Genomic DNA, 288,358 nt, shown 5'->3' on the forward strand with positions numbered 1-288,358 from the left:
AATTCTCATTAACCAAGTTTTTTTAGAACTTCGTAGTGCAGTGCAGGGAGATCATCTCCCCTAGCTGGATTTAGTCGACCATTACGCTGACGATTCATGTCATTAAATGTAAATGCGAGAGACTTCTCAGTTCTTATATTTCATTAATTTCAAAGTTAAAGACAGTAGTAATAGATTTCAATTGCCAAAATTCACAGCACTGAATGAGTTCAGTATGTTTCATTTTGGTCGCCTAACGGCAGATGAGATTCTCTCCAGTTTTGCCTTGCAAATAATGAACAAGAAATATGGAAAATCATCACATTCCTTAATATCTCAGTCAATCTTTGTGTAGTTTGGTACACAAATAACCAGTAGCCCCTGAGACCCATATTAATAATTACAGTTTGCGTAAGTATACACAAATGTTCTTTTATATACAGCAGCGCTCACGCAAACTATTTATTAGAAGGCGAAGAGTCGCGCGTTGTGTTTAAAAATATTATATCGTACATACTTCGAGGCAGCCGCTGTCCATACGTATGTTATGGCGGTATAAGTTAATTAAAAGTCTCATGCTATCTCACACTATTTAAAGCCACCCCAAACAAAATCATTAAATATAATTATAAAATAAAAATATATAGTTATCCAGTGATAAGGTACTCAAACCCATATATATACAGTTATGCCGTGGTAACCTCCGGTTCTAATAATAAGGCAGAACTGAAAATTTAAGTACAAGACCTGAAAAGATGGACGTCATCAATCTACCCGCAAAGTTGATGATATAAAAACCATCTTTAATGGCTTAAAGTTACGACTGCTGTATTCAAGCCAGGAAATACTTCGCACTCTGTACGTTGCTGCTTTTGCCAACTCTGGTGTGAAAGCACCTGCGTCTGCTGCTCGGTTATGCACGTAGCCTGCCTGCGTTATAATACCACGAATCACTTTGTGTCAAGCTAGTTTGTTATAAAGCCAAACTGAGGGATGAATGCTGGGTTCATTACAACGTCAACTTATCTTTGCCCTGCTGCATACACAGTAGACATAATCCTCTTTCGCAACCTAGCACACAGCTCTTGAGACCTCTTTAATAACACCTAAACATAATGTATGAGGAAACACTGTCGTATTTTTTATGGCATCTCATGTATTATACGTCTGGACCTCCATATGTTTCCGTGTATCGAATCTTTTTTCCCGGCACTCTTTTATTCCCTAACGTCATTCTCTCGCTTTGTTGTAAGAAGTAAATATCAGTTCTCGTTCGACTCACCTGAAGGTGACTGGCAGTTGTCCAGCCGAAATATCGTGCAAGCCCGAAATCTTTTTGAAGAAAGTGAACATCAAACTTCCTGGTAGATTAAAACTGTGCCAGACCGAGACTCGAACTCGGGACCTTTGCCTTTCGCTGGCAAGTGCTCTACCAACTGAGCTACCCAAGCACGACTCACGCCCCGTCCCCACAGCTTTACTTCTGCCAGTATCTCGCCTCCTACCTTCCAAACTTCACAGAAGCTCTCCTGCGAACCTTGCAGAACTAGCACTCCTGAAAGAAAGGAAACATCCCCTAGGCTGTGGCGAAGCCATGTCTCCGCAATATCCTTTCTTTCAGGAATGCTAGTTCTGCAAGGTTCGCAGGAGAGCGTCTGTAAAGTTTGGAAGGTAGGAGGCGAGATACTGGCAGAAGTAAAGCTGTGGGGACGGAGCGTGCATCATGCTTGGGTGGCTCAGTTGGTAGAGCACTTGCCAGCGAAAGGCAAAGGTCCCGAGTTCGAGTCTCGCTCCGGCATACAGTTTTAATCTGCCAGGAAGTTTCATATCAGCGCACACTCCCCTGCAGAGTGCAAATCTCATTCTGGAAAGTGAACATCAGTTGACGAAACAGTGGGTAAAAGGTATCTGACACACTTCAGTGAGTTACACAAAGTAATTCGTGAGGTAGACCTAAGAATATGATTGGTGCCTTAAAAATTATTTCGTTGTTTTAGTGCAGACAGTATCTGACATTACGAAATTACGTACCAATTTACATCTTTTTAGTAAAGAATAAAACTAAATTGTTTTCATGTTGCTGTTGTAGCAGCATTCATCTAACACCCCCCGTGTATGAACTTTTCCAGTATTTGTTAACGATAAGCAACATTGATTAACGTGCCGACTTCCCCTGTCGTTGGGTCGGTGGCGCGTCACAATGTGCCTCATTGACATATACCGCCCCGGCTGCCTGTGGTTGTGTGCAGTACCAGATAGTACCGTAGTATGAGTCAGTCTCGTGATATTGTACACGCTTGCAGTGTGAACGTAAATAAAGATGGAAAAGAAACGCAAGTTTCATTAGTCGTAGCTTACAAATTATATTTAGTAGTAGCGGGAGCATGATCTGAGCATGTGTCTGATACGGGTGGTGGTCTGCTCGTATGAATAATGACGAATCTGCTCTCCTAATAGGGTCATTAGTCCGCAATTTATGTGCGGAATAGTGTATGTGGAAATCCATTGCTTTTTTCAAACAGTGCGTTTCCAGTCTGTTGCTTGTTCCCTTGAATTGACTTAGAAGCCAATGGTAATATTTAGAAAATACAAACCGACTACTAGTTCTGCGGTGAGGTCGTGAACCTGCGCGACTCGATTACACAGCTGGCAGCGGGCTAGCATTCTCTAGCCTCTGCTTGGAGCTGCGAAATATCGTACATTAGTGTATCTGATCTTCATCTGTAAAAGAGTAAATCATTTCAGTTTCAAACACGTTTCTCTAGAGAAAACACACCAGGAAACCCAGTGTCGTATTCTTCTTTGTGGCCTTACAAAATAATCATAAGAGCTGGCCCTTGTTGTTTATGGAGAGTAAAACACACCGTTGTTGATACCTTACGCTCGTTTGCGTGAAGCGTGCGGTTCAGGTCCCCGCGCACGATGCAAACATCAGTTTGGTGTGCCATCTTTAGGAAACATCTGGTGAGTCCTGAATGTTTCCGTCAACAAGGCCCCGCGCACGATGCAAACATCAATTTGGTGTGCCATCTGTAAGAAACACCTGGTGAATCCTGAATGTTTCCATCAACAAGGCCGTGACCGATAACTGTAACCTAAACTTTAAAATTTATGTCTTTGCTGGTCGTGAGCTACTATTTCCATCCTTATGAAAAATTACTAGATACTACTTCGAATATTACGTCCGCAACGAACGGCATTGTGAGGTACGTGACTGTTGACAAAAATAAAACAGTTTCAGCATCAGTCACTCTTACCTGACATTACTCAATTTTTCCACAACGTTTTTGCCAAACGTGGACTACAACTGTTATGAAGAGGCAGTTCTAAAACCATTCAGATATTTAGAATAATCGTGAGAAACTTGTAAGAATGTATGGATAGTCTTACTGTCTTTCCTGTTTGGGATCTACCATTATTCGTTTTATAAAATAACATTATAATAAAAATAATAGTGCACCTATCAATGTAACTTGTGTCAAAACTTTTTATTGTTAAAATTGTTTTGAGAATACCTGAAGTATAATTTCATCTTTATTCTCTGGCTCTAGCACGGCCCTCCATTTTTGCCACATGAGAAGATCATAGGTTCTCCTTGTCCTTGCAGATCACTTTATGTACATAGAATAATCCCGGAAGAGAACATCGTTGAAAGTAACTGAATAGTGGGAGTAACTAGGTAAAAAACCTTTTTGTGTCAGCCAGCGGCCCTTGAAGTCAGTGAAAAATCAGAGGGAAATGCGAATAATTGTTTGTTATAGAATCAAAATTATGTATCAAAGCGAAATCACTATCCATTTATACATTAGTTTCGATTTTACTAAGATATTACCGTACATAGTCTAGTTTCAGAAAAACATTTTCGTATGTGTATGCGAATTCCTAAGGGACCAAACTACTGAGGTCATCGGTCCCTAGACTTACACACTAAAACTAACTTATCGGTAAGGACAACACTCACACCCATGCCCGTGGGAGGACTCGAACCTCCGGCGGGAGGGGCCTCACGATGAGTGACATGGCGCCTCTAACCGCGCAGCCACTCGGCGTGGCCAAACATTTTCCTCGTACCTCTTACATACTCTAAAAATGGTTATGTGCATAAATGCATGTTGTATGTATGTATGTTCTACATCTTCTCCTAAATCATTGGATCGATTTTAACCAAATTTAGGGAATAATTTCACTGTGTGGAAAGAATTGCTGTGGGAGTAAAATCACCTACCTTTCAGAAGGGTGGGGTTGAAAAAAAAAAAAAAAACAGCTCACGAAGCGCGAATATGCAAATTTTAATCATCCAGTATTTGAGAATGAGATAACTAGTAACTCGCAAAGAACTTTATCATAACTTCAAGCCTTTATAAAGCATTTTCTCGCTGAAAACCATCCCAAAAAGATGAAAGGAAAAAAGTTTATCGCTTTCTACATTTTCGCCGTTCATCCGGTAAAACAGCCACACGAAACTTAATTTATTGCTTTAATATTCAATGTATTCGCGAGACACTTTGTAGACATTATTCACGTATGTAATTATGTATGCATGTATATTCCACATCTCCTGCTAAACCGCTGGATCGATTTTAATCAAACTTGATTAACATCTGACTGTCTGAAAAAGAATGTACCAGCAAAATTATATCATACTAAGACACGTAGTTCAGGAGATATGACATCATAAACTCTAAATGGGTGAGAAACAGCCGCGTCGTGCATTACGTTCACATTTATTATTTCTTCGTTACAAACTATATTCAGAACACGTTTCATAGACAGTAATCACATCTATCAATGGATGTACCTGCAAAACTTACATCATTGGACACACAGTTCAGAAGTTATGACGTCAAACACTGAGATGCGTAAAAAACTGTTGCATCATGCCTGACGTTTTCATTTGTTACGTACTATTAACTCTTCACAACACATTTAGCAGACATTAGATACGTATCTGAGTACACGGGCAAAGGTACGGGTAGAAAGCTCGTCCTTGGACCCTTGGAACGATTCCAGCCAAGTTTGGTACACATATTAGTTACAGAATAGTACAGAACACTGTGGCGGTATGTGACAGTGATAACGTGGGGAGAGTGGGTGGGGGGGGGGGAGGGGTGGAGAAGATGGACAGGGAGGGGAGCAGGTAAAGACCGACAGGGAGGGGAGAGAACATGGACAGAGGGGGGGGGGGGGAGGAACAAGTTGGCAGAGAGAAGGGGAAGACCAGGTAGAGGGGTTGGAGGGGGGAGGAGGTGAAGGGAAAAGTGAGGGGGAAAGGGGAAGATGGACTGAAAGATAACTGGAATAAATACATACGCCAGGTACTCAGCTAAACTTTGTGGCTACACTTGGAATTAATTTACAAGTTACGAATTTAATATTTTGTTTGTTTACAAGAGTGCTGTGACATTTAATTGCGCGCCACAGCGGACTTCTTTCTCGTCCAACCGGCCAAGGAAGTATGGCTCTCGCATTCACTGTTTGGCTAGAGGGAACGGTTGGAGAGGGAACAATGGAGATTTGCTACTGTTGTAATGACAGAGCATCAGAAGTGTGCTCTGTTGTCGCCAGTGACCGGTGGGCAGCTGAAAAGCGTGAGGCTGATGTGCCTGTACGCAGAGTACTGATCACGGTGAAGTCAAACAGTGGCTGGTCTGTGACGCGATCTTAAAAATTTGTAATATTGCACGGCATTCCCATGGCGATGCAATGGTGTGCCTCCTGCATTCTCTTTTATTTTCACGCTGAGAGTGTTCAGTCATTTACAATCCAGTTCCGTATTGTGTGTTCTGATCACGTTGAAGGCATTTTCAAATATTGTACATAACTTTGTTTTTCGAATTTCATGTTGATGTTTGTTGCCCATAGATTGCCTGGTATGGTATTATTGGCTGTAGTAGAAGTCAGTAACTGGTTAAGGCCTTTTGTGGCTGAGGAGCCTCCTGTTGTGATTTATTGGCTGAGGATCATCCCGTTGTAATTTACTGTGTTATTATGGTTACTCGATTATAACGTACTATTGGCTGCAATTGTATAAACTGTGATTTCTATTCTTTTGTTTTTTGTTATTGCCCAATAACGTCTCACAGAGCCTGGATCTGATTTGAGTTGTACATATTATATTTGCTTACAGTTAGTACGACGTCCAGTTATACATCAGCTATTCCTAGGCAAAATACTGTTGATTTTTCACTGACTTCCCATCATTTCCACTGATGTCATCCCGTTTGTTTGCTAATGTTTATATTGTTAAATAATTGTTATTGTAAAATAAGCCCGCACTTGCATGATCCCAAGCTCGAACGCCAGTCGATCCAAATTCGTCGCTACACAGGTACATGTTTGGCCTTATACGCCACTGAAATCGCCTTAACACGACGCCAGAGGGGCCCATTGATAAAAAATTTCCTTTACTTCACGTCTACGGTCAAAATTTTTTTGGCATCAGACTACCGGTTTCGGCCTCCAATGACCATCTTCAGATCTGTTGTATGAAAATATGTCCTAGTATAATGGAGACATAGTAGACATTTTGTTATGAAGATGGTCATTATAGACCAAAACCGGTACTGTGATGACAAAAAAAAATTGTGACCATAGGCCTGAAGTAAAGCAAATTTTTTCTATATTCGGGTCACTGTTCAATTCGCAACTATGTCGCAGCCCGTGAAACCACTGATGAATGTTGAGTATCATGCGGCAATTTCTGCATTGGCAATGGATCTACGCTACAACAATCTGTATTGTGTTTGAAGCGTCCGGCAACAATTCTTCATTATATAACAAATCTGAATGACGAAGTACGTAGTGGCAGACCATCGATCTCTGAAGCACAGGGTATCGCAGGAGCAGAGAAGGCTCCGATTTTGGACGACCGGCATATCACAACCGAGGGAATAGTGCAAAATTAAAAATCATGTACCAGTTTCCACCTTGTACAACATTTTGAAATTATCTACTCGCACCAGTTCAAAACGCCCGCCGAAGCGAAGCAGGAGCGGAAATATTGCGGCTGCGCCAGGCCAATCCTTAACCAAGGTGGACGAGTTTTGGGTATATCACTGTGATCTCAAGAGGAATAAAGAAAGCAAGCAGCGGAAACATGTGAATTTACTGCCACTGAAAAAATAAAAAGTAAAAACAGGCGAAAATTCGGGCATCTTGGGGAAGTATGATTCTAAATATTTCTTGGGTCTAATGGTCTGGTGGTTAGAGATTATGCTCATAAGGCCCAACTATCATAGGAACATAGTAAAAAAGACTTTTAAGATTAAGTGTTACGGAAGATTGTAAATACGACGAGTCGCAGCAAACGTCCAAGGTGGTGCTCTTGCTCAGTGATAACGCATCTTAATTTGTGCAGGAAAGCGTCACATAAACAGCTTTGTTGAGCTGTGAAAATATACTCCTGTTACGGCACAGAATAGTAAGGAGTAGAAATTAGAACAAAATTATTAAACCTCATTCAGATTGCCACAAGTAAAAACAAGTCACGACGGAGACGACGAGAGTCAGAAGCAGGAAACGAGCCAGTACGTCACAAGTGGGTCCGTTCATTGACACATTACGACGCTCTCTACCAGGCGAGGATACGCATTCAGCAGAACGGCGACTGCGGTAGAAAATCAAAGGAAGCGTGACAAACGTATTATTTAGCATATGGCAAAAAACTGTCACAAGAGCAAATAGCGGGGACTTGATGCAGTAGTTGACGGCCTGTTAAGCGGATATAACAGATTCAGGACGATACGTGTGGTCATTACGAACGGAGCCTTGCATCATAGCCTCTCGTCAGCTCCCTTTAAACAGTCCAGCTCTCTAGCTCTCAGCACTAGTTGATCACTCGGATCGATGGCACACACAGCAACAGCACGCGACTCCATGACTACGATCTAATACTAAATCTATGTCCGGGACGCTCCATCACAGTCTCTGAACTAGCCGAAGATGTACACATCTGATACATCATGCTGCTCGCCATCTACCGTCTACTTCATCTACGTCGACATGGGCTCTCCGCAAGCCAATGTAGGTTGCATGGTGGAGGGAAACGTATACCACTACCAGTCATTTCCTTTACTGTTCCAAAAACAGAGCGAGGGAGAAAAGACTAGCTATAAGTCTCCATATGAGCCCAAATTTCTCGTATCTTTGTGATGCTTCCCGTCGCCGATAGATAAGCTCTTAGCTGGCTTATTTGTTACATAGTTTAATTCTGAATTTCTTTGCGTGTTTTTGGGTATTTGCATTGTTTAATTCATAACTTTCGGGCGTATTATAGTATTTGAGATTTGTAGCATCGCGTTTTAGTACCTGAATAGTGTGAAATCGCATAGTCTCCTTCCGCCGCCGAGCAGTGTGTCAGCAGTGCGCAAGTTGGAGCATTACTGCATTTACTAAGCAACCTTGTATTTCAATAACCGTTTAAATTTTGTGACGAATTGTTTGTGCTCTCTGTAGATTAGTTCAGCCGTTATTTGCACAACATATTTTAGCATGGATAGGGACTGCAACTGCTGGTTTCGGATGCGGGCTGAGTTGGCATCCCTTCGCTCCCAGCTTCAGACAGTGTTGGCTTCAGTCACACAGCTGGAGGCTGTTGCCAATGGGCATCACTGTGGGGGTCCCTCGGACTACGGCTGTGGCTGCCCGGGATACTGCCCACATTGAGGCTGACCCCTCACCAGTGGTAGAGTGGGAGGTCGTCTCGAGGTGTGGCAGGGGGCGAAAGACATTCCGGAGGGCTGAACGGAAGGCCTCTCCAGTTTGTCTGACGAACCAGTTTCAGGCTCTGTCTCCGGCTGATACTGATCTTCGGCCGGACTTGGCTGCTTGTCCTGTTCCAGAGGTTGTCCCTCAGTCTGCAAGATCCAGGCTGTCACAGAGGGTGGGCTTGCTGGTAGTTGGGAGCTCCAACGTCAGGAGCGTAATGGGGCCCCTTAGGGATATGGCAGCAAGAGAGGGGAAGGAAACCAACGTGCACTCCGTGTGCATACTGGGGGGGGGGGGGGGGGGAGTCATTCCAGATGTGGAAAGGGTCCTTCCGGATGCCATGAAGGGTACAGGATGCACTCATCTTCAGGTGGTCACTCATGTCGGCACCAATGATGTGTATCGCTATGGATCGGAGGAAATCCTCTCTGGCTACCGGCGGCTATCTGATTTGGTGAAGAATGCCAGTCTCGCTAGCGGGATGAAAGCAGCATCGCCAACAGGACTGATTGCCGACCTTTGGTACAGAGCCGAGTAGAGGGTCTGAATCAGAGGCTGAGACGGTTCTGCGACCGTGTGGAGTGCAGATTCCTCGACTTGCGGCAAAGGATGGTGGGGCTTCGGGTTCCGCTGGATAGGTCAGGAGTCCACTACACGCAACAGGCGGCTACACGGGTAGCAGGGGTTGTGTGGCTTGGACTGGGCGGTTTTTTAGGTTAGACGTCCTCGGGCAAGTACAGAAAGGGCAACAGCCTCAAAGGGTGCGGGGCAAAATCAGGACTTGCGGGGACCAAACAGCAATCGGTAATTGTAAACTGTCGAAGCTGCATTGGTAAAGCACCGGAACTTCAAGGGCTTATAGAAAGCACCGAAGGTGAAATCGTTATAGATATGGAAAGCTGGCTGAAGCCAGAGATAAATTCTGCCGAAATTTTTACAAAGGCACAGACGGTGTTTAGAAAGGATAGATTGCATGCAACCGGTGGTGCCATGTTTGTCGCTGTTAGTAGTAGTTTATCCTGTAGTGAAGTAGAAGTGGAGAGTTCCTGTGAGTTATTATGGGTGGAGGTTACACTCAACAACCGAGCTTTGTTAATAATTGGCTCCTGTTACCGGCCTCCCGACTCAGCAGCACAAGTGGTAGAGCAACTGAGAGAAAATTTGAAAAACATTTCACATAAATTTTCTCAGCATGTTATAATCTTACGTGGAGATTTCAATTTACCAGACATAAACTGGGACACTCAGATGTTAAGGATGGGTGTTAGGGACAGAGCATCGGGTAACATTATACTGAGTGCAATATCCGAAAATTACCTCGAGCAATTAAACAGAGAACTGAATACTGGAGACAACATCTTGGACCTACTGATAACAAACAGACCCGAACTTTTCGACTCTGTAAGCGCAGAACAGGGGATCAGTGATCATAAGGCCGTTGCAGCATCCCTGAATATGGAAGTAAATAGGAACATAAAAAAAGGGAGGAAGGTTTATCTGATTAGCAAGAGTAATAGGAGGCAGATTTCAGACTACCTAGCTGATCAAAATGAATATTTCTGTTCCAACACAGACAACGTTGAGCGTTTACGGAAAAAGTTCAAGGCAATCGGAAAATGCGTTTTAGACAAGTACGTGCCGAGTAAAATTGTGAGGACGGGAAAAACCCACCGTGGTTCAACAACAAAGTTATGAAACTACTGCGAAAGCAAAGAGAGCTTCACTGCAAGTTTAAACGCAGCCAAAACCTCTCAGACAAACAGAAGCTAAACGATGTCAAAGTTAGCGTAAGGAGGGCTATGCGTGAAGCGTTCAGTGAATTCGAAAATAAAATTCTAGGTACCGACTTGACAGAAAATCCTAGTAAGTTCTGGTTTGACGTTAAATCAGTAAGTGGCTCGAAACAGCATATCCAGACACTTCGGGATGCTGATGGCATTGAAACAGAGAATGACACGCGTGAAGCTGAAATACTAAACACTTTTTTCCAAAGCTGTTTCACAGAGGAAGACCGCACTGCAGTTGCTTCTCTAAATCCTCGCACAAACGAAAAAATGGCTGACATCTAAATAAGTGTCCAAGGAATAGAAAAACAACTGGAATCACTCAACAGAGGAAAGACCACTGGACCTGACGGGATACCAATTCGATTCTACACAGAGTACGCGAAAGAACTAGCCCTCCCTTCTAACAGCCGTGTACCGCAAGTCTCTAGAGGAACGGAAGATTCCAAATGACTGGAAAAGAGCACAGGTAGTCCCAGTCTTCAAGAAGGGTCGTCGAGCAGATGCGCAAAGCTGTAGATCTATATCTCTGACGTCGATCTGTTGTAGAAATTTAGAACATGTTTTTTGCTCGCGTATCATGTCGTTTCTGGAAACCCATAATCTACTCTGTAGAAATCAACATGGATTCCGGAAACAGCGATCGTGTGAGACCCAACTCGCTTTCTTTGTTCATGAGACGCTCCCGAGGCGGTCAGGAGTTCTGATGTAATATCGTCTACTCCTGGGGTCTTCTAGCGACTCAGATCTTTCAGAGCTCTGTCAAATTCTTCTCGCAGTATTATACAGCTCATCTTCAACTACGTCCTACTGCCCTTGTATAATACTGGCTTCAAGTACATCTCCCTTGTGTGTCCTCTTTATACACATTCCACCTCTTAGTTTTCCTTGTTTTCTTAGGACTGGTCTCCCATCTGAGTTCTTGATGTTTATACAGATGCTTCTCCTTTTCCCAAAGGCCTTTTAGTTTTCCTGTAAGCGGGATGGTGACTATCTTTCCCTAGTGAAATGTGCTTCTAAATTCTTACATGCATCCTCTTGCCGCTCCTGCTTAGCCATTTTGGACTTCCAGTCAATTTCATTATTGAGACGTTTGTGTTCCGTTTTGACTGCTTCATTTGCTCCATTTTGAACATTTCTCCTTTCGTCAATGAAATTCAATCAATATCTCCTGCGGAATCCAAGGATTTCTACTTCGCCTTGTCATTTTATCTATTTGAACGTCTGCTGCCTTCACTAGTTCATCTCCTGATGTTACCCATACCTCTTCTACTGTATTTGGTTCCCCTGTTCCAGTCATCCGTTGCTAATGCTTCCACAGAAACTCTCAGCCTCTTGTCCTTTCAACTTTTTCAGGTCCCTTCTCCTTAATTTCGTACTGTTTCCAAATTTCTTCAGTTTTAATAGGTAGTTCATAACCAAAAAGTATGCTCAGTGTCTGTATCTTTTCCTGAAAATGTCTTACAGTTTAAAATAAAGCTTCTAAATCACTGTCTAACCATTATATAATCAACCTGAAACCTTACGGTAGTGTCAAAGTCTCTTCCGCGTGTGCAACCTTTTTTTATGATTGTTAAACCAAGTGCTACCGATGATTAGATTACTCTGTAGGCCCTATTCAAAATTCTATCAGGCTGCTTCCTCTTTCATTCCTTTCCGCCAGTCCGTACTCACCTACTACTTTTCCTTCTCTTCCTTTCCCTGTAATCGAATTCCAGTGCCTCATCACAATTAAAATTTCGTTTCCTTTAACTAATTGAATAATTTATTTCCTCTCATCATACATTTCTTCAATCTCCTCACCTGCGGAGTTAGTTCGCATATAAACTTGTACTACGGTGGTATGCGTGGCTTCGTGTCTATCTTCGCTACGATAATGCGTTACATTTGGTATACTTACTAGCTTACCCACATTCATATTTTATTTCATTATTAAATCCACTCCTGCATTATCCCTATTTGACATCGTGTTTATAATCCTGTATTAACTTGACCGGAAGTCCTGTTCCTCCAGCCACCGAATTCAACTAATTCCCACTATATCCAACTTTAACCTGTTCATTTCCCTTTTTAAATATTCTACCCCTTTAAGGGGTCTGACATTCCACTTTCCGATCCGTAGAACGCCAGTTTTGTTTCTCCTGACAACGACATCCTCCTGAGTAATCCCCACCCGGAGATCCGAATGGGGCACTACTTTAAATCCGCAATGTTTTACCCAAGGGGATTCCATCATCACTTAGCCATACAGTACAGCTGCATGCCCTCGGGAAAAATTACGGCTGTAGTTTCCTCTTGATGTCAACCGTTCGCAGTACCAGAACATCAAGGCCGTTTTGCTTGATATTACTAGGCCAGATAAGTCAATTATCCAGATTGTTTTCCAGTAAATACTGAAAAGGTTACTGCTCCTCTTCAGGAACCATATGTTTGTCAGCCCTCTCAACAAAAACGCAGTTTGTTTATTTCTCAACTTTAAAAATAAATGAGAAATTTCAGTATTGTTTAATAACTATTTGTCATACCTCTTCCGAAGAAGCGCGTGCTATTTACTATAAATGTCATTGATTAGGTCAATAGCTTGTTAGGAGCACAATGGGAGTTTGGATTGCTGAATTGGTAGAGCCCAACAGGCTAAAGCTATAATTCGCCACAGACAACAGTTTCGACCCGACAGAAAGTTACCTTTCTACTGTAGAATGGAACATATCTTCTGTGAACAGCTCTGCGTTGCTGATGCGCAACACACTGTGGCTTGGAGAGCTACCACGTGACTGCATGTAGGCGTCACACCGTATAAGACGCACTCTGCTTGTCAGACGGTAGAACGTCACTAGCCTCAGCTCTAAATCTTGATTCTAACCACGATTTTAATGCGCCAGTAAATTTAATTGCAGAATATGTAGCACGCCTGAGTGCGGTTACTTTATAAAGTAAATCAAGGAAATCAGGCCCTTTCGAATAAAAATAAATTTAAGGAACAGAAAAACTTTCTGACTTGTTTAACGTCGTCTTGTTCTCAGTTTTGCTCCTTAGATTAATTTACTGTCATATTTGCAAAGTTCGTCTGGGGCATATTTTGCTGCCTGACAACAAGAAAGAAAGCAGAAAACACTCCTCACTAACTGCGACCATTAGTATAAAAACTACATTTGCGTGCAAACACGGAACAATTATACGTTAAATCTGTAGCAATACAATATTAAATGCGCGGTATGTTAATATTCATATGGAAACAAAACACTAGAAATCAGCAAATAAATCAGTCAGCCACTACGATCGTCAGATTCAATTACACTCATGTTCGCTCCATCTACTTGCTCTCTGAAGCATGTAATGTGCTGAATAAATTTTGTATCTCGCTATTCAAGAAATAACGTTTAATCGTGATTTAATCGACATAAGGTGGGTAGGAAGTCAACCACGTAAACCAAGTGTTCCGCCAATAGCTATGGAAATGCATTTTGGAACAGCATCCCGAAATATTGCGGAGTTTTTTTGCGAGTGTAGTGAGTAATAGTACCAAAACAGACTTAGGATTACTCAGAATGAACATATCAATAAAAAAAACAAGAAACAGACGTAAATGGTGATAAATGTACCTGAAACAATTAGTAACACCGTAAGCTGTTTCTGTGTGTGTTACTTACTTAACTGTGACCGATTTCGGTGGATCACTCCCCGTCATCAGGCTTTTGCCTGGCAAATGATGGTAGTATATTGAGATAACAAAAGTGATGAGATAAGTATATACACATATACAAATGAAGCTAGTATCACGCACTCGAGGTATAAACGGGCGGTGCTGTCGTTTGTACTAAGGTAATTCATGCGAAAAAGTTTCCGACGTCATTATGACCGTAATACTGGAATCAGTAGACTATGAACACGCGGAATGGTAGCTGGCGCTAGACGCATGGGACATCCATTTTGGAAATCGTCAGGGAATTCAGTTTTCCGAGATCCTCAGTGCCTAGAGTGTGCCGAGAAAAATAAATTTCAGACAGTACCTCTCACCAAGGACAACACAGTGGCGGACGGCCTTCACTTAACAACCGAGAGCAACGATGTTTGCGTAGAGTTGTTAATGCTAACAGGCAAGCAACACTGCATGAAATACGCATAAACCAATGGGGAACGTACAACGAACGTAGCATTTAGGACGGTGCGGCGAACGAATGACGCGAGTGTCTTCGCTAACAGCACTACACCGTCTGCAGTAGAAAAATTTGGAAATTTTTGGTAAGGCCTTATGGGACCAAACTGCTGAGGTGATCGATCCCTCCGTCTGCAGTGTCTCTCTTGGGCTCATGACCATATTGTTGGGCCAGTAGACGACTGGAAAACCATGACCTGGTCAGAGGAATCCCGATTTCAGTTGGTAGGAGTTTATGGTACTGTTCGAATGGCTCTGAGCACTACGGGACTTAACATCTGTGGCCATCAGTCCCCTAGAACTTAGAACTACTTAAACCTAACTAACCTAAGGACATCACACACATCCATGCCCGAGGCAGCATTCGAACCTGCGACCGTAGCAGTCGCACGGTTCCGGACTGTGCGCCTAGAACCGCGAGACCACCGCGGTCTGCGATACTGTTCGAGTGTGTTACATACTCCATGAAGCCAAGGACCCAAGTTGTCAACAAGGTACGGTACAAACCGATGGTGGCTCCATGATAGTGTGGGGAGTGTTTACATGGAACGGATCGGGTTCTCTGGTCAAACTAAACCAACCGTTGACTGGAAATGGTTATCTTCGGCTATTTGGAGACCGTTTGGAGCCATTTATGGATTTCATGTTCTCACACAACGACCAAATGTCAACGACCCACAATTGTCCGCAACTGGTTTGTAGAACATTCTGGACAAATTGAGCGAATGATTTTTGCCATCTATATCGCCCGAGATGAATCCCATCGAACATTTATGGGACATAATCGAGAGGTCGGTTGACGCACAACATCCTGCACCGGTAACACTTCCGCAGTTATGAACGACAGCATGGATCAGTATTTCTGCAAGGGAGTTCCAACGATTAGTTATGTCCATGACACTTTGAGCTACTGGACTACGCCGGGCAAAATGCGGTCAATCGCGGTATTTGGAGGTATCCTATAGCTTTATTGCCTCAGCGTATAACCAACACCTCCAACATCATACGCCGTTGGTGGTCATGTAACCAATAGTGCTAGTAACAGTTGGTTACATGACCTTCATTTACAATATAGGAGCCTCGTGACGAGGGATTCGTGCAGCGAAACTATCATAATGAAATAAGTAATACATACAGACGTACAGCTTATTCATTTCTTCACGTAGACATAGCTGTATTTTCTGTTGCACTCATGTCTCGAGCATAAAGTTATGCGTATAGCGTATCATACAGTTAATAAAATAAATATTTTGTTTGTTACTTTATTATTCTATGATGCAAAAGGTATTCAAAGAGTGGTAAAATTTTCATTCAATTCACTTAACAACCGAGAGCAACGGTGTTTGCGTAGAGTTGTTAATGCTAACAGGCAAGCAACACTGCATGAAATACGCATAAACCAATGGGGAACGTACGACGAACGTAGCATTTAGGACGGTGCGGCGAACGAATGAAGCGAGTTACTTTATTGTGCTATTAAAAATAAGTTACCAAGACCTTTTACTTTTTCCTGTCTCGTTATTAAAGAGTTACAAAATGTGAATACGTGAAAACAGCGTTACTTCGATGTTAGGCTGTCGTATCCAATGTTTTTAGTTTATTCATACAGATGCATATTGGTTCAAATGGCTCTGAGCACTATAGGACTTAACATCTGTGGTCATCAGTCCCCTATAACTTAGAACTACCTGTACCTAACTAATCTACGGACAGCACACACATCCACACCCGAGGCAGGATTCTAACCTGCGACCGTAGCGGTTACGCGGTTCCAGACTGAAGCGCCTAGAACCGCTCGGCCACACCGGCCGGCCAGATGCAGATTCATTCTAAATAATGTGTTCCTGATATTGCTTTTACATGATTTAATTTCCCATTTCGCTCTTCGATTGTCTGCGAATGGGCTAAATCTAAATCTACATCTACATGATTACTCTGCAATTCACATTTAAGTCCTTGGCAGAGGGTTCATTAAACCACAATCATACTATCTCCCTCTCATTCCAATCCCGAACAGCGCGTTGGAAAAACGAACACTTAAACCTTTCCGTTCGAGCTCTGATTTCTCTTATTTTATTTTGATGATCATTTCTACCTATGTAGGTTGGGCTCAACAAAATATTTTCGCATTCGGAAGAGAAAGTTGGTGACTGAAATTTCGTAAATACACTCCTGGAAATTGAAATAAGAACACCGTAAATTCATTGTCCCAGGAAGGGGAAACTTTATTGACACATTCCTGGGGTCAGATACATCACATGATCACACTGACAGAACCACAGGCACATAGACACAGGCAACAGAGCATGCACAATGTCGGCACTAGTACAGTGTATATCCACCTTTCGCAGCAATGCAGGCTGCTATTCTCCCATGGAGACGATCGTAGAGATGCTGGATGTAGTCCTGTGGAACGGCTTGCAATGCCATTTCCACCTGGCGCCTCAGTTGGACCAGCGTTCGTGCTGGACGTTCAGACCCCGTGAGAAGACGCTTCATCCAGTCCCAAACATGCTCAATGGGGGACAGATCCAGAGATCTTGCTGGCCAGGGTAGTTGACTTACACCTTCTAGAGCACGTTGGGTGGCACGGGATACATGCGGACGTGCATTGTCCTGTTGGAACAGCAAGTTCCCTTGCCGGTCTAGGAATGGTAGAACGATGGGTTCGATCACGGTTTGGATGTACCGTGCACTATTCAGTGTCCCCTCGACGATCACCAGAGGTGTACTGCCAGTGTAGGAGATCGCTCCCCACACCATGATGCCGGTGTTGGCCCTGTGTGCCTCGGTAGTATGCAGGCCTGATTGTGGCGCTCACGTGCACGGCGCCAAACACGCATACGACCATCATTGGCACCAAGGCAGAAGCGACTCTCATCGCTGAAGACGACACGTCTCCATTCGTCCCTCCATTCACGCCTGTCGCGACACCACTGGAGGCGGGCTGCACGATGTTGGGGCGTGAGCGGAAGACGGCCTAACGGTGTGCGGGACCGTAGCCCAGGTTCATGGAGACGGTTGCGAATGGTCCTCGCCGATACCCCAGGAGCAACAGTGTCCCTAATTTGCTGGGAAGTGGCGGTGCGGTCCCCTACGGCACTGCGTAGGATCCTACGGTCTTGGCGTGCATCCGTGCGTCGCTGCGATCCGGTCCCAGGTCGACGGGCACGTGACCTTCCGCCGACCACTGGCGACAACGTCGATGTACTGTGGAGACCTCACGCCCCACGTGTTGAGCAATTCGGCGGTACGTCCACCCGGTCTCCCGCATGCCCACTATATGCCCTCGCTCAAAGTCCGTCAACTGCACATACGGTTCACGTCCACGCTGTCGCGGCATGCTACCAGTGTTAAAGACTGCGATGGAGCTCCGTATGCCACGGCAAACTGGCTGACACTGACGGCGGCGGTGCACAAATGCTGCGCAGCTAGCGCCATTCGACGGCCAACACCGCCGTTCCTGGTGTGTCCGCTGTGCCGTGCGTGTGATCATTGCTTGTACAGCCCTCTCGCGGTGTCCAGAGCAAGTATGGTGGGTCTGGCACACCGGTGTCAATGTGTTCTTTTTTTCCATTTCCAGGAGTGTAGATCTCGCCGCGACGAAAAACGTCTTTGCTTCAATGACTTCGATCCCCACTCGCGTATCATATCTGCCATACTCTCTCCCCTATTACGTGATAATACAAAACGAGCTGCCGTTTCTTGCACCCTTTCGATGTCCTTCGTCAATCCCACCTGGTAAGGATCCCACACCGAGCACCAATATTCTAACAGAGGACGAACGAGTATAGTGTAAGCTGTCTCTTTAGTGGACTTGTTGCATCTTCTAAGTGTCCTGCCAATGAAACGCAACCTTTCTCGCCTTCCCCACAATATTGTCTATGTGGCCTTTTCCAACTGAAGTTGTTCGTAATTTTTACACCCTGGTACTTAGCTGAATTGACATCCTTGAGAGTATTTATTGAGTAATCGAATTCCAACGGATTTCTTTTGGAACTCATGTGGATCACCTCATACGTTTCGTTATTTAGTGTCAACTGACACCTGCCACACCATACAACAATCTTTTCTAAATCGCTTTGAACTGATACTGGTCTTCGGATGACCTTACTAGACGGTAAATTACAGCATCATCTGCGAACAACCTAAGAGAGCTGATCAGATTGTCACCCAAGTCATTTATATAGATCAGGAATAGCAGAGGTCCCTGGACGCTTCCCTGAGGAACACCTGATATCACTTCAGTTTTGCTCGATGATTTTCCGTCTATTACTACGACCTTCCTGACAGGAAATCACGAATCCAGTCGCACAACTGAGACGATACCCCATAGGACCGCAGCTTGATTAGAAGTCGCTTGTGAGGAACGGTGTCAAAGGCTCTCCGGAAATCTAGAAATACGGAATCAACTTGAGATCCCCTGTCGAGAGCGGCCATTACATCGTGTGAGTAAAGAGCTAGCTGTGTTGCACAAGAACGATGTTTTCTGAAACCATGCTGATTATGTATCAATAGATCGTTCCCTTCGAGATGATTCATAATGTTTGAATACAGTATATGCTCCAAAATCCTACTGCAAACCGACGTCAATGATATAGGTCTGTAGCTCGCTGGATTACTTCTACTACCCTTCTTAAACACTGGTGCGACCTGCGCAATTTTCCAATCTGTCGGTACAGATCTATCGGTGAGCTAGCGGTTGTATATGATTGCTAAGTAGGGAGCTATTGTATCAGCGTAAACTGAAAGGAACCTAATCGCTATACAATCTTGGCCTGAAGACTTGACGGTATCTAGCGATTTGAGTTGCTTCGCAATCCCTAAGGAATCTACTTCTACGAAACTCATGCTGGCAGCTGTTCGTGTTTCAAATTCTGGAATATTCCATTCGTCTTCCCTGGTGAAGGAATTTCGGAAAACTGCGGAAAGCCCGCCGGTACTGATGATGGCCAAGAGAAAATAAATAACATTTTTAGTACGTCTTTATCCGTAGCTGACAGATCTGCGTGACTTGTAAGCACACTGAGAAATATGAATTAGTCCTCCAAAGTTAAACGATGGAACCGGGTCACCCTAGGTGGAGGATGAAGCAGTGGTTGGAAGGCCAGCCGGATGCCTTAACACGCCGTGGTGTTTACCTCTGTTTACCTGTGTACCCTGCTCTCAGTCGCAGATTTCCTTTCTTTCGTAAAGGAACAACTATGCGATTGAGATACAAAAATTAAGTAACATACAACATGTAGAAGCGACTATAGTTCGGTAACCACCGTTTTGGGCCAATGTATTCTGAGAGGTGAAAACAAAATACATCCCTCAAGTTAAGAAACAAAATTAATTTTAAAATATTTTCTTCACTATCACTCTACAGATAGACCAACATTTATTATTTTTTTAAATGATGCTGCCGCCATTTGACTTAATAATTTTTATTTTATTGTTGTACGATCTTAATTTTTCCTTAGACCAATTTCAAGTACAAAAACTTATATATATGTCAAAAGACATCAGACTGTCAGAGTTGTATGAAACAAAAATTCTTATCTAAAAGTATATACGTCATAAAAAGCTCGTTGTTTCACTAACCTTGCGTTCGCTCGCTGACCGACTCAGTACAACAAATTGCATATTTATGGCCAAAGTGGTACTTCTCGTGGATGTCTTTTGAGAAATAAGCACATTTGACCGTGGCTTGCAATCAATAATAATGAATATTTTGACAAAACAAAACACTCACACTCGAACTTACTCACACACACACACACACACAAATTGCACAGGCACCTTTGGAAGTTGAGAACAATCGCAAGGAACAACTTTGACTGTACCACTGTCCGCCATCATCGTGTTTTTACAGCAGGTTAACAGTGAAACAGTGACAGTAATCGCTTAATAACACAGTGAAGAAGTGATTTCCCTAAACCGCTCCAGGCAAATGCCAGGATGGTTCCTTTGAAACGCCACAGTCGACTTCGTCCCTCGTTCTTTCCTAATCCGATGAAACCGATGACCTCGCTGATTGGTCTCTGCCCCAAAACAACCCCAGCCCACAGTGAAGAAGATGAGAAAACAGAAAACGCAAGTGAAACATAATGTAAATAGACACGCACACACATACATACACACACACACACACACACACACACACACACACACACACACACACACACACACAAAACCTTGCACATAGAAATTATTAATTTCAGGCATAACAGCTTCCAAATCGTAATTTTTGCGTAATTAATTTGTCTACATTAAGCTTTATATGGTTTCAGATGGTAAACTGTGAAAGAAATCAGTTACTGTAAAAACACGACACATCAGGAGTACCACACAATGTGATAAAAATACATGAATTCATAATTTTACGTGTTTCTTCGAAAATCTGTAATTACGATTTAAAAAAAACTAATATTTACATGTATACAAACAGTAAAGAACATTCTTTATGTTTAACAGCCGTAAAATAAAAACCCACTGATGTTGCTGCAACTGTAGTGAAATATGTTTGGGATAAAAAACAAGATTGTGTTTTGTTAAAGATGGGCCTCATTCGAAAACATTTATATTGTTAAAGCAAACACGGACAAAAGAGCTTCAATCTCAAGATGATTAAAACTACGTTGCTCGTTTTATATGAACATTGGAGCTCTATCAATGCAGGACTGAGATTGAGGGCTTCTGAAGTTTCCAGAACTGTAATGATCTTTCTATATCACAACCACTGCCTACTATCTTACAGTATTTATTGCTTTTCCGTCTGTTTCCCACTACCACTGTTTCCTTCTCTCTCAGCATGTGAAGGCACGAAGATAATCACATGCCATAGTTCTTCAGCATATTCTTAAGAGTACTGAGGAAGGTAGCTTAGGGCAGCTTGTATCCCACTTTCCAGTCAGTCTTTTAAACAGGAGCATATTCACCTTTTTTAAACTCCGATAGGAGCAGTTTTCCGCTGGTTCACTTCTTTTCACTGCCATATGAGGGCATGTCAAACGTCTGAAAAGAACTACATAAGTCAGTAAAAGTTTGATAGTTTACGTCTATGAAAATAATGCCAAACTAATTTTTTGCCTGAGAGCAGATTGTATACGTGTACAAAAAGTTTGCACGTGCTTCAGTACTACAATATAGGACTATGAGCAGCCCTCTGATGATAACGGAGACACTTTACAGCATACTTATCCATTCTACGTCACTTTATAAGCTAGGTTTGCGGCCTATTACGGATGTTACGTGGGTATTTTGTGTGCACAAGTAGTGTAACTTAGAACCTCTGCACCCCGGAAACGGATAAATCTACCAAGAGAATATTCAGTGCTGTTTGAGATCAGGACCTTAGGAATATATAAATTAAATTACAACTGTTTTCTGCATATATCCGTTTTGGTATTCAAAAACCATGTTTTTGGAGTGCCTCTCGATAATGGATTAAAATTTTTGAAATCGTGCAAGTGCAAGTTTTAGATAAATACCTAGAGAATGTAATGTTCAAATTTAATTAATTTGCTGTGGGTATTTATTATTTAGATTTCTCCTCGCATTATTTAGATTTCTCCTCGCACTACATGCTTGTTTTACGTATACATGAATGGTTCCTTCGAACCTCTATATCTCATAAACGGAGAAATATATTTAAAAAATTTCAACGTTGTTAGGTATATGGATCTTATTTACTGCCTCTCAAAAATTTTAATAATTTTCTCTACGCAGCTGTCTTGGAATCCGTGGCTCGGTTTTGTTGCGCAAAAGCAGTAAACCGTTTCTGGATTTTTTCTAAAGAGCCTCCCATGAACTAATGGTGTCTCCTGAAGTCCCTTAAGGACAACTGTAGGCCACATCAAATGGAAAAGGAACCATCCGATTTGCTCCATTTCCGTAAGCAGAAGGAAGCGTGTAGCATTCATACTTTGACCCTGTACTGTAGAACAGTGAACTAAGACGATCCTTGTGTTACGTATAAGTGGTCTCCATCTAAAGAGCTATGTAAAGCACTGTATCCTAACTTGTATCGCCAGTAGAACCCGTTTTCATGTGTGGTGTCTTGAAACTAATTAGGTATCCCACGCTGTCTCATTAGTACCGTTACGAACCACTTTTCCTATTTGAAAAATCGGTAGGAAAACATCTAGGCTCTAAAATAATTTTCTCTGAGTAAGTAATTTCTGTCAGTGAAATTAGAGCCAATGTATAATTTCTTATGCACTATGTAGGCAACGCACTGAAAACAGTTTTCCAAACAGTTAGTAACGCTCTGGCGAAAGTTTGTTTACGGAAGAAGCTTGAATATGCTCATTCCATTCACATCGACGTATTGGAGTAACAGTGGATTTGCAGTAACTTGAGTGATGGAAACATAACTGAGGAACGTAATGAATTTGAATATTGGCTGAAATCAAGACGAATATCAGAATACGAGTGTTAGAAATACTCGTATGTGGTACGAACCAACTCATTAACTCATAATTTCGTACTTAAAAAGCTAGTGATTTTTTCTTTAAACATAAGAAATTTTGTTTATCTTTGGCCATTTTAAAGAGTACTACATATATTTTATTCATCCTTAGTTAGTTGTAAAATTTTATTAGGGTTATTGGCTGACAACTGTCGTTTAGGAAGTAACGATTTCAGAAAATTTGAGGAAATAGAGCTATAAATTATATTATATTAAAAAGAGTATTTAATATAAACTGCATTCACATAAGTGGCTCATAACTGAAGTAACAGCATTCTTTAATTAATTATACAATCAGAATAAAATGGGCTTGCACATAGTTTTATCAACACATCAGCCTAATCTCAGGCGGAAAACTTGTGACTACAGAAGATTCGAGTGTTTTAAATTTTATTTATTTTTTGAATATTTTTGTCGGAGGAATCAACGTTATGGTGTCAGAAATTTTCTCATTAGTGTTACGCATGCTCTGACGACGGTAGCCCTCCATTTTCGTCCCTTGTATTAAACTGCAAGCGACTGTCGATGTGGTCTGATTTAGAAATAGCAACAATACCAGAGAGTTCCGCTGTGTTCTGGATTACAAACAATTCCCTAAGTGACAAAAGCGGTCACCATATTGTTGTTCCACTTACGCACAACGATTGAATGGAGGCGGTTTGGCACGCCTGTGGCTGCAGATGCCATAAACAGGCAGACATGTCGTCCCTCTAACAGTATTACGCGGTTGGCTCGCTGAAGTAATAGCCATGAAATGGAACCGCGTAAATATTATCCGTGTCCTACATGCGACACAGGCGTAGGCAGGCAGGGAAATTTTCCTGAATACCCCCAGAAATTGTCGATGGTTAAATCTGCTCATCAACAAGTATTGCGTTTTTTAAGAAAAACTTATCAAGAGTCAAGTATCGGAATCAGTTAAAAATTAGTTTCAACAATAAATAATTGCAATTATCATCAGGTTACCTTCCATTGGAAAGTATTCAATGATCTTCGGATGAAGCCCGACCAACAAGCATTACATACATTGAGCATAAATAAAAGTGAATTAAGAATGGCTCTCTTCTAGCTGAAATCTAGATCTGCCAGTAAAATTTAAAAAGGACGACTGATCGCTGAAATCTATAATTTACAATTGTCAGTTACATTCTTGCGGATATGGGCGTAGTATTCTGATACAGACCAGCATTTCAATGATTGCTACAAGAAATATTGGAGAGATCTTCATCCGGGTGATGACGTATGAGTGAAACATGATGCGGGTACACACAGCTACGGAAGCATTCATTTTGTGTATTCTTGAATTACATTGGAGATCATTTAACCCCGTGATATATGTACACTGCACAGGCAATGGCTGTCGTATATCTAGCGACGACTATCTACGCCTCCATTAAGCTGTATCTTTAATAGTGGCGACCCCATCGCGAAATAACAGGAACTTTGGTAATAACTATTATCTTGAGTTTCCTTCCTTGTCTTTTGTTCACAGGAAATTATTCAGATTCCTTGGTGTGGCTGCTCCTGGGTCTCTTACCTTGAGTCAATACGGCTCTGAATCTTTACAGAACTGTGTGCACCTAATCTAGCTTCCCACGATGCCTTGCTGATCCTGGATTTAGTTTTACACGACATAGGTACTGCAGAATTCTCGAAAGAACTTAAGCCCAAACATATCAGTCGAAAAAAGAAAATAACATTTTGTCCGGTAAAATGTAGGGAAAAGTGTGCGACATATCACAGTCGAAAAACTATGGTCTCCTGGACGGCGAACTTCTCGAATTCTATGGCTCGAACAGAGTGGCACATGCAATTTCAAGGCTAAGAAATCTGCATTTCACTCAGCATGCTGCGCAAATATATGATAAACTGGGGAAACGTGGAATACTTTGATGCAGTTGCTACTAAATTTGGATTCCCTCAATCAACTAGACGTATGTTGACCGTGGGCTACACTTTACGTAACCAACCCCAAGACTCGACAATGAAAAATATAATTCATAATAGCAACGTAGTAAATCCATTAACGTGAACATATGTGATTGTTATAAGCAAAAAAAAAAAAGAGTAGATGGGATCAGAGTTGGAAAGCCTGTTTGAAAGTTTGTTCCCTGTTCCTTCACTCTCGGGGATATTAATGTGGCATTTTTGTTGATACCCAGCAGGATTTTCGGAATAATTCTGGCCTTTTTTCCAGTTTCAAACTTTTTATTTTCAATTTCAACCTAAGCTCTTGTAAGTTTCAATAAATTAAATTTTGTGTGTTTATAGCTTTCGATTTAATCATATGACAATGTAATTTCATATCACTGAATCTAAAAGGTGGCATCTATACTCATTAGTAATATCACTAATATCAATAAGCTATTGATCTACTTTAAAATCCTAAGTAGGTAACTACCAATCTCTCGGACCATAATAAGTGACATGTATTTCGTATCAGGTGTAGTTCACGGGGCATGGCGCCTTTTCAAACTCATCGATTCATTTATATCAGAGCTGGAAAGATTTGAATTTTTTCCACTGTTAGAAAAATTTTTAGAGACACCTTTGTTACAACGTAGTTCTAATGAACTGATTACAGATGAAGCCCTCGCAAAAATAAAATCATGAGAATACAAATGTGAAATAGTCAACCGTTTGTCGTGACTGAATCCCATTCGGCAGTATTCGTCGGACATTTGCCTAACATTTGCCTTATACACTGTACATATTATCATATATCGAGAAAGTACTACATCTTTGCAACGTGAAGATACCAATTATCCTACAGAGCAGCTGAAGAAAACGGAGTTAGTTTAACGTTACCACATAATAGTGAAAACCACTAATACACTTGCATCTACGCATACCACGTGGAATACACTCCTGGAACTAGAATTATAACACTGTCCCTCACAGGAGTGAGTTGTCAAAATGCACGCTTTCTTCCGAAATTCGCTGATGAAATCCTCTCGAGTTATTAGAGAGTTGCGGTGTTGTCTTGAAGCATTTCAGGCCTGAAGATGACGAGTGGGAAACCCGTTGAAAGGTTGACTGAAAACCAGAAAAGATTTCGTTGGGAAAGTGATATGTGACTTTTTGTTTTGCGTTACTGATGTAAAAGTAAATTATAACGTAAGAGAGGTATTCGGACATGCTGATTCACGCGAACTGTAAACAATCGTTAAGACTTTTACCGAGGCAACCGTCCTCTTCTAGCGCAGTGGTGCTCTGTAGTGAAAATGTGTCTGCTCGGAAAAAATGTGTAAGGGATCACAAAACAGATTTCTGTCATGATATCTAACGTCGTAGCTAGTACCTACATCGGAAAAATTTTAACCGAGAAACTAAACGGTCTATTTGAAGGTCTTCGATAGCAGCGCACTATTCAGACGACAAACATTGGAAATGAACAGGCTAGCGTCGTTTGGCGAAGGCTAAAATCTACGAGGGTCCGTTTTGAAGTATACCAGTCTCACTCAAGAACAAGCGCACCAAAACACTGCCGTGCTCTAATGCGCTCCAATCCGGTTGGGAAGGGTATCATAAAGCACAGTATCCTATCCTGAGGAAAACTGATTCACAACTGTTGCAGATAGTCCTTAATATCCTGAATTCTGGCACCGTGCCGGAGCTGACGTCCGAGCTGACGTCTGAGCTGGTCCTACACATTTTCTGTCGAAGACTGATCTAGCTACGGGAGTACGTCATCATGTAGAAGTTAGTTCATATCTTGTGCCGTGTGTGGACGAACGTTGTGTTATTGAGAAACGGCACCAAGATACTGTCATTTGAAAGGTAGCACAAGAAGACGCAAGATGTCCCTGACGTTCCCTTGTGCCCCAAGAGTTCCGTCAGTCAGTGCCAGCCGTTACCTGAATTCTTAGTAGATGGTCCCCCAGAATCACAACATCCGGAGTAACGCCACTGTGCCTCTCCAAAACTTTGAAAGAGTGGGACTTCTCCTCACATCGCCGCCATCCTTCCCGACGTTGGTCTCCGAGATAGTGCAGAACGACGGGTCATAGCTGAACACTATTCGATGTCATGTATCAGCAGTCCGCGCTTCACGTCACGGCGCTTCACGCCACGACATCTCTCCAAACGCAGGAAGTAGTAATTCCCTTGTCCGGCTAATACTACTTCCCGATCAGTGGTGCGAAATGACCCAGAATTTGGCAAGGGATCAATTAAATGTTATCCGATGGCAGCCGCAGATGTGAATCAGTTACAGTGTGATTGTTGCAGAATACGGTGATTCTCCACAGTATTGGTCATACGTTTTCGACTGGAAACTTGACAACAACTATGGCTCACCTAACGTTCCCGTGCAGGCCTATGTCGGGCGACTGTCACATGCGAACACCCCACTAATCTGAATATTGCACGATTAGACCACCCAGCCAGACGGAGAGCCACAATGAGGCCTGTTTAAAGCTCTGTCAGGTGCCGATAATGATTTTCCATACGAAAAAATGGTTCAAATGACTCTGAGCACTATGGGACTTAACATCTTAGGTCATCAGTCCCCTAGACTTAGAACTACTCGAACCTAACTAACCTAAGGACATCACACATATCCATGCCAGATGCAGGATTCGAAGCTGCGACCGTAGCAGCAGCGCGCTTCCAGACTGAAGCGCCTAGAACCGCTCGGCCACAACGGCCGGCTTTCCATACGAGTGGGTGGCATCTCCATATCCTTCAGTGATCAATCAACATCCAAAGCCGTTGAAGCTCCTTAAATTCCCTACCAGGCTGGGTATCAGCACTAATCACGAACAACACTGATGTTCTCCAATGGCACACAAGCAGCCGTCGCATTGAAAGTATTTTGTTTTATTTTATAATATTATCTCTTTTATTGTTATATAATATAATAATATCAAATGTACTCTGGTTGCCGTTCTATCTTCCACAGAAAATTTAAACTTTAATGGTTTACATAGCCGCCGACGGTGTGTAAGTTTGTGAATTTATTCAGACGTCCGACTGTTTTGACAGCGAGTGTATTTCGGTTATTAAAATTGCTTCCTGTGACACTCTATTATTTTGACTACGGGTTTGTGTCTAAATATCACACGACTCGGAGTTTCATACTCTTGTGAGCAATAGTTCACGATTTACTGGCATTTTGTGGAGGTGTAACTGGAGGTAAAGGTACTAATACCAAATTTGGTGTGATTGCTTAATTACACATTACATTCATTAGGTCAGTACGTTGTAGTGAAGGAATTAATACTTTCTGAATTATTTCTCGCTATTTCCGTTTATACTTTTCTCATTGCAGGTTATCTAGCATCAATTTTATGCCGGTGATCAAATTATTAATGGGTTCATGAAAGTACAAGTCATCAACCTGTGGCAAGTTAGAAGTCCTTAGAAGTCCTTCAGATCGGTACGGAGGTTGCAGGAAATTTTGAAAGGTATCATACAAGTAGTGATAATCTGACAGAAAAGTTTCTACAGCCTCAGATTTATGTGTAGGGAGATACCCTTTGCACTGATGAAAATTTCAAGGAGACGGTAACTGACCGAATACGGTAGCGGGAAACGGTTTAATGTCTCGTTATGCCAGCGCATGATCATTACAGCGTCTGTACAAGCGCTCTGCGTAATGTCCATCCGTGGCCTACATGCAAGGCGCCGTATCCAGGTAGAAACTCTAGGGGCAATTTCTGCCAGACAAAGCACCACTACAGAGTACCTGCGTACTTAAACAGCAACGATAATAACAGACAATATTAAAATGAGTTCAGGAGGGATGAAATTCCAACAAACAGGCCAACACCATAAACCAGTAGAGGAGGAAAAGACCCATATATCTCTGAAAGTGATAATAAAACGAACATTTCCTAATATCTTGAGTCATAGAAGCACAGAATACCAAACGCATAAACCTTTAAGCCATACGAAGTACAAAAAATTACGGAGAGTTAATCGGCAGTTCAGTTACGCTATATTTTGTGATCCGCACAGAACTACCAAATTGTGCACTTGTATAATTTTGACCAAGAACTGACGTGAAGAAAAAGTACTTAACAAATTTACAGTGCGTTTCGGACTTTATTTTTTGTGTGTGGCACTCAGAGGATTTTTCATATTCATTCCGTTCCGCACCCGAAGTGGGAGCAGAGTTATGATTGGTAGGATTTTAGGGCTAGCAAACAGATCCGCTTGCAGCCCTGGCCCTAAGTCATTCTCAGCACCTTGATGATCAATAAAATTTAGTGCAAGCGTGGATGTTCTGGTTTTGGGACAGCAAGGAATTAAATAAAAAAATGGCAATAATTCAGAACATATAGCCGGCCGCTGTGGCCGAGCGGTTCTAGGCGCTTCAGTCCTGAAGTGCGCTCCTGCTACGGTCGCAGGTTCGAATCCTGCCTCGGGCATGGATGTGTGTGATGTCCTTAGGTTAGTTAGGTTTAAGTAGTTCGAAGTATAGTGGACTGATGACCTCAGATGTTAAGTCCCATAGTGCTCAGAGCCATTTGAACCATTTTACCAAATAGTTCCTGCAAAATCAGTTGAGAAAAATTACAGGGCGTACGCTTCGATTCTGTAATCGCGAATTAACTCACCCACTCTTTGGACGAAAATTGGTCACTGCGCATCGGCCACCGTAACCTGTGCGGACTTTGCCACTCCACTGTACGACGTCAAAGCCAAAGTGCGTCAATAACCGCCACATTATCCAAGTAGTGCGTCTCCCCGAGTGCATTCTTCTGGGACATCAGATGGAAGTCGGAAGGATCGAGATCCGGGCTGCAGGGTGGGCGAGTGAAAACAGTTCAATAAATCTCGCAGTCGTCACGGCACTCCAGGCATTACCTCCAGCTTCCGATACCGTGGGCGATCACGGGATTTTCAAATCGTTGCGCTTGTGATGGTGGCTAGTACAGTCACATTTCTGTCAGCGACGGAAAATGACTTGAAAGAGCAGTTGAACAGTACGGATAGTGGCTTGGAATTAGATTACGGGACCAACACCAACAAAGTAAGATGGCTCTACAAAAATAATTGCCTCTGCCAGTCCCTTTCAGGGCCTAAGTCCAGATCTACGAACACCACTGTCTTCTTTTTGGAGCAGAACCTGATCCGTGGTGGTGTGCTTAGACGATGAGCAGCCGATTACACGTCGGAATCGTCGTCGGCGAGCTTGTTGGTTCCTTCTACGGACAGGTGAGCTGAAGTGACTGGATATGTAACTGCGTCAGTGACTGTAACTGTACCTGTAGCTCCTACTGGCTCTCCTCGGAACTCTGCAGGAAGTATGCTGTTTAACCTACGGAGTGCGGTTTGTATGTTGGTGCGTGGCGATTCTAAGGTCTGCAGCAGGCCACTAGAATTTACTGTTAGACTCTCAACTCCTGGCGCGTAGGCTGGCCCGTTCAACCTCTGTTGTTGGCGGCAAGTCTGTCTTCCAGGAGTTGCAACTCGCGCTCACAACACTGTTTTCTGTCGCGATTCAGAAATTTACTGTTCTTTTATGTATCTAATATCAACCGCACGTCCCTTTTGAGAGTAATATAAGTTGTAACAACACTTACTAATGGAAGGAATATGAAAAGTACACAAATTATAACGGAGTAACAAAAAAGTTGAAGTAATTTCAACATTAAATTATGGAAATTTTTACTATGTTAAACGAAAAACGTGGTCTTGTAGTACTTAGGTGAGTCAGCTTTTCCCACTTTGTGTAGATTTATTAATGTCCCTTCCACCTGATCAACATCTTCGTAGTTCCTACACTTCCCACTACATTTAGGAGATACTGTACTAGATAATGAATTAAAAAAGAATTAATTTTGGCACGATGTCAACATTGAGGTCATTGGAGATGGGACACTCATTCAGAGTAGTAATAGTTTATTTAGTGCTCTGACAACATGTTTTGTGTTACAACTGTGTGGGTTTTGTTGGGTTATGCTAGTATCTTATACCTGAGTATGAGTTTCACAGCGCGTTGATATTAAAATTACTTGATTGTGAGTAAGATCCATTCCGACGGTTAGCAGTTTTTCTTTATTCGGCACAACATAAGATGTACGTAATGCTATGTAAAGCTATCAGAGTTAGCAGTTTCCGTTCCCGCATCTGTACTTTGAGTGGAGTGTGATGTGATATTCCGCGTGTTCACAGATATTTTACAGAAACGTTCATCTATTTGATTAGAAGGAAATATTAATGGAAAGGAGACATTCCAAAGACTTTCAATAACTACGAAACAATTAAGTTACTAAATGTTTCCTTGTTAATTCGTACGCAAAAGGTAACCAGCCACTGTTAATACTGATACAGAAAAGTAGCACTGATATCCTTTCAGAACCGCCAGATAAGTGTTCACGTTTGTCTCTGCTATTTAAATGACAAACAAAGAAAAAAATGCAACCTGCCATCCTTAACGTAGCATTATAAAGTCAATATTCAACAAAATAGCTTAATAGAAGTTTATTTGACACTAATAACAAAATGGTAAAATACTCCCCGCTAATCTGGGGTTGCTTCCCGAAGACTGCCAAGTCTGAAGGTAGAGGTAGCGGAGTATTCGCTGTAGAGCTCGCTCGATGTGGGAAACCGTGGTCCACGTACTCGTAACGGCAAGCAGAGGTAGCAGCAGCAGCAGCGCCTTTCGAATTCCCATCGCCCGTGTGTTTTCACCTGTTTTTCCCTCTGACTCCTAAGGCCATAGCTTTAGTTTCATGCTGTGTGGAAGCAGTGATAATCGATGAGGTAATCATAGTACTTACCCCTTTCGTCAACCCCCGACGACGGTATGGAATGTCCACTGTGCTCATTCCTCTCTTCTCTCTCTGTCCCTATTCTCCCTCACACAAACTAAAACCTTACTAGGTACTTCATCTATCAGTTGGTTGCATGTGTTGTCCCAGTCTAATTAACAGTAGCCTAAGAAGCATAAACAGACCTTGGAATCTTCATACTGGTGCCAGTGCCATACAGATATCCCGTCGAGAAGACTCTCCACTCTAAAAGGGTGTGCCTGCCTCTCGAGTTACGCACTTCGCTCTTCCTGTATCTTTGTTAAATGTTATTAGAATTTGGCTTTTCATTAGAGGACATAACCGCAGCAGTGGACTGTGACCCACAACAATACACGTGGCTGAAGCTAACACAATGACGTGATAACTTGAAATTAAAAACTCACTTCTCAATTCTTAATGCATAAACTGGGACTCAAACTATACCAGTACTGGAAATAACGTCGTCACAATCTGTGGAACGAAGTGAGAGAAAGGTGAATGCGGGTATTTAGGGACTAATATGTTTGTACTTCTTGACGCATACACCACACAGGAAGCGAGAATGGAGACTGTGGCGTAGAAGTTGTGACGCTTGGTGACACAAGCTAGCCGTCATGAGGATCTTAGGCTCCATGTGACTGCGCCACTATGGAGAGTGCCGGGAGTGGCCGCAGCGGGCAGTGTGTTGTGAACCTACAACAACGAAGTTGCCGCAGTATTGTAAACTGCCGAGTGCGTTTAACTGGCGGAGCTACGGAGACTGTGTCGGCGGTATTGGTCTGACTCTTGGCATCGATTTCTCTAACATGATGTTGGGTAGCATTTGTACCGGAATCCGGATTATCTCCCAGCATAAAATAAATTGTTCAAATGGCTCTGAGCACTCTGGGACTTAACTGCTGTGGTCATCAGTCCCCTAGAACTTAGAACTACTTAAACCTAACTAAGCTGAGGATATCACACATATCCATGCCCGAGGCATGGTTCGAACCTGCGATTATAGCGGTCACGCGGACTGTAGCACCTAGAACCGCACGGCCACTCCGACCGGCTTCTCCCAGCACAGTATGAATTGAAATTACTTGCGACACCTCAGCGTGTTATACGAGTGCACCTTAACTTTAAGGGTGGGAAAATCGTTGTGAACTCCAAGGAATAAGAAACAGAAGTGATATGTTTCCGCCGGCCGGAGTGGCCGAGCGGTTCTAGGTACTGGAACCGCGCGACCGCTACGGTCGCAGGTTCGAATCCTGCCTCGGGCACGGATGGGTGTGATGTCCTTAGGTTAGTTAGGTTTAAGTAGTTCTAAGTTCTAGGGGACTGATGACCTCAGAAGTTGAGTCCCATAGTCCTCAGAGCCATTTGAACCATTTTTGACACGTTTCCTCTTTTATCTAATGTGACTAGTTTAAACTAGAATGTTAGAGAGTATTCTTTCTTCGAGCCTGTCGATTTAATATTGGCTGTTTTTGGATTTCGTTTCTGAGTTTGTGTATTTCTTCTTTAATAAGAAAAGTTATTCAGAAAAGTTCTATAGAACCAATCTGCTAAGGTCATCGTCGGGCTTGCAAACTACTTAATATACCTTAAAGTAACTTGCGCTAAGGAAAACACAAACACCCTTGCCCGAGGGAAGACCCGAGCCTCTTTCAGGGGGAGCCCCGCGAACCGGGGCATTTGTTCAGAGCTCGCTGACGGCGCCTCCAGTTTGGTAGTGGCTGTTGGTAGCTTCGCACTAGAGCTTGTGGTTATGAAGTTATTACAACTGTAGGTGCTAACGTGACGTTCATGTACTACGGTGAAATTGAAAGGTATGATATCTTGATAGAAGTTCTTTGCCGGGTGCTTGCTGTGTTGAACTGATTTATATTCGGTGCCACAGTGCTGGCCAGGTAGTCCGATGTAAAAGTTTTACACATTATACGTGTTTTAGGAAGTAGCTTGTAGCGTTTAGTGTGTAATGTTTGTAGCAGATTTACTAAACACAGCCTTCCGAAATGCCTTCACAAAAGAAGAAGAAGTAAATATTCCAAAATTCGAATTGAGAACAGCTGCCATCCTCGGAGTAGTGAAGCAACTCGAACCACTTAATAAAAGCAAGTCTTCTGGTCCAGACTGTATACCAGTTAGGTTCCTTTCGGAGTGTGCTGATGCATTAGCTCCATACTTAACAATTACATACAACCGTTCGCTCGACGAGAGATCCGTACCCAAAGACTGGCAAGTTGCACACGTCACACCAATATTCAAGAAAGGTAGTAGGAGTAATCCACAAAATTTCAGGCCCATATCATTAACTTCGATATGCAGCAGGATTTTACAACATACACTACTGGCGACTAAAATTGCTACACCACGAAGATTACATGCTACAGACGCGAATTTAACCGACAGGACGAAGATGCTGTGATATGCAAATGATTAGCTTTTCAGTGCATTCACACAAGGTTGGCAACGGTGGCAACTCCTACAACGTGCTGACATGAAGCAAGTTTCCAACCGATTTCCCATACACAAACAGCAATTGACCGGCGTTGCTTGGTGAAACGTTGTTGTGATGCCTCGTGTAAGGATGAGAAATGCGTACCATCACGTTTCCGACTTTGATAAAGGTCGGATTGTAGCCTATCGCGATTGCGGTTTATCGTATCGCGACATTGCTGCTCCCGTTGGTCGAGATCCAATGACTGTTAGCAGAATATCGAATCGGTGGGTTCAGGACGGTAATACGGAACACCTTGCTGGATACCAACGGCCTCGTATCACTAGCAGTCAAGATGACAGGCACGTTATCCCCTTGGCTATAACGGATCGTGCAGCCACGTCTCGATCCCTCAGTCAACAGATGGGGCCTTTTCCAAGACAACTACCATCTGCACGAACAGTTCGACGACGTTTGCAGCAGCATGGACTATCAGCTCGGAGACCATGGCTGCGGTTACCCTTGACGCTGCGTTACAGACAGAAGCGCCTGCGATGGTGTACTCAATGACGAACCTGGGTACACGAATGGCAAAACGTCATTTTTCCGGATGAATCCAGGTTCTGTTTACAGCATCACGATGGTCGCATCCGTATTTGGGGACATCGCGATGAACGCACATTGGAAGCGTGTATTCGTCATCGCCATACTGGCGTCTCACCCGGCGTGATGGTATGGGGTGCCATTGGTTACACGTCTCGTTCACCTCTTTTTCACATTGACGGCACTTTGAATAGTGGAAGTTACATTTCAGATGAGTTACGACCCGTGGGTCTACCCATCATACGATACCTGCGAAACCCTACATTTCAGCATGATAATGCACGACCGCATGTTGCAGGTCCTTACGGGACTTTCTGGATACAGAAAATGTTCGACTGCTGCCCTGGCCAGCACATTCTCCAGATCCCTCAACAACTGAAAACGTCTGGTCAATGGTGGCCGAGCAACTGGCTCGTCACAAGACGCCAGTGACTACTCTTGATGAGCTGTGAAGCTCATGGGCAGCTGTACCTGTACACGCCGTCCAAGCTCTGTTTGACTCAATGCCAGGCGTATCAAGGCCGTTATTACGGCCAGAGATGGTGGTTCTGATTTATCAGGGTCTATGCACCCAAATTGAGTGAAAATGTGATCACATGTCAGTTCTAGTGTAATATATTTGTCCAATGAATACCCGTTTATCATCTGCATTTCTTCTTGGTGTAGCAATTTCAGTGGCCAATGTGTTCGAACAATTTGAATTACCTCGAAGGGAACGGGCTATTGAAACATAGTCAACATGGGTTTAGAAAACATCGTTCCTCTGAAACAAAACGTGCTCTTTATCCACATGAAGTGTTGAGTGCTACTGACAAGGGATTTCAGGTCAGTTCCGTATTTCTGGATTTCCGGAAGGCTTTTGACACTGTACCACACAAGCGGCTCGTAGTAAAATTGCGTGCTTACGGAATATCGTCTCAGTGATGTGATCGGGTTTGCGATTTCCTGTCAGAGAGGTCACAATTCGTAGTAATTGACGGAAAGTTATCGAGTAAAACAGAAGTGATTTCCCAAAGATAGTGTTATAAGCCGTTTTCTGTTCCTTTTCTATATATAAACGATTTGAGAGACAATCTGAGCAGCCGTCTTCGATTGTTTGCAGATGACACTCGTTTATCGACTAATAAGATCATCAGATGATCAAAACAAACTGCAAAACGATTTAGAAAAAAATATCTGCATGGTGCGAAAAGTGGCAGTTGACCCTAAACAACGAAAAGTGTGAGGTCATCTACATGAGTGCTAAAAGAAACTCGTTAAACATCGGTTACACGATAAATCAGTCTAATGTAAAAGCCGTAAATTCAACTAAATACCTAGGTATTGCAATTACGAACAACTTAAATTGGAAAGAACACATAGAAAATGTTGTAGGGAAGGCTAACCAAAGGCTGCCTTTTATTGGCAGGACACTTAGAAAATTTAACAGACCTACCAGGAAACTGCCTACACTACGCTTGTCCGTCGTCTTTTAGAATACTGCTCGGTGTGGGATCCTTACCAGGCTGGACTGGCGGAGTACATCGAAAAAATTCAAAGGAAGGCAGCACGTTTTGTATTATCGCGAAATATGGGAGAGAGTGTCACAGAAATGAGGCAGTATTTGGGCTGGAAATCATTAACAGAAAGGCGTTTTTCGGTTCGACGGAATCTTCTCACGAAATTCCAGTTACCAACTTTCTCCTCTGAATGCGAAAATATTTTATTGACACCGACCTACATAGGGCGGAACGATCAGCACGATAAAATAAGGGAAATCCGAGCCCCTACGGAAAGATATAGGTGTTCATTCTTTCCGGGTGCTCTACGAGATTGGGATAATAGAGAATTGTGAAGGTGGTTCAATGAACCCTCTGCCAGGCACTTAATGTGATTTGCAATGTATCAATGTAGATGTAGATGTAGAATCTGGCTGAATGTTGATCCTTCAAATGTTCAAATGTGTATGAATTCCTAAGGGACCAAACTGAGGTCATCGGTCCCTAGACTTACAAACTACTTAACTAACTTATACTAAGAACTACACACACACACACCCATGCCAGAGGGAGGATTCGAATTACCGGTGGGAGAGGCCGCGCAGCGATATGACACCTCTAACCGCGTGACCACTGCTCGTAGCTGTTGATCCTTGCTCTGAGATTCTTTTAATGCTGTTCTCTTGTACATAATAATTATTTTACGGAGAATGGTTGGTGGGACTGTTACTGTATTCTCTGCCGTTAGTGTATTCTGTAGTGTTTAACTTCGAATTGGAACTGGGTTGTAAGAGCCACAGGTGCAAGTTACTTCGATGAGGATTATAACAGTCTCTTTTGACCACTGATAATGTTGTTTGTTTTTCAGGTGACCAGAGCAGTTTTCTTATGTAACTTGTAACTAAGTTGTGGTACCTGATTTAAGTATCGATGTATCCTGTGCACTGACCCATCGTGTAAGTAGCTACCAGAGCTGTTCATAGAATTATTGAATTTATGTAAATATTTCACTCTTTTCCTTGACATAAGATGTTTTTCTAAATTTTTGTTCACAAACTGCTTGTAAGAATTTTTGCAGTTAATTTCGCGTGATGAAGTATTTTTATTTCCTCTGTGACCAATTTCGATAGGTCTAGCTTCCACCTTCCGTTCTTCTGGTGATAATATCACTGTGCATGAAACGTGGAACCACAACAAGATCAAACTCCATTTATAAACAAACGCTCCCTATTGCATTTGACAAGCAAATGTGGTGTCTTTGTTTCCTAAAAGATATGTGCTCTCATTAAGGTTACACCATTCATTGACAGTAGGGTCTAATATTAATTTACAGAAGATACGAAGATGTCCGCTAAATAAGCATCCGATCTTCACCGACGAGGACTGGCGGTACATGACTGATCAAGAAGTCTTGTACATCCAGCAACAGACGCCGCCAGTGGACTTCTCCCGCCTGAAGAAGGTAGAATTCGGGCAGCCAGGAAGCAGCAAGAAAAATAAGAATAAGACGCCGCCGGAAGCATCCGGCAGATAATTCTACATCTACAGAAACCAGAGGCCAATCGAAACCGAGAAGAAAAACATTCCCAACAGAGAGGATTCAGGAGGAGCAGCTTATCCAAGCTAAAACTGCTACACCTCGGGCCAAGGCAGGCCCGTCAATATAGTGAGTGAGTGAGACCTGTCGAAAAAGGACGTTGAGGAAATAGAAATATTTCAACACCGCGATTTTGGCTGCAAAAATTCTTATTTATTACTAATTAATAAGTGTTCTTGGTTGTCATTGTACTTCTTAATAAATCAGACCTCACTACACCATACCCTGTGGTATGAAGTCCATATAAGAAATTCGAAAATATTCTCGATATGTTGTAAAAAAACGCTTTACATACTAAATAGGTTTTTATGGAACTAAGCCACAGCCATGTATTATTTTTTGAACGAATGAGCCGCCATTTTCACTGTATATTTCTGTGTTTTTATTTTGTGCTGTCTAGATTTAGGCTTTTACGCCATTATCGAGTACAATGCTAGAAGTTCCTAGACCATTAACACGTCATATCTGGTTAAGTCAGCACAAAGCTCGTTTACTTGTTTGCGCTGACTGTACCAGATCTAACGCATTAATGGTTTAAGAGCTTTTAGCACTGTGCTCCAGCACGGTGTAAAAGCCGAAATCTATATAGTATACAAGAAAAATGGAATAATATATAGTCAAATTCAAGAAAGAACAAAATTCACATTCTTGCTGAATACTAGAACCATTTTAAATTACACTGCAATCTGTGAAATGCGTTATGTGGATGAAATTTATTGAATCATGTATCACACTATGTAATGTAATACATGAGCAACAGATTTCATCTGTATAAAGATTCTGACAGCCAGCGATGGACATTTAAAATGGTTTTAGCATTCATAAATTACGTCGTGGCTGTGGATCCTCCAATGAAGAAACTAATGGATCCCTCCGGACAGTTCACAAGGAATTTCACAAAACATCAGCAGCAGCTGCTGGAGGACGGTGACGAACACGTAGCCGACCAATCATGTCCCTGACAAAGTTCGCCAGGTGAACGTGGAGAACCACCCAATTCACCTATGAACTGACAGAGTACTACTGGAAAGTAACATAAGGAGTTGTCTGAAGTAAAAGCAACATCTAGGATTCTGACCGTAATACGCATTTATAGTAGGTGTTCATACTTTAACATTCAACAATACAAACTGTCGGGCTTTGTTCACCACGTTAGCGCCTAACACGTATTGTAGTTACTTTTCTGTCTCCTTCAACAAGTGCAAAGATTAAGTAATAACTAAATTCCAAGTTAACTTACTTTTAGTCTAGGGAAAGTAGTACGAACATTCTCGAGAAAATCGGCTGATCTTAAAATGGCTCTGAGTACTATGGGACTTAACTGCTGAGGACATCACACACATCCGTGCCCGAGGCAGGATTCGAACCTGCGACCGTAGCACTCGCGCGGTTGCGGAATAAAGTGCCTAGAACCGCATGGTCACCGCGGGCGGCGGCTGATCTTAGGAAGCTGTTTAGATGTGAATGTAAATTTCTCTTTCTGGACATAAAAACGTCCTATTCAGGTCCTGGATTTTGCGTTCAAACAAACAATACTATTGTTCAGGCTATAATTCACTTAAAATACCCGTCCCGCCCTTTATTCAGTATCTCAGATAAACATTCCACGTAGAAACGTAACTGCGACTTCAAGAAATTTCTGTAACCATAGAAAGCGTGGAAAAATAAAACGACTGAAGATGGAAGTTGGAACTAAGTTTAAGGTAGTAGATACTGTGGGCCAATCTGTTTCCTTGGCAAATGCCACCCGGTTTGCTGAAAAGAGAAATGGAAGGCTTGTCTGCTTTTGTCGAAACGTCCGAATCCAATGCAGACAAGTTTTTCTCCTATCTGACGACAGCAATGGCGAATCTTTCAAATTCGTAAACTAAGAACCAGTCCGTGCAATGGTGTCACAGCTTCCTTCCACGACCCCATCCTCTCTAGTGCATCAGATATAGAGATGAGACGTATAGTATAGGAACAGGGGCACTTGGTGTGCTTGTGACAGAACGGCTGATTTGGCAGATGAGGTCGGACTGTGGTGTCGCGTTGTCGGCAGCTGCCTGTCCGCGGTCGCTTCTGAGTACCGGCCGTGACTCGGGAAGCCGCGGCTTCATTTCATGCAAATTGTGCCGCGCGCTCCGTTCGGCTGCAAGCAGAGGTCCGCGGCTACGCTAGATACTGCATCACCTGCTGCTTCCCTTCTTCCCTGTGGAAACGCTCAGACGGTCCATACGTCTACATTTACAATGCGGCATTGAGCCGCGTGTGGTCCCTGTTTAGACACAGCTAATTTATTGCAGTGATACAGATAGACATCAGAACTCAGTCGAAGTACTTTCCAGCTCTTTACATTTTAATATGGCCTCCACTTGCATTATTTGTTTCAAGATAGTACTACGCAATACTTTTATCTTGCGTAACGATTCTTTTCCATCAAGGTTACAGATGATTTACCTAGTATAAAAATTCAGGATGGGTCCTAACCGCCAGACTAACAAAGCTTTGTCAGAGTTGTTTATTGAACGTTTTGACGAAGGAACCCTTGTCTTCCAGTGGCTCGCTATACAGCACCTTTAACACTATTAACTTTGTGGTTGTATTGCGCTGATAGCATCAGCACACCAGAGCCTGTGCGTGTAATATAGGAATGTGTATCGTCTTTGGTGAGAAACCCTGTTCAGCCCTTCGCTATTCACAACGAAGCTAAATGTTCTGTAGTCTTTTCTTCCTCATTACTGAAGTCTGACAACGGTACATGTTGGATGTGGTAGTAAAACACAGGTGGGAAGAATAGCTCAAGGCTCTGCTGCGCCACGTGTGAGTATACAGGCTGGAGAAAAATTGTGTCACGAAATTTTAACTCTGGATAGCTGAAGCCAGTAGCAACCAGAGTTACTAATGTTGTGTAGGTCGACAACGCACAATTCTTAAACTACGGAAACTTGGCGCCACGCGCCGACCGACAATTATAGCGCTGCCCACCAACCGACGAGAGGCAACAGGGCAATCCCATGGCCAATCGGAGCGCGTGGCTTCATGTTTCCGTAGTTTAAAAGTGGTGCTTTGTCGACCTACACAACATTAGTAACTCTGGTTCCTACTGGCATCATCTATCCAGGATTGAAATTTCGTGACACAATTTTTCTCGACCCTGTATAACAGCATGAACAGACGACGGACTGAACAAACTTGTCTTAAGACTACGGTAGAAAAGTGGATTCTCTTGAAAAATACAGATGACGATGGAGGTTGTTAAGGTTCCACGAAAACGTCATAGCAATTTTTTTAACACTGTAGAATTTTTCATCTCTGGCCGAGAGTACTAATTCAAGACGATAAAATCTACAACGCTGTTGCTCTCGTTTGAGAGACGTAGGCTGGGTATTGGCACTACAGTTCACATTCTTCCTTCACTCTCTTACCACCAGCAAAAGAAAAGTGAGGACTCACTCAACAGTCACGTGTGCTATACACGACAAGTACATCTAAAACTCACAGTAGCATTAGGCAAAGAAAAGATGTCCACTTACCATACACAGAGTCAACCACATTTTATAAATCCAGCTCAGTGGAGTCTCTCAGATGTGGAAAAACAAATCAGATACACTCCTGGAAATTGAAATAAGAACACCGTGAATTCATTGTCCCAGGAAGGGGAAACTTTATTGACACTTCCTGGAGTCAGATACATCACATGATCACACTGACAGAACCACAGGCACATAGACACAGGCAACAGAGCATGCACAACGTCGGCACTAGTACAGTGTATATCCACCTTTCGCAGCAATGCAGGCTGCTATTCTCCCATGGAGACGATCGTAGAGATGCTGGATGTAGTCCTGTCGAACGGCTTGCCATGCCATTTCCACCTGGCGCCTCAGTTGGACCAGTGTTCGTGCTGGACGTGCAGACCGCGTGAGACGACGCTTCATCCAGTCCCAAACATGCTCAATGGGGGACAGATCCAGAGATCTTGCTGGCCAGGGTAGTTGACTTACACCTTCTAGAGCACGTTGAGTGGCACGGGATACATGCGGACGTGCATTGTCCTGTTATAACAGCAAGTTCCCTTGCCGGTCTAGGAATGGTAGAACGATGTGGTCGATGACGGTTTGGATGTACCGTGCACCATTCAGTGTCCCCTCGACGATCACCAGAGGTGTACGGCCAGTGTAGGAGATCGCTCCCCACACCATGATGCCGGGTGTTGGCCCTGTGTGCCTCGGTCGTATGCAGCCCTGATTGTGGCGCTCACTTACACGGCGCCAAACACGCATATGACCATTATTGGCACCAAGGCAGAAGCGACTCTCATCGCTGAAGACGACACGTCTCCATTCGTCCTTCCATTCACGCCTGTCGCGACACCACTGGAGGCGGGCTGCACGATGTTGGGGCGTGAGCGGAAGACGGCCTAACGGTGTGCGGGACCGTAGCCCAGGTTCATGGAGACGGTTGAGAATGGTCGTCGCCGATACCCCAGGAGCAACAGTGTCCCTAATTCGCTGGGAAGTGTCGGTGCGGTCCCCTACGGCACTGCGTAGGATCCTACGGTCTTGGCGTGCATCCGTGCGTCGCTGCGGTCCGGTCTCAGGTCGACGGGCACGTACACCTTCCGCCGACCACTGGCGACAACATCGATGTACTGTGGAGACCTCACGCCCCACGTGTTGAGCAATTCGGCGGTACGTCCAGTCGGCCTCCCGCATGCCCACTATACGCCCTCGCTCAAAGTCCGTCAACTGTACATACGGTTCACGTCCACGCTGTCGCGGCATGCTACCAGTGTTAAAGACTGCGATGGAGCTCCGTATGCCACGGCAAACTGGCTGACACTGACGGCGGCGGTGCACAAATGCTGCGCAGCTAGCGCCATTCGACGGCCAACACCGCGGTTCCTGGTGTGTCCGCTGTGCCGTGCGTGTGATCATTGCTTGTACAGCCCTCTCGCAGTGTCCGGAGCAAGTATGGTGGGTCTGACACACCGGTGTCAATGTGTTCTTTTTTCCATTTCCCGGAGTGTATTTTAAACAGAGGCAGTGTTGCAAGCAGTATCCTTTACTACCATCCTAGTGGCATCAGAAAACAGAAATACTTTAGAGTTACCCATAAAACGAGAAGGAATGTCGTTTATAAGAATAAGGAACAGGAATGGCCCCAACACTGATCACTCAGGCACACCCCCACCTCCGGCCCCCTTTGACCATACCACACTTAGGCCCAACATCACAGCCATTCTCAACACTGTGAATAATGACATTTTGCTGTCTGTTGTTAAAGTAAGAGATGAACCAGTTGTGAGCTACTCCCCGTATTCCATACTGGTCCAACTTCTGGAGCAATATTTTGTGATCAACAGAATGATACGCCTTAGTTAAATAAAAAAATATGCCTAACGTTCAAAACATTTTGTTTAATCCATCCAGTACTTCACAGAGAAAAGAGAATGTAGCATTTTCAGTTGTTAAACGACTTCTAAACCCAAACTATACATTTGATAGCAAATTATGTGGTATAAAATGATCAATTGTCCTTACGTACACAACCTTCTCAATAACTTTAGCAAAACACTGATCGCATAGAAACAGGTATAAAACTGTCTTCATTATCCTTTTCTCCCTTTTTTAAAGCGACTTTACTTCTGAGTGCTTTAATCGTTCAAGAAACTGACCGTTCTTAAAGGAAAAATTACAAATATGGCTAAGTACAGGGCTGAAATGTGCAGCACAGTACTTTAATATTCTGCGAGGTACTCCATAATATACATGAGACTTCTTAGTCTTCAGCGATTTAATTATTGACTCAGTCTCCCCCTTGTCAGTATCATAGAGGAGTATTTCAGACATCTACATCTACATCTACATCTACAGCCATACTCTGCAAGCCACCTGTCGGTGTGTGGCGGAGGGTACCCTGAGTACCTCTATCGGTTCTCCCTCCTATTCCAGTCTCGTATTGTACGTGGAAAGAAGGATTGTCGGTATGCTTCTGTGTGGGCTCTAATCTCTCTGATTTTATCCTCATGGTCTCTTCGCGAGATATACGTAGGAGGGAGCAATATACTGCTTGACTCTTCGGTGAAGGTATGTTCTCGAAACTTTAACAAAAGCCCGTACCGAGCTACTGAGCGTCTCTCCTGCAGAGTCTTCCACTGGAGTTTATCTATCATCTCCGTAACGCTTTCGCAATTACTAAATGATCCTGTAACGAAGCGCGCTGCTCTCTGTTGGATCTTCTCTATCTCTTCTATCAACCCTATCAACCCTATCAACCCTATCAACCCTATCTGGTACGGATCCCACACTGCTGAGCAGTATTCAAGCAGTGAGCGAACAAGCGTATTGTAACCTGCTTCCTTCGTTGTCGGATTGCATTTCCTTAGGATTCTTCCAATGAATCTCAGTCTGGTATCTGCTTTACCGACGACTGTGCAGAACTATAGACCTATATCTCTAACGTCGATCAGTTGTAGAATTTTGGAACACGTATTATGTTCGAGTATAATGACTTTTCTGGAGACTAGAAATCTACTCTGTAGGAATCAGCATGGGTTTCGAAAAAGACGGTCGTGTGAAACCCAGTTCGCGCTATTCGTCCACGAGACTCAGAGGGCCTTAGACACGGGTTCACAGGTATATGCCGTGTTTCTTGACTTCCGCAAGGCGTTTGACACACTTCCCCACTTTATATGATCATTCTATTTTAAATCACTGCTAATGCGTACTCCCAGATAATTTATGGAATTAACTGCTTCCAGTTGCTGACCTATTATTTTGTAGCTAAATGAGTAGGAACCTATAAGTGTCGCCCTAACCGCCGTCTGCTTCACGTCTGCTGTGCAGCGAGCTACCTTAATTTAAATATTAACAGTATTTTTCTTACTTATCACTTCTTTTTCTGCGTGTTTTTGCTTTTAGGAAGCTTTCATTGTCGAGTGCCAGTAATAGTGTTCCATAGATTTCGTGTTTGTTTTGAATACAGTCAGAGAGAGTCCCTTCAGTCCACCATAGTGCCATTAGTGCTAGTGTTTGTTTCCAGTGCAGTCCAGAGACAGGTAGTGCTATTTTCATTGTTTTCTACAATAATCAGCCGCCTTTAGTGAATTAGCAGTCTAGTTAAAAGTTGATTTAAGTCTCTTCAGTAAATTGATTCCTTAGGATGGATAGGATGTGTGACTGCTGTGTACGGACGCAGGAGGAGCTGGCCACTCTTCACGAACAGCTGAGCGTGTTGATGGCCGCGGTCAGCCGTCTTCAGGCTGCTGCCTCGGAGTGTAGCAGCAGTAGGGAGTCTGGTGCGTCGCAAGGTACACCCCAGGTGTTACATGCTTCACCCACTGTCCCTGCTGTCGAGACATCTTCGCGGGTACCGGGCGCGGTTGGGCCACCCTCTCCCCAAGGGGAGTGGCGGGTTCAGCGGCGTTCGTGGCGCACGAGGCGGAGGGTCAATGTTGAGGCTGGCCGTGTGGCATCGCCCGCTCTGCCTGTGAGTGGACATGTGGCTGCTCCTTCAGCAAGGTCCGAGCAGGCACACGGAGGGAGGGGTTTATTAGTTATTGGGAGCTCCAGCGTTAGGCGGGTGATGGAGCCCCTTAGGGAAATAGCGGAAAGGTCGGGAAAGAAGGCCAGTGTTCACTCTGTCTGCTTGCCGGGGGGTCTCATCCGAGATGTGGAGGAGGCCCTACCGGCGGCGATAGAGAGCACTGGGTGCACCCGACTGCAAATTGTTGCTCATGTCAGCACCAATGACTACTGCCGTCTGGGTTCAGAGGTCATCCTCAATTCGAACAGGCGTTTGGCGGAGTTGGTGTAGGCGGAAAGCCTCGCTCGCGGGGTGGAATCAGAGCTATTTGTAGTATCGTTCCCAGAACCGATCGCGGTGCTCTGGTTTGGAGCCGAGTGGAAGGCTTAAACCAGAGGCTCAGACGGTTCTGCGGAGAGCTGGGGTGCAAATTTCTCGACCTCCGCTATCGGGTGGAGAAATGTAGGGTCCCTCTGAATAGGTCAGGCGTGTACTACACGCCGGAAGCGGCTACGAGGGTAGCGGCTACGTGTGGAGTGCACATGGGGTTTTTTTAGGTTAGAGAATTCCCTCCCTAGGCCCGACAAGACGCCTCCTGAGACGCGACAAGGCAGGAGTAGGCAAAATGCAACAGGGAATAACAATATTAATGTGCTAATAGTAAACTGCAAGAGCGTCTATAGAAAGGTCCCAGAACTGCTCTCATTAATAAACGGTCACAACGCCCATATAGTACTAGGGACAGAAAGTTGGCTGAAACCACATGTAAACAGTAATGAAATCCTAAACTCAGATTGGAGTGTATACCGCAGAGACAGGCTGGACAGTGAAGGGGGAGGCGTGTTTATAGCGATAAGAAGTGCAATAGTATCGAAGGAAATTGACGGAGATTCGAATTGTGAAATGATTTGGGTGAATGTCACGGTTAAAGCAGGCTCAGACATGGTTATTGGATGTCTCTATAGGAGTCTCGGAAAGGCATTTTTCAAGATAGTTATATGATTCCCTATAGAAAGTAAGTTATTTACTTCACCAGCAACAACTGTTAAATACTGTACATATTTCTGACTTATCAGCAGCAGAAATATTTTTACTGCGATTTGACTTTATATCGCCGACCTTGGGCTGCTGACGAGACACTTCCTTCACAACCGACCAAATGCTTTCAGTTTTATCTTGTGAATTAGCTGTTCCATTTGCGCACCACATACTCTGTGCCGTCTTAATAATATGTTTAAGCACCTGTAATGGGCTACTGTAGCCTGATTGTTACTGCTTCTAACGTTTTGGTATAATTCCCGCTTTCTTCTACATGATATTCTTACTCAACAGTCAGCCACCGAGGCTACCTTTTATTGCTAAAACTCTCAAAGAGCTTGAGAAATGTTTTATCGAAAGCATTGTATTTGTTATCTATGTAATCGGCGCTATAAACAACCTGCCACTCTCCTACCTTAACGAGTTTCAAAAAACCCTCTATTGCCGTTGCATTAGCTTTCCTACATAGATTGTAATTAAATAGGTGACATTTTTTTGAGTAGAAGAACCTTTTAGTGTTAAAATTTATGCATCATGGTCTGAAAGGCCATTTACCCTTTTACTAACAGAATGCCCATCTAGTAATGCAGAATGGATGTAAAGATTGTCTATGGCTGTGCTACTGTTTAGATCTACCGAGCTCCTTTATCTTCTACAGTCATATACAAAATTAATATTGAGATCACCACTTATAATTAAATTCTGGTACTTCCTGTTAAGGGAACCAAGAAACCTCTCTAGCTTGAGCAGAAATGCTCTGAAGCCAGTGATACGGAACCCATAAACAACATCAATTAGAAGTTTAGTTTCACTAAATTTAACAGCCCATGCACAACACTCAAATATCAGTTCAGTTTATGGACTCAGATTGAATAGGGTTTACCACGTATATGGCCACTCTCCCACTCCGCAAGGAACTCCTTGAACAACGGCCAGCTAATCTGTATCCTGATAAAGGAAGCCTCTGAATTGTCAAATTATTTAAGAGGTGCTCTGATATACCAATAATTTCAGAGTCTGCATCTATAAGCAGTTCACTAACTAATACCTTTAATATTTTGATGAAATATACTAATTCCTCCTTTACCTGGATATATGACTTTCTCTGAAGGTTAGTCTTTAGTAAGAGGAACTTCCTTTAAGCAGGTATACTTACCGGCTGACTTCGATCTTGCCGAATTATATTATCAGTGTCTTGTAAAGAACCTGCTAGTTCTTTCAGCACCTTTGTTTCATTGCACATATTGGCAAAATGGCTCTGAGTACTATGAGACTTAACTTCTGAGGTCATCAGTCCCCTAGAACTTAGAACTACTTAAACCTAACTAACCTAAGGACATCACACACATCCATGCCCGAGGCAGGATTCGAACCTGCGACCGTAGCGGTCGCGCGGTTCCAGACTGTAGCGCCTAGAACCGCTCGGTCACTCCGGCCGCCGCACATATTGGCAGTTTTGTGTTTAATTAAACCAATGGAATCCTGGTCTAACTAAATACAAATTTTCACTGTGTGTTTGGACGTGTGTGTGTGTGTGTGTGTGTGTGTGTGTGTGGGTTTGAGTGTGGGTGTGTGAGTTGTGTATGTGTACGTTGGTGAATGTGTGTTGATGGATGTGTGTGTGTGTGTGTGTGTGTGTGTGTGTGTGTGTGTGTGTGTGTGTGTGTGTGTGTGTGCGTGTGCGTGTGTGGATGTTTAGGTGTGTATGGATGTGGGTGCAGGTGTAGTGGAGAGTGGGGGAGGGAGGGTAAAATTTGCAGAGTGAGACTGAAACCTCGCTCCCGTAAGCAGGTTGAGTCAATATACACTGGAGTAGTAATGCAGAGACTGAAAGACTTATACAGGTTACACCATATAGAGGTCTGCATAAAACAACTTTTCGGACTGAAGGTCACGACGATATAAGTGACGTTATAGTAAAAAAAAAATAGTTATGCTCATCTCTTTAGACATTTCCATAGAGCAGCAGTACTGTATCACGTATCCCGTCCGTCGATTCTGAATGCCCACTGCAGGGTACGGACCTCCATGAAGGCCGGTATAAAGCGCTGCGAGCGTCAGTATCGCACTCCAGCGCTAGCTGTGTACTGCCGTAGGACCCACCTATGTTGCTGGCCAATTACTGCTCGTGGCCACGCAATTTTGGGATCACTCTGAGACGTTTTGCTGATCGTGTTGCTCTCGTGTTTTTCATGTGTCTGCCTAAAATCGAGAACAGACGGTTGTTATGAAGAGCCTTCCAGAACAGGTACCAGCTGCAGGAGCTCTGAAGGTGCTCCAGGTAGTTGTATTTCATGTGCTCAACGTCCATCAATATAGAAGACAAAGCAACTTATCTCAGAATCACTCCACAGTGTGAGACTTCCGAAAGACAAGAACAGTGCCAGAATATACGAGCTTCGATTCTTACTTTACACTAGGATTCGAGAGGAAACCTGTAACAGGAGAGACGGCCAGTGCACGCAAATTCTGCCAGGGCTATGACCATACCGTAAACTACTGTTCTCTCTTGGAATGGTGCCTTCGTTGCACAGCTCTGCAGACTGCAAACTTCCCAAAACAAAGAATCAACGTGCGCCAAATGAAGTGAAAATCACCCTGCCTCACACAGCGGATGTGTCAAACACAAAGAACTGCTCAAGAAATACCGACAGAAATCGAACACCTAACCACCTCAACACAAAGTAGTGATTTCTCGGCGCGGTAGCGGAGAGGAGGTATGGGAGTCGTCACCACAAGTACAAGAGCCATCTCCGCCTCCACGTGTTCACCATAGGGAGAAGGACATCCTGAGAGGCCATCGTCGACAGCGAAGGCCGCGATCCTATGTAGATGCGGCTTCGCCACTAACTTAACACAGCGCCAGAGAGCCGCGTAACATATCGCGTAGGCCGCTGGCACTGCGTTTCACGGACATCCCGGAATTGCTGAGCGCCTTACAGCGAAAACTTACCAGCATCCTGATGCTCGTGGAAGACTTTTTGTATCGCCTTAAATGGAGCCACATCGGCGCACCTCTCACCTCCGACTGTGAATTTGGAGTGATAACTGCATAAAGAGAAAGAAGAGGGAATTGACGGACTTTCTGACACGCCACAGAATCGACTTTGCTTTCATCTCAGAGCTGCAGCTCCAGACTTCGACTTACTTCCGAGTTCGCAACAAATCGGGAGCGGGTCAGCTATCCTCGTCCGCCAATAAATCAGGCATCACCAAGAACAGTTACCACAGCTTCAGAGCATCGAACCCTAAGCAGTTGCCGTCGCAACTCCAAACGTGCACTTAACGTGCATAGAGGCATACATCGTTTCTTACAAATATTTGGTCTCCGACGACTTACACCGTCTCCTGGATGGCTTTGACAAAGTCCTACTGGGCGGCGATCTCACCAGTGAACTCTCGGAGGATCACGGTGACTTTTGGAATTAGAAGACGAGTTGGAGATAAATGTGATCGGCCGTCGGGAGCCCACGAGAATTTCGCCTTTGACACACCAACAACTGTATGTTCTAGACATGTATATTATGAAGAACATCAATCCCAGTTTCCAATTACGGACAATAAATGACCTCTCATCGGATCATAAGTCGATGACTGGAGTTCTGGAGCGAGTATGTTTTCCAGCCGCTGTGGCCGAGCGGTTCTAGGACCTTCAGTCCGGAAACGCGCTGCTGCTACGGTCGTAGTTTCGAATCCTGCCTCGGGCATGGATCTATGTGATGTCCTTAGGTTAGTTAGGTTTAAGTAGTTCTAAGTCTAGGGGATTGATGACCTCAGATGTTAAGTCCGATAGTACTCAGAGCCATTTGAACCATTTACGAGTATGTGTACATTAAACCTCCAGAATCACGAGGATTGTCATCTGGGACCAGTATTAGCGCTATTTGGCCAACAACATCATGTCAACTATGCATGTCTCCACCAGGGCAGCCATTGACGACGCAATACAGACTCTCGCTACCAAAGTAAAGACGGCGAAAGCGAGAATCACAACACAACTGTTCCAACTAGATATTACTTTACACCCAGCCTTCAAGATATCAAGACAGAATGGAACCGAGCCCGTCGACGTTTGATTAGGTTCGAAAATCTGGTTGAGAGACGAGTACTTCACAGACTTGACAGAGAACTCGATAAATATGTGACGGAATAACGACGAGAGATCTGGGAACAAAAAATGTCGGACTTCTTACTTCGCGTAAGGGAGGAGTGGTAGATTGTCAGAAATTTACGACCTAAACGAGGTATACAATGACATCAAGGTCTGTTGTTCAACATTCTGGAGCAAGCACTTTTACGCAAACGCATACCAAGACCTAATGAAGAATCCACCGCTACCACCGGTCAATAACGAACAGTTCTTCGCCTTAAGACCACGTCGCTGAAGTGCTGGCTACATGCCGAGTCACTGCCGCTCGAACACAGCCGTTGCTTATGATTACCAACTCCCCAGGAACGGGTTGTATAACTAGCGAGGATCTCAAACATCTTCCTCAAATCCGATAGTTGATTACGAAGATCGTTAACGGCTGCCTTCGGCAAGAATACTTCTCAGTAGCCTGGAAAGTGGTACTCATTAGAACGACTCTCTAACCAATCAAGACCTGTAGCAGCCCAATAATTATCGACCCATTAGTCTCCTACCGACTCTGGGGAAAATGTTTGAAAAACCCTACAGAAGAGAATACCGCCGACCTCTCTCAACTATAGGCTATTCGCCCTGAATAATTTGGTTTTCAGAGCTTGTCAGTAGAACTCCAACTCTTACGCGTAACTGAAGCCATACAGGACAAATTTAATAAACGCAAGTTGGCAATTAGGGTGTTATTAGATCAGGAAAAAACGTCAATAAAGTGCGGCGAGACCACCTTGAGGAGTGCCGCCACTGAGTTAGTAGACCTGTCTGGCGCCACTGGCTCAGGTGCAGTATCGACTATCTGTCTTGCGGCATCATTGCCAATATCTATGAGGAAGACTTGTTGTCTGTGGGTTGTATCCTTAGAAGGTCTTTGCCTGCCGATATGTAAACGGGGTTCCATGGCCCGAGGAGTAGGCACGAAGTTTGGGGATTGGTGGTAGCATCGTGACAGGAGGTCGTGACGAGGTCTGATTTGCCGAAGCCACGAGCTGCACAAGGAGGGTCTGCCCAGAGCGAAGATACCGGAGTACTTCCCAGTGGTCAGCGTCGACTACTAGCAGCAGGCCGACATCCCGTCGGTTGGTTGGCAACGTTCGTGGCGGACGGCCGCTCCTGGCTTGGCTGGCCTCTTCTACCTGGCTTTCGACGGCACCAGTCAGTAGCCGTTGCGACGCACTGTGGATCCATGGAACTGATTGTTCACAAAGGGGAGTAGCATTTGTGATCCTCATGGTGATTCGTGTCATTGTCTACCTGCCCTCCTTCTTATTTTCTGGTTTGTGCCCGACTTTCAGAGCTTTACTCTGTCGGCTCTTGGCCGCAGCGTTGTACTAGGACACCAGATGTCATTTGCAAAATTGACCCGCTATTGTATTGCCTTTCCTTTCTGGTTGTACCCGATCATTAATGTTCTAATGAATCAGCTCCTTGTCGTAAATAAACCTGGAACAATTGTACTAAGGCGCAGGTTGACGTTAAAAAAAAAGAGGGACCTCGTGGTTAGATTTAGATGTTGTTGTTGTTGTTGTTGTCTTCAGTCCTGAGACTGGTTTGATGCAGCTCTCCATGCTACTCTATCCTGTGCAAGCTGCTTCATCTTCCAGTACCTACTGCAACCTACATCCTTCTGAATCTGCTTAGTGTACTCATCTCTCGGTCTCCCTCTACGATTTTTACCCTCCACGCTGCCCTCCAATGCTAAATTTGTGATCCCTTGATGCCTCAAAACATGTCCTACCAACCGATCCCTTCTTCTAGTCAAGTTGTGCCACAAACTTCTCTTCTCCCCAATCCTATTCAATACCTCCTCATTAGTTACGTGTTCTATCCACCTTATCTTCAGTATTCTTCTGTAGCACCACATTTCGAAAGCTTCTATTCTCTTCTTGTCCAAACTAGTTATCGTCCATGTTTCACTTCCATACATGGCTACACTCCAAACAAATACTTTCAGAAACGACTTCCTGATACATAAATCTATATTCGATGTTAACAAATTTCTCTTCTTCAGAAACGCTTTCCTTGCCATTGCCAGTCTACATTTTATATCCTCTCTACTTCGACCATCATCAGTTATTTTACTTCCTAAATAGCAAAACTCCTTTACTACTTTAATTGTCTCATTTCCTAATCTAATTCCCTCAGCATCACCCGATTTAATTTGACTACATTCCATTATCCTCGTTTTGCTTTTGTTAATGTTCATCTTATATCCCCCTTTCAAGACACTGTCCATTCCGTTCAACTGCTCTTCCAAGTCCTTTGCCGTCTCTGACAGAATTACAATGTCATCGTCGAACCTCAAAGTTTTTATTTCGTCTCCATGAATTTTAATACCTACTCCAAATTTTTCTTTTGTTTCCATTACTGCTTGCTCAATATACAGATTGAATAACATCGGGGAGAGGCTACAACCCTGTCTCACTCCCTTCCCAACCACTGCTTCCCTTTCATGCCCCTCGACTCTTATGACTGCCATCTGGTTTCTGTACAAATTATAAATAGCCTTTCGCTCCCTGTATTTTACCCCTGCCACCTTTAGAATTTGAAAGAGTGTATTCCAGTCAACATTGTCAAAAGCTTTCTCTAAGTCTACAAATGCTATAAATTTTCACATCTGTCAGCACCTGCTTCCTTTGGGATTGGAATTATTATATTCTTCTTGAAGTCTGAGGGTATTTCGCCTGTCTCATACATCTTGCTCACCAGCTGGTAGAGTTTTGTCATGACTGGCTCTCCCAAGGCCGTCAGTAGTTCTAATGGAATGTTGTCTACTCCGGGGGCCTTGTTTCGACTCAGGTCTTTCAGTGCTCTGTCAAACTCTTCACGCAGTATTGTATCTCCCATTTCGTCTTCATCTACATCCTCTTCCATTTCCATAATATTGTCCTCAAGAACATCACCCTTGTATAAACCTTCTATATACTCCTTCCACCTTTCTGCCTTCCCTTCTTTGCTTAGAACTGGGCTGCCATCTGAGCTCTTGATATTCATACACATGGTTCTCTTCTCTCCAAAGGTCTCTTTAATTTTCCTGTACGCAGTATCTATCTTACCCCTAGTGAGATAAGCTTCTACATCCTTACATTTGTCCTCTAGCCATCGCTGTTTAGCCATTTTGCACTTCCTGTCGATCTCATTTTTGAGACGTTTGTATTCCTTTTTGCCTGCTTCATTTACTGCATTTTTATATTTTCTCCTTTCATCAATTAATTTCAATATTTCTTCTGTTACTCAAGGATTTCTAGCAGCCCTCGTCTTTGTACCTACTTTATCCTCTGCTGCCTTCACTACTACATCCCTCAGAGCTACCCATTCTTCTTCTACTGTATTTCTTTCCCCTATTCCTGTCAATTGTTCCCTTATGCTCTCCCTGAAACTCTGTACAACCTCTGGTTCTTTCAGTTTATCCAGGTCCCATCTCCTTAATTTCCCACATTTTTGCAGTTTCTTCAGTTTTAATCTACAGGTCATAACCAATAGATTGTGGTCAGAGTCCACATCTGCCCCTGGAAATGTCTTACAACTTAAAACCTGGTTCCTAAATCTCTGTCTTACCATTATATAATCTATCTGATACCTTTTAGTATCTCCAGGGTTCTTCCACGTATACAACCTTCTTTCATGATTCTTAAACCAAGTGTTAGCTATGATTAAGTTGTGCTCTGTGCAAAATTCTACTAGGCGGCTTCCTCTTTCATTTCTTAGCCCCAATCCATATTCACCTACTATGTTTCCTTCTCTCCCTTTTCCTACACTCGAATTCCAGTCACCCATGACTATTAAATTTTCGTCTCCCTTCACTATCTGAATAATTTCTTTTATTTCATCGTACATTTCTTCAATTTCTTCATCATCTGCAGAGCTAGTTGGCATATAAACTTGTACTACTGTAGTAGGTGTGGGCTTCGTATCTATCTTGGCCACAATAATGCGTTCACTATGCTGTTTGTAGTAGCTTACCCGCATTCCTATTTTCCTATTCATTATTAAACCTACTCCTGCATTACCCCTATTTGATTTTGTGTTTATAACCCTGTAGTCACCTGACCAGAAGTCTTGTTCCTCCTGCCACCGAACTTCACTAATTCCCACTATATCTAACTTTAACCTATCCATTTCCCTTTTTAAATCTTCTAACCTACCTGCCCGATTAAGGGATCTGACATTCCACGCTCCGATCCGTAGAATCCCAGTTTTCTTTCTCCTGATAACGACATCCTCCTGAGTAGTCCCCGCCCGGAGATCCGAATGGGGGACTATTTTACCTCCGGAATATTTTACCCAAGATGATGCCATCATCATTTAATCATACAGTAAAGCTGCATGTCCTCGGGAAAAATTACGGCTGTAGTTTCCCCTTGCTTTCAGCCGTTCGCAGTACCAGCACAGCAAGGCCCTTTTGGTTAATGTTGCAAGGCCAGATCAGTCAATCATCCAGACTGTTGCCCCTGCAACTACTGAAAAGGCTGCTGCCCCTCTTCAGGAACCACATGTTTGTCTGGCCTCTCAACAGATACCCCTGCGTTGTGGTTGCACCTACGGTACGGCCATCTGTATCGCTGAGGCACGCAAGCCTCCCCACCAACGGCAAGGTCCATGGTTCATGGGGGGAGGATTTAGATGTTAACCGGTTCAATTCTTTTATTGTAATTGCATTTATCAGTCATTAGTTATAATCTGAAAAATCTGTAGTACTAAGCTGTGTTTGAAAGACAGGGCCATTATTGGTGTTATTTTAGCTGGATCTTGTGGTTCCGCTGAGTGAGTTCTCTTTTAATAAGAGTTCACAAGTAATGCTTTAAGACGTTTCTTCAGAGCGATCTTAATAACTGACAATCAAACTTCGAAAATATTAACAGCCAGCTGTCACCAGGGCTTTAATTAAAATAAGATTGTCAAAGGGACGGTTGAGATCCAGTCGCACCTTTGTTCCCGACTGAAATTAAGAGGTTGGTTGCTTTGAAGTAAGCCTTATCATTGTCACATTGCTTCCTAATCTGTTTTACCTTTAAGCACAGATGCGCACCTTAACCCCGAACTTCTGAATACAGCTTTCAAATTAAAGGTTAAGTCATCTTTTTTGAGTAATTGAACCACTTTTGTCATCAATGGTGTTTATATAGCTCTCATGTATTGCAGAAGGGCATTTAATAAGAGAGACTGTGTCCAGCGCTTTAGTAAGCACCAGTGTTTCACCCGATAACGGGCGGGATGCAGGTCCCGCCGTCTTGTAATCATTGACATATTGTTTTCTGTTCTGAATTCTTTCGTAAAGGCTTATTCAGCTTAAGAACTAAGGTCAAACCAATTAGCCAAATCGTTCATTTTATAAAACAATTGGTTATATATATTGTTAAACAAACAGATTCTGTGAAAAGAAATTTATATTGGCCGGTCCTACCTTCCACGTTTTCCTAAACTGCAGTAAGTACCACGTACCACACCTATTCCTCAAATTTCACTAGGACAAATACCCCGCTGTTCTGCCATCTCTTCTACTGTTGAGTATCTGTATAAATGACTTCCAGACTGTACCTTAAGTATTAGTCAGCCTCTACGGCGAAGACACAGCTTCCTTCACCACTCAGAGATACATAGACCACCTAATAACGCGGATACAGCATCAAATCGACCTGATGGGGCACTGGACACTGATGAACAAAATTTCTATCAACCCGACAAAGGGGTGGCTACACTTTCCACGAAACGGAAGCCAACCCTAAGCACGAGGCTCACAATCGGAGCTGAATCTATCCCATAGTCTCCAGTAGTGAAATATTGGGGGTCTATTTGGATAAGAAACTTCTCTTCACACACTATGTGCCGGCCGCGGTGGTCTCGCGGTTCTAGGCGCGCAGTCCGGAACCGTGCGACTGCTACGGTCGCAGGTTCGAATCCTGCCTCGGGCATGGATGTGTGTGATGTCCTTAGGTTAGTTAGGTTTAAGTAGTTCTAAGTTCTAGGGGACTAATGACCACAGCAGTTGAGTCCCATAGTGCTCAGAGCCATTTTTGAACACACTATGTGGCAGAGAAGGAAAAAGAATGTTTTAACCATTAAAGAGCGCTCTCATGAACATCGGCACGAAGATACGTCTTTACAAAGCAGCAGTATAGCATACGTTGCTGTGTGGTGCAACGGATTTCAAGTCACTTCAGTTGATACAAAAGAACTGTCTACCGATGGCACAATGAGTCCACTGGTGGACACGCACAACGTATCTTGACGACGCAGTACAGGATAAGTAATTGCCACAAAAAGTCAAAGACAAAGCACAGATATTGTCTGACACAATTGACAACTTATGCGTCACAACTCGGCAGTCGCAGGTGATACGAAGAGTGGAACGGGAAGGGTGGCAAATTTATCGAGTTCCACGGCCTATACTTCAAATACTTCACATCTAAGGTAACAAACGTCCCACGACCACTCTACGTAGCTACATACAACGTTCAGTGAAGTAGTCCACCAACAAACCCGGTGCAAGGACCCAGACATGAGCCCAAATCCTGCCTTATATGAGTAATCAACAAAGATGTGTATCGTTTTACCCTACATCTGACGCAAACAGCAAAATCTGAAACGTCGATAACGATGGAGTAAGTGCCGCTAAGAATTTTTTTGGTACGTCTCAGAGTTTCGATCTTGGGTCACTCATTTGGAGTTGTTATTCTGTAATGGCGCCCCCGTTCTCTGTTCCTCTTGTTATTCTCTTTAGGTTCACAACCGGCGAATCGGTATTGACGAACACAGTCCGGTGGGCTAAGCCTCCTTAAGATTTATTTTGATTCTTTGGTCACCCAGTAGTGTACTCATTGCATGTCAAGAAACAGAATCTTTTTGGTCGTTGCCGACTTTCTGCCGAATCTCTGTCACTATATGACGTTATATTAGGCACACACCATTCCTTTCATCGTACTCTTTTAATAATCGAGGTGCCACAGTGAGTAACGCACTAGACTGACATTTAAGAGGATCATGGGTCACATCCCAATCATATCATCCAGCATCAGGTTTTCTACATTTTCTCGGAGCTGACTGAGCGGAAAGCCGAAATGATACCTTTGGTAGGGACACAGCCAACTTCCTTCCTCTACTTGCCTTATGCAAGCTTTAACAGTCTTCATATTTGTTCAGCCACTGTTTCCTGCAAATATATGAGTGACTCGCCAGGGTTGTCCTCTATCGCTACATTTTCAAACGTCTAGTAGAGTTGTTTCTTGAATATTTTGACGTAAGAACCATTTGATCTTCAGTCTGTGCTATATTAACTTCATCGAACAAGGGACATTAATGCTAATCTTCCGCCTTTCCTTTCATCTTTTAATGTCAACATTTACATTCTGAAGAGATTTTGTTGGTGATAGTATTATAATCACAACGAGTGCTGTAGGAAAACAGTGTTCAGTACCAAAATTTAGGAATGTGTCTCTGTAAGAAGATTTAAAACTAACATCGAATGTAACTCTTACTTGTAAGAACGAAGTTGTGTTAGGCAATAGAAATTATACCTTTCCTGAAGCCAAACTGACCATCATGTAAGAGATCCACAATCTTGTTTTCAGTTCTTTTGTATATCATTATTGTCAGCAATTTGCATGCATGAGCTGTTAAGCTAATTGTGCGATAATTCTCGAACTTGTCGGCTCTTGCTGCCTTCGGAATTGTGTGGATGTTGTTTCTACGAAAGTCAGATAGTGTATCACCAATTTCATACGTTCTACACACCAGTGTGACTAGTCGGCTCGTTGTCACTTCCTCTAGTGATTTTAAAAATTACGATGATGTGTTCTCTATTCCTTCTGCCTTGTTTGATCTTTAGTCTTTCAGAGCGAGCTCTTTTAAATTCAATTTCTTCTGATGTATGTGCTATGTCTTCGTAGTCGTCCGTATTTCTTTTTCTATCACGTCATCAAACAAGTCCTTCCCTTATAGAGACCTTCAATTCACTCTATCCAAGAATCCGGTCTTTCCTCTGTATTTAACAATGGAGTTCCCATTGCGAAGTTACCATTCTTGCCTTTAACTTCTGAGTCACTTTTTTTTTCTTTTTCGATTTCTTCCCATTTTTCGTGCAGCCATTTCGCTTTAGTTTTCCTGCACTTCCTGTTTATTTCATTCCTAAGTCACCTTTGCTTCGGTATTCCTGAATTTCCCTGAAAGTTTTTGTACTTAAGTCTTTCATCAATAAATGGAAGTATTTCTTGTGTTACCCATGGTTTATTCGCAGTTGCCTTCCTTGTACCTTCGTTTTTCTTTCCAACTTCTGTGACTGCCATTTTTAGAGATGTCCATTAAAATTCAACTGAACTGGGTTATTCATTATCGCGACGTATCTAGCCTCAAAGAATGTCAAGCGTGTATCTTTATTCCTTTATATTCTGCATCCCATTTCACTGCGGAATGATTCTTCCCGACTAGTCTCTTTAAATTCAGACCCTTCATTATGAATAAATTGTGATCTGAGTTTATATCTGCTCCAGGATACGCCTAACAATGCGAAATATGATTTCAGAATGTATGCCTCATCATGATGTAATCTAATTGGAACCTTCCTATATCTCTTGGTGTTCTCCAAGTATACCTCTTTGTCTTGTGGTTCTTGAACAGAGTAATCCCTGTTACTAGACGAAATTTATTGCAAAAGTCAAGCAGCCTTTATCTTCTGTCATTCCTATTATCACGCTCATATTCTCCGGTAACCTTCTCTTCTACTCCTTACCCTACAACCGCACTTCTATCTCCCATGACTATTAGATTTTCATCTCCTTTTACGAACTGGATTACCCCTTCGGTATCCTCATATAATAATAACAACCCAACTACTGAACCGTTCACAATATCTCGCTCTCTGCCCTACCTTCTCATTCGTAATGAATCCTACTCCCGTTATAATTTTTTTTTTGCGCCTGTTGGTGCTACCATATACTCGTCTGACGAGAAATCCTTGTATTCTTTCCATTTCACTGCACTGAGCCTCAGTGTATCTAAATTGAGCCTTAGACTACAATTTTCAGATTTTTGAGCTTCCTTATCACGTTCAAACTAATGGCATTCCACGCCTCGACTCGTAGAATTTTACCCTTCGGTTGGTAATGCAATCTTTTTCTCTTGGTCACCTCTCCTTCAGTAGTCCCCTGCCGGAAATCCGAATGGGGAACAGTTCTATTTTTTTTGCAGATGGAGAGAGCATCATGAAACTTTTCAATTGCAGCCCAAATGTCCTGTGGAGACACATTATGTATCTTTAATGCAGTTATAACACTGTAGTTCCCTAATAACTGAATTTTTAGTCCTGTCACAGGGAAGCCAACTATAACACGCAGGCTGCAAGCTTGCACCAACTATAGCGCTATGCTCGTAGTTTAGTGTTACCCTCTGTTTTTGTATTTATTTTACCGTGTGTATACCCATTGGACAGAGGGTATCGAAACATTAATTTTCTATAAGTGGAAGTTAATAGAAAACTGAAAGACTTTGCTTTGGAAGTAACACTAGTATTGAGATTCATACAAATGAAATAAAGAACGGTCGCCAGCCTAATTAGGCATGATAATTTGAAACATTATGTTTCAAGAACATTTAGTGTGAGCTACTAAATTGACTTTCATAAATACTCCTTTCGAATAGTGCAATAATACACACGAGTACCGGACGAACTGAGTAGTGGGTAGCAGTAGTTACTATTTACTCATATCAGCAATCATAGGAATTTTAAAAGTTATTTCACTCTTAGTAATAATAGTTACTGTTGCATTCAATAGCTAACTCAACAATAAGATGTTACTAAATTCCTCACGAGACTAAAATTTGGCATGACCATTGTCCTGGTTTAACTAACGTGCAGACACCAGAAATGAAGTTAAATAACCTTACACAGACACTTTTTATATTCACACTTTTATGCACATGTTTCAAATTTCCTTAGCAAAATCAGTATTTAGTTTATTTTTCTTGTAATAGAAAAGAATATAGTGGGGGCCCACAAACTGAAAGTGTCTTTGGAGGCAAACTCTGTGACTATTTCAGAAACAAAATGCAATTAGCTAATATTGCTTTCTAACCCCACTTGATTTAGCTTATATGTTTATACTTTAAAGCAAGTAATTGAAATATTAAGTTCAATTAACTTCAGAAAGTAGTTCATAGTAATAATCAAAGCAAAATTACTTTTCATATAGGTTCAATTTGTGTGCTTTATTGAGCCATTTACGATAACACTACATACTTTTTCCCTGAACTTTAACACATTTAGTACAGAAGCAAACCATTAATTAATTAGAAACAGGACACCCGGTTTCTGTACATTTGGGATGGGACCCTACATTGGTTTCATGATCAGGACAATTTTAAGGTTACAATACTTGTTTATACCACACTCACACGAACATACTGGTCCATACTAATGGTTATGAGCACTATGGCACTTAACATCGGAGGTCATCAGTCCCCTAGAACTTAGACCTACTTACACCTAACTGACCTAAGGACGTCACGCACATCCATGCCCGAGGCAGGATTCGAACCTGCGACCGTAGCGGTCGCGCGGTTCCAGACTGAAGTGCCTAGAACCGCTCGGCCACCGCGGCCGGCGGTCCATACTATGATAGACATCTGAGTTCCTGAAGTTGGCGGGGCAGCGGCGCAATCGTGGTGGCAAGCACGTGGCGGCTATCTGGTCTCACACTCTTGATGCTGAATGCTCTTTATAAAGTCTTCTTGGCGACGTATTATCCTCGTTTTAGAGCAATTCCATGATAACAAGAGCACCATGCGACAACCGAAACCACATCCGAGGCATTTTCAATATAAATTGACTTCCAAATGCCTCATTTGGCCCCTCGATTCCGTGCCACTGACTGCGTAGCTTGCTCACTCAGTAGCCGCCCAGATCTACCGCCAAATCCACCTTTTAACGCGCGCCAAGCCACTTCCATAGCGGAGGGGGCTCCCGATACTTTTTATACTACACAACACAAGTTCCCTAAGCATGAACCAGCATTCAAAGTACAAATTCTCTTACTGAACATACATATTCTACAAAGTTTCATTATTTTTAAACATTATTTTAGTTTCCAGAATGAGATTTTCACTCTGCAGCGGAGTGTGCGCTGATATGAAACTTCCTGGCAGATTAAAACTGTGTGTCCGACCGAGACTCGAACTCGGGACCTTTGCCTTTCGCGGGCAAGTGCTCTACCATCTGAGCTACCGAAGCACGAGTCGCGCCCGGTACTCACAGCTGTACTTCTGCCAGTATCTCGTCTCCTACCTTCCAAACTTTATAGAAGCTCTTTCATATCAGCGCACACTCCGCTGCAGAGTGAAAATCTCATTCTGGAAACATTCCCCACGCTGTGGCTAAGCCATGCCTCCGCTATATCCTTTCTTTCAGGAGTGCTAGTTCTGCAAGGTTCGCAGAAGAGCTTCTGTAAAGCTGGAAAGAAATAAGTTATCTTCTCGCAATAAAAAAAAAAGGCAATGTGGTTTCCAGGTGCCAAAGTTGTTGTTGGTGGCTTATTTATTCTTGATTACAGGCTTTTCTCATCCAAACCGGAGTGAAGAATGTGACTTCCGACAACCTTAATCTCTTCCAAGTATGACTGGTAGTAATCCAGGACGCTTATCTTAAAACAGAAAGTTACAAATGCTATCAGCCACTCTGCCGTTCTTTTAGAAACAGAGCACGACGCACTGTTGTCGCTGGTAATACAGTCCTGTTGGGACTCGATACTCCTTTAACTTCCGACTGAGAAGAGGGTTTTTGGGACGAGAGTTAGCAGATTACATCGTAGGGAGGATATTGGCTAAAATAATCAAAAGAAAATATCATAAACTAAGATTATAAGTAATTCTCACAACTCGCCTTCCTGTACTTCAGCGACATAAGGACTATGGAGAGGAGAAAACGATATAATCTCCGACGTATTTTGTGTCATGGTTTGCAGATCACAGATTTAGAAGTAGATCTGGAGGTAGGGTGATGTACTGGATGGTTGTAAGTGAATTGATGGCGTTCCGAACGCTGTAGTGTAGCGTGTAAACATCGCAGGACGCTGAAAAATTGTACGTTAATCGGTGTGCTCATGAAGTAAGCTGAAAAAAATGTTGGTTCCACTTTCCGCCACCAGGTGAAAATATGTCGCTGTAGGCAGTCACATGTCTTTTTGGCGTCAGTATGCCATTTGTCACTTGGAAAACGTGTTGATTTCGTTTGTGAAGTAACTGTTGGTATAGGGGGTTAAGAACGTTGAAGTCTTCCGTACGAAACGTAACGGCTATGGAGATGAAAGACTGTGCGCTGCTGGTTAGGTTACTTTATCCGGATGGCAAAAAACATTAGCTATGCCAACAGAAACAGCTGCGAAGAGGCCCCGTGTCAACAAATCTGCTAAAGAATATCATACAGAAATTTGAAGAAAAAGGTGCAATATGTGGTGCACCATGAAGAGGCAGGCGGCCCATTTCCATGGCACTTGTTGATAAAGTTTCTGTAGCTATATCAGACCGCGCTCAAATTCTACAGCCAGCGCTGGAGCTGTTTTACGGGAATTGTTTCTCCCATGGTCAACATTTCAGAATATTAGGCTGCGCTTTCTGCACTGGTACCCCCACTAGATTGAGAACGGGTACCAACTGAAGCCCCAAGATGCGCTACAACGCTTTGGTTTTTTGGCACGCGGGGAAATGGATGACATGTGGCTGGAGAATATTCTTCGAACGAGGCACATTGTACTCCGAATGGGGCCGTGAATGCACAGAACTATCGCTCATTGGATTCTACTCCGCGGCGTACTGGCATGAACATTCAGTGCACTCAGATTTTATTACTGTGTGCTGTAGTTTCACAAGCTCTTTCATTCTCGGTTCACTTCTCTTCGAGAAGGTAGCACCTGGGGGGACTGTTATGTGCACAGTGTCATCTGTATGTCACAATCACCTTCTTGAACAACACGTGATTCCAACTTTGGAAGAATACAACTGTGTCCGCACCACTATTTTCAAGCAAAATAAGGCAACACCACATGTCGCATGTCACGTGAAATATTTACTTCCAGATGCGTTTAGTAACGACAGCATTACCTCCAGAGAATTTAAAGATGTGTGAACTTTCATATCCCGTGACCTAAAGCCATATGATTTCTTCCTATGAGACGTCTGAAAGGTCGTGTCTATCGGGTATTCACCCGGACCCTGCCAGATCTGAAGGAAAGAATACGATGTCATATCGCTCCGACTGCACTGGATTTGCTGCGAACAAATGCCGTTTTACAGTGCAGCATGTAGCTGAGTCGGGAGTCCAGATTAAGCACATGTTGTAACTTGTGACCATATCCTAATAAACGTGTCATGTGTTTGATCGTTTCTCCCTTTTTTCTGCACTCTCTCCACATTCTGCCTACATACAGCGTCATATTTTCATCTTATTTTTAGCCTACTCTGCGAGTGAACCGATTAATGAACATACCTACGACGTTTCAGTGTGCTGCGACGTACGCAGCCCGCACTGCAGCACTCGGAACGCTGTAAGTTTAATGCAACACTCTTTTGTTTATTTGAAAGCTGGTTGGATTTATTTGGGAATCCAATACACCATATTATTATACATTCTTTTGGCTAAAACCCGTTTTTTCTTTTCAAAAGTATCCGTGTTCAGTGCGACGGCCTTACGCCGCCTTACTGGGAGGCCTGTAAGCCGACACGTAGAGCCCTCACAGAATAAGGTTACCGGCAGATACCGAGTCAGCAGGGCAAGCGTGGGGGGGACCGGTAGTGGCGGGGGTTACGGGCAGGCGCTGGAGGGGAAGGCCCAGCCTAAATTGAATTCTACGAGCACATTTTTGTAGATATTACGTAGAGTGCCTCCACGCCCATACTTCCATGGTGATCATTCGAAAAGATCCATCAGCGCTGCTTGAGCAGGTATCTAAAAGGAATTCGGCTGAAAATGCAATAGCAGCGATTTATTTTCGCATGGCTTATTAATAACTTGTAACTTTCAATGAGTGGCGAATTTTGAGTAAAATCTACACATATCTCTTTTTGTCACGTTAAAATTTGCCTCTTTTGCTAAAACACAGCACATCAGTAACATGTTGTGCCGACGAAATTGCAAGAAAATTCTGGAAGAGTGGTTTATTAAGCTTTTTAAGGTAAGAACTGAGGAAACACAAGGTCTGTAGTTTATGAAAAAGCACATCCTCGATGCAACAGTAAACGTGCAATGTAGTAGTTACAAATCCCGTATCATTTCTCGTTCCACCAGCAACTAATGACTCTTAAAGATTACAATATTTCATCGAAAAAGTCTGTAGTTGGTGTAATAAGACGGTAGATAATGTAGTTTTGCATTGTAATCGTTGACAAAATAGTCTCCTCTTTGCGCATATCATTTGCCAAAATCTCATTTCAGTGTCCCAGACGGTTTATGAAATATGAGAAATGTTGTTCATATTTCACTCAGGCTTTATCGCTGCTCCTCGTGGCTGAAAATGAGTGTCCTACGTCATATCAATTTCCTCGTGATCGGTGACAGATAGAAACATACACTTAAAATTTTAAAAAATAAAATTCAATATGCTAGCTAAATTTCATACGTAATATGCACCAGACGCAAAATAACAGCGATCGCTATTTTTCATTGCAGACCTTTTAGAATTTCGCTTAGTGTCTTAATTCCACGCAATATCAACAACTACGACCATTAATGAAATGATGGGCACCTCTTCATTAACCTCACTTACAAAATTATAAATAACAAAAATGCCATTGTTTTAGCGAATAGTTCCCGCAAAATCGATTGAGAAAAATTTCAGGGTGTACGCATCGATTCTGTAATCGCCTACTGGCCGAAAAAAGCAATCACTTGCCGGCCTCCCCTTCCGAACAAATGAATGAAATCAGCCAGCTCTTTGGGCGAACATTGGTCACTGTGCATCGGCTACCGTCTCCTGCGCGGACTCTGCCACTCTACTGGTCGACGTCGGAGCCAACGTGCATCAGTAACCTCCATACCATCCACGTAGTGCTTCCCGCCGAGTGCATCCTTCATTGGGCCAAAGAGATGGAAGTCGGAAGTTGCGAGATCCGGGCTGCAGGGTGGATGGGAGGAAACTGTTCAATAATGTTTTGTGGCCTTCTCTGGGGTGCACAGACTTGTGTGAGGCCTCGCGTTTCCTTAAGGCGTTTATTAATTGTTCTGTCAACAGTTGCATTATTTATTAGGCGACTAGTTTCGAATCTTACAGGTTGGTTTTCAAATCTGGCCCACTGAGGCTGCACTCACAGTGCCTGATCTTAATAATAAACGATGAATGGCGCCACATGCTCTGTAAACGTTTGCGGGATGAGTTCCACAATCCACAGAAGCCTGTTAGTAAGTCAAATTCAAACTTTTGACGTGGTAACGGGCATGTCTGGATAGTGGCATTCATCCTGCAAACTTTTATGGAGCATATGCTGCCGCTCAATGTTTTTTACTATGATACTGTGATCAGGGGCTGTCAGTGCAGACTAAGTAGGCTGGGCTTGAAAATGAACCTGTAAAGTTCGAAACTAGTTGTCTAATAAATATTGCAACTCTTGACAGAATAATTAATACAGGCTGTAAGAAATTTAAATAAAGTTGCCGTTCTCTCTCAACGAAATGTTGAAGCTGAAGAAGGAGAAGTTCGTTTGCATACATGGATCACCTCGTATGAGGGTGTCCGCACGATCCAACGTTGGAGGAGCCACAGCCATGTGCCGGCGGACTGCAACGCTAGATATCGGACAGCTTTGGGCGACCTTGTGGCGATGATAACAGACGCCTCACCCAATGACTCACCGTGCTTTTGTTCACTGCCAGACCACTGTAAAAATTCTGCAATTGCCTATGAATATGTGCGATGCTTTGGTTTTCCGCCTGAAGTAGCTCCATGGCAGCTCTCTGCTTGGAGCGTATCTCCGTTAGGACGCCAGTTTGAAGGCTAGGCATAACACCGCCACTTGAGACCTGTAGGGGCGGAAGCGGGAATGTTCCAGAACAAATTCTCTGTTCTTTTAACCGAAACTGGCCGAGAAAAAGATGTGTTGCATTGCTTATTGAGCGCCCCTCGTACAACCATCAGGTATCTTGTACGTTATTTTAGTAGTCATATTAAAGAACTCTAGGTTTTGAAACAACATACCATTATCTGAAGTATATAGAGCTGTATGTAGGTCTCAGACGAAATTTTTATTTAATTTTCATACCATCGTTTTTGAAAACACTACAGAAAGCGTCAGTAATAAAAACTAATAACACTTTTCGTTCACTTCTATGAAACAGGTCTTCACATTAAGGATAAAGTGCTATTTGTCGAACGGGAATAATGTGTGGCTGCTAGAATGAAAACGTATTGCATAACATTATAAGCCAGGTTCAATTACACAGGATTCAAATATTTTTAGTCTAATGGTATACCAACATTCGAGAATATCATCGGAATCAGGCTATGGAGAAAAGAGGAGCCGAACTATAAACAAAAGGAGTTGAAATTTACATTTATGTGACCAAATCAGGAAGGTCCCTGTGAAATAGTTCTTTATTTCTTTTTCAAATCGAATGAAAATTCTTAGATGGTATATCAAACATCATTCTTAATATTTCGACTCTGCAAAAGTTTCATTAGTTTTTCGAATTGAAATTTTTGTTGGGGTGGTACTAAGCAAGAGCAATAGTCACCGGGCCTTGGCATACCTATTTCCATTAATTCAAAACTTCGTATTTTGCGGAGACCTGCAAACCGTTTTTAACGAGAGTGTTTCCATACTTCCACTTTCTTGTGCGCCCTGTGCACCTTGGCGCTCTGTTCGACTTCATGTGGAATGCCCGAAGCGCCTGGCGCGCTGCTTAAGGCAAGTCACTCGCCGGCACTGCTAAGAGCAGTTTCAATTATTCATAAGAATCGGAAACTTGGAGTCGACAGCTCGCGATTCGCCACAGCTGTTCTGGAATACATGAAATTCGTATTTTCGTAATTCCATTTTCGATGTATTTCGGAAAAGGGAGAAAAATTTATCACTTTCGAATATAAAGCAAGAACTAGTTCCTTCTGGAGTATCTTAAATTAACAGAAATTGAATTGAATGATGCAAGTCAGGATTTTAAATACTATTTTTGGCGTTTGATCTATTGACATGTTTATGGTGGGTTTAGTATATGAAACTGCACAGTAGGAACTGGTATCAACAGCACATACAGTCTATCATATCCAAGATAGTATGCAACTGTGAACCAGCAGATGTGCCGTGGGGTGAGATCACTACAGCGCTCGAGAAAGCTACCGCCTCCAGAGCATACAGGGCGAGAGGAGCCCGGAGTTTAGGTTTGCTGACATAACTTACGAGTACGAGGGGCGAAGGAAAAGTATTAACAGTCTGCTGCCGTGGCACAGGGTGTTTCACATACGACGTAAGTGATGTGTCGGGCATTGTGCGGTGGCCATTTCCAGCGAGGCAGACTCCGACTGCCGAATACATTATGATCTCTTCCTCGGACTCAACAGGTGGTTTATCGTAGGAGCGGCTGTGGAAAATACTAGAAAATCGTTGCTTCATTTAGCACATCTGACATGGGACACTAGCATCTCAGACACAGCTATGAAGGAAATCAAACAGTGGTTACAAAATGACTGTAATGCAGCAAGTGATCAATTCATACACTGTTGCTAGACGTCAGTGCTGCTTCTGGCTATTGAAATGAGTGCCTGATGGAGAGGGATAATGTATGGCTCCATTTAGAGGTGTACCATTTAGAGGGGCACGATTGATTTCTGTATCATGAACGGTTGTATGATGCTAAAGCTGGAGGGCAATATGAGTTACTGTACCAGTCTCTTTCCGACAAACTATAACGTCTGATCTGTTAGTCAACACAGAATTGACAACTAACGGAAATATCTACACTTATTCCATACAGGTCAGTGCAAGAGACTACACCACCAATGTTTCTACGACAGTATTAGGCATGTTTTCCAGTGTAACATGGTTCGAAAGGGCTACAGGGTGCAGAGAGTTTCTCACATGTATTTACAATTCCGTTCTTTCTCCTAAAATCGATACCGCTTTTGACAGTGTCCACAGAATGGGCCCAGAACGTTTGCATCATCACAATTTGATATGTCTTTTATTGGTGAAAATACAATGAGAATACTACCCAATTAAACAGTGTAGAATAGTTTCATTTGAATATAAAAGATCATAGTTCTCCTTCAGGGAGTGTTAAGTTATATATAAATGGAAGTTGGTTTGATAATTGGAGTCCCAAAACTAAAACACAGACAATGATGAGTGAGAACATGATTCCATTCCAGAATCAATTGAAATGTTTCGAAGTTCATGACACAAACTTAGTTGACATAAGGCCAAAGTCTGAAGAGAGGCAAGTCTTTGTCCTAAGCTCAGCGGTGTTTAGAAGATAAACACAGCGCAGAAACTGTCCAGAGGTACTTTCTTACGAGAGTTCTGACTGAAGAGGTGCAGAGGCAGCCGGCGCCTAGCCAGAGAACTCGAAGAAACGACAGGTTCGACACTGCCAAACTACATATCCGCGATCTGATGTCTTCTTTTTCTGGAGGGGTGCAGTGGTAATCATTGGGCATTTACTTCAATAGCAGTGTATATTGCTGTTCATTTATATCTGCAGTGTGCTGATGAGCGATAGTGACATGGACTGCAGGGTCGCAGTAATATGTTCTTGATGTGTAAGGAGTAAGGTCACGGATCGCCGGAAGCGGTATCTAGCGTCATTTCGATGGCGAGGAGTGCGTCCTGCGGACGCAATACGAGTATTAACAAGCAGCAAGGACCTCCATTTCTTGTGCTTTTTTCATTCAGGAATTGTGCGGGAATCATCGAGATACAGGAAATAGTCTCCGTAGCTCAATGTTCTGCCTCTGCTGGAGAGAGGGTAGAGGGTAGGTGGAAGTTAGCCGTAGTGCCCATGCCGTAGCGCCCATGCCTCGCACGCGTAGTCCATCACGGGGCGGACACAAGCTCAGAAGAGTGTGAGGCCACAGTCGATCGGCAAAGTGTTTCCTTCACGGAAGAGTGGGCAGAATTTGCCAAGCTGTTGCTGCACTTGCTTTTGCCACGTGAGAATATGGTCTAGGATGACACCGAGGTACTTTACGTCGTCCGTCCATTGCATAGGTTCGGCGAAGAGCTACAGCTGCGGCATGACTGGACGATATTTCTTGATGAATAGTATGGTTTGGCTCTGAGCCGCCTTGCAGCCTACCTTCCTCTTCGCTGCCCAGTTTTCTAGGTTTGAAGACACCTTCTACAATATGACTAGCAATCATCGACTTCTGATAAGAAGGGCCGTATCGTCCGCGTAAATTGCCAAATAAATTGAAGCTTCTTGGGTAGGTCCTAATGTAGAGCGAGCAGAGGGCCGGCCCAAGGACAGATCCTTGTTTGTGGCTTTATCTACGTGGACTACGAAAGTCCTTCCTCGGAGATAACGTTCCATCAGCTGAACGTTGTGGCCATCAAATTCAAAGGTGGAAAGTGGCAAACTACCGCTTCGTTGCTAGGCGCTGGTCTAAATACTGTCGGGCGCACGGGTACGGTACAAGCTGCTGGAAGGCATGTGGCATGCGGTAGGAGAACAGTGCCAGCAACTACAGCGGACGTAGGGCCTGCTGGACACTCCGTGAACAACAAATCGGCTTCTTGAAGTTGTTCTTGTTGTAGTTCTTCAGAACACTCACAAGCAAGCGGGACAAGCACGCATCAGACGCTTATGCGTGTTGCGGCAAAGGAAACCTGAAGTGCGACCACCCATGGGGCGCAAGTGTGTTGCAGGATTGCAGGTTGTCGTCGTGTAGGAGCGACACAGCAGAAGCTCTCTGTGCAGTATATTAGTTGCTACAACACAGAGTGATCCGAAGGTAAACAACCCCTACTTTACTTTTCCTTAGTGCGTCAATAGAGCAGTTGGCATAAAGACCTGGTCTATGCTACTCTTTCACATTGGTTATTTAGCCAAGAAAGTGAATTATAAGCATACGTTACCATGAAGAACGGTTAGTTTCATAACTTTTCTCAAATTATATGAGTAGATAAGCGAATTATACTACACTCAGTACAAACATTACAGCATCCCATCATGATAGGTTCGCAGTTAATTAGATCTCCCTCAAATTAAGAAGTCATCTATTTCTTTGTTTCAGTATGGAGAAAGACAGAAAAGAAAGGAAAATTACAGATTGCCGACATGGCACCAAATGCAGTCGCTCACCCCCTACAATCGCGCCATCCGGTGATACGTGACCCTCAAAGTGAGACTAGGCTAGCAACGGAGACGTGTGGCCGATTGGGAAAGAATAAGGAAAAAGAGTTCTGCTAACCCTGTATGATGGACTTGAGGAAGCCAATAAGTTACATGAAGCACTTAGTCGTTTACTGTGAAGATAATTTCATCATTGTCGAAGGAACATAGAGAAAAATAGAGGGATTGTAAACATGTGCTACCCTAATTGAGGAAACGCTGTTCAAATGGCTCTAAGGACTATGGGACTTAACATCTGAGGTCATCAGTCCCTTACACTTCAATCTAAATAACCTAAGGACATCACACACATCCATGCCCGAGGCAAGATTAATACCTGCGACCGTAGCAGCAGCGTGGTTCCGGACTGAAGCGCCTAGAAACGCTCGGCCACAGCGGCCGGCTGGAAACGCTGTACATAACTGTATGTAACACCCAGAAAACAACGTATCTCTTGTTATGTACGGTAAAGGCTCATTATGGTTTAGATGTGTTAACAGTTAAGGAAAAATCGTCCTAAGGAAGCGGCGTAGGACAAAAATTCTGAGTGAAACTTAGTTGACAAGATTCATTAAGATTTTGGGATTAGCACTGTTCAAGTACGTCACTAACGTACTCATGCTCGACGAGAAAACTAGTGTAAGGGAGATGTATATAAAATTTTTACTGCTGTTAGACAGTAAACGTATTCACGTTTGCTGAACAAGCATACTGCCTGATACCTGCAATGTACACTCCTGGAAACTGAAATAATAACACCGTGAATTCATTGTCCCAGGAAGGGGAAACTTTATTGACACATTCCTAGGGTCAGATACATCACATGATCACACTGACAGAACCACAGGCACATAGACACAGGCAACATAGCATGCACAATGTCGGCACTAGTACAGTGTATATCCACCTTTCGCTCCACCTTTCGCAGCAATGGAGGGTGCTATTCTCCCATGGAGACGATCGCAGAGATGCTGGATGTAGTCCTGTGGAACGACTTGCCATGCCATTTCCACCTGGCGCCTCAGTTGGACCAGCGTTCGTGCTGGACGTGCAGACCGCGTGAGACGACGCTTCGTCCAGTCCCAAACATGCTCAATGGGGGACAGATCCGGAGATCTTGCTGGCCAGGGTAGTTGACTTACACCTTCTAGAGCACGTTGGGTGGCACGGGATACATGCGGACGTGCATTGTCCTGTTGGAACAGCAAGTTCCCTTGCCGGTCTAGGAATGGTAGAACGATGGGTTCGATGACGGTTTGGATGTACCGTGCATTATTCAGTGTCCCCTCGACGATCACCAGAGGTGTGCCTTGGTCGTATGCAGTCCTGATTGTGGTGATCACCTGCACGGCGCCAAACACGCATATGACCATCATTGGCACCAAGGCAGAAGCGACTCTCATCGCTGAAGACGACACGTCTCCATTCGTCCCTTCATTCACGCCTGTCGCGACACCACTGGAGGTGGGCTGCACGATGTTGGGGCGTGAGCGGAAGACGGCCTAACGGTGTGCGGGACCGTAGCCCAGCTTCATGGAGACGGTTGCGAATGGTCCTCGCCGATACCCCAGGAGCAACAGTGTCCCTAATTTGCTGGGAAGTGGCGGTGCGGTCCCCTACGGCACTGCGTAGGATCCTACGGTCTTGGCGTGCATCCGTGCGTCGCTGCGGTCCGGTCCCAGGTCGACGCGCACGTACACCTTCCGCCGACCACTGGCGACAACATCGATGTACTGTGGAGACCTCACGCCCCACGTGTTGAGCAATTCGGCGGTACGTCCAGCCGGCCTCCCGCATGCCCACTATACGCCCTCGCTCAAAGTCCGTCAACTGCACATGCGGTTCACGTCCACGCTGTCGCGGCATGCTACCAGTGTTAAAGACTGCGATGGAGCTCCGTATGCCACGGCAAACTGGCTGACACTGACGGCGGCGGTGCACAAATGCTGCGCAGCTAGCGCCATTCGACGGCCAACACCGCGGTTCCTGGTGTGTCCGCTGTGCCGTGCGTGTGATCATTGCTTGTACAGACCTCTCGCAGTGTCCGGAGCAAGTATGGTGGGTCTGACACAGCGGTGTCAATGTGTTCTTTTTTCCATTTCCAGGAGTGTATAAAACTAACCATTCCAAGGACCACGCACCCTAGTGTGGTTACTAATCTTCAATGTACTTAACCACTTGGATGGGAACTTGCAAAAGAGACGGACAAAAGCTGCTGAAATACTTCATTGTAAGCATTTTTTCTGTAAATACACTAACAGAAAATTACCAAAAAACGGAAGCAGAATCTTTAATACAAGGAGAAGAAGGCACGCGAGCCACATACTAAATCTAGAGAGCAAGCCCAACATGCGAAGGTGACCGAATTTAAATAAATTTCTCGCAGTTATTCTCACGTGAGAATGGGGACAGAATTACTTTTAAAATCAGTAGGATGATAGCCTGATCTGAAAACACGGGGTATCCAAAGTGAAAAAAAAGAACACATGTCTTGAAAGCTCATTCCTTAATTAACAAGACTCGAAAATTTAAAAACCGTCAGAAAAGCCTAAAACAGCTACGTGAGGGACAATGAAGGTGGGTGGTTGGTGCACAGCAATGCCAAAGTACTGTGAGCATCGCAGTGCAGCCAGTATACCCCTTTCCACAGCCGGTGCTCTTCCGAAAGGTCTGATCGGATTCTGAAATTTGCAGAGTGCTTATCAGCCCATGCTAAAGGCAGTACTCCCCTCCTAGCGGAAAGGTCGGTTCATGAGTTATTTGTTTGAATTGTCTCTGTATGAGAGAAGCAGGAGGTAAAGTAACTTTTACCACAGTGAGTCTCGTAGTGATAGAGAGATTGTAGAAAATAGTTGGGTGATTTCGAAAGGAAAACAATTGTTAACCTGTAACATATAAACAGAGCGAATAAGTTTAATCGCCAGAAAGAAATTCTGAAAGTGGAAATGGGAGATAGCGGTATCATTGTGTACTCAGCACGCTTTTATGGAAGGTGACACGTTACATAGGAAAAAAGCGATAACGATAGCAATCTAAATGATTTTGCGTCTTGTCATGTTCACCTTCATGGCATAAAATTGAAACCTAAACCGTTTGCTTGGGATACCGGAGGCTATGCAGCAAATTTCTGAACTATCTGTAGAAGTGAATAAAACCACGTCAAATTCTCTTATCGCAGTTTTAATAAGATGCGTCATAGATGTAGCACTGTCTTCACTTTAAATTTAAAAATATGAAGAGGCAGAAAGTAGCTCACCATTCACTGATGCTGAAAGATAAGCAATATTTGGAGGAGGCAGTGCTGTTTGGTTTTTAAGGAATACATCGAACATTATTATTTCTTGATAAATGAGAAAAATAGTGGCATGGGGAAATTAGGGAGCCGAAATTTTACTTGAAGTACAGTTTTATACACGGCTGTTTCTCAGCAAGCGTATATAGTTTTCAAACATACAGCGAACCGTTTTCAAATAACTGTTTGCTACACTGACCTGCGTTTCGATACCTACTAAGTGTGCAGAACAAAATTTGGAGAAACCGCACAAACACATTGTGAGACAGCAATGGTCAAAATTTAGAACAGCTATGGTCAAGTGAAAATTAATTAAAACACTTTCCAGAGTTTGGCACGTATGCCTAGCTAGGAACTGCATCAGACTGATGTAGCCAAAACGTTATAGACACTTAACTTCCATTTATAAATTGGTTCGCCGAACTAAATAGCCGAAGTCATGTCGTAAGACCCATTTCTGAAGTATTTTGAGATACTCTATTGAAATGGTGGAAAAACATGAAAATGTGGTACATCTACATCTACATGACTACTCTGCAATTCACATTTAAGTGCTTGGCAGAGGGTTCATCGAACCACAATCATACTATCTCTCTACTATTCCACTCCCGAACAGCGCGCGGGAAAAACGAACACCTAAACCTTTCTGTTCGAGCTCTGATTTCTCTTATTTTATTTTGATGATCATTCCTACCTATGTAGGTTGGGCTCAACAAAATATTTTCACATTTCGGTGACTGAAATTTCGTAAAAAGGTCTCGCCGCAACGAAAAACGTCTTTGCTGTAATGACTTCCATCCCAACTCGTGTATCATATCTGCCACACTCCCTCCCCTATTACGTGATAATACAAAACGAGCTGCCGTTTTATGCACTCTTTCGATGTCCTCCGTCAATCCCACCTGGTAAGGATCCCACACCGCGCAGAAATATTCTATCAGAGGACGAACGAGTGTAGTGTAAGCTGTCGCTTTAGTGGACTTGTTGCCTCTTCTAAGTGTCCTGCCAATGAAACGCAACCTTTGGCTCGCCTTCCCCATAATATTATCTATGTGGTCCTTCCAACTTCAGTTGTTCGTAATTTTTACACCCAGGTACTTAGTTGAATTGACAGCCTTGAGAATTGTACTATTTATCGAGTAATCGAATTCCAATGGATTTCTTTAGGAACTCATGTGGATCATCTCACACTTTTCGTTATTTAGCGTCAACTGCCACCTGACACACCATACAGCAATATTTTCTAAATAGCTTTGCAACTGATACTGGTCTTCGGATGACCTTACTAGACGGTAAATTACAGCATCATCTGCGAACAGTCTAAGAGAACTGCTCAGATTGTCACCCAGGTCATTTATATAGATCAGGAACAGTAGAGGTCCCAGGACGCTTCCCTGGGGAACACCTGATATCACTTCAGTTTTACTCGATGATTTGCCGTCTATTACTACGAACTGCGACCTTCCTGATAGGAAATCACGAATCCAGTCGCACAACTGAGACGATACCCCATAGGTCCGCAGCTTGATTAGAAGTCGCTTGTGAGGAACGGTGTCAAAAGCTTTCCGGAAATCTAGAAATATGGAATCAACTTGAGATCCCCTGTCGATGGCGGCCATTATTTCGTGCGAATAAAGAGCTAGCTGCGTTGCACAAGAGCGATGTTTTCTGAAGCCATGCTGATTACGTGTCAATAGATCGTTCCCTTCGAGGTGATTCGTAATGTTTGAATACAGTATATGCTCCAAAACCCAACTGCAAACCTACGTCAATCATATAGGTCTGTAGTTAAATGGATTACTCCCCTTACGCTTCTTAAACACTGGTGCGACCTGCGCAATTTTCCAATTTGTAGGTACAGATCTATCGGTGAGCGAGCGGTTGTATATGATTGCTAAGTAGGGAGCTATAGTATCAGCGTAATCTGAAAGGAACCTAATCGGTATACAATCTGGACCTGAGGACTTGCCCGTATCAAGCGATTTGAGTTGCTTCGCAACCCCTAAGGTATCTACTTCTACGAAACTCATGCTAGCAGATGTTCGTGTTTCAAATTCTGGAATATTCCATTCGTCTTCCTTGGTGAAGGAATTTCGGAAAACTGTGTTCAATAACTCCGCTTTAGCGGCACAGTCGTCGATAACAGTACCACCGGCACTGCGCAGCGAAGGTATTGACTGCGTCTTGCCGCTTGTGTACTTTACATACGACCAGAATTTCTTCGGATTTTCTACCAAATTTCGAGACAATGTTTCGTTGTGGAACCTATTAAAGGCATCTCGCATCGAAGTCCGTGCCAAATTTCGCGCGTCTGTAAATTTTAGCCAATCTTCGGGATTTCGCGTTCTTCTGAACTTCGCATGCTTTTTCCGTTGCCTCTGCAACAGCGTTCGGACCTTTTTTGTGTACCACGGGGGATCCGTTCCATCTCTTACCGATTTATGAGGTATGAATCTCTCAATTGCTGTTGCTACTATATCTTTGAATTTGAGCCACATCTCGTCTACATTTTCATAGTCAGTTCGGAAGGAATGGAAATTGTCTCTTAGGAAGGCTTCTAGTGACACTTTATTCACTTTTTTAAATAAAATTATTTTGCGTTTGTTTCTGGTGGATTTGGAAGAAACTGTATTGAACCTAGCTACAACGACCTAGTGATCACTAATCCCTGTATCAGTCATGATGCTCTCTATCAGCTCTGGATTGTTTGTGGATAAGAGGTCAGGTGTGTTTTCGCAACCATTTACAATTCGCGTGGGTTCGTGGACTAACTGCTCGAAATAATTTTCGGAGAAAGCATTTAGGACAATCTCGGAAGATGTTTTCTGCCTACCACCGGTTTTGAACAAGTATTTTTGCCAACATACCGAGGGTAGGTTGAAGTCCCCACCAACTATAACCGTATGAGTGGGGTATTTATTTGTTACGAGACTCAAACTTTCTCTGAACTGTTCCGCAACTGTATCATCGGAGTCTGGGGGTCGGTAGAAGGAGCCAATTATTAACTTAATTCGGCTGTTAAGTATAACCTCCACCCATACCAATTCGCACGGAGTATCTACTTCGACTTCACTACAAGATAAACCACTACTGACAGACACAAACACTCCACCAACAAATCTGCCTAATCTGTCTTTCCTGAACACCGTCTGAGACTTCGTAAAAATTTCTGCAGAACTTATTTCAGGCTTTAGCCAGCTTTCTGTACCTATAACGACATCAGCTTCTGTGCTTTCTATTAGCGCTTGAAGCTCAGGGACTTTTCCAGCGCAACTACAACAATTTACAACTATAATTCCGACTGTTCCTTGATCCAAGCACGTCCTGTATTTGCCATGCACCGTTTGACATTGCAGCCCACCCCGTACTTTCCCGAGGCCTTCTAACCTAAAAAACCGCCCAGTCCACGCCACACAACCTCCGCTACCCGTGTAGCCGCCAGCTGAGTGTAGTGAACTCCTGACCTATTCAGCGGAACCCGAAACCCCACCACCCTATGGCGCAAGTCAAGGAATCAAGGTCTGAATACTGTCACTGCCGTAAAAGATTCAAAAAACTAATTCTAGCACAACGGCTAATCGTAACTTTATGAGGAACAAGATGTTGTAAGCTTCAGCAAGTTTTACTGAAGATCATTTTCTGTGTAATACATTAACCTATAAATATTTCGTGCTGTTTCTTTCATAGACGTCGTTTTCTTTTCACGCTCGATTAAATTAGAAGAACCGAATACGGAAATTCCATGTCGAATGTAAAAGTGCAGCAATCCACAGATTCAGAAGAGTGGGTTTGAGTTAGTTAGGATTTCTCATTAACCTCATACAGAATAAGGTATGTTAGATGAAAAGTCACAGGCGCACTGCGCACATTACTCGAAATGAGTGGAGCACGAACCGCGACCCGCTTATGTCTCGCTGCTCGGCGTTCCATAACACCCTGGAAAAGACGCTTCACGGGAACTTACCTTGGTATAGCATCAGTGACGTTGGAGAAACGAAACGAGCCTTCGATGAGAATCCAATAGTTTTTCGGGTGAGATAGTAAATGATGTAAATTTAATGATAAGACTTGTACCTAATCAGGGCATTCTCCTATCATCGAGTAGGATTTGCGTGGGTGCAGCGGAGCGGCTAAATATTCGTCTTACAGAAAATGTCCACTCATCTTTCGGTGATGTGTTCTTTTTGAAGCATCTTACACGTCTTGCCTGTTAGAAACGAGTCGTGTGTCTCGACTGGGAAAGCTCTAATGTGTAATGTGCGGCTGGGCGGATTAAATTTTCGTTCGTTCGTCGTACAGTGTACTGTTCAACCGCAAAAATCCGCCTACCTCAGCACGGCGTCCGCTCACCATCCGTCTTCTCTGAAAACGTAGGTGCTGTTTAGACGTCGGAAAAGCAGCGGTGATAAAAACGACGGCTATACTTACGTTGCACAGTCCGCTTAAACTCTAGTAGCCTGCTGTCCTGCAGTTACAATACATATCGGGTGGTGATGTTGGTGCTTCTCTCATTAGAAATTGTTCGGAATTCGAAACCAAGTCTTTTCTTATTTCCTTAAGCACACATTTAAACCGGCCATCAAGTCCAAATTTACTTAACTAAGGAATCTACAACTCTCAGTTCATACAACAACTTCGCACGCAAAGCTGCCAGAAATACAAATAAGTCCGACCAGATTGACTACGCGATCTCACAGTCGCAGTTCTGCTTCTAATAGTGTGTTTCACATTCGATCCTTTTCAGTGTTTTTTTAAGAGAAACTGCTCGCCAAAATACTCCATAAATGAATACGGAACATGCCACGCGGAAATGTTAACAAAGGCCGAAAGTTCACAAGCTCGAAACTTTCCAACAAAGCAATTTCAAAACTTCCATCTTTCATCAAACTCTTCGTAACTGCAACGGGTTTCCTTGCAACTAGTTTTAAACGCGCGGAACACAATATTTCTTCATCTGACACATAATGAGAAAGAGCACATTTAATATGTCCTTCCGCGACCGAAGCTGACGAGAGACTCTTGTTCAGACTGCCTCTCTCCCAGTGTATCTAACTAGTTGTGCACGGGAAGTACTTAATTCTGATTGGCTGATCGGCTTGACAGACCAATCAAAATGATCCATCGAGATCGTTCTCGCAGCAAAACTCGCCTAAGCCAATCACTATTCACAAAAGCCTTTTCATCTTCTAAAATGCAAATACTTACACTACGTTTAATAAAACAAAACTAAATTAAAACTAATATTGAAAATAATTAAAAAACAATTACTCTGCAAAAAATGATTTAAATGGCTCTGAGCACTATGGGACTTAAGATCTGAGGTCATCAGTCCCCTAGAACGTAGAACTACTTAAACCTAACCAACCTAAGGTCATCACACACATCCATGCCAGAGGCGGGATTCGAACCTCCGACCATAGCGGTTGCGCGGTTCCAGACTGACACGCCCAGAACCGCTCGGCCACATCGGCCGGCAATTACTCTGCAAACTGCTATTCTGGCGGCCTTATACAAAAGCAATCACACCTAGACATACACCATCAGCAATTTGGGTAAAACACAACTTTCCAACGTTCTAGTTACGTAATGTTGTACATAATATAATATTGAATATTAATGTATGTCACACATACACACTCACACTCATTCTCATTTATTCACACAATAACCCAATAAAGAAATAATAATTTCTTCTGAATTTTATAGTACGAAAATGCAAAATAATTAATTATTTGAAAATAAAATCTCAGTTAAATCATTCTACACCTTGAGAACTCTAGTAATGATTTCAAATGATACACAAGACAAACTGTTATTATTCCTAACTGAGTTTTGTAGTCAAAGTGTAGGTTTCTTTTCCTACTATCGAATTCCAGTCACCCATGACTATTAAATTTTCGTCTCTTTCACTATCTGAATAATTTCTTTTATTTCGTCATACATTTCTTCGATTTCTTCGTCATATGCAGAGCTAGTTGGCATATAAACATGTACTACTGTCGTAGGCATCGGCTTCGCGTCTATCTTGGCCACAACAATGCGTTCGCTGTGCTGTTTGTAGTAGCTTACCCGCATTCCTATTGCTTTATACATTATTAAACCTACTCCTGCATTACCACTATTCGATTTTGTATTTATAACCCTGTATTCACCTGACCAAAAGTCTTGTTCGTCTTGCCACCGAACGTCACTAATTCCCATTATATCCAACTTTAACCTGTCCATTTCCCTTTTTCAGTTTTCCAATCTACCTATCCGATTAATGGATCTGACATTCCACGCTCCGATCCGTAGAACAGCAGTTTTCTCTCTCCTGATAACGACGTCCTCCTGAGTAGTCCCCGCCCGGAGATCCGAATGGGGGACTACACTCCTGGAAATTGAAATAAGAACACCGTGAATTCATTGTCCCAGGAAGAGGAAATTTTATTGACACATTCCTGGGGTCAGATACATCACATGATCACACTGGCAGAACCACAGGCACATAGACACAGGCAACAGAGCATACACAATGTCGGCACTAGTACAGTGTATATCCACCTTTCGAAGCAATGCAGGCTGCTATTCTCCCATGGAGACGATCGTAGAGATGCTGGATGTAATCCTGTGGAACGGCTTGCCATGCCATTTCCACCTGGCGCCTCAGTTGGACCAGCGTTCGTGCTGGACGTGCAGACCACGTGAGACGACGCTTCATCCAGTCCCAAACATGCTCAATGGGGGACAGGGTAGTTGACTTACACCTTCTAGAGCACGTTGGGTGGCACGGGATACATGCGGACGTGCATTGTCCTGTTGGAACAGCAAGTTCCCTTGCCGGTCTAGGAATGGTAGAACGATGGGTTCGATGACGGTTTGGATGTACCGTGCACCATTCAGTGTCCCCTCGACGATCACCAGAGGTGTACGGCCAGTGTAGGAGATCGCTCCCCACACCATGATGCCGGGTGTTGGCCCTGTGTGCCTCGGTCGTATGCAGTCCTGATTGTGGCGTTCACCTGCACGGCGCCAAACACGCATACGACCATCATTGGCACCAAGGCAGAAGCGACTCTCATCGCTGAAGACGACACGTCTCCATTCGTCCCTCCATTCACGCCTGTCGCGACTCCACTGGAGGCGGGCTGCACGATGTTGGGGCGCGAGCGGAAGATGGCCTAACGGTGTGCGGGACCGTAGCCCAGCTTCATGGAGACGGTTGCGAATGGTCCTCGCCGATACCCCAGGAGCAACAGTGTCCCTAATTTGCTGGGAAGTGGCGGTGCGGTCCCCTACAGCACTGCGTAGGATCCTACGGTCTTGGCGTACATCCGTGCGTCGCTGCGGTCCGGTCCCAGGTCGACGGGCACGTGCCCCTTCCGCTGACCACTGGCGACAACTTCGATGTACTGTGGAGACCTCACGCCCCACGTGTTGAGCAATTCGACGGTACGTCCAGCCGGCCTCCCGCATGCCCACTATACGCCCTCGCTCAAAGTCTGTCAACTGCACATACGGTTCACGTCCACGCTGTCGCAGCATGCTACCAGTGTTAAAGACTGCTATGGAGCTCCGTATGCCACGGCAAACTGGATGACACTGACGGCGGCGGTGCACAAATGCTGCGCAGCTAGCGCCATTCGACGGCCAACACCGCGGTTCCTGGTGTGTCCGCTGTGCCGTGCGTGTGATCGTTGCTTGTACAGCCCTCTCGCAGTGTCCGGAGCAAGTATGGTGGGTCTGACACAGCGGTGTCAATGTGTTCTTTTTTCCATTTCCAGGAGTGTATTTTATCTCCGAAATATTTTACCCAAGTGGACGCCATCATCATATATCCATACAATAAAGCTGCATGCCCTTGGGAAAAAAATTACGGCCATAGTTTCCCCTTGCTTGTGTTACAAGGCCAGATCAGTCAATCATTCAGACTGTTGCCCCTGCATCTACTGAAAAGTCTGCTGTCCCACTTCAGGAGCCAAACGTTTGTCTGGCCTCTCAACAGATACCTCTCCATTGTGGTTGCACCTACGGTACAGCTATCTGTATCGCCGAGGCAAGCAAGCCTCCCCACCATCGGCAAGGTCTATGGTTCATGGGGGAGGCAGCTTATGTTAATTAAGGAAATCTGTCACTGATTTCTGTTTTTTAATCTTCTTAGTAACAGATTTGCTTATGTTAATTAAGGAAATCTGTTACTAAGAAGATTACAAAACAGAAATGTGTGACATACTGCTAACGCAAATATTCCACAACTCGATCCCTTTCAACGTTCAATCCGCGGTCCTGATTTGAACAATACGCCACCCTTATATTGGTTATTCAAAAATCACAGTTTGCACATAAAAATCGGCATTGCACGAGTTATTTATTCACTTCGTGGCACTCCAAAGTCACATTTAACTCATAATTCCGCAAAATGATGACATCTGTTCAGAGCACCTAATAAATGCTTCCTAACACGGTAAACTACTAACTTGATTTACACTTCACAAAGTATTTCTGTAGCCCAAAAAATACGCGCGGACGTACTATCCTGTGATTCGCTGATACACATCGTAGCCAGTCTGATATCAGGGTTAAGCCACACAATCCCGCCTCTTTTCTTAAGGATCAATCACAAGTTAACAATCTTTAAGGACAAATTGATAAAAATCACAAATATCAAAATAACTTCCTATTTAAATAACTGAATTATCGTAAAATGTTTCTTGTTTCCCAGCAACAGAAAATGGTGACTCACAATTTAAAAACTTGTCCCGAGGGTGTGAGTCATTCTCTCTGTACAGCCACAGTTCTCACACTCTTAGTTAATAGACACTAAGATATTCACTTGTTATACTACTTTGCACTCACACTAATAATTAAACATATTAGAACAACAATAATTCACAGAAGAGGTAATATTCGCAGAAGATAGAGTTGTACTTCCTAAATATATTGTTTTGTCTATGATTTATACCTTTAGGATGCTGACATATTTCGTCTAGAGCCAGCAACTGTTGCAACGTAAGACCCTCTGTCTGCATCTGTCTGTTCGCTGTCCTCCAGCTTATGTCGGTGCGATACAAGGCGCTACGTCTCCTTAGTTTCGGTTTGGGTATTGTACAGGCGGGAACTCAATTTTACAAAAAAATAAAAAAAAAGAAATACTTCTTGTCAAACCAAATAGTAAAACTGAGCTTCATCTGCACCCCAATCACATTTCTTGATGACAAGGCTTGAAAAAAAAAAAAATAGCAACGTAAAATATCTGCAGTACAACGCAACAAAATTTAACTGGGACTTCTCTCAAAAAAGGACATTTCAGTCAATAACAACAGCAGTTGACAATATACGGTCTACGTTCACAGCCACAAAAATGGCACATGAAATAAACTTCCACTTAGAACAAGCAAAACACTCTTGTTCAGTTAGAGCTTATCCACATTAGCACTCAACTACATGTAGATCTGCTCCCATCACCAAGTACTCAGAACAACAACACTACAATCAACTGATTACGATATTACACATGTCACATTCGCAATTAAAATTCTCTGTACAGTGGCACATATACGATCAATCATGCTCATAGCAAAAAAACTAACAAGATCATTCTGGCTTTTGCTTAGCGAAAACAAATGCAAGCGCATTGCACCAACACAGAAAAACCTCGACACACTGAACTTTAGACACGGACCTTCCGTGTGGAGTAGTACTGACAATTCGTGACAGTAAATGCACAGCGAGGGTTCCTTTCTGTATACCATGCTGCATCACTCAGCCACCAAAATACCACCGTCAGTCACTGAAGCATCTTGCTAGTGTTCCTCTTGTAATGGGGAAATCCCATCTCTTGGCCTGGTATCGCGGTCCTCTCGTCAAGAACTGCTCCACTGGGTTGTGTGTGTCCACGTAAGGCCATGTTTCGTGCTGACTGTTAGCGAAATGCAGAACTGAAACAACAGCCTTGGAGAAGATTGTCCACAAATTGGCTACATCGTCAACCTCTCATGGCGCCTTGTGCTCACATCTGTCGCTTTTGTGAGCAGACAGCCCTCCGGCGGAGTACCACCGTGACAAACCACCAAGTCCATTTCTATATAATTATATGGATACAGTGTCTGTCCTTTCGGAGATATCCGAAATAACAGACACCATTGGTGACCTGCAGCCATCTAGAACTAAATTAGAATTATATATTAATATCTTCAGCTGCTAACGGGCGTTGATACATATCAACGAGAACAGGTGGAAATGTGTGCCCCGACCAGGACTCGAACCCGGGATCTCCCACTTATATGGCAGACGCTCTATCCATCTGAGCCACCGAGGGCACAGAGGATAGTGCGATTGCAGGAACTATCTCGCGCAAGCCAACCGTGCGAGCCACTTTCTTACCTTATATATCCACACACTACATTCGTAGTGTCCCTACCCAACACACTCATTACTCGTGGAAGACATTCTTAGCAAGACCCGTAAGATTTCGGGTAATATGTGTGCATCCGCACAGAAGAAGAAAGTCATGGCCGGCATTGCCAAAACTATACACTGATATGGATGTGGTGTCTGTTCTTTCGGAAATCCTGATGACCTGCAGCCGTCTAGAACGAAATTAGTATTATATATTAATACCTTATATTAATATATAATTATATATTAATACCTTCTGTCAGGAGTCAAAACAGGAATAGCACAATGGGGTGTAGGGCTTCACATCAGGAAAGAAATGGAACCCAGCGTAGTTGCAGTAATGTATGTAAACGAACGACTGATGTGGATAGATTTGACAGTGTCTAGCAAGAAAATTAGGATTGTGTCAGTATATTCGCATTGTGAAGGGACAGATCAAGATAAGATGGATAGTTATTATGAGGCACTCACTGATGTAGTTGTTAGAGTAAAGGACAAGGACAGTGTTCTGCTCATGGGTGATTTTAATGCCAGGATTGGAAATCGAACAGAAGGGTATGAAAAGGTAATGGGTAAATTTGGAGAGGATATGGGGGCCAACAGGAACGGGAAACAACTCTTGGATTTCTGTGCCAGTATGGGCTTAGTAATCACAAACTCCTTTTTTAAACATGAGAACATTCACCGGTATACTTGGGAAGGCAGGGGAATCACATCTGTCATTGACTATATAATAACAGATCAGAAATTCAGGAAGGCTGTGAGGGACACTCGTGTATTCAGGGGATTCTTTGATGACACTGATCATTATTTAATCTGCAGTGAAATTGGGATTGTGAGGCGGAAAGTGCAGGAGGTCAGGTCCATATGTAGGAGGATAAGAGTGGAGAAACTTCAGGATAGGGAAATCAGGCACAAGTACATAACAGCTATCTCAGAAAGGTACCAGTTAGTTGAATGTAGTCAATTACAGTCATTGGAAAAGGAATGGACAAGGTACAGGGACACAGTACTAGAAGTGGCTAAAGAATGTCTTGGAACAGTAGTGTGTAAAAGTAGAATGAAGCAAACAGCTTGGTGGAATGACACAGTCAAGGTAGCCTATAAAAGGAAAAAGAAGGCGCATCAAAAATGGATACGTACGAAGACTTTGGAAACAGATTGGAGACTATGGGTCAAGCTGCTGGAAAACCATTCGGGAGTGTAATTAGCCGTCTTCGAAAGGGAGGTAAGAAGGAAATGACAAGTATTTTGGGCAGGTCAGGAAAACTGCTGGTGAATCCTGGAATGCCTTGGGCAGATGGAGGGAATATTTTGAAGAGTTGCTCAATGCAGGTGAAAATACGATCAGCAATGTTTCAGATTTCGATGCAGAATGGGATAGGAATGATGATGGAAATAGGATCACATTTGAGGAAGTGGAGAAAATGGTCAAAAGATTGCAGTGCAATAAAGCAGCTGGGGTGGATGAAATTAAGTCGGAACTCATCAAATACAGTGGAACGTCAGGTCTTAAATGGCTACACAGGCTAATTGAAATGGCCTGGGAGTCGGAACAGGTTCCATCAGACTGGACAAAAGCAGTAATCACACCAATCTTTAAACATGGAAACAGAAAAGATTGTAACAACTACAGAGGTATGTCTTTAATCAGCGTCGTGGGTAAAATCTTCTCAGGCATTGTTGAAAGGGAAGTGTCTAATATCCTGTGGTGGGGCCCATTAACGGAACAAGTTCTGCATGTTCGGACCGTTGTCCCAATGTGTCGGTCCATAACCTTCCGTTTGCAGTCTTTTGCAGATCTTCGCGCTTGTTTTAAACACACCAAAGTAATGTTCCCACTGGAGACTGGTGATAATAGGGGAATAACATGGGTACAATTTTCGCAGGTACCAACAATCGTGGACCGAATACTACACCAGGTAATTCAATAGATAACGACTGAATCATTTTCTTCCATATTTTGTGTTTAATTGCTTTCAAGAACTCATTCTCTTTCCTGGGAAATCCTCTAAAGCGCGTTTCACTCCTCTATCGTACCATGCCGGTCCGGCCCCCTGATATCCTCCTGTTCAGAATTTCCTCGAACCATGCGACTCATCCAGTCTGCAATAACATACCTGTCACTCTTGAAGTAATACAGTCGCTACATCGGCAATCAATGCATTGTTTACACAATGGATTCTTTGTCAAAGTCTAGTATCGCCAAGACAGGGGCACTTACCAATCCCTCGAACGCTGCTTGGTGGGGTTGTGCACCTTTCGAATTTATAAACGTTTTTCTGTAACCCTCTTAGTGGCCTACTTAACGAAGCGAAATTAGTTAAAAATGAGCATATGAAGGGTGTTACCTCAGGCTGTAAATGGTTCTGTCCCGTTTTGGGGGTGTTTTTGTCACCATGGCAGCGAGCGAGCTTATAGTGATCATGAATCAGGATTTTTATCTCGAGATTTTCGGTGGCCAAGTAATACCTTTCTTCTAAGTGTGCACATCATTGCTGTGAGCAATAACGTCTTCCAAGAAATATCGAGTATTTTAACAGAAATGAAGGCATACGTTCCTGGTCTGAAGAACACACGACACTCTGTCACACCTACTGAATAACCAGGCTTTAATCCTCTGAAAACCATATGGGAGAAAAAAAAATGTTAAAAGTGGAGCGTAGCAATCAACTTCTGCACAAAATTGAATTAAACATCAGTAATTGGCTTTGGCTGGATAAAGTATACCTTAAAAAGATTCTTGGCCCTCTCTCTCGCCAAATTGCACCATTATCAGAGCTACACGTGGTGTCTCGATATTTGCGTGATGTGCTTATTAAGTGATTCTGATCACAAGAATTACATGTTTTTCAATACATACTGTGTTGAAAAAAGTTTGCCTGATGGAGAGGACTCAATGCGTAACTGAGAGAACAGGCTGCCTTGAAGTAAAAGCTACATTTGTATAGGTTTTGACGTAAAAGCGAGTAGCCATATCACTGTGCTTTTGTCTTACGGAGCTATTAAAATAAAATGTTTGGTATAAGATGCTTCTAGACAAAAATGCTTCATCAAAAAGTGTGTAACACTACTTGTTAACAGAAAGTTCCACTGGTGTAACTGGAAACTATAGCTGGACAATTGAATGCAAGGCATGCTCTTTGCAGAGTTTACTAATACTACGAAAGAAGATGTAAAGACAATTTTGCTGTAGATCTCAGGTTGAACATTTTTGCCTTGGCCCTTTAGGATTAAGACAGAAAGTTTTTGTTTGTTACTTATCTCACGATCTTGGTCAGTACCACTGCTGAGAAACAACACTGACGATATTCAGCACAGTTGTCAATCGTGTTATTATAGCCACATCATGTTTTGGAACAAAATAATCCCATTTTCAAATGCTAACAACAAGGGAACCAGGTAAAACATCATTCTTATACCGATAGACACATAAGGATTACAGACTTTCTGAGCTATAACCTAGCTTTAAAAAAATTTATGCCATTGGCCGCATCACAACTTAAGAACAAGCTGTACACATGCATTGCCAAGTCCAGCCATTAAACACAAAGCATCAGAAGCTGGTGCAGATTGATTTTAAGTTGTGACGAAAGATAATGGCATAAATTTTTTTTAAGGTAGGTTATAACACAAGGAGTCAGCAATCCTTATTCGTCTGTTGGTGCGAGGAGGATGTTTTATCTGGTTTCCTTGTTTTTAGAACTTGAGAATGGGATAGTGTTGTTCCGAAACCTTTTGTGGTAATAATCGTACGATTGAAAATTAGGCTGAATATCTTCAATATTACTTGAATGACAGTTGTATGACGACTTCACATCAGTTATGCTACAGAGAAGGCGGTTCGCGTGTGGAAGCCGAAAGGTGTTATAACAGATTCCAGGAAATTCGATGTAGAATATCAAATAATTTGGTTCGATAAAGTTATTTGTTAACTAGCCAACGAATCTCCAAATAACATAATTTATTTGCAGGTTACAAATATACAGTAAACTAACGAGGATCCCACAGAATACAACAAGGTAAAACATTAAGGTGATAACAACAAGAGACAAAAACTGTTTTTGGAACTGATTTCGTGGGCATTATTATTTCTTAATAATGTATACATTTTACAGAACTGAATAAAAGTACGCCCTGAAGGTGGTACAAAGGTGATGACGCATGTCTGGGAATTTGTAGCTAACAGTTTCTTAAAATCCAATAAGAATATAATATATTTATCACTTTCGATTCAGTTATGAACATGTGATTTTTCAACATAGCTTATTTCCCAGCAGAGAGTGAAATGCTGCCTTCTGAACTAAAATGTGTGACGTAAAGCACATATGCAGGCGAAGTATCATTGGGAGGAGTGAAAACGTGTTCCAAGCGTCAAACTTTACAAATTGTCAGAGGGAAGCAGTGTTCGATGTTCTTCAATTGCAACCGCAACACCTGCGAGGCTGTCGCCTGTTGCTGGCGCTCAGAGATGCTCGCCCCATTCACGGCCGCCTCGCGTGTTTCAATGCAGTGGTGTCTGCGGGAGAGTGGCGCGTGACGTCACGCGAGCAGCGAGCTGGGCGGCGCGATGCACCGGCGCAGCGCCTGGGGTCGTGGCGCAGGCGGCCGTGAATAATTCAGCGCAGTCTTTAGAATGGCGGCGGGCCCGCCAGCTCCGGCCGGCATTCAAGGGGACTGCCTGCGAGACGTGAACAATATTACGCGCTCCCACAAGCAGGGCGTTTTGTACGAGATAAGTCGACTGCACCCTGCGGTCTCAAAATACACCGAGAACATATTCAATGTAGTGTCTCCGTCATTCTCTCTTGAAGCTTTCACCCACATTTCCAGGAAAAAGTACTATCTACGCTAAGGTATGGTAAGACTAGCATTCTGGTTGCAAACACATCAATGTCTGTGCTGAAAAGAAAAAAGTGAGTGTACCATACTTAAAAGACTGGACGTATTTTAAGACCATCAGTACACCTAGCCACTAAACAAATAATTGAATCAAAACAGTAACGATAGTTCAAATTCCTGTTGTTTGTATTAAATCAAACAAAATTCTGGAACACACTGGGCAGAATGGCACATTGAAACTGTACCGGGCCAGCACTGAAACCGGAACCTTGTCTTTCTAGGTTCAAATGGTTCAAATGGCTCTGAGCACTATGGGACTTAACATCTGAGGTCATCAGTCCCCTAGAACTTAGAACTACTTAAATCTAACTAACCTAAGGGCATCACACACATCCAGGATTCAAACCTGCGACCGTAGCGGTTGCGCTGTTCCAGATTGAAGCGCCTAGAACCGCTCGGCCACTCCTTCAGGCGCCTTTCTAGGAAAACTCCCCCGAAAGGCAAGGCTCCGGCTCAAATCCTGTTACGGCTCAATATTTCTAAATAGTAAAGATAACGTTTGGAACACACTAGTTATCAGAATTTATATTTCCTTTGTGTAAAGACAATTGTAAAGATAACGTTTGGAACGCACTAGTTATCAGAATTTATATTTCTTTTCTGTAAAGACAATTAACTGTCGAGCAGTTAATTGAGATAATAGATGGTTAATTTAACGGACTCATCATCTAGCTTCTTTGGTTAGTAAGCTAAACGTCCACGGTCCCACGTTCGAACCACCGCTTCAGTTTTGAATAAAAATCGTCAGCAATGGTAGCCGAAGCCTTTCGGCAAAACAAATCACCCTCATTCAGCCAATGACCTTGTCAAAGCAGGCGGAGGAGCGGACTGAGGTTCAGGACACTAATTCCCTTGCACACTGTACCTAAAGGCGGAAGAGTGAGCAATGATTAACAGGATGCAATAAGGCAATATAACTTCCCCGGAGATCCCTGTCGGGCACTATTCCGGAATATTTTGCCAATGGAGAGATCAAATGGTTCGAATGGCTTCAAATGGCTCTGAGCACTATGGGACTTAACTTCTGAGGTCATCAGTCCCCAAAACTTAGAAGTACTTAAACCTAACTAACCTAAGGACACCACACACAGCCATGCCCGAGGCAGGATTCGAACCTGCGACCGTAGCGGTCGTGCGGTTTCAGACTGTAGTGCCTAGAACCGTAAGGCCACCCCGGCCGGCACCGATCGTAATAACTTATCCACTAGAGGGCTTTACATACATCGTGATGTGTCTCTCACAGAAAACGTTTAAACAGCATATTAACAGTCCATAAATAAAATTATATAGTCTGGCCATACATTCCATGAATAGGTAGGACATAATCAGTTGCAGGATTAGAGCGACTAAGGTATGGAAGTAAGGCAAATGTCTACTGTTTTCGACACAAATCATCAAGCAAGGCTAGATATAAATATACGAGGCATTATTTGGTTATCATAGTACATTATCAAACATAGAAAAGCAGGTGTCGGGTACATCTTCATATATTTCCTTTTAATAACTTTATGCCGGTATATATATTCGTCTTTTACTTTATCGCAATTGGTTTCTATGACAGTTATTAATATTTAAAAGTCTGCTACATGTATTTTACCTAATGCGTTTTTATTAGAATATGTTTTTTTGTGTGAAAGATGACTACATCTAAGCCCACATTAGCGACATCTAGGTAGGATGTATGCAAACAGATTTCTGGTGGCTACTGTACTTCAGTAACAAGTAGCAATAATGACTGTGTGGAAGATGTGGCCTATTCTACACCTTACCTTAGATCTGTGTTACGATGCTGTGCTGACTATATTTATGCGTTTTGACAAAGCCATTGTGGCCTTACCACTTTAGCATATGGTGTAGAAAAGGTACGTTTTACTTTATTTTATCTGTACATTTCGCTGGTTGAAAAGACACACTGCTCACAAGGTGTATATGTTTGTATATCGTAGATCTGAGGATGGTCATCACGGATTGAAACCGGTCATCGTCAAAAGAATTGATAATGTGATCAAAGACTGGAATAAAAAATATTTGGAAGAAGGTGTTATTTGTTTTCTTCAGTGAAAACATTATTATCTGAGGTCCTTGTTTCTTCCTTCACTATGGGAGGTGAAACTAAATTGGTTCCTAACAACTAAATGAGGAGGACAAAGATAGCAGTGGAAAAGAAATATGGTAGCTATCAAAGATGCATGACAAAAGCCCATAAAGGTCATAGGAGAACAGAAACAACGGACGAATTGAGAAGTAGAGTGTGTGAAGCAAATAAGACAAACACCGATTTCAGCTAAGTTATAGCGAATAGTGTGATTAATTGTCTGAATTACGATAAGCAAGTGACTTCTAACGTTTATACCTGTGGTATTATGATAAAGGATTTTCTTTAAACTTATATACTTTAATGTTAAATTGGAATTTCTCAGAAAAGTTTAACCTTCGAAGAGGATTTAAACGAAATACATGCGTAGAACATGATCTAATGGCAAGAAGACAATAGTGCCGCATATTACAGTTCCATTCTCAACTGCAACAGACATTTCATTTACTCTACCTAATACGTATCTCATATATGCTTCTTGAGTTTATTATTGCTGGAAATGTTAGTAGTGGGTTATTAAGCATTCTGCCAGAATGAGCAGAGGCAGTATTCGTCAGCACTTTCAATTGTCTTCGAATGACGAATCTGAAATATTTTGCTTACATTAGCATTAGCAGTTCCTTATATCCAAGCTCATTCTGGGAACAGCATTTGTCCAGGCCCACCATGCCATACCCCCTGCCACCTGCACTGCCCGACACTGGCCCCCCATGGCAGTCTAGTGCATGCAACTCCCCACGCTTCCACTGTCCATTTTGTTGTTGTTGTTGTGGTCTTCAGTCGTGAGACTGGTTTGATGCAGCTCTCCATGCTACTCTTTCCTGTGCAAGCTTCTTCATCTCCCAGTACCTACTGCAACCTACGTCCTTCTGAATCTGCTTAGTGTATTCATCTCTTGGTCTCCGTCTACGATTTTTACCCTCCACGCTGCCCTCCAATGCTAAATTTGTGATCCCTTGATGCCTCAAAACATGTCCTACCAACCAATCCCTTCTTCTAGTCAAGTTGTGCCACAAACTTCTCTTCTCCCCAATACTATTCAATACCTCCTCATTTGTTACGTGATCTATCCACCTTATCTTCAGTATTCTTCTGTAGCACCACATTTCGAAAGCTTCTATTCTCTTCTTGTCCAAATTAGTTATCGTCCATGTTTCACTTCCATACATGGCTACACTCCATACAAATACTTTCACAAACGACTTCCTGATACATAAATCTATATTCGATGTTAACAAATTTCTCTTCTTCAGAAACGCTTTCCTTGCCATTGCCAGTCTACATTTTATATCCTCTCTACTTCGACCATCATCAGTTACTTTACTTCCTAAATAGCAAAACTCCTTTACCACTTTAAGTGTCTCATTTCCTAATCTAATTCCCTCAGCATCACCCCATTTAATTTGACTACATTCCATTATCCTCGTTTTGCTTTTGTTGATTTTCATCTTATATCCTCCTTTCAAGACACTGTCCATTCCATTCAACTGCTCTTCCAGGTTCTTTGCTGTCTCTGACAGAATTACAATGTCATCGGCGAACCTCAAAGTTTTTACTTCTTCTCCATGAATTTTAATACCTATTCCGAACTTTTCTTTTGTTTCCTTTACTGCTTGCTTAATATACAGATTGAATAACAGGCAACAACCCTGTCTCACTCCTTTCCCAACCACTGTTTCCCTTTCATGCCCCTCAACTCTTATGACTGCCATCTGGTTTCTGTACAAATTGTAAATAGCCTTTCGCTCCCTGTATTTTAAACCTGTCACCTTCAGAATTTGAAAGAGAGTATTCCAGTCAACATTGTCAAAAGCTTTCTCCAAGTCTACAAATGCTAGAAACGTAGGTTTGCCTTTTCTTAATCTTTCTTCTAAGATAAGTCGTAAGCTCAGTATTGCCTCACGTGTTCCAACATTTCAACGGAATCCAAACTGATCCTCCCAGAGGTCTGCATCTACCAGTTTTTCCATTCGTCTGTAAAGAGTTCGCGTTAGTATTTTGCAGCTGTGACTTATTAAACTAATAGTTCGGTAATTTTCACATCTGTCAGCACCTGCTTTCTTTGGGATTGGAATTATTATATTCTTCTTGAAGTCTGAGGGTATTTCGCCTGTCTCATACATCTTGCTCACCAGCTGGTAGAGTTTTGTCATGACTGGCTCTCCCAAGTCCGTCAGTCGTTCTAATGGAATGTTGTCTACTCCGGGGGCCTTGTTTAGACTCAGGTCTTTCAGTGCTCTGTCAAACTCTTCACGCAGTATCTTGTCTCCCATTTCGTCTTTATCTACATCCTCTTCCATTTCCATAATATTGTCCTCAAGTACATCGCCCTTGTATAATCCCTCTAAATACTCCTTCCACCTTTCTGTCTTCCCTTCTTTGCTTATAACTGCGTTTCCATCTGAGCTCTTGATATTCATACAAGTGGTTCTCTTCTCTCCAAAGGTCTCTTTAATTTTCCTGTAGGCAGTATCTATCTTACCCCTAGTGAGATAAGCTTCTACATCCTTACATTTGTTCTCTAGCCATCTCTGCTTAGCCATTTTGCACTTCCTGTCGATCTCATTTTTGAGACGTCTGTATTACTTTTTGCCTGCTTCATTTACTGCATTTTTATATTTTCTCCTTTCATCAATTAAATTCAATATTTCTTCTGTTACCCAAGGAGTTCTACTAGTCCTCGTCATTTTACCAATTTGATCCTCTGCTGCCTTCACTACTTCATCCCTCAGAGCTACCCATTCTTCTTCTACTGTGTTTCTTTCCCCCATTCAATTGTTCCCTTATGCTCTTCTTGAAACTCTGTACAACCTCTGGTTCTTTCAGCTTATCCAGATCCCATGTCCTTAAATTCCCACCTTTTTGCAGTTTCTTCAGTTTTAATCTATAGGTCATAACCAATAGATTGTGGTCAGAGTCCACATCTGCCCCTGAAAATGTCCTACAATTTAAAACCTGATTCCTAAATCTCTGTCTTACCATTATCTCCAGGATTCTTCCATGTATACAACCTTCTTTTATGATTCTTGAACCAAGTGTTAGCTATAATTAAGTTATGCTCTGTGCAAAGTTCTACCAGACGGCTTCCTCTTTCATTTCTTAGCCCCAATCCATATTCACCCACTATGCTTCCATCTCTCCTTTTTCCCACTGACGAATTCCAGTCACCCATGACTATTAAATTTTCGTCTCTCTTCACTACCTGAATAATTTCTTTCATCTCATCATACATTTCATCAATTTCTTCATCATCTGCAGAGCTACTTGGTATATAAACTTGTACTACTGTGGTAGGCATGGGCTGTGTGTCTATCTTGGCCACAATAATGTGTTCACTATGCTGTTTGAAGTAGCTTACCCACACTCCTATTTTTTAATTCATTGTTAAACCTACTCCTGCATTTCCCCTGTTTGATTTTGTATTTATAACCCTGTATTAACCTGACCAAAAGTCTTGTTCCTCCTGCCACCGAACTTCACTAATTCCCACTATATCTAAATTTAATCTATCCCTTTCCCTTTTTAAATTTTTCTTTCTCCTGATAACGACGTCCTCTTGAGTAGTCCTCGCCCGGAGATCCGAATGGGGGACTATTTTACCTCCGGAATATTTTACCCAAGAGGACGCCATCATCATTTAATCATACAGTAAAGTTGCATATTCTCGGGAAAAATGTCCATTTTACTACAAATTTATTTCATGTGTGCTCTTATTTGCATTAAGCGTCCCAGCAGCAGCAGTCTGCTGTGAAGAAGGAGATTATCAGTAAGTATTTGATCAATTCATCTCTGATTAATCATTTATATCATGATTATGTTTCTCTCTCTCTCTCTCTCCCCCTGTGTGTGTGTGTGTGTGTGTGTGTGTGTGTGTGTGTGTGTGAGTGAGTGTGTGTGTGTGTGTGTGTGTGTGTTAGTGTGTGTCATTACACTTAGTGCTTTCCTATCATGGTGCGCCTGGCCAGATGCTTCCGGAAGGCGTTCGATACAGTTCCGCACTGTCGCCTGATAAAGTAAGAGCCTACGGAATATCAGACTAGCTGTGTGGTTGGATTGAAGAGTTTTTAGCAAACAGAACACAGCATGTTGTTATCAACGGAGAGACGTCTACAGGCGTTAAAGTAACCTCTGGCGTGCCACGGGAGAGTGTTATGGGACCATTGCTTTTCACAATATATATAAATGACCTAGTAGATAGTGTCGGAAGTTCCATGCGGCTTTTCGCTGATGATGCCGTATTACATAGAGAAGTTGCAGCATTAGAAAATTGTAGCGAAATGCAGGAAGACCTGCAGCGGATAGGCACTTGGTGCAGGGAGTGGCAACTGACCCTTAACATAGACAAACGTAATGTATTGCGAATACATAGAAAGAAAGATCCTTTATTGTATGATTATATGATAGCGGAACAAACACTGGTAGCAGTTACTTCTGTAAAATATCTGGGAGTATGCGTGTGGAACCATTTGAAGTGGAATGATCATATAAAATTAATTGTTGGTAAGGCGGGTACCAGGTTGAGATTCATTGGGAGAGTCCTTAGAAAATGTAGTCCACCAACAAAGGAGGTGGCTTACAAAACACTCGTTCGACCTATACTTAAGTATTGCTCATCAGTGTGGGATCCGTACCAGATCGGGTTGACGGAGGAGATAGAGAAGATCCAAAGAAGAGAGGCGCGTTTCGTCACAGCGTTATTTGGTAACCGTGATAGCGCTACGGAGATGTTTAACAAACTCAAGTGGCGAACTCTGCAAGAGAGGCGCTCTGAATCGCGGTGTAGCTTGCTCGCCAGGTTTCGAGAGGGTGCGTCTCTGGATGAGGTATCGAATATACTGCTTCCCTCTACTTATACCTCCCGAGGAGATCACGAATGTAAAATTAGAGAGATTAGAGCGCGCACGGAGGCTTTCAGACAGTCGTTCTTCCCGCGAACCATACGCGACCGGAACAGGAAAGGGAGGTAATGATAGTGGCACGTAAAGAGCCCTCCGCCACACACCGTTGGGTGGCTTGCGGAGTATAAATATAGATGTAGATGTAGATCATTATTGTCGTTACAGATGAGGGCACAGCGTAGCAGCGGCCACTGTCCACAGCATGAATTCCAGACAAAGTGTCGTTCAGCTATGCAGTAACACACCCTCAGCAGCAGTGAACCCCTAATGCAATGCTGGACGAGGGCATGCAGATCTTACCACTGTCGCTGCTCTGTCACACTTGGTGCTGTCCGATTATATTGTGGCATAATCACAACAGTCAACTACTACAATAGCACTGTGTTGGCTCACACACGTACAATGTGGCTGCTACTCTTTCTAAAGATGTTAATGTTAGCGTAGCACCTGGCAGTGGCTTTGAAGTAGTTACAGAATTAGAAAATTAACAACATGTCGATGCCAAAGTGCAGTATCCATGGCATGAGTCGGGCTATCTATGCATTATAATGGGATATGTAGTGATAAAGATGATGAACGAGTATGATGCTGCTCATACCCCTTTTGACATCCACAAGTTTGGACGTAAAATGTGTATAGTCGATATGAATCGTGAAGCAGTGCTGGAACTGGCCTCAAGGAACATAATCGTATCGAAAAATCGAAGTGTTGTTAAATTAAAGACCTATATTATACATTGTAAGTTGAGACAAATAGAATATGCCATTGGTATCCATATGTAAGAGGAGCTGTTATGGGCCATTTTTCTCTGAAGCTATCCACTAACGTATTTCAGAGGATGATGTGCGGATTCCCTTACTTAAGTAGTCATTCAGTTACACTGCTCTGTAATTGAAGGTCTGGTTCTGCATCGCCTGTGGCATTTTTCGTTTCACTGTTTTCTGTCCTTCTCTCCGTAATATGGTGGAGGCTTCCAAAAGTTGAGAGTGAGGCTGGATAGCGATAGATAAGGCCTTTCTTGAGAGAACATGGCAAAATTGTAAACTTGTTCGGGCTTAGAGTGAGCTTCAGGAGAAGACCAGAATGGCATTCATTAGGCGCACCCAAAGCCCGTGTGATGCTCATTATCCAAGGCAGTTTCTCCAAAAGACACAGCATTCAGGGATGAAGCCCTTAAAAGACATATAAAAAGCTTCAACGCAAGTGTTGCTACTCTTAAGTCTCCATGGGAGACAGCGTTGAGATTGCAGCCACATCAGCTAACATCTTGTTCAAAATTTTCAGGATACGGAATTCCTATTGGCTTACTCTTATTCTCTCAACATTTCACGCGATTTTGACTTGGGGAACAGATGCAGAATTTTCCATTAGTCAGTTTCTTAGAGTGAGAGAAGTCTTCTGGCTCCGTTTGCCTGCCTCTGACCAATGGCTTCAGACAATGAGATAGAAAAGAGTAGGAAATTCCTAACTCCTGCTCTAGCAGACAGACAGCCAAGTTATATAGCATTCACATAGATGCTTCTCGTTAGGTTTCTGAAGAGTATATGTTTGGGCTTTTAAGGGTGAGGAATTCATGTTAGACTTTTGCCGAATTTAGGAAAGTAGAGAGAGACTTGATAAGAACTGACTGACGAGACGAACCTTGGTACCACTAGAAGAATGTCTCTACTTGAGCATTAAGTACAAAGAGAAGATGGAAATCATACGCTCCAGGCGCTGCTGCCGCCGCCTTCCTTATTCAAGCGCCACATGTACCGTGAGATGGAGCCATCGTCGCAGTTGTTAATGCCATTCAGATACGAAGTTAAACTGCTCCCTTCAGGAACCAAGTACGCAGTTTCGAACTCACGCATCCACCTTACTACTCTTAAGTGTATCTTACGATGTAATGACATTCACTCTTGTCTTTCCATGTCTTTTCTATATTTAATTATCATGTTGTACAGTCACTGCCTATATCTGCAAAATATTAACGTAACGTAAATATATTTCATCCTCCCCACCAATCTATGCCAAGGATATACTTCAGAGGTATGATCTCTTGTCCGTTTGCCAATGGTCCTTTTAATATATCAATGGATAATTTTCATGTTTAAAGACAGTAAATATAATTGCTATAATGACTATTTGTTTCAGTTCTTAGGTAGAAGATCCCTCCTCCCATTAATATATCTATGTGAGTGGAGTGGTACCCATTTGATTCATCCTAAATTGGGCCATCTATATTATTGTTCATTTAAATGATACGTTTTCGTTAAGCGACAGTATCCATGCCTAAATTAATTTGCGTTATCATTTGGGGTGATTATGCACTCTGTTGGTCACCAGAATTTTATACTACTGTGCATCACAGGGTATGTTTTAACCACAACTGATACCCAACAAGTTGTGCTATGAATTTCCTGAGTATTTGCGCAACAATACTGTAAATACATAGCAAGTGAAGCAATCATCAACGACTGTATTCCCCCTGTACCAAACTTTGTAAGTGTTGAGCCTGTAACTATAAAATCAGTGATAGCTGAATTTACTTATCGAATGGCCTTATTTATGTAATTGCAGCCATAGCCTTAAATACTATTGATGCTGAATTCAAGGCGTATAAAAACATTTATTTGGCCAGCACTGTAAAATTGAGTGATTGCGTATGTTCATGTACAAATAAAAGTGCTCTAAAACATTGTTCATATTCGCAATATTCATAGAATAACTTTAATGTTTAAAGCGCGAATAATAATACAGGTATAGAAGATTAACTTGTGGTTTCACTATCAGTAAAAATACGATTTTCGTAAAAGATGATTGCTTGTATGCAGAATGATTTTATTTCCGTAACAGCATCTGACCACTCATACAATATTTACATCACAAACACACACACACACACACACACACACACACACACACACACACACACACACACACACACACACACACGTGCATACATACATACAAACAAACACTATACATTTCTAGCAGAGACGTGTTATACTAAGAGAGGAGGACAATGATTTTTTTACAATATGTACAGCATGTAGGGACTAGCAGCAGTAGGTGAAGAACCACACATGCACATATACATTTTTAAAAGCAAGCGCGAGCGCCCACACACACACACACACACACACACACACACACACACACACACACACACACAACTATGACTAACGCTTCAACACACACACACAAAACGGGATGGTCCAGATCAGATCCTCACAGGCCAAGTGTCACCATGCCACAACAGACAGTCTCATTTGTTATGCTGTATGCAACTCATGGCTTTGTAACCAGGAGATGCATCACCAGCAAACAGATTCTCCCTATGTGACTGAGAGAGCCTGTCTCTGAGTGACAGCTGTATCAACATGATGTGCATACATCTTGGACCTGAGCCCTATAAACTGTTCATCATGCAATTAATCTTCTTGTTCTGAGGTGTTACAACATAAGGATTATCGGTCGCATTGCCAGACATGTCGAATTCATCGAGATTGTACCTAATTACTTCGTATGGGTCACAGAAGCCTCCAAACGTCAAGGTTTATTGCATGCCACGTCCGTAGAGATTGTTTACATCAAAGGATGTAACTCCTCCTTCCGGAATTGCGCTTTATTTGCCATGGTGTACCTGTGGGTGCATGGACAGAGACACTGGCATATCCCACGATCGGAAAAAAGCAATATATTAACTTTAACAGTTCGATGTTGATACACGTCCCGTTTAAGAATGCGTCCCACAGAAAGTCCAGCACGGCGTAATAGACGGCAGGATCAGAATGTTTGCGCCCAGACATACACTCCGGAGTATCTCAAAATGGTCTGTGAGCAAGCACACATCTGTCTTCATACACAGGTTACCATATCCCTCTAAATCAGAGATGTAGAACTCCGGCCAAACACTCACAATATGCTTACGCTCCGCATCCATTATGTCAGTGCCTGTGAGTTTACTGGTGAATGCAGTTATATCTGGCAACGTGGTTTTATAGAATCTCTCCATCGAATCCAGGTATTTGCATTGGAAGACACCCTCCTTCATTACATGCTGAAACTTAGTATCATCGAACGATATGCTTATCATCCCGTCTCAGCAAGCTTCTGAAGAGTGCCTGCAAAAAATCTTAGCCAATTCAGGAAATGGAGCGATATTCTTGGCGTGATTCGCGTGTGGAATGAAATGAATTTTTCTATATTATCAGGTATGATACTGAGCTTATCATTCTCCAACATGAAACCTCCAAAGTGATCAACAAGAACTTATTATCCTCAGCAGGCATTTCCACACATACAGTTCTGGTTCCTGTCTGAAGCAATGAATCTGACTCACTACTTACTCCCAATAAGAGAGTTCAGGCGTCATTAGCAGAAGTATCTAATTCCATGATGTTTCGACAATTGGCAGAAAGGTTGGTGGAACACGTCTTTCATCCGGATATGGTGTTGCTTCTCGTGTTCAGAGAATGAGAGTATACTTGTTCTGGATGCTGACCAGATACTTTGGATATGTTTCATATATCTTGGAATCCTTCATTTCTCATCTTTTTATTTCTTGATGAGTTCTGCGTTTTTATTCATAACCCAATCTCAGATCATCCTGTGAACCAATAGGATAGAGTTATAATTTGTCATATACAGTACCAAACAGTCAGTGAAAGTCACAACGTACAATGTCTAACATATCGAAATATGTACCAATCCAATCAGAACAAATATTGCTCCATGCATCACAAAATCATGGCAACCATTATCCAAGGAAGTACAATACAAGTGATCGCGAAAGCAGATACAAACAGAAACTGATAGCCTAACCTCAGTCAGTTTGAGAAAATTGTCCTGCACGTGGCATCCCTATGGAACATTTTAGGAAAGTCTTTATTCCATACAATGAACATCACCAATACAAAAAATAATGACTACAGGGTTGTTTAAGTCACAGCACTAAGAAATTAGACATTGCTTTCAGATAGAGAGTTTTTTTTTAAATCGAAACAGGAAATCAGTTTATAAATAAGACAAGACACATAGTGCCACATTCGGCGCACAGAAGTATTACGTAATTCGTTTACGAACAAGCATATGCCTCGCGAAACAAATAATCTAATACAAAATCTTATAATGAAACCTATTTTACCTTCTTCTAATGAAAAGACGTCAAATTTTAAAATGAAAAACACAGATTACATATAGTCTAAAAATAGAACTTTATAATAAAACCAACTACTGTATTTTCCTAATGAAGAGGATGTCATATTTAAAAATTGAAATCACAGTAACATAAAAAAAACAGTAATACACATTGGGCAATTAATGGCTCATAATGAATTAATCAACACATTTTTCCACCAAAAATGGGACCCTTGTGGCCTACCCCGGCAACAAGGCCATTTTTTATTCTGCCACACGTATCACTAAGCAGGAGTACAACCCTAGGTGTCAACGACATACGACAAGAGGAGGGAAGAGAGTGGACTATTGGACACAACCAAATAGTTACGTGGCGCACTGTAGCAGTTTATTTTACAGGGGAATCACATTGATAACGAACTACAAGAGTAGAGCTTGTAGTACTCAGTAAGCAGATAGTGAAGATTATTTGCATGTTACTAACGCTTTAAGAATACTGCGTTGCAACATGTCATGCATCTATTGTGGTTGTATCTATTAGTCTGTTTTCTTCCCTCCTAATGTCATACCTCATTCGTACTTGGTTTAGTAGCCATTCTTAATTATACATGGTAGCAGAACACAATGGCACTGCACTTGCTGACGTGCATTGGCTGTTTGGTACTTTATGTACTACATTGTAATTTTAGCCTGTTGTTTCACAGTATGGTTTGAGAATGGGTTAAGAATAAAAATGGGAAATCATTCATCATCAAGTAATAAAAGGAGCCAATTTGCAGCTTTGGCCGTTCGATATACTGAAACGTATTGAATTAGGTTTCTGCCTCTCGAATTTTGTCAGGTCTGGGATTGTGATGGGGAATGAGATGCCTTCGAAGTTGTAATGCCTGAAGACGTTAGTCGTTTAACATGTATGTGTAAGATATATGTGTTTCGTATAATTTGTACGAGTATTACAGTAATTATTCCCCTTTTTCGTATTTTGAGCATTAATATATACTTATATCTTCTGGAAGACTGGTGAAAATGGACTCCCATTTAATGGATCAAAAAGGTGCGAATAGACCTCAAGGTGGAATACACAGCTGAGCACCTTATCCGACCCTCAATAAAATGACACACTCGATAAAAGTTCCATAGCACTCTGCAATTGACATGTCCTGCAATTTCAGGCCATACTTCCCCAAAGTTTGACATTTCTCTTCTGCACAGCATCACTGGTGTCATCTTTGGCAGAGGGTGGGGGGTGGGGAATCGAGGGAGGTCAGCTTTTAGGTGAGAACCGTTTTGCACGTATGCCACTATACTGTTAAGTGTCAATACTTTCAGAGAGCTCCATTGCCAACACTACTTGACATCTACGAAGGAAGGTAGCTGGACCTCGAAAGACAGCATTGACATAATCATTGTACGAATTCAAGCTCAAGCAACCATGGAGAAGTTTCATGTGGTTGCATTATTTACATCGTGTTCGTGAACAAGACAGGCTGAGGGGCTGCTACTGCAAGATGGGACGAGGTGACACAGACATGCAATGCAACCAGTGGCAGAGAACGGTAGCCAGACGGCGATGTGTCTCAGACATCGAGGGTACTGCCCTTCTACTGCTTTCCTGGGGACGGTAGCTAGACAGATCTGGATGAGGTGATACAGATGTTGATGGCGACATCAATATCAATGACGGGTCCAGTGGCAGTGCTGCAAGACCATCTCCATAAGGCGTCAGTACTCAGACAAGAAAAGGAGAAGCAGGGTTGAGGAGTATATCGCACACACACACACACACACACACACACACACACACACACACACACACACACACACTCACACAATGTTTTGGGTCATCAGTCTCCTGATTAGTTTGATGCAACTTCTTCATCTCAGAGTAGCACTTGCGGCCAACGTCCTCGATTATTTAATGGAGATATTCCACACTCTGCCTTGGTATGCAGTTTTTGCCCTCTACAGCTCCCTGTAGTACCATGAAAGTCATTCCCTCATGTGTTAACAACTCCTATCATCATGTCCCTGTTCCTTGTCAGGGTTTTCCACATATTCCTTTCCTCTCTAACTCTGTGCAAAACCTTCTCATTCTCCTGTAGCACCCCACCTCAAATGCTTCTATTGTCCTCTGTTCTGGTTAACCCATAGTCCATGTTTCACTATCAAACCATGTTGTTCTACAAACATACATTCTCATAAATTCATTCCTCAAATTAAGGAATGTGTGTGGCACTATTAGGCTTCTCTTGGTCAGGAATGCCATTGTTGCCAGTGATTGTCTGGTTTTATGTCCTCCTTGCTCTGTCTGTCATTGGTTACTTTGCTGCCTAGGTAGTAGAATACTTTATCTTCTTCGTGGACATCAATACCGGGGATAAGTTTTTCGCTTCTCATATTCCTGATGCTTCTCATTACTTTCATCGTTCTCCGACTTATTCTCAATGCATCTCATTTACTCGTTGTACCATTCCAAATCACCTTGAATTTCAATCCCACTCCTTAACCTTTCTTTTATTTCCATCATCGCTTCTAGACGTACAGTTTGGACAGTAGGGGTGAAAGACAACATCCGTTTCTTACTTTCTTTTTAATTCGAGCACTTCGTACTTGGTCGTATACTCTTAGCTTTCCTCTTGGCTCTTTCCATATTGTATGAAACTCGCCTCCTTCGAAAGTGTCTTGATTTTTGTTTAGTCCTGCTTTCATTATCAACTACAAGGTTAAAATCGCCTCCCTGGTGCGTTAACTTAAGGATGCAGAAGGTTTTAACGGGAAATAAGTTAACGCAAATAGCTCTTAAACTTTATAAACACTTACTTGTAGGTAGGTAGAAAAACTTAAATACGATCATAGTTCTATGCGAACACCCGGTAAAGTTGAATAATAAATTTACACATGCACCGATGCACAGAAAGTGTAGTAGAGTTGAGCAGCTAGTGGACAGAAAGTTGGCAAGCTCACGCCAACGGATTACTCCCCAGTCTCTAATAAAGTCGGTGGAGCCTGCCGCCATATTCGACACTTTAGCTCAAGCTCTGTGGCATAGCAGGCATTCATTAATCTCTTAAAAATCTGCTTGTGTAGATGTATGCACTCTCTGTAGTTACACATTTCAACGGTTCCAGGGAATGCCGCTACAGTGACTGTATAATCATCCAGTATCCCCTACAGAGAATGACCGGTTCCTTGGAAGAAGATTGAGATCTACACTCCTGGAAATGGAAAAAAGAACACATTGACACCGGTGTGTCAGACAAACCATACTTGCTCCGGACACTGCGAGAGGGCTGTACAAGCAATGATCACACGCACGGCACAGCGGACACACCAGGAACCGCGGTGTTGGCCGTCGAATGGCGCTAGCTGCGCAGCATTTGTGCACCGCCGCCGTCAGTGTCAGCCAGTTTGCCGTGGCATACGGAGCTCCATCGCAGTCTTTAACACTGGTAGCATGCCGCGACAGCGTGGACGTGAACCGCATGTGCAGTTGACGGACTTTGAGCGAGGGCGTATAGTGGGCATGCGGGAGGCCGGGTGGACGTACCGCCGAATTGCTCAACACGTGGGGCGTGAGGTCTCCACAGTACATCGATGTTGTCGCCAGTGGTCGGCGGAAGGTGCACGTGCCCGTCGACCTGGGACCGGACCGCAGCGACGCACGGATGCACGCCAAGACCGTAGGATCCTACGCAGTGCCGTAGGGGACCGCACCGCCACTTCCCAGCAAATTAGGGACACTGTTGCTCCTGGGGTATCGGCGAAGACCATTCGCAACCGTCTCCATGAAGCTGGGCTACGGTCCCGCACACCGTTAGGCCGTCTTTCGCTCACGCCCCAACATCGTCCAGCCCGCCTCCAGTGGTGTCGCGACAGGCGTGAAAGGGGGGACGAATGGAGATGTGTCGTCTTCAGCGATGAGAGTCGCTTCTGCCTTGTGCCAATCATGGTCGTATGCGTGTTTGGCGCCGTGCAGGTGGGCGCCACAATCAGGACTGCATACGACCGAGGCACACAGGGCCAACACCCGGCATCATGGTGTGGGGAGCGATCTCCTACACTGGCCGTACACCTCTGGTGATCGTCGAGGGGACACTGAATAGTGCACGGTACATCCAAACCGTCATCTAACCCATCGTTCTACCATTCCTAGACCGGCAAGGGAACTTGCTGTTCCAACAGGACAATGCACGTCCGCATGTATCCCGTGCCGCCCAACGTGTTATAGAAGGTGTAAGTCAACTACCCTGGCCAGCAAGATCTCCGGATCTGCCCCCCATTGAGCATGTTTGGGACTGGATGAAGCGTCGTCTCACGCGGTCTGCACGTCCAGCACGAACGCTGGTTCAACTGAGGCGCCAGGTGGAAATGGCATGGCAAGCCGTTCCACAGGACTACATCCAGCATCTCTACGATCGTCTCCATGGGAGAATAGCAGCCTGCATTGCTGCGAAAGGTGGATATACACTGTACTAGTGCCGACATTGTGCATGCTCTGTTGCCTGTGTCTATGTGCCTGTGGTTCTGTCAGTGCGATCATGTGATGTATCTGACCCCAGGAATGTGTCAATAAAGTTTCCTCTTCCTGGGACAATGTATGTACGGTGTTCTTATTTCAATTTCCAGGAGTGTACATTGACACGTCAAGCAGTCGACACCATTCATCCATGGATAATATTACTTTGATGTTACTGCATCGAGCGTTTCCAAATACTACCACCTGGTAGTACACCATATTTGATATTATATCGACACTGACACTTTCAGCCGCTGGTGCGACTAAATGGCATTATTCCCATACAGTGTAGAAATGTATATGCTCTGCTGGCAGTTTATCAAAGTTATTATCATCTTTGGTGCTAAATTTACAGTTACTTGTGTCTATGCGCAAGTGGTTAAAACTTTTAGGAAGGTATTCTAGGCGGCTTGCTGTATTCACAATTGTGGATGTTGGGGTACGTTATGACGTACTCTTCATACTGAATATCACACGCCATCGCTGATAAGCACCTGCGCTGCACTGTACATGTTTAGTCGCAACTGCATATGTGTGTGATTGTAGGACATATTTATTTACAATATTCCTCCATACTCCTGCTGCTGTGGCAGTGAAAAGGAAAATTAAGTATAATGTCGTACAAACATAATAATAATAATAATAATAATCATAGTTATTATAGATAGATAAATACATATGGTAATTGTTTATGCACGGTGAGAAACTGGATATGCATGTTAAGAAGGTCAACATTCTAACACATGCAGCATAGTGTGTTGGTGGGCACAATCCCGTAATGCATTTTCTTGCCATTCTGCTGCATAGCCGCTATTGTTTGAACAATATTCGTCCTCTCTACAGTTTTACTCTCCCACACTGTCATATCCTTCCTTTATTGATGCAGAAAGCTGCAAGTACATTTCTCTGACATATTATTACAACAAACAGATTTGTTCAGTTGTTCTTTTTTCAACACTAGCGTCTCATCAGTGAAACACATGGGACTTAAGTGCATGTACAGACAGTGATGACATGTACATGAGCAGTTATGGACACTGATGTGATGCATGTGTGTAACATCATTCGAAAAAAATTAATTTGTTTATGTGCAGCGAGTCTCTTTGCAATGTAGCCAGTCGTGAAGCCTGCACAAAAATATATCCACATGACGTCACCATGTGACACCTACTCTACTGCATTGCATGCAATTGGCTGCCAAGCAGGATCACTTGGGGGACACTGAATTACGAGTATTTAGCAGTACTTCCGAACGTGTGTCAGTTTGCATCTACTTATGATCTACAGTCGACTCTTGCTCCCACGAAAAGCACAGGTATTGTGGTATGTGCAGATGTGTGTTACATATACGACTCTCACTCCCAAAAATGCGCGAACGCAGCAACTCACCAGTGCTGTGGTGGCTATGCATTAAAGTGGGAGTTGCAGGGGTGAATGCAATTGGCGCTTAAAAATAGCATCCCATTGGCTGCCTAACCTGAACACGCAGAGCGGGGTGCGCGGTGTCTGCTTCCCTGGTGCAAGTGGCCAGATGCTATTCCCATGATTACCTCGGAGAAACGGAAGTGCAGATGCTGACATCAGAGAAATATGACAAGCGCAACTGCATGAGCATGGTATGCTACGGTCGCAGGTTCGAATTCTGCCTCGGGCATGGATGTGTGTGATGTCCTTAGGTTAGTTAGGTTTAATTAGTTCTAAGTTCTAGGCGACTGATGACCTCAGAAGTTAAGTCGCATAGTGCTCAGAATCATTTGAACCACTTGAGCCATGAGCATGGTAGGGTTCCTGCAATGGATTTGTTGAAAATGGCTTCATTCGATGACAAAGAGCTGACGGACACTGTATTAGTTCTTCGCCAAAAATTGCAGTGACAACATCCATATCGATCTAGCAATCCAGAGAAGTTTGGTTATTAGGCACAACATTTTATATGGCCGCAACTACTCAACCAATAATCTCCAGTTTTTCTGTAAATTACATTGTAGATATCGCTCATACCTCAGACATGTTGGTACCACAAGGATGTCTCAGTTTCAGAGCGATGTTACTGCGGCAGCGTATCTGTTAGGAACTGTAGATGCTTGTGCCACTTAAGAGTCTTATTAATGAATGCCCTAGACACTTTTCTTTGTGAGTTGTCAGTCTTCTAATTGGAACGATTCAACTCTCCGAGAATTCCTTTTTATCTCTGAGTAATACCCCACATCCTTAATCATTTGCTGTCTTCCCTTAAAGTATAGTTTTCACCCTCTGCAGTTTGATATACAAACATGAAGGCTATTCCCTGATATCAGTAGACTTCTCATGGCCACAAATGCCCTCTTTGCCAGTGCTATTCTGATTTTTATGTCCTTATTTCGTCCGTCATTGTCAATTTTGCTTCTAAGGTAGCACAAATCCTTAACTTCGTTTACTTCAAGGTACAAACTTTGAAGTGAAGTTTCTCGTTGTTCTCGTAATTGTTACTTCTCATTACTTTCATATTTCTTCGATTAATTCTGAATCAGTATTATATACTCGTAAAATTGTTCATCACACTCAACACATCCTACGATAATTCACTTTTAGTTTGGACAGCAATGTCATCAGCGAATCTTATCATTAACATCCTTTCACTCCAAATTTTAACCCCACTGTTAAACCTTTCTTTGATTTCCGTCATTGCTTCTTCGATGTATAGATTGAACAATAGTAGCGAAAGACTTTAGCCCTGTCATATACCCTTTTTAATTCGAGCAAATCATTCATAATTTACCAATGTTATTGTTCCCTGTTGGTATTACACATCTTGTATATTACTCATGTTACCCAGCTTACTCCAATATTTCTCAGTATTTCTAATATTTTGTACCATTTTACATTGCTCAGTGCTTTGACTGTGTCTTGATTTTTCTTCTGACTGTCTCCAATATCGAGTGCAAAGTTAAAAGTGACTGATTGGTATCTTTACCTAAGGCCATACTTATCTTCACCCAGTAGATCCTCAGTTTTCTTTTTCACTCTTCGTTATATTATTCTTATCAGGAGCTTGGATGATGCAACAGTTTTCGGACTTTCCCGGCCTTGCTCTGTTGGGAATTGTGGGGTTAACATTTTTCCCGAAGGCTGACAGTACATCGCTAGTCGCTTAGATTCTACACACTAACTTAAGCCGTCGTTTGGTTGAAATTTCACCGAATGATTTTAGAAATTCCCATGGAATGTTATTTATCCCTACTGCCTTAATTTGATGTTACGTCTTCCGGAGCTGTTCTAAATTCTGATTCTAATGCTGGATCCCCTTTACTGTCGACTCTGTTTCTCCTACCACATCATCAGATAAGTCTTTCTCTTGATAGTAGTCCTCAAAGTTCTCTTTCCACCTATCCGCTCTCTCCTCTGCATTTAACATCCCATTGCGCTCTTAATGTTAGTAACGTAGCTTTCATTTTCACTGAAGGTTGTTTTAACTTTCCTGCAGGATGATTCAGCTGCCCTTACCTATGGGTTTTATGGATCTAAAACGCCATCAATTACCATGAGCAAGACTTTCATATTCTCTCGTTCGCTGTGCACACACTATTAGTCCTACACAAAAAATGAACATGACCTTTTGTAGGAAATGTAAAATAGTTAAATTTTATATTTGCGTATGTTTTCGCTAGAAGCCATAGTTTCCGAACTATTCAAGAGAAACGTAAAAAAGGGACTTCAAAAAGTGATTTCTTCGAGTTACTCAAAAACCTTCATCTGCAGCGAAAAATTATCCCAGTACAAAATTTAACTACGTTAAATATTGCAAAAAAATTTCTGCCAAGGGCACGAGGGTTCCATATGACAGTAGCGGTATCCCAACAGCGTCTCTTACACATGTAAGTGGAGGCTGATTAATATCCTCGGGGGCGTGGCATGCTCCACTTCAGGTTGATAACGTCTGACAGTCAAACATGAAAACATTCAAAAATGAAAACGTCTTTTAGAGAAAAATTTCCACCGTCCAACCCAATAGCGAAGGAGAAGACTGCGGAGGAGTGAGTGGGCAGCCAACTAGAAGACCCTAATTCATCGGAGCAATTGAAATCACCAGACTCATCAAATGCATAATGCCAAACAAAAACAAACACGTTAACTACATTGCAACACAAGATAATCTCTTGACTTAAAACTGAAAAACTCAGAAGCTTCAAAAATGAGTTGGAAGATAAAACATCCTAATTCAAGACTCCAAGAAATGAGAAATATAACAGAACATCCATTTGAATCTCAAGGTTATAGAATTTACAATAGAAAACCTGGAAAAGGAGTTATGAAACAGTGCCCACAGTTCGGAATAGAATTTATAGTAAATTTGAAAGTGATAGTTCCCATAATTTATTTTAAAGCTATTTCTCCAAGAATCACAATTTTAACTCTGAAAACCATAAACAAGATGTATACTATCATAAACGCCCATGTCCCTACCAATGGAAAAAAATTTTCTAACACGAACTATACTAGAAACAGAAAAATTCTGGGATCTTTTGGCTCAGACAACAAATCAAGTCAGTAAAACAAATGTAAAGATGTTAATAGCGAATTTTAATACCCAACTGGGAAAGGGAAGGAATGCGACGGATTTATTACGTGCGTGCGTGCGATGCACCAATTGCGACGGATTATACGTTGCTGCTGCAGTGCTATTTCTCTTATAATTTTTGTTCACCTACCTCTTTACAGCGGTAGATCTTCGCACGTAAACTCCTGACTGCAGCTACTTACGAGATCACAGAAAAGCAGTGTTGAGGAAATTCTAACCTCATAGCTACACGCCGGAGGCTGCTGTAAGTAAAATTTGCTGAAAATTTTCTATGTACTTAAAAGAAATGATTCGGAAAGGGAATGTCACTCGTACTTTAAACATGAAGTTCAAATTTAAACCTTCAATAGATCTTTATCGCCGTTAAACAAGATCATCAGCCCAAATTTACGAAAATGACTAAAGTTTCTGCTCACAGTTATCACCATATCTAAAACAGTCAGAAACTTTAACATCCCAAATTCCGAAACCAATTACTTGTAACACAGTCACTGATTGGCCTATTACTTCTGCACACGATATTCAGTGGTTGTCTTTAGTAAAAGTTTATGCTCGCTATAAAATACTCAGTAAAAATATACTCATTACGCTACGCTATATAATTCAATGTTCACTCGCGATTTTCGTCGGAATGTACTATCACAACACTCTAAAGTTTTCATAAAGAGTTTCTGGTCACTACCAGATACCATTAACACTGGACTATAACGCGGAAGTCATCCCAAGACTCCATCTTAGACATAATGCTAAAAGTCACATCCAGCATAACCGCCTCCAATCAAAGCTAGCTCGCGACTCCCCTGCCACTCTTCCACACTCAAAACTATATCTCCTCGCTAGGCGGCCAACCGTCGCGCTTCTCATTGGCTGTCAGCACTCGCACCAAAATCTAGCAAGCACCAACCACTTCTCTAGGCTCATTGACGTCATCAAATTAAGTAACACAAAACTCTAATTAAAGAAACAAAACAACATGAACTATAACCTTTACTCTACATCTGGAAAGTTATTATGTAGTCGCGAATGTTATGGCTGTCTTATACACAATCATGCATACTTGGACATCCCATAATCACTAGTAGGGGAACCACTAGTGGATTCTTTCCCACGTTTTAGAGTTGGAACACTTGCAAGTTCCTGTAGAGAATTACATCAATGATTTTTAGTAATGCCGAACGTCCCACATACTCTCACTCACGCATTCTCATTCACACACACCCTAACACACAATACACATATTTACTTAGAATTCTTGAAATTATTGTTATAGAAAAGTCAGAGGTTTTCTGAAACCTAAAACTTTCCAAATTTATATATGAACACTGAAAGTGTTATCAGATCATCGTACATAGTCACTGAAGGTGAACTATTACATCACTGTATTTATTTAAATTCTTTGCCACCGGAAGATTACGTTTTTTATGGAATTTTACTAACTTCCAAAATACAACTACTTTTGATCTCCGACTGACATATTGTTTGTTTTTACAACAGAGGGATGTACATCAAATATGACGTTCCTCAGGTTAATCCTTTATTAGTCATTAATATTTTTAGTTTCGTACAATGTAAGTGGCCTGCCAGAGCTACTCCACTGCTTTCACACGCGCAGCTGCAACAGATGGTCGTGACGTCAGTCTGCAGGACACAACTCGTCCGTTACTGATTGTATAATACTCCACCGACTTACATTGCAGCCCACATACATTCTGAAGTAAAGCTTTTAATAGACAAATGGGCGATCGCGCACTAGTTGCGACGCCACAGGAAGCGACTGCAACACAAGCTACACTGATGGATGAAGGCCTTATTAAGAGAGACTTCAAAATTATTCGTCAGCTGAAGGTCACAAGCAACGCTTCAGAACAATTAGCGGGTGAAGTCCTAAATTGCAAGTGAGAAAGACGACAGGTTAAAATACCAAAATAATTTTTAAAACAATGATTAAAAAATCCACTGTAACACAAGCTGCACTGACAGCTGAAGGCCTTATTGAGAAAGAATTCAAATTATTTGTCGGCTGAAGGCCACAAGCTATAGGAATAATATAAAGAAAATATTTTTAAACTTTGACGCAATCAGACCAAATAAAGAACGGAGTGATCGACAGACAGTTCTCCAAGGATCGACCTGAGAAAGTCCCGAAAGCAGCGTAAGCAGTGGGACAGGCAGCCCAGTGTTATACTCACTTAACAGGACGGCAGGTCAAGCAGTCGCAGTAAAATGCAAGACCAACAATCTCGCAAAATCTGCCTAACGTCCGATGCCCAATACAACGATTGAATAACCCATGCCAGGTAGACGGGCGGACTACACTCTTGACGTCATGAAACGACAAACATGAAACCAAAGAACATGTTCGAACGCAAGAGTAATCCGAGGTAATCACAACAAGTTGCCTCCACGAACCCAGTACGCAAACAGTGTTAAAATGACTGCCCATTCAAAACCACACTAGCTACACACGGATCCACGAAAACAATTTGACCAACAACTCAAACAATTCTGCTACCCGTCAACAAGCACGAAGCCCAAGTCGACACAAAAACAGTGGTCCCAGGAGCGGTCGGAAGACCAAATACACGTCGTGCGATGAGACGACCGACCGAACGACCAACCAACGGTCGTCCCCTCCCAAGTCAGGCAAGGAAAAGGTGCCAGTATGAATCATCGACTAACGGCTTATTGCCATGAGGTCACTTCCACGGGCACGCGCGCGCGCGCACACACACACACACACAAATGAAGGTTGCACTACTCGAATATAACGATCTATCCAACTTAAACTCGCTGAATTCGGACCTCGGCGTGGTCGTGCACTATCGCGACCACATCCTTCCAACGGGCAGTGCATCTATCGCCAGCTGTCCCGGCAAGTACTGGCGCTGTGCGGACGTCACTGCTCCTCCGTCCCAGGCCAACTGAACTCTGACATACGACGACCCGGAAATATTAGAGGTCGCTCCAAAGATAGTACCACAGTACTCACTATCGATAAGTACTGCTTCTAGCACTCACGGACAGACAAAGCTAGCAAACTTATTGGCGGCAGTGAACAGATTATGAAAACGAGAGGTGCCAATCACAAGAAATCCCCCACCCATCTGCCTCTGGCTCGGGAGTGTAATCTTTGTGTCGCCACTTTCGTGCAGTGTTCTACAGTGAGTGCATTATAGTGAGTGTTCCGTGTTGTGTTTTTTTGGAAGTGTCGCGAACGGCCATCATACTGTCGCTGGGTGTGCTTTTTATCTCTTGCAAACAGAAACCAGCCTGTCGCCGTGTTTTTTAATTGTGTGTGTACTATGTTACTTGTCTGATTCCTGTGTCTTTTATTAACGTTGCCAACCCCTTTTGCATTCTGTTTTAACTTTCCGCATTTTTCCGCCATTTTACACATGACGTCACCGTTTTATCGCCTGTTTTTCTTGTTTCTTTTCTTCTTCCGTTTTTTTAAAAATAAAAGTCTGTAGGCTGTAGAGCAGCATACTAAGCTGCTGCCAGCCCGCCCCCTTCGGGGGGAATTGAAAATCAATAAAGGAAGAAAAAACAATCACAATACACAATGCAAACCTGACAATGGCACCAAGGCGAGCCGGAGCATGGCTCTACCCCCTCGCCGTAAAACTGCAACCCGGAGGTCACATCCCAAAATGAAATCGACCAGCCACTGAAAAGGTGGGACTTAGGGGAAGCAGGAAAAGGTGTGAACGGGGCGTAATCAGTTACTGTTGATTGCACAGTAAACACATACACTTAATTTCAGGAATTTTTTTTTTGAAAAATAATCGTTTAAAAAAAGCTTACTATAACACAAGCTACACTGACGGCTGGAGGCGTTATTAAGAAAGAATAGAAAATTATTTGTCGGCTCAAGGCCACTAGCAATACTTCAGAACAATCAGCGGCTGAAGGCCTGAATTACAAGTGAGAAAGACAACTACACGTTGAAAATAGCAAAATAAATTTAAAACAATCGTTGAAGAAAACTGGCTGTAACACAAGCTACACTGATGGCTGAAGGCCTTATTAAGACATAAATCAAATTATTTGTCGGCTGAGGGCCACGATCAATAATTCAGAATGGCAGGCTTAACGGCTCCATCCCGAGGTCGCTGCCCAGCCCAGCGTCATTTATTGTCTCTGGGTCTCCGCTGCTGAACGCAAGAACGAACTAAATGACCTATCCAACCGCACCTGAAGCAACGCTGCGGTTCCCTTTTAGCAAACTCAGCCGATGTAGGTAATCCGGAGTTGTCCTTGATAACGCCCGCGGGCTGAACCTTAACTTCACGGCATGGATCGTCCGCGAGCGGTAACGCAGATATCGCTACAACGGCGCCACGAAGTTCCTCCAGGTGGAGGGACGGCCACGACTTATCCGCCGCTCGCATTCCCCTCAGGACGATAGAAACTAACTTCCCTTCTGGCAAGGTGACTAACAAGGCCAAGCGGGCCGTCTTGACTCTGTCCACATATTGATGTACCTCCTCCTTATCTTGCTGCATCTGCCAAACCTAACGACACTCGAGTTGTCGATGGTCAATCTTTCGTTAATTACATGCTCCCTCAACCTCCGCAAGGAAAATGCCTCTGCCATGGCTCTGGGTACGAGGGTCCTAAATTCCCCTCCAGCTAACTGATACAATAGCGACAAAACTACTTGATGCGAAACACCAAAGACATCACCTTTCTTTGTAACCATGTGTGACTGTCCAGCATCTGTGGTTATCCTTACAAGAGATGTCAACTCCTCATTCAGTGAACTGTCAACTGAGGTATTGCTTATCGCAGTATACACATCATGATTCATCATTCCTCTGTATTTCCGTATCCCCTTGTCTTTCACTCTGATTATTTCGGAGAATTCTTTTGAACTTCAATCGTCACATTCCTAAATTCTGATCGACGTCTATATCTGCCTCCAGCTAGGCTGTACCATAGAATGTGGTATCTAGTTTCGGAATTTTTGTCTGGTCGTGATGTAGGTACACATACAAATTTATCTTAGGGAACATATAGTAGACCCTCTATGTGTTGTTCAGAGCAAAATTAAAAACGTTGTAAAACACACTGATAAACAGAAGAGTACATGGGACACCGATGGAGGATGTTGTAAGCCAATAAATTTCAGATCATACAAAATTCCGTCATATTTTCACTCCCTAATTTGTTTTTCTCGTTCTTATCAGTCTTTTGACTAGATTTGCCCCCCCCCCCCCCCCCCCACGAACTCGTCGCCTGCGCTATCCTCTTCCTTTCAGTGCGGCACTTGCACCTTACGTCCTCAAACGTATTCCAATTTCAGTTGCCCCTACAGCTTTTACCAGCTCCTAATACCATGGATTTTATCCCATTTTTGTTGTCAGTGTTTTCCATATTCTCCTTCGTCGATTCTGCGGAATCAGTCCGCCTTATTTTCTTCTGTAAGACCACACCTCACCCTTAGATTCTTCTCTCTCCACTTGATGTCGTGTCCATGATTCACTCCTATACAATGCTGTCTTCCCGACGTACATTCTCAGAAACTTGCAAATTCCTTAATTTCCTCTGCTTTGTGGTCAAAAAATGTCGTGTTAAAGTTGCCGTTAGCCCATTTCTGCTACTCCTCCCTACTTTCGTCATTCTGCGATTTATTTGTAATAGCTATTTCAGTAATTAGCGTCAGAGCGAAACAACTTGAAAAGATACAGATGTTACGACAGGTATCAGCAGCTCACAACGGGCCCCTTCTCTCCCTCCCACATTTCACTTCGCCCTATCCATTTCAGCCTTTTTTTCTCTTGACACCCCGTACTCTACCACTTAAACTTCAGAATGTACAAATATCCAACACCCTACATGTCACCACAAGAACAAAGCTAAAGCCTCAAATTAAAAAAATGAGAATTTATAAATTTGTAGCAACCTGCGTTATAATAAACAAAACAAAAACGCCACCAACTTACGCATAAAATTCTTTGTTTCAGATTTTGGGAATACATGCCAATCTTAGATGGCTATCACTTCCAACTACATCATTGTTTTCAGTGGCAGCATTTTATCAGTTCCTAGCCAGCACGAAATATTTCAATACTTAGTTCCAGTTTCGATGGTAAAAACGTGATAATAAGCATGGATTTATTTATGTTATATGTACAAGGTGAAACAGACTTATACAACCCTATTTCACCAGCGGAACACTTCGAGCTTTGTTTATTTCGAGATACTGAGGATTAAACATTACTCTGAGATACCTGAAATTTGTAGTTCATTGCTTCTTGCAGGGGATTACCGTTTCTTTCTAATGCCTTCACTCAGTTATGTATCTCGAAATAAACAAACCTGGAGGTGTTCGACATTTGAAATAAGGTCTTCATAGGTTCCAGTGGATGGGGAATTCATATTCCCATGGCACTTATATGCTTCCTGGACAATGTACGAGGTGTTGCATTTTAAACAGCACAAATATTTAAGAAAGCCACTGTGGCACGAAAAACGCACTTAAGATTATTTGGCATGCCAGTCTGGGTTTACATATGTGTTTTACACTCGTGTTTTTATTTAAAAAGCAAAGAGGGTCCACTAAGCACACACATTATTGATTTTTTACTGAGGGAAGAAGCAACACGTTAAAAACAAAACGTTTTACTCGAAGAACCCTTCCTGTAGAAGCTTTCTCTGTTTATGATGTGTCATATCTCCAACATATATCCTTTGTTTACTTAAGATCTGTATACAATAAGAAATCTTTGCTTAGTGGTCATAAGAGTGTAAAGCACACGCGTGAGGCCCGCACTAAACTGACGACTATTTTTAAGTGTGTTTAAAATACGTGAACTGTTTTACAGTGCAACGGCTGCTACATTAACGATATAGCGATCATGGCAAGACGAAGCGCCGTCCACAGGTCCGTAGATCTGTTTCACCTCGTATCTGAATAAATGCAGGCATGTTAGTACGATTTTACCATCGACAAAAAATTAATGTGGTACTAAATATTCAAATATTCTTGTGCAGTGCTGAAGCTGATGACATGCAGCTCCTGAAAACAATGCAATTGAAAACTAGCCATCTGCAGATGGGCTTGAGTTACCTAAATGGGTTATGGCTAAAAAATATAAGCATTTTAAAAGAATTCGTGGCTGGTTGCTTTATTCATCAACACAAATTTAATATATTATCTGCTAGTAATAGCAAAGTCTTCTAGATACATTTTGCGAAAGAGAACACCATGCAGTATCAACAGTGGCGAGTCCTTTAATAATGCGTCGTATGGCGAGAGGAATATTGAAGTATATTACCTACTATCACTGACAGAATTTACCCGAAATAAAGAAGCTGAAGCGCAAGCTGGTGGCGTTTTTGTTTGGAGTGTTGTAACGCAGGTTGCTACAAATATATGAACTGTCATTTTCCTATTTGAGGTTCTAGCTTTGTTCTTGCGATGACAAAGAGCATGTTGCATATTTGAACATTAGGAAAACCATGTTTACCTGGTAGTGCACAGAGTGTCAAGAGGAAAAAGTGTAATACAGATAGGGCAGTGAGAAGAGAGGAGTGGGGTAGGGGAAGGGGGGGGGGGGGGCAGATGGCGGAATGGGGCGTTTTAAGCTGTGGATACTGCTCCTAAGTTTTGAGGCATTTCAAGTAGTTTCACTTTGACTTAGAATTATTGAATTCATGGTTTATAGTAAACCACAGTAAGTTGAAAGTAAAAAGGAATAGCAGACAAACTTAACACGAACTTGTTGACCGCGAATAGAAGAATTGAAGGTATTTGCAAGCTTATGAGAATGAACGTCGGGAGCACAGCATTGTATAGTAGTGAGTCATGGATTGCTGGAATTTCCGACAAGAAGAGAATCGATTAGTTTTAGTTGAGGTACTATAGAAGGACGATCGAAACTTGGTGGACTGATAAGTTAAGGAAGGAGGAAGTTTTCCGCAGAACAGGCAAAAAAAGGAACGTATAGAAAATACTGACACGAAGTAGGGACAACATGATTGGACATTTACTAGATCTGGGGATAGCATCTATGATATTAGAAGGAGGTGTAGAGGATATACACTTTAGGGGAAGACAGAAACTGTAATACACTTAAAAAATAATCAGCATCTGTATATACACACGTACTTCCCCCGAAGCCACCGTACGGCGCTGGGCGGAGAGTACCACGTACTACTGCTACCACTCATTTCTTTCCTGTTCCTCTAGCAAATGGAGCGAAGGAAAAACGACTGTCTGAAAGCCTCCGTACAGCCACTAATTTCTTGCACGTTTCCTTCGTACTTCTCACACGAAAAGAACGCTTGCGGCACCAGAATCGTTCGGTAGCTTGCCTCAATGCCGAGTCTCTAAGTTTAAGCAATAGTGCCTCGCGAAATGAGCATTGTCTTCCATCCAAGGATTTCCATTTCAGTTCGCGAAGCATATCCATAATACTTGCGGGCTGAACGAGTCTACCGGGGTTACAAATCTACCAGCATGCCTTGAAGTGTTTCGATGCCTTCCTTTAATCCGAACTGGTGGGCACCCCAAACACTCGAACAGTACTCAAGGCTGGGTCGTACTAACGTTTCATACGCACTCACTTTTGTGGATGAGCTATGCGTTCTCGAAGTTCACCCAACTAAACGACGTCGAGCTTTCGTCTTCTCTACAGCCAACCCAAAGTGCTCGTTCCATATCATATCGCTTTGCGACATTACACCCAGATATTTGATCGACGTGACTTTATCAAGCACCACTTTACTAATGCTGTATTCGAACAAGAAAGGATTGTTTTTCCTAGTTATCCCTGTTATCTTCTATTTTTCTGCTGTAAGTAGAGAGGTAACAATTGACACACATGCTTCAAATTGTATGAGGTTTAACCCAAAAATAAGTGCAAAAACTTTCCAATATATGGCGCTAAACAGCAACTCTTCACTGACGTCTCATGAGGTGTAACGAGAGTGTGTCAGATGTGCCAACAAACATGACATGTTGGCTTTACCAGAGAAGGGAACTGTTACTGAAGATTTACTATCAGAAAGGAGAATCCGCTATTGCAGTTTCACGCTCCTATAGCCATAATAAGTGTATTCGATAGGGCAAACGTCCTGTGACAAGTGTCACTGTGAAGTAAATGGTTACGTAGTTCGGAGTCAGGTTATTTAGACAATTAGCCACATACTGAGCGACCAATCACAAGTGCTGCTCCTGCTTTGACAGTTCAGGAAGAAATGGAGGCTTCAGCGAGCTCAACTCCGCATGGTGGAGTCAGCGTTTGTGGAGTGGCACGTCGCACTGGCACTCGAGGCACTACTGAATGGAGAGCAAAACGACGTACCCTCCAATGCTTTCTGCACAAAATCCAGCGTCATTATAAACTGATAGACACCAATTTTGTGACGCGGAGAGCACTTGTGGTGTGGGATCTTCAAAACAATGGGGAAGATGACGATTCTTTGGCTAACGTGTTGTGGACCGACGAGGCCCATTTCACACTCCGAGAGTATGTCAGCATCCACAACTGCAGAATTTGGGCTACCTAAAATCTGGAACTGTTGCTGAAACCACGTTGTATAACGAGAAACTCACGGTGTTGTGTTTATTTACCACACCAATCACGATCGGCCCCTTTTTCTTCGAGGAAACGCGGGGTGGTGATTCTCAGACGGTGACGGGTGCGAAGTACGCCTATATAGTACAGAATCGCATCATCCCTAGCCTGGCTGATAAATACACTCCTAAAAGATGCAGGATGGCACTCTACCCCGTACTGATACACGTGTGAAAGATCTCTTTCGCAGATCGTTTGATGAGGACCACGTGCTGAGCCGCCACTTCCGTGATGCTCGGCCTGCCAGGTCCCAAGACCTCAATCCGTGTGATCGTTGGTTTTGGGGTTACCTGAAGACGCAAGTCTGCTACGATCGTCCGGACTTTTGTATCAGCCTGTACATTTAATCAAGCTTCCATTCTTCAGACGAACCAGAAATTTTTCTATGTCATTTTTTATATTCCCATAGTTCCTCAGCATTGACTCCTTCTCATACACCAACGCATCATGAAGAAACCAAACGTAAAATGCTGCTCACCTCATCCGTCGCATCATTTACTTCCTATATAGAATGAGAGCTGTCCTGTGACACTTCTCTTGTGAAACCCTAACGACACCCAAAACTGCGATGAATATTCGCCGTCAAGGGCAATGTACAAGGTTCTGATACTTAGAAAGTCTTCCAGCCATTCAGATATCTGGGAACCTTTGTCAACATGCTGCAGTGCAACATCAGCTCACACGCTAGGAATATGGAATCTGGCTGTTGTTCTCCATCCATGGTTTGTAGGCTATCGTGTGAGAAAAGGGCAAGCGTGCGATGCCTTCTAAATCCGTGTTTTTCTGTTTAACGGAAATTCATTATATTCGACGTCAGAAAGTGTTCAAGAATTCTGCAGCAAACCAATGTTAAGGACATTGGTCTGTAAGTATGCAGGTCGTTTCTTTTACCTTTCTTATATTCGTGAGCCTTTTTTTGATCACTTAAGACTTGGTGCTGGACGTGAGATTCGTGATAAATGGTACCTAAGTACGAGGCAAGTGACGCAAACCACTCTGTGTTAAAACCGAATTTGGATTCCATCTGGAACTGGCGACTTGTTTGTTTTCTGCTCTTTTGGTTGTTTCTCAGCGCCACGAATGCCCATTTCTGTGCCCTCCATTGGGAGTTTGTATGACAGTCAAACGACGATCCTCCTGCTTCAATAGTTCTGAATCGGGAAATTTAAAACTTCAACTTTCCTCTTTCTGTCTTCTATTACAGTGACAGACTGGTCGATGAGCGGATAGAAGCATCGGATCTGCTTAGTGCTTTAACATACAGCCAGAATTTTCTCGGGTTCTCGGCTAGCTAAGGTGACGGTGGAAGTTATGTGTTTCGCGCACTCATCTTATTACGGACTCACAAAATTCTACAACTTATAACTGTCAACATATGCGCGTTCTATTTTGGACCGAAAGTCCAACAATCCCTCTCTCCTCAGTATTTTGCAAAATTTGGTAATTAATCAACGGAGTATCCTCTCTAGCGTTAATCCATTTACCTGGCATATACATATACATCTCCAGAGCGTGATTTGCAATCAGTTTAAACTTCGTCCACAATTTCTCTACATCCATCGTATTGATGCTAAGTAGTGCACATTCACTGTCTAAGTTGGAAGCTAATAACTCCTTAACTGCTTTTTCTGGTATAAACACTGTCCTAGCATTCTTGACGGATTTATTGACTTTAGTAACCATCATCGCTGCGGTGACGTCATGGTCATTAATCACTGCCTGTATATTGATGCTGTTGAGAATGTCGGGACTGTTTGTAGCTACAACATCTAAAATACTACCATTGTGTGTCGTTCGTCTTAGTTGTTCGAGCGGAGTTTCGGAAAAAGTGTGCAAAAGTACTTCGCAGGAGTATGCTTACCACCTGAAGTGAGTCCACAGACGTCCCAACCTATACTTCACAGATTTTTCGCACCTTTATTTTGCCAAGCGGGGTATTTGGACTACCCCATAAGAGTATTGTGTTTTATTGTAATATTTGTTCTCAGATATCATTATTTCCATTGAATGGGTTTATTTAGTATTGAAAAACAACTTTCCAGGTTATTAGAAGTATTTAATCAGATCACAGATACAAAGTATAATTTTTTTTTTGTATCTTTCACTAAATTCAGTACTCAACGAACAGAAAATTAATAGTCTATGTACCTCAGTAGTCACTGCAGTAAAATAACACAAGACTTTTTTCAACTTTTCATTCAAGTACATTTTTGCACTGCATGCACTTCACAGTAACTGTTTCTTCTCTGTATATATTACAAACAGGTTTGTTGCACGTTACACAACAGAATCTTGTTTTCCAGTCTTCGTTTCTCTTGCAATCTTGATCTCGTTGTGGCATTGGCAACTTGGAACACTGGGTCTGGATCACTGCTCTAGGAATTACAATACCACAAGGTTCCAGTGCATCTTGTACATCTTTATGAAGACCATTGACATTTTTGGATCATTCTTCCATGTTGTCTGTGCTGAGTCCTAATGCCAGTTCAGTCTTGAAGAGTTTACGTCAGCTTCGGTTATTCTTCTGGCATTCAGGAAATCTTTGAGAGTACAGAATGTATGCATTCAGTGCTGCAATATCCACCATTCCCATGAAGATTCTTAGTGGCCACTTCCTCGTTCCTCTAACACAACTGTATTCTCCTGTCGTTTTGTCCCCATTATCTACAGCATCTTTGGTTTTGTTGTAGTTCAGTATGATTTCGGGTTTGTGTTCACTTTATTCACCACTCACTTGTCTCTCATTATGCTGAGTAGAGAGTAGTATTACTGCCTTTCTCTTCTTTGGAACATAGGAAACTAGGGTCAAGTCATTTGTGAAACCAAACATTGAAGAGTGAACTTCTCTCTTTCTGTTTGGCAAGAATTCCTTCGGAATCTCTTTCTTATTGGAACGCAAGGTACCAAACAATGTCATGTTTAGTTTTAGTCGTTTAGCAGCCAACGGAAAACTGGTGAGAAAATTATCAGTTGTTACACCATGACCTTTATTCAGATATGGTTGCGTCAGATCCAAAACAACTCTCTGTCCTTGATTCACTTCCCTATTAATGTCCACCATTCCTGTGTATATTTCGATCCGTAATAAGTAAGATGTCTTCACATCAGCACAAACCCAAATTTTAATACCATACTTGCCAGGCTTGCTCTTCATATAAACCATAAAAGAGCAGTATCCTCGGTACGTTGCTAATCGTTCATCAATAGTCACGTATTCATAAGGATAGAAGTTCTTGCACAAGTTATATTGAAATTTGTGAAACACTACCCTGATGGCTTGTAGCTCGTCCTTGGTTTCAAACGGTTCAAATGGCTCTGAGTACTACGCGACTTAACTTCGGAAGTCATCAGTCTCCTAGAACTTAGAACTGATTAAACCTAACTAATCTAAGGATATCACACACATCCATACCCGAGGCAGGATTCGAACCTGCGACCGTAGCGGTCGCTCGGCCCAGACTGTAGCGCCTAGAACCGCACGGCCACAGCGGCCGGCTGTCCTTGGTTTCTTCAATTCTCTCTGCTCTTGTGTCTCTGTTGTCAAATAGCAAGAATTTCAGTATAGATAAAAATCGATTTCTTGACATGGCAGCAGGGAAGAATGGTTGCCGAAAGGCAACATTACCTCCCCACAGATCGGAAGCACTTGGGCGATGTCGATGAGTTCGACCAGCTTCTATTAGAATTGCTAATACTTCGTACACTTCAGTTGCATTTATATCTCTTCATGTAGTTTTGTTCGAAGAATGAACTGCAGTCCACAAAGAAATTATTTGGCTTCCCTGTTAGTTTCTTTTATAATGGTGCTCACGATTTCCGGTGAGATAAATAATAAAAATGACTCTGTTATTGTTTTGATTGTTTTTCCATCTTTCACTGGGACAGGTGTTACATTCAAAAAAGTTGCGACGTCGACGCCGCCCATCTTTTGGTGGTTCACTAGAAAATTGCAGTCCACTTCTAGAAACAAACAAACCTCCAGTGTCTTCGTCTTCGTCTTCTTCTTCTTCTTCTTCTTCTTCTTCTTCTTCTTCTTCTTCTTCTTCTACTACTACTTCTTCACGTGAATGTGTAGCTTCGTCTGATATTTCATCATCAGCTTCATCTGATGCTATGATATGGTCTTTGTCAAGAGGTTTCACATATTCATTCAGTTAATTATCAATGTCCCGTTCATTTTCATCGTCACTGACATCAGAATTGTATAAAATTTCTATGATCTCTTCGCTAGAAAGTCCTTCGCACATCCTTACTTACAGATGGAATACTCACTCAACAGTGAAGATCAAATTCAACTCAACAATAGTAACCAGGAACAATAACAAACATTGGATCTATGGCAAAACTCAACAAAGAAGATGAGTGACAGATATAGTACCCAAAATCCTCGTTTTCTACACATAAGAAAATAAGACGTTTCATACCAAGCAGGGTAGTCTCACAATCCCACCAACAAATGGCATGAATAACAATGATAAACCCAAAAAAAGTAGACAGCCGTAAGTGTGAATTCAACGTCAATCATTTTAGTAGAAAGTCATGAAATGACAGGCATGTGGCCATTCAGATATTATTATAGGGAAACAATCAACCTGGGGTAGTCAGAATACCCCGATCCGTGATGCGAGGATTAAAGTCGCGTCCAACTAATACTCCATGATCTGGGTATTTCTGCGCTACTGAGCGTAGACTTTCCTTGAATGATTCTACAACTATTATGGCGGACACAGGAGTCTGCTAAATACATCCGATGATTAACTTGGGTTAACCTAGGCCTGCTACTCGTGTCCACATAACTTCACAGTCAGCCTCAATTTCCGTCTGGATATACACAGTATATTTTGTCGGCAGCAATCAACGCTCCCCCTCCTATACCGTCTAATCTGTCTTTTCGATATAGATTCCATGTTTGGTTAAATACTTCGGAGCCTTTTACTTCGGGTTTCAGTCAACTCGTATCAAGAATAATTTGAGCGCGGTAATTTTCCTGGGTGGCAGTAAGTTCAGGAACTTTGTTACGAATACTTTGAAAATTTACTGTTAAAATTTTGGTAGGCGGTTCCTTTATGTAGTGCACCACTGACCTATCAAGAGGAGTCCTACAACTCTGCACCCCATAACACAAATCCGAAAATCTGCCGCCTTGAGAACCACAGAATCGACAGAGCCTCAGGTTAACACCCTCTTCTTATTGAATCTACTTATTGAATCTACTTATTGAATCGATGAGGTCATACGAGCAGGTTCCATACTGACTTTCCGCCCCGAGCGACGCGACCGCCTAACAGTCTGCTACTCACAGTGTGCGTGAGTGCCCCGTGTTGGGTATGCTGGAAGGTACCTCGACAGCAGAGCCTGTGGGCGGAACAAGCGACACCAGAGGTGTCCCATGCGACGCACCAATTTTTTTCGCTGCCACCATACCCCGACGCAGCAGCCTGCAGGTGACTAACGGCGGCCATGAGCGTTTTTAGCTGTTCGTGAACTGCGGCCAACTCCTGCCTATGCATACAGCAGTTAAGGAAGTTGGTTGGGTGCAGATGTTACTCTGAGATAAGGAGGTTAGCACAGGAGAATCATTCGTGACATGTTGCATCAAACCAGTCAAAGCACTGACGACTGAAAAAAAAGATCAGGAGATATGAGATGACTAAAGAACTACAAAGTCTTCAGGAATGTAAGTTTTACAAATATTTAACAAATTATTTCATTTGTATATAAAATAGAGATTTGAAGCTGTTTTGAACATAAGAGTTTGATTCTTTAAGATTGGGGCGAGATTGTCGACGAATGTTACACGCTGCTAAATGTGGTATGAGTAATAAAAATATAGAACAAATTTAGTCTGTGCACAAAGCGATAGAATCATGTGGTTATTGTCTGAAAATTTCATTGATACGGGACATTAATTCCTAACCCTTTCTAAGAAATTTCGTGGCCATATTCCACAGAGAAAGGCAATTCATCGCCACTTCGGCGAGAATTGTATTCCAGAGACTTTCGTGACTCCTGTCCACAAACATGCCTGTTTACATTAGACAATGAACACCTGGCCGTGAAGGTGCTTGAGCGTCTTATCTAAACAGGTGAATCGACTTTCTGTTATAATGAGAGTGAGAAGTTGAACCTTAAAACATAGCAGACACAGATTTCAGAAAAAGTGGAAGGAAGCCAGAGACGTCTGTAATGTTTTAGGGATTGTTCAATTGGAGGGAAGTGTGCGCTAGAATAAGCTTATAGGTTACCTAGGAAGCCTACATCTGTCTACTAGAGCTTTCTGCCATTATTTAACGATGAAAGTAACATAGTAGCCCTATTTGACAATACGGCAGTTCTGGCTCCATAGACATAAAACTGTGACTGCATAGCCGGGGATATCAAGTAACCATTGGAAATAGGACAGAAGTCCATTGAAGTCGAATGAATCATTCGGAACGGCATACATGCTAGCATGCAGACAGTTTGTTTATCCAGAGTGGGTAGTTAGAGACAGAATTTGAGGCAGGATGCTTTGTACGTTGATGTCTCTTATGCTCAGGATTCTCACCATGTCTCAACGAATCAGTCACCAAATTTGTGACAGTGTTCTACATGTTCCTCTTCCAGAGCAACAGAATCCTCACTAAAATGCCATTGTGTATACTTTCATCTGAATATTTGAGAAATTACAAGTTTCTGGAAGTATTCTGACAATAAGTACCTACTTTGCCACAGGTGGGGGCTATTCCGCTGTGTTAACCCTGCCCTCTACCAAGGGCTCATTTAAACTGTTTGGATACCAAAGAACGTTGTTGAAGAGCTATAGGAAATAGGGATAATACTTTCAGTTGGTTCTGGACAGGTGTCAATAGAAGGAGCAGAAAGAGCTCCTGACCAATCTATCCCTTAGGCTCCTATTAAATTTTGCAACCTAGTTAGTCTTACCATAAAACCTTAAGCTTTTGACTACGTCTAGCATTTTGAGATTCAGATGTAAATTACGTGTTACCTGTACAGATGTTGCAACAATTTTAAGCATAACAAATTGCTTATATGAAGAAAATGTTACTTCTCATGCGTTTCATTAATATTATTTCCGTTTCCACTTTTTAAGAGAGGAAGATAAGTTTAATTATGGTTCTGTTTTTGAGTTATCTTTGTTACAAAAAATTGTTAGAAATTAGTTGTTGCTATACGTCGCATGTGAAAGCAATAACCTCATTTACATTTCCACTTTGCCTCACGGTTAAGCGTTTGCAATGTCCGAGTCAACATATATTATTTTATGTAACTTTATTGTGCTTTTGTTTACTGTCTTGTGACACTGTTTTCTTTTCTAGCGATTCATGGTCAAATTCTCAGGGCTAACAGCTTTCAATAGTTGGCGTTTGTACTTTGAAAACATAAATTTAGCTGTTATTTATAGTACATTATTTTACGTTAGCTTTGATAAAGTTTTCTTCCCATACACCCGCTGTGGTAAGATCCGTGAGTAATTAGTAGACATCACCATAGCAAAAGCACATAATAGATATTTACAAGTACGGTAATGTGCTTATATTTCTAACACATACCTTGGATGAAATGATCGAGGATGTGGAGAAAAAACCTCTCATTTATACTTTAATTAAAAAGTTTAGCATTGATTCTAAGGTGTATAGGATGATTCCAGGGCTGTTGTAGTAAAAAAATGTCAAGTATTACTCGTACATAGTACCCAAGCTAAGAGTAGGTTCTGGACGGACGTCATAAAAGGAATAGAAGTGTCTGATCATTAGTAAATCCCTGAGGCTGCTTTTAAGTTATATTAGTGACCAAACTTTAATAGTAGTTGGGAAGCTGTTGAGGATGCGCGTCCCTTTCTAAAGTTAGTGACTAAGTTATTACCAAGATTTTCCTGATTCTATTCGGCAGTAGGATTGAAAGAAGGATATTACGAAAAATGGTCCAGAAAGACGTTATTGAATTTGCACCACAATAAATCGTATGCATTTCATTTCACATATTGGTGGTGCCTTTAACTATGTGCAAACATTGACACTGTACACTAAAGTATTGGTATATCAATTAATTGTTTTGGTACTATGGACAGTTATGAGCGACTTTCTGAACGTTTCTAATAAAACAAGACAACGTACTTACTTCGTCATTTTCTGGAACTTTTGCATTCCAGACAAATATCTGAAAGGAACTGAAAATGTTGAACATCGTGATTTTGTGAAAGTAGTATGGGATAGCATGCAGTGGCAACTTGCTGTATTGTAACATTAAACACTGAGAAAATCTGGTCGCAAGAAAGTCAAAGACATTGGCTTCAGGCAGCAAGGAATTGGGAAAATTTCAATCGCGGGATTCGTGTACTGGGTATGTAGACGGTCGGACTTTCATATTGGATTCTGTTAGTAAACGCGTGTAGAGACCACAAGAGTGTTGGCTCTGTGTTTATTTACAACGGAGTGGCATTCGATATTTTAGGATGCACGTTCTGTAGAAAGGAGTGGATTTTATACGGCGATATACCGATATAGTACTCAGTGTAAAATACTACAGTGAATCTCTCCTGTATTAAAGATTGGTTTTCTCACATTCAGTCTGTTAACACTGTTCTGTGTTGCCCAACAATTCCACTAATGTTATGTCTTTATACAAATATTTTGGTCATATTTCACGATGTTACAGCCAACAGAGACCCCTTCAGCAAGGCAACATTTATTGTTTTCGTACGGAATGAATCTCGCAGTACATGTTAAAATGTCTGCGGGAAATGTTTATGTAAACAATTTGAACCATTTGAAAGCCTAATAGTTTCGATGCTACGACGAATTTTGACATCGCTTAGTATGTGAATTAAAATAGCCCTCATAAACAAGAACAGATTCATGTGTTTTAGTGACTTCACTGTGTAATAGCGCAGTACACATTTCATCCTATATTCTATAAAACAATTAGTGCAGTGGATTTTATTACAATTTAGTGGACTAATTAAAGTAATTATTAGAGACTCCGTCAGTGATTCGAAATTGGGTCATCAAATTTCAAGCCTTAATACATTTTTAAGAGGTGTGCTTGAAGACACTCAGGCTAACACCATCACATAAATTTTTATATTTATTAATCAACAAGTTTTAATTCTCTAACCTGCTAAATACGCAGTTATTACGTCCAGTTTTTGAATCTACTAGCTGAACGCGTGAGCTTGGTAGGAGTCTTTGGTCAGAAAATGAGTAGCGCACATTGGTGCTCTCTTTAAAATGGAGTTGAGAAATGTAACTCTTGGGGATTTTAAGTGATGGATCATTTCTCAATTTAAACTGGAGTATGGTTGAGACAGAAAAGGGATGGGGTACAGCCGAGTGCATTTAAAATCGGTCACAGCACAGCCACTAGCGACTGCTTTGGTGTTGTACTTAGCAATAATTTTCAGGATGGGTGTAGTGACATACTGTCTTCGGCTTAAGCCGAACCCTGACTTCACGCTTACGGGAAGCTAAGTGTAACGATAGTTCTAGGAACATCTCTTTGCACATATTTTTGATTATTGCACGAAAAATAATTTAATATGTTGTAGTCTTATACCAGTATTGGTGACCGAAGACTTCCGGCATAAGAAATCAGCCTCATTCTGCCAACGGCCTTGTCAAAGAGGGCGGAGGAGCGGATAGAGGTTCAGGACACTCTCTTGTCCTAGGGGTGGGAAATTGCCCCTAAAGGCGAAGAATCAGCAATGATCAACGACATGAGGATTCAGAAGGCAATGGAAACCACTGCATTAAAGACACGTAACGTGTATCCACAGGACATGTGGCCTGTAGTTGAAGTAGTGTCATGATGATCTCTCCATTGGCAAAAGATTCGGGAATAGCCCCCCATTCGGATCTCCGGGAGGGTACTGCCAAGCGGGAGGTTACCACGAGAAAAAGATTGAATAATCAACGAAAGGATAATGTTCTACGAGTCGGGGCGTGGAATGTCAGAAGCTTGAACGTGGTAGGGAAACTAGAAAATCTGAAAAGGGAAATGCAAAGGCTCAGTCTAGGTAAAGTACGGGTCAGTGAAGTGAAGTGGAAGGAAGACAAGGATTTATGGTCAGATGAGTATCGGGTAATATCAACAGCAGCAGAAAATGGTATAACAGTTGTAGGATTCGTTATGAATAGGAAGGTAGGGCAGAGAGTCTGTTGCTGTGAACAGTTTAGTGACCGGGTAGTTCTTATCAGAATCGACAGCAGACCAACACCGACAACGATAGTTCAGGTATACATGCCGACGTCGCAAGCTGAAGATGAACAGATAGAGAAAGTGTATGAGGATATTGAAAGGGTAATGCAGAATGTAAAGGGGGACGAAAATCTAATAGTCATGGGCGACTGGAATGCAGTTCTAGGGGAAGGAGTAGAAGAAAAAGTTACAGGAGAATATGGCCTTGGGACAAGGAATGAAAGAGGAGAAAGACTAATTGAGTTCTGCAACAAGTTTCAGCTAGTAATAGCGAATACCCTGTTCCAGAATCACAAGAGGAGGAGGTATACTTGGAAATGGCCGGGAGATACGGGAAGATTTCAATTAGATTACATCATGGTCAGACAGAGATTCCGAAATCAGATACTGGATTGTAAGGCGTACCCAGGATCAGATATAGACTCAGATCACAATATAGTAGTGATGAAAAGTAGGCTGAAGATCAAGACATTAGTCAGGCAGAATCAATACGCTAAGAAATGGGATACGGAAGTTATAAGGAATGACGAGATACGTTTGAAGTTCTCTAACGCTATAGATACAGCAATAAGGAATAGTGCAGTAGGCAACACAGTTGAAGAGGAATGGACGTCTCTGAAAAGGGCCATCACAGAAGTTGGGAAGGAAAACATAGGTACAAAGAAGGTAGCTGCGAAGAAACCATGGGTAACAGAAGAAATAGTTCAGTTGATTGATGAAAGGAGGAAGTACAAACATGTTCCGGGAAAATCAGGAATACGGAAATACAAGTCGCTGAGGAATGAAATAAATAGGAAGTGCAGGGAAGCTAAGACGAAATGGTTACAGGAAAAATGTGAAGACACCGAAAAAGATATGATTGTCGGAAGGACAAACTCAGCATACAGGAAAGTCAAAACAACCTTTGGTGACATTAAAAGCAACGGTGGTAACATTAAGAGTGCAACGGGAATTCCACTGTCCAATGCAGAGAAGAGAGCAGATAGGTGGAAAGAATACATTGAAAGCCTCTATGAGGGTGAAGATTTGTCTGATGTGATAGAAGAAGAAACAGGAGTCGATTTAGAAGAGGTAGGGGATCCAGTATTAGAATCGGAATTTATAAGAGAATTTCTAAAATCATTAGGGGAAGTGGCTACAAAACGTTGGTGTGTAGAATATATGAGTCTGGCGACATACCATCTGACATTCGGAAAAGCATCATCCACACAATTCCGAAGACGGCAAGAGCTGACAAGTGCGAGAATTATCGCACAATCAGCTTAACAGCTCATGCATCGAAGCTGCTTACAAGAATAATATACAGAAGAATGGAAAAGAAAATTGAGAATGCGCTAGGTGACGATCAGTTCGGCTTTAGGAAAAGTAAAGGCACGAGAGAGGCAATTCTGACGTTAAGGCTAATAATGGAAGCAAGGCTAAAGAAAAATCGAGACACGTTCATAGGATTTGTCGACCTGGAAAAAGCGTTCGACAATATAAAATGATGCAAGCTGTTCAAGATTCTGAAAAAAGTAGGGGTAAGCTATAGGGAGAGACGGGTCATGTACAATATGTACAACAACCAAGAGGGAATAATAAGAGTGGACGATGAAGGACGAAGTGCTCGAATTAAGAAGGGAGTAAGACAAGGCTGTAGCCTTTCGCCCCTACTCTTCAATCTGTATATCGAGGAAGCAATGAGGGAAATAAAAGAAAGGTTCAGGAGTGGAATTAAAATACTAGATGAAAGGGTATCAATGATCAGATTCGCTGATGACATTGCTATCCTGAGTGAAACTGAAGAAGAATTAAATGATCTGCTGAACGGAATGAACAGTCTAATGAGTACACAGTATGGTTTGAGAGTAAATCGGAGAAAGACGAAGGTAATGAGAAGTAGTAGAAATGAGAACAGCGAGAAACTCAACATCACGATGTCAGTGGTCAAGGAATTCTGCTACCTAGGCAGTAAAATAACCAATGACGGACAGAGCAAGGAGGACATCAAAAGCAGACTCGCTATGGCAAAAAAGGCATTTCTGGTCAAGAGAAGTCTACTAATATCAAATACCGGTCTTAATTTGAGGAAGAAATTTCTGAGGATGTACGTCTGGAGTACAGCATTGTATGGTAGTGAAACATGGACTGTGGGAAAACCGGAACAGAAGAGAATCGAAGCATTTGAGATGTGGTGCTATAGCCGAATGTTGAAAATTAGGTGGACTGATAAGATAAGGAATGAGGAGGTTCTACGCAGAATCGGAGAGGAAAGGAATATGTGGAAAACACTGATAAGGAGAAGGGACAGGATGATAGGACATCTGCTAAGACATGGTACTAGAGGGAGCTGTAGGGGGCAAAAACTGTAGAGGAAGACAGAGATTGGAATACGTCAAGCAAGTAATTAAGGCCGTAGGTTGCAAGTGCTACTCTGAGATGAAGAGGTTAGCACAGGAAAGGAATTCGTGGCGTGCCGCATCAAACCAGTCAGTAAACTGATGACAAAAAAAAGTCTTATACCATCAAAACAATCAATTTAGTTTTGTCTCGCATATATCACTATCCAAGTTGGACAGACTTTCTGAATAAACAGAGATTTGTAATTAAGTTTTATTTGCGTATGTGCAAGACTCCTCATCCTTCACTGATAATTCGAAATTGTCAGCAGTGATACTGTTGGACCGCAGAGTATGATCGTACCTACAATCATTCCCTGCGATAAGTCAGAAGAGCTAAATCCGCTAACAGAGCCGTACCATGGGGCGGTAACTTAAGCTTCCTTCCGACCGCTGTACGATTTTAGACGTAGGCAACCGCTCCCTCCACCCCACGCGCCAAGGGCTAAGCTATGGCGTCGCAGTCTGTTTTACAAACGTACAAACGCTAAAAAAAAAGCGTTTGCAGTATGTTATCTGTGCACAGAGCTTATCACTGGACACAAATTTTACGAAATGTTTATCTGTTTTATGACGGTCAGAGAACAGCACTGTAGAGATAAATTCGACAGTAAAGGATATTTCATACACAGCAACTCTCTACACGTTTTTAGAAAGTTCAACGACTTCGAGAAAGTTATTCAGGAATAACATATTTTCGTTAAAGAGTGTTTGAAAAATTTTAAGCAATCTGCTTAGAACTTTGAACATCTACGCAGGGTGTAAATTCATTAGGATGTATGGCTACGGAGCGCTGTAAAATATTACAGTTCCAATGTCTTATTAGTCATTTCAGAGACCGCAGGTGACAATGTCGTGCATTTAAAACGTTTATATGAATTTGTTCTGCGGACTAGGGTGACACCTTTCAACTGGGCTGCACTCAGGAAAAAATGTCTCAATGGTAAAAATTATCAAGTCAAAGCAATGAATGCTCTATGTGATCGAACTGTCTGCAGATGCTCGGAGTACCTGCGGCTACTGAGGCAGTGAGGACAGTGTTTCGTCAGCCGTCCGTTCTAATAGACGACGGCTTCGCCCTTTACCAGCAACGAGTCTTGGTAGTACAAGGAAGCCGTCGCCGCATAGTTCTGCTCTCTCACCCGGTACCACGTACGGCATGTTTACTTTGAAAATTCTTCGTTGTGGTAGGTGGTGGACTTAAATTCTCGAAAAAATGACAAGTTAAGATTCACTTTCCTTCTGTAACTGAAACATTTCAAGCACACTGTTGTTAGAGTCACATCAACGTTCATTGTCTTGAAGCAGCAGGATTAATTTAGCATTTCCTGGCACTTTACTTGAACTTGAGCATTTCGAAAGTATCAGCTTTAGGGCGCGCTTTTAGTTGAAATTCGCCGACAGACTAAATGAAGATGCTGAGTCAGAATATTCCTATGTAGAGTAGTCGAGCTCTGGAAGTGGATGATGAGGGGAAGGGTTTTGATGTGTTTCTGCATCGAATAGATAGATTCTGTAGTGAACAGATATATACATAACAGATGAGTTTCCTTGTTCTTTTCAGAATAAATCTAGCTTCTATAGACTGTGTTATCCTCCACAACTGTTGGACAAAAATATGCATGCTTGAAGTTAAAAGTAGATATTGGCCAAGCTCGCAGAATGCGCTGTGGTATTCGATCATGAACGACACCTGTGCAATGTCTAATAAGTTGCAAGTCTCTGTCGTGGTCAGAACCGGTTTATGTGTAGAAGTGAATACATTATGTTGGACCGAAATGAGTTCGAATGTGGGAAAATTATCTGTGCTCATATGGTAGGAGATGCCGTAACTAGGGAGCTGACGTGTTTGGTGTTTCAAGATATACTGTGTCGAATATTTATACCGAATACAGGAAAAACCGAAAAAAATCCTTCGCCAAGTCACAACGTGGACAAGAGACGTCGCAGGTTCGAATCCTGCCTCGGGCATGGATGTGTGTGATGCCCTTAGGTTAGCTAGGTTTAAGTAGTTCTAAGTTCTAGGGGACTGATGACCACAGCAGTTGAGTCCCATAGTCCTCAGAGCCATTTGAACCATTTGACTAGAGACGTGTATTAAGTTATCTTTACAGACAATAGAGCCGATTTTGATGAAAAATGAGAGGAGGATAGCTACAAAAATCACTACAGAAATGAACGCCGCATACGTGAACCATGTCAGCACCACAACAATACGAAGTGAGCTCCATAAGCAGGGAATTGCAGGACGAGCTGAAATTCCAAAACTACAAGTGCGTAACAGGAAAGTTGGTGCCGATGTCATAAAACCCGAACTATGAGCAATGTAAAAAACATTTGGTCGCAAGTCTCTCGTTTCACGTTGTCTATCAACTTGTATAATTGTTACTTGGTACTGTATTGCAGGACAAATGGTACAAGATTCCCTAGAACACCGTGCACGGCCTGTATTTATGAATTTCGAGCTGCTCTGAAAGTCAGTTGGTTTTATACGCTTTATTAGACGCGGTAACACCCGGCAGGGTAGCCAAGAACGCTAATGCGCTGCTTCCTGGACTCGGAAGGATTAACGATGAGGGCCGGTATGCCGGCCAGCCTGGATGTGGTTTTTAGGCGGATTTTCCACATCCCGCTAGCTGAATACCAGGCTGGTTCCCACGTTCCGCCTCAGTTACACGACTCGCGGACATTTGAAAACGTTCGCACTATTTCGTGGTTTACACTAGACGCAGATAGCTGGGGTACACTACTTAAATCGGGGGGGGGGGGGGGGGGGGTTCAGGTTGGCGGCAGGAAGGGCATCCAGCCACCTTCCGCAACTAACACTGCCTAATCCGCAATAACAAGGCCGACCCCGCGTGACGCGGGACGAAGGCCCAAAGAAAGAAAATTAGGCACAGTAACGTTTTGCGTTTTCTGTGTCTCCATATTTTCGTCATCTCCGTCTATGTAGCCAAGTGCACCCAACTGAAGGAATTTAATTCACAAAGCTGCAGCGAAGAGATGCTTTTTCAGGGAAAATAAGTCATGTTTTTTTAGTCATTTTAGTTTCACAATACCATCACTGTGATCTGCTAATGTGGAGTGGGAGTACAGGAGAGATCGTGGCATGAAGCACTAAGGAAACTACGATCTACGGGTAGGGTGACATGTCAGCGCAGCATACTAGTCTGAACTCCCACATCTTCATAGAAACTGACAGACACACCGCAGTACATTACAATTGCGACATAAGGGATAATTTTCCATTCGGTGGAAGGAGTATATAGAGGGTCTATACAAGGACGATGTACTTGAGGACAGTATTATGGAAATGGAAGAGGATGTAGATGAAGATGAAATGGGCGATACGATACTGCGTGAAGAGTTTGACAGAGCACTGAAAGACCTGAGTCGAAACAAGGCCCCCGGAGTAAACAACATTCCATTGGAACTACTGACGGCCTTGGGAGAGCCAATCCTGACAGAACTCTACCATCTGGTGAGCAAGATGTATGAAACAGACTTCAAGAAGAATATATTGATTCCAGTCCCAAATAAAGCAGGTGTTGGCAGATGTGAAGATTACAGAACTATCAGTTTAATAAGTCACAGCTGCAAAATACTAACGCGAAATTTTTACAGACGAATGGAAAAACTAGTAGAAGCCGATCTCGGGGAAGATCAGTTTGGATTCCGTAGAAATTGGAACACGTGGTGCAATGCTGACCCTACGACTTATCTTAGAAGCGAGATTAAGGAAGGGCAAACGTACGTTTCTAGCATTTGTAGCCTTAGAGGAAGCTTTTAACAATGTTGACTGCAATACTCTCTTTCAAATTCTGAAGGTGGCAGGGGTAAAATACAGGGAGCGAAAGGCTATTTACAATTTGTAAAGAAACCAGAGTGCAGTTATAAGAGTCGAGGGACAAGAAAGGGAATCAGTGGTTGGGAAGGGAGTGAGACAGGGTTGTAGCCTCTCCCCGATGTTATTCAATCTGTATATTGAGCAAGCAGTGAAGGAAACAAAAGAAAAATTCTGAGTAGGTATTAAAACCCAGGGAGAAGAAATAAAAACTTTGAGGTTTTTCGGTAACATTGTAATTCAGTTAGAGACAGCAAAGGACTTGGAAGAGCAGTTGAATGGAATGGACAGTGTCTTGAAAGGAATATATAAGATGAACATCAACAAAAGCAAAACGAGGATAATGGAATGTAGTCGAATTAAGTTGGGCGATGCTGAGGGAATTATATTAGGAAACGAGACACTTAAAGTAGTAAAGGAGTTTTGCTATTTAGGAAGTAAAATAACTGATGATGGTCGAAGTAGAGAGGATATAAAATGTAGACTGGCAATGGCAAGGAAAGCGTTTCTGAAGAAGAGAAATTTGTTAACATCGAATATAGATTTATGTATTAGGAAGTCGTTTCTGAAAGTATTTGTTTGGAGTGTAGCCATGTATGGAAGTGAAACATGGACGATAAATTGTTTGGACAAGAAGAGAATAGAAGCTTTAGAAATGTGGTGCTACAGAAGAATGCTGAAGATTAGATGGGTAGATCACATAACTAATGAGGAAGTATTGAATAGGATTGGGGAGAAGAAAAGTTTGTGGCACAACTTGGCTAGAAGAAGGGATCGGTTGGTAGGACATGTTCTAAGGCATCGAGGGATCACCAATTTAGTATTGGAGGGCGGCGTGGAGGGTAAAAATCGTAGAGGGAGACCAAGAGATGAAAACAATAAACAGATTCCGAAGTAGGTACTGGGAGATGAAGAAGCTTGCACAGGATAGAGTAGCATGGAGAGCTGCGTCAAACCAGTCTCAGGACTGAAGACAACAACAACAACAACGACAACAACAACATGTTGATTGACCGTGGGAGTGATGTACTAATTAGTTAATCAGTGCAAGGATCACTAATGACTATTTACATTTACTGTTATAACGTTTGTACCAATTTAGCCACAGAGAAGGACAACCTACTAAATGAAATTGCTTATCGAAACGAATAGAATGATCTACTCATGTGTTTGTTTATGCACTTAATTAGCCAATGGGATGTATCTCAATCAAATGCCTAAGTAACCTATATCTACCTATTTTTAAAACCGTTCTTATTGTTCATTTACGTCCAAACAGTAAGTTTGAGGCCTATAGATTCACGTTAAGTAGCTGGTTTTATAGAACGGTTTCAGCTAGTGCTTATCGTCAGCAATAGCAGATATTTTTGCAACAAAATTGTGTGGGGGGTGGGGGTCTTCGCTCGGTTCTGAAATATTGTTTTCTTGAAGAACTTTAAAGTTTTTGTTGCATATTCGTGTAAATAAATCATAAACCTGGCCTGACTTCGTTACGAGTGTTTAATTTGCTATAAGTTTGGCCTTAAATTTTTAATCATTTTTATCGTTAATAAATGAACATTAACTGTTAACTGATTATTTGTTGAACATGTTATATATGTCATGGACTACCCTTATTTAACGAGAATTTTCCTTTTGAAACTGTCAAGACCCATCTTCATATTTTCAACCACATTTTGGTCTGACATATTTTACATTACATCATTTCAACCGTTTTTTATAAGGTGATGTTTCTTCACCCTTAAAATCTACTTCACTATTGCTTAAAAGTCTATTATTTATGGCCTGAATTTTGAAATCTATTGGTAACAAAAGCTTTTTTCACAGGAAAAGCACTTGTACGCCTAGCTAATTTTTTATGCCTACTATAAATAAGACATTTATATTTGTGGAATCCGTTGTTAATAAAATCCCAAAATATATGCTCGCGAAAAGTTTTCTAGCTTCTAAGGACTACTAAAAAGGTTTTCATTTAGTCTGTCTTTGTTTTTGCAAAGAAGACTTTTTTTGAAAATTATCTTCCATACCAGACATTTAAAAGTTTTTAGTTGTTTCAGAGACTGTCTGACGCTGAGAAAGCGGAGAATTAAGCAACAACCCCATTTATGTAGCACTTCCATTTCTTCACAACCCTTGTTACCGTTAGTTGCCATAATTGTGTTTAATAGTGTTCTCCTTGCTTTGTACTTTGTCGCAGCCTTAAACACTTCGTGAGGGAAAAATCTCACAATCTTAAACATGGCTGACGTTCAGCAAACGTATTTAAGTTTTAATGAAACATAAGAACAGCGAATTGATTCCACAACTTTTATACCATTGACCTGGTTTCGATGTCCATCAATGGTATCTTCATGAGAATACGTTATATCGATTTATAAACACTTTCAATAAACATAGGAGAATACAAACATTTCAGTAGCATAGGAATTATTCAAAGCATAACAGGTACTATTTACAAAGTTCACAGTGAATGAAGAGATAATAAAACCACAAGAGTTGAAATATACAAATCAAACAAGTAAAAAGTTATCGGTTAAAGCCAACATTAAAACCAAAAGCAAAGCAAGCCACTAGAACTGACAGCACACTGAAAGATTAGTCTACAGATTAAGCCGCTACGTGGAAGCAGCACAGAGTGCGGCACCTATGAGGCGCGTATAGCGTGGAGCGGGACAAATTAAGAAGACACCGGTATTATAAATTAAAATAGTTTTTATAACACCCTAAACTTAATAACAGAGTTTTAGAAACAGGTAATAAATGTAATATACAGGAAATGCTGCAAACAAAACAGCAGTTGATATACGCCATCTGACCAATGCACATAGCATTAAAGTGCTAAAAATGAACAGAAGTAACATAGTAAGAATAACAGATACAGAATACAACAGAAACACTTTAAAAAAGGACGAGAACGATGTCTGGGAATTGTGTGCAAAGAGCTTCAGTCAAAGAACAACAATATGTTAAAAGTTGCGAATAGTGATTTGAAGCCATTAATGAAACTTTTATCTCCGAGTCGTAGCTATTCATTAAGAACGAAAGCATCGTCAACAGAGAAATGCTTAAAAATTTCTAGTTCAAGAATATCAAGTCTATAACGTATCCTTTATAGAGGATAGTAACTCGATGGACTCCCTTCTGACTGTGACCTGTAATAAGCAAATGATCCACAAAGGACGAATTACACACAATACTACACATTCTTCTTAAAGATTGCTATATATATCTGACATTGATGAAACACTTCCGCGAACCTTTGAGAAATTTCAAATTTTACTCTGGTCACCAAACGGACATCGTGACACACATCTACTTTGATGCTACTGTTGAAAGAATTCTACGTACAATACCATTGCATTTGCAGCATTATTTTCTTGCATTTTTTTCTAAAGTGTACATTTTCTTTGTTTGTCCATTATTGTGTGTTAGAGGTATTTTCCGGAGATTCTGATGTCAACTGGAAAAATCTGGAAATTTGTGGTAAGTTTTATGGCACCAAACTACTGAGGTCATCGGTCCCTAAGCTTACACACTGCCTAATATAATTTAAAATAATTTACGCTAAGGATAATACGCACACCCATACGCGAGGGAGGACTCGAACCTCCGACGGGGGCAACCGCGTGAACCGTGAGAAAACGCCCCAGACCGCACAGCTCCCCCGCGCGGCGATGTCAATTGGTACGGCTATTTGAGGAATTAGCAAAAGAATTCAAACCAGCCATTTTGGCTGAGAGCAAAAGTAACTTCCACTTTATACCCAGTATTTTTATTCTATGTTTCTGGAAGTTACAATCCATCTCGGTAACTCCTCCCATATGCTTGTTATGTACATACCATCAGTTTGGGGTGTGGGATGTGAACAGCCCTATTTCATCGCTTTACGTGCGAGAAAAGCTTTGTGGTTTTATGGTTAGATAATAACCATGTATTGCTGTTGGTCATTCCAAGTGGCAACCCAAATTTTATTTTGTGAATCAAATCTATACTTAAATGTTCCAAGGTCTTTTTTTCTCCGTCTCTGTCTGTCGAAATGGAGTACCTGGCCTGTTGCTCTGACATCAATGTCTTGAAAATGTTGTAACAGAAAATATCCCGTGAATAAATTATTAAAGTAGTTTGTCAGTCTTTGGTGTCTAAAACTGAAATCAAAACAACAGGTCACCCAAATCTGTACAGTCTTATACCATCATCTCGAGCATCGTCTGACTTTTAATGCACCGGCATCTGATACAATAACCTGCTTTTGAGCAGGAGTTTGCACATTGTTTGAACCAGAACCAGACCAGAGCCCTTTGAATATCATGATATACCTTCCACAAACGTCACTATCCCATCTCCATGTTTCTCTCCTCGGCATGAAGTTGGAAACAATGTGCAGACTGACTGTCTGACGAAATGACTCTTCTATTGCTCCATGGTCCAAGTTTTGTGGCTTTGACACGATGATTTCCTGTTACGGACGTTTTTATCAATGGCGAGTGGTTCTGGGATTCTAGAGCGCCCTGCATTTCTCTGCTTGTGGAGATCCCTTAGACTTGTTTTGGTGCTATGTTCGCAAGTGCAACATTCTCAATGAAATTTGGTGCTCTTGTCTTCTACTGCTGTCGTCCAGATATTTTACGTCACAGTCTTCATTAACTATTGCGATTTGACTCAGCGGTCGATGCACTTTGCGACGGTCGGCGGAAAGGGAATGGGGCTGCAAACGCTTCTGCTCGCTGGCTCTCGACGGCTAACACGAGGACGATCTCCTACCCTTTCTATTGACACGCACGTGCGCATAACACCTGTTAAAGTGCATAAACAAAATACTCTTGATGTTATCCTGGGTACAGGCTAAGAGGCTGATGTGAAATGACGAATCGAATGCCTGAGTTAAGTTCCTTAAAAATCATGCATTCTTATGCTTCACGGTAAATGATAACAGCCAAACAGTTGAACGATAAAGATTTATTAAAATCCTTGACCACGGTTCAGGTATATCTAAATGTACCTTCATCAGAAGTAAAATACACTAAAATCGCATCCTGCAGTGGAGATACATAAAACAATCGTGCCGAAGACGCCGTCAGTAGTTAAAACATCATCTCCATTTATACAACATAATTATGAATAGAGAGTCGATGTGAACACAGCATACCATCAGCATTTCAGCCATGTTTAAAATCTTGCTTTCTTATTCATAAGAAACTACAGCTCACTGGTGGTATCTTCCAAACAGTTACGTGCCGTTTTAATTATCGCTCGAGGCCTCAATAGCGATACTGAACACGCTATACATATTAATGAAGTTGTTGAATCCTGAAGAACATCGACTGATATTTAGCAAATTGATCAGTTCACTAAAACACGACCTAATCCTGATTATCTACAGTTCGCTCGAGACTAGCCTCAGTTCCTAAGTGTCGGATGCCACAAAATGTTCAAATTCTCGATTGGTTTGAACGCAGTTAAAGTCCAGTGGCACTGTTTCAGGCTCAGTCACCCAAACGTGGCGAAAATAGAGTCCAACCTGACCGTATCAGAAACTAGGTCCCATTGGTACCCCTAAACACAATTCGTAATGCTAAAAAATAAACATAGTTTCACAGTGGCCGCTTAACGGCTAAGTGTTGCGGCATTCAAAGGAAACAGAGTCCAACAACTACTATTTTACAGCAAAATCCAGTTTGCTTACAAAAACAATCAACAAAAGACACGAAGCTTGGAAAAACACAAATCCCTGCAGTGTTCCACAGCGGAAATATCCGAAGTCCTGTTTGCACGCACAAGCGAAATTCGGCTAAGTTCAACACCTCTGTAACCACAAAAAGTGTCACGTCGAGCAACACAGGTCCGGCGTCGGTAAAGGAGAGCAGGAATCTGACCTGGAGCTTGGCGTCAGCTCTACTTAAATACCCTCGACCCGAGGGTCCCCAGACAATGTCATGTAACTGCTTTTGACTGATCACCACATTTTGCACAACTTTTTGGATAGAAGAGCAATTTTTATTTTATTTTCGAAATTAAATGTGCGCTCAAAATCTCATCAAATGTATATTCTACAAATTTGTAGCTATGATAGGTTGCCCAGAATTAATATTTTAATGTTTTGCAATTATATTTGCAGAGTGCACAAAAGATTTTGTCCATTTGTGGTGCTAAAGAACATTACAGTCCTTTATAAGGCACCGCTTTCCGTACAGATTTGAAGTGCTCTTTCTGATGCACTGATCAGAATCCACGTATACACAAATGTTAAACAAATATGGGCAAAACTATGCGAAAATTATTAATAAATAAAGTCAACATACCATAATAATTACGAGTACCACAAACTAATCATTTTGAAATGTGTATAACAACACCCACTAACATATACTGCCTAGCTGTTCATGTATCTATCTTTTATTATTTGTTTTAATTAATTTTTAGCAATAAATGAATACAACTGATTTACAACTGAACTGTTAATGCTGCAAATTATACAAATATATCAGTCGTTGCTTTTCGATGAGACCTTTAAAATGAAAACTTGCTCTAGTCTGTAGCTGCACTGGTTCAAAAGTTACAAATTATACAGTAACTTGTAAATATTGAAAATTTGTTTATTTAATATCTTTTATGTAAAATTCATATAAATCATATCAGCATCTTGACTGACTCATCTCAACTCCCCTTTAATTTGCCATATCTTACTTTGTCGTACTACTTTGTGTTTGCATGTAATTAACGCTACCGTGGATGAAGCGCTGACTTAAAGTCGATGGTGAAAACCCTCGTGACGTCACGTAACCGCCAGGTGCTTGAAACTGCGTTTCACGTGGAGCGATCTGCTCTGACCACTCGCTCGTCGCCGTCTTCTCCCGCCGGGCTCAGCCGCGCGCGCGGCTTTTAACCGGACCCGCGATGAAACATGTCTCTCCAAACGATAACAAATTACTGTTGAGTCACAATACCTCCGCTTATCATGCCACGCAGTTACCACGCTAAGAGAAGCAGCATCAATAATTATTATCGCAGCCGCATAAATTCTCCATCCACGTCTTGTATAAAAACAGGTGCGTACTATGAGAAACTTCTAAATACGTGTGATGGTGTGACTATCAATTACACCTACAAAATTACAAAAAATTGCGAGATATCATACTGAGCGTAACCTAGTAATCACGAACAAAACAAGTCGTTCAATTTTCTCTGGAAATTTTGGTCCTATCATTGAATCTATAGTCATCTGCAGATCACCCGAAGTTTCCTGACTAATTAATTTACTGTCGAAGTACTATAGTGTTTCACTCATACAACGTTTGCACTTGAAAGGAACATCTGAGAGAATCAGCTGTTCTAGCGGAACCCCGCAGAAACAGCATTGTCGCGATGTCCCGAGTAGCGTGTCAGCCAGACACGATTCTGACAAAGAAATAAAGTCTCCCCTGAGCTATTATGCCCCCATAGGTGAGCTTACTGGATCACATCCTTGGTAGACACCACATACAGCTGAGAGCCGTTCAGCAGAAAGAAAGACTTGGGCAGCCGCGGTGCCGAGAACAAGACGTACGATTCCCGGTTTTTGCTTCTTGTGCTGTCATCCGTGTCATCACGTGGAAAGAACACTGACCACAACACAACACACGTCTGACACCAGTATTTATGTACTTCAGTGCAGTTAACCAATCGACTCAGGCATCAGCTGATTTCACAAAGCATGGCACAAATCCAAGCAAATTAACGTTTCAAAAAAAGAATTTTGATTGACTTGTAAACATTCCCACACCAAGAATGAATCCACACATATATATCAAAAAAGTTTTGCATCACTCCAGTTCCTAGAACTTTTTCGACGTTGACTGTGGATATTGTACCACAGACACAGTCCCTTTGACGGTTCAGAGCTGTCACTAAACCCGCCCAAAGATGTAAACAATCATGCATGACCAGCGATTATTAGACGGAAGGGGTCCAACAGCCGATCAGTTCCAGTCTTTCCGCCAGTAAGGATGTACACGGCTCGTGTTGTCTGTAGTTAACCATGCCTAAATGGTCAATACCGCGGTTCGGTCGAGTCCGCTTTGTTACTCTGTGCCAGGAAGAGATCACAACAAGGGAAGTGTCCAGGCGCCTCGTAGTGAATCAAAGCAATGGTATTCGGTCATGGAGGAGATGCAGAGAGATAGCAGCTGTCGATGACATGCCTCGTTCAGGTCGCCCAAGGGTTACTACTGCAATGGATGACCGCTACCTTCGGATTATGGCTCGGAGGAACCCTGACTAAATGCCACCATGTTGAACAATGCTCTTCGGTGTAGCCACAAGTCGTCGTGTTACGACTCAAACTGTGAGCAGTAGGCTGTATGATGCGCAGCTCCACTCCCGACGTCCAAGGCCAGGTCCATCTTTGCAACCACAACACCATGCAGCGCGATACAGATGGACCCAGCAACATTCCGGATGGACCGCTCATGATTGGCACCACGTTCCCTTCACCGATGAGTGTAGCAGATGCGTTCATCCAGACAATCTTCTGAGACGTGTTTGGAGGCAACCTGGTCAGGCTGAACGTCTTAGACACACTGACCAGCGACAGCAACAAGGTGGACGTTCCCTGTTGTTTTTGGCTGGCATTATGTGGGAGCGGCGTACGCCGCTGGCGGTCATGGAAGGCGCCGTAACGGCTGTACGATACGTGAATGCCATCGTCCGTCCGGTAGTGCAACAATATCAGCAGCATATGATGAATAGAGGCATGCATCAATGGAAGAGGACGTGCTAGTGGGTATTAGAAGTACTGTTGTGTACAGCAATCTCGACCATCACCACTGAACGTCTCGCTGTATCGTGGTACAAAATGCAATGTGTGGTTTTCATGAGCGATGTAATGGGTGGAAATGATGTTTATGTTTATCTCTATTCCAATTTTATGTATAGGTTCTGGAACTCTCGGATAGAGGTGATGCGAAACGTTTTAGGACCATGGATCGCGATCGGGCCAAATATCTCACGAAATAAGCATCAAGCGAAACAACTACAAAGAACGAAACTCGTCTAGCCTTTAAGGGGGAAACCAGATGGCGCTATGGTTGGCCCGCTTGATGGCGCTGCCATAGGTAAAACGGATATCAACTGCGTTTTTTTTAATAGGACACCCCCCCCATTTTTATTTCATATTCGTGTGGTACGTAAAGAAATATGAATGTTTTAGTTGGACCACTTTTTTCGCTTCGTGATAGATGGCGTTGTAATAGTCACAAACATATGGCTCACAATTTTAGACGAACAGTTGGTAACAGATGGGTTTTTTTTTAAATTAAAATACAGAACGTAGGTACGTTTGAACATTTTATTTCGGTTGTTCCAATGTGATACATGTACCTTTGTGAACGTATTTCTGATAAGGAATGCTGTTACAGCGTGATCATCTGTAAATATCACATTAATGCAATAAATGCTCAAAATTATGTCTGTCAACCTAAATGCCTTTGGCATTACGTGTAACGACATTCCTCTCAACAGCGAGTAGTTCGCCTTCCGTAATGTTCGCACATGCATTGACAATGCACTGACTCATGTTGTCAGGCGCTGTCGATGAATCACGATAGGAAATATCCTTCAACTTTCCCCACAGAAAGAAATCCGAGGACGTCAGATCCGGCGAACGTGCTTCGACGACCAATTCACCTGTCATGAAATATAACTATTCAATACTGCTTCAATCGCATGCGAGCTATGTGTCGGACATCCATCAAATTGTAAATACATTGCCATTCTGTCATGCAGTTAAACATCTTGTAGTAACATCGGTAGAACATTACGTTGGACATCAGCATACATTGCACCACTTAGATCTCCATCGATGAAGTGGGGGCAATTATTCTTCCTCCCATCATACAGTACCATACAATAATTCACCAAGGGCGCTGATGCTCCACTTGTCGCAGCCATCGTGGAGTTTCCTTTGCCCGATAGTGCATTTATGCCAGTTTACGGTATCACTGTTGGTGAATGACGCTTTGGCGCTAAATATAACGCGTGCAAAAAATCTGTCATCGTCCCGTAATTTCCTCTGTGCCCAGTGGCAGAACTGTACACGACGTTCAAAGTCGTCGCCATGCAATTCTTGGTGCATAGGAATATGGTACGGGTGCAATCGATGTTGATGTAGCATTCTCAACAACGACGTTTTTGAGATTCCCGATTCTCGCGCAATTTGTCTGCTACTGACGTGCGTGTTTAGTGTTAGAGTTTTTTTTAACGTCCCGTCGACAACGAGGTCATTGGAGACGGAGCGCAAGCTCGGGTTAGGGTAGGATGGGGAAGGAAATCGGCCACGCCCTTTTAAAAAACACTTCCCGGCATTTGCCTGAAACGATTCAGGGAAATCACGGAAAACCTAAATCAGGATGGCTGGAGACGGGATTGAACCGTCGTCCTCCCGAATGCGAGTCCAATGTACTGACGTGCGGATTAGCCGCGACAGCAGCTAAAACACCTACTTGGGCATCATTATTTGCAGTTCGTGGATGACGTTTCACATGTGGCTGAAGACTTCCTGCCGGCCGGAGTGGCCGTGCGGCTCTAGGCGCTACAGTCTGGAGCCGAGCAACCGCTAAGGTCACAGGTTCGAATCCTGCCTCTGGAATGGATGTGTGTGATGCCCTTAGGTTAGTTAGGTTTAATTATTTCTAAGTTCTAGGCGACTGATGACCTCAGAAGTTAAGTCGCATAGTGCTCAGAGCCATTTCACCGATTTTTTTAACACTTCCTGTTTCCTTAAATAACTTAACTAGCCGGCGAACGGTCCGGATACTTGGATGATGTCGTCCAAGACACCGAGCAGCATATATAGCACACGCCCGTCGGGCATTTTGATCACAATAGCGGTACATCAACACGATATCGACCTTTTCCGCAATTGCTAAACGGTATATTTTAACACGGGTAATGTATCACGAAGCAAATACCTCCGCACTGGTGGAATGTTACGTAATACCACATTCTTGCATGTTTGTAACTATTACAGCGCCATCTATCACAAAGCGAAAAAAAAGGTCCAACTACAACATTAATATTTCTTTACGTACCACACGAATATGTAATAAAAATTGGGGTACCTATTTAAAAAAACGCAGTTGACATCCGTTTGACCTATGGCAGCGCCTTATAGCGGGTCACCCATAGCGCCATCTGGTTTCCCCCTTCAAGCTAGACGAGTTTCGTTCTTTCTAGTTTTATCGTTTGATGCTTATTTCGTGAGATATTTGGCCGGCCCGTTCACTATCAATGGACCACCCTGGCCCTGCACAGAGGTGGTTCCATCTTTATTTACTTCTAGAATAACTTCGGTTTTGACCGGATTACTGTGCCTCCAGTAGCCGCTTTCGTCTTTGTACTGCTTAGCCTATAAACAATTAAGTGATCAGTGTAAATATACTTCTCCGGCGGTATTCCGCAAGGTTACCGCCTCTCGATTGTGCAATTTACACACTAATCGAAACGCTAGGGTTTCAGGTGCCAGCCAGCCAGCCAGCCAACCAGCCAGCCGAGCAGCAGCGGTCCAGCCGTGCAGTAGCAGTCCAGCCATGCAGCAGCAGCAGCGGTCCCGGCCAGCAGCAGCGGTCCCGGCCAGCAGCAGCGGTCTAGACAGCGGTCTAGACAGCCAGCCCTCCAGTAGCGGCGGTCCAGCCAGCCAGCCAGCCAGCCAGCTATCCGGCCAGCCAGCCCTCCAGCAGCAGCAGCAGCAGCAGCACTGGCCCTGGTCCCGGCCCCGGCCCCGGCCCCGTCTGCGGCAGCAGCAGCAGCTGCGGCGGCATTCCTGCCAGCCGACGTCGGCGTCAGCGCCAGCGCAAGCGCCAGCAGCTTGGGACTCTGGTCCTCATCCGTCTTCGTCTACATCCGACTTCGAATTCATCCGTCTTCGTCTTCTTCCATCTACGTCTTCGTCTCCATCTGTACCTAGTTTTTTTTATCCTTGTCGTCATGTCAGCAACTACCACCACTACCACCACAGCCATAGTTTACACTTCCCCCTCTGCCGCCACCACCACCATTACATGGTGTGCCCAGTCCCACCCCCCTCTTTCCATCCCCCCTCTTCTTACTATCCCTTCGCGCTCACTCTTTGTCGCCCCCTCTCCAGCTTCTTCCTCCCGCTCCTCTCCCTCTGATCCTTTCCCCCCACTCCCGCAGGCTGTCACTGCAGCTCCAGCTAGGGTGGTGGCCTGTCGGGCCACTGCCAATGCCCCACTCTCCCTATCGCCTTCGCCATCACCGCCGCCACCGTCGCCGTCGCCATCGCCGTCGCCTTCACCATCACCGTCACCATCTCCAGCGCTGACTGCTGCGTCCATGCTGGGACCTGCTGCCTCCCGCCACCTCCCTGTAGCTCCCGTCCCTCATATCACCACCCACCCTTCTGCCGCCGTTAAGCGCCCTAGTGGCACCACCACCTCCTCTGCTCCCAAAAAGGCCCCGCCCCATCCTCTTCCCCCCCCCCCCCAGGATGCCATGGATGTCTGCCCGCCTGGCCCTGCTCCCTCCGCCTCCTTCTCCACCTCCCCCCTTCTTTATACAAATACCTCCTCTCCCGTCCCGATCCTTCCCTTCTTGAGGCCCGGTATCTCTCCCTCCACCTCCGCCAACACTTCCCTGGTGCTCCCACCTCTCTCCTCACTCCCAGACGGGATTCTGTTCTCATTTCCTCCCCCAGCGCTACTCTCCATACGGACATCCTCTCCCGCCTCCCCATCAACCGTTTTGGCCCCCATGCTTCCCTTACCCCTGCTCCTTCTCCATCTCCAACCCTTCAACCCCAACCCCCGCATCGCCTGCAGACCCTCACTGCCGTGATCACGCGGCTCAGTCCATTGATCACGGAGGAGGAAGTGTTGGCTGAGCTCAAAGCCCATCCCATGCTGGAGGTGCGGGCGGTCTGCCGCATTTTCAACTCGGCCGGCCCCACCCGCCTTATGCGGGTTTTCTCCGAGGACGCCCCCTGCATTGACCATCTCCTGAAGGAGGGTGCCCTCCTCTTCAACCAGCGCTACAAGGTCGACCCCTCCTGTTCCCCTCCTCAATTCCTGCGCTGCCAGAGGTGTCTGCACTATAATGCACACCCAACAGCCGAGTGCCATGAGACCCCCACCTGCCCGCATTGTAGACAAGCGCACTTCCTTCGGCAGTGCCCTAGCCGCCAATCCCCTCCCTCCTGCAATACCTGCATTCTCCCCCATCCCACCTACTCCCAAAAGTGTAAAGCCCGACCCCCTCCGACCACTCCTGAACTCACCATACCTGTCCTTCCTCTGGACGCCCCCACCCCTCCTGGCAATTCCCTTCGTCCCCCCCCCATGAGGACATCATCAGGTTCCTGACCATTGTCCTACAAAACGTCCACCCTTTCCAGCGCCCTCACACGCTCCAACAGGTCTCCCTCGCAGCCCGTTCCATTTTGAATTTGAAAATGTATGCCACCTACTCCAACAACCAGGCCCATTTCACCTTATCCCGTCTTGACACCCATGTCTAAATCCCTGTCAAGGCGCGACAGCACTGTATCCTTTTCAACAACATCTGCTCCCTTCCCGCCAACAAGAACCTCTTCCTGCACACCCTTGCCACCCACTGCGTGGATGCCTTCCTCCTCAATGAAACTTTCCTGCAACCCCACCACACCGTCCACACGTTGCCCTACCTCCTTCACTGCTCCGATAATCCCCTCACAATTGCGCGTGGCGGAATTGCCATTGATCACCACTGCCAGATCCCAGTTTGGCTCCAACCTCTCCTTCCCGACCCCACCGAACACTTGATCCTTAGTCTCTTCTTCCCCGGCCTTACCGTCACCTGTGCCACCATCTATGTCCACCCTAACGTCCCTATTCCCTTCGACTTCCTCTCCCACACTGACTGTACCTTCTCCTCCTACGTGATCGCCGCCGACCTCAACATCCATAGTCGTTCCGCCGCCTAGTTATGGTGGAGGCATCAGTTCCTTTCCTCCCTTCAAGGCGCCCTCATTCCCATTCCCCAGCACACCCGTCCTGAATCCAACTCCACTCCCCATGTTCTCCTTTCCTCCCCTAACCTCCTTGGCCGCATAACGTTGAATGCGCTATTGGTACCGACCATCTCCCTGTCCTCCTTACCATTTCAGGCGGTCGTCGCAACCGCCCTGACCATCGTAATGACCCTCCCCCAAAGTATGTCCATGACTATTCCCGTGCCGACTGGAATGCCTACCGGGATACCCTTTCTACCCAGGTTGATAGCCACCCCTTCATCTACCACCACCCTGATGATGTAACCCATGCCGCCTCCTTTGTCCAGCAGACCTTGTCTGAGGCTGTAGAGGCCCACGTCCCTACTGTCGCTACCCACCCCCACCATCCTACCTTACAGGCTGTCCTCCTCCTCCGTAAGTCCCGCTGTCTCTACCCTGCCTTCCTCCACAAGCGTGACCTGGACACACTACGACGCCACCGGCAACTCCAACGACACATTCGTAATTTGCTTGCGGCCAAGAAACGCCAGGACTGGCGACAGACATGCACCCGTTTAAATGCTACCCTGCCTATAAACTCATCCAAGTTCTGGTCAGCTTTCCGTCACCTTACCGGAACTAAACCCTCCCCCTACTATTCTCTTCTCCATGATAATCACCCGTTCCCTGACACCCTTAGTAAGGCCAATAACTGTGCCTCTTACCTGTCCGATGTCTTTTCCATCCCTGATGATCCCCTGTTTGATTACTCTCTCTTCCCGGATGTCCGCGATCGAACTGACACCTCTGTCCCTCCATTTGCACCTGGTTTCCAACACTTGGACAACATTGCACACACGGAACTCAATGCCCCTATCACTACACATGATCTCATTGCTACACTCTGCATGAAACGCAACACCACTCCTGGTCACGATCGTGTCACCTATCATCACCTTCGTGAAGCTCCTGTCTCTTTCCTCTCCACCCTGGCCAGGCTCTACAATGTAGTCCTGTCCACCAGTTACTACCCTGACCTGTGGAAAACCTCCTGCATCTTGATGTTCCTTAAACCTGGTAAACCGCCGTCTGCCGTCTCCTCCTACCGTCCCATCAGCTTTACCTCAGTCTTCAGCAAGGTCCTGGAATCTATCCTCACCTGCCGCATCCACCAGCATCTCCGCCAGCACTGCCTCCTTCCCGTTATCCAGTGTGGCTTTCAGCCATCCTTCTCTTCTGACGACCTTCTCCTTCACCTCACTCATCTCCTTTCCGAACAGCTTAATTCCTGTCACTCCGCAATCTTCCTCTCCCTGGACCTCGAACGAGCTTATGACTGCGGCTCCTTTCTCTCCCACCGTCCTTCCTACATCACCATCCACAACACGGGTTCCTACACCTTTTTTCCCTCTGCCGGTGTGCCCCAAGGCTCCGTCCTCTCCTCCCTTCTGTACCTTTTGTATACGGCGGACATGCCGACCCCGTCACCCCCCGTCCACCTGCTCCAATTTGCCGATGACACCGCCTTCCTTGCCCTTGCCCCCACCCTGCAGCGCTCCCAACACCTTCTCCAGTCACATCTTGACCGGATCATTGTAGGCAAAACCACCCCTTCCTTCCGCCTCCTTCATTTCTATCTGACCATCTATGGCCGTTCTATCGCCCTCACCCCCACCCTCAAGTACCTTGGCGTCACCCTCGACCGTCGCCTCTCCTGGACCCCCATCTCCGGATAATCGAAGCCAAGGCACGCTCCTGACTTCGTCTCCTCAAGCTCCTTTCAGGCCGTACGTGGGGTCTGGATCCATCCACCATCTCCACACCTATAAGTCCCTCATCCGCCCTATCCTTTGATATGCCCATCTGGCCTGGATCTCCGACCCTCCTACCTTTTATATATCCCTTCAAATCCTTGAATGCCATGCTCTCTGCCTCGCCTTTCACATCCATCTCCCCTCCCACACACGGATCCTGTACGATCTCATTCCATTCCACCACCTCCTCCTTTTCCTTGAAAGGAAACGGATCCTGTACACCTTCCCCAAACTTGACCCTCCTCACCCGCTTGTCTCGTCCATCCCCTCCCACGTCCCACCTGGTCTACATCTCTCCAACCTCCTTACACTCTCCCAAGGTGGCTTCCTCCAGCTCCCCCTCCCTGATAATGTCCTCCTCCCCTCCATCTATCCCTCCTATCAACTTTGATCCTTTCCGCCCCCACTTCCTGTGTCCTTTCCTTTCGGCACCCTCCCTCCCTTCTCTTTCCTTTTTTCCCCCACCCTCTTCCTCCACCCCTCTTCCCCTGGGCTTACCCTCCCCCTTCCTGCCTCCCCCTATCTCCCCTGCCCATGGCATCTCTGCTCTCCCCCTTCCCTCTCCCCTTCCCCTGCCTCCTCCTCCTCCCTTGGCAGGTCTTCGGACTCATACGCCCGTGAACGGCTCCATATATTTTAAAAAATGTTTGTCTCCATTTATATGTCCACCATCTTTTTATCTCACATTGTCATCATTTCTGTCTTGTCTGTTTCTCTGCGGCCGAAGAGCGGCGTAGTATGCTGCTGCAGGCCTGCCTGTAAACAGGTTTAAAATAACAATAAAAAAAGAAGTGTGAATATAGTCAAAGTATGATTGAGAGATGCAACACACGTCGCTATCAGAATCAACTAAACAGTCAATCACTGTGTCAATAATAGTTACATCAATTATAGGCTGAACGTTTTCAGCAGGTTCTTTCCTGAGTTCTGTTTCAGCCAAAAAATCCCTTTCTGTCTCGTTAAAACTGTCAAAATAGATTTTCTTTACAGTGATCTCACTCGGAAGTTCAATGTCGATACGAGGACTGAATATTTGGTCGAAGGTACCCAAAAATTCTAATTTACTTTCGCATAATCAACACAGTTTTCTGGCTAACTTACATTTTTCATTCGTGCAATCTTCCAGACACACGCGAATTAAGAATTTTGCTTGTGAGATGTAGTCACTTGGTTGAAACTTACTTTCATTCTTGCTAAGCCAAGCAGTATCCATGTCATTCACGGCTACTTGTTCCGTATCATTTATGACAACCAAGGTCTTCACTTCATCATGGCACTCAGCAGTGCACTAATCGTCGCAAAACCACATCATTTTCAGACATCAGAGTGCCACTCACTGATTCTGACTTAGCTTTCGTCGCAGCGACTTGCTGTGCGACACGAGAACGTCGCCGCGCCTGCCTACAACATTTCCGGAAGTGTCAGGTCGCTCTGCCTGGGCACATTCTTCTGAAACATCGAGTTCCAACACTACATCTACGTGGTCGTCCCTGGCGTGGTTACTACTGCCGCCGTAGCTATGTGCTACGTTAACAGGGCACGGTCACTCCAGCTCTAAATGCTAACTCGATTACTTCGTCGTCAAAAGTCTCTTTCTTGAATAAAACATTTAAGTTTAAGCTTTCAGGTACACTTTCCTGTTTAAGTTCTTTCCTGCATGCTATATCGTGCTGCCTCCACCCTTTCCACACATCACTGCTGCCTTAAATTGTTTCGACCTTAAAAACACCTATTCATCGCCATTATTTTCATTGCTGCGCCTACTCTTATTCTTTTCTTGGTCCTGCCGCAATTTTCCTGAATCCTCCGTTCATGGACCACGGTCGGGAAGGACTGCTATCGAGTCTTGTCCGCTTGGTGACTGCTACAGTGAAAGGATCGGCGCGAAGGCCGCGCGCTACATTCAATGGGCGACGAACTCACGTTCTCGACGACACACGTTTTTCACACGTAGCACTCCCAGTGTTCCTAGCCTTCGGGTCTATTTACGAACCATACTAAATCCCTGACGAACCTCCCAGTTGCTACGGTCGGCGGAATGGGAACGAGGCTGCAAATGCTTCTGCTCACTGGTTCTCGTTGTCTAATTCGGGGATAGTCTCCGAACCTTTCTACCGCCAGACACGTGCGCTTAGCAACTGTTAAAGTGCGTAAACAAAATACTCTCGATGCTGCTGACAGACGAGTACAAATGTTAACCAGGGTACAGTCTTAGAGGCTGTTGTGAAATGACAAATAGAATGTGTGTATAAAGTTCCTTAAAAACCACATTTTTTTTATTCATAAGTAACTACAGCTCTTTCGTGGTATCTTCTAAACAGTTTTTAATTATTGCTCGAGCCCCCAATAGCTATACTTTCCTTCTTTCCTTTCCCTTTTGCTACTGCCTTTATCCCACATTGTGCGTCGGCAGGGTGACGTACGGAATTAGCATGGTTAATTTCAAGGGGTGGCCGGATGACCTTCCCGCCGCCACCCCATATCCCCCCCCCCCCTCCCCCCGGACGGAAGTAGTGTATCCCAGCTGTCTGCATCTAGGGTAAATCGTGAAATGGTGTGAATGTGTTTCAAATGTCTGTGAGTCGTGTAACTGAGGCGGGACGTTGGGACCAGTCCGGTATTCACCTGAGAGGATATGGAAAACCGCCTAAAACTACATCCAAGCTGGCCGGCACACCGGCCGTTGTCTATAATCCACCAGGCGGATTCGATTCGGGGCCGGGGGGCTCACCCGAGTCCAGGAAGCAGCGCGTTAGCGCTCTCGGCTACCCTGGCGGGTCCCCAATAGCGATACTGAACACGCTATAAATTTTGAAAGTTGTTGAATGCTGAATAACACCAGTTGATATTTAACAAATCGATCAATACGCTAAAACATAGCAAACCTCCGATGATCTAAAGTTCACTCGACACCAGCCTCAATTCCTAAGTCCCGGCTTCCAACAAATTATTTGAGGTCCTGACTGGTTTAAACACGGTTAACACTGTTTCAGACTTAACCACCTAAAAGTAGTGAAATTAACCAGCGCGCAACCTCATTGTATCAGAAACTAGGTCCTAGTGGTACCCCAATCGGAATGCTTAAAAAGAAACAGAGCCCCAAAGTAGCCTTCAGAGGCTAAATATGGCTTCCAATGGATACAGAGTGCCACAGCTACGATTTTGCAGGAAGTCCATTTGCTTACAAAAACAATCACCAAAAAAACACTTGAAAAAGGCAAGCACCTACTGTAATTCACAACTGAAATATACGAAGTTAGGATTCTTTGAAAAAAATCATATCTTCTCGTTGGTCTCACACGCCAGAGTAGTCTAAGTCCAACACATCTGGAACCACAAAAAGTACGATCACAGCGTCACCAAAGGAACAAAAAACTCTGACCTCGAGTTTTGTGTCGCTCGGCTTAAATACCCTCGTTCCGAAATTTCCCAGTCTACGTCACGCAACTGCTTTCGATTGATCGCCACTTGTTTGCATAACATTTTACACAAACGAGCAATATTTATTTTCTTCGCGCTATTATACGCACGCTTAAATTCTCGTTAAAACATGTATTTCACAAATTTGTGGGTTCATAAGTTTGCCATGGATTAATATTTTAATGTTTTGCAGTTATTTTAGCAGAGTGCGAAAGTAGTGTTTGTTCATTTGTGCCACTAAATAACATCACAGTTCTTTACAATGCACCGCTTTCCCTACAGATTTGAAGCGCTCTTTCTGATGCACGTATGAAAATGTATGTATACACAAAGGTTAAACAAATACAGGCAAAACTAAGCAAAAGTTATTAATAAACAAGGACAACTTATCATAATAATTACGAGTATTACAAACTAAACATTCTGAAATGTGTATAACGACAACCCTTATCGTACACTGCCTTGCTGTCCGTGTATCTAACTTGTAATATTTGTTTTAATTAGATATTAGCAAGTACTTAATAAAATGGGTGTTTTATCAGTGAACTATTAATGCTGCAAACTATACGAATATGTGAGTCGTTGCGTTTTGACGAGACACTGCTTTGCTCGCTCTGCTCTGTATCTGCACTGGTTCAAAAGATGTAAATTACTCAGTAACTTGCAGATGTGGCAGGTATGTTTACTTAATATCTTTTAATGTAAAATTCGTATAAATCGTATCAGCGTGTTGTCCGATTTTTCTCAACTCATTTCTCAACTCATCTTGAATTTGGCGCATCATACGTTGTCGTACTAATCTGCTTTTGAATATAATTAACGCAAACGTGGTCCGCGCCGATAGCTGAGTGGTCAGCGTGGTGGATTGGCGTCCTACTCGCCCGGGTTCGATTTCCGGCTTGGTCGGGAATTTCCTCCGCTCAGGGACTGTGTGTTGTGTTGTCTTCATCATCATTTCATCCCCATCTGGCGCGCAGGTCGCCCAATGTGGTGTCGAATGTAATAAGACCTACACCAAGGCGGCCGGACCTGCCCTGCAAGGGGCCTCCCGGGCAATCACGCGAAACGCTCGTTTCCATTTTTTCAACCCAAATGTGGATAAAGCATTGTCTTAAAGCCGTGGGTAAACGCTCGTGATGACACGTGACCGCCAGCTGCTTGAACGTGACAGATTCACGTGGAGAGATCTGCCCTGACCATTTGCTGCCTTCCCTGCCGGCCTCACCGGCCGCCGTGCGCGCGTTCTTTGAGCGCGACCCACGATCAAACTTCTCTCTCCAAACGACAACTGTCTTGTCACAACTTCCATTTTCCCTGTATACGGTATAAAACTTCGATACGGTGACTCTTGATACAGCAAAGACTTCACCTACCTTGGTTACCGAAGCACCCACCATAAGAGCGCCAATAATTGCCCATATTCGAAGTGACTTAATGCACTCACAACTACGCAGAACACTATTTTCACAACTACTGACACTCGCAGTGTATTGAGGACACTGCACAAATACAACAGTGCAGCCTGCAGGCTTCGTCAGCATTTTCCTTTACGTCCAGGCGTGCCTTTCTCGCGGTGTTCACATATTTTAGGCCAACCCCAGAACAACTGCTTGAAACATCGAATCACTATCAACGCTAAGATTTTCGGAGAACAAGCCAGAAAGCAGAAAATTTTCGTTTTGTTTAGCGATAAATGGGCGAATTTTGATACCTTACACCGTCCTTCTGCTGGAATGTTCTTCTGCTGCATTATCTGGGAGGTTCGAGATTGAGAAACCCCTTGATTTTGGGATATCAATGTCATCGTCTTCACGTCTGTATAAATGTACTGAAGGAAGAGAATAGTACCCAGACAAAAGAAGAATTCCAATAAACTTATTGCTCGACTAATTTGCAAGCAGAAAATGATGGGCGTTCTTCTTTGCTGCAAGTGTCATAATCTGCCGGACAACATGTGAGCCAACTGTATCATTAAACAGCTTGTCATGACACTAAACTGGAATTTTTCCTTGGAGTTCGTTAACGAGATGGTTCCTTCTTGTCTCTGCAGCATCTGAATCTGCGCACACTTCTAACTAATTGAGTTGTTTTTCCCCACTTCGAATTCTCTTTGTGGCGGGTTGTGGGGCTGCATCCTCTGCAGCTCCCGATGATACAGCCATGTAAGATTTGTGTTCTTTGTTGTGAGGTGTGACTTCGAATGTTTCGAGTCTGGTATTATCTTGCAGTACATTTAAATTGATAGTGTATCTTAAACCACCATACGCGATATGTAGTCGATATGACACTTCTTAGATCTTCACATGGCTACTATTACACAGGGTGGTCCGAAATTACCGTTACAAACTTCTAGCTCTTGTATGCAATACGGTAGATAGGGAGACGTGTACAATGTAACAACATGTCAAGCCGCTGCTGTAATGGATCAGTACTGTTCTGCACGTACGGTATGCTGGGTTCTTTTTTGTTTTGGTATAATATTTAAGTATTAGAACACGAAAATGTGTTTAAGTCATAAATGGAAGTTTCGTTATTTTTCCTTTCGAATTATGACCTAATAATTGTACTGCCTCACGTCAAATTCAAATGTTCAAGCAGAAGAGGATGAGTTAAACATCTGAACTGGAACCGTCGTAGAATGGGTTCATATTCAAAATATTTTGTACTGACTCCACTCTACAAATCCTTCTCTCGCTAACGGGATATGTAAATGTGAACAACGCGATAAAGCCTTTAAAAATGTAATTTTACTCTGACTTCAGACTTTTGATATTCTTAGGTAAACTCTAGAAATTTAAAAAGTAGATAGACATGAACATGGCTACTCCGCAATTCATATTTACGTCCTGCTGGAGCGTTTATCGTTTCTCTATCTTTCTTATCTCATAAAGCTCTAGAGAGAATCAAACACTTAAGTCTTTCCGCGCAAGCTCAGAAAAGATGAGCACTTCTCGCATTATTGGTTGACGTCAACAAAATATTTCCCATTTGTTGCAAAAAGCTGGTAATCAAAATTTCGTAAACACATCTCGCTGCAACACAAACGGCTTGTTTCTGTTTCACGATAGCAAACTGAAAAGTCCTTCATTGAACTTTTTCGATCGTTCGTTGATCTTATCTGATACAGATCGCATACCGCGCAACAATACCCCGTAACAGGACGGACAAGCGTACTGTAGATAGTCTCTTTGGTAGACGTGCAGCGTGTTTTAAGTATTCTACCAGTAAAATGAAGTCTTTGGTTCACCTTCCCCACAATATTATATATACATAGTTCCAGTTTAAGCTGTTTGTAATTGTAACCCACAGGTATTTGGTCTAATTGATAGCCTTTCGATTTGTGTGACTTACCGTGAAGACGAAATTTAACGAATCCGTTTTAGAATCCATGTAGATAACTTCACACTATTCACCATTTAGAATCAGTTATCACTTTTCCCAACATATGCTCCTTTTTTTGGGTCATCAGTCTCCTGACTGGTCTGTTGGATGTATTCCAGTCTCTGTCTTCCTTTACAACTTTCATCCTTGACAGCTCCCTCGCACTGCAGGTGCAAATGATACAGAGATTTTCTCTGAATCATGTAGCATTTGGTGTTGACCTTCTGATGACTTTACTAGACGCTAAATGACAGTATAATCAACAAACAATCTGAGAAGACTGTTCAGACCATCTCCTAAACCCAATGGCGGCTCGTTAGTATACATCCTGGGTATTTAAAGTTTTTAGATTCAGATAAATAGTCCCCCGTTCGGATATCCGGGCGGGGACAACTCAAGAGGACGTCGTTATCAGGAGAAAGAAAACTGGCGTCCTACTGGCGTCAGGTGAATACAGGGTTATAAATACAAAAGCAAATGAATAGGAAAATAGGAGTGAGGGTAAGCTACTACAAAAAGCATAGCGAACGCACTATTGTAGCGAAGATAGACAAGAAGTCCACGCCTACTACAGCAGTACAAGTTTATATGCCAACTAGCTCTGCAGATAATGAAGAAATTAATGAAATGTATGATAAGATTAAAGAAATTATTCAGGTAGTGAAGGGAGACGACAATTTAATAGCCATGGGTGACGGTAATTCGACAGTAGGAAAAGGAAGAGAAGGAAACGTAGTAGGTGAATATGGATTGGGGCTAAGAAATGAAAGAGGAAGCCGCCTGGTAGAATTTTGCACAGAGCACAACTTAATCATAGCTAACACTTGGTTCAGGAATCATGAAGGAAGGTTTTTTTACATGGAAGAACCGTGGAGATACTAGAAGGTTTCAGATGATTATATAATGGTAAGACAGAGATTTAGGAACCAGGTTCTAAATTACAAGACATTTCCAGGGGCAGATGTGGACTCTTACCACAATCTATTTGTTATGAACTGTAGATTAAAACTGAAGAAACTGCAAAAAGGTGGAAATTTAAGGAAATGGGATCTGGATAAGCTGAAAGAACCAGAGGTTGTACAGAGTTTCAAGGAGAGCATAAGGGAACAATTGACAGGAATGGGGGAAAGAAACACATTAGAAGAAGAATGGGTAGCTCTGAGGGATGAAGTAGTGAAGGCAGCAGAGGATAAAGTAGGTAAAAAGACGAGGGCTAGTAGAAATCCTTGGGTAACAGAAGAGATACTGAATTTCATTGATGAAAGGAGAAAATACAAAAATGCAGTAAATGAAGCAGGCAAAAAGGAATACAAACGTCTCAAAAATGAGATCGACAGGAAGTGCAAAATGGCTAAGCAGGGATGGCTAGAGGACAAATGTAAGGATGTAGAGGCTTATCTGACGAGGGGTAAGATAGATACTGCCTACAAGAAAATTAAAGAGACCTCTGGAGAAAAGAGAGCCACTTGTATGAATATCAAGAGCTCAGATGGAAACGCAGTTCTAAGCGAAGAAGGGAAAGCAGAAAGGTGGAGGGAGTATACAGAGAGTCTATACAGGGGCGACGTTCTTGAGGACAATATTGTGGAAATGGAAGAGAATGTAGATGAAGATGAAATGGGTGATATGATACTGCGTGAAGAGTTTGACAGAGCACTGAAAAGACCTAAGTCGAAACAAGGCTCCGGGAGTAGACAACATTCCATTAGAACTACTGACAGCCTTGGGAGAGCCAGTCCTGACAAAGCTCTACCATCTGGTGAGCAAGATGTATGAGACAGGCGAAATACCCTCAGACTTCAAGAATATATAATAATTCCAATCACAAAGAAAGCATGTGTCGACAGATATGAAAATTACCGAACTATCAGTTTAATAAGTCACGGCTGCAAAATACTAACACAAATTCTTTACAGACGAATGGAAAAACTGGTAGAAGCCGACCTCGGGGAAGATCAGTTTGGATTCCGTAGAAATGTCGGAACACGTGAGGCAATGCTGACCCTACGACGTATCTTAGAAGAAAGATTAAGGAAAGGCAAACCTACGTTTCTAGCATTTGTAGACCTAGAGATAGCTTTTGACAATATTGAATGGAATACTCTCTTTCAAATTTTGAAGGTGTCAGGGGTAAATACAGGGAGCGAAAGGCTATTTACAGTTTTTACAGAAACCAGATGGCAGTTATAAGATTCGAGGGACATGTAAGGGAAGCAGTGTTTGGGAAGGGCGTGGGACAGGGTTGTAATCTATCATAGATGTTATTCAATCTGTATATTGAGCAAACAGTAAAGGAAACAAAAGAAAAGTTCGCAGTAGGAATTAAAATCCATGGAGAAGAAATAACGACATGGAGGTTCGCCGATGACATTGTAATTCTGTCAGAGACAGCAAAAGACTTGGAAGAGCAGTTGAACGGAATGGACAGTGTCTTGAAAGGAGGATATAAAATGAACATCAACAAAAGCAAAACGAGGACAATCGATTGTAGTCGAATTAAGTCGGGTGAGACTGAGGGAATTAGATTACGAAATGAGACACTTAAAGTAGTAAAAGAGTTTTTGGTTTTTGGGGAGCAAAATAACTGATGATGGTCGAAGTAGAGAGGATATAAAATGTAGACTGGCAATGGCAAGGAAAGCGTTTCTGAAGAAGAGACATTTGTTAACATCGAATATTGATTTAAGTGCCAGGAACTCGTTTCTGAAAGTCATTGTATGGAGTGCAGCCGTGTATGGAAGTGAAACATGGACGATAAATAGTTTAGACAATATGAAAATAGAAGCTTTCGAAATGTGGTGCTACAGAAGAATGCTCAAGATTAGATGGGTAGATCACATAACTAATGAGGAGGTATTGAATCGAACTGAGGAAAAGAGTTTGTTCCACAACTTGACTAGAAGAAGGGATTGGTTGGTAGGACATGTTCTGAGGCATCAAGGCATCACCAATTTAGTACTGGAGGGCAGCGTGGAGGGTAAAAATCGTAGAGGGAGACCACGAGATGAGTACAGTAAACAGATTCAGAAGGATGTAGGCTGCAGTAGGTACTGGGAGATGAAGAAGCTTGCACAGGGTAGAGTAGCGTGGAGAGCTGCATCAAACCAGTCTCAGGACTGAAGGCCACAACAACAACAACAAATACGAATTAATAGCATCTGCTGTATAATAGTTACGCTTAGCAACATATTTGTACTACAGTCACTGTTAATAATAATAGTAATAACAATAATACAATATGCATGGCATGTCTGAAAGCAAAGGAAGAATTGGTTCTGTAGAATTTTGTCGTTTTGTACATAATTAAGTAAAATGTAGGATAAGTTTCAAGCTTTTGCTACTCTCCGTTTCGCATTTTTGCGCAAGTGGGAATTTTCGTACTTATTTGTTTTATTGGACAAATGTACAATATCCATAACACATGTATGAGTTGCCGGATTAATTTCCGAACTCAAAATCAGACATTCTTACGCTGCACCCACACAACTTATTTTACACTTCTTGGTTAAATGTTCGCATGTAGTCACGTTTACTTGATTTCGTCACTTCCTCAGACGAAGGATCTGGTCTGGAGGCCCTGCTTCCATTACGACCAACTTTACTCATAATTTTCTTTTCTGTTAGCGTTTAATACCGAATCAACAGACGTCCTTTTGGCTGTACACGAAAGCCAATTCCTGCAAAGTAAATAACCAACTCCGATCGCAAACTGCCGTTTGTAGGATTGATTTGGAAATTTGTGTTAAGTTCCTATGGGACCAAACTGCTGTAGTCATCGGTCTCTAGGTGAGACGCCCCGCAAAACCCGCAGGACAGGACAGATAGTATAAATTGTGGAAAGATGTCAAAATAAGGGGCTGTCAGATACACTCGAACATACAACTTTATTATTTGATCAAAATTACAAGAGCGCCAAAAAAATTTTTTTAAACACACAGCTTTAATCTTTGGGACTTAATTACCGGTTGAAAGCAACTTTAATTTAAGAACGGCTAAAGGCCAATAACTTAAAACTAAAGCATAATCAGAAATTTAAAATGCATACCTTATCTTAAAACAGTTCTTTAGTCAGGTTGAAATAAAAAGTTAAAATCGAATCGGCTGAAGGCCTAACACTTAAAAGGACATAACGTTAATTTACTTTAAATACCAAAGGCCTTAAGTGAAACAGTTTTTTAAATTTAGGCTGATCGCCTTAAGAGCAAACAACTTAAACTCAAGATCGGCTGAAGGTCCAAGACTTAAAATTCAACAACATTAAAATTTTTAAAATGCCAAGGCCTTACGTGAAACAGTTCTTTAAATTAGGCTGAAGGCCTTAAGAGCAAAACAACTCTAATTTTTTTTTAAAAATGACTAGAAACCTTACAAGTACAAACAACGATGACAAATTTAAAAAAATGGGGCAGCACACCCAAGGGCGCTGAGATGTTCGTGGGTCGGCCTGGAATTCAAACACTAACGCTCGCGTAGGTGAGATAGCGAGTCGGCCCAAACATTTTCAATTCGCTGGAAACCCAACCGATAGACAGTCAACAGACCAATGATCAAGATGAGTTACGCTCCACACTTGCACCAAAACTCCAATGACGCTAACAGCCGAGACTGGAACAACAACCAGAACGGGTCACAGACAACCCATAAGCGGTGGTCGACCCAAATACACATCTATTCAGACGACCGACCAAACGGCCAAGCAAGGTCGTTGCCAAACAAACGTGTGTGTCGGCAATCGTCGGGCGAGTGATGGCTATCCTGTCCTTCCTCCCTACTCCACGCCAACCGACCACTTCAGAGCCAGTTCGCCGACAACCTTTAAATAACTTGTCAGTCAAGCCACATAAATTAGACATAGTTTCACGAACACTTGCACGGCGAACTAGAGAATGCTAACGGCAGTGACTGAGCAAAACAACGACGAATCACGAGTTGGCACACACAGCCAACCCATAAGCGATCGCCGGTCAAATATACATCGTCCGACAAGACGACCGACCGACGATGAACCACAGTCGTTACCACTCAAATCATGTGTGTTGGTGGTGGCTATCCCCGCCTTCCTGGCGCTGCATGCCCCACTGGTGCTACAACGCTACTCCGCCAACCGACCAAGTGCTACACATGAGCACGGAGACAGCACTAAAATAACTGTGCAGTGGACATCACAGGCTATACACAATTTCAAAAACATTTGGATGGATAACGCGACCAATGCTAAAAGTAGTGACTGTGCAATATCCATGACTAACCACAAGTTGAGACACAAACCGCCAACCCATAAGCGATCGGCAAGCAAATACATGTCGTCCAGTAAGACGACCAAGCGGCTATCAACCAAGACCGTTCCCTGCCATGTGTGTCGGCAATGGTCGGCGAGTCATGGCTGTCCGAAACTCACTGCCGCTCCAACCCGACCGAACGTCTGCCGCCTCCCAACTGTCCGACTGCCAGATCCGCTGTCCGAAACTCACTGCCGCTCCAACCCGACCGAACGTCTGCCGCCTCCCAACTGTCCGACTGCCAGATCCGAACGCCACTGGTGGCGCATTGCAACTGACTTCGTTGCGCGGCCCAAACTGCACTGCTTCGCGTTCCAACTCGTTGGACGGAACACGACGACCAGAAAGTAATATCAGTCCAGCAAAGGTAATACGGCAGGGCCTATATCGATAAACGCTGCTGCTGCAGCTCACGGGCAGGCAAGGCAGCAACTCAGTGACACCAGTAACTGAAAGTTAACATAACGAGGTGGTAGTACGGTAAAAACAGGGTGTCAAACAAGAGATGGCAAGAACACGAGCCACGTACGGCTCACTGGGCTTACACACCACTTAATTTAACTTAAAGCAACTTACGCTAAGGACAATACACACACCTATGCCCGAGGGAGGACACGAACATCCGACGGGGGGAGCCGCGTGAAACGTGGCAAGGTGCGTTTGACCGCGCCGCTACCCCTCGCAGCTTGATTAAATTCCAGTAGTACTGACTAACAGCATGGTCACTTAACTCGAGCAGAAATAAGACGCTGAGAACTATAAGAGCCAAAAGCACACCGTCGCCGGTCCTGCATTTCAGTGAATATTGCAGAAACCAGTGAGACAGCTTTTCGTGAGTGTTCACGTATACAGTGTGGACTTGGAGCACAGATAAACTTGACCGAACATATTATCAATGGTGTTAGAAGCATGAATAAGTACAACAGTCTCACAGTCGACAATGACATGCTGCATGATTCTCAGCGCCTCAAATGGATTACTATATGACGAAATCCAAAACTTAATATAATCTATCTCATTCCGAATCCCAGTATAATTATAACATGTACTGCTTAGTGAATGAATTTGCATATTTTGTTACCGTCTAGCAGTATTTACGCCAAGCAAGCGGGGATAAAAGTCTGCTGCAGTGTGCTACCACCTGGCGACATTGACGTAAACTTGTAGTTGAGTGGTCAGGGCTAGCCTTGCATGTTGCTTATGAAATCGGTATGTATTTGGCCCATATGGCAATTACGTCTCGCCAGCTGCGCAGGTGCAAAAGCTCCTAAAGTCTTACACAACTGAAGCTGTGCTCGCGACCCAGATGTCAAGTTTCATCTAGTTTCGAGAAGCAATATAGCGTAGAGCGGTTGGTTTAGTGCTGCGTATTTCAGATAACTGCATCGTCATTACGTTCAGTAGCAAAGAAAATTAACCAATAAATCCGAAAGGTGTCAAAATGTACGGTGATCACGTGCTAGTACTCTACCGCCGCCACTGCCTAAATCGTTTATATAAATAAGGAACAAGTGACGGCGTGTAATACTTCCTTGGGGAACACCAGATATAACTTCTGTTTTACTCGATGAGTTTCCGTCAGTTACTACGAGCTGTGACCTTTCTCACAGAAATATGTGCATTTCACATGTTTTAAGTGTCTTTCGGAAGGGATAGAAACTTTAAAGCTGCGAAGAGAGGAGCGCTTTGGCGCTTGCCTGCCGACAGTACTCATTACCACAAAGTTTAAACTTCCGACTGCGAACGTCAGGTGTCAGATAATTTATACTACTGTCTGTAAGTCTATCTTGATTCAAGATGGTTGAGGGACTTCGGCTGTTCAATACAAAACGTTAAATCAAAAACACCTTCGGTCGCCTATATTTCAAATTTTACGTACAGGCAGTTTGACTACTCCATTTCAGGACCCCTGACCGACATGTCGGTCGAATCCAATCTCATGTGCAGTTAAAGCAGGAGCTGCATTCCGTAACTGGTATCCATAGGTTACTTCTTTAACAGCGCGACCGCTTCGTTCATCAGTTGCAAAAAGTAATCTACGGATACCAGTTACTGAATGTTGCTCACTGGTTTAATTGCACACGTTGGTCAGGCGGCGTGAAGATGTCATAGCGAAACGCCGATACTAATCGCGTAGGTCAACAAAATTTCAAATATAGGTGGCTGAAAGTGTTTTTGATTCGACGTTTTAATTTAAATTAGTTCCGACAGCGTATCAGAGAATCAGAGCAGACAGAGGATGTCACCTGCAACGTTCGCAGCTTTATTGCCTATACATGAGGAGCATGGCGCGGCCTGGCTAGGTCGCACATTAATTGTGCACGCCTGGAGGGTTAGAGTAGGGATTAATGCTGGGCACATATGGGCGGCTCCCTGGGCCAGACATTTGCGCCCATATTCCAGCAGAGTGTGACGCCAAGTGTTGTGACGGAGGCAGTTCCGATGCTGCGAGCACTCGGGAGCGGAGGACAGAGACCGCAGGCGTTTGTGGCCGCAAGAGACCGCCATTACGGGGCGTTGTTTGGCGGCAGTTTGCGGCGCCCGGCTCTGCATTATGCACGCGTCTGCCTCCAGCCACTGTTCGGCAATGCACGGGGCAGGTGCGTATCCCACGAGAAAGACAGGCCGTGGCGCGTACTTCACAGCACGTCATGCAACAGAGCTTACGAGTGGCAATATCAGTCTCCGGCGGGGAGCGACTAACTGCTACAGACAAGTTTAGTAGTTCTTAAACGCGCGTCAAATTCTTGTAAGCTCTCTACAGGATACGACATAATTTAGAACTTAAATGGGTACCTTCCCATTGACATATTGATCTCCCATGGGCCCTGAACGGATCCGAGCGTTCGAGAAATGCGGAGAGGAAGCCGAATAGTGTGACGTCAGAAGTTACTTGCAGGGCCCGTGTTTCTCGGGGCGCCGACAAGTGGGAAGTTCGTCATATCTGCCCCCTCAAGAAGGTCCACCATTGCTGAATCTCTTTTGCGGATGATGTAGTACCGGAATTACAGAAACCCTAATAAACAACCCTTTGTTGTAAAAGATGTAGGAAAATTAGTCATCCTGACAGTGACGGCAGCTACAGACGACAAAATTTACACTTGTTATAATTTGATCAACAAGAATGTCATGTGAATAATAATATTTATCATGAAACAGAGACTGAATCAAATAATATGATAGGATACGCAACAAAATCATCAAAGAAAGAATTGCAAAATAATTGATAACGAAGATTAAAGACCATACGGTAAATTGGCCAAAGATAATATTTGGCATTGAAGAGAGTTGTAGTCGCATCGAAAAGGAAGTTCGATGTGATTATAATGTACATTTAAATGTTAGCTTCAGTTGTTATCTAGTCGCTCTCTTGTACTATTGCGATAGGAGCATGCATGTAACCGCTACTAGATTGTTTTAAGCTAATCGGAAGTTTGAAAGTTTTGCGATAGAGACTGAAGTATTATTCAGAAGTCTTACTAAAGCAAAGTCATCTTTACCGTTAGCAAGATAACGGGATACGGAGATTCGCGACGAATTTAAATCCTGTGAGATTTGTGATGGGACTTCGCCTTCGTGATACTGAATAAACACGAACATTCAAGGAGATTGGAAAAGAAAGATCGCCGACAGAAAAACAATTATTACTCTCCAGTAGGTAACAGACAAACGCAAACACGAAGAACGTACAATTGCGCCGAGTTGTCACAAGTTGTCGTCAGTGACAGGATGACTGATGCAAAAGGAAGCAATTCCCTGACTGAGAAATCGGTGTGCATGCTCAGCGTAGGGACAATTAATTACAAGGAACAATAAAATTGTATTTAAACTTTAATTCTTCGTGTCACCTACACAACTGAATAGACATAATCATGTGTACTGATTGGTTCAAATGGCTCTGAGCACTATGGGACTCAACATCTAAGTCATAAGTCCCCTAGAACTTAGAACTACTTAAACCTAACTAACCTTAGGACATCACACACACCCATGCCCCAGGCAGGATTCGAACCTGCGACCGTAGAAGCCCCGCGGTTCCGGACTGCAGCGCCAGAACCGCACAGCCACCGCGGCCGGCTATCATGTGTATTAGTGACAATTAATTGACTATTATAATATTATGAAGTGAAAAGTGACTTCATGGTTATTTAACAGTGAACAGTCATCCATTTGTCCCAAGATTATGACGCATTCAGAACATTGCTTAAATTTATGTTATCTCTGGAAATACGTCGTGTAGTTATTGAACACGTGACGTAGTGACGTCTTGAAGACGGAACAACAATTTATCAACTTAACATCCTCGCAATTCCATAATGTGGCCAGACTTGGGTGATGAATTAAGATTCAAGACTTCATATTATTAATGTTCAACATCTATTATTTAACCGGGCATAACAAAAAGAAGAACTACACTTAGCCAGTTCGCGCAAGCTGAAAAGTCTGTCACGGACTTAACAAAAGAAAACTGATGGTCATCATTTCAGGTCAAGGTAGTCATCGCGTCATCGAATGGTGCAATTGCCGCGTTTATCAGTGAAGAAGCGAGAGCGACTTACACATTCTCACGCACTGCTCTATCGAAATATTGACATTAATCACGAAAGACGGTATCTGAAATGTGACCAAACCATGCGATGTGTTTGTTTTTTTCTACTAGTTTCAGGGTGGCGTTGTCGTGAGCGACACGTCATACCGACTGGGACAACCATCACCACAGAGTCGTGTCAACTCTGAGGTGACGCCGGCGCTACAGTGAGTAGCTTTCAAATTATTGCCTTTTAACTTTACAGTACGCCTTATCTGTGTCGTTCCAGTGTCATCTGCGTACGGTTAATTTATTAATGGGTTTCATAAATGTAAATAATAGCAACCGTGTTTATCCCTTTGTTGGTTGTCAATGTGGAGAAAACGCTTGTTAGATCGTCTAGTTCTAAGTCGATGCAAATTGATTAATTTACGGAATTTAGCCATCGTCCTCACGTTAATGTTATCTTCGGATGTTGTTGTGGTGTCACCGCCAGACTCCAAACTTGCTAGGTGGTAGCCTTTAAATCGGCCGCCGTCCACTGGTATACGTCGGACCCGCGTGTCGCCGCTATCAGTGATTGCAGACCGAGCGCCGCCACACGGCAGGCCTAGAGAGACTTCCTAGCACTCGCCCCAGTTGTACAGCCGACTTTGCTAGCGATGGTTCACTGACTTCTACGCTCTCATTTGCCGAGTCGATAGTTAGCATAGCCTTCATCTAAGTTATTTGCTACGACCTAGCAAGGCGCCAGTATTCGTACTATTGATATTGTGAATCATGTACCATAAAGAGCGACGTTCTCCATGAATGGATTAAAGTTTAGTATTCCACCAGCTACTTCCGTTTTTCTCAATTCTAATTCCCTTGTCATGTTCCAGACCTCACGCCAGCCTGCGTGAGCTAAGACTCGTGCATTTCGGCCTCCTTTAGAAAAACACGGTTGGCTCTCCTGCCAACCACAACAGTTGTATTACATGCTTACATGATACATACTTATGTGTACACATCATGAGCTAAACTTAGCGTTATTTGTCTGCTTGATGCCGTCGTTACCCTGATGTCTATAGCACACACGTTCTGTCGCATGTAATGAAATTTCATTTGATGTGAATACTCATACATAAAATTTGAGCAAATACTACACTGGTACTTCAAGCTGTTCGTTCCCCTACAGGGTTCCAAACATTTTTACAACTGCTCCACAATGTGCCCAGAGGAAGGCTACTGTTCCAGTGGCTGAAACGTCAGTTTTGTTCAGCGACTGCTGTCTTACAGTGACACTGTGGTTTACGTGGAAGCCTATATACGTATATTACTGCCGGAATATTTGAAGAAACTTATGGCGAATACTTTTTAGTACGGGTCTCAATCTGACTTGTAGTGTTCAAGAAGTGACCAGACTACCGTTTGAAAGCAACTCCTTCCATCGATTGCATCACACTTCATCAGGGTTCAGGCTATACATGGAAACTTTCACTCCGACAGTATTTTTGTTATCGTTTTATTCTTAAATATTTGAATTCAGTGACTGTCGTTTGTGACAGAAGATTAGTATTATGCTTCTAAGTTAATACAACTCTTTACGAATACATATATTACGTTAAATTTGCTTTCTTTAAACGTAGCCTTTGTAGCCTATTCTCATTTTTTCGGCTAATCGCAAATCTTTTCACTACCATACAACACTGACCACCCGGAGAGGCCTACCAAATCGGCAAAAATACTTCATGGTTAAAATGAGTAAACGTGGAGACTAAAGTACATTGATGGAACGTGTCTCTATAGACACTTCTTAGTTGTAAAGGACACTAGCAAAACTATTCCGTTTTGAATATCACTTGCTTATCTAGAGAACATACTGCACTTGACAAGTCACTTGTTCTAAGAGCGTTTTATCTATCTACTTTTGCTCACACAATGATGAGTTGGGAGAAAAAATGTTTTCTGACTTACTCGATCACAGAAAAACTCAAGAGTAGTGTCAACGATCCTTAGATGTAATGCTGGAACTGGTTGCCTAACACTTGTAATTTTAAACCCAGTTTCCAGAAGGAAGTGTACTGGAGATAATTTGACTGTAAATCAAAGTTATGTGTATGCATTAACAATGTTTGAACTGCCAAATTATTAACTTTGTTTATGAACCAGGCATGCTAATTCCACAAAAAACTACGCTAATATTTTGGTGGCCTTCTGTAATATGATCATTCATATGTGACATATATTTAAGCAGATTACATTATGTTTTGAAATTCCATTAATTTCACTTCCACTCACTTCGTTTAAGAAAAAAAAGAAAACACATTAGTTATCCGATATACCTATTTAATCTTCTGCATTATTCTGTTGCACCACGTATCAGAATCTTACATTCCCTTACAAAATTGTTAAGGCTTTCGTGGCCACTTGTTGACAAACTGCCTATTGGTTTCTGTCTCGGGTTCTTCGGGCGACGTTCATCTAATGATTTTTATGACGTTTCGCCAGCACGAGTGGCTGGCACGGTCCACTGCAACACCGGCAATGGAGAGTGAAACTTTGACAATGCCAGCCACTCGTGCTGGCGAAACATCAGAAAAATCATTAGATGAACGTCGGCCGAAGAACCCGAGACAGAAACCAATAGGCAGTTTGTTACATTCCTTTCTTTTTTTAAGTGTTAATTGTTCACGTTTGACTTCCATACAAAGCCAAATAAGTATATTTAGAAAGAACTTATTAAAATATAAATGTATATTCAGTGTTAATACGTTGCTCTTTTTCTATACCTGTTCACTTGTTATTGCGAATTTGTATTTCGTAACCTCGCTGCTTCCGCCATCGACAGATATTTTGCTAAAGATCGACTATCAGTTTTAGTGTCTCATCTCTTAATCACTTAGTTTAGTTCGTTTACATTCCAGTACTCAAGATTTAGTTTTGTTAATATTCATCTTATAGCTTTACAAGAAACTTTCCATTTCGTTCAACTGATATTCAAGATTCTTCGTTCCCTTGTTCTGTAACTATTTTCATCTGTAATTTTCAAACAAGTCAGCAAAGGCCTTATTTGGAATTACAATTAGTGTATACTTCAAGTCTGAGGTAGTTTATCCTGTCTCAACCATCCTGCATATCGAGTGGACTCCTTTTGTCGTGGTATGCTCTCCCATGCATCTCAATAATTCTGAGAGAATTTTGTCGGCTGTCTCAACCATCCTGCATATCGAGTGGACTCCTTTTGTCGTGGTAGGCTCTCCCATGCATCTCAATAATTCTGAGAGAATTTAGTCGGCTGCATGTGCGTTGCTTCGACTAGTCTTTCATTGCGCTATCAGATACTTCTCACAGTATCACACCTCCACCTACTCTTGACTTACATCGTCTTCCCTTTCTATAACGTTGTCTTCAAGCTCGTTTCCATAGTATAAACAGTTTTTATATTTCTTCCACCATTCAGCCTTCCCTTCTTTGCTTCATACTGGTTTGCGTCTCAGCTCTTAATATTCATGCACGTGTTTCTCATCTCTCCGCAGGTCCGTTTAGTTTTCTTATCGTTTCCCTAGTCATTCATGCTTCCACCATTTCTACTCTAGCCATTCTTGTGTTTTTATTCTGCCCTCTTCGCCAGTCTCATTTTAGACATGTGTTGTCCTTACTGCCTGTTACATTGCTACATTGCTATATTCTTTCGTCAGTTAAATTCAATCTCTTTCTTGTGATCCAGGAATTTTTACTGGGCCTTGTCTTTTTGGCTAGTTCATTCTGTGCTGCTTTCATTGCTTCATCTGTCAAAGCTAGCCATTCGCCTTCTGTAGTATTCCTCCCCCTCTTTCAGTCTTTGCCTAATGTTCCTTTTGGAACTCCTACAAACCGTTATAGCTTTCAACATATCCCGGTCCCATTTCTTTAATTTCCTAGCTTCTTCCTGTTTCTTCAGTTTTAATCCTCAGATCGTAAACTGTAAGGTGAGGATCCACAACTGTTCTCAGAAGACTTTTACAGTTTAAAACATGGATCCTAAATTTCAGTCTTACCGTAATGTCTTCCTCGAACAGAGCCTTCTTTCAAGATTCCTAAACCAATGATTAACTGTCCTTTGAGCACAATTATACCACATGATCTTTTCCCCAGTGCCTGTTTTCTTTCCTTTCCTACGATGGAACTCGACCCAGAAATTTTCACACTACTTTTTGCAGAAACCGATGTAATCGTGACTTAGTGGCGCTGTGAAGACGACCAGAAACGAGAATATCGATTTGTCGATCGATAAAGCGCCGAGTTAATGTTTATGGGTGTGTTAGTGACAAGAGAATCTCACAGTTATAGAGAGAACTCTTTACAGGAATGTGTTGTGGTTGTCCAAAGTGCAAAACATATATGACAAAGGAGAATATGAATGTTAATGCTGATAGTTTCACTGGAAGCAGTTTATGCTATCCTCTTAGCTTCTTGCCGAACCACACTCGGAAATCACCACGAATTCAAAATAAATAACCAAATATTTATTTCATCCTCCGTTCTCGATGGAAATTTTAAATCAGACCATATTTGTACACTCCTGGAAATTGAAATAAGAACACCGTGAATTCATTGTCCCAGGAAGGGGAAACTTTATTGACACATTCCTGGGGTCAGATACATCACATGATCACACTGACAGAACCACAGGCACATAGACACTGGCAACAGAGCATGTACAATGTCAGCACTAGTACAGTGTATATCCACCTTTCGCAGCAATGCAGGCTGCTATTCTCCCATGGAGACGATCGTAGAGATGCTGGATGTAGTCCTGTGGAACGGCTTGCCATGCCATTTCCACCTGGCGCCTCAGTTGGACCAGCGTTCGTGCTGGACGTGCAGACCGCGTGAGACGACGCTTCATCCAGTCCTAAACATGCTCAATGGGGGACAGATCCGGAGATCTTGCTGTCAGGGTAGTTGACTTACACCTTCTAGAGCACGTTGGGTGGCACGGGATACATGCGGACGTGCATTGTCCTGTTGGAACAGCGAGTTCCCTTGCCGGTCTAGGAATGGTAGAACGATGGGTTCGATGACGGTTTGGATGTACCGTGCACTATTCAGTGTCCCCTCGACGATCACCAGACGTGTACGGCCAGTGTAGATCGCTCCCCACACCATGATGCCGGGTGTTGGCCCTGTGTGCCTCGGTCGTATGCAGTCGTGATTGTGGCGCTCACCTGCACGGCGCCAAACACGCATACGACCATCATTGGCACCAAGGGAGAAGCGACTCTCATCGCTGAAGACGACACGTCTCCATTCGTCCCTCCATTCACGCCCGTCGCGACACCACTGGAGGCGGGCTGCATGATGTTGGGGCGTGAGCGGAAGACGGCCTAACGGTGTGCGGGACCGTAGCCCAGCTTCATGGAGACGGTTGCGAATGGTCCTCGCCGATACCCCAGGAGCAACAGTGTCCCTAATTTGCTGGGAAGTGGCGGTGCTGTCCCCTACGGCACTGCGTAGGATCCTAAGGTCTTGGAGTGCATCCGTCCGTCGCTGCGGTCCGGTCCCAGGTCGACGGGCACGTGCACCTTCCGCCGACCACTGGCGACAACATCGATGTACTGTGGAGACCTCACGCCCCACGTGTTGAGCAATTCGGCGGTACGTCCACCCGGCCTCCCGCATGCCCACTATACGCCCTCGCTCAAAGTCCGTCAGCTGCACACACGGTTCACGTCCACGCTGTCGCGGCATGCTACCAGTGTTAAAGACTGCGATGGAGCTCCGTATGTGCCACGGCAAACTGGCTGACACTGACGGCGGCGGTGCACAAATGCTGCGCAGCTAGCGCCATTCGACGGCCAAACCGCGGTTCCTGGTGTGTCCGCTGTGCCGTGCGTGTGATCATTGCTTGTACAGCCCTCTCGCAGTGTCCGGAGCAAGTTTGGTGGGTCTGACACACCGGTGTCAATGTGTTCTTTTTTCCATTTCCAGGAGTATATTATATCCATTATAAACTCCGACACTGTGTTAACAACGTTAAGATGAAGAAAAAATATTAACATGTAGGTGGATGCGAACCTACGTCCTTTCACTCCTTAAACTACAAAAATATCCATTGCGCGATGGCTTCATCATACGACGGTCATCTCAAGTCTTGATTATCGTAATATTTCTTCACGTCTTATATCGGTGCTGCGTTATTAATTGACATTTAATGATAAGGGGGACATGTTTGTGAAACATTTTCATTGCGCTATTGCTATGAAACTTGGGCACACACACTACAACGTAATCGAAACGTCCACAGTTGATGCAGGATTCTTTCACACTTGTTCGGGAAAGTTGACAGTCGAAAGTCCACTAGTGACGTCACGAGTGCAAAAGGTAGTGTGAAGTCTACTCAACCCTCACTTTACCAGCCTAATACTGCAGTATGCTTAGCAACGGAGAACCAGGGTACAGAAGTCTTTACAATAGTTCAGCGATTCACAACAATCTTAAAAATTAATAACTTGAAATGATACTTTTAATGAAGGCTTTTAAAATGACTTTCTTTCTATCACAACAAACCCGCAGATGATGTTTTGGGACTGTAATTGACTGAAAGTAAAATAGTTGACATTGAAATTGAGCAGTCGTTTGCAAAGTGATGCAGGACTAACGCCCAAGTGACTAATTCCCCACTTGAATACACAGGCATATAATTACCCGCCAAATATAAGGACACTCAAGAGAGCCGAATGGACGTTTTGCCGCTCACTGTATACAAACCAAACCAGCGTCTTGGAAATAACTAAACACATCAGTAATGTCAACCACAGTGCGCATTATGTGTTCATACCGCAGGCGATTATTAACCCCAGCGTACAACAGACGAAACAAGCGATGTTTAAGACTAGCTGCACTAAACAATTTAAATCGCAGTCTAGCTGTTGAAAACTTTGCTGCTTCTGAATCTAGCCCCTGAAACGCTAGGCATATTTTTTGGGAAGGCGAAAAGAAATCCTGCCATAAATTCTTACATACCATTACACTTTTCACGCCGTAAACAATGAAGTAATTGACAATAATTGACAGTAAGAAATGTGAAAAGTGATGCATAAATTGCAATTATCAATCAAGACCATGATACTGGACCAGAAACTGCAGATAATAGCAAAATATTTCTAACCTACCCAAGCCGGTGCACTTCTGTGTCAAACCTTCCAACACATACAGGAACTGGCAGAAATATCTCAGTAGGACTCAGCAATGTTGCACAATGATGGTTCAAGACAATATGACAGTACTTTGCGCGCGATTTTGGTATTGCCTTAACTTTTGTATCAGCAACTGGCTACTTGTAGCAAATATAAGAAATTTATCAGTAATATTCTAATTTTCTGTATACTTATATGTGGTCGTTTGTAATGTTACAGAGCTGCGGCATCCGGGGCGATCTGCGATGAAATTTGAGGAAAAGATCCTGTCAACAAGAGCTGGTCACCCAAAGCTGCGTCGACGGCCGGAGTTAGTAATGGAGCCATTGTCGAAGATTCTGGCAGAGCCGTACATTTGTTTGCTTTTAAAGGTACGAAAGAGCTTAACACTGGGATTGTGGAAAGTAACGTCAGTTTATTCCTCACCCAGGGTTAATAAGCGACTTGAGCTCACCTAGTCCGACTGGGTACGGATTTTATCGTTGGGGATCAAGAGGATGGACGTGGATAAACTGGCGGTGAGATAAGTCTCCTACGGGAAGAGTGAATGCTTATAAATCTTGAGATTATTCTTGGTAACTACCGCTCTGTTTCGGTAGTGTAGGTTCCGGAGATTGCTAATGGAGATATTAAGACGGCGATCTTGAGTTTGTTGACTGAGAAACGGAATAAATAATTCTGTTACACAGTTGTTGGGTGTCCATGTAAATGTGTATCCTGACCAAGTAATTGGAGACTGGTGTGTAAAGTGGTTAAAACTTCACTTTGATCCGAACGGTTCCCTACTCCATGACATGCGATGATGTTGGTGATCGGAGTAAACTGAGCTGCTTAGTTGTCAGAGGTCATAGGAGACTCATTATAAGATTTTTCAGTGATTACTAGATTTTGGAGATTATATGCAGCTGGGTTGGCTAGAGGACAAATGTAAGGATGTAGAGGCTTATCTCACTAGGGGTAAGATAGGTACTGCCTACAAGAAAATTAAAGAGACCTCTGGAGAAAAGAGAGCCACTTGTATGAATATCAAGAGCTCAGATCGAAACCCAGTTCTAAGCAAAGAAGGGAAAGCAGAAACGTGGAAGGAGTATATAGAGAGTCTATACAAGGGCAATGTACTTGAGAATGTAGATGAAGATGAAATGGGAGATATGATACAGCGTGAAGAGTTTGACAGAGCACTGAAAGACCTTGTGTCGGAACAAGGCCCCGGGAGTAGACAACATTCCATTGGAACTACTGACGGCCTTGGGAGAGCCAGTCCTGACAAAACTCTACCATCTGGTGAGCAAGATGTATGAGACAGGCGAAATACCCTCACACTTCAAGAAGAATATAATAATTCCAATCCCAAAGAAAGCAGGTGTTGACAGATATGAGAATTACGGAACTATCAGTATAATAAGTCACAGCTGAAAAATAACAACGCGAATTCTTTACAGACGAATAGAAAAACGGTTGAAGCCGACCGCGGAGAAGATCAGTTTGGATTCCGTAGAAATGTTGGAACACGGGAGGCAATACTGACTTCACGACTTATCTTGGAAGAAAAATTAAGAAAAGGCAAACCTACGTTTCTAGCATTTGTAGACTTAGAGAAAGCTTTTGACAATGTTGGCTGGAATAATCTCTTTCAAATTCTAAAGGTGGCAGGTGTAAAATACAGGGAACGATAGGCTATTTACAATTTGTACAGAAACCAAATCGCAGTTATAAGAGTTGAGGGGCATGAAAGGGAAGCAGTGGTTGGGAAGGGAGTGAGACAGGATTGTAGGCTCTCTCCGATGTTAATAAATCAGTATATTGAGCAAGCAGTAAAGGAAACAAAAGAAAAATTCGGAGTAGCTATTAAAATCCATGGCGGAGAAATAAAAACTTTGAGGTTCGCCGATGACATTGTAATTCTGTCAGAGACAGCAAAAGACTTGGAAGAGCAATTGAACGGAATGGACAGTGTTTTGAAAGGAGGGTATAAGATGAACCTTCAACAAAAGCAAAACGAGGACAATGGAATGTAGTCGAATTAAGTCCGATGAGGCTGAGGGAATTAGATTAGGAAATGAAACACTTAAATTAGTAAAGGAGTTTTGCTATTTGAGGAGCAAAATAACTGATGATGGTCCAAGTAAAGGGGATACCAAATGTAGACTGACAACGTTAAGGAAAGCGTTTCTGAAGAAGAGAAATTTGCAAACACCGTGTATAGATTTAACTGTCAGGAAGTCGTTTCTGAAAGTACACTCCTGGAAATTGAAATAAGAACACCGTGAATTGATTGTCCCAGGAAGGGGAAACTTTATTGACACATTCCTGGGGTCAGATACATCATATGATCACACTGACAGAACCACAGGCACATAGACACAGGCAACAGAGCATACACAATGTCGGCACTAGTACAGTGTATATACACCTTTCGCAGCAATGCAGGCTGCTATTCTCCCATGGAGACGATCGTAGAGATGCTGGATGTAGTCCTGTGGAACGGCTTGCCATGCCATTTCCACCTGGCGCCTCAGTTGGACCAGCGTTCGTGCTGGACGTGCAGACCGCGTGAGACGACGCTTCATCCAGTCCCAAACATGCTCAATGGGGGACAGATCCCGAGATCTTGCTGGCCAGGGTAGTTGACTTACACCTTCTAGAGCACGTTGGGTGGCACGGGATACATGCGGACGTGCATTGTCCTGTTGGAACAGCAAGTTCCCTTGCCGGTCTAGGAATGGTAGAACGATGGGTTCGATGACGGTTTGGATGTACCGTGCACTACTCAGTGTCCCCTCGACGATCATCAGAGGTGTACGGCCAGTGTAGACCGCTCCCCACACCATGATGCCGGGTGTTGGCCCTGTGTGCCTCGGTCGTATGCAGTCCTGATTGTGGCACTCACCTGCGCGGCGCCAAACACGCATACGACCATCATTGGCACCAAGGCAGAAGCGACTCTCATCGCTGAAGACGACACGTCTCCATTCGTCCCTCCATTCACGCCTGTCGCGACACCACTGGAGGCGGGCTGCATGATGTTGGGGCGTGAGCGGAAGACGGCCTAATGGTGTGCGGGACCGTAGCCCAGCTTCATGGAGACGGTTGCGAATGGTCCTCGCTGATACCCCAGGAGCAACAGTGTCCCTAATTTGCTGGGAAGTGGCGGTGCTGTCCCCTACAGCACTGCGTAGGATCCTACGGTCTTGGCGTGCATCCGTGCGTCGCTGCGGTCCGGTCCCAGGTCGACGGGCACGTGCACCTTCCGCCGACCACTGGCGACAACATCGATGTACTGTGGAGACCTCACGCCCCACGTGTTGAGCAATTCGGCGGTACGTCCACCCGGCCTCCCGCATGCCCACTATACGCCCTCGCTCAAAGTCCGTCAACTGCACACACGGTTCACGTCCACGCTGTCGCGGCAGGCTACCAGTGTTAAAGACTGCGATGGGGCTCCGTATGCCACGGCAAACTGGCTGACACTGACGGCGGCGGTGCACAAATGCTGCGCAGCTAGCGCCATTCGACGGCCAAACCGCGGTTCCTGGTGTGTCCGCTGTGCCGTGCGTGTGATCATTGCTTGTACAGCCCTCTCGCTGTGTCCGGAGCAAGTATGGTGGGTCTGACATACCGGTGTCAATGTGTTCTTTTTTCCATTTCCAGGAGTGTATTTATATGAAGTGTAGTCATGTATGGAAGTGAAACATGGACGATAAATAGTTTGAACAAGAAGAGAATAGACGCCTTCGAAATGTGGTACTACAGAAGAATGATGAAGATTAGATGGGTAGATCACATAACTAATGAGGAGGTATTGAACAGAATTGGGGAGAAGAGGAATTTGTGGCACAACTTGACAAGAAGAAGGGATCGGTTCGTAGGACATGTTCTGAGACATCAAGGGATCACCAATTTAGTATTGGAGGGCAGCGTGGAGGGTAAAAATCGTAGAGGGAGACCTAGAGATGAAAACAGTAAACAGATTGAAAAGAATGTAGGTTGCAGTAGGTACTGGGAGATGAAGAAGCTTGCACAGGATAGAGTAGCATGGAGAGCTGCATCAAACCAGTCCTAAGACTGAAGACAACAACAACAACATGCACGCTCTGAGGTAATTGTGTCCCGGTTTTATGGTAGTTGTTGGAAGTAGAAGAAGCTTTCATTGAGTGAGGCATGGTCTCAGGGTCAAGAATACATTTTAACAGGCATTAGTCGTTCTTCTGGACCAGATAACTGACTTGGTCTCGCTGCAAGTGTTGTTCGAGAAAAGTGCCCAGATCCAATCCAGTTGATTTAAGAGCTTATTAATCACGGAATCATTATTGCAAGCTGCATACAGAACTACTCTTGCTGCTTGAAATAATTGTGGCGAGTGAAAATCTAAATTAGGGAACACTACTGGGACGTGACAAGCCGACACCTGAAGATGACAGAGATTTGTTACCATTGTTTTACTTCAGGGATCAAAATGGTGATGATGTTCTAAACATTCATGGTGGTGTCTGATTGTACTATATCGTGTCTCCCTACCACTTTCTCGCAACGACGCTCTGAGCGTGTTTTTTAGGGAATTAACTAGTTTGAACCTGGGACCTGTTGCTGGTAAGGAGACGCCAGACCACACATGACATGTAGAATTCAGAAGAGTTCAGTGAGACTAGCGATGATATAACCAAATACTAAATGATCTCAGCGTCAGCTCCACTGCACTCCCTGTAAAAGAATCTTAATTCTAACTAAATATAGTGGAAAGGTTTCAAGGCTTTCCTATTTTTAGTTAGCTGGTAAAATAACGTCGAAAAAGCAGTTAAGTTTACCATTGGAAATTTATTCTAATCACAAAACATCGTTTATAAATTGCACTATTGATAAAAGGAAATGTTTTAATACAGGATGGTAAAAACCAACAGCGTTCAACAAAAATGTGAACGAATATTCCCTAAATGGGTTTCCAAGTTCTACAATTGATCGAAGGACGACCTATGACATATCACATCTATAATCTAGGTTTAAATTAAGTTTCACAAAAGATAAAACTATCAAAATGGTCTACAGTGACCCTCAATTATCTTTAATTACTTATTTAACTTGTCGTAAATTACAGTGGCTGATGTGGCTTCTCAATAACTATAGAAAAGAAAAATCATCGCGTTTCAGATCTGTTCTTCAAGTGGAAAATGTGAACACCATAAGTTTTAATTAACGATCACCATTAGTATTACGCAAAAAAGTGGTGTAACAGATGAGACTTCAGCAGTTCTGAGTGGAGCCTTATGCGCTCAAAAATGCGGCATCGCGTGCGTTCATTACCTTGTCGGTGTCTAAGCAGCGTCAGGGCGACAGCGGCCGGCGCACCAGCCGTCCAGCTCGCCGTCTCGGAACCAACTCTCCGAACTTCTCCTTACAACAGTTTACCGAAGTTAGTTTAAAAAAGCTATCTGGCTGTGTTTTCATCTGACCAATCAGGGTCTCAATGTTAACCTTAAGCTTCGCCTACAAAAATTCTGTCTATCCAATGGGAAACGTTATACTTTTCGTGGTGGGGCAATGTTTTTAAAGTTTGCAACGTAACAGAGACGCTAAAAAGTCTCACGCTAAAACCTGCAGCTAGTGTGGTCCTTTTAGCGTTATCGTGAGATCTATACTGCTCTTCTGGAGGGATCTATCTTTTAACATGGGCTGGGGAGTGATCCTAATGTAACAGACACGCGAAAAAGTCTCACGCTAAAACTTGCGGGTGGTAGTGGCCCTTTTTGTGTTATCGTAAGATCTATACTGCTTTTCTGGAGGGCTCTAGCTTTTAACATGGGCTGGGGGTTGTCCTTGACATACCTGAGACGCGAAAAAGCCTCACGCTAAAACGTGCGGGTTGTATAGTTGTACAGGTAGGCTCGCTGCGTGGGTGCCCAGCCCCTCTCTTTTCTAGCTTAACACGGTTCTGCTCTCGGCTTCTGTCCTCGTTTCTCCCCTCGGAACTGCGTCTGCCTCACGGTGGGAAGGTACGACATGCATTTAGGCATTCTTGTGTTAGTCTGTGGTATTCCATTTGCTCACTCGTTACTCGTATTACTTTGGTTCATTTAATGTCACGATTTATTCGGAGCTATGTGACATACTACTGGATTTGCTTATCATGTCAGGGTTTTCATGTAAGGTGTTGAATTTGCCTGACACCTTACAATGTTGTGTTTTTTTTGTGATGTTTTCCATCTTAACTGGCGTACTGAAGTCTGCTGAGACTACAACAGCTACCACGAAAGACATTGTGTTTGTGAAATGTTAGGGAAAAGCATACAGGAAAGTCAAAACAACCTTTGGTGACATTAAAAGCAACGGTCGTAACATTAAGAGTGCAACGGGAATTCCACTGTTAAATGCAGAGGAGAGAGCAAATAGGTGGAAAGAATACATTGAAAGCCTCTATGAGGGTGAAGATTTGTCTGATGTGATAGAAGAAGAAACAGGAGTCGATTTAGAAGAGATAGGGGATCCAGTATTAGAACCGGAATATAAAAGAGCTTTGGAGGACTTACGGTCAAATAAGGCAGAAGAGATAGATAACATTCCATCAGAATTTCTAAAGTCATTAGGGGAAGTGGCAACAAAACGACTGTTCACGTTGGTGTGTAGAATATGTGAGTCTGGCGACATACCATCTGACTTTCGGAAAAGCATCATCCACACAATACCGAAGACGGCAAAAGCTGACAAGTGCGAGAATTGTCGCACAATCAGCTTAACAGCTCATGCATCGAAGCTGCTTACAAGAATAACATACAGAAGAATGGAAAAGAAAATTGAGAATGCGCTAGGTGACGGCCAGTTTGGCTTTAGGAAAAGTAAAGGCACGAGAGAGGCAATTCTGACGTTACGGCTAATAATAGAAGCAGGGCTAAAGAAAAATCAAGACACGTTCATAGGATTTGTCGACCTGGAAAAAGCGTTCGACAATATAAGATGGTGCAACCTGTTCAAGATTCTGAAAAAAGTAGGGGTAAGCTATAGGGAGAGACGGCTCATATACAGTATGTACAACAACCAAGAGGGAATAATAAGAGTGGACGATCAAGAACGAAGTGCTCGTATTAAGAGGGAGTAAGACAAGGCTGTAGCCTTTCGCCCCTGCTCTTCAATCTATCCATCGAGGAAGCAATGATGGAAATGAAAGAAAGGTTCAGGAGTGGAATTAAAATACAAGGTGAAAGGATATCAATGATACGATTCGCTGATGACATTGCTATCCTGAGTGAAAGTGAAGAAGAATTAAATGATCTGCTGAACGGAATGAACAGTCTAATGAGTACACAGAATGGTTTGAGAGTAAATCGGAGAAAGACGAAGATAATGAGAAGTAGTAGAAATGAGAACAGCGAGAAATTTAACATCAGGATTGAGGGTCACGAAGTCAATGTAGTTAAGGAATTCTGCTACCTAGGCGGTAAAATAACAAGTGACGGACGGAGCAAGGAGGACATCAAAAGCAGACTCGCTATGGCAAACAAGGCATTTCTGTCCAAGAGAAGTCTACTAATATCAAATACCGGCCTTAATTTGAGGAAGAAATTTCTGGGGATGTACGTCTGGAGTACAGCATTGTATGGTAGTGAAACATGGACTGTGGGAAAACCGGAACAGAAGAGAATCGAAGCATTTGAGATGTGGTGTTATAGACGAATGTTGAATGGCTGCTGTGTACGGACGCAGGAGGAGCTGGCCACTCTTCGCGAACAGCTGAGCGTGTTGATGGCCGCGGTCAGCCGTCTTCAGGCTGCTGCCTCGGAGTGCAGCGGCAGTGGGGAGTCTGGTGCGTCGCAAGGTACACGCCAGGTGTTGCATGCTTCACCCACTGTCCCTGCTATCGAGACATCTTCGCAGGTACCGGGCGCGGTTGGGCCACCCTCTCCCCAAGGGGAGTGGCGGGTTCAGCGGCGTTCACGGCGCACGAGGCGGAGGGTCAATGTAGAGGCTGGCCGTGTGGCATCGCCCGCTCTGCCTGTGAGTGGACATGTGACCGCTCCTTCAGCAAGGTCCGAGCAGGCACACGGGGGGAGGGGTTTATTAGTTATTGGGAGCTCCAACGTTAGGCGAGTGATGGAGCCTCTTAGGGAAATAGCGGAAAGGTCGGGGAAGAAGGCCAGTGTTCACTCTGTCTGCTTGCCGGGGGGTCTCATCCGAGATGTGGAGGAGGCCCTACCGGCGGCGATAGAGAGCACTGGGTGCACCCGACTGCAAATTGTTGCTCATGTCGGGACCAATGACTCCTGCCGTCTGGGTTCAAAGGTCATCCTCAGTTCGTACAGGCGGTTGGCGGAGTTGGTGAAGGCGGAAAGCCTCGCTCGCGGGGTGGAATCAGAGCTAACTATTTGTAGTATCGTTCCCAGAACCGATCGCGGTCCTCTGGTTTGGAGCCGAGTGGAAGGCTTAAACCAGAGGCTCAGACGATTCTGCGGAGAGCTGGGGTGCAAATTTCTCGACCTCCGCTATCGGGTGGAGAAATGTAGGGTCCCCCTGAATAGGTCAGGCGTGTACTACACGCCGGAAGCGGTTACGAGGGTAGCGGAGTACGTGTGGAGTGCACATGGGGTTTTTTTAGGTTAGAGAATTCCCTCCCTAGGCCCGATAAGACGCCTCCTGAGACGCGGCAAGGCAAGAGTAGGCAAAATGCAACAAGGAATAACAATATTAATGTGCTAATAGTAAACTGCAGGAGCGTCTATAGAAAGGTCCCAGAACTGCTCTCATTAATAAACGGTCACAACGCCCATATAGTACTAGGAACAGAAAGTTGGCTGAAACCAGACGTAAACAGTAATGAAATCCTAAACTCGGATTGGAATGTATACCGCAGAGATAGGCTGGACAGTGAAGGGGGAGGCGTGTTTATAGCGATAAGAAGTGCAATAGTATCGAAGGAAATTGACGGAGATTCGAATTGTGAAATGATTTGGGTGAAGGTCACGGTTAAAGTAGGCTCAGACATGGTAATTGGATGTCTCTATAGGCCCCCGGGCTCAGCAGCTGTTGTGGCTCAGCACCTGAAGAATAATTTGGAAAATATTTCGAGTAGATTTCCCCACCATGTTATAGTTCTGGGTGGAGATTTTAATTTGCCGGATATAGACTGGGAGACTCAAACGTTCATAACGGGTGGCAGGGACAAAGAATCAAGTTAAATATTTTTAAGTGCTTTATCTGAAAACTACCTTGAGCAGTTAAAACCGACTCGTGGCGATAACATATTAGACCTTCTGGTGACAAACAGACCCGAACTATTTGAATCAGTTAATGCAGAACAGGGAATCAGCGATCATAAAGCGGTTACTGCATCGATGATTTCAGCCGTAAATAGAAATATTAAAAAAGGTAGGAAGATTTTTCTGTTTAGCAAAAGTGACAAAAAGCAGATTACAGAGTACCTGACGGCTCAACACAAAAGTTTTGTCTCAAGTGCAGATAGTGTTGAGGATCAGTGGACAAAGTTCAAAACCATGGTACAATATGCGTTAGATGAGTACGTGCCAAGCAAGGTCGTAAGAGATGGGAAAGAGCCACCGTGGTACAACAACCGAGTTAGAAATCTGCTGCGGAAGCAAAGGGAACTTTACAGCAAACATAAACATAGCCAAAGCCTTGCAGACAAACAAAAATTACGCGAAGCGAAATGCAGTGTGAGGAGGGCTATGCGAGAGGCTTTCAATGAATTCGAAAGTAAAGTTCTATGTACTGACTTGACAGAAAATCGTAAGAAATTTTGGTCCTATGTCAAAGCGGTAGGTGGATCAAAACAAAATATCCAGACACTCTGTGACCAAAATGGTACTGAAACAGAGGATGACAGACTAAAGGCCGAATTACTAAATGTCTTCTTCCAAAGCTGTTTCACAGAGGAAGACTGCACTGTGCTTCCTTCTCTAGATTGTCGCACAGTTGACAAAATGGTAGATAACGAAGTAGACGACAGAGGGATAGAGAAACAATTAAAATCGCTCAAAAGAGGAAAAGCCGCTGGTCCTGATGGAATACCAGTTCGGTTTTACACAGAGTACGCGAAGGAACTTGCCCCCCTTCTTGCAGCAGTGTACCGTAGGTCTCTAGAAGAGCGAAGCGTTCCAAAGGATTGGAAAAGGGCACAGGTCATCCCCGTTTTCAAGAAGGGACGTCGAACAGATGTGCAGAACTATAGACCTATAACTCTAACGTCGATCAGTTGTAGAATTTTGGAACACGTATTATGTTCGAGTATAATGTCTTTTCTGGAGACTAGAAATCTACTCTGTAGGAATAAGCATGGGTTTCGAAAAAGACCGTCGTGTGAAACCCAGCTCGCGCTATTCGTCCACGAGACTCAGAGGGCCTTAGACACGGGTTCACAGGTAGATGCCGTGTATCTTGACTTCCGCAAGGCGTTTGACACAGTTCCCCACAGTCGTTTAATGAACAAAGTAAGAGCATACGAACTATCAGATCTATTGTGTGATTGGATTGAGGAGTTCCTAGATAACAGAACGCAACATGTCATTCTCAATGGAGAGAAGTCTTCCGAAGTAAGAGTGATTTCAGGTGTGCCGCAGGGGTGTCATAGGACCGTTGCTATTCACAATATACATAAATGACCTGGTGGATGACATCGGAAGTTCACTGAGGCTTTTTGCAGATGATGCTGTGGTGTATCGAGAGGTTGCAACAATGGAAAATTGTACTGAAATGCAAGAGGATCTGCAGCGAATTGACGCATGGTGCACGGAATGGCAATTGAATCTCAATGTAAACAAGTGTAATGTGATGCGAATACATAGAAAGATAGGTCCCTTATCATTTAGCTACAAAATAGCAGGTCAGCAACTGGAAGCTGTTAATTCCATAAATTATCTGGGAGTACTCATTACGAGTGATTTAAAATGGAATGATCATATAAAGTTGATCGCCGGTAAAGCAGATGCCAGACTGAGATTCATTGGAAGAATCCTAAGGAAATGCAATCCGACAACAAAGGAAGTAGGTTACAGTACGCTTGTTCGCCCAATGCTTGAATACTGCTGAGCAGTGTGGGATCCGCACCAGGTAGGGTTGATAGAAGAGATAGAGAAGATCCAACGGAGAGCAGCGCGCTTCGTTACAGGATCATTTAGTAATTGCGAAAGCGTTACGGAGATGATAGATAAACTCCAGTGGAAGACTCTGCAGGAGAGACGCTCAGTAGCTCGGTACGGGCTTTTGTTAAAGTTTCGAGAACATACGTTCACCGAAGAGTCAAGCAGTATATTGCTCCCTCCTACGTATATCTCGCGAAGAGACCATGAGGATAAAATCAGAGAGATTAGAGCCCACACAGAAGCATACTGACAATCCTTCTTTCCACGTACAATACGAGACTGGAATAGAAGGGAGAACCGATAGAGGTACTCAGGGTACCCTCCGCCACACATTGTATGGCTTGCGGAGTATGGATGTAGATGTAGATGTAGATATTAGGTGGACTGATAAGGTAAGGAATAAGGAGGTTCTACGCAGAATCGGAGAGGAAAGGAATATGTGGAAAACACTGATAAGGAGAAGGGACAGGATGATAGGACATCTGATAAGACATGAGGGAATGACTTCCATGGTACTAGAGGGAGCTGTAGAGGGCAAAAACTGTAGAGGAAGACAGAGATTGGAATACGTCAAGCAAGTAATTGAGGACGTAGGTTGCAAGTGCTACTCTGAGATGAAGAGGATAGCACAGGAAAGGAATTCGTGGCGGGCCGCATCAAACCAGTCAGTAGACTGATGACAAAAAAAAAAAAAAAAAAAAAAAAAAAAAAAAAAAAAAAAAAAAAAAAAAAAAAAAAAGGTGGGGGGCGAAAGAATAAAACCTGGAAATAACTAGTTTAATGGATATATCAAAATGTTGCTGTTTGATGGCGTTGCTGCAGTTTGTGTACAAATTAGCGCGACTACGATGCGCGCACATAAGCACCGACCTGTAGGTAATCGATTAGAGTGGCATTCCTGTCCTTTCGAAGCGCGTGCAGTAGATGCAGAAGCGTGAGCTATGGAGACGTTATTACCAAATAAGTCCATACAGGATCAACTTACAAGTTCAGTATAAAATACCGAGAGCACACGAGAATTAGTAAAAATAATATATCTACATTCTTCAAACACATTAAGAACGATAACCACAACGTAGAACGAATGTTGGCAATGAAACGTATACACATATTACCTAAGGGGTCAGTTTACACAAATTACCTAACGGTGAACGTATCTGAAGAGATAGAAATTTACATGCACACATTACAACCCCTAACAATATTTTAAATGAACAAACGGATTTAAAAGATCAATATTTCAAAGAAAATTTTATTGAATTCCTAACAGAGCGACTTCCCACGGACACATCGTCTACAAAGTACATAGAAACAGCCCGCAATGATAATTTCAGCGCACTATAGCAGCTGTAACCACATAGCAAATTGTGACAACAATCAGTCTGTCAAATCTGATGATAAAACGTCAAATTACAATAATTACAAGAAAGAGCCATGAACAACATGAGCAACCATAAAACAGCTTTTAGTATAAGAGACCTACATCTACAATACGTTGTAATGCAACACAGAGTACAGATGATATACAGTGTGAGTCACCTAACGTTACCGCTGGATATATTTCGTAACCACATCAAATACTGACGAACCGATTCCACAGGCCGAACGTAAGGAGAGGGGCTAGTGTAATTGTTTAATACAAACCATACAAAAATGCACGGAAGTATGTTTTTTAACACAAACCTACGTTTTTTTTTAAATGGAACCACGTTAGATTTGTTAGCACATCTGAACATATAAACAACTACGTCATCAGTGCCGTTTGTTACATTGTAAAATGTTAATTACATCCGGAGATATTGTAACCTAAAGTTGACGCTTGAAACCTCCGACGGTTAGTTGCGTGTTTGCGTGTTGTAACAAACACGGGCCACGGTCGGCGACCAGCATCTGCAGGGACATGTTTACGATTACGACCGTGTTGCTCCTGATCTTACACCTCTGGACTTCCTTCTGTGGGGTACGTCAAAGGAGAAAGTGTACCGTGATGTGCCTACAACCCCAGAGGATATGAAACAACGTATTGTAGCAGCCTGCGGTGACATTACACCAGATGTACTGCGGCGTGTACGACATTCATTACGCCAGAGATTGCAATTGTGTGCAGCAGATGATGGCCACCACATTGAACATCTATTGGCCTGACATGTCGGGACACACTCTATTCCACTCCGTAATTGAAAACGGAAACCACGTGAGTACGTGTACCTCACCCCTCATGGTAATGTACATGTGCGTCAGTGGAAAAGACCAATAAAAAGGTGTTAGCATGTGTGTACATTACACCAGATGTACTGCGGCGTGTACGACATTCATTAATCCAGAGATTGCAATTGTGTGCAGCAGGTGATGGCCACCACATTGAACATCTATTGGCCTGACATGTCGGGACACACTCTATTCCACTCCGTAATTGAAAACGGAAACCACGTGTGTACGTGTACCTCACCCCTCATGGTAATGTACATGTGCGTCAGTGAAAAAGACCAATAAAAAGGTGTTAGCATGTGAACGTAATGTGCTGTTCCAGTCTCTTCTGTACCTAAGGTCCATCACCGTTCTCTTTGGATACCTACGTAATTCGGTGCTCTCCGATACACACGACCGAACAGCGGAGGAGTGGTACTCAGGTGTCAACTTTAGGTTACAATATCTCCGGATTTAATTAACATTTTTCTATGCAACAAACGGCACTGATTAAGTATTTGTTTATATTTTCAGATGTGCTAACAAAACTAGCGAGGTTCCATTTAAAAAAAAAACTTAGGTTTGTGTTAAAAACATACTTCCGTGCATTTTTTTATGGTTTGTATTAACCAATTACACTAGCTCCTCTCCTCACGTTCGGTCTGTGGAATCTGTTCGTCAGTATTTGATGTGGTTTACGAAATGTATCCAGCGGTAATGTTAGGTGACTCACCCTGTATATATACGGAAGACCAAATTTGTATATTCTAAAATAAGATTAACCAGCATTAAAATAAAATACAAATGTGTTTTAACTTTCTCAGATGGTCTGTAGAAGGCATTCTAACTAAAATGGATCCATGTACAATAAATACTTCAAAAACTACTATAGCAGCAATCTAGATTTTATTTCATAATATCTTACAGGGCTAATTACCGCCTTCCACGTCGGTAATTGTCCCATACCTTTTACTGGTAATCCTGTTCATTAGATGTATTTTACACACTGTAGGAAATGTAGACTGACATTCCAGTTGGATCGTAAAATATAACTGCAAGTGTACATTTGTTACTTTTGTTCACCAGACTTAACGTTTGCTGTCAGTACTGTTGGAACTGGTATTCACCATTCAGGTGTTGCTTTTCTTAATTTTGTTTCGGCAGGTTGTATTGCATATGCCTTACTGCACTGACATAGTATGGGAAGGTTAGTGTTTTGTTGACGAGTATGTGCAAGTGGTTGCACGCTATGTCTAATATCTCTTTCCGGGCACGCTGTTGGTGTGTCAGGAGGTTAATAGCAGAAACGCACTAAACGTTCCAGCACAAACCAGTTCCCTATGTCAAGATGCTAAACCAAATTTTCATGCTCTCTGTCGTTTTGTAACGCAGTCTGTACTGGAAGACAATACTGTGATTCCTAGACGGGGAAGAATCATAAACCCTTTACGGAAACTGTTGAATCATTATCGCTACCCACGTATTTAACACAGTGTAACCTATATCTCTGTACGTATTAGAAGAAATGAACGTCAGAGGGTTGTTATGGACTGTATAACCCTGAAAGTATCTTAGACTCCTTCACAATGATTCACAGGAAATCTCTCTACACTCCGTAACGTAATATTTCTGAACACGGAAGGAATTTTTAAGAAGTAGCATTCCATGCGAATACTTTTCTCATCGAGAAATGGTTTTTGATACCACCTAATGGTGCAATATCATACAAAAGTATAAGTACCATCCCTCTTTAAAATTATTCAACAACCAACTTATCTTTCTAAGATGAAAACAGTAATTATTTACACTGAAGGGTCTTAAGGACACATTCAGCAGTTTATCCCTGGAGTCTCGCTAGGATGCGGCTCTCAGTGTTTGACGTAGACCTTATTTGATCGTAAAATCATTGAAGTAAATGGAAGTGAACAGCGAGACAAGGCAAAGCACTGTTCGATGTTAATCTGAATGTTCGCAGTTTGATAATAGGCTGTTTGGCGTAGCCTCAATTGTGTGGAATCTTTTAGAAAGAATGACCATATCGTTAAGCGCCCAAAGGGATGATACCTTTGAAATGGTTTTTACGAGCGAAAGGATAAATTATTGTGGATCGGAATACCGCTTTTTTAATTGAAACGTATAAAAACTGCCAGAAGGCTCTCCCAGGCAATATTAATTTTGTTCTTGATGCAAGAGCCAGCAGCGCTGAACGGGATTGCTGTGGGTTTCCAAAGCCCGAATACGCTATTGAGATTTCAGTGCCCATAAAAGTTAATGTTAAGGTCTGACTTTCATTTCAGGGCTGTAGAACTCAGATCGTTTGAAGGCACAGTATCAAGTGTTGCTTCGATAGTGCAATAACTGTTATGAAACACAAGAGATAAGAGACAGCAAGAAGAGTTAACTTTAATGAGAAGAGACAAATAGAGGAGGCAAAAAGGTATCGACAGTTTCAATCATAAATACAAATAGCGACGGAGCTGACATTAACGTCCAGTAGATAATGAAATGTAATTACACGTTTTAGTCCTCACGCTCCTCCGCGACAGAGGTCGCTAAGGCACGCTTATTCGAAGGCGGCCGACCACGCGATAAGGTGGTTCGAAGACAGCTGGTGGAAAACCTTTTCACTGCCTGTATTCGGCCGGCAAGGCGAGGGGAGGTGGTGGTGTAAAATTTCTCATCACCAGACTTTGCGCCAATGTCCTCGTTTAAATACTGAACCTCCCCGTTGTGTCTCATGAACAAAGCACTTTCGACACTCTTTGCGGTAGTCCGTTCTTCGGATGGAGACCTTTGGGGCGGCGCCGGGTTTCACCCTCTTCCTTGTTTCATGACCATCATACAATATAAATATTACACTATACACTATACAGACAATACATGCTCTATGTGATCAAAAGTATCCGGACACCTGGCTGAAAATGACTTATAAGTTCTTGGCGCCCTCCATCGGTAATTCTGGAATTCAACATGGTGTTGGCCCACCCTTAGCCGTGATGAAAGCTTCCACTCTCTCAGGCTTACGTTCAATCATGTGCTGGAAGGTTTCTTGAGGAATGGCAGCCCATTCTTCATGGAATGCTGCACTAAGGAGAGATATCGATGTCGGTCGGTGAGGCCTGGCACGACGAAGTCGGCGTTCCAAAACATCCCAAAGGGGTTCTAAAGGATTCAGCCCAGTTCACTACAGGGATGTTATTGTAGTGTAACCACTCCGCCACAGGTCGTGCATTATGTACAGGTGCCCGATCGTGTTGAAAGATGTAATCACCTTCCCCGAATTGCTCTTCAACAGTGGAAAACAAGATGTGCTGTGATAGTGCCACGCAAAACAACAAGGGGTGCAACCCCCCCCCCCCTCCCTTTAAACACACGATCACACCATAACACCACAGCCTCCGAATTTTACTGTTGGTTCAAATGGTTCAAATGACACTAAGCACTATGGGACTTAACATCTGAGGTCATCAGTCCCCTAGACTTAGAACTACTTAAACCTAACTAACCTAAGAACATCACACATATCCATGCCCGAGGCAGGATTCAAGCCTGCGACCGTAGCAGCAGCGCAATTCCGGACTGAAGCGCCTAGAACCGCTCGGCCACTGTGGCCAGCTTATACTGTTGGCATTACACACTCTGGCAGATGACGTTCACCGGTTATTCTCCATACCCACACCCAGCCATCGGATTGCCACATTGTCTTCCGTGATTCGTCACTCCGCAAAACGTTTTTCTACCGTTCAATTGTCCAAAGTGTACGTTCCTTACACCAAGCGAGGCGTCGCTTACCACTTACCGGCGTCATGTGTGGCTTATGAGCAGCCGCTCGACCGTGAAATTCAAATTTCCTCACCTCCAGCGTCATAGTACTTACAGTGAATCCTGATGCAGTTTGAAATTCTTGTGTTATGATCTGGACAGATGTCTGCCTACTACACATTACGACCATCTTCAACTGTCGACGGTCTCTGTCAGTCAACAGATGAAGTTGGCCTGTACGCTTTTGTGGTGTACGCGTCCGTCCACGTTTCCACTTCACTATCACATCGGAAACAGTGGACCTAGGCATGTTTCGGAGTGTGGAAATCTCGCGTACAGACGTATGACACAAGTGACACCCATTTACCTGACCACTTCCGAAGACCCTGACTTCCGCGGTGTGCCCCATTCTGCTCTCTCACGATGTACAATGACTACGGAGGTCGCTGACATGGAGTAGCTGGCAATAGGTAGCAGCAAAATGCAAAATGCAAAATGAAAAACGTATGTTTTGGGGGGTGTCCGTATACTTTTGATCACATAGTGTACCTGCAGTATTACAAATATGGTAGTGGAGCATATTGAAAACAAATAATCGAAAAACGAAAACCTTCTGTCACACGGAACTCTAGTTTTCACATGAACGCCTATATTCCAGGATTTCGGGAAACATTCACACCATTGCGTAATATAAATGTACCATTGTAGTATATTTTTTCTCCTCTCAGGCGGCATAACGGTAATGCAGACGAAGCAGCTGATGAGGAAAGATTGAAGCACTTCTGTTCTGGAAGAATAATACTAATATAAACTTTTAGGCTAATCAACCAGTACAAATAATTTATGGGAAGAAGCGTAGCAATAGAATATTCTACATCTACATCTACATTCATACTCCGCAAGCCCCCTGACGGTGTGTGACGGAGGGTACCCTGTGTACCTCTATCGGTTCTCCCTTCTATTCTAGTCTCGTATTGTTCGTGGAAAGAAGGATTGTCGGTATGCTTCTGTGTAGGCTCTAATCTGTCTGATTTTATCCTCATGGTCTCTTCGCGAGATATACGTAGGAGGGAGCAATATACTGCTTAAGCCTTCGGTGAAGGTATGTTCTCGAAACTTTAACAAAAGCCCGTACCGAGCTACTGAGCGTCTCTCCTGCAGAGTCTTCCACTGGAGTTTATCTATCATCTCCGTAACGCTTTCGCGATTACTAAATGATCCTGTAACGAAGCGCGCTGCTCTCCGTTGGATCTTCTCTATCTCTTCTATCAACCCTATCTGGTACGGATCCCACACTGCTGAGCAGTGTTCAAGCAGTGGGCGAACAAGCGTACTGTAACCCACTTGATTTGTTTTCGGATTGCATTTCCTTAGGATTCTTCCAATGAATCTCAGTCTGGCATCTGCTTTACCGACGATCAACTTTTGTATGATTATTCCATTTTAAATCACTCCTAATGCATACTCCCAGATAATTTATGGAATTAACTGCTTCCAGTTGCTGACCTGCTATTTTGTAGCTAAATGATAAGGGATATTTCAGTGACTGGAAGTAATAGTCGAGTAAAATCTTTATATAGACATCCATTGTCCCACTGACATTTACACTGAAGAAAATCAGAGCAACTACCGCAGAAATTTAGAACGCAGCGTAAACTGTACACAATGATTGGAGACAGGGCGTGAATACTGGAATGCCAATATTATTTTATGACTCTTCTTACTTTAATTCTACAAACGAATGAATAATTTAATTTCTGATCCCTACAGTGGTATGGTTGTTATATGAAATGTGGCATTGTCAAACTGGAGATTACGATCTATTTGAAAAAAAAAAAACTCTTTTATTCACAAGTGGTCGACCGCTTTTGGCAGATGCATTTGAGTTAACTAGGTCAATCAGTTGTCACCAGAACAAACAATGAGGAAAAGAGGAAAATACAAAGTAGATATTTTAAAAAATGTATAAAATTATTGAAAAATACAAGGTGTAGAGAGAGCTAAAACTATATCTCGTAACTTGTTGTGGAAATAATACGCCAACTCATAATCAAGTGCTCATTGTGATCTCCTAAACGAAATTACCTTGCCTTAAAACTAAAATAGTTACGTTCGTAGAACGCAAATAAGTATGTTTGACTTACGTGTGTGAGAGGTACTATAAAGCACAAATGTATCCGAAAGAAGTGTATTGCGTTCCAGATTGTTTGTATGCAACCCACACAAGATAACTGTTCTGCAGTTCCACTCCTCTCTTTTCGGTACAATCGTTCGAACGTGCAAAATGCTTACTACAATCGACCGCTAGAGAAAACTGCTCTCTATAGTTGCCGGCCGCTGTGACCGAACGGTTCTAGGCGCTTCAGTCCGGAACCGCGCTGCTGCTACGGTCGCAGGTTCGAGTCTTGCCTCGGGCATGGATGTATGTGATGTACTTAGGTTAGTTAGTTTTAAATAGTATGGGACTGATGACCTCAGATGTTAAGTCCCATAGTGCTTAGAGTCCTTAACGCTAGGGGTCTCAAATATATAAATGTCATTTCAGAAAGCAAGTTTCAGCTTGAAGTCGTACGGCAGTGAAAAATGTTGTGATAAGGTGTAAAAATTAGATTGTGCACTGGAAACCACAAAGTCTAAGTTTAAATTAAACAAATTTAATGTAACGCATATGAAGTTGTACAGAGCTCCAATAAATTTCAAGCGCAGTACCGGTGTTCATTCACTAACCTCACCCAGTATTTTGAAATATTTAAAGAACTGTTGGCTTGGAAGATTCCAGACTTTCATATCATGAATCATGAAGAAATGTGATGTCATCGGTGGAGGAAGTCATTTGCAAAACGGTAGTCCAAACACTTCCTGAGCACTGCAAGTAAATTTGGTCTCCTTACTATAAAGGACTAGTGATGAGCCTCTACGACGAAAATATTGGTACTGTGCCGGAACCCGAGTTTCCACTCGAGCACCTGTTCTCACTGTTAACAACGAGTGATCTTAAATATCGTGTCAGTAACACTGTGTGCGACTGTTTGGACTTGAAATGACCGTGCGTAAGGTTTTGTATTGGAAGGGGATTCTTAGACAGCACTTTATCGGATTGTTCAAAAGGGGAACTTTTTGCCAGTAACTTTATGATTGAAATTGAAGAGATGAGACGAAGAAGTCTGGCATTACTGGTATTCGAACTGAGCACCTACCATCGTGCCGGCTTTGGTGGCCGAGCGGTTCTAGGCACTACAGTCTGGAACCTCACGACCACTCGGTCGCAGGTTCGAATCCTGCCTCGGGCATGGATGTGTGTGAAGTAGTTACGTTAGTTAGGTTGAAGTAGTTCTAAGTCCTAGGGGACAGATGACCTCAGAAGTTAAGTTCCATAGTGCTCAGAGCCATTTGAACGTAGCATCGTTGTTTTGTAGCCACCAACAGACGTTAAATATCGGTTTATTTCAACAGTAGCGAGATGTGCACATCTATGAACTGGAAATAAAGGGATGAAAAGCTTTGCGCAGACTAGGATTCGAAACCTGGACCTATCATCGTTGAAGAAGATAACGTAGAAATCTAACATCACTTCCTCAACGAGGTCGTGAGAGACGGAGCACGAGTTGGAATTGGGGAAGGATGGAAAAGGAAATCGGCTGTGCCTATTTTTAAACGAGCCATTTCAGCATTTACCTGAGTCGATTTAGGAAAATCACGGGAAACCTATCTGATTAACCGGACGAGGACTTGAACCATCGTCCTCCCGAATGCGAGTCCCGTGTGCTAACCACTGAGCTACCTCGCTCGGTCACATCATCACTGTGAACTACACTCCGAGGAACGTTGAATATCGAATCATTTTTCATCACAAATAGGAGTAACATATTTGAACATGAAGTGACTGACCAGAAGTTGTGTGCCGGGCTGGTGGTCGAAACTGGCGCCAATTGTTACTGTTGACAACGCACAAAGATATTTTAAAAATTATAATTCTTTTTTGTCTGTAGCTTGATTTGCACATGCTACAACTTGAAACATTATGAAAATTTTTATATCCACCTAGGATTCGAAGTTAGAAATGTGTCTTTATTGAAGGTCTTCAGGCGTTTGGTATGTTAAGGAAACAACGAAATTATGAAATTCTATCGTCCCGAAAGTGTCAAACCACACGGAGTGGGAGATCTGAGTTCGAGTCATCGTCAAGTGCCAAAAATAACATCTGAAGTTTACATAAAATAAGAACTATGTGCACTGTGACTTTACGTGATGACTGATTCATTAAAAGCATCAAATTTCTCGTTTAGGAAACCTTGCTGTTGACAGAATTTCAGCCCCCCGCGACTTCTTCCCGTGTCATCGATCCGCACTCCTCCAGTCGTTAGCGAAGCGACGTCATGTTTAATGTGGATATACACTCCTGGAAATTGAAATAAGAACACCGTGAATTCATTGTCCCAGGAAGGGGAAACTTTATTGACACATTCCTGGGGTCAGATACATCACATGATCACTCTGACAGAACCACAGGCACATAGACACAGGCAACAGAGCATGCACAATGTCGGCACTAGTACAGTGTATATCCACCTTTCGCAGCAATGCAGGCTGCTATTCTCCCATGGAGACGATCGTAGAGATGCTGGATGTAGTCCTGTGGAACGGCTTGCAATGCCATTTCCACCTGGCGCCTCAGTTGGACCAGCGTTCGTGCTGGACGTGCAGACCGCGTGAGACGACGCTTCATCCAGTCCCAAACATGCTCAATGGGGGACAGATCCGGAGATCTTGCTGGCCAGGGTAGTTGACTTACACCTTCTAGAGCACGTTGGGTGGCACGGGATACATGCGGACGTGCATTGTCCTGTTGGAACAGCAAGCTCCCTTGCCGGTCTGGGAATGGTAGAACGATGGGTTCGATGACGGTTTGGACGTACCGTGCACTATTCAGTGTCCCCTCGACGATCAACAGAAGTGTACGGCCAGTGCAGGAGATGGCTCCCCACACCATGATGCCGGGTGTTGGCCCTGTGTGCCTCGGTCGTATGCAGTCGTGATTGTGGCGCTCACCTGCACGGCGCCAAACACGCATACGACCATCATTGGCACCAAGGCAGAAGCGACTCTCATCGCTGAAGACGACACGTCTCCATTCGTCCCTCCATTCACGCCTGTCGCGACACCACTGGAGGCGGGCTGCACGATGTTGGGGCGTGAGCGGAAGACGGCCTAACGGTGTGCGGGACCGTAGCGCAGCTTCATGGAGACGGTTGCGAATGGTACTCGCCGATACCCCAGGAGCAACAGTGTCCCTAATTTGCTGGGAAGTGGCGGTGCGGTCCCCTACGGCACTGCGTAGGATCCTACGGTCTTGGCGTGCATCCGTGCGTCGCTGCGGTCCGGTCCCAGGTCTACGGGCACGTGCATCTTCCGCCGACCACTGGCGACAACATCGATGTACTGTGGAGACCTCACGCCCCACGTGTTCAGCAATTCGGCGGTACGTCCACCCGGCCTCCCACATGCCCACCATACGCCCTCGCTCAAAGTCCGTCAACTGCACATACGGTTCACGCCCACGCTGTCGAGGCATGCTACCAATGTTAAAGACTGCGATGGAGCTCCGTATGCCACGGCAAACTGGCTGACACTGACAGCGGCGGTGCACAAATTCTGCGCAGCTAGCGCCATTCGACGGCCAACACCGCGGTTCCTGGTGTGTCCGCTGTGCCGTGCGTGTGATCATTGCTTGTACAGCCCTCTCGCAGTGTCCGGAGCAAGTATGGTGGTTCTGACACACCGGTGTCAATGTGTTCTTTTTTCCATTTCCAGCAGTGTAGAAGCACAGTGAGACCCTGCGATGTTCAGTTGGCATTATTAGAGATGAAATTGGTCTATTCTGCTTAATAAAAAATTGTTGGCTGATGTATCACTCGAGCCCATGTTTCAAACATTCAAAGCTAGAAACATTCCAACAAATTACCAAAGAGCCCAGAGTGTTAGCTCTTGAATTTGTCGTAGCGAAGAACGCTCCGCACTGGTTGCGAACTGTGGTTTCGTGGAGGTTGATTACAGTCTGTCCAAACATTAATTTTCTTGTTCATCCACATCGATATTCACTGACTGACTCAGCTACCCAATGTGTACTTTCAATTTGATTTTGTGATCATTTATAAAACATGACAAAACAACCATCTGAACCAATAAGCAACGCGGTAGGGTGCGGAAATTTCTGCAAGAAAGGGTTGTTTTTCAATTGAGATGTTTTATTGTTGTCTGAATTTTCACGCTAGCTAAATTTGGCGCTGTCTAAAAGCAAAGGCCAGGTACTGAGAACTCTCTTTCCTTTATTTCGTCTCATACAATTGTGCAGGCAAGGGCACAGTGAGCTTTCATCGTGCAGCATTTTATGTGATGCATATTAATATATGTAATCTACCCGTGGAAAGTTTTCCTGAACAAAGTAGTTTGGTGCAAACGTTCGTGGAGATTTAGCTTGGCATTTTGTCTCGTAGGTTGCAGTGAGTATATCTATCAATCGTCATTATTTATTTGAGATTCTAACTTGTTCTTGGAATGCCTTACTTAATGCTGCACAGTTGAAGGTTATGCCGATTATTTTTAAGTATTAGAAAACGGAGGGTGAAACGTAAAAATAGATAACCTTTTGCTTTCTGTGAATTTAGTTGAGGGTTGCAGGTAGCGGAGGCATTTGCAAACACTTTTACCCCATGCTGAGTAAGAACATTGAAGAAAAATCACGTGAGAAAACAATTTTCTGGTTTCAGGTAGGACCATTTAGACTTTTAATTATTCGCTACATTCAGTAAGGTCAACGGATTATGATGAATGCCGTTTTTACGATTTACGAACATGATCTCCCCAATTACTCGCAAATGTGGTTGACTGTGACCATTTAACCTTCGGAGACACCGGCATTCAGTGGGAAATGATGGAGAATGAAGAAAGAAGAAAAATGGTGGGTTAAACATTCCATCGAATATGAGACAATTAGAGACGGAGCAGAAGGTAAGTTTGGGAACGATAAGGAAGGAAATCGACTGTGCCCTTTCAAAGGAAAGATCCGCGGCATTTAGCTTAACTGATTTAACGAATTAACAGAAAACGTTAATCAGGATGGTCAGACTGAGATTGTAAACACCGCGTGTTAACTTCATAAAAGGAAAATGATTGCTGGTACTGACAAAAAATCTCTGAAGCAAAGGTCAGTTTGTGTCCTCCAAATGAACCGTTATGAATTGCGTGGCCGAAAGAAGAGGATTTGTGCTGAGAATAGCATACTAGGGGTGTGTCCGTCGCAGTTGACATCTGTTTCCTACAAATGAGAAGTCTCGCGGTCGCCACATAAGAAAAGTGAGCAACGAAATCGCATCAGGAGGTGATACTGTATGAGAATGCCCGTATACCTTCTGCGGATTTCTCAAAATAATCTATCCAGGAACTTGGTTGGAAAGCAATCCGTACCAACTTATCCTTCTGCTATAACGCGTCAAACGCGCCTTTCTCGTCTCCTTATCGAACAATAACCATGAAAATTTCTGTATGGACGAAAATGTTCTTTAAAGTAGGATTGACGTGATCTTTATCTCAGAACCAGAAGCCGTTTACAGGCGTGGAGCCAAAAACTGTTTGAGCGTCATCAGATTGTTTAAGTTAATGTGAGGCAATACGAGGGCTATCCACAAAGTAAATTACGTTTTAGAATTAAAAATAAATAAAGTATTGGAAATATTTTTATTATATACAGATGAAAGCCACACTTAAATACTACTTTTCTACATAGTTGCCATTTAAATTAAGGCACTTATCGTAGCGGTGGACGAGCTTGGAAATTCCTTCGTCGTAAAATTCGGCAGCTTGCGCCTTCAACCATGTGGTTAATCAGTAACCCGGTAGAAATACGATTTCTGTGGAATTCCTGGAAAGAGGCACTACAATAAACTCTCAAAGGTATTGCCAAACTCTGCACAACCTAAGAAGAACAATACAAAACAAGCTCAGGGGAAAGTTGGGCTTTAAGATCTTGCTGATTCACGACAACGCCCGGGACCACACGGCAAATGCCACTCGTGAAGATCTCGAATCCTTTAAGTGGGAGTTGTTTCCTCATCCGCCGTACAGTCCCGACCTGGCACCGAGCGACTTCCACTTATTCCCAGCAATGAAGAAGTGGTTGGCTATGCAGCGTTTTGATGACGACGCACAGCTTCAAGAAGAGGTAACCACGTGGTTGAAGGCGCAGGCGGCCGAATTTTACGACGAAGGAATTTCCAAGCTCGTCCATCGCTACGATAAGTGCCTTAATTTAAATGGCAACTATGTAGAAAAGTAGTATTGAAGTGTGGCTTTAATCTGTATATGATAAAAAATTCCAATACTTTATTTATTTTTAGTTCCAAAACGCAATGTACTTTGTGGATAGCACTCGTATGTAGCTGATTAATTTCTCTCTTGCGTTTTTGTGTTATACGGAATAAATAAACACCAAGCGCTTTAAAAAACGTACAGTTCTAATACAAGTGAATTACACAACTTACCACGTCTTATGTAATAAAACATAAAAAGGTCATATTACTAAGAAGTGAAGTGACAGGTAGTTCACCACTCTAGGAGTATATAACTAATTCAAACCAAATGAAACACCCATTTAACAGTAAACCGTGCCCCTACAGTCTCATCAGTACACAGTGTACCCCCCTCTGACGACAACACAGGTGTGTATTCTCGCATGTAAACTATTCTAAAGGTGTCGAATGGCGTCCTGCGATAGATTGTCTGAAGGATCTTGCGTCTTGTGTTGAAATTAGGCACAGCTTCCTGGAGGCTCTAGGTGATTCAATGGTCCCTGCTTCATCACATTCCACATGATGTGTCCTGTTCTAGTATGACATTCACGAAAGAAGGCAAGTACTTACAATCTCTCAAACTTCCAAAATTCCTCTCAGTCAGAATAGAACAAAAGTTTCCAAGAGCAAAACAAGCCCTTCAAGTACACAAAATAAATATTTAATGCTTGAAACTGTCAATAGATTAAGTAATCAAGTAAAGCAATATTCAGAACTTAAACATGAACAAAGAAAAAGTTTCTTCCGCCTCAGTCTTTTCGTTGCAACGGAACTGTCGTCCAAAATTCATGCGCCGGCCTATATAGCAACTTCGTAGCTGGATACTTGCGAGCCTATTTGACATGGCAGATCCATGAAGAGGTGTTGTTTGTCAACCACCTCTACCATCGCTATGTGCGCCGCTTGGTGGTCTGGCTGAAGCACTGTTGATGCCGCTGCTGTCTGTTGGCCTGGCCGTCGAGGTCCGGGTTGCATTGTGTGAACTAACTGTAGGGGTTGAGCTTGCTGCTATGCACTTGATCTATGTGTTGGATGTAGTGTCGTAAGTACGTCAACGCATTCCTCTCCCCGCTCTCTAGAGAGTAGAGCCAACCATCAGAACGTTTAGCGATGTCGGGTGCATGGACGGAGCCGGGCACGGGTTTACTTCCATAGAATCGTCATCCTGTGATTCCCGACACCCAGATTATAAAGAAAAGGTAATAAATAAATAAATAAATAAATAAAATTTCAAATGGCTTTGAGTACTATGGGACTTAACTTCTGAGGTCATCAGTCCTCTAGAATCTAGCACTAGTTAAACCTAACTAACCTAGGGACATCACATACACCCATGCCCGAGGAAGTGTTCGAACCTGCGACCGTAGGGGTCCCGCGGTTCCAGACTGTAGCGCCTAGAGCCACACGGCAACTCTGGCCGGCCCAACTTTACACTGATGCATGTCAGCCAAGGGAGGTGCCGAAGAGATACGATCTGTAGGAGGATCCACGCTGGGATACATTTCTGGGCCAGAGATTTGTGTAAGATTTCTTGTGGGAGGCAAGGAACCCCGATTCACCTGAATCTTGTTGACTTATTTCCTGCGTCGGATGCAATCCTGCAGTTTGACCTCTGCCATGCCGTGGCTTGGGAGGTGCGTAACAGTAGCGAGAACGACCTCAGGAGAACAAAATCTACATCTACATCTATACAGACACTTCGCAAGTCACCGTACGGTGCCTGGCGGAGGGTACCTCGTACCACTACTAGTCCTTTCCCTTTCCTGTTCCACTCGTCAATACAGCGAGAGAAAAACGACTGTCTATATACACTATGTGGTCGAAAGTATCCGGACACCTGGCTAAAAATGACTTACAAGTTCGTGGCGGCCTCCATCGGTAATGCCAGAATTAAATATGGTGTTGGTCCACCCTTAGCCTTGATGACAGCTTCCATTCTCGCAGGCATTCGTTCAGCCGGGTGCTGGTAGTTTTCTTGGAGAATGACAGCCCATTCTTCACGGAGTGCTGCACTGAGGAGAGGTAGCGATGTCGGTCGGCGCCAAGTCGGCGTGTGTTCTATAGGATTCAGGCCAGGTCTATGTGCAGGCCAGCCGCTCGACCATGAAATCCAAGTTTTCTCACCTCCAGCGTAACTGTTCTAGTACTTATAGTGGATACTGATGCACTTTGGAGCCGCGCGGCATCAGCCGAGCGGGCTGAGGAGCTGCAGTCATGCACTGTGCGACTAATCCCGGCAGAGGTTCGAGTCCTCCCTCGGGGATGGGTGTGTGTGTGTGTGTTTGTCCTTAGGATAATTTAGGTTAAGTCGTGTGTAAGCTTAGTGACTGATGACCTCAGCAGTTAAGTCTCATAAGATTTCACACACATTTGAACTTTTTTTTTTACAGTTTGGAATTCCTGTGTGATGGTCTGGATAGATGTCTGCCTGTTACACATTACGACCCTCTTCAACTATTGATGGTCTCTTTCAGTCAACAGACGAAGTCAGGCTGTGCGGTTTTGTGCTGTTCGTGTTCCTTCACGTTTCCACTTCACTCTGACATTGGGAACAGTGGACCTAGGGAGATTTAGAAGTGTTGTAATCTTGCGTACAGACATATGACACAAGTGACACCCAATCACCTGACCACGTTCGAAGTCCATGAGTTCCGAGGAACGCCCCATTCTGCTCTCTGACGAGGTCCAATGACTACTGAGGTCGCTGATATGGAGTACCTGGCAGTCGCCGGAAGCACAATGAGCCTATTATGAAAAACGTTTGTTTTATGGAGTGTCCGTTTACTTTTGATGACATAGTGTACCTCCGTACGAGCCGTAACTTCTCGATTTCATCTTCATAATTGTTACACGCAATGTACGTTGGTAGTGTAGACTTATTCGGCGGTCAGCTTCAATTGCCGAGTCTCTACATTTTGTCGGAAAAACGTCGTCTTCTCACCAGGGTTTCCGATTTGAGTTCCCGAAGCATCTCGGTAACACTTACTGGTAACAAATATAGCAGCTCGAATCTGAATTGCTTCGATGTCCTCTTCAATCCGACATGATAAAGACACCAAACACTCGAGCAGTATTCAAGGATAGGTAGCACCAGCGTCCTATATGTGATCTCCTTTTCAGGTGATCCACTCTTTCCTAAAATTCTCCCAATAAACCGAAGTCGACCATTCGCCTTCCCCACCACAGTCCACACATGTTCATTCTACTTAAATTCGCTACTTCTCAATCAAGTAGCTCCTCAGTTTGCCTCACAAGGGCTGAGTGCCGCCCTCTAGCCAATATCGCTTTGCAGACCAGGTGGTCACCCATCCAACAGATGATCATGTACTTCACCTAAACACATTATATACAACAGACTATGTATTACATCAGTTTTAACCCTCACAAGAAGTCATCTAATAATCACTGGAAAGTAGTTCATGTGTTTTTCAGCCCAAAATGCATGCAGTGCAGTTGATAATGACCAGATGGGATTGAGAATGCTGATTGATGTACACAATTCATACGGCCATGGTTGTGAAATACCGACATTGCCCCAAATTATCTAAGGTTTCTATTACATAAGACATCAAGTAGGCAACAGATACTGATTTTGGTAACGTGGATGCACCTGCTCGAATCCCAGAAGTAGCTTGCTAATGTGCATGGTTATCTGAGTGGGTGAATGAGTCCTTCATGTTTAACCAAAAAAATAATTCCAACATCTTTTGAATAGTAGCGCCATCCAAATAATTTCACCTGTTCTTTACTTATGATGTTAGACTTTTAGTTGGTTCATCTGGACATTAATGATTAATGACAACCACTTCAGTTGTATTACTATATATTTATTGTGTTAAAACCAGTTTTATTCATTGAATATCTTGAGATTTCCGAGCTTCGCTAAGGTTATGACTTTAGCACATCTTGGCAGTCTGCAGATGATCAGTGAACGAAAGTGGTCGTAACACAATAAAATTGTTATACTAAATTTAAGGTGGTTTTTATTAATAATTAACATTAGTGTTAACTGTCGTGCTCCACATGAGCAAGACTATCATATGAATAGTATTTGTAATTACGCTTAAGGCCAAAATCATAGTTACAGAAATGTGATTTAAGCTCACTGGGCTATAATGTAGGTATTTTGGCTCCTAGCTAATGTGGTACCAACCAGTTCTGCAAAATTTTCTAGTGATTAGCAATCGATTGTTTTTAACAATAGATTGCTCAGTCAATAGTTTTTTTTCGGAGTCGTTTTTTTTTCAGTCGAATGTAAACATCTGTGGCTATGTCAACTATATGAATGTTTTCACCAACTCCCAGTGTTTGAGTGGTTTTACTCAATGTGTTACAGTCAACTGAAACAAGTCTCCTTCGGTTGCGGCCGTTATATGAATATTTTCACTCATCGTGTTTGAGCGATTTTACTTATACATATATATAAATATCAATTATTTGTTGCTTTTAAAAGTCTTATATCTCGTCCCGTGCTGTAAATTTGTGTACACATAAATGAACAATCACTTTTTAACGCGTTTTTATTTGATCGGTTTCTTTTTTATTTATTTTTTTATTTGGAACAAATTTTGAACTGATTTTAAACTAGTTTCCCGAAAATATATATTTTTAATACAGCTCAGAATTGAATGATACTGTAACAGTAAGTCGCTTTCGATTCTGGTGTGAGGAACACTTTGTTTTTCGGTCTGTCTGTCTGTTCGTTCGGTACAAATTTTGCAATTGATGTTAAAGTAAATTCTCGATAGGCTATCAACTTGAAACCTTCACCTTAGCTCAGAACTGGATGATAATGCTATATTAACTGGCCTTCTTTTCTGATATGTGGCGGAAAGTAGGTACTTGGTGTACCATTGCTGTTTTCCTATGTTCCTGTTTCAGTCGCCAATGTTTCTCTGTTAAGAACGATTGGTGCTAAGCTTCCCTGTGAGGTCGATTCTCTCTCATCTTTACATTTTCGGTCTCTTCGCTAGATATGCATATGAGGTATCAATATGCTGGTTGGCGCAGTTGAAGAGAAACTGAAGTTTACCGATTGTCTATGGTATAATCTCATCAAAATATTTTAAATCAGATGAAAAATTTCACACGCGTGAGAAAGAAGCAAAAAATAACTATTCAAACACAGAAAAATTTTAATATAAAACTGTTGAAAACTGACTAATAAGTATTAAATAATCTCTCCCAGCCCCATGCAGATTCCTAAGTCGTGCAGATAGTCCTGAAAATTTGTGCTCCTGAATTTTTAGTAGCTATGACACTACCTTGAAACTGAAAACGTTGGGGGCGCTTTGTACCTGGTGACGTAACGTTCTTTACAAAATATTTGCGATCCACGAAAATAAATTGCTGAATGTTCAAAAGATTTTGCATTTGTGAACATCATCCCACATTGCCTATGAAACACAATGAAATCTGTTGCAAAAACGAGTTAAGATGCCTTTCTTCTTCATATGCTATTAAGAAAACCATTGCGCTCATCTTTGTATCCCCAATTAGGGCTGCTATACGTCCGTATTTCTCCAGATTGGTCCTATTTTTAAGGGAGTCCAGAGGTACAATGGAGGGATTTTTGTACAACCATCTGGGGTAAACCTGGGCCTTCCTTCGTGTCTGAGGAAATTCGATTGTTTGGGAACAAACTGTAATAAACCTTAGTTGAAATTGATGAAAAGGAAGACTGAACCATAGATAATTCCTTGGTTTTAGTCTATTAAAAACGCAGCGGCAAGCACTCTTAGACGCACTCATTTGTAGATACAGTATGTTCCAAAATGATGTTTCAAAATTTGATCATGTATATTTTAGAAATGGGAGTAGTGGTAGTAGTAGTTTTATTTATCCGTAGATCTCTTTTTACAAGGATATAGGACATGTCAAAGTATTTACAAGCTTAGATCAATTTACAATAAGCTAATTCGTATACACATATATTTACAGACTTCTAGTTAGAGACAATCATTAGATTTTACTCCTGGTATACAATAATTGATTTACAAATAACTCATTAAATAATGTAATGCCACACTATTCACTCATATTTCACTATCAGTCACTGCACACACTATACACACATTGTTTCATAACACTTCACTCACTACACACACACACACACACACACACACACACACACACACACACAGGTGATCCTTGGGCCATTTTCTGTACTGTAAGTTCCCATTTGCTATCCTGAAAAACTGAGTCAGCATCCCTTCATAATGAGTGAGATGTTGAGCTCAGAAAGAGGAAGAGGTGTTAGTATTGTGCTATGCATAGCTTGAGGGGAGAGTGTCTCTAGAAAGGAAAAAAGAAGAAAAATAATAAAGTGAAGGTGTTATGTGGAATATTGGATGTTTTATAATCATCATTATTATTATTATTTGTTTGTATAACTTTTTTTATCAAACCCCTACTCTGCTTTATCTAAGTAATCCTTCAATGTATAAAATGTATTTCATAACATGTACTTTTTAGCTGCCTTCTTAAATAAGTGTATTTTTGAAATTTCTTTAATCTCTTTTGGTAATTTATTGTACAGTTTTATTCCTTGGTAGAAAATGCTGTTTTGAGTTTTATGTTTATTTTTTCTTGGTAAATGTAAGTTGAGTCTATCTCTTGTTGCATGGTCATGGACAGAGCTGTTTGTGCAGTAATTGCCAATGTTACTTTTGATGTGTACAACTGACTGGTAAATGTGTTCACATGGAGCAGTTAAAATTCCCAGTGTTTTGAACAGATCTTTACAATGAGCTCGACTACTATTTCTGGTTATTATTCTTATGGCTCTTTTCCGGAGTTTGAAAATTGTGTTCATATTTTGTGGATTTGTTCCCCAAAAAAGAATGCCATAGCTAAGAATTGAGTGTACATATGAATAATATGTAACTAAAAGACACTGCATGTTACACACAGATGATAGAATTCTAAGGGCATAACACGCTGATGACATTCTGTTTGCAAGTACCTTTGTGTGTTCGCACCACTTCAGCTGAGAGTCAATATTCATTCCTAGAAATTTTGCATTTGTTACACAGTCTATAGAGGTGCCATCTACATTTAATTTAACATTGTCACTTTTCCTCTTCAAACTGAAGTTCATGGCATTAGTTTTCTTTATGCTTAATGTCAATTTGTTGCTTATTGACCAATCGTAAACTTCCTTTAGAGTTTCATTTGCTTTCTCGGTAAGGAGTTCTCTTGTTCTCTCAGTGACTATAATATTGCTGTCATCAGCGAAGAGAATTTTCTCACCATGAGTAACACTACTGGGAAAGTCATTGATGTGTATCAGGAATAGTATTGGTCCTAATATGCTACCTTGTGGAACACCTATATTAATATGTTTTGGTTGTGATAAGTATTTTACTAAATGTTTAGATCTATTTGAAGTATGTGTTATCTCTACTCTTTGTACTCTATCTGTTAGGTATGATCGAAACCAGTCATTAGCTACCCCTCTTATTCCTAATGCTTCTAATTTATTTAATAGAATCTTGTGGTCGACTGTATCAAAAGCCTTAGAAAGATCCAAAAATATGCCTGTGACACACTCATCTTTATCAAGAGCATTAAGTACAACTTTTGTGAATTCTACTATGGCTGACTCCGTATTTTTGCCACTTTGAAAACCAAACTGTGATTTGCTTAAAAGATTGTATTTATTCAGATAATTCATTAATCTGTCTTTCATAATTGCTTCTATTATTTTTGCGAATGCTGACAGCAGGGAAATGGGCCGGTAATTTTCTATGTCTTCTGCATTACCTTTCTTAAGCAAAGGTACAACTCTTGCCTGTTTTAGCTGCTCTGGAAATGTCCCTGATGTGAAGGATTCATTTATTATATTTGTTAATGGGCCTTGTATAATCCCTATGCATTGTTTCAGTACACACATTGGTACATCATCTAAGCCTTCTGACTTTTTATTTTATAGCTTTTGAACAGTTTTATTGACTTCATTCTCTGTAGTTGGAAGTAACATCATTGTATCTAGTGCAACAATTTTTGCAGGTGTTATATTTGTTTTGGGGAATTTTTGCTGTAACTTCTCTGCAATACTTGAAAAATGCTCGTTTACATAGTTTGCTAAGTGTTGTGGATCATTTATTACCTTATCCCCCTCCCTTAGCAGTATGTTATTCTGCGTTTGTTTGCTTCTCCCCGTTTCCTTTTTTATAACATCCCAGACTGCTTTGCTTTTATTCTCTGCATTATATATTATTTTGTCATTAAATGACTTTTTTGCAGCAATCAGCACCTTCCTATAAATCTTTTTGTATCTATGATAGAAATTTAAGAATTCTGGATCATTGTGAATCTTTTTCATGGAACTGAGGTGTTTAAGTGTTTGGGAGGACTTCTTAATACCTTCTGTTATCCATCTGTTTTTGTGAGACGTTGATACAGTCATGCATACTTTTGGAAATACTGTTTCAAAGTTCAATTTAAACAATGTGGAGAATTTGGAGAATTTCATATTCACATTGGTTTCCTTATACACTTCATCCCAGCTTTGTTTTTCTGGTTCTTTTGAAAAATCTTTTATTTTGATTTCTGATAGATGTCGTTTATAGGCTTGTAGTTTAGGGAATGATTCGATGCCTGATTTTACTGTTGTTATTTGACAGAGATGGTCTGATAGTCCGAGATCTTTTACAGCTACATCACATTTTTCCCTGTCTATATTTGTGGCCACATGGTCAATTACTGATGCAGTCATTGTAGAAACCCTTGTTGCACTATTGACCAATAGGGACATGTCAAAACTTTGAAGGATATTTATGAAGGTGCTGCTGGATTCATTTATGATAATAGTGTTGATGTTTATGTCCCCACACAGAATTATGTTGACCTTTGTACTTGAGACTTTATCTAGAACTTCTGTTAATTTATTGAAAAAAGTGTCCACACTACCACTGGGAGATCTATACACACACAAAATGATTAATATCTTGGTGATATCGAGCCCTGATAATTCAATAGCTGATATTTCAATGCGTTTGTCTTCACTTACTGTACTGAGGTCATGTCTAGATTTGAACTGTGTTCCTTTTCTGATATAAATGCATGATCCTCCACCCCTTGAAGTAGTTCTGCAGTAAGAGTTTGCCCTTTCATACAATGATAATACTACATGTTGGATTTCTGTGTCTCTACACCACTGCTCAGTAATACAAACTACTGTGCAGTTCAAAGATTGGAGCTCAACTTCTAATGCTTGTATTTTATTTTTTATTGATTGCATGTTTTGATGGAGGATTGTTAAGTCTGTGAAATGCCCCATGTTACTCTTTCCGATGGTTTGTTTTTCTTTGTGACATCTGGTATGTGTGATTTTTGAAGTGTTATAATCTGTCTTGTGAGTGATTGTTTCAGTATTTTTTGAACTGCTAGAGATACTCTTTAGGCAGGGGAACCTGTTGTCTGGATTTATCCTAAAAAAGACCTACTTTTCCTACCTATGACAACAGGTATTTGACCATGTGTGGCCCGAGATCCACCCCCTATACTTTCATGAATCAGCTATACCAATCTTCCCTTCCCAGTCCTGTTTAGGTGTAAACGTGCGATACGACATAATGTTCACACATATATAAAGTTGCTTTTTTCCTTATTTTCCCATGTTAGTTATTGACTGGCCACCCTCCAACAGTTGGAACAATGTGTGAATAGAATGAGATTTTCACTCTGCAGCGGAGTGTGCGCTGATATGAAACTTCTTGGCAGATTAAAACCGTGTGTCGGACCGAGACTCGAACCCGGGACCTTTGCCCTTCGCGTGCGAGTGCTCGACCGACTGAGCTACACAATCAGTTATGCTCCGTCGTCATGCTTGGGTAGCTCAGTTGGTAGAGCACTTGCACACGAAAGGCAAAGGTCCCGAGTTCGAGTCTCGGTCCGGCACACAATTTTAATCTGCCAGGAAGTTTCAATGTGTGAATAGTGGGTACAGATGAGACCTGACATACAGGTCCTGTGAGACCCCTTTATAACTGTTTTCATCGGGTGGGATTTGAACGAACTATGGGCTTGCATCAGAGCAGCAATAGCACACTTTAATGAGGACATCCTACGCCGGATATGGAAATAGAATATCGCTTATACAAACTGTGTGCTGCAGAGGGCGGACACATTTGAGGTGACTATTCGTCCCTCCGTCCCCCTCTTTTTCGAGACAGTCTCGGTTTTTCGAGCTCTGTCCGGAATTTCTTCGAAAGTAATTCGGAACACCTGTTTGTCCTGGGTTTTACAATTATGAAACGATTTATCCCGAATAATATATGTTTCCCCTTATCGGTATGCTGTTATTGAAAGGATATTTCCCAAATGAGTAATTCCAGCAGCAGTGACAAAACACAATTTGTTGTAGGAACTACGGAACCAATGATAGTGACTACAGTGAATTATGATGGAACATGAGTTGAATGTTTTTTCAGTGCTGTTGAGGAGTAACAGACGTGCTAAAGAAAATTTACAGTGCTGATAAATACTGTATGTCTGCTCGCACTCTTTCATCTTACTAGCTACTAATAAAATATAAATAAATGGACTTTTTGTAACAAATTATAGTGATAGTTCGCATTTATGGCGTTCAATTAAGACATTTTTAGCAATACTACAATTTTTTAATGTGTCCTGAATTTGACTCTAGAAAATACACTCCTGGAAATTGAAATAAGAACACCGTGAATTCATTGTTCCAGGAAGGGGAAACTTTATTGACACATTCCTAGGGTCAGAGACATCACATGATCATACTGACAGAACCACAGGCACTTAGACACGGGCAACAGAGCATGCACAATGTCGGCACTAGTACAGTGTATATCCACCTTTCGCAGCAACGCAGGCTGCTATTCTCGCACGGAGACGATCGTAGAGATGCTGCATGTAGTCCTGTGGAACGGCTTGCCACGCCATTTCCACCTGGCGCCTCAGTTGGATCAGCGTTCGTGCTGGACGTGCAGACCGCGTGAGACGACGCTTCATCCAGTCCCAAACATGCTCAATGGGGGACAGATCCGGAGATCTTGCTGGCCAGGGTAGTTGACTTACACCTTCTAGAGCACGTTGGGTGGCACGGGATACATGCGGACGTGCATTGTCCTGTTGGAACAGCAAGTTCCCTTGCCGGTCTAGGAATGGTAGAACGATGGGTTCGATGACGGTTTGGATGTACCGTGCACTATTCAGTGTCCCCTCGACGATCACCAGAGGTGTACGGCCAGTGTAGGACATCGCTCCCCACACCATGATGCCGGGTGTTGGCCCTGTGTGCCTCGCTCGTATGCAGTCCTGATTGTGGCGCTCACCTGCACGGCGCCAAACAGGCATACGACCATCATTGGCACCATGGCAGAAGCGACTCTCATCGATGAAGACGACACTTGTCCATTCGTCCCTCCATTCACGCCTGTCGCGACACCACTGGAGGCGGGCTGCACGATGTTGGGGCGTGAGCGGAAGACGGCCTAACGGTGTGCGGGACCGTAGCCCAGCTTCATGGAGACGGTTGCGAATGGTCCTCTCCGATACCCCAGGAGCAACAGTGTCCCTGATTTGCTGGGAAGTGGCGGTGCGGTCCCCTACGGCACTGCGTAGGATCCTACGGTCTTGGCGTGCATCCGTGCGTCGCTGCGGTCCGGTCTCAGGTCTACGGGCACGTGCACCTACCGCCCACCACTGGCGACAACATCGATGTACTGTGGAGACCTCACGCCCCACGTGTTGAGCAATTCGGTGGTACGTCCACCCGGCCTCCCGCATGCCCACTATACGCCCTCGCTCAAAGTCCGTCAACTGCACATACGGTTCACGTCCACGCTGTCGCGGCATGCTAGCAGTGTTAAAGACTGCGATGGAGCTCCGTATGCCACGGCAAACTGGCTGACACTGACGGCGGCGGTGCACAAATGCTGCGCAGCTAGTGCCATTCGACGGCCAACACCGCGGTTCCTGGTGTGTCCGCTGTGCCGTGGGTGTGATCATTGCTTGTACAGCCCTCTCGCAGTGTCCGGAGCAAGTATGGTGGGTCTGACACACCGGTGTCAATGTGTTCTTTTTTCCATTTCCAGGAGTGTATGATCACCTTAGCATACAGAACTATGTTATGCGGCTAGTAGAACATTTTGATGCAAACCGCGCTTTTCTGCCTATCTCTATTCTTGAAATGTATGTTATCAAATGTGTAAAGACAATTTTGGAACACCCTATCTTTTTCATACTTCCTTACTGAGTCAATGAAAAGCCACCGATGAGAAGCCTGCGGCAATGGGTGATCACATATACCTCGACGCCACCCCATCCGTCAGACAAGTAATTTGCTTCCTTCTTGTTGAGCTGTATGAAACTGATTTCATTTACGTTCGTGTTCCGTACTGCAAATTAGTACTACGTCAGAACATGAAGTCTCAATAATGAGCTTTCACAAAACCTTGTCACTCTCACGTGTAATGTTGTGAAACACCATTTGTTAGTGTGCTGATTGATTCAGTAACATCATTTAAATACCTAGGCTTGACGTTGCAATGTGTCTGCGTAATAGTTTTAATGTGTAGATATGTATTTAATGTTCTAAGCGTCTCTGTATCACGTAAATGAGGCTGAAACTGTTACTCAACTCAGAATTGGCCTAGACAAGTGTGGAGAAACTGCTTGGAAAACTACTCTCAGGCTGGCTGGCAAAAGCGATTAGAAGCGACACGGCATCAAATCAAGACGGCCCTCGCCCTACCAAGTATGGCACACAACGAGCAGACATTTTTTTAAAATAATACAGTAAAATTGCTCAGTTGAGTTACATTATAACATCTTATACGTATGTCCAAAAAGCTGTTAGCATACACGCCCAGTACAAATATATTTGAGATAATTAGCCTAGGGGGAAAGCTATAATTTTGCAACTGCGTAAACCCGGAACTTTTTTCGTTTTTATGAAAATTCGGTTGACTTGAAATAGATTGTAATATACCTTAGTTACAATTCATTAAATGAAGACCGGTCCGTAGGTAGATTTTTCGTTTTAGTCTATTAAAAACAAATAGGAAAGCACTCTTAGACGCTCTCCAATACACATACTGAATGTTTCAAAATTATCGTTACGACTTTGATAGAGTATATTTCAGAAATATGAGTAGGTAGAATGGTGCTGCTTGTGGAATAATATTCACAAAAGCTGTTCTTATTTTCCCATATTAGTTATTAACTAGCCACCTCCCCAGCACGTGGCAGAGTATGTGGAGTGGTTGGTGCAGGCCAGAGGTCACAACCAAGTCCTGCAGAACTACATTACACTTCTTTCTTTAGGCGGGACCCGCAGGAACTGAGAGTTCGCATCACAGCAGCAACGGCACACGTTAACGACGACTCGCTTGGCCGAACATGGCGCCGAAGCACCACTTAAATATTCTGTGTGCTATTGGTGGTGAACAATTTTAAGATGACGGTCCGTTCCCCTCCTATTCTTTTCGTAACAGTCAACAGTCAACATTTTTCTAGCTCTGGCCCGAATTTTTCTAAAAGTGATTCGGCATACTTATTATTTCCGGATTTAACTATTACGAAAGGATTTATCCAAAATTAGGTGTTCATTTCACCTGTATCCGTATGCTTGTACTGAAAGGCTGTTTTCCCAAGTAATTATTGTATGGAGCAGTGACACAAAGCACAGTTTGTTGCAGGAATTACGAAAACAGCGGTAGTGACTAGAGTGAATTATGATAGAACTTTCGCTCAATTTTTCATGTGTTGTTGTAGACTACGGACATGCTGAAGAAAACTTACAGCACTGATAAATATTGTAAGTCTGCTCACACACCTTGATCTTAGAAGGTACTAATAAAATACATTAATATATTTTTGTAACAAACCGAAATGATAGTTCGCACTTATTACGTTCAACTTTTTGGCAATATCAGAATTTTTTAATTGTCCCGAATTTTGGTTTAGGAAATATGGCCGCCTTAGCTGACTGACCTCTGTTAAGTGTCTACTAGAAACAGAGGCATGTATGAACCTTATGCCGCAAACCTCACATTTCGGTCTCTCCCCATTTCTGATATGTATGAGATCGAAGTTGTGGAGATAACTTTGAAAGACCTCGTATTTTCAATAATACAGTGAGAACCAACAGGCAATCGGCGATCGGAGACACAGCAACGCCGCCCCGCCCGCCAGACAGCATAACATTTTAAATGTTATTTGCCTTCTACTTATTGACTTACTTTAAGTTCATTTTCCTTACTACAAGTTAGCACTATGAACATGAAAGTCTCTATAAAGAGCTTTCATCAATCCTTGTTAGTCTCGTGTGTAATTTATATCTGTTGATCTGAATATAGCTATGCATAAATTACATTGTCACTGCCTTCTCTATGTTTACAAATAGCTTATCTGCAGTAAGATAAATTGACAGAAAATCATCATTGATTTCACTACTGTTTGTAGTAGTTCGCACATCAAGCCCAAGCTGACAAAGGATGCGTCGTCAGCAAGGCTTACAACCTTGCCGTTCTGGTGTTTAAGTAAATCGTTAACCTACAGAAGAAAGAGAAAAGGCACCAATATACCTCCTTGGGGCACAACACATTGAAGTATCTTGTGGGTTGATTTGCTTGTTCCAACTGTTAATTTCTTTCATAAGTTAGCTTTACACACTGTTCCCTGTCTTTTAAATGGGAAGTAAATATTTGCAAGGCTACCCCTCTCATCCCGAATTCTTTTAATTTATACAATAGAATTGAATGATTCACAGTATCAAAAGCCTTACCCACATCCACGATGGTGTCTGTTACCTTGTCGCCTGCATCTATCTTGTTTAATATTTCGTAGTTGCTACTGCTGTTACAATAGATCTTCCTTTTCTAAAATCATGTTGTAGATTATTAAATAGATTATATCTGATACAATATGCTTCCATTTAATTTAATATTACTGTCTCTAGTAATTTTACAAGCTTTGTATTTAATGATGTCGGTCTTTGGTTTTGCATGTCAGTTTATATTAGCTTCTGATACACTGGTAGGATTTCAGTGATTTTGAAAAGATCAGGTCATTCTTCATGGCAGAGGGAGTTATTTATTAGATGTGTCAGAGGCTTCACTAATTCTCCTGTGCATTCCTTTAGGTGCTTAGGTGAAACTTCATCCTAGTCACAAGATATTTTAGCTTGAAGTTTTGAAATGATTGTTAGCAGATCCCTCTCAGTAATGCCATGGTTGAAAAAATATTGTCTAGAATTTCTAATATTTAAATTGGGTACCCAGTCATGTGGTTCCTTAGTGCCAATTCTGTTAAACATCCATATGAGTTTCTCACACACTTCTTTGGTTCATTTGTTATATCTTCATTTTTCTTTAACCTTATGCTGGTGTGTTCGTGAGATTGCTGTTTCTGACAGTCTCCTTGCACGAACACCCAACCAAAACGGCATCAGCTTCATGTAGTACAAGTACCAGAACATTCAATTAACTACAGGGCTAGAGTGTTAGTGACCCGATTTTTGTAATTACCGATATCAGCACCACATGTTCATGGACCAGTAGAAACATGGCACAGATTTAGATAAAGTGAATAAAAAGCACAGATATAAAAGAGGTGCAGGTCCATCAGTTGACTGACGTTTCAGCCCATATTAAGTGACTGCAATGTGACTTAATTTACTTCCCATTTACAGTTAGAGTAGCACCTAGTAATTTATCGGAAATACGCCAGCATCTAATTGTAAACATCAGTTTAAGATTTTGAATACTGTAAATATTCATTTCCAAACTCTTTGAATGCTTTAAAATAGTCCTGCTATTTTAACGTTTCACATAGTGTGAAATTCTCCCGAAATGACTGCGATGAGACGGAAGATGGAAATATCAGTTGAAACGCCCTTCTAAATCTGTCTGAACACCAGCTAGTTGTCACCAAAATTAATGCAGTTCACCATCTCTAACTCGCCATTAGTGCTTGAAGCCATTATTACGCTTATTTTCAGTACGGCGTTTTTGTCGAACTATTGATAGGCTAGCGATATCGTTTCTAAATTTCAGGAATCTGATTTCTTGTATTCACTGCAAATCGTGTTGACTGTCTGTTTCTCGGTACTGTATTTTAATCTGAATATCCTTCCTACATCTCTTTAGTCGACACACTGTATGTTGTGTCTTTGTTTAATGAGAAATTCTGGGTAGCGCCTATAATGAATAAGAGTTTTACTAAATTCATTACTGTACAGTGTTCACGTTTGAACCTGTATCGATTTAAAAAGTATTCTTTAAACCGTGCTCTGCATGTTCCACATATATGAAAGATACAACTTAACTGTGCTATAAATAATACTGTGTTTTGCTTTGACTAGTGTCGATATAGTATAATCACTTGGCGGACTTGTACATAACAGCTGCTGTCATCTGCGTCCCTGACCCATATGCGGGCCCTATTATATAAAGGCCCTATTACCTACGGGACTGACTCTGCTGCTATCCTGTAGCACAGACACCATGCATGCCATGCCGAGTGTAAACCTAACACACTAGTACGAGCAGAGCATTTACACTTCCGTATTGCGTTCAAACGTGTGGTTTCAATCACTGAAACCAACACTGTCAAAAATCTTTAAGTTTCATCTCCATTTACAAATGGGTGTGTCTCTGTAGCTGCCTATTTCCAATCATACGTTCATATGACGGTTTCTGCTCCTTATCCTCTCAGGAATTGCTACCTGCAGTTTGTCCTCATTTGGCAGAATCACGCTGTATTATTAAAACGTTGGAACAAGTGGGCCTTTAGAAATAAGTATGTCATGACAATGGTGCCACAGGTTCGCAATAATACTAGATGCATTTCATACTTAATCACGAACTACGAGGAAAATGAGATGACATCATACAGTACACAGCCACGAACGAGCTTGGGTCAGTAGTCGGTCTATTTATACTTCAAACAGGATATGTAGGCATATGAATATTTGAAATTTGTAGCACTGAAGTGTTTCGGTTACCCAGCTAAAAGGAGCCTTCACACAATAAAGCATACAGCAAATAACATACTCCATATACAGTGATCTAGCTACGGTGAGAGCATTGTATTTGGTGATAATGTTGCTTGATTAATACACTTTACATTCCTGAGTACTTTCCCATTAGTCAACTTCTGACAATTGATTAACCTGTGTCAAGAATATCGCAGAACAGCATAGAATTATTTTGCGTTACATCTATTGCTGCAGCAGTGTTTAATGTGACTGGTCGTGAATTAATTAGAACTCTTCTGTTTCCCAATTTTCCGAAGTGTTTGTGCTACTGTACACGTTATACGAAGACGTAAGTGCCCTAATGGATGCGGTCGGGAACGGAAATGCTAGTGATGTTATTTTGTCCATCGGTTACAAATTTGTGCTGTGTAAGCCTGCAACTCCTCCTGTTATCTGCAATGCTACTAATCCCAGTCACTTAGGGGCAGTCGTTCCAGAGACACCGAACACACCTCGGTTCAGGCAAACGCTTGCGGCGTTAACTCTGAGAGATGCTAAAAGGCTTGTGACGTTACTCTGCTCGGGCTACGGCGGGCCTGTTGAGTGTTCTGAGGCTTGTTACCCTCAATACTGACTTATCACGTGCTCGTAAATACATTTGATGATTAAAAAGTTGCACTTGAAATCACATCTCAAGAAAGTTTTGTGCATGGTTGTAACGCTACCGCCGACCATCTTAAACGGAAATCAATGCTAAAGTTATACCTCTGCGAGGAATTGTTCAGAAATTTGACCGTGAGATAAACTAATGGTAACAGAGCCGTCAAACTGGAATTCGTTTCCGAAACACTGCAACAGAGTGTAAACGAGAATAAACGGTGGGTCTGGAACAGATGTTCTTTCAACACGAAAGCAATTTGTAACACTACATATTAAAACAGGTCGTCAGCCTTATTAGACATCCTTGTGTCAAGGAAAATGATAAAGCGGAAGGCAGTGCTAAGGCTAACCCAATCTTCCTTGACATCCACACTAAACTCTTTCCTTATATCTGCTCGCACTACAACATAGTAACCTAACCTTTCAGATAAACAAATGACCAATGAGACAGTAAACAGCAACATATGAATCTCAACAACGTTTACCTTAAATGAACTAGTTGCAACAGTTTATAAAACCAAATGAAACACATGATACTAGTAGCAATACTGAACAGGAAAGAGCTTGAAATGATTCTGAATTTAAATCATGGGGTCTAAAATGATCACAATTTATAACTTCATTTCCTAATACAGGGTCTCTATGCCTGTGTATTAACCAACTTACATTAGATTGGTAAACAGTTCTTTTTAAACTCGATTTTAATCAACTAAACAGGAAAATATAACTACACCGGCTCTGAAGGAGCCTTTGCATTCTTTCATTAAATAACTAGCCTGGTTCATGAGGAGCCTCAAACATGCTCATTAACTAAACTACACCAGTATGTATGAAAAAAGGTAAGTAATCTTATCATTAATTATTAGTTAAGTTAAGCACAACGAACTATAACTCTTTAAATAACAAATGTGCTTTCATAAGCAGTCTTTAGACCTACTCAAAATTATAATTGGCTATTCAAATGACAATAAAACATTAAATTCAAGTTCAACCACTTTCTCATAATAAACTCGACACTCGGAGTTAAATTCACTAGAATAGGAATACTGTCCAGGTTTGTGTTGGGGATAATCACAGGTGTAAGATAGAGTTTTTACTGACACCACGATTATTATTAAAATCAAGCAATTTTCACAAATACCTGGTCCATTTGCAGAGCGTCAAATACAAAAGAATGTAGTGGAGTGCTGGTGGTACTACTGTTTTAATTTGCAGTGGCTATTGTCCTGGCGGCGATGCAGTCACGGCAGTACTGCAGTCACGGCAGTACTGTTGACCTCGCCCTATTATTGATCTTCTTGGCATCAAAATAATATTTGTATAGGGCGAAAAACCATGCCACGATAATGGTATCACCAAATTCAGCATCCGAGGCCCATAAATACTGCCATTAAGCTCTTCTGGCCTCAAACTCCCGGAATATGAACCACTATGATCCGCTGCTGCTAGCTAGGTGGTAACCACAGCACTGCTTAGCCCAGAGTACGTACTAGTCACAAAGGACGAGTTACCACTTGCGCTCCAACCATACCTTTTCCACTCTGCCAGGCTACTTCCGTAGCTGCGGGGCTTCCCCACAACTTTTACATTTAACCCAACGTCCCTAATTATGGGCCAAGTAATTTATAGTACATTACTTAACAGACATTTCAGTAGTTTTTTAAATCCACAAGCATAATGTAAACAGCATCATTCAAAAACTCAAGTAAGTGAAAAATCTGTAGATAGTCAAAGAATTTCCATGACAGATACAAAGTTATACATAAGCAATACTTTCAATTGACATTGAAATATAGCTACAGATACAAAATAGGTCAAAAATAGGTATTACATGGTGTTACAATATTTGGTTTGAGGGAAGACTGCATCACTTTAGAAAACAATGTTTTACGATAAATGAAAAGCTTAATTGCAACATTTGAACAACATAAATGTGTTTTCTTTCTTAAGGCTACTTCTAAGACTGAATCTGATATTTTATCTGCACAAAACTGTTTTATTTACGCAAAATATTAGGCCTCCAAATTGTGCATGAACGTGTACGCATAAACGCTTGTTGTCACCGAAACATGACGACATTCACGCTGTGTCTGAAATGGCACTGTTTGGATAAAGTATGTATCTTTAATGTTTGAAGAAAGAATTTCTGTTTACAACCAATGCAACATGTTAACTACATTGTGAAGTTCGTCAAATGTAGCGAAGAGTGCATAAATCCAGGACAGAAACAAGGTTCAGCGTCGATCGTAATATGATCTATCTTTTTTATTGCGGATCTAGATTTCAGCTAACAGTGCAGCTATCATCAGTAATTTACAGGTAGTTATTTTGAATCAACTTAATTACAACAACACATTTTCCAAGATATCTTAGGCATGTGCTGGGATCAGTCCATCATTATTCAAGATTTTCAATGAAAAAGGCAGATTGCCTTACAACCGGTGCTGATTTTTCTGCCCTCAATTACAGCACGATCGTGGGACGCAATCATTCCAATGGAATCGAGCATGATGAGTATATGTATACATTGAAATCAGAAATACGAGGGCCGTCAAACCTACAGCTGTCTCAGTGCGAGTGCCAAAGCGTTTTGTGCTTCGTTTCTTGCCAAAACATTGCGTAGTGTCCCGAACCGCCCAACAGTCCAAAACGGAAAACTTAGAGATTTTTCCCCTATACAAAAACATAACATCGGATTTTGCAGATTGTTTCGCAGAACAATATGAATCGTCTCAAAACAACACAGTTCCGTTGTATCATTTCATGTCTAAAGTGTAATCCGGACATAGGGAGGCTAATTTGAAAATTGATATTTGTATATTTTCACTGACGCTTTACTTATCCATTCCAATGTTATGAAAAACAACTCTATGAGATGCAGTAAAAACCAATAAATTATTTTCTCCATTATTCAAATCTTTCAGTTCTTATTGGTTGTAAAAATAAGCCTTCCAAACAAGGCAAACGTGTCTTTTAACAAAAATGATGTAGTTAGTACTGGTACGCCTCTAGTCACGATAAAAATTAGGAATGGACTACGCAAGTACTCCTGAAGTAAAACTTTATATTAGGATGGGAAAAGCCAATCTAAAGTGAAACACATGTTCCCATACTTAGCACTGGAAGTGATACTCTTGCCTAGCAGCAATTATCTTGGCATTCTACGGAGACACATTCAGAAAACATGAAAGTATACTACTGTCAACAGCATGTATAACGTGGAAGATAACTGATTACGGAAATATTGTTGCAAACTGTTGTCTGTCCTATGCAGAATATACAATGTTAATTTACTCCCACAATTTTAATTTGACGATTTACTAATTCTGGTACCATTTTCAGAAACAATATCAGAAGAGATATTACAAAATTCTCAGTGTACGTGAAAGATTCCGGCTTAGTCCCACATTCGGATCTCTGGGAGGGGACTACCAAGGGGAGGGGGGTGATCATGATATTGAATAACCAACGAAAGGATAAAGTTGTACTAGTCGGTGCGTGAAATATCAGAAGTTTGTACGCGCTAGTGAAGATAGAACAGCTGAAGAGAGAAATGCTAAGGATCGGTCTATATGTAGTGGGCGTCAGTGAAGTGAAATAAGAAGACAAGAATTTCTGTTCAATGAGTGTAGGATAACATAGACAGCAACAGAAAATGTTTTAAGGGGCGTAGGATTCCTTATGTATTAGAAGTTAGTACAGAGGGTGAGTTATTGTGAGCAGTACAGTGACAGGGTGGTTCACATCAGCATCGGCAGCAAACCAACACCGACAACAATAGTTCCAGTATACAGGCCGACGTGACAAGCGGAAGATGAAGAGATAGAGGAAACATATGAAGATATGGAAGGGCAGTTCAGTATCTAAAGTAGGATGAAAACCTAATTGTCATGTGGGAATGGAATGTGCTTGTAGGGGAAGGAGTAGAAGAAAGAGTTACGGGAGAATATAGGCTTCGTACTACGATAGAGAAAAGAGAAAGACTTAATTCGGCTGTGGAATAGATTTCAGATCATAACAGCAAATACTTTGCTGGAGAATCACAAGACGAGGAGGAATGTTTGGAAAAATCGGGAGGGACAGATGGATTCCAGTTATATTACATCAAGGTCAAGCGGATATAGGATTGTAAGGCTTACAACTTATGGTAAAGAGTATGCTGAAGTTCAAGAGATTAGCCAGGAAAATGTGGAATGAAGAGGGATCCTTTATCCTTAGGATAAAGAGATACACCTGAAATTCCGTGAGGCTATAGATTCTGCGATAGGGAACAGTTCTGTAGGTAGTTCTGTTCAAGAGAACTGGAGATATCTATAAAGGACGATCAAAGAAGTTGTAGGAAAAACTTAGTTACAAGGAAGGTAACTGCGGAGAAACCGTGGATAACAGAAGCAATGCTTAAGTTGATCGACGACAGAAGAAAGTGCCAAAATGTTCGCAGAAATTCAGAAGTACAGAAATGCAAGTAGCTGAGAATGAAATAAATAAAATGTGTAGAGAAGCTAAGGCGAAATGGCTACACGAAAAATGCGAAGAAATGGTTAAATAAACGATTATCGGAAGAAGTCAGAATATAGAAAAGTCAACTCAACATTCGGTGAAATTAAAAGCAACGGCACTAACACTAAGACTGCAGTGGGAATTCCACTGTTGAATGCAGAGGATGGAGCGAATAGGTGGAAAGAGTACACTGAGGGCCTCTGAGAGCGGGATGGAGGCAGAAGGAGGAGTCGATAGGGGAGAGACACAGAATCCAACAATAGAATCAGAATTTACAAGACCTATGTAAGACCAAAAATTAAGTAAGGACGATGAGAGGGATAACAGTCCATGGGAATTTGTAAAATCATTGCGGGAAGCCGCAACAGTACGACTGTTCACATTGGTGTGTAGAGCGTATGAGATTGAAGATACTATCAGACTTTCTGGAAAACATCATCCACACAATTTCCATTTTCGTAAGAGCCGACAAGTACGAGAATTATAGCGCAATCAGCATACAGCCAAGTTACTGATAATAATAATGCACAGAAGACTGGAAAACATTTAGGATCTGTTAGATGACGATCAGTTTGGTTTTGAGAAAGGTAAAGTCACTAGAGAGGCAGTTTTGGCGCTGCGGTTGATAATGGAAGTAAGAGTGAAGAAAATTCACCAGAAAAAAGCGTTCGACTACGTAAAATGGTGCAAAATGTTCGAAATCCTGAGAAAAAGAGGGTTAAGCTATATAGGAAAACGGGTGACATGTAGTATGTGCAAGAACCAAGAGGGAACAGTAATACTGGAAGACCAGAAACGAAGTGCACGGACTAAGAAGTGTAAGATAGGGATGTGACCTTTCGCTCCTGCTATTTAATCTATATTTCGAAGAAGCAATGAATAATGAAAAGAAAGGTTCAAGAGGGGGATTAAAATTCAACCTGAAAGGATGTCAGTATTAAGGTTCGCTGATGAGATTGCTATCCTCAGTGAAAGTGAAGAGCAGTTGCAGGATCTGATGAATGGAATAAATAATCTAGTGAGTAAAGAATATGGATTGAGAGTAAATCGAAGAAAGACGAAAGTAATGAGAAGTAACCAAAATGAGAACAGCGAGAAACTTTACATCAAAACTTATGATAAGGGAAGTAGACTAAGTTAAGGAATTCTGCTACCTAGGCAGCAAAATAACCCACAATGGACGGAGCAAGAAGGAAATAAAAGGCAGACTAGCACTAGCAAAAATGGCATTCCTGGCCAAGATAAGTCTGCTAGTATTAAATATAGGAGTGCGTTTGGGAAAGAAATTTCTGAAAATGTAAGTTTAGAGCACAGAGCTATGTTCTAGATAGTTAAGTATTGTAGGAAAACAGAAACAGAAGAGAATCGAAGCATTTGAGATGTGGTGCTACAGAAAAATGTGGAATATCAGGTGGACTGATAAGGCAAATAATGAGGATTTTCTGAGCAGAATCGAAGAGGAAAGAAATGTATGGAAAATGCAGGATGATATGACATCTGTTAAGACATGAGGAAATTACTTCAGTGGTGGTAGGGGTAACTGCAGAGGGTAGGAACTTTAGAGGAAGACACAGACTGCGAGACATCCAGCAAATGAAAATGAGGACGTAGGTTGCAAGTTTGAGACATTAAAGTAATTTGTGACTTGTTGCAACAAACTAGTCAGAACATTGATGAAAAAAAAAAGAAAAAGGATTGTTCTGGGTGGGTGTGGGGTATTGTGATGTATCTCTTTCAAAATAAAAGATGTAAAGTGAGTGAACTGTAATGACAGTAGTATTTCGTCGAAAAGTAGTTGTTTGGAGTCGTGATATTGGAACTGTTACTAATTTATTTCTATGAGAATGGTGTCACAAGTGTGTGCGTGCGCGCTTTTGTGTGTGTGTGTGTGTGTGTGATAAATGTTTGCTCTAGGTGTAGCATTAACAGCCGGAATGGGTTTAGTATTGTTTGTTTGGCATCAGATTGCTCTGGTGTAACGTTAGCGTTTTGTACTGCGGCTTGTGTTTCTGGTAAAGTTTCACCTACTGGATTCTCAGATGGATTCGCTTAGGGATCAATTCCCTTTTCCGAATCGCCATTGTCAGATGAGCATTCAATAGCTGAAAGCTGAACTTTGTGCGTCAGTGCAGAATGTAATCATTCATTATTGTTCATTGACATTTCTTCAGATACTGTTTCTGTTTTGGATGGCAGAATATCTGACTCAGTTAGTGTTTGATGTGCATCTTTCAATCCGATGATTTCAGCAGTTAGCGCGCCGCACTGTAAAGACAACTTTGTCATGTCAGTCAACACAGAATTTTACTCTAAGTGTAAATGCGACACTTTCGGTAAGTTTATTATTTGAGGAGAAATTTCATCGAACTTAGTTGACATTTTACTTTGGTACACATTTATTTACAGACGGTAGACATTTGAAGGGCTCTGAGAGATATAGTCATAAGCCACAACGTTTACGAAATTGAGTTTTTCATGTTGCGGCATTCTTAACAATGTCTTCTTCTCAATGTGTTGAAAAATTTCCGTGTTACTGCAACAGATGACAGGCTACGAAGGAGTGCAGTTCCATGGTGTGCCATCTGGTGGTAGTTTCAGAAGATACATAGTCACAAGCCACAGCAAAATGGCAGGTGGATCAGGAACGTCTGAAGTGTCTTCTGTAGTCCAGTAAAATAGTAGATATACCTTGCAAAAGGTGGGGCAGAAGAGTTTATTTTTTCAACTCGTTCATATGGTTGGAGTTTTGCCAACAAAATTTCGCTTAGGAAAACTTTCTACAGTCAAAAAACTTCGAAATTTCGGACTTTTTTCGGTTTTTTCAAAATATCTCAATTTCATTTGCTCCTATCGCTTTAACGTCTATTTTCATTTTTAAAGAGCACAACATTCTCTATAAATATGATTCTTGCCATTTTTTTCTACTCCCAATATCTAAGGCGCTACAGCGCCTCAAAAAATACCAATTTTTCAAATTTTGAGCATAGTGGCAAGATACCTTATTTTTGAACACTACTTTTTCAGTTCCTGTTTGTGTAGTATAAATACATTATACATCATGTTATAAGTTGGAATTTACCGCCTCACTTTCAGGTATTCAATTTCTCTGCATGTAACATGAGGATTGCTGGGCACCCAACTATTGTGATTCTTACATCTCTACCTGAAGTTCACTAGGGGCCACCTCACCCCTGGTATTTGTAAAACTATAAATATAAAAATACATCATTAAGAGACATAGACACACACATACACACACACACACACACACCGACACACACACACACACATACACACAAAATAAATTGTCTCAGGAAACTGAACAATTATTAGCTGCAATAGGCAACCTAATTAGGTAGTTAATTATTCTGGTGTATAAAAGCCACACTGTTGACATTAAAAATAAGTAGCTTTATTACAATTACAATGCACTGTCAGTTACTAAAAAATGTTGACAGTTCTGGGTGTGTAATACTTGTAATATCGCACTTAAGCACACTTGAGACAGATATGAGGATCACTTCCAACGTTTTGATGGGCCAGGTTCCTCAGTGTCACCAGAAATACCTTGAGTTACGGATTTAGGGTCTGCACATAGAGTTGATCCCAGATTGACGTCTTCTTTGAACAGCGAGTCAGCCTCAGCAATTTCTTTGGTTTCATCAGCGGTTTCCTCAACATCCTCCATAACATCTTCTTCACTGTCTTCATATAAAAATTTTGGGTCGTTTTCACAGTTGACCCCCATACATTTCTTGCAAATTGAAGAACATTTCAAACCCACTTTTCTGCAGGAGCACGCTCCGCCACAGTGCAGCTTCCATGAGCGTGAAAAAATGTGAAGAAGTGCTTCAGGTGCTGGAGCTTGGCTCATTATAACGGGCATTGGATCGTGGTCACTGTGATTCCAACCCCATCTATCAGGAGGTTTCCAGTTTACCATCCAACTTTGGACTTCTTGGTAAGTCCGCAACGAATGATGTTGTGCAGCATCTTGTGTAGGTGGCAACCGCGCAAATTTCAGTTTGCTTTTGTATCAGACTTGGAGCATAACTGGTACCGCAAATAGCCTAGTGTGTGGGAACTGCTGACACCTCCACTATACAATGCGATAGTAACCTGTTCTCCTGCAGTTATTATTACTTCACGGGTAGCATGTGATTTATTGAACGTGCAACGCGCTGAGGTTAGATGTTCATTTTACGCAACAATATTGCAGCACTTAATTTTTCATTGACCAAAAAAAGCAGATGTTGTATCACATCCGCTAAAGGCTTGAGTGAACAGAATATATTCACTGTCAAACTTATAAGATGCAGTGGAAAACCACTTGTCTTCTGCATTTCCTCTTCCTGGCTATAAGAAAAATAAGTTTTCAATGCCTTGCCCCAAACCGGTCATGAGCACAAGCAGGTCAACACCTTCTCCTACAATGACAACAATTACAAAATCTTTGGTTCTTGAAATGGCAGAAGTCACAATTATAACGTCAGCATCTTCTTGTGCCTAGTGCACTTCAATGCTACACTCCAGAAATTCCATTTTAAGAAGTGTGATCAAACGCATGTTGTTTCGTTCGTTGTACAAGTACTTGTCTTGAGGGACTAGGTTCACCGTCTCTGATTCAACCACAACGTCAACCGTAGAATGTTGTTTGGACCTACGAATCCTCTCAGTACTCTTTGTGCTACATTTGTCTCCCTCAAATGGATACCCATCAACTACAATAGCAAATTGAGATCCAAAATGACGATGCAGGTAAGAAACATAGCTTTGGCCTATTGACTTGAAGCAAACACTTCGAGTCCGAGTCACTTTGTGGATAAGGTATCCTCTATCAATGACAAAAAATTTACTCGGTCCACCTGACTTCACATCTTCCACTGGAACGAATGCATTGTAGAATGAAGATTTTGTTCCTTTCTTCATGCCTTTTTCTGAGAATAGGGACATTGGGTAAGGAGCAAGTTCATATTTCAGAAAGGCTTTTAACTCTTCTTCACTTTGTTTCATTAAACAAATCCTTTGGAAAAGAGTTAAAGGATCAACAGGAGTAATTTTAGTGCTCGCAGCTTTTACAGAATTGAACGCAGAAAGCAGAGTCACAACTTTATCTTTTCTTCGGAACTTAACATTGTGGAAATTGTCACCAACTATTCTTTGCTCTAAATTTGTAAAATTGGTATTTTGACGCGCCGTAGCGCCTGAGATACTGGGAGTAGAAAAAAAATGGTAAGAATCAAATTTGTAGAGTTTTTTGACTGCAGAAAGTTTTCCCAAGAGAAATTTTGTTGGCAAAACTCGGTTTTCTAACTTTTCCAACAATATGAACGAGTTAAAAAATAAAATCTTCTACCCCACCTTTTGCAAGGTACAGGCTTTTTTTCTGACAGTTTCACTGAACTACTGGTCTTCAATGCATATTTGACACAGACAGTAGTGGAAGTGAAGAGTTTTACCCTTTGGATCCTGACAGTGATGAATCTTGGCATCCATCGACCAGCAGTTCCAGCTCAGATGATGTTTCGGCAAGTATATTAAACGGTTTATTTCTGGTGATTAACTTCCTGTGGCTTGTGACTTTGTTTCTCTCAACATTGCCAACGCATTTGACAACCATTCTGTGTGTTAATGATGAAATTTGATGGGCACATTTATATTACTGCTTAATGGTGCAATAATGTAGTTTCAAATGCAAGGGATGTGTAAAAAATATTTTCTCATTAATGTGATTTTAGCGAAATTTAATGTTTTGTGTGGCTTATGACTATATCTCACGAAAATTCTTAGACTATTTTGCTCTTCATATTATAGCTTGAAATAAGTAGAATAAATGAAGAATCACCCGAAAAACCAAAGCCTTTACAGAAAAGAAAGCGAAATATTGATCAGTGGAAGAAAAATAAAGCGAAACGTCGACGAAATGCCGGTCAGCAGTATAAGTCTTTAAAAACCCACAAGACTGTTCAGGCTGCTACTATAGGAAGTCCCTGTACTTGTTTAAATAAATGCTTCACGAAACTGCTTGGAGAGGAAGAAAACATTTTTCATTCATTTTGGGACATAGGAAACTTTAATGACCAAAATACTTACCTGATGAGCTGTATGAAAATGGAACCGAAAAAGCAGAGGTTTGTTTACTATTTCAATACAAATGGTTTAGTATTTTGTATATTCATTTCATTTTGTTATATTTGTCATAATTTCTTTCAAAACTATCCAAAAAGACTTCCAAGAAAATATCATCCAGGGATGTTACATTTTCTTATAATGTGAGGGTATGCAGAACAGAAGTCATAACCTGTAAGGAAGCTTTTCTAAGGGTTAGTGGCTTACAGATACATATACGAAGAGTGAGGAATTTGCGCACATCAAATGAAGCAGGGAATTTCAGTGCCAAAACATATGGAAGATGTTTGTATGTTACTCTGTGCTATAAGTTAGGGATGTACGCAAACTGAGTACTATACAAATATTTCTATTAGGAAGAGGATATAAGCTCATCTTTTTTTTCTTTCAGGAAAACATGGAAACTACCCACATAAATTTCAAGACGGAGCTGTACAAAGTGCTAGAGAATTTCTCAACGCCATACCGAAATATAGCAGTCATTACAGTAGGCAACGGAACCCCAATAAAGGGTATTTGGATTGTGATCTCACAATTGCTTCCTTATTTTGAGATAAACACTCAGAATACTGCAAGGAAAAGCAGGTTCCTGCAGTATGTGAAAATAAATTCAGAGAAATTTTCGTATCTGAATTTAATATAGGCTACAAACTACCAAAAAGGGACATCTGTTCAAAATGTGATGGATTTCTAATTGCAATAAATAACCCAGAATTATGTGCTGAAGAAGTCACAGAAAAGAAACAACAATATGGACAGCATCTCAAAAAGGCTGACAGAGGACAAAATATGGTTGCGTCTTTAACTGCTCTGGCTAAATAAAATTCGAAAGAGCATCATTTGGTAGCGAAGGACATGCAGCAAATGTTCTCCACACCTAAACTAACAGTTGGTCCAGAATTTTACAAGAGGAAAATATGGACATACAACTATGGTATCCAAGACTGTGGATCAAATAAGGGTTATAGGTTTCTGTGGAGCGAGAAAGATGGAGGACGGGATTCAGGTGAGGTTGGGAGCTGCTTATTGAAGTACTTGGAGATAACTGATCCTCAGACAAAACATCTCCACATAATCACAGACAACTGCAAGGGTGAGGCACAGAAGTGGACTGTTATTACTTTGGAAAGGTCCCTTGTTGCTACCAAAAGATTTGATTGTGTCCAGCATTACTTCCCTGTGGTAGGTCACACCATGCTACCTAGCGATCGTGATTTTGGTCCCATTGAAACAGACGTCCAATAGTGTACACTGCAGATAAATCGGCAGAAGTAATAAAATCTGCGAGTCCAAAATATTTCATTGTAACTAAAATGGAAAGAGACGACTTCATAAGTTTGGAAAGCCTGAAGACATTGATCTCAAAACGTATAGAATCCACGTCTGGAGATCCCCACCATTTCAGCGAAGCTGCTCAATTTAAGTTTGAGTGTGAAGATCCCTTCAAGTTAAGTGTAAAGTACTCTTATTCAGACATAGGAGCTTTCATGTCAGCGGATATTCGTGTCAAAAAGAAAGGAAGGCTAGTTGAACCAAATACATATCAGTTGCCAATAAAATACAGAAAGCACTACCAATTAACCAGAAAAAAATTGTTGATGTACTGTCTCTTATGCCATACATACCTGTAGCAAATCAAGATTTCTTTCGGTCATGTACTGGAAATAAAGTGTACAATGACGAGGTACAGGAACTTCCTTGGTGTAACTGTATCAATGAAAATGTAATTTATACATCTCAGATACCTGACATGTATATATTAATGTGTGAAAATTGTGTATTCTGCTTGCTGTGTAAGAGTAGTTAAAATATATCCTTACAAATTCATATTTTATGCTTTAAACAATTTTTTGGGAGATATAGTCATAAGCCACCGCTGACTACATCTTAATTAGAATCATTCGAAAATTAATATTTTATAGCATGCTGAGAATTGACTATTTAACAACATGATTCACAAGTATTAACCAAGCGTTTGCAGTGGATATAAGGTTTCTATTTTGTATTAAACATTTTCAGACCTCCTTGGAACTTTAAACTCGCTGTATCTCAAAACTAGTTCGATGTGGCTTATGACTATATCTCCCCGACCCCTTCCTTTCAATAATTAAACTTGTTATTTCATTTTTAGTGCACATTTTTTTACATAAAGTTGTTGTGTAAGAAGACAGTTGATCCGATATTTGCTTTAGCACTTCCGCTAATCTGAGAGAATGTGCGATCGTTGCACCTGTTACTTGGCTAGTGGCAGGATAAACAACAGGTGTAATTGCTTCGTTTTCAGCATGTGATTCAGTTCCGCGAGCTTAAGCGTCTCCATCATATACAGCCACGTCAGTACACTCACTCTCCCAGCACTAAATTATATCTCACGTAAAGTTTCGGGTCACATTTTAGGTAACTTCCAGATTTTAAACGTAACACTAAAAGACAGATGAAATCACGCACGAATTTAGGTAATTCTAATTATTGTCAGCACATCACTTATTAACATAGCTGAATAAGGATGTTTTCAATACGACATGGCTGAGAGCCTGCAAGCAAGAGTCGCTGCGCCATTACATGCGCTCACGATATGATTTCAGAAATTTGCACTGCTAAGTTACAGAGCCTTGTTGAGTATATACACTTTTGTAAAGCTGAAGCAGACACTAATGTGTATAAATACAATTTGTGTAAAGATATACTCCACGTTGAAGGAAAAAAAATAGTCAGTGCTCTCCTTACTTGTTCTTTTACAGTGCAGTGCAGACACAGAACATCCAATAATTATGTATTTGATCAGTATTCCTGCTTTATACTATTATATTTTACTCTTTCATAATTCATTTCTTCTGTCTTCTCTCGTTGTTTGCCATGTGTTGTTTTCATGACAAAGAATAAAGGAAGAGTATAAAAACGTAACAGTGTGAATTTCTTACCTATAATGTACCTTTGGATGTGTTCGTGTCACAGTGTAGCCAATGTAATGTATTGCTTTCAAAACGAACGATGAAAACATGAAAGTAAGAAATGTAATCAGTTCCTTCGAGAACTAATTGTTCTGACTTGTGATACATGCTGGTGATCGAATAAAACTAACTACTTGTGTTATTTTCAGGTGGAGAGCAGGTAATATTGTTGACAGTGGACCATGATAGCATGGAGTATGGAGTATAACGCTATAAAATGTTCTGCATTATGCTAATCGACATTAATTGGATTTCTCAAAAGAAATTTATACTGCAATGAAACTTCCTGACAAATTAAAACTGTGTGCCCGACCGAGACTCGAACTCGGGACCTTTGCCTTTCGCGGGCCAGTGCTCTACCATCTGAGCCACCGAAGCACGACTCACGCCTCGTACTCACAGCTAAGTCCCGAGTTCGAGTCTCGGTCGGGCACACAGTTATAATCTGCCAGGAAGTTTCATATCAGCGCACACTCCGCTGCAGAGTGAAAATCTCATTCTGTTATACTGCAATGTTTGAGTTTTGTAAAGTAAAAGTCTACACATAATAGCGTTTGAATGGTGTCCGAATCGACACGATAGTAAACGAATTGCTTCCCAACGTAATTAGAGCTGAAACATTTAAAAGAAGATTTATGTAGCACTACGATAGTCGTATCAATTACAATAAACAAATAAAACATATAGAAAGTTAAAGACAGTTATTAATCGTAGTGAGCCAAAAACATGGCACTCTTATAGGCGCTATGCGATGGGAGACAGACCAAGCTAGGAGGCGATTCGTGCCTCAGTTCTTAATAAAGCTGCAAATCGAAAATCACAGCATTAATAGCTTTATGATAATTATATTGGCAATGCACAATTTTATCTTTGCGGTGTAACAAAAAATTAACTAATTAAAGCACCTACTGAAGTTTTGTAAGTTGGTACTGCAGATATTATTAAAGTCAATAACATAGGGTTGCAAAACCTGAACCCTTTTTAAACGAATCAAAACATTTAACCCCTCTGCAACATATAGAAGAAAGGCATCAGCAGGTAAACGAAACTTGTTTGCACGAAGACGAGAGTTTTCTATCCAATTAGTATAAAAATCATCATATAGTCCCAGGTCTTACTTTTTAACTTACTCTAAATGTGAGTTAGTTTTCGTAATATCTTTAATCTCCTTGGGTAATTTATTATACAATCTTTTATATTTTGTGAAAATTCTGTTTTCAGAATTTCTGTTTATTCTTTTTTGGTAAATATAAGTTCGGGCTAGATCGTACTCCATGAGCATGGATATACCTGTTAGTGCAGTAATAATCAAAGGGAGTTTAGATGTGCATAATTTATTGGTAAATGTACTTACACTTTCTAGTTCAGATGCCCAATGTTTGATGGGATCTTTCCAGTGAGCTCAATTATTATTTCTGTTTATTATTCATATGGCCCTTTTCTATGTCTCATAACTATGTTCGCTTTTTGTGCATTTGTCTCCCCCAAAAAGAGTTCCATAACTAATTACTGAATGTACATATGAACGGTACATAATTAAAATACATTGGTTGTTACTCACTGATGACAGGGTTATAGGGGCATAGCGTGTTGACGATGATATTTCAGCAAGTGTTTTTGTGTGTTTACACCACTCCAACTGATAATGAATAATATATTTCTAGAAATTTTGTGTTTGCTACATACTCTATACTTATACCACCATTTAATTTAGTAGTGTCATTTTCCTTCTATAGATTGAAATTAGTGACCAATTTTGTTTGCATTGAAAAGGAGAATTTTCCCCATAACACTATTAGAAAATTCACCGATAAAATCAACAGTATTGATCCTAATATCCTACTCCGCTGAATCCCTATTTTGACGAAATAAATCTAGGGTGAACAGCCTGGTTTGAGTGTGCATAGGACACAATATTTCGGCAATCGACCACGTTGCCTTCGTCAGGTGCCCTGAGGTACCGACCGGCGGTGGGCCCCCGCCATGTACATACAGCACAGTCCCCCTCCAGCTCCTCCCTCAGGCGCTTCCTATGAGTCGGTGCGGTCCGCGCCCCGCGCGCGGTCCAGGTGCAGCGTCCGTTCTCCCGCCGTCTGGGCTCAGCGTCCTAGATCTTCTCGTTCAGGAGGGTCTGTCGGCACCGCTCTCGTTATTCCTCCCTCCTCCCCCGAAGTCGGTACACTTTGGGAAAAGTGAATGAATGAGTGTGAGACTGTGTTAACTGTAATATGGATGAGTGTGTACAATGTATATAACGTGTGAATGTGTGAGCGAATGGGAGAAAAAAAATTAAAAATTAAAAATTAAAATTAAAATTAAAAATAAAATAAAAAAATTAAAAATAACTAAAAAAATTTAAAAAATAAAAGTTATTGTCATCCAGCCATTATCTTTTTAAATCATTTAAAAGCACAAAAAAGACAACCAAAAAGCTATTGTTTTAATGTCAATTTTTATTATTGAAGGCGTAACCGCATGGATTGAAGTTCTGGGCAATCCTAGATGCCCCAATATATTCTGCAGCGGCGGCCGGTCAGTACATCAGCGCACCTGATGAGGCACACTCATACCAGGCTGTTCACACGAGATTTATTTCGTCACAAAATACGCCTGGAGAAATTGAAGTATCACAATCCCTATGTTAATTTATTTTGGTTTGACAAAGGTTTCACTAAAACACTTTGTACAATGTATTCTCAGAACCAGTTATTAACGACACCCCTTATTCAATAATGATTCGAACTAATTTCGTGTAATCCAATGGGTAAGAGTGTAAGTAGGCTGTTTAGGTTTCCTTATTGGTAACGCCATGTAGCGCTGTCTATGAAAATCACTGGCTGTGCTGTGTGCTGTCTGTGGCTGGTTTGCATTGTTGTTGGCCGTTGTAGTGTTGGGCAGCTGGATGTTAACAGCGCGTAGCTTTGCGCAGTTGGAGATGAGCCGCCAGCAGTGGTGGATGTGGGGAAGTAAGATGTCGGATTTTTGAGAGCGGATGATCTGGACGTGTGTCCATCAGAAAAAGTACATTTGTAAGAACGGATGTCATGAACTGCTACATATATATTATGACTTTTGAACACTATTAAGGTAAATGCATTATTTGTTATCTATGAAAATCTTTCATTTGCTAACTATGCCTATCAGTAGCTAGTGCCTTCAGCAGTTTGAATCTTTTCTTTAGCTGGCAGTAGTGGCGCCCGCTGTATTGCAGTAGTTCGAGTAACGAAGATTTTTGTGAGGTAAGTGATTTGTGAAAGGTATAGGCTAATGTTAGTCGGGGCCATTCTTTTGTAGGGATTATTGAAAGTCAGATTGCGTTTCGCTAAAAAATATTGTGTGTAAGTTTAAGCACAGTAATTCATTAATTTTTCAAACGGGACGTTTCAAGAGTATCAAAAGCCTTTGAAATATCTAAGATTATCTCTGTGAGACAATCATCCTTTTCAAAAGCATCAGGAACCACATTTGAGAAGCCTTCTGTGGCTCATTCTGTACTTCTGCCTCCTCATAACACCAACTGTGTTTCATATAGATAGTATTTATTTATTAATGTACCTTTCATAATTAATTCTATTATTTTTAGAAGGATGGCAGCAGGGAAATGGGCAGGTAATCTACTATATCTTCTATGATAACTTTCTCCAGCAGAGGCATAAATCATGCCGGTTTTGAATGATCTGTGAAGTTCCCCAATGCAAATAGCTAATTTAATCTGTTTGCTAATGGAGTTTGTATGTTCTATATGTTTCATTTTAGCTTATAGACTGGTACCTCATTTAATTCAGCTGGCCTTTTCTTCAGATATTGTACAGTTTTAGTGATTTCGTGCTCTGTGACTGGTAAGAAAATCAGTGTACACAGTGTATATATACATACACACATACATAGATTTACTATTTACAGGTGCTATATTTGTTTCTGGCAATTTTTGTTGTAATGTCTCAGTCATACTTGAAAACTATATATTCACTTTGTTTGCTACGTGGCGTGGATCAGTATTATTTTATCTTTCTCCCTTATTAGAAGATTATTATGCTTTTTAATGCTTTGCTGTTTCCTGGTTAGTGACATTCCAGACTTTTTTTGCTTTTATTCTCTGTCATGTACATTACTTAATTGGAAAAAGTGATATTTTTTTAGAGCAATCTGCCGCCTCCTATATATTAGTTTATAACGTTGGCAGAAATTTAAGAACTCTGGCCCATAATATCTTTTTCATGAACTGAGGCCCTTCTTGAGGTACTAATACCTGCTGGTATCGATTTAGTTTCGTGAGAATTCGCTACAAGGTCGGGTGCTTTTGGAAATGTATTTAAAAATTCATATGTAATAAACTTAATTGAATCTTCCGTCGGTTCTTGATAGAATAACATTATAATAAATGAACAGCACCAGTCTGCTTTTGTTCTACATTATTACTTTTTTGTGTTAAGCGTTTTTCGGCTTACAAGGCCATCTTCAGACATTTACTTTGTATTGTCACCTTGAGTATTGTCTGAAGATGGCCTTGTAAGCCGAAAACCGTTTAACACAATAAAAGTAATACTGTAGGACAAAAGCAAACAGGGCTTTTCATTTATTGCAAATAGCCTTGAGAAATTAGATAATTTTGAGTCTGCACTGGTCTCTCTATAAACTTCATCCCAACTTCGGCTTGCCTGTACTGTTAAAAAATATTTAATATTTTTACGTGATGAAAGTCTTTTGTAGACTTGAAGTTTAGAGTTTTTTCCATAAGTGATTTCACCATTATCATTTCACAAAAACGTTCTTTTATAGCCACACCACACTTTTCCCAGTCCACGATTTTGTGGCCACATGGTCGACTGCCTATGGTGTCTATATTACTACCCCTGTTGGACAACTTCCTAACAGGAATATGACAAAAATGAACGATGTTAATGAAAGTGCTCCATAGTCTTATACTCTATTTTTACATTTATGTTTATGCATCCACAAAAATAAAGTTAACTTTTATCTAGAACTTGTATTAATTTATTAAAATAAGTATTTATTTCTGGATGATCAATACACAAAGAAATGATAAATTTCTGGTTGTAATCATGTCTCATTAACTTTGGTATTTTCAAGTGTTAGCCTATACCAGCTCTGTTAAGGTGTCTCGATTTAAAATGTATTCTTTGCTGTTATAAAAGTCGAATCTTTCACCTCTTGTAATAGTCCTAGCGTAATAGTCTCTCCTTGCATAGGACGCGCCCATTTAACTTTAGGACTCTGTATCTTAAGATGAAAAAAAATGGACTTGTACCACTATTGAAATAAGCCCTTTATATGTCATCTGGTGTTTCATAATCGGTCTTGTGAGTGATTATTGCAAGATTTTTAAACCCGACGGATGTTCTCCTTAGGCAGGAGAACTTGTCTGATTTTTTTCTACAAACGACCTACTTCTCCTATCATGCCAAAAGATGCTGATATGTAACCGTACGTCGCATGCGATCTATTCCCTATACTCTTATGAACCAGGTGTACCAATCTTCCCTTCCCAATCCCGTGTAGATGTGGCGCATGTCTGGTGAAACCCCATCTGTCAATAGTTCCGATTGGTACCATAGAAACATGTTCAAAGGTAGCTGCTGTCAGTGCCATCTCCAACACTACAGTAATCCACTTCACAGCTCCATAATTCGTGCCCGATCATGACGCCGTGTAACTGTTTGGTTTATTTTTTGTATATGAGAATTGGTTTCTTAATCATTAACTTCCGTGTGTGTCTGTGTTGTAACGTGAACCTGAACAATGAAAGTGGTGTAAACGATATGTGATAAAAAGATTCGCGATATCCATCTGAAAGTGTGTAACCGTACTTCAATTAACTGTTACCAAAAATACCTAGAAATTCTAGAATTGTATACTAAATAGGCTATCATGTGAAATTCTTCATTATGCACTGCTGCGAACAGTGCAAAAATGCATGAGGCGACAATGCATGCTTCTATCTTCAGTACACAAAACCATCAAAATAGAAATTCCACATCAAATTACTAATCGAATTTTGAATGAACGAATGTTCAAAATTCTTTTATTAAAACGCCCTGTAATCTTACGCAAACTGACTAAACAAAATTCCCAACATGAAACGTTGCTCGCGAGAACACTTTACGCTGCAATGTAAGCGTAAGACTGTGAAACAAAGAAATGAAATCAGAACTGAGCCTTACCTGAACTGGCAATGATAATAATTCTGAAACACAACGCTTAGCTTTAAATGATCTTATTGCGTCCTGATTGTAATATTAAACTGGTCCTAACAAATTTTCATCATTTACCTTGTGGCAACGGAAAATCGGTACTGCTCTAAAGTAGTGAAAATTAAAATGCAGTACAGCAGTAAACCAGCCAACGAAAAACCTTGCCAACTGCAACGCGCCGTAAAACAACTGTGCTAAGCACATCATGTTATACTTGCAGTGACAGTGTTCCGCTCAGTGCAGTGCGGCGACACACAGTTACAAAACAAAATTTCCGTGAGGAGGTGGCGGAATAAACTAAACTCACTGAACGTTTGGAAACAGACTAGCATTTAAAATTGTATTATGAACCTCATTCCTTGACAGTTCAACCACCTTTACAAAATTCACTTCTTATAAGAAAAATACCTCTGCCATGAAATTAGTTAACAGGATGGTAAAAGAGTGGTGAATTTATATCTCTGAGTCCAAGCTATGTGAGAAGTTAAATTTGTTTAATCACTTCTCGACAATTAAATTAACTGACTCGAATAAATAAAGAAAAAATCGTATTAAATATTTGTCTTCATCAAATTCATGAACAAGCATTGCAGCGACAATATTACATGATTATCTTCAAATTTTTCAAACCAAAGTTTATAAAATCGTATTTCTAAAAAATCTACATCCTCTGCGTTTTCATCTCTGTGTTCAGCTCGTTACTTCCAGACCACTCAGCAGCGTAACCAACACCTCACTTACCTATCACTGAATACTCCACTACCAACGACTGTGCTACTGAAAGCCAAAGGTCACATTGCTTTTACTCAGAATCTGTTTGAAAAATATTCAGCGTGCAGAGATGAAGTATGAGAAGTCTCAATAAACGAATTAAAAGAGAATTCACTTCACTTTCAACGAGTACCAAAAATAAGCTAGAAACTTCCGGAAGAACTCGACAAAGGTATCATCTTTGTCTGTCCTTGCCAAATCTGATTTAGAGACATGATGACAGGCGAACGAATTGTAACTGCTTTGTGTTGGCAGGATTCGAATTACAAAGATTGTTTCCTTACGTTTTTTAATTTTCAGAACTCGAAAAATTGACGCCTAGGTTGCGCCTATCAAAGAAGTAACTAACATGAAACATGTTCTGAAATACGCTTAATAAATGTTAAATTTAACTACCTGGCAGATTAAAACTGTGTGCTCGAACGAGACTCGAACTCGGGATCTTTGCCTTCCGCGGGCAAGTGCTCTACCATCTGAGCTACGGAAGCACGACTCACGCGCGGTCCTCAGAGCCTTACTTTTATCAGTATCTCGTCTCCTACCTTCCAAACTTTACAGAAGCTCTCCTGCGAACCTTGCAGAACTAGCGCTCCTGATAGAAACGATACTGCTAGACATGGGTTAGTCACAGCCTGGGGATGTTTCCAGAATGAGATTTTCACTCTGCAGCGGAGTGTGCGCTGATATGAAACTTCCTGGCAGATTTGCCTGTGAAAGGCAAAGATCACGAGTTCTAGTCTCGGTCGAGCACACAGTTTTAATCTGCCAGGAAGTTTAATATCAGCGCACACTCTGCTACAGAGTGAAAATCTCATTCTGGAAATGTTAAATTGCATTTTTACGCCAAGAGCAGACGTTATTGAACTATTAGCCGCCTTGTTTTAAAGAAATTTATGCTATTACGAAAAATGAAACACTATTTTCATTCTTTATAACACGCAAACTTTCGCCCTCCACCGCGCCCAACGAGATATCAAGGAGCTAGTTTTAAGGAAAACTGCAATAGAACCATTAAACGTTCATTGGTGTAAGAAAATTACACATTGAATAATTCTCTGTACTCTGTTGCAGGAAGTCTATATGTGTAATACTGTATTACATGCTTTTTGAAAGAAAACAATTTAATCATTGGCTAGATATCTTATATTGAGTCCCACAATTCTAATTACACAAATTTCTACATTTGTGTCACAGACTGCAGTGACGCAGGACCTACAAGATCAACATCCAGCCAATACAGTTCGTACTGTGTATACGACAACTGTTTATAATGTACAGCAGGTGTTTAGAGGAAGTCAAGAAACAAATTTGGTATAGGATGGTTGTGGTGTATCATATCGGGATGCTACCTCTAACTGGCGTATGAAAACCACAAAAGAGCATGAGAAATCTATAGTATTTCCTTACTCCGTTCGTATGAACTACTGGTCATAGAGGAAAAGTAAATAAAGCCTTTTTTGTAGAAATGTCAATATAGTCTAATTGTGTACTGCTATATATTTTCAATAGAGGCCGCGGTTTTTCAGTTACTAAAAAAAAAAAAAACGTACAGAGTTGACCTACAAAATCCTCCCACCTCCTCCCCTTCACTAATCCCCAACTCCCCCAACCCTTCTTCCCCACCTATCAAGTTTTTGGTGTGTTGTTGATGGTACTTCTTCCCATGACAACATGACTAGAACTCGTGCTGGCCTTCATTGACAGAAATTTCAAAGCAGAGATAGACACAATAAAACTTATTGCCCCACGCAATGGCTAAAATCCTTTTCTGCTTTTCCATAGGAAAAAAGCTGGTGGTTATACATCTCTATGCTACCTCTTCTGCCCCTTCTACTGTAAGCAGGAAGTGGTGTACCTAGGACAGGCATCACAGTATGTAGCAAAAATACTGGAATCCGGCAGCTGCATGTTGCAGAATTATGACTCCACATCTTTTGAACATGTACTGAGTGAAGGCCACAGCTAGCAGCCACAGCCCTATATCGATCCCTTAACAGACCAAGGCCAAAAAATCAATCTGTTGGACGCCCCGCAAATCGACAAACATAGGTCCCACACTCCTGATTTAAATGTAAATGATGAAACACAGCTTAACTCTGCCACCCTCCCCCATACTAACACCTTTTGGAGTAGTCTCGTCTAGTACTACTTTTATTTTTTGGGTTTCTTTGTTTGATGTAAATTGTTTTACGGACACTGTTTTTCAAATTAAATGTTAAACTTTTCAACTTATATTCATTTATATTCATTCATTTTTAACTTTTTTCCTTTAAATTGCATTATCACCGAACTGCCAAAGATTACTTACTGTAGATTCGTGCCTCTATGTAGGTAACTTCCTTTACAATGTTATTTACAAACATTGTAAGTTTTTTGACAACGATAGTCAGTTATTGTGTGCCGATGGCCTTGTAAGCCGAAAAACTATAATAAATTAATCATGTAGAACATACGGAATATAGTGCATTTCATATATTACGTTGTTTTGACAAGAGGCGAAGGAAGAGTGAGTTAATATAATGAGAACAGCAATTTTTTTTGTACTGTCATATGTTAGTAACGTTGGACCCGCGGTCTAGGGGAAGAGTCTAAGATTAGTAATCAAAACGTCTTCTGTCCTTGGTTCGAATCCACTATGGCTTAAATTCTGAATAAAAATCAGCATCGGCAGCCGAAGACTTGTAGCATAAGGAGTCACCCTCGTTCTGCCAACGGTCTTGACAGAGGGGGCGGAGGTGCGGAAGTAGGTTTAGGGCATTGTATTGCTCTTGTGGTGGGGAAGTGCCCGTAAAGGGGGAAAGATCAGCAGCATGAGGATGTAGAAGGCAATGGAAACAGGACATGTGGCTATAATTGAAAAAATGTCATGATGATCTCATCAGAATCGACAGCAAACTAACACCGACGACGATAGTTCAGGTACACATGCCGACGTCTGAAGCGGAAGGTGAAAGATAGAGTATATGAGGATATTGAAGGGGTAATACAGCGCGTAAAGGGAGATGAAAAGCTAGTAGTCATGGGAAATTGAAATGCAACTGTAAAAGAAGGAGTAGAAGAAAAGGTTACGGGAGAATATGAGCTTGGTAGTAGGAATGAGAGAGGAGAAAGATCAATTGGTTTCTGCAATAGATTTCAGCTAGTAATAGCGAATACTCTATTCAAGAATCACAAGCGGAAGGCCCATAGTGAACTGTAGGAACAGCCCAACATTCAAGCTCAATAAAATACTCTTCAGAATTCTCAAAGAAGCATACACATTCAATAACTATAGGACACTTAAGAACACAACAGAACTCACACAAAATGTCAAAAACATATAAGTACCTGATGGAGCCGCACTTTCCTCATTTGACATACAAAACCTTTATTCTTACGTGCCAATAGATCTCACACTACAGATAATCAATGCCAACCTACATAAACACAAAAAATCCCTTCAACTCACATTAATGAACTAATGGACCTGCTTGAATTCACAATTTCACACAACTATTTCAAATTTCACAACAAAATCTACAAACAAACAGATGGTCTGGCAATGGGCTCAGATCTGTTCAGATTGCTCGCAGAAATATTTTTAAGTCACCTAGAAGACAAAATCCTGAATTCCAAGCACCATCTCCTCAAAAATGTCATCTACTACTACAAATATGTAGACGATACCATCATTTTAATCAAAGGGACTAAAGATGACATCAGTGAGTTGAACCAGTTTTTCAACAACTCCCATGAAAACATAAAATTCACAGATGAACACCAAAAAGATGACAGTACAAATTTCTTAGACCTTACCATTAGAATAAAGAATAACAGACATCAGTTGGAAATTTATCGGAAGCCTACCACAACATATACCACAATCCACAACTCCTCTTGCCACCCCGCAGCACACAAAATGGCAGCATTCCGTTACATGATTAATAGAGCTATCCAACTACCACTCTCAGAAGATAAATGTGATCAAGAAATTGAAATAATAAAACAAACAGCTATTGAAAATGGCTATAACAGATACATAGTAGAAACCCTAAAACACTCGATAATGGCAAAGCAATCACAACACAAAAAACACAAAGAAAATAACATCTTCCATACAATCCCCTTTCTGGGTAACATTTCATACCAGATTGCCAATGTCTTCAAACGAAAAGGTATGAGCATATCCTTTACAACAGACAACAAGATTGGACAGAAGTTACCCCACAACATTGGCACACGTAACCCACTTCATCACACAGGCGTGTAGAAAATTGAATGTTTAGAATGTGACTGCTTCTACATAGGCCAGACAGGCATGTCATTTGAGATTAGGTTCAAGGAACAGATGGCAGCACTAAAAAACATAAAATACCACACATCGGCAATAGATACCCACCTGCATGAAACAAAACACCATGTTAACAACACAAGTATTAGCATCCTACACATCCAACCAAAGGCAGAAACCCAGATATCCTTGAAACACTCCAAATATACAAACTCCAAATGTAACAACCAGAATCCATCTTAAATGACAAAAATAACAGTATTTACAAAGTATCATCTCCGTTTTCAGCAACTGACTACACTCTGAAAAATGCACACACACACACACACACACACACACACACACACACGTCCTAATATTTACCATAAATATTGACAGCCGCCAAGAGTACAAGAGATTGACCTCATTCACAGATAATTCATCACACCAACAGCTTGTACCCCTTGTCAGCTTAAAACAGTATGTACATCAACTACTGGCACAAATGTATATCTATCTGCGTATTTTATAGCATTAACCAATGTATTACCCCAACCTTTAGGCAGGCAGCTAATATATGCAACATTTAATCTTAAGACTCTTTGCCATGTAAATGTTTGTCCTCATATAATCACTCTTTCCTCTATCTATCCCCCCCCCCCTCTCTCTCTCTCTCTCTCTCTCTCTCTCTCCCTCTCTCTCTCTCTCTCTCTCTCTCTCTCTCTCTCTCCAAAGAGTGTCATCTATGTATGATTTTACTACTGTAGCCAATATGATCATTGTACTTCAAGTCTGTAAGATTTCACCTAATTGTTATTAACAAGTATGAAGTTTAAGCCATTTTAACATTTCACCTGATTGTATAAACGAGTACGAATATTTAGCTGTTTTATCTTGTCAAAATTGGATTTATATACTACCTGAAGTACACACACATATATTCGACACCTCCAAACAGACACCTCCAAACGCTTTAAACAATTATTCTGTAACAATGTTGTTATGATGTATATTCTTTGCACTTTGCGATTATGTCTTCTCTTCTGTTATACGAACCATGCACCCAGCTGATTCCAGAGCCATATTTGTTGACAAATGTGGCTGTATACATGTGGTGTGTTACGACAGCAAAAGGAACCTGTGACCACTGGAGGTACTCTAGTTCACTTATTGAAGGTTTACCATTATATATCAGTTTAATTTTTTGTCAAAAGTAACCCCAAACCATATTCTGAAATAGTGTCTTATTTCTCCACTAGGCAGTGCCAAAAGTTCCTCCAAAAATCGTAACACAACACACACACAAATGTAATACTAACTAATGTAAATCCACCCGATGATGGAGGTTTAAACCTTCGAAACGCTTCGTGGAAATAAATAAAACGGCGAATGGTAACAGTAAACTTGTTGTTTCATTTAATAACAATGAAGGTAACTACGAAGAAATCATGCGTAACAGAAGAAATGCTTCAGCTGATGGATGAAAGAAGCAAGTACAAAAATGTTCAGAGAAATTCAGGGATACTGAACGATGAATACTGAACGGCATGTCGCTGACGAATGAAATAAACAGAAGTTCAAGGCAGCTAAGACGAAATGGGTGCTTGAATAATGTGAAGAAATCGAAAAGGAAATGATTGTCGGAAGGACTAACTCAGTATATACGAGGGTCGTTCAATAAGTAATGCCCCCCTTTTTTTTTTTTTAAAAAAAAGCCATTAATATACGTAGACAAAAGTCCTTATTGGTGCTTCAGATTCGATTTTTGTTCTGTGCGCCGGTGAAGCTTCGAACCGTTTTGGCAGATGGCAGACCCGTAGTGCAGTGTCAAAATAGCGTCTACATACGACTTGCGTTACAAGTAGCGTGCTGTTATTGAATTCTTGTGTGAAGAAAAAGAAACCATGATGAACATCCATAAACGTTTGTGTGCAGTGTATGGCAATGTTGTGGTTGATAATGGTACAGTTGGGCGATAGGTAAAGAAAGTTATATCCTCAGGAAACGCAGAAACAGAGCTCCACGATCAGCTACGCTCGGGACGTCCTGTCACAGCCACTGCTCCAGACATGCTGAATCGTGAGGATGCCATTATTCGTGCCGCCCGGCGTATCACAACTCGACAATTGTCTTTACAGTTGTCGGTCAACACTGGAAGTGCGTCTGCAATGATCGCGACTCTTCGGATATGCAAAGAGGTGCTCACGGTGGTTTGCACGAATGCTCCCAGCGGACCACAAGATTCAAAGAAATACCATTTCATCTCAATTATTCGAGCGTTTTGAATCCTCCGGAGATGTCTTTGTGCCACGGATCTTTATGGGCGACGAGAGCTTGGTGCACCACTTGGCTCCGGAAACAAAAAGGCAGCCCTGGAGTTGCATCATTCTCGTTCACCACAAAAGAAGAAATTCAAGACTACCTCTCTGCCGGGCAAGTCATGGTAACGGTCTTCTGGGATTGTGATGGCTTCATAATCGTCGATGTAATGCCACGAGGGTCAACCATCAATTCAGAGGCATACATGAAGAGTGAATAAATTAAGGAACCGTTTCCTAGGTGTTCGATCGGACTATAGCCCAGGATAAATCTAGCTCCGACACGATAATTCACGTCTACACACAACTGGGAACTAGAGAACACGTCGACAAACTGGGTTGGACATCATTGCCTCATCCATCCTACAGTACACACCTGGCACCCTCGGACTTCCATCTCCTTGGACCGCTTAAAGATTTGAAAATGACTCCCGAGTGTCAGTCATGAAGTGAAAACATGGCTACACCTACGGGACAAGAGCTTTTATCAGCAGGGAATATAGGCTCTTCCACAGCGTTGGCGTACGGCCATAGAACGTGATGCAGACGACGTAGAAAAAGAGGACATGGACAAGACGTGTTGATGTATATTGTCACCAAGTTCTAGCGCTTAACGATAAATATATTCTGAGAAAACAAATGTGGGGCATTAATTACTGAACGTCTCTCACAGAAAATTCACAAGAAACTTCGGTGAACTTAAAAGAAAGAGTAGTAACAAGAGTGCTACGGGAATTCCACTGGAAAATGTAGAGGAGAGAGCGGATAGGTGAAAAGAGTTCATTGAATGGTCCTATGAGGGGGCAAGTCGTGACTGATATGATAGAAGAAGAAATAGAAGTTGATTAAGAAGATATAGTGGATCCAGTAATAGAATCACAATTTGCAAGAGCTTTGGAAGACTTAAATTCAAAAAAGGCAGAAGGGATAGATAATATTCCATTAAATTTCTAAAGACATTGAGCGAAGTGTCAACAAAAGGACTACTCACTTTGATGCGTAGAATGTATGTGTGCGGCTTTCGTAAAAATATCAGTCACACAATTCGAAAGACTGCAAGGCTTGTCAAGTGCAATAATTATTGCACAATTGGCTTTACATTGTATGCATCCAAGTTACTGACAACAATGATATTCAGAAGAATGGAAAAAATAAACTGAGGACGTACTAGGTGGCTTTAGGAAAGGTAAATGGACGTGAAATGCCTGAAAAAGTGCTCTGGTTAGACAGGGTGTAAAACATGGATGTGGTCTTTCGCCCCTACAGTTCAATCTGTACATCTATGGAGCAATGAAGGGAATAAAAGAAAGGTTGAAGAGTGGGATTAAAATTAAAAGTGGAAGCATATCAATAGTAAGATTCGCTGACGACATTGTTGTCTTTAGTGAAAGTGAATAAGAATTACATGATCTGCTGAATGAAATGGACAGTCTAATGGGTACAGAACATAAACTGAGAGTAAACTGAAGAAAGGCGAAAGTGATTAGAAGTAGCAGATATGAAACCAGCGAGAAACTTAACTTCAGAATTGGGGTGATGAAGTAGAAGAAGTTAAGAAATTCTGCTACCTAGGCAGCAAAACGATCCATGACGGACGGAGCAAGGAGGATATCAAAAGCGGACTAAAACTGAGATGAAGTTCATTCCTGGCCAAGAGAAGTCTGCTAATATGAAATACAGGCGTTAATTTGAGGAAAAAATTTCTAAGAATTTAAGTCTGGAGCTTGGCCTTGTTTAGTAGTGAAACATGGAGTGAGGGAAAACCGGAACAGAAATTCTTCGAATTTGAAATGTGGTGCTACAGATAAATGTGGAATATCAGGTGAACTGACAATATAAGAACTGAGGAGTTTCTAAGCAGATTCGAAGAGGAATACGTGGAAAACACTGACAAGAAGAAGGGACAGAATGATAGGACGTGCGTTGAGACATCAAGGAATAACTTCCATGGTGGTGGAGGGAGCTGTAGAGGGTAAAAACTGTAGAGGAAAAGAAAGATTGAAATTCATTCAGCAAATATTTGAGGACATAGGTTGCAAGTGCTACTCTGAGATGAAGAGATTGTGGGAGAGGAAGAGAATTCGTGACGGGCCGCATCAGATATCTAATGACTCAGAAAAGACTTACTAAGAGAGAAAAAAGCCTGGCAAGGAAATCATTCTCATTTCATGAATACAAATCACGAAAGTAATGAATCGAAATCTGACGCAGAGAACAGGGAAAATTTACAGAGAACTCATTATAGCGCTGTGAAGTTCTTATGTAAGTTGCACTGATTGCGCTTCCCGCAAATATCTCTAAGTCTCCGAGGAACATAAATTAGAGATGACGGTCACCTGGGCACCGGGTCAGTTGGCCGGCTTCGTGACTAATGGCTGTTTTCTCACTAGGGGGCCCGCTGATGGCTCTGCAGGCGAGCACTCCGACACAGCAGTGGCTCGGGCCGGCTGCTACTGAACGTAAATCTACAGTCTTTCTACCGGCTGTGTTCCTGTTCATCAAGTTCAGGGGTTCTAAAGTCATGAATATCTAGTTCTTATTGGAGTGTGTTACCGAAGCCCTCACCCTTACTGCTAGAAGTATCTCTGTTTTCGAACTAATGAATTCTGGATTGTTTTCTTGAACCTCAAGCCTATTTCAAAAGTAAGGGTGAAATCGTATTTCATTCTGTCATCTGTCACACACATTCATTTCTGTGAGTAAACTAATTCGATAAAAGATAATCTGGTGCTACAAAATTGTATACGATGTAAAAGTGACCATAACTGAAGTAGTTATACAGGTACCACAATTAACTTGATATTATGCCACAGTTCTCGTTATTAAGTTTTATGAAGTGTTGAATATGTCACAGGTAAAGTGTTTCTTCAATGACAATGCAAACGACACTTATTACTCAATATACACTACATATTTTTACAAGAGTTTACGGTGTATTTTTGACCTGTATAAATGTACATTATTTGTTAAAGTTTGTTTAAATGGATCGTTTAAAGCGAACTTTTTGATGTGTTGTGTTTGACAATACGTATCGCAAATTTCAAGTCAGCCAGCGTTTTGTTGGATCATCTTTGCACATACGCCACTGTCACGTGAATCATTTGCTAGTCTTAGTACTGTCCCATTTCCAGTTTTTATATTGCTCTCTTCTTCGCGCTTAGGAAACCAATCGAAGACACTGTCGACTGCGAGCCGCTTCAATCTGCGTGCGCAACGGCCTGGTTGCCTAATTTCAATGCTAATTATCTCGGAAACGGAGAAACTTTTCTCGCATATTTTTTTCTTAAGAATTTCTCACAGCACAACCAAAGCTTTTCAGACTGTTTCTGACCACCTTCCACATCTGTAAGACGTTACATTCTATCATTGTTTGTTGACAGCTGCGACTTGATCGTACTAGAGTACGCATAACTTCCCAATTCCTCCGTCATATTTTTTTCGTTCAGTTTTATACGAGTTTCCTTCAGATATACAGACTATGAAAAAAAAAATTTTACACCTTGAGAACTTCCGAAAAGATAGCCGCAGATTTTCGTAAAAAATATTCTAGATTATTTGTATTCTAGCTCTGTTGTCAGTACTTTTCACGAGAAATGTTAAACCCTTGATATTCTGCGAGATGGTCAGAAAAAGCCTGTAAAGCTTGTAAGAGTACTGCTGGCTATGATGTGCTGAGGAATAAATGTTACGAAAAAGTTCGATACATTGTACCGTTTTCGAGTTATTTGGCATTGAAGTTAGCCGAATAGCCCGCTGGCCGCACGAAATGCAGTGGCCCATCAGGTATCATAAGTTACAGTTGTTGTAAGCTTCTAGATGATGGCACACGAGACTGCTCAACAGTTGACTCTGGTTCGATCCTTACTACTGTCCCATTTCCAGTTTTTATATTGCTCTCTTCTTCGCGCTTAGGAAACCAATCGAAGACACTGGCTACTGCGAGCCGCTTGAATATGCGTGTGCAACGGCCTGATTGCCTAATTTCAATGCTAATTAGCTCGGAAACGGAGAAACTTTTTTCGCATATTTTTTTCTTAAGAAATTCTCACGGCACAACCAAAGCTTTTCAGACTGTTTCTGACCACCTTCCACATCTGTAAGACGTTACATTCTATCATTGTTTGTTCCTGCAACAAATGAAATTTCGTTCCCTTCTTCAGTAGCTTGTTCAAGGGTCCGAATAGTTTCGCAGTCTTTCACGAACCGTCCATAATAATTACAGAGGCCAGTGCACGACTGTACCTGCTTAGTTATCGTGTTATCGGATAATGCTGAACTGCATGCGTAAGACGAGGATCTGTACGCTACTGTCATTAAGCAGACAGTTTACTTGAGTTTGCGCAAAGTGGCGCTTGCCCACACCTAACGTCAAACGTACTGATCGTAATCTACTAAAGACATGCTCCAAACGTCTCTCATGCTCCGGTGAATACGGTATAGATTAGACACGTTTTTGGCTTGCATCTCTCACTACCACATCTAAAAACCCAAGAAAAGTTTCCGGTCGGTTCTTTTGTCTAAATGGCATACATTTGTAATGGAAATGTCCTGCTGGGACGGTAAACGCTGTTCTCGAGCTGTCTTCAGGAGTCGTCTCCAATTGATGGTATCCACGCCTTAGGTCCATAGTTGTAAAGAACCGATACCGATCCACATTATTCAGGGTTTCGTGATATTTGGAATTGGACGAGCTTCCGAAATGATTCCCGCGTTTTGATATCTGTAGTCACAGCTAAATCTACATTTCCGTGTCCCGTCCACCGACATTTTGTCAAGATGACAATATTTTCACTCCATGGACTGTCACTCGCTTCTGTGATTCCATTCCGTAGCTTCTTTGTTATACGGAACAGCTTCCTATAAATTGGTGCAGTATCCACTGTCGGTATGTGATGTTGCATCAGTGGGTTGCTGGTAACCTTCCGTTCGCACAAAATAAATAACTAAAACTCAACAACAAGTTCTCGATAGCCATTCGATCACCGCCCTTCAAATGATCTGCTTTCCATCGTAACACTTCCTTATCGACGGTTTGCTTGTGGCTTTCCTCTAGGCTCTACCATCTAAGCCCTCATCTTCGAAGACTTCCAGGGTGGCTATTATTGGTCCTTTTGACACAGTCAGCCAAAACTATTCTCACTAATAGGAGCCATCTGTTTCCCATTAATGTCGCTTACATGCGCTAAACTCCTGAGGATAAAACAATCCGACCTATCCAACTCTTCCTTGGTTAAGAGCGGTTCAACCACATATAATGTTTCCCTCGGTAAATCGGTATCGTTCCCGTACCTGCTGGTATTTTATACTACTCATCGATCTTTACTGGAAACGTATGCAGTTTAGTCGGTCTCACCTCCATGATAGGTAAACCTTGCACCATTGTCTCATTTGCAATTGTTTCACTCGGCTGAAACGAAATTCCACTGTGCGCTGGACGTCGCCCACCATGACGTAACAACAAATCACAGCGTGATGTTTGTCGAGAAAGTATAGCCCATGAATCAATGAATAACTTTCGCCTATGCATGGCAACATTTCCATGCGTGAGCTAAACTTAGTTTTCCCGACTGAAAACTCCAGTACTGCCGTATTCAATGACTCCATCCTATGGTCGCCAACCTCATGTAACCTATACCTTGGTGGGCCCAGTCTCGTCTTTCACACGAGGTCCAGACTGATAACGGCCACACTCACACCTGTGTCCACCAAAATTCTTCGTTTCTTGCGTCCCACTAAGCTCACCAAGCTACGTTCCGTCTGTACACTAACTTTTGCTGTGTTACGTCCTATCGGGACTGCCTTCCGGCGGTTGAAGCAATCCCGTTTGGGTTTAACGGCAGCTACCCTTGCTGGTGCCTTCCACCCTTCCTACCGCTACACTCAAATGCCCGGTGATCCACTAAGCCACACGCATAGCACTCTCGTTTCTTACACTGCTTCCTTACATGCTCCTCCCGACCATAACGCTTCACTCCGGAAGCGAACATGCAATGGTCCACTCTCTGGTTTGTGGTCATATCCACCTCTTCTAAAAGTGTTGCGATCCTAAGAGCTGACTCTAAGTCCTCTGGATTCTCCATCCGTGCCCTCCGTGACAAAAAATTGCAGCGCTCTATTTTCTGCTTCCAGTAACACTACCATATTAGCTTCTGTATTCTGGGTCTGCACATATGTCTGTGCGTGTAGCTTCTAGATTCTATCAAAGGGCGCTCCCACAGACCGTTGTGCTGCATCGGCAACGTACTTAAATTCTCCTGAAAAAAATCGCTCAGTGTGCTGCTTTTGGTACCGCTGGCACAATCCCGTGGCCAACTCCTAGAACGTATGTGCTTTACTCAATTTCTCGAGCTAGACAACATATGCTTTGGCGTTCCCCGCCAAACACATATTAGCAACATACAGTGTTACTTCATCTGGCCATCCACGTGCTTCTGCAGCGTCCCTAGCATCCTTAACGAACGTTTTTGCATACTTAGTTGCCTTGACCGAGAAGGGATTAATCAGTGCGCTCATTGCTGGATCATATGAAACAGAAGGCACTCTCAATCCAGACTTACTCTTTCCAGATGCTGATTGCGACTGATCATGACTCTCTTTATGAGCCTCTAACTCACCATTATGTACGAAATTTCTCTCCTTCATGCTCTCAAACTGCTCTGTTAACGTTTCTATTTCCACTTTAACGCAACCGACTTTATTTAAACAAGATAAAACACAAACTCTCATTGAACTCTACACAAAAAAGACGTAAAGACAAATTAACTCCTCCAGTGAATCGTCGCCAGTTTACTATTAGACAAATGACCAATACGCCTACAAACAGAACAAACGGCTGCTATAGATCTGGTGCACGGCAACTCGTACTCAGACAAAATGCAAAATGAGCACCTCACTGGCACCAAATTATACCGTCCACCATTACCTTTAAACGAAGTTAAGACTACAGGTTCCTGTAGCTTCACAAAAGTAACTCTTAACATCGTATACTTGAAATTTGTTTCCGCAGGACAGAGCGGATCAAGTTATGGTTGTGGAAAGGGGCCAAGCTCAGTTACTGTTAGTTGCACGAAACACACAAACTTTACTTTCATAAAAACACTTAACCACACATGGCCTTAAAAGGATTCAAAACAATACTGCTGAAAGCCTTAACACAAGTTATTAAAATTTCTTTAAGGAATACATGCGGATGAAGGCCTTACTTTTTTTAAAAAAAAAAACGTAAATGCTCAGCTGAAGGCCACACACTAGACATAGAAGAACTGAGGCTTAAGCCCTGGATAACAAGAATTTCCAATAAATAAGAAAATTTTAAAATGTTTTAAACAAGTGAATTTTCAAATTTTAATTTAAGACGGCTGAAGGCCTTAGCTTAAAAATATTCGATACAAAAGCTCGGCTGAAGGCCACATATTGAACATAGAACAATTCAAGGCTTAAGGCCTGGATGACAAGGATTTGGAATAGAGCAAAATTCCCCTGTTTTCTTTTCTTTTTTTTAATTTGTTCAGACAAGAATCTTGAAAGTTTTAACTCAAGACGGATGAAGGCCTAATTTTAAAATTAAAATAACCCAAATTAATAGGCGGCTGAAGACCTCGCACTGTACTTGAGACAAAAATCACAATGTAAAAACAACAGAACAATGGTGCTCAGAAGTGTTCCTAGGGTCGGCCTGAGGAGGTAACTCTAACCTAAGGTTAGGTGAGATAGGAAGCCAAGAATAAGACAAAGTAATCAGATGGCAACCAGACCCAGGGCAGGACCGACCAACAACCTAATCAATTCCCTTCCGCCGACCAACGGCACGACAATGGAAAGTGACAGTGAGGACGAAGATACCAGCAGCACTACGTCTTCAAATTGGCGTCTAAAAACATCCAAGGCACAATAACCACCAAAAAATATGAACTACACCAAAGGCTGTCGAACTACACGCTAAACGGACAGCATCAGCACGGCGAGGAAAAACACACTGCCGAACGCCGGCCTGGGTGGCCGAGCGGTTCTAGGCGCTACAGTCGGGAACCGCGAAACCGCTACGGTCTCAGGTTCGAATGCTGCCTCGGGCATGGATGTGCGTGATGTCCTTAGGTTAGTTAGGTTTAAGCAGCTCTAAGTTCTAGGGGACTGATGACCTTAGAAATTAAGTCCCGTAGTGCTCCGAGCCATTTGAACCATTTGAACCACACTGCCGAACACTGCGCTAATGACCTCGCCGCGGAGACTTCCTCGCTGCTCTGTCCCAACCGACCAACTGCCTATTCCAGTACGCAGACAGCATTAACATAACTGCTCATTCGAAATAACAAAATAACACAAGCTAGCCGCAGTTCCGCGAAAAAACTTCCACAAGAATTCGAACATTCGTAAAAGTAATCACTGTGGAACAAAGACGAATGACAAGTCGAAACAGAGAACCCGAAGCGGTCGGCGACCAAATGTACGTCGTCCGATGAGACAATCGACCGAACGAACAACCAAGGTCGTTTCCACTCAAGTGATGTGTGTCAGCAACGGTCGGGCGAGTCCTGGCTGTCCGGACGTCACAGGCGCTCCGTCCCAATTGAACTGCCGGCATACCACGAACCGGAAATACTAGCGGTCCCTCCAGAGGTAGTACGACAGTGCACTTATCGATAAGCGCTGCTGCTGCCACTCACGGATAAGCACACCAGCAACTTAGTGACGCCAGCAAATCGAATAAGGAACGAGACGGTGGCACCGCAAGTACAAGTTATCAAGCAATAAACGGCACGAACGCGAGCCGCGCACGGCTCAGTACTCTAGCTCACACAACTAATTCTGACAATAAGAGCTAACATAAAAAATAATATAAATAAAACTTAGACTCATCGCAGCACATTGTGTTGAGCTGGCACTTACGTCAAGACTCACCACTCACCAAAACCAACTCTCTCACTAACACGTAGTGTTGGACGTTGATGGACACTTTCCGACACAACGTTTTACGTTGGAAAGCGAAACGCCCACTTCCTGATACCAGACTATTACAACCCTCCGAGCTCAAGTGTTGTAATATGTCAAAAAATGTACAAATGTGTGTGAAGTCTTATGGGACTTAACTGCTAAGGTCATCAGTCTCCAAGCATACACACTACTTAACCTAACTTAGCCTAAGGACAAACACACACACCCATGCCCGAGGGAGCACTCGAACCTCCGTCGGGACCAGTCTATGACTGCAGCGCCCCAGACCTCTCGGCTAATCCCGCGCTGCTTGTAATATGTCAGAACGACTGAGGGGTGTGGTTTAGGAGAGAGAGCTATGACTCACGCCGAAGCGTGCAGAGAAACACAGGCAAGTGTGTCACTGACTTTATTACACCGTGGTACACCGCCAGCCCTGCGCTGAACTCGGTGATGGCGGCGCGCAGCGTGTGTGAGTGAGCGCCACAGTGAAAGACAGAATCTGCAGCGTCGGCGTCCGGTTGCCCAACCTTGCGCACAAAGCGATCCTACTCGGGCCACGGGTGGGTGGCCGCCGAGCCCGTTAATTGAGCCCGTGGCCAGGAACACGGCTGACAGCTCCCACAAGCGCCAATAGTGGAACGCATGTAGGGCGCCTAAAGAGAAGCAGCCGACTGCCGTCGCTGTAGTGAGCCTCAGCAGCTCCGGCCCTCCGCCCAGAGCAGCTCGTTCAGTTCCGGCATACAGCTTTGCTCCTGGATGGCCGCGAATTCGCACCCTGGCTTTACCCCAGCGGACGGTAGCTTGCAGTCCACTGGACGATGTCACCCAGAGAGTGGAGGGCAGCAGCTCTTTCGCTCCTCGCGCCGTTACAGCTCCAAGGTGCGATCCCCCCCCCCCCCCCCCCCCCCCCGCCAAAATAATAACGAGTCCGTGCACCGAAGGTTGGACGTAACTTAAAAGGGCCGGTTGTTCGCCAATATCCATCGTCAAACGGTCGTCGTACCTGCAACTTAAATAGGCGTCATTCTCTCCGGTTCTAGACGCGGACAAAATGGAAGCAGGACTACCCACCTTTAGCCTCCGGGATCCTTTAATTATGTGTCTTTTCCATACGTCTCTGGCGTAGTTCCTTTGGAGTTGACAAGCGGAGTGCCCTTTAATAACTACAGCGTCAGCTTTCCTCAGCCCGTTTCGCCCATACTACGGGTCTTAATCGCTGATGCAACGGAAACGCATGGTTTCTTCACAGCACGCCGCTGCCCTGTGCTGCCGTGATTAGTTACATTTGTATTCAGTGCCTGCCAGGCCATGCCCTCTAGCCAGCGAGCAGAGTCAAAAACCTTTCTCGCAGAATCATTTGCTAAATATCAGCATGCCCCACCCCCCCAGCCCCCACCCCTGCCGTTAGACGTGACAATCGGTTCCGTAACTACTGCCTTACAGTCGTAGCTGCGCGAAATTTACAGGAATTCCCCAAATCCACGCCTATACTTACTCGTTGCACAGCAATATCAAGAGAACGCCGGACACCGAAAACTAAACATATCTTCGAGATCACAGAAGGTATTAAGAACATGAAGTGGTTCAATGAAGTCAGAAAATATCTGAGGAATGCTGGTACAACAGTCTCGAATATACAAGACAGAAAGTGTGCCAAGAGGTCTTTGAAGGCAGGAATAACTTGGTCAGAGGAAAGATAGAAAATGCGTAATGAAAAGATGAAAGAAGTCTATGTCGGACACTTTGCAGACGCTTCCCGCGATCCCCAGCGACCTATAGACTATAATAATAATAACTGTTATTATTATTATTATAATAACACATGTTTTGCAGATTATTACAAGTCAAAGAAAGATTCTGAGAATGACCAGAATTTGGTCGTACAGTGACCAGAGCAGAAAAACACAGTCACAAATTAACTATATGCATATAATGAGGAAATACGAGATGCTAAAAATGGATAAGATTTTATGATCGCCTTACTACAGTATTCATGTAAGTCATCGTAACAAATCTTCAAATGACTGGAATCACAAGTGGACAGGTTAAAAATATAATACATCTTCAATGGTGATGCTTGTAAGATTTTCAACCAAAGTCTAAAGAAGAGGGAAATCAGTCTTGCGACCGAGACATTCACCTTACAACTGGGCCAAGTTTAAAGCTCAAGTGTAAGACATTTATTGAAGTGTGGTCTACATCTGGCGAAAATAAACAAAGAGGAAATATTTGGATTCACACTTATCGTCAAATCATTTTGCTCAAGAACCAGTTGGAGGACGACACTTGGGGTCGCATATGTACCGAACTTATTATTTATTAGTAACCTACAACAAAGGAGTGTATTATGAGCTCTCAAAAGACCAGCTAGTGTAAGGAAATATTACGTTGGCCGCCGGTTCCCAAGTACTCAAAATTGAAATTCTGTTTCAGATTTTAGCCTCCTGCAGCGACTATAGAGTTGTGACATTGTAACTACCTGACGAATTGTTGTTGTGTTGTCTGTGTGAGCGGATTATTAACTGAATTATAACAGTCACTGTGATTGTATTTAAATGCATTACATAATATAAGATACGATCACAAATGTTTACTTAATGTTTTGAATGTCATTTTCCTTCCACTCACTGCATTGTATTACAAGAGCTTGGTTTAATTTTCTATTCTTACTGCAAGTACATACAGAATTTGAAGAATGCCTATAATGCCCATCCACGATTCCATATTAATCCCGTGTCAAAATTTATACCGCACCAGCTGATTGGTATGAGTCATGCACAGCTTTGACTTCTGAATATTATAAGACACACAATAAAACATTCCCTCTCTCACATCGCCTAACGGCGCAGTGTCCCCTGAAGCAAGTTGTCAACTTCACTTAGCTCTCGTCTGAAGTTACCGGCGACAGTTAAAACTAAGTACATTTTCAAACATGAATGTCTCTGTAATTCACTGAGCGCGAAAACTACACTCTTAAGAAGCTCTTAACGTTAGCTGACGTTTTCGGTTTCGGTGATTAGTTGTTGGATGCATCCACGCATATTATAAAAATGGGTGTACATATGTGTGTATGTGCGTCCACATCTACTTGTAAATCACAGAACCGATTTCAGTCAAACTTAGTACACATATCCCTTACTGCCAGGCAACAATCGCTGTGGCGGTAAGAACCAAGTACCTGGAGACATGACGTCACAAATAAAGACATGGGCGAAAAATTGCCACATCATGCATGACGTTTAAATTTATTGCTTCTTTGATACTTACTCTCTTCGCAATATATTTTGCTGAAAATATCTACATATGCCACTGAATGTACCTGCACAAATATACTCGTATCATTGTACGACAATAGTTACAGAAATGAGGTCATAAACAATGAGATAAATGAAAAAATACCGCTCGTTGCATGAAGTTCTAACACATTTACTCTTTATTACTGACACACTCCTACAGTCGAGTCAACTTAAGAAAATGGCTGGCACGCGGCAGCGCTTTTGACAGCTTTCAATTGCAAAGTGCAAACGGCGGTAGGCGAAATCAATAGCTATGACGAAACGTTGCCATAGATCCGTTTACGAAATCGCGTTGTAGACACATAAAGCGGCTGCGCACAGAGTACAGAAACTGTCCAAGATAGTCGCACCTCGAGTCTACCGCAGAGGTACATGTAAGGTTTCGTTTCTAGTAGAAAATTGGCATCATGAATTCCCGGAAAAGCCACGTGTGTCATCTAGTATTACTATAAAATATAGTTGAGAACTGCGAGCGGCACGAGTACATGATGCAGGCCACAGACAGCCCGCCTGCCACAGTTTGACGACTACAGGTTTAGAACACACAGATAGCCTCCAAAGTTCCCCTGCCTAAATGTAGTACATGTTACAGGACCACTGGAATGTGACAGTGTATATGCGACTAAAAGAGACAGAATTACGTGGAATATTACGTATTGCCACTTGACGTCGCATATGTATGACGATATCTGCCTGAGTATGCGCATTGCTCACGAACTGTTGTAATTCAAATAGTTATAACAATAGTTCCATTTTCTCCACAAGAATTCATATTGATCTTTTACCATCCTTTCACTTTCCTATTATCTACTAGTACTTTAACATCACACAACTATTTTCTAGTATAGTCAGCAGCTCGTGGTCTAATGGCTAGCGTTGTTGCTTTGGATTACGGGATCCCACGTTCGATTACCGGCGGGATCGGAGATTTTCTCCGCGAGCGGACTGCGTGTTTGTGTTGTCCTCATTATTTGGTGGTCATTCGGGAAAGTGATGAGACTGAACTGTGTAAGTATTGGGAATTTGTACGGGCTTTGATAACCGCGAAGGTGAGCCCCCACAAACCAAATATCATCATTATTTCTAGTAGAGATCACAGAAACTTCTTATATATTTTTGGACGGAGGAAAAAGTAATAGCATAGGTGAAGTACTTTAAATGATGTGTTCATCTTCGCTACGCGGGAACATGACACCTAATAATCAGGGGTGCGTTTGTTTATAAAATGTACTGTCTCAGTTTCTCGTAAAACCACATGTAGCAGACACTCTGGCACTTACGAAGACTATAGCTGCGAAAAGCGTAATTATTTCGCGGAGAACACTTCATGTTGCTCACTTTTGGTGTATTTCCCGTTGGAACAAATGCACGTCATGTATTTTGTTACTTGTTCCATCGAAATCTGTAGCAAAAAGTGTAACAGGAAATTTCTTTCCCGAACTCATGGCACTTTTCACATCTTCAGTCTTCGTAATGCCTCTTCACATATTAGGTGAATGAGGGATGAGGTTTCAACAAATAGTCAGGATGCTAATACATTGGAAGAGAATTAGTAGTACTCTTTAGTTACAAGATAAATCATACGAAACTGAGAGCCGTGGTATCGGATACAATTGAACATCGTTGCCCCATCGTCCAGAGCGTCTGTAAGTCACTTGAATTAAGGTAGTCAGCTCACTGATGCTAACTAAATTCCTCTCACGTGACCGTGTCATCCCTTTATTCTAGATTTCTAAGTAATACATTACAAAGAAAGTAACTGAGTCTGTGAAAAGTTCGAAAATAATGTAGGGATAAGATTTACCGAATCCTGTTGTTAATTCCTTCTCATCTTTAACCCTTATTTTGGTACTGTTTGTAACTTAAAATGTTTCCAATAGTTTGTATTCAACCACTAAGACAACATTTGCGTTAATCACTACCAAGTATAGCACACAAAACCAATTCAGTCGACTTATAGTCCCCAGTACCTAGATACAGGGAATAAAGAAAGCAAATATTAATGACAGGAAAATTGTAAGATATCACTGTACGTTAATCCTACGTTGGCGCTAGAGACGGTAAGTGTAAAGAAGCACCATGGAATGATACTAAAAAAACGACTCCAAGGAGTAATTAATTACCATGGTCGAAATGGTCGTAATGCACTTCGAGGCACCCGCGTAAATGAACAAGAAAATTTTTTTTATATTAAAGTTACGTTTGGTCAGCGCAATTCAATGATAATGATGCATCATTTAAATGATGTTACTTCTATTTCACCGTGTAAACTTAAACTGAAAATAGTTGATTATTAAATAAAGAATTTAATTCTTATAACAAATATTACCTTCACTGACGGCTGCATATTAGGCTCTCACGGATTATAAAAATAACAAATGTGACTTCGTGGTTGTGCGTGTTTGTTGACAGTACACCTTTCTTGTTTTCTACACTCCACCTCTTTAATAAGACGCGGACATCCATGACCTATACGTATAATGGAATTTCGAACAATGAAATCACATACAAAATAGTGAGTCCATTCAGGTATTATCTATCTAAAAACCAGTTATATAGAAAGAGGTATTACTTTGTCCTTTAGTCTCGCTTCTCAGAATGTGGTGCTTTATACAGTAAATTCCTTTACACTATGGCCTGAGCTCCTAACTTAACACCATTCTTGCACATTCAGACAGACTGATAGAACAGTGGTGGAATCCATCCAGTTCGCTCATATGCCAGCCCAAGAAAGACCAGAAGACGGAGAGAAATGAACATCGAGTAAAATAAATAAGGAACTAAATTCCTACAATGATTACATTCAAATCATTTACACATCATGTATCTTTGAAAATGAGTTGTCTGATAGAAAGGAAGTCTATTTATAGTGTTAGTGTTAAAATCCCCCTAAGGGCTACATGAATCACATTTTGTTATTTATTTTTAATTTCAATCTAAACTCGACATAGAATAGCTTCTACTTTATGAATGAATATAACAACGACTAATCACACTCATACCGAATTCTACTTCTCATATACAGTCGTTTGTCCTACAAGATGCACATAACAAGTAAAAATTAGCAAGTGGTGAACTCTTTAGTGTACCTGCCTAAGTAGAAGAACAATTACATGTGCTCAGTATTTAATTAATTTTAGTGTTGGTTTGCATAAAATTGTTCTACATGCAGATCGAAGATATTACACAAATTTGAAGAACAGTATCAAGTCATTTAATACCCTTGTGTACCTATCTGAATTGTAAACACATCAATAAAATATTGAAATTTTTTATAACACAGAAACAGCTTGAATAGTGAGTGTGAGTATCAAATGAAACACCTCTTACTATATTCTGTAACAACTGTGAAAAACTCTACATGGCCCAACAGTACGAAATTTTGTGATCATATATCAATAACATGCAAGAAAGGGTGGCGGAAGCCCTTCCACATGTTTAATGCCACTTGAAAACAGAAAACCATAAAACGTAAACCAGTTCGACCACTCAATGGAAATCCTATATGTAATACCTAAAGGCCCAATAACGACCATTTTAGAAACAAACATAAACACACACACACACACACACACACACACGAGAAAATACTCAGACATAATCTTAAACGAACAGACTGAATTTAAGTACAAACATTTTAATAAAGAATTGTTCGAAATTGTATATCACAGTAGTAGATGTCATGATAAGCAAAGACTAATCGCACCTATACAATGAATTTATAACCACCATTTAATTCCATATATGAGTAAAATAAATTTATAACCATACAAAATCACTGACTTCTGTCAAGTAAAGCTTTCAGATTTATAGAAAACGAAACATTCAACAAAAATTACTCAACAACAACTGCTGTTGAAAAATGTGTATATGAACAAAAACAAATCGATCTGCTCTAAAAGTGCGATACGCAGAATTATTTGATAACGAAAACTTCAACAATGAGATATGGAAGTAAGTACTCGATACAATGTAATAAACGAGTCAGATATGTAACTTAAAAACTCTATATACTAATAAAGCTATATAACAGATCTCAAAGAAGCTTATCACGTAAATATACAACTCTTGAATAAAGCTTCCCAAAATGAAGGCACCCAGGAACAATAGTATATATAAAAGTGTCTTACTATACCTAGGTGGCACAGATAAAAATAATTTTTTCCTCTTTTTTTAACTGTGTCTAAGTCTAGGCTACCTGGAGGTTGCAATATCGCTTTTCCTCTTGCCGCCGAAGGGTGGGAATGCCTTGAGGTGGTGGTTGGACTTCCAACGTCCTGACCTTTGCCCAAGCCCCAAAGGCAACTAACAGAACCTGGGAAAGGACGCTTCCATCCGCGTGTAATTATCACAGAGGTGAAACAATTATGTTGATTAGGAGATACACGAACTGTTATCGTTGACAGTGTAGTAAGAGTGACGTCAGCTAGGTGAAGGTGATTGGGTGACCCACGTGATGGCAATGGCTCAGGCCTGTTGCGAAGTTGAAGCTTATTAACAATTGTACGACAACGATTAGACATATAAAATCAAATGTTCTTCCTGAAAAGGGAGTTCATTTGAACAGAAAAGAGTTTCTTATAATCAGATGTGCTCAAAGAATATTGAGAAAAGTGCTCGTGCTATGTAAATTACATCATATTCAGTATAAAACAGTGTAATTCGGTGCTAGTGCCTGTGCTCAGTTTAGTTTGTTACTAACATTCGGGACGCTGATTAACGTTCCAGGAGTGGCATTAATTTTTTATGCAAACGATCATTCCGTGTAACATTCTGAAACGTAATTATATGTACTTCCTTCACAGACGTTAACAACTTTGTATGTTTAAGGTAATTCCCATTTATTGTTCCGTGTCAGTTGCACATTTTTAATTAGATTACGTGTTTCGATTACTCTGTATCATCTTCAGATCGAAGCTACTGCGTCAGCAACCTGAGTTGCCTCCCCATAAACGCATATCATAGTAGTCTGATGCCTAGTTCTGAGTAGAGAAAGACGGGTTGCTGACGCAACTACTTAGGTCTGAAGATGATCCAGAGTAATCTAAAAGTCCAATCTAACCAAAAATGTGCAAGTGAGACGGAACAAATGATGAGAATTATCTTAAATATCAAGATAGTTGCTGAATCTCTCAAGACAATTATGTCGGTTATAATGAGAAACTTGTACGTTTTGCTGCGTAATGCCTCTATTACACACAGCGGGACAAGAACTTCACCAACTACACTTTATGACAAGCTCATTTTTGCTGTAATTGTCTACCAATAGCATTTAACTACTTGTACTGTTCTAGTGAAACACACAGACTCTTCAAGTGCAAGCGGACCAAGTGCTATTATGTGGATGCTCTGTAAACTAAAATGTTAGTTATATTTTTGAAACAGCTTGGCTGCTAGTGTATAGATGTTGAATCATTATATGATTACTTATCCATGAATAAAGAATTGTAATTACATATTCTCGAGCTACTGTCGATTAGTATAGCGACCAGAACACTTTAAAAATATGTATGTCTCAATCTATAATTACAATATTTTATTTTGCTTGCTGGCAGTACAAATCCTCAGGCCACTTGCTGACACGTAGCTGTCACGCTCGCTTCAAATGGTTCAAATGGCTCTAAGCACTATGGGACTTAACATCTGAGGTCATAAGACCCTAGACTTAGAACTACTTTAACCTAACTAACCTAAGGACATCACACACATCCATGCCTGAGGCAGGATTCGAACCTGCACCGTAGCGGTCGCGCGGTTCCAGACTGAAGCGCCTAGAACTGAATTACTTAGTGCTTTCATTAATTCTATTTCAGTTAACTACCAACCTTACAGATGAGATGTGTTATACATGTTTATTTTATTTTATTTTTCCCTGCCTTTTTTTTTTAAATTGGGTTCTGGTAGTAGCCTGCGCAGCCCCAGATTTTAACTTCTCATAGCTTCACTTACCCCAATTCCGCAACCATTACTCCATGTGCAATGACGTAACGAAATGAGTAAATATAACAAACGATTTACCTAGAATGTTGTGATTTTTAGTAATGAAAGTTTTTTCTTTCTTGATAGAGTACTTTATGAATGTCTTACATTGCGGCTGGCTTGAAAAGCGAGTCGTAGCGGTTTTTTTCATGGAACGTAGCTCTTGCCTACATGTAACGGTAATCCTAAAACTGATGTTTAAAGTTTGCAACGAACAAGAATCAAAATTTACGTAAAGAACACATTTCTAAAAATTTTCGTATCAAACAGGCATACTTCAAAAACTATGGAGCTTAAAACTAATGTCGAACTGAGATAGTTACTTTAAGATGACCTTTAGGAACGTCTTGGTGTCACTGCTAGGGACTTCAATCTGGCCAATGTGCAGTGTTGACTCCCGTCATTGCTTATTGGCATTTGAAAGCGTAAGTTATCTTAATTATCAGATATTGAGACATTAATTGAAATATAACCGTGCTTTGTTTTAAATGAAGGCACGTTATTCGTTAAACAACAGAAAATATTTAACGGTTATGGACGACTGGAGCACGATCGTTTCAGCCACCAAACAATCCGGTCCCAACTTTCATGCCATCTATAAATTCAGATGTATCGAATCGATACCTTCGCGGGAATGGGTGACATGACGTTTTTATAAATCAACCTCTCGATATGTAGTTTAGCAAAGATGTTCATTATTGTCAAGAGAAAATTTCTTCACAATGATACGTACATCTGAGCAGTTGAGTGCAAGAGGTCAGAGACAACGCAAAAGGACAGTTACTCTCCTTATATATAAGGAAAAAGGCGACGGACACTTGTAACACAAAGGGGTTAATGATAATTTTAAAGTCAGGCAGCCACAGCTAAGGTAATTATGCGTAACTGATTGATCGTCCATGCAGTACAACACAGGAGTTAACAAACAGATGTTAAAATACAAAACTGAATGTAAAGTCCTATAGTCTGCAGTAGCTGCATTTACTGAAATCGATGGGGGACTCTCACAATCGTTTGGCAACTTTTGAACAGCATCTTCTGGTATACATAATGAAATGTCAAATGGTATTGGGAGCTATTACCGAACGCCGCAGAGTCACTGTTGATGTGGCTGCCCAAAGTTTTCAGCCTGCTTCAGTTGGTAAAAACCATCATCAGTGATACATGTCCAATCCGTGCCAGAATCGCAGTAATCTGGATACCTTGACCGATTTAAATATGTTCCAGTGGGCCTGTGTCAAGCAACGGACAATCTCCCTTGTAAATGTTATCCCGGAAAATATTGTGTCTGGAATACGACGGGTTGATGTGTGTTTGTCACTAACATAGTAGTGTCTGACAACACACGCTACGAGGTTTCCATTGTTGTCAGCCGCTGCGAATATTTTGGTGGCAAACGCACATAAGTGTATCGACTTCACGAGCAATATTATGCTGGATAACATTTACGAGGGGCATTGTCCACTGTTTGACATAGACTAGTAAAATATATTGTAGGAAATGACAATTCATCATGATTTAACACAGCTTGAACATTCATCATTGATGAAGATTTTTCCCAACTGAAAAAGGCCGATAACTTTGTCTAGCTACGCCAGCCCTTACTCTGCGGCATTCTGTGATAGCTTCTTATATCGCATGAAGTAGTACCATAGACAGCAGAGGATGCGACATGAAAGTTGCGAACCCCGTTATGTAAGGCTCTAAACGACTTCAATAAATACAGCCAGTGCGGTGAGACGTGGCGGCGTGCGCTAGAGCATTCGACTAGCATCGGTGATACCGATATCGGCTGTCCTGCTATCTTTGAGTGTTCCCCCGGCGGGTTTTCCGGGTGAACGTATGACGAGGGAGTCTCGGATCGGCGTTCAACGCGCCAACTTGGGTTGAAAACAAGCCCGCGTCCCTAACCGTGGTGCATGGGCTTCGCAGTGCTCGCCGCCGTTGTCTTTCGCCGCGCACCGGATGTATATTGCCGATCATTGGGCGCCTTGACGTGCAAAATTGTTGTGGGTTCGTCGTCTCACGCTGAACAGCTTCCCAGCTCGTAATTTGCAAGCTCCAAGTTACGTATGACTTTTATTTTGTGCTTAACTAAGAAGATTTTTGAAACTTGTGTGGCATGGGTAGCTGCCGGAGATGGTTCTGAACTTGGTTCCACAGTAGCTATTTTAAGGAGGCTGATGTTCCTCATTCCGTTTTTGATCATTCGTGGAGTGTTGTTTGAAAGTGGTTTTCATGAAAATTTTAACTTGTCTTCTGACATATTGTCCACTTTGGGACTGGCTGCGGTTGTGTACGTGCCAGGCAGCCATAGAGTTAATGGTTTAATCATTTGTCACGGCAGCATTTGGTATGTTTATTCAATGTTGAAAGTGCCTTAGGCAACTGAGGTGATCTCTAAGTTTCCTGCTATTTTACTGCGAGACGGGTAATGTTAGAGTATTGCTCCTTAAGAATTTGGGGGCGTGCTTATTATATATTACAGTGTGGCTGTGATTGGACCTTGTTTTCATTGCAATCTATTAGTGCTGCAGGCTATTGGTTAAGACTGCTCGTTTCCTAGCGTCGGTGTGTTATGGATTCTTGTCAGGACCGTCCATTGTGGGGCCGGTAGGATTATATACAAATATATACCCCCTGCTATGTAACCCTGTGCACAAGCCTTGGGGAGTGAACGCTCGTATTGCCTGCCTGCCGTAGCGTTATTGCTTCCAAACACTGCTATGAGCGTTAACGCTGTTCTCTAAAGTTAAGTGCAATTCGGGAATAATACTGAGTCATTATGTCCGTTAGTTAAGTGAGGCCACCTTCTTAATATTGGCGTTTCTGTAACTCATTTTATTGGTTGAGTTATTACTAGCCCTTCTCATTTAACACTTATACTGATCATTTGTGTTTCTTTAATGAACGTAAAACTTGTTATTATTCCTGTAGGCACGTTTTGTGACCTTGGTTGGCCCACATTGTATTTTTAGTATAAGCATGTATCACTGTGGACCTTTGTGAGGGCAGTTCAGTTTTATTAACCTTTAAGATCTCTTTATTCTTTATGAAGTTGTGGTATTAATGGCTGTGTAACTTTGGTTGAAAGTGTATAGTGTTATTAGTCTCTTGACACATGGTTAAATAAGAACGATTGTTTGAGATTGATTATTCACCATGTCTACTATCAATTATCTTGGTTGCGGAGGCAAAATAACGATTCTCATTCATGTTTATGTTATTCAATCAAAGTGATGGTTTGTATATTGCATCAGTAAGAGAGCATATGTCCGAGTTGAAGATTATAATAAAGTCTGTTTTGATTCAAATTAAAATTTTAAACAATGACAGGCTTATCCATCACCAGTGATCCCTGGCTTCCTATTTCCTTTAAATAACTGTCATCCGATTGTAATTTTTATTTTCTGAAGAATTGGGTAGCACCATGGTCCATGCGGTCTATTGAACTTCGTCATTCAGTTTTATATTTTAAAAGTTTTAACATCACTTTGTAAACACCTGTGTTTACATAGGTAAAGGTGTTCATGTTTCCAACGTAATCGTTTGTTGCATAGTATTGAGTCTTCGCCACATTGTGGCCAGAGGAAATGATAGTTAATGGAAGTCTGACAGGGTGACATACAGTTTATTTGTCTACCTGTAGGGACGGAGATAGTTGCACAAAAAAGCTAGTCGAAGGGAGCTGCGAAATGGACGGATCAGCAGAACACAGAATTTCCAAATATTGGAGAAACTGAAAGCAACTCAAGATAATGCAAGAAAGCTTTCGTAGAGAAATTTTCTTGGTGAAATTGTATACTTTTTAGCTTGCCGAAAAAAACGCTTTCGACACAGTAGCAATTGTCGGTACCAATTTTTTTTTTTTTTTTTTTTTTTTTTTTTTTTTGTGAGCCAAGGAATCTATCTAGGCAAATCAGATGTAAAGAAATATCTGTTGCAAATCTTTTAGACTGTTAGCCGATAATTTGTTCTAATAAGGGACAATTCACTTTTATACTTCATCACAGACCCCTTACTGCTCATTGAGACGGACAGTAGGAGCCCTTACTGCAAATAGTAGCGTTCTGGTCTCGCCTTGGGTCACACCTGTAGACACACAACAGTCATCAGGTGCTGTCTCCACTAACACTGCTCAACAATAAATAATCTCATCCTGACCATGCAGTGTCAAGCCGCCCTCTCTAGCATGCTGTGTGCACCACCTGCTGACGTACACTGTGGTAATCCACTAATAGACCTCCTGTCAATCTTCAGTTTCCCTCAGAGAATTGACTAGAACCAAAGAGGAACAACCCCGTGAATTTTTATTATTTCTGTGAGCAAATTATTGTCTCATTTCAATTATAGTGATGAACGATACATTATGTACCAACATTAGACTTTATTAAGAGTAGCTAAAACAAAATAGTCGTAATCAAAAACAGAAAATTTTGTTAAATTACAATGCTTCTAATATACTCCATTTATACTTCTGCAGCTAGTGGTATAACCCCCTTTTTCATTGTTAATTGTAAATACTTCAGGTGCTCATATTTTATAATTAATATTAATAAATGGCATTTTCGTAAGATATCTTTCGAAATGGTGTTTAACTAATGAATCACTAAGAATTCTGGTGAGACATGCTCTAGGGTATTGTCTCTACACTTACACCTTCAGCAGGGCTGTCTAATGAAAGGAAGATGTTTATAAAACTCAGAGACGTACTGTTAATGTAATATAGGTCATTTATAGTCCATATGAATGTGTATCAAATGAGACTGCGTAACACACACGCTAATAAAACATAAAGTAAATTCTCTGGAAGAGTGAACAGAGTGATTACGATTTTTATAGGTGCGTACTAGTAGCCATTTATACTCCATTCATAAGCGAACTGTGTAAGATAGGGAGTGGCTAAGTTGGTGTGGAAGTACATTCTGCTACGAGTTGTACAGTTACTTTGAAACGTCCCCTTAGAAAAATTATACACGACTGTGCTTAAACTGAAACACAATATTTTTGGCGCAACGCAGTCTGACTTCCAAAAATCCCTAAGTAAAAACGGCCCTGACTAACATTAACCTATACGTTGCACAAATCACTTACCTCACAAACATCTTCGTTACTCAAGCTACTGCAATACAGCGAGCGCCACTACTGCCAGCTAAATAAAAGATTCAAACTACAGAAGTCACTAACTACTGATAGGCATAGTTAGCGAATGAAAGATTTTAATAGAGAACAAACAATGTATTGACCTTAATAGTCATAATATATATAGCAGTTCATGACATCCAGTCTTACAAATTTCAAAACTCCGCCATCTCTCTCCCCACATCCACCACTGCTGGCGGCTCACCTCCAACTGCGCAATGCTACGCACCACTAACAGCCAACTGCCCAACGCTACAATGGCGAGTATTACAACAATGCCAACCAGCCACAGACTGCACGCGGCACAGCCAGTGATTTTCATACAGAGCGCTACGTGGCGGCGGCGTTACCAATAAAAAAAACCTAAACAGCCTACTTACAAATTGCTTAATAGGTAGGCAGGTCACTGTTAATGTGAATATTGTGACTGTAGACTAAAAATGAATGTAGCTTTAGTTTAGAAGTCAAATTTATTTTATTATACACTATTAAAATGAAGAGTTTTAAACCACTGTAATCTTCTTCAAAGCACGTTGTAAATAACGAAGTCATAATTATAATTCACCTTTTCCTTGACTGTCATGTAATACGAACTTGTAACTAGCCGTTTTATAAAGCAGTGGTGACTTTAATTGCATTTACTAGAGGGTGCAACAAGAGTTTCTCAAGCAGTGGTATCGAAACGCCGAGTGGTTTGGAGTCGGTTTCGAGGGTGACACGGTAACCTTTAGCCACGTGGACTCGCAGGTAGCGGACGAGAGAGCGATCTGCTTTGCAGCAGCTACGTCTGAATGGTCAGAGACAATTATAGCTCTCCGGAATTACGAGAATATTGAACAATTTCCGCTATGAGCGTTAGCGACCGGAAACAGACACCTGATTGGAGCAATGGGGACAAAGGCGGAGCTGAGAGATTTCCCACAATACTAAATTGTCTGTGAAACGTGGAGCAAACTATTTCGCGTTATTGCTTAACGCTCAGTTGCACACGTAATATTTATGTGCTCTAGATCTCCGTAAAGTATGCATTCCGTTAGATACCCACAATTGCTGAAAGACCAGTCACAATGTGATGTTCTCTGGTGGGTTATTTGCAGGTGAAATATTCAACAGATCAAAATAAAATATTCTCTCTTCTTTGAGGGCAGAAAATTTGTTTTGTCCAGTGACGTGTTTGTAATTATTATGTCTCTTTCAACTACAGTAAAATCAAGTCATAGTGTGTTTTTAGACTGAAATCTTTTTAACTGCTTACTTCTTCCCACAGAAATATTTTTTCTTATAGAAATGTATATTGCATTTCTCCACCCCTGACTAGATATATGTACACTCCTGGAAATTGAAATAAGAACACCGTGAATTCATTGTCCCAGGAAGAGGAAACTTTATTGACACATTCCTGGGGTCAGATACATCACATGATCACACTGACAGAACCACAGACACATAGACACAGGCAACAGAGCATGCACAATGTCGGCACTAGTACAGTGTATATCCACCTTTCGCAGCAATGCAGGCTGCTATTCTCCCATGGAGACAATCGTAGAGATGCTGGATGTAGTCCTGTGGAACGGCTTGCCATGCCAAATTCACCTGGCGCCTCAGTTGGACCAGCGTTCGTGCTGGACGTGCAGACCGCGTGAGACGACGCTTCATCCAGTCCCAAACATGCTCAATGGGGGACAGATCCGGAGATCTTGCTGGCCAGGGTAGTTGACTTACACCTTCTAGAGCACGTTGGGTGGCATGGGATACATGCGGACGTGCATTGTCCTGTTGGAACAGCAAGTTCCCTTGCCGCTCTAGGAATGGTAGAACGATGGGTTCGATGACGGTTTGGATGTACCGTGCACTATTCAGTGTCCCCTCGACGATCACCAGAGGTGTACGGCCAGTGTAGGAGATCGCTCCCCACACCATGATGCCGGGTGTTGGCCCTGTGTGCCTCGGTCGTATGCAGTCCTGATTGTGGCGCTCACCTGCACGGCGCCAAACACGCATACGACCATCATTGGCACCAAGGCAGAAGCGACTCTCATCGCTGAAGACGACACGTCTCCATTCGTCCCTCCATTCACGCCTGTCGCGACACAACTGGAGGCGGGCTGCACGATGTTGGGGCGTGAGTGGAAGACGCCCTAACGGTGTGCAGGACCGTAGCCCAGCTTCATGGAGACGGTTGCGAATGGTCCTCGCCGATACCCCAGGAGCAACAGTGTCCCTAATTTGCTGGGAAGTGGCGGTGCGGTCCCCTACGGCACTGCGTAGGATCCTACGGTCTTGGCGTGCATCCGTGCGTCGCTGCGGTCCGGTCCCAGGTCGACGGGCACATGCACCTTCCGGCGACCACTGGCGACAACATCGATGTACTGTGGAGACCTCACGCCCCACGTGTTGAGCAATTCGGCGGTACGTCCACCCGGCCTCCCGCATGCCCACTATACGCCCTCGCTTAAGGTCCGTCAACTGCACATACGGTTCAAGTCCACGCTGTCGCGGCATGCTACCAGTGTTAAAGACTGCGATGGAGCTCCGTATGCCACGGCAAACTGGCTGACACTGACGGCGGCGGTGCACAAATGCTGCGCAGCTAGCGCCATTCGACGGCCAACACCGCGGTTCCTGGTGTGTCCGCTGTGCCGTGCGTGTGATCATTGCTTGTACAGCCCTCTCGCAGTGTCCGGAGCAAGTATGGTGGGTCTGACACACCGGTGTCAATGTGTTCTTTTTTCCATTTCCAGGAGTGTATATTAAACTTTAACTAAAATTATATTGACACAAGAACTTTTTAGGATACATGAACAATCTGTCAGCCAATGTCTTTGCTTCTGAAAAGATAGTCTCCCAATTAAATTTGTGCAGGTTAAGTGCAACAGGAAAAACAACCACAAATCTTTGCTTTGAGTTTGACGTGTTGCTCTACAACTGTCTTCTTCTATAACATTTCACTAAATGTTTTCTTGAGTTACTCCTGCTTATCATCTTCGTTCATGCCTTGTTCAAACAAAATTTGAGCCATTGATCGTCATCAGTTTCCTCTCCAGACACAGTATTTTGCTTTCAGATGTAATGCTACTATGTGATAAGCTTTTCATTGGATTTCTTGCAACAAAGGATTTAAAAACAGTTCTCATTTTTTTTAGTCATTTACATTAATTAAAATAAAGTTTTATGATCAGTGACTTCATTCTAGAAACACGGTACGCGAGAACAGTGGAACAGGCATATATATGATGACAACATACGACTACATTGTCAAGAAGCTCCGGATTTTCGTGAAGCTTTGTTTGTGCAACACTTCTCTTGCACATAACAAAAGGAAGAACGCCATGTCAATGTTGAGTGTACTTCTAAACAATTAACAGCTGTAAGTCATATCGTTAACATTTTGTTGATGTTCATCATTATTTTTGCTGCTGTGAAAGCCTTAATCCATCTTCTCTTACCTCTAATTTCATCTCGGCGACTACTGCACTCTGTCCTCTATGACTTATTCTTTTAATTTACTTTTCCTTTTTCCACATTACTTTAACCTCTAACAAAAAGTTCAGTATTCATGGATTCTGTAGTACATTAATGTATCTGTCAGGTAAATATCAAACGAAATTTGTTTTCCAACATGTCCTATTCCTGGGCGTTTCCTTAAGCTCTTTATAGTATATTATTCCTAAAATTAGAGTGATAAGTTTGTTGCCATCAGAACTGACAACAAACGAATGCCAAAAGCAATAGGTACAGCAATACATGTTGAAATCAGAATATGAGAGTATAGTACAAGCGTATGACAATACACAATGGGTAATTAAATACGTAAAAGGAGATAAATAAAGGGGTTTGAAACATGGTGGTAGGGGGACGAATAGAAAAGAAAGTTACGGGAGAATACAAGCCTGCTAGCAGAAATGTGAGAGGAAAAATACTAATTGAGTTCTGCAGTACATGTCGGTTAGTAACAGCAGATACAGTGTTCAAAAAATCACAAGAGGGAATGGTAGACGTAGGAAACGTCCAGACTCCAGAAAACCTGGCGAGACAGTGATTTCGAAATTTGATATTGGACTTTAAGACGTACCCAGGAGCAACTTCAGATTCGGGCCAAAATTTGGCAATATAAGACTAGACTGAAGTTTACGAGTATTGTGCGGACGAATAAATGTGGAAATAAATGTGATCCTGAGGTCACGAGGAATTATAAGATGCGTTAGAAGTTCCATATGGCTGTAGGTACTGAGGTATTCATTACCATAGTTATGTGGAAGAGCAACGGATATACCCCAGAAGAGCAATCACTGAAGTTGAAGTAGGTACATGGACGCTAACAGCGGAAAAACACTGAATAAGAGAAGAAATTCTTCAGTTGATCGAAGAGAGACGGAAGTACAATAATGTTCAAGGAAAGATAGGATACTCCAATAAACGCCACTTGGAAATTAAATACAAAGCGAAAGGGTGCAGGTAAAATGTGAAGATATTTAAAACGAAAAAGTCATCGGAAGGATTGATCAGCGTATATAGAAGTCAAAACTGGCTTCAATGAAATAAAGAGCAAGGACATCAATATTTAGAGTACAATGGAATTTCCATTATCAAAGGCGTAGGAGAGCACGGATAGGTGGAATAAATAAACTCAAGATTTCTGTGAAGGGGATGACTTATCAGATGACGTGATGGAAGAAGAAACTGGGGTTGACAAGGAAGAGATAGAGGGGCCAGTATTAAAGTTTAAAAGAGCTCCTACTGTAGTTGATGTGTAGACTCTATGAACTGAAAAGATTTTATCACACTTTCGGAAAAATACATCCATGCAATCGCGAAGATAGCAATGGTAGATAACCAGTCAATAGAGCCAAGCAGCGGAGAAGAAGAACTAACTGAAGAGTGGAAAACTTAAGAAAGAAAGCATGGGCATCAAGGTGTTTTCGAAAAGGTAAAGCCATCAGAGAGACAGTAATAATCTTGTGACTGATAACGCAAGCAATCAAGAAACTTTTGTAAGCGTACGACAGTGTAAAATAATATACGATGTTCGCTATTCTGAGAAAGATAGCAGTAAACTATACAGAAATCCCGGTAACGTACAATATGTAAAGGAACCGATAGGAAATTATAAAATGGATGAAGCACAGAGGACATAAAAAGCACACTAGCCTGGGCAAAGAGGGCATTTCTTCCCAAAAGATGTCTACTAGTATCAAGTCTTAATCTGAGGGAAAAAGGGGACAAATGGCCTCAGATGTTGAGTCCCATAGTGCTCAGAGCCACTTTTTGAGGAAAAAATGCTATGATCAGATACATCTGGAACGCAGCTTTGTATGCTGATGAAAAATGGATTGTGAGAAAACTGGAGAAGTTAACTGAAGCGCCTGGGATGTAATGCTATAGAAGTGTGCTGAAAATTTGATTGGACGGACAAGAGTGAATTGGTTCTCTGCAGAATCGTACAGAAGGGAACACATGGGAAACATGGAGTAAAAGAAGGACTGGGATTATGGGATATGTGTTAAGACAAAAGGTGATAAATTTCACGGTTATAGAGGAAATTGTAGAGGGTAAATTCCATAGGGCACACAGATGATGGAATACATCAAACAAAAAAGTATGACGCTGGATATAAGTGGAATTTGGCCAACAATCACTTCAGTGATTGCTGTCTCAAAAATCTACTGATACCAGGCATTGAATGCTGCCTCCAATTTTGACTGCTATGTGGGAAGCCTCCTACACACCAGTGAGGGAGCATGAAGATGGCGTAACAAATCGCTGAAACAGGTAGTTCAATAAAATAACAATTTCGACGACTGAAAGGTGTTTGATTTGACATTCTGTACTGAACATCCGTGGCCCCGCAACCGTGTGTGAAAAGAAGGACATACAGAGTTTACAGAAAAATGTTGTCACAGGAGAAGAATTCATTGGTAGGGGGGCACGGGGATTGTGAGGAATGGGGCGGGATACATCAAACCAGTAAGAAGACTAATGATTCAAATGCAGGCTCTTACGTCCTTCAAACATACTATGCTCTTATCTCTCTTCTTTTTTCCTTTTCACATTCCCTGTAATGATAACTTTGCAGAGTCTTAAAATAGAATGTGTATTGTGTTGTTCAGTTTTGTATGTTTGATATTATGTGCTCTATTCATTCGAACACTGCAACGTACCGTACTCTGTCCGATCGTTTCTTTTCTTTTTTTTTCGTTCTTGTCCGAAGCACATTTTGTTTATTCCTTAATATCAAAGTTCATGAACCATATGTAACTGCACCTCAAATTAAGCATTATGGAAATATCTACGTTAGTTAAATATCTGAACCAGTTATTGTCAATAACCATTCAAGTTGCTAATTTAGCCTATTCATATCATGTCATCGATGCAGCTTCCATCTGTAGTAAACATGCTTCCGTGAAGGAGTTTACTTCTTCATATTCCTGTCCTAGTAGACTGTTTTTCATGTTTTTATTATTTTTGTCAAAAAACCTTCCACATAATTCTCATGTATTACTTATTGGCATCATCATTTCATATTGAGACTGCCTGATCATCTGCATATTTAATAATTTTCACGCTCTCTTCTCCTGCTGTTATTCCACATTATTATTTAACGTTACTGAATGTATTTAAAATTAAAATGTGGAACCGTGTGTATTTCTCATATATTATTTAAGGTTATTGAAAGTATTTTGTATCCACCTGTGTAACTACAGGGAAGTGCGTATTTTTGTCAGCTAACACGTTTCATTATTTTCGTATAAAACAGCATCCGTGGTCTGTAACCAAAAATATATGCAGCGTAGCTTATGTTATACTCCAAAGGTAGTTCGTCAAAAGGAGTGTTGATTTTACTTACTGTTCTTTATGTCTGATTTTCATTCAAACCAAGAAGTCTCGTCTGTTTGCATACTTTTGAGGTATTTCCTCGCCTGGGATTGCTGTTTTTTTTATCTAATCACACATTGCTTTACAGCGCTCCAATTTTCTTAATGAAAAACATTACTATATAGCAGCACTACTATTTCTTAGCATACTTCTGGTTAGACGTTTATCTGTTTGCTTCTGTGTAAAGAAGAATTTTCATTTTGTGTTACGCATCTACACTTCTTAAGTCGTGATATTTACACAACTCAGTAGGGATTTGTTACGGTGACTGTTCACACTGTAAACTGATGAAGACATAATACATACGTGTCAATATTGCTCTGGTGGTTTTTTATTAATATTAATTCAGACATGTTCAAAATGAATTGCAGAATTTGATCGTCCTTTTGGATGGGCACCTGACTGCAAACTTTTTTATACGAAAGTATGTATTATAAATGTACATATTTGGTTTCTTGAAAAAATGTTTTCCGTTGCGTTCGGTATCTACAAGCTACTGAATCAATATTGTTTCTCTTGCTTTCATAGTCTATTCTTCAGCGTTAGTAAAAGCCTGTTTCGTATCTCCTCAGTCATCACTTCAACACAGTTTGATGCTAAAGGAAAGATTCCCTTAATAGTGACATTTTCATTCCATATAATCAGAAATCTTCGTGACAGGCAGAGCGGTGCACGGTGACCTCAACTGGGCAGCAAAGACAGTTTTCATTTCCACAAATTTTCCACGTATTCTACATACAATCGTACTCAGAAAATGTGCTACAGGTTCTCCAACTTAGTACTGTTTTGGACATGTAATTTTCCTAATTGTTGATGGTTTCAAGAACATTTTGTCACTACTTTCATATTACAACAACAAACAAAGACACTAGTAAGTCCTATTTTTCGTAATCACTCGAAAGATTTATTCGCCACTATGTGGGCACATTCTAAAACTGTTGCGAAGCTCCCCGTCATAGTTGATTTAAATGCATAATTTACGTTAATCAGTAGCATTTCGATTGGTCTTATGTCACATAAGTGATGCTGACTGTTACAAGATATTATTACAATTAACTATTCCCGTGTTATACGTGTTGTCATTTAACGTCATACACGTATTTAGTGATAAACGTTATTATCATTGCACCATCTATCTTTTATAGATTAGGTTTCATGTTAGCGACTACTGAGGAGGTAGCCTTAACTTGGACGAGTATCGTTGTTCCCAGGCAGACTACCCTGCGTAATTAATTAAATGCAAAACGTACCTTCCTCAAATGAAAGTAAAGAAATAAAAAGACCGTCGACAAGGCCCGATGATACTACAGCGTGTATCTTCCACAAAGCGGAGAAAATAGTGTCTTTTACATAAGATACAATTTTGTCTTTTAACATTACTTCAGACTTGTAGTTACAATCTGTAAATTAGACTTAAATCAAACACACTTTAATTTTATTATAGACGTAGTGTTTCAGTGTTTTAATTAAACTTTCGACATTTTTGCCAAATTTTGAGAACAATCGTTAAAATGTCTTTGGATGAAATGTAAAACTGGACATAGTCGTCGACATTTAACAAAAAACTAACAAATCTTTATCTTGTTCATGTATAGGTTTGTTGACATCAGCTTCCATGATTTTTTAATGATTTCAGTTTCCACAAAGAAAAATCTTTGTGATTATTCTGAATATACTGGATCTCTCTCTGAAGTTATTTGCTGGTAGTGCGTTGATAATTTTTTAGTTTGCAGACCGATTGGGCAGCTAATGCAAAAGTTCAGGGTCGAAATGAGAAGAAAAAACCCTACGTCATAAGTAGACAAAAAGGAGAGATAGGTCGACAGGACACCTACCGAGACAGGAACAGCTAATTTGGTAAAGATGTGATCTGGGGTGGGAAGGTATTTTTTGAGAGAGTACAAGCTGGAATATAGGAAGCAGGTTCAACATCAATAGCGTATAGGGGGTAGCAGGTATTTAAAGATGTACAGGATGAACTATCTTGGAGAGATACGCCTAAACAACAACTCTCACTCTATTTTTTTAAAATGGTATTAGTGTCGATGTAAACAGGTGATGGTACTTGTTAATTACTCTTGATAGGTACGAGGGTTGGAACTTTAATACTGGCAACTATTTATTTACGTATTTATTTTGCACTAACTGTAAATAAACAATGCCAATATTAAAGGTCCATCCCTCGTATTAGTGTTGTCAGAGTATTCACTGATATGGCCTACGACGTAAGTAAGGCCAAGCCTTGCTCTTTCATGGACAACTCCCGTGTACTGCCTACGACTTGTATATCATGTCACCCCAATTGCATAAGAGAGCATTTTTCCTATCGGTGATTAGAACTGTGCTAAATAAGTCAATAGGGCAAGATGTAATTGATAAGGAATTAATAATAGCGAAAGTCATCCTGGTTAGGGGCTGTTATGAGTCTAATATGGTTGATGCAGAGTGCATTGCGGTATGTATGCAGAGACATCTGGACCCAAATGAGATCACACTTGAGAAAGAAGAGGGCAACGTGGTCCCAGCGAATCCGGTGTTCCCATAAAGTGGTAGGGTGATAATATTGAAATGCATATGCGCAGATCGGATTCTTGAGAGACAACTGAAATTGAAGAACTGAGGCCCTACAGCCAGATTTTATGTAAAACAGGCTAATACGGACTTCAGCATGAAATTCAGTACGAAGCCATATGCATATAACACTTCGACCTTTGCCGCACTCCTTCAGATTAATAAGCATGTAAAGCTCGTCCTTGAAAATTTTCTCTGCATCTTACATAATATCAATAAGTGCAGAGTACTGAATTATGAAGAGTAAAAATTAGAGAAATATAAGCATTCAGTTGATCTCTTAAACGAGCGAATCGACCTGAAAGTAATATCATCCTCGAAAATTCTAATCACATACTTTAGACTTTATAGTATTTCGGAAGTGCTCGAAATGCTGCGATCCAGAAAAGTTCAGTACGCGAATTGTGATTTTTTAAAGTTGTATTCATACCGCGTCCAGGCGGTAGAAGCCAGCTCGTGCGACGTGATAGCCAGGTAAGACACTGGACGCCATTGCTGACATTACGACAAAACTCTCCGGGCGCGCGGGGATTTGCGACATCAGTGAGTTGTCGAGCGCTTGGAACAGCTAACACAGTGTGACCAAGAATCCTAGAGTGAAGTAATATTTTGTAACTTTCGCACTTGCATGCTACCGAGAAACCCACACGCTACAATTTTAGCCGGTTCCAACAACCTGTGTTCGGGGCTGAACGAGCTAGGAAAAACTGACACGAAAATTAATAGGAAATACATATCCTCCCCTCCAGTAGGACTACGTCAGAAGTGTAGTTGCAAGGGGATAAATAATCGTGCTTATGGTCTCAAAGAATTCAGTCTGCATCTTGAACTGAGAATTCCCGACAAATCACAACCCACACTAGCTGATGAAAATCGGCTGACTACCTGCCGCTGATTGACTCAACGAGTTCCGGCGTGTCACGTACTCCTACCTGTGGCGTAACAGCCGCGAATCTGGAAACTTCGGCAACACAGGAAGTTGGTTTGAGGCCAGCATCCACTCTTTGAGGAACTTCAGCTGACGGACTGTATGCTGTCTACGATCCGGCTGGGGAGGTGTGCCCTTGCGGCCTCCTAGCCACCTAAACGTTATCTACATCTACATACATACTCCGCAATCCACCATACGGTGCTTGGCGGAGGTACCTCGTACCACAACTAGCATCTTCTCTCCCTGTTTCACTCCCAAACAAAACGAGGGAAAAATGACTGCCTATATGCCTCTGTACGAGCCCTAATCTCTCTTATCTTGTCTTTGGGGTCTTTCCGTGAAATATAAGTTGGCGGCAGTAAAACTGTACTGCAGTCAGTCTCAAATGCTGGTTCTCTAAATTTCCTCAGTAGCAATTCACGAAAAGAACGCCTCCTTTCCTCTAGAGACTCCCATCCGAATTCCTGAAGCATTTCCGTAACACTCGCGTGATGATCAAACCTAGTAACAAATCTAGCAGCCCGCTTCTGAATTGCTTCTATGTCCTCCCTCAATCCGACCTGATAGGGATCCCAAACACTCGAGCAGTACTCAAGAATAGGTCGTATTAGTGTTTTATAAGCGGTCTCCTTTACAGATGAACCACATCTTCCCAGAATTTTACCAATGAGCCGAAGACGACTATCCGCCTTCGCCACAACTGCCATTACATGCTTGTCCCACTTCATATTGCTCTGCAATGTACGCCCAAATATTTAATCGACGTGACTGTGTCAAGCGCTACACTACTAATGGAGTATTCAAACATTACAGGATTCTTTTCCTATTCATCTGCATTAATTTACATTTATCTATATTTAGATTTAGCTGACATTCTTTACACCAATCACAAATCCTCTCCAAGTCGTCTCGTATCCTCCTACAGTCACTCAACGACAACACCTTCCCGTACGCCATAGCATCATCAGCAAACGGAAGCGCATTGCTATCCACCCTATCCAAAAGATCATTTATTTAGATAATAAACAACAGCGGACCTACCACAGTTCCCCGGGGCACTCCAGATGACACCCTCACCACCGATGAACACTCACCATCGAGGACAACGTACTGGGTTCTATTACTTAAGAAGTCTTCGAGCCACCCACACACCTGGGAACCAATCCCATATGCTCGTACCTTAGTTAGGAGTCTGCAGTGGGGCACCGAGTCAAACGCTTTCCGGAAGTCAAGGAATATGGCATCCGTCTGATACCCTTCACTTCGCACGACCGCAGAGCCAAAGATATTGCTCCTGGTCTGAGATTGTGGTGTTGATGTAAGAGAGCGCTTGACACCAAGCAGTGAGTGTGTTCCATCGACCGTCGTCCTGGCCTATCTCCGTGGAGTGTGTGGTGACCAGGGCATTACTGCTCGACATCGGACATCTGATACCTGCTACTGCACCCAGGCACACTTGGAAGGGCCGCACTCGTTCTTCACTGCTGGCGGCACGCTCGGCGTCAACTGTTGGTAGGCTGCTCCACATCATAGTAGCTATCGCAGGACGTCACCGGCGGAACGGAGGTTCAGCGTATGCCGCAGTCGACTGCATTTGCAACGTGGCCGTGAGGGCGGCTTGATTGCTATGTAAGGCTGCTTGGCTAAACGGCTGTCAATACCACCACGTTTGATTGTACGCGCCGGCATAAATCGGCCGTCTGCCTCACCATTTCTCTCACCAGTTTTGATACGTAGCGGTCCAGAATAGGCCAGATCGTTAAAAAACTTGCATTATAGTTCGTAAGCGGCACTTGGCAATAGGTCGTGAAAACAGTGCATTTCATTTGCGTGCCTCTATTATGTGCCTCTTGTTTGGGGGCCTTTTATTCTACATTCGAATACTATCAAGACCACACGCTCCGTCATAGAGCGAACATACACTGGTATGCAAAGCTTAAGGATGGAATTATCTTTCGCATCCAAAGGAGTCTACTGCGGTACTCTTATATTTGGAATCCTAATTTTGTAATGTAAACTAAAGTGAAACTTTTTTTTTTTTTTTTTTTTGTTCATCAGTCTACTGACTGGTTTAATGCGGCCCGCCACGAATTCCTTTCCTGTGCTAACCTCTTCATCTCAGAGTAGCACTTGCAACCTACGTCCTCAATTATTTGCTTGACATATTCCAATCTCTGTCTTCCTCTTCAGTTTTTGCTCTCTACAGCTCCCTCTAGTACCATGGAAGGCATTCCCTCATGTCTTAGCAGATGTCCTATCATCCTGTCCCTTCTCCTTATCAGTGTTTTCCACATATTCCATTCCTCTCCGATTCTGCGTAGAACCTCCTCATTCCTTACCTTATCAGTCCACCTAATTTTCAACATTCGTCTATAGCACCACATCTCAAATGCTTCGATTCTCTTCTGTTCCGGTTTTCCCACAGACCATGTTTCACTACCATAGAATGCTGTACTCCAGACGTACATCCTCAGAAATTTCTTCCTCAAATTGAGGCCGGTATTTGATATTAGTAGACTTCTCTTGGCCAGAAATGCCTTTTTTGCCATAGCGAGTCTGCTTTTGATGTCCTCCTTGCTCCGTCCGTCACTGGTTATTTTACTGCCTAGGTAGCAGAATTCCTTAACTACATTGACTTCGTGACCCTCAATCCTGATGTTAAGTTTCTCGCTGTTCTCATTTCTACTACTTCTCATTATCTTCGTCTTTTTCCGATTTACTCTCAAACCATACTTTGTACTCATTAGACTGTTCATTCCATTCAGCAGATCATTTAATTCTTCTTCACTTTCACTCAGGATAGCAATGTCATCAGCGAATCGTATCATTGATATCCTTTCACCTTGTATTTTAATTCCATTCCTGAACCTTTCTTTTATTTCCATCATTGCTTCCTCGATGTACAGATTGAAGAGTAGGGGCGAAAGGCTACAGCCTTGTCTTACAACCTTCTTAATACGAGCACTTCGTTCTTGATCGTCCACTCTTATTATTCCCTCTTGGTTGTAGTACATATTGTATATGACCTGTCTCTCCCTATAGCTTACCCCTACTTTTTTCAGAATCTTGAACAGCTTGCACCATTTTATATTGTCGAGCGCTTTTTCCAGGTCGACAAATCCTATGAACGTGTCTTGATTTTTCTTTAGCCTTGCTTCCATTATTAGCCGTAACGTCAGAATTGCCTCTCTCGTGCCTTTGCTTTTCCTAAAGCCAAACTGATCGTCACCTAGAGCATTTTCAATTTTCTTTTCCATTCTTCTGTGTATTATTCTTGTACGCAGCTTCGATGCATGAGCTCTTAAGCTGATTGTGCGATAATTCACGCACTTGTCAGATCTTGCCGTCTTCGGAATTGTGTGGATGATGCTTTTCCGAAAGTCAGATGGTATGTCGCCAGACTCATATATTCTACACACCAATGTGAATAGTCGTTTTGTTGCCACTTCCCCTAATGATTTTAGAAATTCTGATGGAATGTTATCTATCCCTTCTGCCTTATTTGACCGTAAGTCCTCCAAAGCTCTTTTAAATTCCGATCCTAATACTGGATCCCCTGTCTCTTCTATATCGACTCCTGTTTCTTCTTCAATCACATCAGACAAATCTTCACCCTCATAGAGGCTTTCAATGTATTCTTTCCACCTATCTGCTCTCTCCTCTGCATTTAACAGTGGAATTCCCGTTGCACTCTTAATGTTACCACCGTTGCTTTTAACGTCACCAAAGGTTGTTTTGACTTTCCTGTATGCTGAGTCTGTCCTTCCGGCAATCATATCTTTTTCGATGTCTTCACATTTTTCCTGCAACCATTTCGTCTTAGCTTCCCTGCACTTCCTATTTATTTCATTCCTCAGTGACTTGTATTTCTGTATTCCTGATTTTCCCGGAACATGTTTGTACTTCCTCCTTTCATCAATCAACTGAAGTATTTCTTCTGTTACCCATGGTTTCTTCGCAGCTACCTTCTTTGTACCTATTTTTCCTTCCCAACTTCTATGATGGCCCTTTTTAGAGACGTCCATTCCTCTTCAACTGTGTTGCCTACTGCGCTTTTCCTTATTGCTGTATCTATAGCGTTAGAGAACTTCAAACGTGTCTCGTCATTCTTCCATATCCCACTTCTTATCGTACTGATTCTTCCTGACTAATGTCTTGAACTTCAGCCTACTCTTCATCACTACTATATTGTGATCTGAGTCTATATCTGCTCCTGGGTACTCCTTACAATCCAGTATCTGATTTCGGAATCTCTGTCTGACCATGGTGTAATCTAATAGAAATCTTCCCGTATCTCCCGGCCTCTTCCAAGTATACCTCCTCCTCTTGTGATTCTTGAACAGGGTTTTCGCTATTACTAGCGGAAACTTGTTACAGAACTCAATTAGACTTTCTCGTCATTCATTCCTTGTCCCAAGCCCATATTCTCCTGTAACCTTTTCTTTTACTCCATCCTCTACAACTGCATTCCAGTCGCCCATGACTATTAGATTTTCGTCCCCCTTTACATACTGCATTACCCTTTCAATATCCTCATACACTTTCTCTATATGTTCATCTTCAGCTTGCGACGTCGGCATGTATACCTGAACTATCGTTGTCGGTGTAGGTCTGCTGTCGATTCTGATTAGAACAACCTGGTCACTGAACTGTTCATAGTAACACACCCTCTGCCCTACCTTCCTATTCATAACGAATCCTACACCTGTTATACAATTTTCTGCTGCTGTTGATATTACCCGATACTCATCTGACCAGAAATCCTTGTCTTCCTTCTACTTCACTTCACTGATCCCTACTATATCTAGATAGAGCCTTTGCATTTACCTTTTCTGATTTTTTAGTTTCCCTACCACATTCAAGCTTCTGACATTCCACGCCCCGGCTCGTAGAACATTATCCATTCGTTGATTATTCAATCTTTTTCTCATGGTAACCTCCCCCTTCGCAGATCCCTCCCAGAGATCCGAATGGGGGACTATTCCGGAATCTTTTGCCAATGGAGAGATCATCATGACACTTCTTCAACTACAGGCCACATGTCCTGTGGATACACGTTACGTGTCTTTAATGCAGTGGTTTCCATTGCCTTCTCCATCCTCATGTCGTTGATCATTGCTGATTCTTCCACCTTTAGGGGCAATTTCCCACCCGTAGGATAGGAGAGTGCCCTGAAGCTCTATCCACTCCTCCGCCCTCTTTGACAAGGCCGTTGGCAGAATGAGGCTGGCTTCTTATGCCGGAAGTATTCGGCCGCCAATGCTGATTATTTATCAAAATTCAGGCAGTGGCGGGGATCGAAACCGGGGCCGAAGACGTTTTGATTATGAATCCAAGACGCTACCCCTTGACCACGGGTACAAATGTAGTGAAACTATTATCTTTAAAGGATGAATATCTCTGACGTGCTCTATAAAGCGGATCGCTGACTTTTCACGACCGTAGAGCCAAATATATTGCTTCTGGTCTGAGATTGAAGTGTTGATGTTAAGAGAGCACTTGGCGCAAGGCAGTGAGTGTTTCAGTCTGTGAGCAAAAGAGGGTGCAGTAGGCAGTTTTTTTAGTGTGCCCTGTAAAGCCACCAACTCTTAGATTATAATTTAGGCATTTTATCATACCAATATTTTGTGTTACACGTAAAACAGGTAGTCAAAAAGGATGAGTGATTTTATAATGGAATGTAAAGTGAAATGATGAAATGTAAATTTGTGAGAAGAAAACGTTACTGGATTCATATTATACATAACCTATATGAGTACATACATTATTGGAAACATAAATGTGGATACATCAGTGTTCTCGCAGCTAAGATAAAGAAGTGAATTTTTTATTACTTTCCTTTTATCAGCGCGGTAGTGTAAATGAGCTTGTTGATAATTGATAACAGTGAGTTCTATGTTGAGTAACTCCTGATTGTACGTAAACAGGTTTGCTATATATATGCTAACTGGATATTTCACTTTTCTAATGTTTCTAAGATTTGTTAACACAGTTATATTAATTTGCAAATTTGTCTTTATGCTTTTTAGTGATGTTAGATAATATTTGCTGTACAAATCTCATTGTTTGTGACTACGTCTGCAAAGAAAGGTTTTCATTCAGTAAAAAATGATTTAACTTTCTATGAGTAATGTAATTTCAATTGCCAGATGTTTCGAAAAGCCAAATTGAAGTTCAAATACAACTTCACTATAGAAAAAGCCAGTGTTAGTGATTCACCCAAATCACTACCGCTTCCCTGTCCTGGTGTTATGTTTTCTAGAGACATCGAATTTTTCTTAAATACTTTCATTTATCTGCCGAAAGAATTTCAGGTAAATTTCAAAGTATTACGGCCAGCACTGCACACCGCTGAGTCCGTAGCTAGTATTCTTTATTCTTGCTCATGAGAGAGCAGAATACAATGCGGCCCACCGTAGTTGCTTTACAAGTAACAAAATTTTATGTATTTCTTATGTGCACAGGGACCAAAGTTACCAGTTTTGAACAGGGACAGAGAGTGCACTACCCAAAGGGCTGAATGTATTTTGCAGTGACAGTACTTCTCTATTGGTACTGGTATTTGCATTGGCCAATCAGTTCGTTTAAATTTTTGCTAACAACAACAGAGGGTAAGCAAACCACTTACAGGTACGACCCGCTACACGACAACTCCAGTTTTTAATAAAATACTGTACTGTAACTTTTTCTGTTATAGCCAATGAAGCTGTATGTTTTAGTAATGTATATAGTTTACGAACATAAACATACATGTATGGGTTTTTACGGGTAAATTTAGGCAACTTGATGGGACTATGCATCTCAGCAAGTGAGGTCTGAGGATCAAATGAGATTTGTTACTTTGTAAATTTTCCAGTATTCAACGTATCTTTCATAATGTTACGTGCACAGGAATTGAGCGCAACGGGGTCCAGTTAGTGCAGATCAGCCTTTTAAATTACTTGTTAACTATTCCAGCAATTAAATAAAAATTCGAAACAAGGTAAAATTTCAGTATTCCTTTAAAGCATAAATTAATCCTTACCGCCATAATTAGTACCTATGTCTATAATGTCTATAACAAAATCTTGAATTAACGTTATGGTTTTTTCAAGTCAGCTGATTTCACCGCCACAGTATAGCCAACGAAAGTGGACCCCTCAGTTGTTACAATGTAACAGTCCATGGACGCCACTGAAATTAAGCTGACACAAGTAATACAAAAGATGTCACATTGGGCTCATCTGAAAGGGAACTGTATAAAAACCTGGCCACAGAAGCGTTCAATAAAAACTTAACTTCGTTTCCTCATAGTGCTGATACTTTATCCTGTTGCAGCTGTACCTTAAGGCTATGAAAATAAACATTCCCTAGTTAACAATTTGTACACAACGGTGTAAAGGTGAATTCCAGCTGCTAAGCCAGACACCGGTGAATGAACCAGTAATGTAAAACCTAAGCTATAATGACAGTTAAAACATTTATCAAATAACACAATCGTATTTAGAAGTGATAGGACCTCTAGGCGCATTTCTCGGTCGAGTAAACTCGGGTGAATTCGCTCAGCCTTACTACAGGTAATGATACAGGCTTGGTGGGAGCATGTCTACACCGAAGTGCCGTCTTGCGCACACGCAGCAGGCCGGCAACGCGGCCCAAAAGCGCCACAGCAGTGGCACGCAAAAGCCCCAACAGACTATCGTAATGCAAGAACGTATAAAGATGAATGGCGCTGTCTGGAAGCACTTACATTGAACATTGACGCACTTCATTAATGACGAACTCGGTTTCAACACAAATAAGTGTGGTGGCTTCGCACCGATTAGAATTCGCAGATCGTCTCGTCAAACATGGCCATGCGATGTACGATAAACAGCAATAGAGCTGTTCTATAAAAACACTGGAGAACTGCCGGATATCAGCAACGTCCTGCCACGATATTTCGGCGCAGAGTCTTCTGGCCATCTTCGGGTGAGTGCCACTGTAGTAGCACTGGCGAATACGCCCTGAGCTCCGCTATTTAAAGCCGTACTGAGGTGACATTGCGCATGCGCTGATCAGCGTGCGCGTTCATAATGGCTCCGTGCGCTGCGCCTCGCGCCCTCCACGGTGAAAGCTTGGCGTATCGGGACCAGGTCGATTTCCATCTTTATGCAGATAACTATGTCGACTACGAAGTTTCTCTATAACAGGATTTCAAGCAGAGTTTAGCTGATAACCGCTACCTCGATTGATGGGAGTCTCGTTGTCAGACAATCTTATTTCCACAGATTCATTGATAATCAAGCTGTAAAAGTTTGATGTATGGGC

The sequence above is a fragment of the Schistocerca gregaria genome, chromosome 1 (assembly GCF_023897955.1).
Source record: "Schistocerca gregaria isolate iqSchGreg1 chromosome 1, iqSchGreg1.2, whole genome shotgun sequence".
Lineage (NCBI taxonomy): Eukaryota > Metazoa > Arthropoda > Insecta > Orthoptera > Acrididae > Schistocerca > Schistocerca gregaria.